The sequence below is a fragment of the Anolis sagrei genome, chromosome 11 (genome assembly GCF_037176765.1).
Source record: "Anolis sagrei isolate rAnoSag1 chromosome 11, rAnoSag1.mat, whole genome shotgun sequence".
Lineage (NCBI taxonomy): Eukaryota > Metazoa > Chordata > Lepidosauria > Squamata > Dactyloidae > Anolis > Anolis sagrei.
The window spans coordinates 33,771,659-34,060,016 of NC_090031.1; the positions used below are offsets into that span (position 1 = coordinate 33,771,659).

General features: G+C 45.4%; 8 protein-coding genes across 16 annotated transcripts in view; 3 read left to right on the forward strand and 5 right to left on the reverse strand.

The window, feature by feature from the left end:
- Nucleotides 1-4,222, reverse strand: part of BLMH (bleomycin hydrolase) — a 32,453-nt gene extending 28,231 nt beyond the window's left edge. The window contains exons 1-2 of the mRNA XM_060756700.2: nucleotides 4,085-4,222; nucleotides 1,333-1,530 (exon numbers count right to left, since the gene is read on the reverse strand). Of these exons, the coding sequence (XP_060612683.2) occupies nucleotides 1,333-1,530; nucleotides 4,085-4,100 (214 nt within the window). The 5' untranslated portion in view covers nucleotides 4,101-4,222. The remainder of the gene's footprint in view (nucleotides 1-1,332; nucleotides 1,531-4,084) is intronic.
- Nucleotides 4,223-16,661: 12,439 nt separating this feature from the next.
- EFCAB5 (EF-hand calcium binding domain 5) lies at nucleotides 16,662-53,052 on the reverse strand. Its single transcript, XM_067472180.1, has 20 exons — nucleotides 52,484-53,052; nucleotides 48,925-49,081; nucleotides 43,545-43,599; nucleotides 42,421-42,491; nucleotides 42,147-42,302; nucleotides 39,426-39,525; nucleotides 38,401-39,258; nucleotides 33,694-33,771; nucleotides 33,510-33,602; nucleotides 31,890-32,104; nucleotides 31,595-31,751; nucleotides 29,648-29,937; nucleotides 27,462-27,634; nucleotides 27,126-27,354; nucleotides 25,316-25,468; nucleotides 25,062-25,168; nucleotides 24,716-24,969; nucleotides 22,098-22,330; nucleotides 20,199-20,295; nucleotides 16,662-16,944 (listed from the first exon to the last, which is right to left on the reverse strand). Exons 1-20 carry the CDS (start codon nucleotides 53,047-53,049, stop codon nucleotides 16,727-16,729), a joined length of 4,260 nt encoding a protein of 1,419 aa, XP_067328281.1. The 5' UTR covers nucleotides 53,050-53,052; the 3' UTR covers nucleotides 16,662-16,726.
- A 6,288-nt stretch (nucleotides 53,053-59,340) lies between these two features.
- Nucleotides 59,341-162,754, forward strand: SSH2 (slingshot protein phosphatase 2). The gene is made up of 15 exons (XM_067472181.1): nucleotides 59,341-59,509; nucleotides 93,792-93,835; nucleotides 124,737-124,840; nucleotides 125,057-125,121; nucleotides 130,023-130,144; nucleotides 133,907-133,975; nucleotides 134,139-134,204; nucleotides 138,609-138,803; nucleotides 145,655-145,748; nucleotides 145,850-145,978; nucleotides 146,559-146,605; nucleotides 147,522-147,672; nucleotides 147,785-147,981; nucleotides 153,912-154,785; nucleotides 155,917-162,754. The coding sequence occupies exons 1-15, from the start codon at nucleotides 59,447-59,449 to the stop codon at nucleotides 157,747-157,749; spliced, it is 4,053 nt and encodes a 1,350-aa protein (XP_067328282.1). The 5' UTR covers nucleotides 59,341-59,446; the 3' UTR covers nucleotides 157,750-162,754.
- A 7,685-nt stretch (nucleotides 162,755-170,439) lies between these two features.
- CORO6 (coronin 6) lies at nucleotides 170,440-190,416 on the forward strand. Of its 3 annotated transcripts, none has more exons than XM_067472183.1 (11): nucleotides 170,440-170,509; nucleotides 172,080-172,309; nucleotides 177,040-177,162; nucleotides 179,607-179,736; nucleotides 181,183-181,364; nucleotides 181,628-181,747; nucleotides 185,362-185,466; nucleotides 187,069-187,214; nucleotides 187,323-187,380; nucleotides 188,972-189,202; nucleotides 189,457-190,416. In XM_067472183.1, the coding sequence occupies exons 2-11, from the start codon at nucleotides 172,112-172,114 to the stop codon at nucleotides 189,577-189,579; spliced, it is 1,416 nt and encodes a 471-aa protein (XP_067328284.1). In that variant the 5' UTR covers nucleotides 170,440-170,509; nucleotides 172,080-172,111; the 3' UTR covers nucleotides 189,580-190,416. The 3 variants fall into 3 exon arrangements, with proteins under 3 accessions (XP_067328284.1, XP_067328283.1, XP_067328285.1); XM_067472182.1 differs by lacking the exon at nucleotides 181,628-181,747 and adding an exon at nucleotides 184,682-184,801; XM_067472184.1 differs by lacking the exon at nucleotides 181,628-181,747.
- A 2,006-nt stretch (nucleotides 190,417-192,422) lies between these two features.
- ANKRD13B (ankyrin repeat domain 13B) lies at nucleotides 192,423-213,532 on the reverse strand. Its single transcript, XM_067472185.1, has 15 exons — nucleotides 213,135-213,532; nucleotides 208,119-208,254; nucleotides 205,977-206,101; nucleotides 205,834-205,879; nucleotides 205,602-205,745; nucleotides 204,533-204,722; nucleotides 204,272-204,338; nucleotides 203,921-204,002; nucleotides 201,729-201,793; nucleotides 201,489-201,619; nucleotides 201,234-201,391; nucleotides 200,461-200,628; nucleotides 199,349-199,509; nucleotides 197,808-197,884; nucleotides 192,423-195,899 (listed from the first exon to the last, which is right to left on the reverse strand). Exons 1-15 carry the CDS (start codon nucleotides 213,351-213,353, stop codon nucleotides 195,680-195,682), a joined length of 1,989 nt encoding a protein of 662 aa, XP_067328286.1. The 5' UTR covers nucleotides 213,354-213,532; the 3' UTR covers nucleotides 192,423-195,679.
- Nucleotides 213,533-219,234: 5,702 nt separating this feature from the next.
- GIT1 (GIT ArfGAP 1) lies at nucleotides 219,235-247,658 on the forward strand. 4 transcript variants are annotated; one of them, XM_067472186.1, is made up of 21 exons: nucleotides 219,235-219,533; nucleotides 229,058-229,191; nucleotides 229,547-229,659; nucleotides 229,757-229,862; nucleotides 231,301-231,387; nucleotides 231,487-231,617; nucleotides 232,522-232,616; nucleotides 233,885-233,927; nucleotides 234,249-234,275; nucleotides 236,084-236,132; nucleotides 236,235-236,307; nucleotides 236,392-236,489; nucleotides 236,593-236,704; nucleotides 238,532-238,680; nucleotides 239,986-240,396; nucleotides 242,609-242,662; nucleotides 242,785-242,871; nucleotides 242,965-243,041; nucleotides 244,223-244,405; nucleotides 245,753-245,819; nucleotides 245,940-247,658. In XM_067472186.1, the coding sequence occupies exons 1-21, from the start codon at nucleotides 219,482-219,484 to the stop codon at nucleotides 246,150-246,152; spliced, it is 2,361 nt and encodes a 786-aa protein (XP_067328287.1). In that variant the 5' UTR covers nucleotides 219,235-219,481; the 3' UTR covers nucleotides 246,153-247,658. The 4 variants fall into 4 exon arrangements, with proteins under 4 accessions (XP_067328287.1, XP_067328289.1, XP_067328288.1 ...); XM_067472187.1 differs by having other exon boundaries at nucleotides 219,236-219,533; nucleotides 245,756-245,819; XM_067472188.1 differs by lacking the exon at nucleotides 234,249-234,275.
- Nucleotides 247,659-247,907: 249 nt separating this feature from the next.
- On the reverse strand, nucleotides 247,908-249,526 carry TP53I13 (tumor protein p53 inducible protein 13). The gene is made up of 2 exons (XM_067472258.1): nucleotides 249,211-249,526; nucleotides 247,908-248,008 (listed from the first exon to the last, which is right to left on the reverse strand). Exons 1-2 carry the CDS (start codon nucleotides 249,524-249,526, stop codon nucleotides 247,908-247,910), a joined length of 417 nt encoding a protein of 138 aa, XP_067328359.1.
- Nucleotides 249,527-263,915: 14,389 nt separating this feature from the next.
- The window catches only part of TAOK1 (TAO kinase 1), a 51,652-nt gene continuing 27,209 nt past the window's right edge, over nucleotides 263,916-288,358 (reverse strand). The window contains exons 3-21 of one of the 4 annotated variants that reach the window (XM_067472190.1): nucleotides 286,777-287,015; nucleotides 284,589-284,660; nucleotides 280,630-280,731; nucleotides 279,246-279,291; nucleotides 277,365-277,461; nucleotides 277,126-277,239; nucleotides 275,970-276,061; nucleotides 274,100-274,193; nucleotides 273,846-273,927; nucleotides 273,476-273,643; nucleotides 271,871-272,074; nucleotides 271,639-271,773; nucleotides 271,310-271,546; nucleotides 269,802-269,930; nucleotides 269,431-269,634; nucleotides 267,808-268,047; nucleotides 265,947-266,159; nucleotides 265,650-265,832; nucleotides 263,916-264,636 (exon numbers count right to left, since the gene is read on the reverse strand). In XM_067472190.1, coding sequence (XP_067328291.1) covers nucleotides 264,139-264,636; nucleotides 265,650-265,832; nucleotides 265,947-266,159; nucleotides 267,808-268,047; nucleotides 269,431-269,634; nucleotides 269,802-269,930; nucleotides 271,310-271,546; nucleotides 271,639-271,773; nucleotides 271,871-272,074; nucleotides 273,476-273,643; nucleotides 273,846-273,927; nucleotides 274,100-274,193; nucleotides 275,970-276,061; nucleotides 277,126-277,239; nucleotides 277,365-277,461; nucleotides 279,246-279,291; nucleotides 280,630-280,731; nucleotides 284,589-284,660; nucleotides 286,777-286,908 — 3,042 coding nt within the window. In that variant the 5' untranslated portion in view covers nucleotides 286,909-287,015 and the 3' untranslated portion in view covers nucleotides 263,916-264,138. Of the gene's footprint in view, nucleotides 264,637-265,649; nucleotides 265,833-265,946; nucleotides 266,160-267,807; nucleotides 268,048-269,430; nucleotides 269,635-269,801; nucleotides 269,931-271,309; nucleotides 271,547-271,638; nucleotides 271,774-271,870; nucleotides 272,075-273,475; nucleotides 273,644-273,845; nucleotides 273,928-274,099; nucleotides 274,194-275,969; nucleotides 276,062-276,251; nucleotides 276,262-276,499; nucleotides 276,511-277,125; nucleotides 277,240-277,364; nucleotides 277,462-279,245; nucleotides 279,292-280,629; nucleotides 280,732-284,588; nucleotides 284,661-286,776; nucleotides 287,016-288,358 lie in introns of those variants that run through there. The other 3 variants (XM_060756684.2, XM_067472191.1, XM_067472192.1) reach the window with 3 other exon arrangements.

A 288,358-nucleotide genomic window follows, 5' to 3' on the forward strand; every position in this document is an offset into this window, starting at 1 on the left:
GTAAGCCGCCTCAAGTCGCCCTCGGGCTTGAGAAAGGCGGGATATAAATATCCCCCTGGGCAACATCCTTGCAGATGGCCAATTCTCTCACACCAGAAGTGACATCCGGGCAACGTCCCCTGGGCAACATCCTCGCAGACAGCCAATTCTCTCACACCAGAACCGACTTCCGGGCAACGTCCTTCCAGACGGCCAATTCTCTCACACAAGAAGTGACTTCTGGGCAACGTCCTTCCAGACAGCCAATTCTCGCACACCAGAAGCGACTTCCGGGCAACGTCCTTCCAGACAGCTAGTTCTCTCACACCGGAAGCGACTTCCGGGCAACATCCCCTGGGCAACGTCCTTGCAGACGGCCTATTCTCCCATACTGGAAGCGACTTCCGGGCAACATCCCCTGGGCAACGTCCTTGTAGACGGCCAATTCTCTCACACCAGAGCGACTTCTGGGCAACGTCCTTCCAGATTGCCAAATCTCTCACACCAGAAGCAACTTCCGGGTAACATCCCCAGGGCAACGTCCTTGCAGACGGCCAATTCTCTCACACCAGAAGCGACTTCTGGGCAACATCCCCTGGGCAATGTCCTTGCAGACGGCCAATTTTCTCACACCGGAAGCAACTTCCAGGTAACGCCCCCTGGGCAACGTCCTTCCAGACGGCCAATTCTCTCACACCAGAAGCGACTTCCGGGCAACATCCCCTGGGCAACGTCCTTGCAGACGGCCAATTTTCTCACACCGGAAGCAACTTCCGGGCAACATCCCCTGGGCAACGTCCTTGCAGACGGCCAATTCTCACACAGCAGAAGCGACTTCCGGGCAACATCCCCTGGGCAACGTCCTTGCAGACGGCCAATTCTCTCACACCAGAAGCGACTTCCGGGCAACATCCCCTGGGCAACGTCCTTGAAGACGGCCAATTCTCTCCCATCGGAAGCGACTTTGGGGAAACGTCCCCTGGGAAACGTCCTTGCAGATGGCCAGTTTCTCAAGTCGCTTCTGACACAAAATGAAAAAAGATATAAATTTAATAAATCTTCCAGAAGAGCTGGAATTAGCTTTCATCTATTGTTATTGTGACTTGTGTTGTTACTACTACTTCTAGTAGTAATAGTATACTGCTTTTCCTCCCAGGACTGGAACCCAAAGCCTTAATAACTATAGTCACAACCTCTGAGGATGCCTGCCACAGATGCAGGTGAAACGTTTGGAGAGAATGCTTCTGTAACATGGCCAGATAACCCAAAAAACTTACAACAACCTAATAACTACACAGTTTGAAAAGCTATGAAGAGCCAGCCAGGTATAAGGAGGTGCGTCCTCCTCCTTACCTGAGTTTTTCTGGTTGGTGACAGGTTTGCCCTCGGCAGGTATGGCGTGTTGGAACACCTGGAGGGTGTCTTGCACCACGCTCCGCTCCAGGCACAGCTCCAGCGGATCCCCACAGGTGGCCACATTTTGGGCCAAGTGGTACCGCGGCTCCGCTTTCAGGCTGAGGGTGAAAGCTTCGGCTTTCTTCAGGCTTAACCCTGTCCGGAAACAAAACACGGCAGACTGTAAGTTGAATTGGCAGCACTCGAAATAGCCGATTTGCCATCCACCTTCCAAATAAAACCAGGTTAGTAACAAACAGGTGTGAGGTTTCCTTGGAAGGAAGGAAGGAAGGTAGGGCCAGGAAATAGGCTCAAATGGGAAACTCCCTTGCAAGGTTGTTGTGAGAATTAAGTAGAGGAAGGAAAGGAGAGAATAAAGTAAAAGGAGAGAATAAGGTAGAAGAAGGGAAGGAGAGAAGGACAGGAAGGGAAGGAGAGAATAAAGTAGGAGAAAAGAAAATAAAGTAGAAGAAGGAATGGAGGGAATAAGAATAAAGTAGAAGAGAAGAAGAGAATAAAGTAGAAGGAGAAAAGAGAATAAAGAGGAAGGGAACAAGAGAATAAAGTGGGAGAGAATAAGACTAAAGTAAAAGAAGGGAAGGAAAGAAAAGAAGAGAATTAAGGAGAGGAAGGGGACGAGAGAATAAAGTAGGAGAGAAGAAGAGAATAAAGTAGAAGAGAATAAAGTAGAGAGAAGAGAATAGATTCAGTGGAGGATGAGATGAGAGAATAAAGTAAGAGAAAGAGAATGGAAGTAGAGAAGAAGGGAATAAAGTAAAGAAGAAGAGAATAAAGGAGAAGGGAAGGAGATAATAAGGCAGCAGGAGAGGAGAGAATAAAGAAGAGGAAGGGAACAAGAGAATAAAGTGGAAGGAGACAACAAGAGAATAAAGTAGGAGATAATAAGACTAAAGTAGAAGAAGGGAAGGGGAGAAAAGAAGAGAAGAAAGGAGAAGCGAAGGATAGAATAAAGTAGATGAAGGTAGTAAGAGAAGGGAAGGGGAGAAGAGAATAAAGGAGAAGGGAAGGAGAGAATAAGATATTAAGGTAGAAGGAGAGAAGAGAATGAAGTGGAAGACGAGAACGAGAGAATAAAGTAGGAGAGAATAAGACTGAAGTAGAAGATGGCAAGGAGAGAAAAGAAGAGAATAAAGGAGATGAATAGGATAAGAGAAGGGAAGGAGAGAAGAACAGAATAAAGTAGGAGAGAAGAGAATGAAGTGGAGGACGAGAACGAGAGAATGAAGTAGGAGAGAATAAGACTGAAGTAGAAGATGGGAAGGAGAGAAAAGAAGAAAATAAAGGAGATGAATAGGATAAGAGAAGGGAAGGAGAGAAGAAGAGAATAAAGGAGAGAATCATAGAATCAAAGAGTTGGAAGAGACCTCCTGGGCCATCCAGTCCAACCCCATTCTGCCAAGAAGCAGGAATATTGCATTCAAATCACCCCTGACAGATGGCCATCCAGCCTCTGCTTAAAAGCTTCCAAAGAAGGAGCCTCCACCACACTCCGGGGCAGAGAGTTCCACTGCTGAACGGCTCTCACAGTCAGGAAGAGAATGAAGTGGAGGATGAGAACGAGAGAATGAAGTAGGAGAGAATAAGACTAAAGAAGAAGAAGGGAAGGAGAGAAAAGAAGAGAAGAGAAGAAAGGAGAGGAACGAGAGAATAAAGTAGGAGAGAATAAGACTGAAGTAGAAGGAGGCAAGGAGAGAAAAGAAGAGAATAAAGGAGATGAATAGGATAAGAGAAGGGAAGGAGAGAAGAAGAGAATAAAGTAGGAGAGAAGAGAATGAAGTGGAGGACGAGAACGAGAGAATAAAGTAGGAGAGAATAAGACTGAAGTAGAAGGAGGCAAGGAGAGAAAAGAAGAGAAGAAAGGAGATGAATAGGATAAGAGAAGGGAAGGAGAGAAGAAGAGAATAAAGTAGGAGAGAAGAGAATGAAGTGGAGGACGAGGATGAGAGAATGAAGTAGGAGAGAATAAGACTAAAGAAGAAGGAGGGAAGGAGAGAAAAGAAGAGAAGAAAGGAGAGGAACGAGAGAATAAAGTAGAAGGGGAGAAAAGAAGAGAAGAAAGGAGATGAATAGGATAAGAGAAGGGAAGGAGAGAAGAAGAGAATAAAGTAGGAGAGAAGAGAATGAAGTGGAGGACGAGAACGAGAGAATAAAGTAGGAGAGAATAAGACTAAAGAAGAAGAAGGGAAGGAGAGAAAAGAAGAGAAGAAAGGAGAGGAACGAAAGAATAAAGTAGGAGGAGAGAAGAAGAGAATAAAGCAGAGAGAACAGATTCAGAATAGGCTAGTTATCTTAATTTTGAACCTTGCAGGGTCTTCTCAAGGGATAAGGTCACCCTGTTTTGGGGAAGAATGTGTTGCTCTTGCTTCCTGTGCCTGTCTCTTCCCAATGCAGAAGACACAAAGGCACTCTGCTCGTGCTCAGGAGCCCTTCAGGACCAAGGAGAGGGGAAGAGGGGGAAAGAAGGTGAGGGCCCCCCCCTCCCCTCCCTGGAGGCCCTCTGCACATGCTCAGGGGCCCCTCTCCTCCTCGGCCTACACGGCATCCCTCCCTCCTGCGGGTGGGGAAGGGGAAGGGGAAGGGGCGGCCCTCTGCACATGCCCAGAGTCCCTCCCTCCCTCCCTCCCTCCCTCCCTCCCTGCCTGCCTGCCTGCCTGCCTGGGGTCCCGCTGCCCCCTGTCCCCCGCTGCACCTGGGAAGCTGCTCATGGTGGAGGCGGAGAAGAGCCAAAGAAGAGCCGGGCAGCGGCACCGGAAGCCGCTTTTATATGGCCTCGGAAGCAGGAAGCCCGCCTGGCCCGCGACGGGGAGCCGGGAGGGACAAAAGGGGGACGCGCTCGCTCGCTCTCTCTCTCTCTCTCTCGGAGCAGAGAGTCTCTTAAAGGGGACGCCACGAATTTGATTCTCTACCATCCCTATCATCTATCTGTATCTATACATACCATATATATATATATATATACACACCCATACATACACATACATATACACCATATATATATATACACACACACATACACTCCATATATATATATACACATACACATACAATCCATATTTTTATATATATATATATATATACACACACATGCATACATACACACCATGTATATACACACACACCATATATATATATATACACACACACACACACACATACATACACACCATATATCACATACATACACACCATATATATATATAAATATATATATATATGCACACACACATATATACATATACACACACCATATATACACACACATACATACACACCACATATATATATGCACATACACATACAATCCATATTTTATATATATATATATATACACACACACATGCATACATACACACCATGTATATACACACACACCATATATATATATATACACACACACACACACATACATACATACACACTATATATCACATACATACACACCATATATATATATATATATATGCACACACACATATATACACACCATATATATACACACACATATATATACATATACACATACGCACCATATATATATATACACACACACACACCATATATACACACACACAACTATATACATACACACACATACATACACACACTATATATATACACACACACATATACATGCACACATACACACTATATATATATACACACACATACACATACATACATACACACATGAGCACCATATATATACACACACACATATATACATATACGCACACCATATATACACACACATACATACACACCATATATATATACACACACACATATATATATACACATACACACACACACACCATATATACACACACACACAAACATATACATACACACACACATATACATGCACACATACACACTATATATATATATACACACACACACACCATCTATATATATAATATATAATATTATATATATATATATATATATATATATATATATATATATATATAAATACTCTGTGCATAATGAGTACCTTAAAAACAAAAGAACCAATGAACGAAATCACACCAAATTTGGCAACAAAACGTCTCACAACACGAGGAGTGACCATCACTCAAAAAATTATGATTTTGCCATTTGTGAGTTGTAGTTGCTGGGATTTATAGTTCACCTACAATCAAAGAGCATTCTGAACACCACCAACGATAGAACTGGTACCACTCCAGCGGGAAGGGAACGACGCTCCATGCAGTCATGCTGGCCACATGACCTTGGAGGTGTCTAGGGACAACACTGGTTCTTCGGAGATGAGCACCAGAGTTGACACAACTGGACTTAATGTCAAGGGGAAACCTTTGCCTTGGTATGCATCTGACAGTGATAGATAGAAGAACTGCTTTCTTGCTGTAACTTCCACCGAATTTAATTACGGCCTTCCGTTGCAATGCCAGGACTTGCCCTCCACTCTCCTTTGCATTCAAGTAAACAAGATTAAATGTTCCTTATGCTAATGAATGCTAATTTCAGGCGAGACTCAAGACTGTATGAGCCACACCTTCCACCTGATAGAAACCCTCATTAGGGCAGGAGCCGTCCTCCGTTTCAATTAAAAACCTCGTTCCCAGATGGGCCAAACAGTCCCCGCATCGGAGTCGCCGATCTCCTGCTCCATATTCAGGCGGTTAATATGGATTTTTAATTACCTGGAAATTATAGGGAGATGCAACGAAGACGCTTTACCGGTTCCGTTTGTAAATAGTATGCTGATTCTGCACCTGGCTGCTCTCTTGCTCTAACTCTGTGTATAATTGTTTAGCAATAATCATTTCCATTTGGAAAAACATGAGATTTGCTCCATTAAAAAGAAATACGACCCCTTGGTGACGCAGCAGGTTAAACTGCTGAGCTGCTGAACTTGCTGACCAAAAAGTCGCAGGTTCAAGTCCGGGGAGCGGGGTGAGCTCCCAATGTTAGGCCCAGCTTCTGCCAACCTAGCAGTCTGAAAACATGCAAATGTGAATAGATCAATAGGTACCGCTTCGGTGGGAAGGTAACGGCACTCTCTTGCTCCATCTACACTGCTATATAAAATCCAGATTATCTGCTTTCAATTGGATTATTGGACAGACAGCAAGCTATTTACTCAGCAGACTGAAAGCCAAAATTAAGGTCACAACAACATCAGTTATAGAACTTCAATATGCTGATGATAACATAGTCAGTGCACATTCAGAAGAAGACCTGCAAGCCACTCAACACGCTTGCAGAAGCATACGAGAAGGATGGCCTCTCATTGAACCGCGAGAAAAACAAAGTGCCCTTCCAGAAAAAAGAACCAGCCAATCCCTCTGCAAGGCCAGAAACTGAAACACAACACCGCCTGAGCTCTGCGAGTGCAGCATTCTTCCGAATGAAGCAGAGAGTGTTCACAACAACATCATTTATAGAACTCCAATATGCTGATGATAATGTATTCGGTGCACATTCAGTAGAAGACCTACAAGCCACTCTCAACACGTTTGCAGAAGCATACAAGAAGGATGGCCTCTCATTGAACAGTGAGAAACCCAAAGTGCGCTTCCAGCAAAAGGCACCAGCCAATCCCTCTGCAAGGCCAGAAACCGAAACACAACACTGCCTGAGCTCTGCGAGTGCAGCATTCTTCCGAATGAAGCAGAGAGTGTTTGAGGACCGGGACATCCGTCGGGAGACCAAGGGCTTGTTTATAAAGCTATTGTCCTCCCAATCTTGTTCTACCCCTGTGAAACGTGGACTGTCTACAGATGTCACACTCAACTCTTAAAACAATTCCATCAAAGCCATGCGCTGCTTCTCCTCCATGCCATGGTCATCGACAGATAAGGACGAGAGGCATTCAGGGAAAACGAAACCAATTTCTCAGTGCTTGGAATGGCTTAATGTGAGGATATAAAGTTCCAACAATGGGAAATGTAGTCAGATGAAGCATCGTTTCAGAATCCTGCTAAGTTCTTGCTCTTGTCTCATAGTAGCCTTGCTTGGAAGATTAATGTTTAAGGATTTCTTGCTGTATGGTTTGACCGTTTCTCTCTTAACAGATTAGAGAGATGGGCCAAAACTAACAAAAGGAAGTTCAACGGGGACAAATGCAAGATACTCCACTTTGGCAGAAAAAAAACAAAATGCAAAGGTACAGAATGGGGGACGATGAGGCCTGGCTCGAGAGCAGGATGTGTGAAAAAGATCTTGGGGTCCTCGTGGACAACAAGTTAAACATGATCCAACAATGTGATGTGGCAGCAAAAAAAGCCAATGGGATTTTGTCCTGCATCAATAGGAGCATAGTGTCTAGATCTAGGGAATTGTGTCCAATTCTGGGCAGCACAATTCAAGAGAGATATTGACAACCTGGAATGTGTCCAGAGGAGGGCGACTAAAATTATCAAGGGTCTGGAGAACAAGCCCTACGAGGAGCGGCTTAAGGAGCTGGGCATGTTTAGCCTGAAGAAGAGAAGTCTGAGAGGAGATATGGTAGCCATGTATAAACTATGTGAGAGGAAGCCACAGGGAGGAGGAGGGAGCAAGCTTGTTTTCTGTTTCCCTGGAGACTAGGACGTGGAACAATGGCTTCAAACTACAAGAGAGGAGATTCCATCTGAACATTAGGAAGAACTTCCTGACTCTGAGAGCCGTTCAGCAGTGGAACTCTCTGCCCCGGAGTGTGGTGGAGGCTCCTTCTTTGGAAGCTTTTAAGCAGAGGCTGGATGGCCATCTGTCAGGGGTGATTTGAATGCAGTATTCCTGCTTCTTGGCAGAATGGGGTTGGACTGGATGGCCCATGAGGTCTCTTCCAACTCTTTGATTCTATGATTCTATGATTTTATCTGAACATGAGGAAGAACTTCCTGACTGTGAGAGCCGTTCAGCAGTGGAACTCTCTGCCTCGGAGTGTGGTGGAGGCTCCTTCTTGGGAAGCTTTGAAACAGAGGCTGGATGGCCATCTGTCAGGGGTGATTTGAATGCAATATTCCTGCTTCTTGGCAGAATGGGGTTGGACTGGATGGCCCATGAGGTCTTTCCAACTCTTTGATTCTATGATTGTGATTACATACTCATGTCTTGGATCAATGTTTCCCTGTTTCTTTGGATGTTACTAGACTGGACTTTGTTTTTGAACTTTGCTGAACCATACCTTGGACTAATTTGTTCCTGCTTATCTTCTTACCTAATTGGATTTACCTATTCCAGTGCTTTTTTACTTTGCTGCTTTTACTTATCTTCAATAAAAAAGGATAGTTTTCCTACTCAACGTGTGCCGCTTTGAAATCAGGGGGCTATTCTTGTTCTATGTATACACTACACTTGGAGGACCAACATACTCAGACGAGAAATCGCCTAAGTAAGTAAAGTACGTCAGCGAGCTCTGGATTGTCCGCTTTGATAATCTGGATGGCATTATAGATCCAGCCTCTCTTGACTGAAACCCAAAGGTGTGTAATTAGTGGCCATCAAGTCGGCCTGGGAACAAAGAGGGCAGCCACCCGATCGCTTCTGGAAAGTGTGCCACGGCAGGGCAAATAAGGATAGTAATAATAATAATATCTCCACCTGCCATAAAACCTTGCCACACGCCCAGTGAAAGATGTAATTTGACTTTGACAGTGAAATACTGCCTGCGTGTGCCTCCCGCTTGGCTTTCTGTTAAAAGCGGCCAAGTTTCTGAAATATGTTTTGATGGAACAATTACGGAAGGAAGAGAGAAGCTTGAGGAGTGTCGCCTTCCCATTGAGTTGCCAACAAGGGCAGAAAACAAAAGAAAAGGACCACATATTATTATGATTCTTACTACTACTACTACTACTACTACTGTGTTTATTATATTTAGATCCTGCTTTTCTATCTTAAGCAAGACCCAAAACGCTCACCACCTTATTTTGATGCACAACAAGTTTAGTACACCAGAAACAATTGCTACCAGAGATTTCCCATGATTTGGAGCTTGAGAACAGCTCGGCACCTGGCCCAGATGCAGAAGATCACAATGCTAGCTTTTGAATTGGATCGCACGTCGGACACTTCCCAAGTGTCTAGGACTGTGTGATGCATCGGCGAATAATGTGTGCAGATCCGACAATGGCGGCCTTTTGCAGCTGACTGGTGGTGATTTTGTTTTTAAGTCCAGGCCAAGGTCTTGAGGCACTGCACCCAGTGTGCCGATCACCACTGGGACCAGCTTGACTGGCTTGACCACCTGTGTGCCAATCACCACTGGGACCACCTTGACTGGCTTGACCACCTGACCGACTACACTGGCCTTTTGCAGCTGACTGGTGGTGATTTTGCTTTTAAGTCCAGGCCAAGGTCTTGAGGCACTGCACGCAGTGTGCCAATCACCACTGGGACCTCCTTGACCGGCTTGACCACCTGACCGACTACGCTGGCCTTTTGCAGCTGACTGGTGGTGATTTTGTTTTTAAATCCAGGCCAAGGTCTTGAGGCACTGCACCCAGTCTGCCGATCTCCACTGGGACCACCTTGACCGGCTTGACCACCTAACCAACTACGCTGGCCTTTTGCAGCTGACTGGTGGTGATTTTGCTTTTAAGTCCAGGCCAAGGTCTTGAGGCACTGCACCCAGTGTGCCGATCACCACTGGGACCACCTTGACTGGCTTGACCACCTGTGTGCCAATCACCACTGGGACCACCTTGACTGGCTTGACTACCTGACCGACTACGCTGGCCTTTTGCAGCTGACTGGTGGTGATTTTGTTTTTAAATCCAGGCCAAGGTCTTGAGGCACTGCACCCAGTGTGCCGATCACCACTGGGACCTCCTTGACTGGCTTGACCACCTGACTGGTGGTGATTTTGCTTTTAAGTCCAGGCCAAGGTCTTGAGGCACTGCACCCAGTGTGCCGATCATCACTGGGACCTCCTTGACTGGCTTGAACACCTGACCGACTACGCTGGCCTTTTGCAGCTGACTGGTGGTGATTTTGTTTTTAAATCCAGGCCAAGGTCTTGAGGCACTGCACCCAGTCTGCCGATCTCCACTGGGACCTCCTTGACTGGCTTGACCACCTGACTGGTGGTGATTTTGCTTTTAAGTCCAGGTCAAGGTCTTGAGGCACTGCACCCAGTGTGCCGATCACCACTGGGACCACCTTGACCACCTGAAAAACATCATTATTATTGCTGTTGCTACTGTTGTTGTTGTAGTAGTAGTTTCCTGCTTTTCTTTCCTGATCAAGATCAGTAGAGGCTCAGAACACTAAAAGCAATGCATATAAATATTTCCCATTATCCCCACCCGCAATTCCTTGTTGCACCAAGCTTCCTTTAATAATGATGATGATGACAAGTGAGCCAAAAATGCTGTAGCGTTAATGTAATTTGACCTCACGTTAATTGCCATAGGTATTCCAATGCGCACGGAAGGCATTAAAGGATCCCGGTGCCACAGTTTCCTGTCCAGTTAATTTCCTGCTAATGTACCTGCCTTTCTCGCTGTCGCAACACGGACTGAGTCAGCCTTATCTTTGAGTGACATTTGCCGCCGGGCTCCTTTTCCTAGAAGTCACACATCCATTTACACGCAAAGACAGGAATGTTATTCTTTGGGGTTCCAATCGAGATCACTTTAGATTACGCCGACTGTGATCTGCTTGTCGTTCTTTGGAATCTGCTGAGTTAGGACTCCTTTTGTTGTTGTGTACCTTTGAGTCGTTGTATGATTTAGCGTCTTGACTTGGCCTTACCTTAGTCTGAGGTTGAGAGAGTGTGACTTGCCCAAGTGGCTGAGCAGGGACTCGAATGCAGGTCTCTCAATGTCTTTGTCCAACGTTCAAGCCATGCTGCCTTTCTTTTTGAATAATCCTATACCTTATTATTCCTTTTGCACCAATAAAGCTATATAACACAATTTTTGCCTGTTCTTAAGGTGAGAGGCACACGTTTGCATTTTAGGTGGATTAGGAATCAGCTGTAATAGTCAGTAAGAGCACCTCAAGCTTTGGAGAGCTTCTGTTCAACAATTTCAAAGCTCCCTTCTTGAGCAGTGATGGCACGATCGTCAGCATAGATGAAACTCTCCATCCCTTCTGGCATTGGCTGATCAATGTTTCACCTGTAACAGGCAGTAAGAGCACCTAAAGCTTGGAGAGCGTCTCTTCAACCATTTCAAAGCTCACTGTATGAGTGGTGATGGCACGATCGTCAGCATAGATTAAATTTAGATGAATTAGAAATCAGCTGGTTTTCCCTGTAATAGGCAATAAGTGCACCCAAAGCTTTGGAGAGCTCTTCTTCAACCATTTCAAAGCTCCCTGCTTGAGCAGTGATGGCGTGATCGTCAGCATAGATCGTTTCCTCAGAGCTTGAGATGTTTGTCTGTTCTGAAGGTGAAAAGCACACTTCTGCATTTTAGATGGATGAGGAATCAGCTGGTTTTCCCAGTAATAGGCAGGAAGAGCACCTCAAGCTTTGGAGAGCTTCTGATTCAACCATTTCAAAGCTCCTTGCTTGGGCGGTGATGGCATGATCGTCAGCATAGATGAAACTTAGATGGATTAGAAACCAGCTGGTTTTCCCTGGAATAGGCAGTAAGAGCACCTCAAGCTTTGGAGAGCTTCTGTTCAGCCATTTCAAAGCTCCCTTCTTGGGCGGTGATGGCACGATCGTCGGCATAGATGAAACTTAGATGGATTAGAAACCAGCTGGTTTTCCCTGGAATAGGCAGTAAGAGCACCTCAAGCTTTGGAGAGCTTCTGTTCAGCCATTTCAAAGCTCCCTTCTTGGGCGGTGATGGCACGATCGTCGGCATAGATGAAACTTAGATGGATTAGAAACCAGCTGGTTTTCCCTGGAATAGGCAGTAAGAGCACCTAAAGCTTTGGAGAGCTTCTGTTCAACCATTTCAAAGCTCCCTTCTTGAGCGTTGATGGCATGATCGTCAGCGTAGATGAAAATTGGCAGTGGCCGTTCATTTGTGTAGATGTTAAACACTGATGAAGTGAGTAGTCCTTTGTGGTATTATAAATTCTTCTCAGGAGAAGCAACTTGCAGTATCCAGAGCCTAAAAGCAGTAAAGAGTCTACTGCATTCTTGCTGAGAGCTTTGGAGAGCTTCTGTTCAGCCATTTCAAAGCTCCTTGCTTGGGCGGTGATGGCATGATCGTCAGCATAGATGAAACTTAGATGGATTAGGAAACAGCTGGTTTTCCCTGTAATAGGCAGTAAGAGTACCTCAAGCTTTGGAGAGCTTCTGTTCAACCATTTCAAAGCCCCCTTCTTGAGCGGTGATGGCACAATCGTCAGCATAGATGAAACTTAGATGGATTAAAAACCAGCTGGTTTTCCCAGTAATAGTCAGTAAGAGCACCTCAAGCTTTGGAGAGCTTCTGTTCAGCCATTTCAAACCTCCCTTCTTGGGCGGTGATGGCACGATCGTCAGCATAGATGAAACTTAGATGGATTAGGAATCAGCTGGTTTTCCCAGTAATAAGCAGGAAGAGCACCTCAAGCTTTGGAGAGCTTCTGTTCAGCCATTTCAAAGCCTTCTTGAGCAGTGATGGCACAATTGTCAGCATAGATGAAACTTAGATGGATTAGGAATCAGCTGGTTTCCCCTGTGATAGGCAGTAAGAGCACCTCAAGCTTCGGAGAGCTTCTGTTCAGCCATTTCAAAGCTCCCTTCTTGAGCAGTGATGGCACGATCGTCAGCATAGATGAAACTTAGATGGATTAGGAATCAGCTGGTTTTCCCTGTGATAGGTAGTAAGAGCACCTCAAGCTTCGGAGAGCTTCTGTTCAGCTATTTCAAAGCTCCCTTCTTGAGCGGTGATGGCATGATCGTCAGCGTAGATGAAAATTGACAGTGGCCGTTCATTTGTGTAGATGTTAAACATTGATGGAGTGAGTAGTCCTTCGTGGTATTATAAATTATTCTCAGGAGAAGCAACTTGCAGTATCCAGGGCCTAAAAGCATTAAAGAGTCTACTGCATTCTTGCTGAGAGCTTTGGAGAGCTTCTGTTCAGCCATTTCAAAGCTCCCTGCTTGGGTGGTGATAGCATGATCGTCAGCATAGATGAAACTTTCTGACCCTTCTGGCAGTGGCTGGTCATTTGTGTAGATGTGGAACATGGATGGGGCAAGCACGCTCCCCTGAGGTAGGCCGTTCTTCTGTTTCCGCCATCTGCTTCTCTGGCCCTGGAACTCAACAAAAAAGCTCCTGTTTGGTAGCCGTTTTCCTATGAAATAGGTGAGGGGGTCATCCTTGGTGATATTATAAGTGGTTCTCGACCTTCCTAATGCTGTGACCCCTTAATACAGTTCCCCATGTTGTGGTGACCCCCAACCATACAATTATTTTCGTTGCTACTTCATAACTGTCATTTTGCTCCTGTTATGAATCATAATGTAAATATCCGATCTGCAGGATGTATTTTCATTCACTGGACTGATATGCCCAAATTTGAATACTAGTGGGGTTGAGGGGCGGGGTTGGTTTTGCCATTTGGGAGTTGTAGTTGCTGGGATTTATAGTTCACCTACAATCAAAGAGCATTCTGAACTCCACCAACGATTGAATTGGGCCAAACTTGGCACACAGAATTCCCACGACCAACAGAAAATACTGGAGGGGTTTGGTGGGCATTGATCTTGAGTTTTGGAGTTGTAGTTCGCCTACATCCAGAGAGCACTGTGGACTCAAACAAGGATGGATCTGGACTAAACTTGGCATGAATACTCAATATGCCCAAATGTGAACACTGGTGGAGTTTGGGGGAAATAGTCCTTGACATTTTGGGAGTTGTAGTTGCTGGGATTTATAGTTCACCTACAATCAAAGAGCATTCCGAACCCCACCAATGATAGAATTGGGCCAAACTTCCCACACAGAACCCCCATGACCAACAGGAAATACTGTGCTTTCTGATGGTCCTTAGTGACCCCTCTGACACTCCCTCGTGACCCCTCCGGGGGTCCCGACCCCCAGGTTGAGAACCACTGATGTATGGGGTAAATAAGGGCCGTAATAGGCAGTGCTTTTACTGCCCTCCAGTGAACGCACCAAGAATTGCATCCTAAAGGCCGGAGAGGTTCAGGCTCCCCTTAAAAGTCCTTTGCTGCCACCTTCTGGCCACAGGGATATTGCATGACTTAGTTATAATTTTCCCCAAAGGCACCCTTACCCTTCATTGAACCCCTTTAGGGATGGAGGGAAGGAAAACATGTATACATGTGTATATGTATTATATATATATATATATATATATATATATATATATATATATATATATGTGTGTGTGTGTGTGTGTGTGTGTATACATATATATAGGTGTAGATATAATGTGCATATACATACATATAGATTTAGATATAGATATCTATTATTCATATATGTGTGTATATGTGTATATATATGTGTGTGCGTGTATATGTGTGTATATAAATATATATATAGATAATTCACAAACATGTATACATGTCTATGTGTATATATATATCTGTGTGTATGATATATAAGTGTATATAGATATAATGTGTGTATACATATATATAGGTATAAATATAATGTGCATATACACACATATATATAGGTAGACAAAGATATCTATTATTCATAAATGTGTATCCATATATGTGTGTATATGTGTATATATATGTGTGTGTGTCTGCACACATTTATGAATAATAGATATATATATCTATATATATGTGTGTGTATATATATAGGTATAGATATAATGTGCACATATATACGGATAGATATAGATATCCATTATTCTTAAATGTGTATCCATATATGTGTGTATATGTGTATATATATATATATATATATATATAAGTGTGTGTGTGCATGTATATATATGTGTGTATGTGTGTGTGTGTATGGATAATTCACAAACATGTATACATATGTGTATGAGTATATATGTGTGTGTGTAACCTTTTATATGTATATTTAGATAGATATGTATCTGCATTGTGTGTATATATATATATATATGTGTGAATGTGAATATAGATGTGTATAGATGTGTGTAAATCTATATAGATAACTCACAAACATATATACATAATGTGTATGTATGTATGCATATGTGCGTATATGTATATTCATAGTTCAGCTTTATATAAATATGTTTGCATATATATATATATATATACACACACACATCTCTACATACGTGTGTGTTTGTGTATGTGTGTACATATATATATATACACACACACATACAGTCATCTCTACATACGTGTGTGTTTGTGTGTGTGTGTGCATATATATATATATATATACACATACAGTCATCTCTACATACGTGTGTGTTTGTGTGTGTGTGTGTGCATATATATATATATATATACACACACACATACAGACATCTCTACATACGTGTGTGTTTGTGTGTGTGTGTGCATATATATATATATACACACACACATACAGTCATCTCTACATACGTGTGTGTTTGTGTGTGTGTGTGCATATATATATATATACACAGTCATCTCTACATACGTGTGTGTTTGTGTGTGTGCGTGCATATATATACACACACACACATACAGACATCTCTACATACGTGTGTTTGTGTGTGTGTGTGCATATATATATATACACACACACATACATACATCTCTACATACGTGTGTGTTTGTGTGTGTGTGTACACACACACACACAAACAGACATCTATACCTATGTGTTTGTGTGTGCATAACATCAACTCTATTTCCTAGTTAGAGGTGCAGAAAAACAAAAGTAAAAGTTAGTTGTCCGAGTGCCAATTGACTCCCCAGCAAATTTGGAGCTGATTTTTTTGATATCAATACATTGCTTAATATATTGTTGTGCAAAGACGTGAGTGTGAAATGCGCCCAACGCCTCCCTTTCGCCTTGTTCCGGATGTTTGTATCCGGCCCTTGAAGATCATCCGAGGGGAGCGCTGGATTGTAATAAGGGCGCCATCCCTTTATCAGGGCATGCGAAGAGCACATTACCAAATCTGTGGCAGGGAGGGAGGGGGGCCATTGTTTTGTTTTGGCTTTTTTGTGCGGCAGGGAGTGTTTTAATTTCCCCAAATTTTATTAAAAAGAGATCCCGCCGAGAGATAAACAATTGCCGAGATGAAATCTTTCGGGAGTGTGTTGTCGTCGCCTCCAAAAGCGCGAGACGAGACGCAAAAGGAAATTCAGGCAGAAGCGCACTCCGAAAGCATGGCCGACCTTTGCTAATTGCACCTTTTTCGTTTGCATTAATCGATGGACAGTCCACCCGTTTTGCATCCTTCGAATTAGACCGGTTGGACACATTTGACGATGCCGTCTTGCATATATTTATTTTCTAATATAAATATGATACACCCGCCGGAATACAGAGGCGATTCAAGTCAAGGAAATGCTTCTGTAGGTCGAGATCTGCGAGGAGCGGAGCGAGCGCGACAAAGCGGGCGTCAGCAGCACCGAGGAAGATGGCAAGGCCGTGCTGGTCTGGCACTGCAGCTTCTTCGCCATCTCGATGAGCGCAAGGCAGGCCTGGATCCAATTGTAGAGGTATTCCAGCGGAGCCGAGCCAAACCGCCACACCGCGTACCGGTGTGTCCCTGAAATAATAATAATAATAATATATTCTCCCAGTGGCGCAGTGGGTTAAACCACTGAGCTGCTGAACTTGCTGACCAAAATGTTGGTGGTTCGAATCTGGGAAGCGGGGTGAGCTCCCGCTGTTAACCCCAGCTTCTGCCAACCTAGCAGTTCGAAAACATGCAAGTGTGACTAGATCAATAGGTAACTCTTCTGGAGGAAGGTAATAATGCAACTCAGAGCAGGCTTCACCTTGCTTCCAAACACCACCACACAAGAGCTGTAGTTTTACAATGTATTGAGAAAAAAATCCAAGTCAAAATAAAGAATAAGCATTGCAAAGTCCCAGAGATTAAGGTTAAATGCAGAAAACAGTTCCAAAGATCTTCAGGTAAAAACAGGAAACATAATCATAGAATCATAGAATCAAAGAGTTGGAAGAGACCTCATGGGCCATCCAGTCCAACCCCCTGCCAAGAAGCAGGAATATTGCATTCAAATCACCCCTGACAAATGGCCATCCAGCCTCTGCTTAAAAGCTTCCAAAGAAGGAGCCTCCACCACACTCCGGGGCAGAGAGTTCCACTGCTGAACGGCTCTCACAGTCAGGAAGTTCTTCCTCATGTTCAGATGGAATCTCTTTTCTTGTAGTTTGAAGCCATTGTTCTGCGTCCTAGTCTCCAAGGAAGCAGAAAACAAGCTTGCTCCCTCCTCCCTGTGGCTTCCTCTCACACTATTGGCAAAGTTCAAACCAGAGTCCCAGGTACAAGCAATGAAACATTTGCCCCAAGAATCACAATGCAAGAAATCCCAAGCGTACTGCTTTCCAGGCTAAGGTTATTCCATGAAGCTTTCAGGCTACTAAGCTACGTTGAACTGACGCTTTCACAAAGTTTCCAGGAGGCCTAAATACCTTTCTAACATGAAAACATTAGGCTCTCAGCATCATAAAAGCATTGCGATGACCTCGCACCGAGCTAGCCTCCCGTCTGCTTGCCAGACGCAGACTCCCCCTGACCCGGAGATCAAGGCAAGCTTCTCAGGTCAAATCCTTATCTGCACTTTCAGTATCATCGTGGGAAGGAACCTGCTCGTTATTCCCTTCGTTAAAATTCCTTTCTGGTAAAGATGCTGCACTGTCTGTGAGAGCCTTGGAAACAGGCTCGGAGATTTGAGGCACAGACAAAGAGCCAGGAAGCTGAAACCCAACAGGAATCTGAATCCCATCATCCTCATCGTCAGAAACTAGCTCAGCCACAACAGGTAATGACGCTCCATGCAGTCACATTACCTTGGAGGTGACTATGGACGACGCCGGCTCTTCGGCTTAGAAATGGAGATGAGCACCAGAGTCCCAGAGTCGGACACGACTGGACTTAACATCAGGGGGAAAACTTTACCTGATCTATTTACATTCCGCTTTATTTCCCCAAGAGGACTCAGGGCAAATTACAGAACACATATATGGCAAACATTCATTGCCGTTGTACAATTAACAAGGACAGACAATACATAAACAGAGGTGCAGTGTTCCCTCGCTTATTGCGGACTCGCTCTTTCGCGGGGAGCAGCAAGGGAACACTGTATAGCTGCTCCCTGTTACTTCCTCGCCACACTGGGCACCCAAAGGGCCTCCAAGATGGGGAGCAGTGTAGGCGGTGAGGAGGAGGCAGCCACTGCCGAGTGGGTGGAGCACCCCTACCCCACCTCGGAGGCTCCTTGGACACCCAGCCTGGTGAGGAAGGGGCCTTCGAGGCAGGGAGTAGGGGAGGTGGCGAGGAGGAGGCCACCACAAAGTAGGGACACTCCCTCAAGTGGGCAGAGTGTCCCTACTTAGTGGATTTTCATTTATTGTGTGTGGTCCTGGAACGGAACACCCACGATAAGTGAGGGAACACTGTATAGGCTTTCCCATCTTTTCCATCTCTGGCATCTGGAGGCTGTGCTCAGTTCCGGCCACAGGGTGGTGCTGTCGCTCCATCTTCCATCCAGTGGAGCTTCGTTTTCTATACTTGGCGGATTTACCCGCTGTGTTACAGCCCGGCCCAATAATAATAATAATAATAATAATAATAATTATTATTATTATTATTATTATTATTATTAAAAACACAATCCAGAGCAGAAGAGAAAACTGGCCAAAGAAGGTTCTCCATGGAGAGTTCCTGGGAAAAATTGAGAGCCAAATTGATAAAGAAAAAACATGGCTGTGGTTCACAAATAGAAAAAGGAGATGGAGGGCCTGATTCTGGTAGCCCAAGAACAAGCCATTAGAACCATTAAATGCCATTAAAGCCAGAATTGAAAAGTCGACAACAAATCCCAAATGTAGACTCTGCAAGGAAGCAGATGAAACAATAGATCAGATCCTCAGTTGCTGCAAGAAGATCATGGACAGACTACAAGCAGAGGCACAACACAGTTGCTCAGATGATTCATTGGAACTTGTGCCACAAATAACACCATCTGCCTGCGACAAAGAACTGGTGGGATCAAACTGGAAAGAGTTACAGAGAATGAACACGCCAAACTCCTCTGAGACTTCCGGATTCAGACAGACAGAGTTCTGGAGTACAATACACCTGACCTCACGATTGTGTTAAAAAACAATGTATGGATGGCCGATGTCGCAATCCCAGGTGACAGCAGGATTGCAGGGAAACAACTGGAAAAGCTGACACGAGAAGAGGATTTAAAGATCGAGCAAAGACTCTGGCACAAACCAGTCAAGGTGGTTTCAGTGGTGATCGGAACACTGGGTGCAGTGCCTAAAGACCTTGGCCTGCACTTAAACACAATCAGCGCTGACAAAATTACTATCTGCCAGCTGCAAAAGGCCACCTTACCGGGATCTGCACGCATTATTCGCACATGTGATCCAATTCAACAGCCAGCAGAGTGTCTGCTGTGGACTCATCTTGTGGTGTTTCAAGTAATAATAATAATACTCCAATCAGATATCATCATCACCATCGTCCATGTTTATGGGTTAAACCCTTGTGCCGGCAGGATTGCTGACTGAAAGGTCGGCAGTTCGAATCCAAGGAGTGTGGTGAGCTTCAGCCACCATGGCTCCCAATGCCATATATTAATAATAATAATAATAATAATAATAATAATAATAATAGGGCTCCATCCAGAGAGAACCTAAAAGAAGCACTGGCCCTCACTACTCTCATAATAATAATAACAACAACAACATAACAACAACAACAACAACAACAACAATAACAACAATAATCTATTATTGTGATCACAACATTTTTGGCGTTACCTTGAAGGCAGGTGTAGATGACCTCTGGCCTAGTCTCCACATAGGCAGCCGTCGGATCAAAGTAGCAGATGTTTTCTATAAGTTCCCCATCAAGTTTCTATAGGGAAACGGTTAAAGGGAAAAGAAAACAAACAAATAAACACAAGAGGCTGCGATGAATGGCTCAGGCAGAGGGTATATTTGGGAAGCCAGTTTAGGAGTTTGGAAAGCAAACGAGGGCAGGGTTACTTTGCATTTACGTCCAGAGATAAAAGCAGGATATAAACGATAGTGATAGGAGGAAGAAGGAGAAGAGGATGACAAAGAGGAGGAGGAGGAAGAAGGAAAGGGGAGAAGAAGAAGAGAATGGAGGAGGGAGAAGAACAAAGAGGGAGAAGAAGGAAGAAAAGAAGAGGAAGAAGGGAGAGGGAGAAGAAGGTGGAGGAGGAGAAGAAGAGAAAGAAGAAGAAGAAGACGAGGAAGAAGGAGAAGGAAGAGGGAGAAGAAGGAAAAGAAAGGAGAATAAGGAGTGTGGTGGAGGCTCCTTCTTTGGAAGCTTTGAAACAGAGGCTGGATGGCCATCTGTCAGGGGTGCTTTGAATGCAATATTCCTGCTTCTTGGCAGAATGGGGTTGGACTGGATGGCCCATGAGATCTCTTCCAACTCTTTGATTCTATGATTCTAAGAGAATGAGAAGGAAGAGGGAGAAGAAGAAGGAAGGGAAGGAAGAAGAAGGTGGAAGAGGAGGAAGAGAAGAAGTAGAAGAGAAAAGAAGGTGGAGGAGGAGAAATAAAAGAAGAAGAAAAGAGGGAGAAGAAGAAAGATGAGAAAAGATAAGAAGGTGGAGGAGGAGGAGGAAGAGAAGAAGGAGAAGAATAGAAAGAAGGAGAAGAGAAGGAAGAGAAAAAGGTGGAGAAGGAAGAGAAGAAGAGAAAGGAGAAGGAAGAGAAAAAAGGGTGGAGGAGGAAGAGAAGAAGGAGAAGACGAAGAGAAAGAAGGAGAAGAGAAGGAGAAGAAAGAGAAAAAGGTGGAGAAGGAAGAGAAGTGAAAAAAGGAAAAGGAAGAGAAAAGAAGGTGGAGGAGGAAGAGAAGAAGGAGAAGAAGAGAAAGAAGGAGAAGAGAAGGAGAAGAAAGAGAAAAAGGTGGAGAAGGAAGAGAAGTGAAAAAAGGAAAAGGAAGAGAAAAGAAGGTGGAGGAGGAAGAGAAGAAGGAGAAGAAGAGAAAGAAGGAGAAGAGAAGGAGAAGGAAGAGAAAAAGGTGGCGAAGGAAGAGATGAGAAAGAAGGAGAAGGAAGACAAAAGAAGGTGGAGGAGGAAGAGAAGAAGAGAATGAAGGAGAAGAGAAGAAGGAAGAGAAAAAGGTGGAGAAGGAAGAGAAGAAGAGAAAGAAGGAGAAGGAAGAGAATAAGGTGGAAGAGGAAGAGAAGAAGAGAAAGGAGAAGAAAGAGAAAAAGGTGGAGAAGGAAGAAAAGAAAAAGAAGGAGAAGGAAGAGGAAAAGGTGGAGAAGAAAGAAAAGAAGAGAAAGAAGGAGAAGGAAGATAAAAGAAGGTGGAGGAGGAAGAGAAAGAGGAGGAGGAGAAGAGAAAGGAGAAGAGAAGGAAGAGAAAAAGGTGGAGAAGGAAGACAAGAAGAGAAAGAAGGAAAAGAGAAGGAGAAGGAGGAGAAAGGAGAAGACTGAGGAGGAGAAGAAGAGGTAGAAGAGGAGGAGGAAGAAGACTAAATCTCAGCTTATTTGAAAATTGTTCGAGGACACTGTTTAGGATGTGTTGGATGGGATACAACTTAAACATACAAAAAGTGTGTGAACATGTTACATTTCTTGAGAGGAGAGCTTCCCCTGCAGGAAGCAAGAAAGACCTTCATCTTCTTCCGAAGAGACCTTGTGCAGGGATTACGTTCTTCTTCAGTGTGCTCCTCACCTGGATGCAGCATTCCCAGTTCTCCACGGCCTCCGTACTGGCCCACTGTGGGTACAGCACCAGCAGGACGCACTTCAGGATGGTGTGCACCAGAGGCGGCGGCTGCTCGAAGCACCGGATGTCGCCGAAGGAGTCCCAGGGGTCGAGGTTCCAGATGCAGTTCTGCAGGTCCTGGAGCATGAAGCGGTAGAAGAGGACCCCGCCACGCCGCCAGTCCCCGACGTACTCCGCCTCTGCAACGGGACAACGCAGGAGCTGTAGTTCTCCAAGGACGGGGAACAAAGCTTGTTTCCAGAGACACCAGGTCCATTTGGGCCACTCAAGAACTCCTGCCAGGACCTTTGTGCAACACCCTTGCGTTTTAGCCATCCCTTATGGACGCTCTTTCCCCCCACATGGGCAAACCTTATGAAATCTTGCCTTTTATGAACTTTAGATGTATGAAATGTGTTTTCTGATTTATTTGTGTGGCAGAAGCCTTTCCCCTTTTCTTCTGACCTTTGCTTCCCCTATATACATGAAGAAACTCCACCAAAGGGACTACAAAGCCCCAAACATTCCAGGAATTTTTTATCCACAGCTTCCTTTTGCATGGACAATAGCCTGGGCAGCTGGTGGCCCTCGGAGGAATTGCCCAGCCCTCAGCTTTCCCCTTTGGCAAAAATCTTAATCATATTTCCTCCTGAAGGACAAAAGGTCCTTGAAAAAACCTTTTGCCTTCGCTCTGATTATTCATTCCACTCAAAGCACAATAGATCAGGCTGGCTTGAGATTTCCCCATTGTCTCGCCGGCCACATGGCATGGCATTTTCTTTGTTTACTCCTTTCCCAGATTCCTTTGTGTTCCCTCATCCCGCCTCCATCTCTCCTGATTGGTTGTCGCCACCAGGTGGCAAAGGTCTCCCCATTGGTTCCTACGGACCACTGGAGCCCATCGCCCAATCATGGCAGGGAACAACAGGGAAGCCGGGGCGGGGAGTTTGAACTCTGTAACTTTGAATTTGCTATAAATATGACTGTATTGGTGTATTCCCCTCATGCTTAGCTTTGGCGAATTATTGCAGCTTTGCATCTGTTTCAGCTGAATCGCATTAAACCTCGATGGCTTTTCTTCAACTGGTGAGACTTTTCATTGGGAAATCAGGGAAAAATATGGGATGCTTCTCTGTCTCGCCAGGGAAAAAAGAACTCTTTGATGAGTCTAATTGGTCTCTGCCTCCTGGCAAAGACCCCTAAATTTTAGCTCTAGAGCAAGAGGACAATGGGGAAAGGGCTCTCCCTGCCAGCTAACATCTGCCTCTCTGTTTCCTTGATGAGGACTATAAACTTGGGCAAGATATGGTTGAGTTCCAACTGCTCTCTCTATGGAGGAACACATGGACACAGCCTATCTTGTATTGTCAAAGGCTTGTATTGTCACTGTGACCAGCATGGGTGACAGACCTGGACCAAACTTGGCACACATAACCCCCATAACCCCCTTTACATCCTGGTGAGGTTTGGGGGAGGACAGACAAAGGATGATGGGATTTGTACTACTTTCAAACCCATCGGTTCCCACAGACCACTGTGGCCCCCAACAAAGTCCGATAAAGACCAAGCTTGGCACACAGAGCCCCCATGACCCATGCTACATCCTACTGCAGTTTGCAGAAGGGCTGACCATGGATGATGGGACTTGAAGTACCTCCAGTCACTTCCCGAGACCGCTGCGACCCTCATCCAATGACCAATCGAGACCAAACTTGGCACACATAACCTCCCATGATTTTCTTTATGTCCTGGTGAGGGATGGGGGAGGACGGACAATGGATGATGGGATTTGTAGTACTTTCCCATCCCTTTTGTTCCCATAGACTATTGCAGTACCCAACAAAGACCGATAAAGACCAAACTTGGCACACAGAGCCCCCATGACCCACTCTACATCTTGGTGCAGTTTGGTGGAGGATAGACCACAGATGATGGGACTTGAAGTACCTTCACTCACTTCCCGAGACGGTTGCGAACCTCATCCAATAACTGATCAAGACCAAACTTGGCACACAGAGCCCCCATGACCCACTCTACATCCTGGTGCTGTTTGGAGGACGATGGACCATGGACTGTGGGACTTGCAGTATCTTCACTAACTTCCTGAGAGCACTGCGAGCCACATAAATAACTGATAAAGACCAACCTTGGCACACAATGCCTTTCTCAAATAACCCGGGAAGTGCCGGGTCCCCAAGGTAGTATATATATAGAGAGAGAGACAGACAGACAGACAGACAGACACATACACATAGATATATATTTGTGCAATGGCATGTCTTGGTCCCCGGCAGTTCAAAGACATGGCTTATCAGTTTAACAGCTGAGTTACCTGTGTGCCATTACACAAATTCTTGTGAACATCACTTGTTCAAAGGGTTGATTTCTAATAAGGGCATGTCTTTCCTTGACTCATGCTTTTCAAAAGGTGGTCTCCAGATGTTCATGGAGATTGCCCAAACAGATATGACGTCGTTTTTCCTTTTCAAAAAGGTTATGGAGGCCATTTTCCCAAAAGTTCGACACCCCTGATGGAAGTCTTTTGAATCGCCATGGCTCTCCAGAACTGATGATATTGGCATTACCTAAGATATAATACGGCTCCAGGTCTCCCGCGTCCTCCTTCAGTATCTCGTAGGTGGCGGCCTGCACCATCTTGAGCATCTTCTGCAGGTCCTTGTGTTCGCAAGACGGCAGCTTCGGCCAGCGTCCGAGGTTGACGTCGAACACGGCGATGGCCCGGCCCTCTGGGTCCCTCAAGGGATAGGCGACGTGGTGCTCTTCGCAGGTGGAAGCCATGACCACCATGGAGCAGTCGACGCACCTGAACAGGAAACCACTGGAACGGGAGACGGCCAGAGGGATCTCAGTGTCCGGATCCTCAGACATTGTTTGTTTACGTACCTTTAACGTCGTTTCTCCTGAACCGACCTAAAGAAGTCATCTTTCCTGTTGACCACCGGAGCTGGAGAGGGATGGAGCTCGGACTTCTCCCTCAGATCCGACGTCATCACTTTGCGTAGGGTGTAGTCTTGCATCTTGAGGAGAGAAGAGCGAGAGAAGGTTCAGGGTGCAAAGCGGTTCACGTGTACGACAGATGGGTTTATATTTGGGGAGTTGGAATCCGAACCACACTTGAGAGCCTCTTATTGGAACTCCTCGACATCCTCCCTTCGGCGCCTTACCCGGTTCTCGCCGGGCTCCATGAAGTAGGTCGTGATGCTCTGAAGCCTGGTCGTCTGGTTGGAAATCCACCCCACCGCCGAGATGATCACCTGCTTGAGACAGTCCTGGGTGCGGATGTGGTGGTAGGCCGTGCTGAAGGTGTTCGCGGCCCCCTGAGAAGGAAGAACGAACCCTTCTAGGTGTTTGGCAGGGACGGGTGCGTTATGAGCCCCACAAGAACCACGCAAATAGAGGCAGTCCCCAAGCTACAAACAAGATCGGTCCTGTAGGTTTGATCTCAAGTTCAATTTGTATGTAAGTCAGAAAAGAGATATATATATTTTAGTGTCACACCAGCCACATCTGTCTCTCAATTGCGCTGCTGTGTGCCATATGAGTTGATTAAGGGAGAGTGGGTGGGGTCATGCAGTTGAGAGAGAAAGGAACCCTGGGAGGTGTCTTTGGTGGAGGAAAAATGTGTAGTCCAAATGCTTCCAATGTCCTCTCAAAGCATTACAGCTCACCACACAAGGAATGCTTTCATTTGTGGAGATTTGACGTGTTTTCTCTACCACAGGCAGGCATCCCAGGGTTCCTTGTGTGGAATTTGCATGACCCCGCCCACTGTTTCTCCCTTAACCCTTTCCTATGGCACATCAAACACAGAGGAATTGTGGCAGAGCCTTCTGCCTCCACAAAGAAGTTATAGTTCCAAGTGCTGAGAAGCCTCCAAAGGCACTCCCTCCACTGACGTTGCAGGTTACAGCGAGTGCCATGAATATGATGCCCAAAGACTGCCCATTTCCTCCCCAAACATTATCGCCCACCACCCAAGGAATGCTTTCATTCGCGGAGAATTTCATCCTAGATTTGATGTGTTTCCTTCACCACAGGAAGGCATCCTAGGGTTCCTTCTGTGGGATTTGCATGACTCCACCCACTGCCTCTCCCTTAACCCTTTCCAATGCTTTCATTCATGGAGAATTTCATCCTAGATTTGATGTGTTTCCTCCACCACAGGCAGGCATCCTAGGGTTCCTTCTGTGGGATTTGCATGACCCCACCCACTGCCTCTCCCTTAATCCTTTCCAATGCTTTCATTCATGGAGAATTTCATCCTAGATTTGATGTGTTTCCTCCACCACAGGCAGGCATCCTAGGGTTCCTTCTGTGGGATTTGCATGACTCCACCCACTGCCTCTCCCTTAACCCTTTCCAATGCTTTCATTCACAGAGAATTTCATCTTAAATTTGATGTGTTTCCTCCACCACAGGCAGGCATCCCAGGGTTCCTTGTGTGGGATTTGGATGATCCCGCCCACTGCCTCTCCCTTAACACTTTCCAATATTTTCCTTCACAGATAATTTCATTCTAGATTTGATGTGTTTCCTTCACCACAGGCAGGCATCCCAGGGTTCCTTGTGTGGGATTTGCATGACCCCACCCACTGCCTCTCCCTTAACCCTTTCTAATGCTTTCATTCATGGAGAATTTCATCCTAGATTTGACATGTTTCCTCCACCACAGGCAGGCATCCCAGGGTTCCTTGTGTGGAACCCTGCCTTTCCCTTAACCCTTTCCTATGGCACACAGCAAACATAGAGGAATTGGTCAGCAACTGAACAGACTGGAGGGGGGTTTCAAGGACTGACTCAACAGGATGGAAGTTGTAGTTCACCCTGCATCAAGGCAGAGCACGGTGACCCCCCCCCCCACCCCTCACCCTGGGAGCACTGAACCGAACCGATGACAGATCTGGACCAAGTGTGGCACACCACGTTTGTAGGAACGAGTGCGTCTCCGACATCCCTTTCCCAGATTCCCCGCACCTGATAGAAACGGATTTCGTGGGGGACGAAGATGGTCTGGTCGCTCTTGTCCCGGAGAGTGTCCAGCCCCAGAACGCCGAAGACCCTCCTTCGGACGTCCTCCAGCGGCAGGACCAAGAAGGAGCCCATCCTCTCCTTCGGGAGACGGTCGTGGTTCCAGAACTGGATGTTTCCGTGCAGCTGGACGCGGGGGACGTGGATGGGCTTGTCCTGCAGGGCTGCGGCGAAGCTGGGAGGAGAGAGGACGGCAGCGAGGAGGAGGACGAAGAGAAGAGTTGGTGAGTCACCTACCCAAGGAGAACATGGCAGGAAGGCTTGGGAAGGGGTCCTCCTCACCTGATTCCCTTCATGTCCATGAAGAGGGCCTGGTTGAGGACGTAAGGGGCATCATCTTCAGTGCAAGCCACGTAACGGAGGAGGATGTCCCCCCGAGCTGGGTTGATGAGGTTGTATTCCAGGAGGGCCACGGAAGCACTGATCCTCTTGCTCTTCCCGTGGGCATCTGCATCCTGACAATACAGGGCAAGGTGCATGACTTGATGGTCTATACCAGTGGTTCTCCAGTGGTTCTCAGTTCACCTACAATCAAAGAGCACTCTGAACTCCACCAATGATGGAATTGAACCAAACTTGGCACTCTGAACTCCCCTGACCAACAGAAAATACTGGAAGGGTTTGGTGGGCATTTATGTTGACATTTGGGAGTTGTAGTTGTTGGGATTTATAGTTCACCTACAATCAAAGAGCACTCTGAACTCCACCAATGACAGAACTGAACCAAGCTTGGCACAAAGAACTCCCACAACCAACAGAAAATACTGGAAGGGTTTGGTGAGCATTGACCTTGAGTTTGGGAGTTATAGTTCACCTACATCCAGAGGGCACTGTGGATTCACACAATGATAGATCTGGACCAAACTTGGCACAAATAATCAATATGCCTACAATGATAGATCTGGACCAAACTTGGCACAAATAATCAATATGCCCAAATATGAACACATGGAGTTTGGGGGAAATAGACTCTGACTCTGGGATTTATAGAAGTTCACCTACAATCAAAGAGCACTCTGAACTCCACCAATGATGGAATTGAACCAAACTTGGTTCAAAGAACTCCCATGACCAAGAGGAAATCCTGGGTTTGGTGGGCATTGACCTTGAGTTTGGGAGTTATAGTTCACCTATATCCAGAGGGCATTGTGGATTCACACAATGATAGATCTGGACCAAACTTGGCACAAATACTCAATATGTCCAGACATGAACGCTGGTGGAGTTTGGGAAAAATAAACCTTGACATTTGGGAGCTGTAGTTTCTGGGATTTATAGTTCACTTGCAATCAAAGAGCATTCTGAACCCCACCAACAACAGAATTGGGCCAAACTTCCCATACAGAACCCTCATGCCTTGAAGGGACTTGCTGGCGCGATCCTCTCTCCAGCCTCACACGTTCTCCCTCACCCCGCACATGCGCCGAGCATGCCTGCTCGGAATTGGCCCAATTCTGTTGTTGGTGGGGTTCAGAATGCTCTTTGATTGCAAGTGAACTATAAATTCACCATCTGTTTCCAAAAAGGAAGAGAAGGACAGGTGGAGAGATCTTCAACCTTCTCTGCCAAAGACCATCAGAAATATATGTTTTCTGATGGTCTTTGACGACCCCTCTGAAACCTCCTCATGATGTACTCAGGGGTCTCGACCCTCAGGTTGAAGGAAGGAGCCTCCACCGGACACTGTTGAACAACTCTTCCAACAATCAGGAAGTTCTTCCAGATGTTCAGGTGGAATCTCCTTCCCTGTCATCTGAACCCATGGCTCCACTGAGTCCTAGTCAAGCCTGCTTAATATGGAGACATGGTTCTCATGGCTCTTCTCAACCTTCTAAGTGAGCCTCTGAAGCATCAATGCCTGGGACCAACCCAGGGGTCTCGACCCCCAGGTTGAAGGAAGGAGCCTCCACCAGACACTGTTGAACAACTCTTCCAATGATCAGGAAGTTCTACCAGATGTTCAGGTGGAATCTCCTTCCCTGTCATCTGAACCCATGGCTCCATTGAGTCCTAGTCAAGCCTGCTTAATATGGAGACATGGTTCTCATGGCTCTTCTCAACCTTCTAAGTGAGCGTCTTAAGCATCAATGCCTGGGACCAACCCAGGGGTCTCGACCCCCAGGTTGAAGGAAGGAGCCTCCACCGGACACTGTTGAACAACTCTTCCAAGGATCAGGAAGTTCTTCCAGATGTTCAGGTGGAATCTCCTTCCTCGTCATCTAAACCCATGGCTCCATTGAGGTCTTGACCCCCAGGTTGAAGGAAGGAGCCTCCACCGGACACTGTTGAACAACTCTTCCAACGATCAGGAAGTTCTTCCAGATGTTCAGGTGGAATCTCCTCCCCCGTCATCTGAACCCATGGCTCCATTGAGTCCTAGTCAAACCTGCTTAATATGGAGACATGGTTCTCATGGCTCTTCTCAACCTTCTAAGTGAGCCTCTGAAGCATCAACATCTGGGACCAACCCGAGAAAGGGTCTTGAAGAGGGCCTGGTAGACGGGCTCCATGCACCCCCCGCTGACTTTGGCCGTCTGCTCGATCCCCAGGAGCCACTTCCTCCGGGCGCTCCCTCGCAGCCGCTCCAGGTGAGTCCAGTCCACGGCCATCATGAGGAACTCCACCAGGTTGTCCAGGACCTCGTCCTCGTTGCCCGTCAGCTCCGAGACCACCAGCTCCATGTAGGTCTGGAAGTCCTTGCAGGGGAGCTTCACGATCCCACTGGGATGCCACTGCGGGATGGGCAGCTGGAGCTTGGCTGGAGGAGGAAAGGCTGGTGTTTGTAACTCAAGAGATTACCTGAAGTCCTTCAACACATTGGTGAGCTTTTGATGTCCTACTTCAGATACGCTTCCTTTCACACAAGGGGGCGCCCTTACACAGAGTTGTAAACTTTCCAGACTACAATCTAGAGGAGAGAGACATCCTATACCAGTGGTTCTCAACCTTCCTAATGCGGAGACCCCTTAATCCAGTTCCTCGTGTGGTGGTGACCCCCAACCCATAGCATTATTTTGGTTGCTACTTCATAACTGTAATTTTACTACTGTTATGAATCGTCATGTAAATATCTGATCTGCAGGATGTATTTTCATTCACTGGACACAATTTGGCACAAATACCCGATACGCCCACATCTGAATACTGGTGGGGTTGGAAGGAGATTGATTATGTCATTTGGGAGTTGTAGTTGCTGGGATTTGTAGTTCACCTACAAGCAAAGAGCATTCTGAACTGTCTGCCCCGGAGTGTGGAGCAGGCTCCTTCTTTGGAGGCTTTTAAACAGAGGCTGGGTGGCCATCTGTCAGGGGTGATTTGAATGCAATGTTCCTGCTTCTTGGCAGAATGGGGTTGGACTGGATGGCCCAGGAGGTCTCTTCCAACTCTTTGATTCTATGATGAGACCAGCTGTACCCGCCAGGCGTTGCTGTGGCCAACCTTCCGTCCCTCTTTCTCTCCTCCTTTCTTTCTCTCCTTCCTTCCCTCCCTCTTTCCTTTATTTCCTCTTTTTCTTTCCCTTCTTCTTTCTTCCTTCTCTACCTGTTTCTTTGCTCCCTTCCTTTGCTCTTTGGTTCCATCCTTCCTTGTCTCTTTCCTTCCTTCCTTCCCTCCCTCTTTCTCTTCTTCCTTCCCTCCCTCTTTTTCTTTCCCTTCTTCTTTTTTCCTTCTCTACCTGTTTCTTTGCTCCCTTCCTTTGCTCTTTAGTTCCATCCTTCCTTGTCTCTTTCCTTCCTTCCTTCCCTCCCTCTTTCTCCCTTTCCTTCCCCCTCTTTTTCCTTCCCTCCCTCTTTTTCTTTCCCTTCTCCTTTCTTCCTTCTCCCCTGTTTCTTTTCTTGCTTTCTTTGCTCTTTGGTTCCATCCTTCCTTCTCTCTTTCCTTCCTTCCCTCCCTCTTTCTCTCTTTCATTCCTTCTCTCCTTCCTTCCTTCCCTCTCTCTATCCTTCCTTCTTTCACTTTTTAATTTCCTTCTCTCCTTTCCTTTTCTACCTTTCTTTCCTTCCTTCCTTTCTTCTTTCCCTCTTTCTCTTCTTCTCTGCAAAAGGCATGGCCAAATCAAACACAAGCAATTAACCACGCAAAGAAAGGAAATTTGAGCTTCTGGTACAGCCATATCAGCACAAGGTACGGCCCTCCAGGAAGGACTGGAGCCACTGCAGAACAGTCCCTCCAAGACCCACCCTGGACGTCATCCCACAGATATAGAAACCTAATTTTCCTAGTTCCCAACAGATTTGCACAACCTCTGAGGATGCCTGCCATAGATGTGGGTGAAACGTCAGGAGAGAATGCTTCCAGAACATGGCCAGACAGCCCAGTAAACTTACACGACAACCCAGACTGTATAAGTGTTTGAGATCAATCATGTGCCCCATTGTGTTCGCTGCAAGGGACGGAGAGGGCCACCTGCCTCTTACCTTTATTGAGGGCCTCCTGCTCCATCCCTTCCTTGAAGGTGGAGAGAATGGCGTCCACCTCCTTCATGTCCAAAAACCCCGAGCATTCGTTGTCCCATTTCTCAAAGAGGGCCGCCAAGAGCAGCTGCTTCCAGGTCACGAAGGATCTTTGATGGATCTGAAAGGGAAAGAAGAGAAGCCAACGCACACCTCAAGGTGACTTCTCAACAAGAGAGACATCCCAAGTGGGAGAACATTCGTATTTGTTGACTGGGGGAACCAGGCCTAACAATACTACGCTATCTCCTCTGCTTACTTGCTCCAGCTGCTTGATCTTCTCGCTCTCCGTCTGGACGTATCCGCCCTTCACAAACTCCACCATCTTCTTCAGGTTCGGCAGGGATGTTTCCTCGCCCACGAAGGTCTCCAGGAGCTGGACAAACTGGGGCAGGTCGAGAGAGCCCCTCTCGAAAGCAGACATGGAGGACGGGGGTCCGCGGGCCTGGATCTCCACCATGTTCATGCGCAAGTCTGGAAGAGACCGCCAAGTGGCACAAGGCTCATGCGTCCATGCCGGGCTTGCTTAGGTACCATGTTTGATCCAGATCCATCACCAATGGGGTTCACAGTGCTCTCTAGGTCTGGGAGAACCACAACTCCCATCACCTCAGGTTAATTCTCCCCAAACCCCTCCAGTGTTTACAGTTGGTCATGTTGAGTATATATGCCATGTTTGGTATAGTGGGGTTCACAGTGCTCTCAGGGTCTGAGTGAACTGATACATAGATAGATAGATAGGTCAATAGATCGATAGATAATAGATTAATGATGATAGATAGATAGAAAGATATATGATACATAGATATCAATGATAGATAGATAGAAAGATATATGATACATAGATAAGATATCAATGATGATAGATCTATCGATCGATAGATCGATAATCGATAGATCGATAGATCGATAGATAATAGATTAATGATGATAGATAGATATATGATACATAGATATCAATGATAGATAGATTGAAAGATATATGATACATAGATAAGATATCAATGATGAAAGATAGATAGATAGATTGATCGATCGATCGATCGATAGGTCAATAGATCGATAGATCGATAGATAATAGATTAATGATGATAGATAGAAAGATATATGATACATAGATAAGATATCAATGATGATAGATAGATAGATAGATAGATAGATAGGTCAATAAGTCGATAGATAATAGATTAATGATGATAGATAGAAAGATATATGATACATAGATAAGATATCAATGATAGATAGATAGATAGGTCGATAGCTCGATAGATAATAGATTAATGATGATGATAGATAGAACGATATATGATAGATAAGATATCAATGATAGATAGATAAATAGGTCGATAGATAATAGATTAATAATGATAGATAGAAAGATATATGATACATAGATAAGATATCAATGATAGATAGATAGATCGATAGATCGATAGATCGATAGATAGATTAATAATGATAGAAAGATATATGATACATAGATAAGATATCAATGATAGATAGATAGATAGATAGGTCGATAGATAGGTCGATAGATAGATAGATAGATAGATAGATAGATAATAGATTAATGATGATAGATAGATAGAAAGATATATGATACATAGATAAGATATTAGTGATAGATAGATAGATAGATAGATAGATCAACAGATAGATAGATAATAGATTAATGATGATAGATAGAAAGATATATGATACATAGATAAGATATCAGTGATAGATAGATAGATAGATAGGTCGATAGATAGATAGATAGATAGATTAATGATGATAGATAGATAGAAAGGTATGTGATACATAGATAAGAGATCAATGAGATAGATAGATAGATAGATAGATAGATAGATAGATAGATAGATGCTTTTTAAAAAGTCACCTGGGAACCTGGAGTTTTCGTTGTTCCAGTCCTCCCGGATCTCCTTCCCGTAATCGGCGTACTTGAAGGACAGGTCGGCCGCCTGAAACTCACCTGCAGGGACCGAGAGAAACGTCAGGTCCTGCCACCGCTTCACGTGAAGGGCAGGATCCGGATGTCGAGGGGAGTGGAGGGACGCACTCACCGGACCAAGGCTCTCCGTAGATCAGCTGGACGTCCCTTTTGGCGGCCTGGCTGGACTGCGTGGTGGGCAAAGACAGACCTACAAGAAAGCAGTCGGGGGAATTGGGAACGGGAGAATTGGGTTTCTTTCCAAGAAAGAACTGGATGTCGCTCCAGATCTCTCCAAGCATTCTTTCATTGTCAGATACAGCCGTCCTGAGTCCCCACTCAGGGGAGATAGGGCGGGATGGAAACAAAGTTTTACTCACTTACACATCCTATTGCTGTTAGTATTATTGGTGGCAAATGATGCAGAAGGTGGTCCATGACAGAGAAGCATCCTAGACCTTTCACTAGACATCTTTTATAGAACTCCAGTACACCAATGATAACATAGCCTGTGCACATTCAGAAGAAGACTTACAACATCTATTACAGAACTCCAATATGCTGATGATAATGTAGTCTGTGCGCATTCAGAAGACCTAAAACATCTATTACAGAACTCCAATATGCTGATGATAATGTAGTCTGTGCGCATTCAGAAGACCTAAAACATCTGTTACAGAACTCCAATATGCTGATGATAACGTAGTCTGTGCACATTCAGAAGAAGACCTGCAGCATCTGTTACAGAACTCCAATATGCCAATGACAACATATTCTGGTCATATTCAGAAGACCTACATCTATTACAGAACTCCAGTATGCTGATGATAACGTAGTCTGGGCACATTCAGAAGAAGACCTGCACATCTGTTATACATCTCCAATATGCCGATCATAACATATTCTGGTCATATTCAGAAGACCTACAACATCTATTATAGAACTCCAAAACACCAATGATAACATAGTCTGTGCGCATTCAGAAGACCTACAACATCTGTTACAGAACTTCAGTATGCTGATGATAACGTAGTCTGTGCACATTCAGAAGAAGACCTGCAGCATCTGTTATACATCTCCAATATGCCGATCATAACATATTCTGGTCACATTCAGAAGACCTACAACATCTGTTACAGAACTCCAATATGCTGATGATAATGTAGTCTGTGCACATTCAGAAGAAGACCTACAAGCCACTCTCAACATCTTTGCAGAAGCATATGAGAAACTTGGCCTCTCATTGAACATCGAGAAAACCAAAGTGCTCTTCCAGCAGACACCAGCCAATCCCTCTCCAATGCCAGAGATACAGCTTAATGGTGTAACATTAGAAAATGTCAACCATTTCTACTCCCTTGGCAGCCCCCTCTCCACAAAAGTCAACACTGGCACTGAAATACAACTCTGCCTGAGCTCTGTGAGTGCAGCATTTTTCCAAATGAAGCAGAGAGTGATTGCAGATCGGGACATCTGTAGGGATACCAAGGGGTGTGTTTATAAAGCTATTGTCCTCCCCACCCTGCTATACGTGGACTGTCTACAGATGTCACACTTAACTCCTGGAACGATACCATCAGCGCTGCCACCGAAAAATCCTGCAAATCATAGAATCATAGAATCAAAGAGTTGGAAGAGACCTCATGGGCCATCCAGTCCAACCCCATTCTGCCAAGAAGCAGGAATATTGCATTCAAATCACCCCTGACAGATGGCCATCCAGCCTCTGCTTAAAAGCTTCCAAAGAAGGAGCCTCCACCACACTCCGGGGCAGAGAGTTCCACTGCTGAATGGCTCTCACAGTCAGGAAGTTCTTCCTAATGTTCAGATGGAATCTCCTCTCTTGTAGTTTGAAGCCATTGTTCCACGTCTTAGTCTCCAAGGAAGCAGAAAACGAGCTTGCTCCCTCCTCCCTGTGGCTTCCTCTCACATATTTATACATGGCCCTTATCATATCTCCTCTCAGCCTTCTCTTCTTCAGGCTAAACATGCCCAGTTCCCTAAGCCGCTCCTCATAGGGCTTGTTCTCCAGACCCTTGATCATTTGAGTCGCCCTCTTTCTCTGGACACATTCCAGCTTGTCAATATCTCTCTTCAATTGTGGTGCCCAGAATTGGACACAATATTCCAGGTGTGGTCTAACCAAAGCAGAATAGAGGGGTAGCATTACTTCCTTAGATCTAGACACTATGCTCCTATTGATGCAGGCCAAAATCCCATTGGCTTTTTTTGCCGCCACATCACATTGTTGGCTCATGTTCACCTTCCTCTCCACGAGGACTCCAAGATCTTTTTCACACGTCCTGCTCTCGAGCCAGGCATTGTCCCCCATTCTGTATCTTTGCATTTCATTTTTCCTGCCAAAGTGGAGTATCTTGCATTTGTCACTGTTGAACTTCATTTTGTTAGTTTTGGCCCATCTCTCTAATCTGTCAAGATTGTTTTGAATTCTGCTCCTGTCCTCTGGACTATTGGCTATCCCTCCCAATTTGGTGTCGTCTGCAAATCTCATAAATAAGGTAGTGCTTGCGTGGCAGGGCCAACTGTTGGCATTTTCATCCATTGCCCTGTCCACAGTTGGAATCAAATGTTTACCTTTCTTAGACCACAGCTCCCTGAATCTCACCAACAACCTTGTCCCACCGGTTAGTCTCCCGGACAGAGGCAGCTGTCCGTTTTGCGACTTCTCGTTCTTCCTGTCCCAACCTCAGAATTGGGGCCACCCATTTTTGAGAATGGGCCACCGCTCCCTTCCCACCCATCCCCTTTTGGAAAGCCCCGAGGTCATCTCTGCGGGAGGCCGCCCTCCCAAGCGGCAGGTAAATAATTGAACGGGGTGAGTCACGCCGCTCTCCGTGCTAGACATGGCAGAGGCAGCGATCAGACGAGAATCCCGCTATCAGATCATGCAATCTCGCCATTTCAGGTTGGAACCATGGCCCAGAGCTGATTTGTGTATTTATCATCTCCAATGTAGGGTCTCCATTTGGCTCTTTTCCTCCTTGCTTCACTTAAGTGGTGACTTCAAGATGATGGAAACCCACATCTCCAGACCAAGAAGCCCCAAGGGCCATCCAGTCCATCCTCTCATACCAGGAAACGCACCATCAAAGCACCCCTGAGAGATGACCACCCAACCTCTGGTTTAAAGCCTCCAAAGAAGGAGTCTTCACCAGATTCCAAGGCAGAGAGTTCCACAGCTAAACAGCTCTTGTGGTCAGGAAGTTCTTACTGATGTTCAGGTGGAATCGCCTCTCCTGTATTGCGGCGTTTTGCTCAACCTGGGGGTTGCGACCCCTGAGGGGGTCGCGAGTGGGTGTCAGAGGAGTAGCCAAAGACCATCAGAAAACACAGTATTTTTTGTTGGTCATGCGGGTTCTATGTGGGAAGTTTGGCCCAAATCTATCGTTGGTGAGGTTCAGACAGGGGCGGCTCAACCCATTATGCAAAGTAAGCATTCGCGGTAGAGTTGATTTTGCGCAGGGGCGCTCTTGAGGCGCTCTTGGGGGAAAATAGACCTTGACATATGCGAGTTGTAGTTACTGGGATGTATAGTTCACCTACAATCAAAGAGCATTCTGAACTCCACCAATGATGGAATTGGAGCAAATATGACACACAGAACTCCCACGACAAACGGAAAATATATATCAGTGATTGGTTGGGGGAGGGGGCGCCAAAATACTGTTTGCTTACCGTTGAAAATTACCTAGGGCCGTCTCTGGGTTCAGAATGCTCTGTGATTGTAGGTGAACTACAAATCCCAGCAACTACAACTCCTAAATGTCAAGGTCTATTTTCCCCAAACTCCACCAGTGTTCACATTTGGGCATAGTGAGTATTTGTGCCAAGCTTGGTCCAGATCCGTCATTGCTTGAGTCCACAGTGCTCTCTGGACGTAAGTGAACTACAACTCCCAAACTCAAGGTCAATGCCCACCAAACCCTCCCAGTATCTTCTGTTGGTCATGGGAGTTGTGTGTACCAAGTTTGGTTCAATTCAATCGTTAGTGGAGTTCAGAATGCTCTTTGATTGTAGGTGAACTACAAATCCCAGCAACTACAACTCCTAAATGTCAAGGTCTATTTTCCCCAAACTCCTGCAGTGTTCACATTTGAGCATAGTGAGTATGCGTGCCAAGTTTTGTCCAGATCCGTCATTGCTTGAGTCCACAGTGCTCTCTGGATGTAAGTGAACTACAACTCCCAAACTCAAGGTCAATGCCCACCGAACCCTCCCAGTATTTTCCAACCAAATGCCCACCAAACCCTCCCAGTTGGTCATGGGAGTTCTGTGTGCCAAGTTTGGTTCAATTTCATCGTTGTTGGAGTTCAGAATGCTCTTTGATTGTAGGTGAACTACAAATCCCAGCAATTACAACTCCTAAATGTCAAGGTCTATTTTCCCCAAACTCCACCAGTGTTCACATTTGGGCATAGTGAGTATTTGTGCCAAGTTTCATCCAGATCCGTCATTGTTTGAGTCCACAGTGCTCTCTGGACGTAAGTGAACTACAACTCCCAAACTCAAGGTCAATGCCCACCAAACCCTCCCAGTATTTTCCCACCAAATGCCCACCAAACCCTCCCAGTTGGTTATGGGAGTTCTGTGTGCCAAGTTTGGTTCAATTTCATCGTTGTTGGAGTTCAGAATGCTCTTTGATTGTCGGTGAACTGCAAATCCCAGCAACTACAACTCCCAATCCCCCCGCTAAACCTATTAGTATTCAGATTTGGTGGCAGAGGCACATGAGCAGAGATACCCAATCAGGTGGCTTTTAATCTGCTTCATTATAACCCTCAGCCCAATAACGTGAAAATTCAGGAGTTGGTGGTCCTACCTGTAGCCTGCTCTCCAGATGTCTGACCCGGCGGCTCCTCAGCACTCGCCAGGGATGGCCTCTCTGCATTGCCTGTGTCTGTCTTCTCTTTCTGCTCTTCCTCCTTTGTGGTGGCCTCTTCTTCCCCAGCACCTTGCACACCAGGAGCCTGATCCGTGGAAGTTCCCTCTAGGTCTGGGCCCAACTCTTGCTCCAATTGCTGGGCAGTGGTCTGGGAGAGGGATGGAGTGGGAGCAGGCATCTCCACTGGCTCGGAGGCAGACGGTGGACTCAATTTTTCTGGCTGTTCACCCTCATCGGCCTTCTTTTCTTCCAAGCTGATCTCTGGCTCAGCCTTGTCGGATTCCTTTTCTTCCACGCTGAGCTCTGGCTCACCCTTGCCGACCTCCTTTTCTTCCACGCTGAGCTCTGGCTCATCCTTCTTTTCTTCCACAATGATCTCTGGTGGCTTCTCAGGGATGGTTTCAGGTCCAACTCCTTCATCCGTAGTTCCGACGCCGGCTTCTTCGGCGATCGGCTCAGCCTTCTCCGGGGAACCTTCCTCTGGAACCGTGACTTCGCCGGGTGTATCTTCTGCTTGTTCTGTCACTTGAACAGCTTGGCTCTCGTCTTCTACAATGATGGTCACCTGTCCATCCTGCTCTGGGATCACGGCCAACTCCAGGGTGTCCAGCTCCGCTTCGTCCAGTTCCAGATCGGAGAGGATGCCCTTCAGGATGTTGTTGAGCACCAAAGCCTCCACAGATAACCCAGGAAGAGACTCCTCCGAAACTGCGGCAGTGGTGACGATGGGCTCGTCGTCCTCCATATTCCCCCAAAACTCGGTCAGTTCGATGTCATCTAGTTCGACCATGGGCCCTACAGAAGAGGAAAGGGTTGCTGTAAGTTTCTCGGGTTGTATGGCCATGTTCCAGAAGCATTCTCTCCTGATGTTTCACCTGCAGCTACAGCTGGCATCTTCAGAGGTTGTGAGCCTTGAATGAACTCCCCAGAGCTTCAGAAGGTCAGCCTGAGACTACACTTACATTTCCTTGGGTCACGGTACCCCTTCCTGGCATCCTGCAGGCAGTTGTCATAATAGTATTCCAGTAAGGAAAACACTCTTGCTCGATCCAGGAGTCCCACCTTGGAAAAAGGGACAGAGTCATCTCAGTGACCATTGCCACGTTTAATTTACTTCAGGGTTGGGCTAAGTGAGAGGTCTCTGTGGGAGAAGGGCCTCAGTGTGTTAGTAGGCCTAAGTATGAGAAGGCCTCAGTGTTAGTTCACCTCAGCGTGATAGAGGTGTCAGTTTGAAAAAGCCATCAGTGTGGGAAGGCCTCAGTCTGAGAGAGCCCTCAGTGTGAGAAGGCCTCAGTGTGTTAGTAGGCCTAAGTATGAAAAGGCCTCAGTGTTAGTTCACCTCAGCATGAGAGAGGTATCAGTCTGATAAAGCCCTCAGTCTGAGAAGGCCTCAGTCTGAGAAAGCTATCAGTGTGAGAAGGCCTCAGTCTGAGAGAACCCTCACTGTGAGAAGGCCTCAGTGTTAGTTCACCTCAGCATGAGAGAGGTATCAGTCTGATAAAGCCCTCAGTGTGAGAAGGCCTCAGTCTGATAAAGCCCTCAGTGTGAGAAGGCCTCAGTCTGAGAAAGCCATCAGTGTGAGAAGGCCTCAGTGTGAGGTAGGCCTCAGTGTGAGAAGGCCTGGTGTGAGAAGCTTCGGTGAGAAAAGCCCCAGGTTGAAGGCCATTGTGTGTGAAGGCTGCTGTGTGTAAAAACCTCTGTGTAACTTCAGTATGAGAAGAGGCTCTGTGAGAGCGAAGCTGTTTATCTGCATGAGAAAGAAGCCCAGCGTGGAAGCAAAGAAGGAAGTGTAAAGAACTTCATTTTTCTTATGGAAACCTTGTGGTTGTAAATAGTGCAACTATATTTGATGAAGGCAAGATGAAAATACATAATACGCATATTGGAAAATATATATTGGATGTAACTATATTAGAAGTAGGAATTAGAAAATTTAAAGGATGTATGTATGCATGAACTTCACTTCACTTGGCTTCTTAAAAGCTGCAAAATTAGATGCCTCAAGAGAGGCCGAGGTCTAGGAAAGGAATGGCAAATTTCAAGAGACTCTTTGCATTTTGGTATCAGCCAAAGCTAATCGTAAGATTCATGAGCTGGCCATCAAGAGGCTTCAGGTAGAACTTTTCTCAAGATGGATGGAAGCTCTTGCTATCAGTAGCCTAGTAGACACTCTGGCTCGATGGTCCTCATTAATAGCACCTCCTTAGATAAAGGTGCTTAAATTAAGATTGACAGGTGTTGAAGTTAAAATATGCCATTGAAGTCAATGTAAAAGTAGAATTTTGTGATGTCTGTATGATGCATGCATATTATTTTGAAAGGGTATATAAACCAAGGCGTTTCTTTCTTCAGTACCCTGATTTTTGGACTACCAGCAGGGTCCATATCCGGTTGGCGCCAACCGAGAATAAACAGTGCTTTTTCAGACCCCAGGAACTCTCTTTGTCTCTTTTCCTCAAACCTTCTCCCTGCCACTTCGTATTATTTTACTACGAAGCTAAGACTCCTATGGAAGAGATAACATTGGTCTGTGTGTTTTTGTTCTTATTTATTTATTTATTTATTTACTGCACTTGTAGACCGCCGTTCTCAGCCCTAGGGCGACTCACAGCGGTGTACAACATATAAAAACAAATTACAATATAGGCAATATCACAACAACAATAACAACATCACTATCAATAATACAATTACACTAAATCATTCGCAACGTCTCATCATAGAATCACAATCCAATCTCGTTATCCATGTTCTGTTCCAATCGTCATTGCCAATTGTTGTAGCACTTAGTCAAACGCCTTCTCAAACAACCACGTCTTTAGTCTCTTGCGGAATGTCATAAGGGAGGGCGCCTGTCTGATGTCCACAGCCGGGGGGCCACCACCGAGAAGGCCCTATCCCTCGTCCCCGCCAGGCGTGCCTGTGAGGCAGGCGGGATCGAGAGAAGGGCCTCCCCAGACGATCTCAAAGTCCTCGTGGGCTCATAGGCCGAGATGCGGTCAGACAGGTATTTTGGGCCAGAACCGTTTAGGGCTTTGTAGGCCAACACCAGCACCTTGAATTGGGCCCGGTAGCAGATCGGCAGCCAGTGGAGCTGGAACAACAAGGGCGTTGTATGCTCCCTGCGTCCTGCTCCCGTTAGTACATGGCTGCCGCGCGCTGGACTAGCTGGAGCTTCCGGGCCGTCTTCAAGGGCAGCCCTACGTAGAGAGCGGTGCAGTAGTCAAGGCGGTATGTGACCAGAGCGTGTACTACCGTGGCCAAGTCAGACTTCCCGAGGTACGGGCGCAGCTGGCGCACGCGCCTGAGCTGTGCAAATCCTCCCCTGGTCACCGCTGAAACCTGGGGATCCAGGCTCAGCGATGAATCCAGGATCACACCCAAGCTCATATCACTTTGGGCTTCTCACAGACTGAGGCCTACCTCACACAGTGAGGTCTTCTCTGACAGGCTAAAGCCTTCTTCACACTGTGAGGCCTTCTCACAGACTGAGAACTTTCTCCTACTGAGGCAAACTAACACAGAGGCCTACTGGTGCTGGGTCACACTGTGCTAATGTTACTCTGCTGTACATTTATGAGGAGGGTCTTTTGTTAACAAGCCCACTCGCCCGACAGAAACCTCCAGCTTCAATCCCAAAGGAAGTATCTGCCAGAGGATTCCCAAGAGATCTATGGATCTACCTGTCCGGGGTCGCAGTCAAAGAAGAGCTGGACAAACATATGCCTCCAGACGTCATGCCTGAGGGCATCTCGGGCATCATTGGCACATTGAAGGAGATGTCTCAGCAGCTGTTCAAACTGGTCACTGTTGAAATTCTTGACGTAGGAAAGGAGATACTGAGGGACGGAGACAGAGGGGGATGCAGAACCAAACAATCAATCATTGATAAGCCAGGAATAAAAATCATGCTAATATCCCGCTACAACTAGGATGTGGTTGAGTTCCAAGACGCACCTCTATGCACTCCTCTTGGTTCACCATCACCTCCAGCGCCCCGACCGCTTCCAGGGGCCGGGCATAGATCCCTATGGAGATGAAAAACATTGGACATGGAGGAAGATGAGGATTCCCAGAATCTTTGCACAGAACCGGCATTCCCTCCCCAAACCCCCAAATCCTACAACCTGAAGAGGTCAGGAACAATTTTGCTAATACCAGATACCAAAACACACTTGCCCTATAACTCTAATTTTGTTTTGAGGTGATATTCTTTGCTTTTGTAGGGACATCTTCAGCGGATAAAGTTTTCTGGGCTGCCTGGCTATGTTCCAGGAGCATTCTCTCCTGACGTTTCGCCTACATCTCTGGCAGGCATCCTCAGAGGTTGGGAGGTCTGTTGGAAACTGTCCAACCCTCTGCCATGCAGGAAAAGCACAATCTGAGCCCTCCCAACAGATGGCCATCCAGTCTCTGCTTCAGAGCCTCCAAAAGTGAGCCTCCACTAGACTCCGAAACAGAGAGTTCCACTGTTGAGCAGCTTTCGTTATAGTCAAGAAGTTCTTCCTAATCTCTGGGAGTGAGTGTTTGCTTCCTGTTAGGGTCTGAGCTCAAGTGGCAGTTGAGTTCCCACAGAAGTTGTGGAAGTAAGAAGCCATCTTTGCTCCCTTTGCTTCAGGTAAGCCTTGTCTTAGAGTACATTAGAAATCTGAGTGTGTGTTTGAGACTAGCTGCTCCGAGTGTTTGTTTTGTTTGGGAGGCGAGGCTAAATTCTTTAGCCAGCAGTGATTGACAGTTTCAGGGCAGCAATTAGTGACTGATTGTTCCTTATCTTTGAAGCTCTCTGGGAGTGAGTGTTTGTTTCCTGTTTAACCTATATAAGCCAGGGTTGCACGCGTCTATGATTCTAATGTTCAAGTGGAATCTCCTTTCCTGTCATTTGAACCCATGGCTCCATTGAGTCCTAGTCTCCAGGACAGCAGAAAAGGCAAGTGATTTGGATCAAGCTTTGGAGATGTTGCATGAACTTCTATGGCTCTAGTCCTCATGGTTCTAAACAGAAACAGATATCCCCTCGCCTTTGATTCTCTGGGGTCTTCGGTGTCCCACAAAGTGAGGGAAGAAGATGGGCATGACTTTACCTGTCTCAGGTGCCAGGCGGACGACCTCCAGGAATGACCTCAGGGCGCCTTGGATCTGCAAGCAAAAGGACCCATTTCAAGGACTCCAAGTCCCATCAGGTTCAGAACAACAGGCCTGTGCTCATTGGGAACATTTCCAATCCAAAATGTCAACAGATTTAAATCATTGGATGGAATAGGTAGGTGGTTAGGAATTGTGGGAGTTGTTGGAAATCGCAACCTCCCAAGAATTCTCTGTTCATTTGTTAATGTGTATGTTTGCTAACCTGTATTCTAGGTTTATGTTGATATGCCAGTTTGACTTATCTCTTTGGTGTGGGAGGCGTTATTGTTCTGGTACAGCTGTACCAGGAGCTCCAATTTTATTTGCTTTGTATTAAATGTGTGCTTGCAGTCCAAGGTTTCAGGGACTCTGCAGATAGGTGGCTTCCTTTGGTTGCAATCATAGGGCAAGTCACCTGTCCATCATCGTTAAGTTTTGGTTTCGCTCCTTGCTCAGGGCAATTGGGAAGGGAAGGGAGCCATTTTAGTTAGTCTCAGCAAGGAAAACTAATGTACAGGATGTGTGCAAGCTTCCCCTGTACAAAAGCTTCAACCCTTAAGACTTCCTGGGCGGGAACAGTCTTAAGAGTCTCCAAAGATTTCCAGGGAAACAGCCCTAAAGACAAAAGAACTCCAGCTGGAGGACATCTAAGCCTTTACTGGTAGGTCCACTCGGCGTTCGAGAAGCAGTTCGACCCGGTAGCGGAGCCCACATCAGTAAGAGTTAGATTACAGTCAGTCTGGGAGAAGTTAAAACGGGGACTTTCCTTTAAAGTAAAGAAGAAGTTATTGAAGACAGTTGCCTGTCCTTCGTGGGCACGTTTAGGAAGCTACCAGTTGCATAAAAGCCTGGAATCAAACTTTCTGAAGACAAGAAAAGTTTCTGTCTGATTGTTCATTAATAAAAGACTTTGTTATACTTCACAAGCCATCTAAAGACTATTTGTGGTGGAAAACCTCTGAGAACTTCTCTTTGGGCCCCCTGGCTTCCTGCTAGTCAAAGGTTGCACGTCCTGTTCTAAAGGAAATTCTTTACAGGCCCAGTGCACAACTGAACAGTTACAGACATGTGGTTATTCTGCGCATGTTCAGACTCAGGACTCCATTTTGTATTCAGTCTGTTGTAAACACCTCATTGGAGGTGGCTGTGTTTGCATCAGACCCCAGTGGAGGTGGATGCATCAACTACAAGTGCAACAACTATCCTCTGCTAACCCAATATATTTTTGCAGTGGCGTGTCTTTATCCTTGGCAGTCTAAAGACATGGTTCTTCAGTTTAACAACTGTGGAACCCGTGTGCCATTACGTGAACACTTGTGAATATCTCTTGCTCAGAGAGTTGACTTCTAACAAGGTCATGCTTTTCTTGACTAGTGTTCATGGAGATTCACATTTTCCAAACGGATGTGACATCATTTGTAATTTTTCAGTAAGGTTACGGTGCAGTTATTTCCAATAGGTGATGGGATTTCCAATAGGAGTTGGAGTCCAAAACACCTGGAGGGAGGGAGGGCTGAAGTTGGGTCAGGCCTGATTTAGAGGCATTGCTTGGACTCTAAGTGCGCCTCTTTGTGCATGTTCTGGCAGGTCTTGCCCAGCAACAAATGGCGAGTCATGGGCCGGAGATGCCGGATTTCACGGTTTTTACAGAGGGATCGTCGAGACAACTTTGGAGCAGCTGCAACATGATGCAACTTTCCAGCATATGCCTCGATACGGAGTTTTTGCCTCGCTGTTGGGCAACAGCTCATTAAAAGGAGTCAAGACAATATATAAATAGTCACAGTCCAGCGCATAAAAGTTGTGATACTGCCCCGAGTTTGGGAAAGAGACTCTTTTCACATATGCAGAAGCTTAGCTGGATTTGCTTCCTAGGCAAGGGTTCTCGAAGCAGGGCAGCAGAACCCAAATTGTGTGCATGTTGCAACCTGAATGACAGTAATATATATGGGACCAAAACAAAGGTGAGCATGACAGGGAGCAGGAGTTGGATTTCTAATTCGGGAGGACATTGCATCAACCACCTATTAAAAACCCTTGCCAACCAAAACCCATAAGGATAAGCGGATGCGGAGTACAGTGTTCCCTCGTTGCTTCGCGGTTCGCTTATTGCAGACTCGCCGTTTCGCGGTTTTCAAAAAATATTAATTGAAAATATATATTGCGGTATTTTCGCTCTTCTGCGGGTTTCTTTCCGCCGCCGCTCTTCAAGGTGCTTTCCCTCCTCAATCATCCCTCCCTCCTTCTTTTACTTCACTTTATTTTAAGTTTATAAAGACTTAAAATAGTGTATAACTACTAAAATCTATATAAATAAAAATGCAATGTTCGTTTGTGGGGTTAACAGAACTCAAAAACCACTGAATTGACACCAAATTTGGACACAAGACACCTAACAACCCAATCTATGTCCTTCACTCAAAAAAATTGATTTTGTCATTTGGGAGTTGTAGTTGCTGGGATGTATAGTTCCCAGCAACTACAATCAAAGAGCATTCTGAACCCCACCAAAGATAGAATTGGGCCAAGCCTCCCACACAGAACCCCCATGTGGACCACAGCAACGCATGGCAGGGGATGGCTAGTCTATATATATTAAGGTAATATTCATTTGTGGGATTAACAGAACTCCAAAACCACTGGACAAATTGACACCAAATTTGGACACAAGACACCTAACAGACCAACAAGTGACCATCACTCATAAAAAAAACCCAAAATAGCAGAAAGGACTTAAAACCCCAAAACAGATAAATGACGAAAAGCTAAATGACGATGCAGAAAAACGGAAAGGAAAAGGGAGGGAAGGAAGGGAAGAAAGAAAGAAAGAAAGAAAGAAGGATGGAAGCAAAGAGTAAAGGAAGGAAGGAAAGATGTAGAGAAGGAAGAAAGGAGAGAAAGAAAGAAAGAAAGAAAGAAAGAAAGAAAGGGAGAGAGGGAGGGAGGTAGGGAAAGGAAGAAGGAAAGAGAGAAGGAAGGATGGAAGCAAAGAGCAAAGGAAGGAAGGAAAGAGGTAGAGAAGGAAGGAAGGAGAGAAAGAGGGAGAGAAAGAAAGAGAGAAGGAAGGATGGAAGCAAAGAGCAAAGGAAGGAAGGAAAGAGGTAGAGAAGGAAGGAAGGAAAGAGGGAGAGAAAGAAAGAAGGAAAGAGAGAAGGAAGGATGGAAGCAAAGAGCAAAGGAAGGAAGGAAGGAGAGAAAGAAGTAGGAAAAGAAAAGGGGAAAGGAAGAAAAGAGATATAAGAGGAAGGAAGGAGAGAAAGAAAGAAAAAAGGGAAGGAAGGAAAGAAAGAGGGAGCGAAGGAAGGAGAGAAAGGGAGGAAGGAAAGAAGGAGAGAAAGAGGGAGGAAAAGAAAAAGGGGAGAAGGAAGGAAGGAGAGAAGGAAAGAAGAAACGGGAAGAAGGAACGAGGGAAAGAAAGGCGAGAAAGAGGGAGGGGAGGTTGGCCACAGCAACGTGTGGCGGGTACAGCTAGTCTATATAAAAAAAATTATAATGTTCGTTTGTGGGATTAACAGAACTCAAAAACCACTGAACGAATTGACACCAAATTTGGACACAAGACACCTAACAACCCAATCTATGTCCTTCACTCAAAAAAATTGATTTTGTCATTTGGGAGTTGTAGTTGCTGGGATGTATAGTTCCCAGCAACTACAATCAAAGAGCATTCTGAACCCCACCAAAGATAGAATTGGGCCAAGCCTCCCACACAGAACCCCCATGTGGACCACAGCAACGCATGGCAGGGGATGGCTAGTCTATATATATTAAGGTAATATTCATTTGTGGGATTAACATAACTCAAAAACCACTGGACAAATTGACACCAAATTTGGACACAAGACACCTAACAGACCAACAAGTGACCATCACTCATAAAAAAAACCCAAAATAGCAGAAAGGACTTAAAACCCCAAAACAGATAAATGACGAAAAGCTAAATGACGATGCAGAAAAACGGAAAGGAAAAGGGAGGGAAGGAAGGGAAGAAAGAAAGAAAGAAAGAAGGATGGAAGCAAAGAGTAAAGGAAGGAAGGAAAGATGTAGAGAAGGAAGAAAGGAGAGAAAGAAAGAAAGAAAGAAAGAAAGAAAGAAAGAGGGAGGGAGGGAGGGAAAGGAAGAAGGAAAGAGAGAAGGAAGGATGGAAGCAAAGAGCAAAGGAAGAAAGGAAAGAGGTAGAGAAGGAAGAAAGGAGAGAAAGAGGGAAAGAAGGACAGGAGAGAAAGAGGGACAGCAAGAAAGAAGGAAAGAGAGAAGAAAGAATGGAAGCAAAGAGCAAAGGAAGGAAGGAGAGAAAGAAGTAGAAAAAAGGGGGGAATGAAGAAAAGAGATATAAGAGAAAGGAAGGAGAGAAAGAAAGAAAAAAGGGAAGGAAGGAAAGAAAGAAAGAGGGAGCGAAGGAAGGAGAGAAAGGGAGGAAGGAAAAAAGGAGAGAAAGAGGTAGGAAAAGAAAAAGGGGGGAAGGAAGGAAAGAGGCAGAGAAGGAAGGAAGGAGAGAAGGAAAGAAGAAACGGGAAGAAGGAACGAGGGAGCAAAGGAAGGAGGGAAGGAAAGGCGAGAAAGAGGGAGGGAAGGTTGGCCACAGGTACAGGTAGTCTATATAAATAAAAATATAATGTTCGTTTGTGGGATTAACAGAACTCAAAAACCACTGGACGCATTGACACCAAATTTGGACACAAGACACCTAACAACCCAATGTATGTCCTTCACTCAAAAAAACTGATTTTGTCATTTGGAAGTTGTAGTTGCTGGGATTTATAGTTCACCTACAATCAAAGAGCATTCTGAACCCCACCAACGATGGAATTGAACCAAACTTTGGCACACAGTTCTTCCATGACCAACAGAAAATACTGGAAGGGTTTGGTGGGCAGTGTCCTTTGGTTTTGAAGTTGTAGTTCACCTACATCCAGAGAGCACCGTGGACTCAAACAAGGATGGATCTGGGCCAAACTCTACACGGATACTCAATATGCCCAAATGTCAACACTATTGGAGTTTGGGGAAATTAGAATCTTGACATTTGGGAGTTGTAGTTGCTGGGATTTATAGTTCACTTACAATCACGGAGCATTCTGAACCCCACCAACGATAGAATTGGGCCAAACCTCCCACACAGAACCCCCATGTGGGCCAGAGCAACGCGTGGCAGGGGACGGCTAGTGATGTAGAAATATTAAAATAAATATAGCATCCCAACTTCGCGGATTTTCACTTTTTGCGGTATGTCCTGGAACATAATCCTCGCAATAAGTGAGGGAACATCATCCTTCGTCTCAAGAGAGAGACTCCGGAACAAACCACTCTCCCCAGTCGTCGTGCCCCAGTTCGTACCAGTGCGAGGGGAATGCGCCCAGCGGTGTCCTGCGTCCACTCCCTGAACTGCATGCTCAGTGCCCGCTTGCGGATCTCCGTCACGTGATCCTTGATCTTGTCCACCTCTTCCCGCTCGTGCCGCCTCTCTTCCACCAAAGCCTTCATTTCGGCGAGCCTGATGGGACCCAGATAGAAAGCATCTCTCTTTCATAGACTCATGAGAGAGACCCCAAGGGGGCATCCAGTCCAACCCTCTTCATCCAGGCAGGAAAAGCACCATCCAAGCACCCCCGGAAGGTGACTATCCAGCCAACTCTAAGGAAGGAGCCTCTACCGGACTCTGAGACAGAGAGTTCCACTGCTGAACAGCTCTTCTCACGATCAGGAGGTTTTTCGTCCCAACCCTTTTGGGACTATAATCCCAAATCCTCAAACCCGTTACACTGTACTGTCTGAAACTTTGAGCTTTCAGCCCAAATGTTGACATTTTCTAGCTATTTTCTGAAAACCCCAAACTGTATTGTTTAAGGTTCTTCTTGAGGGAAACGAGGACATGTTGTCAGAAATATTTAAATTAACTAGGTATTTTTAATTACAAAAATGTGAGTCAAACACTAAAAGGGGTTAAATTGATGAAATGACTCTGCAAAAGCTGTAGTTCAACACAAGCAGGTGTGCCTGTAGTATAGCGGCCCTCAGTCTGTGAGAGGTCTCTGTGGGAGAAAGTCCTCAGTGTGTTAGTAGGCCTCAGTATGAGAAGACCTCAGTGTTAGTTCACTTCAGTGTGGGAGAGGTGTCAGTCTGAGAAAACCCTAAGTGTGAGAAGACCTCGGTGGGAGGAAGACTTCAGTGTGAGGTAGGCTTCAGTGTTAGTAGGCCTCAGTGTGAGAAGGCCTGGTGTGAGACGCTTCAGTGAGAGAAGCCCCAGGTTGAACACCATTGTGGGAGGGAGGAAGACCTCAGTGGGGGGAAGACCTCAGTGTGAGGTAGGCCTCAGTGTTAGTGGGTCTCAGTGTGAGAAGGCCTGGTGTGAGAAGCTTCAGTGAGAGAAGCCCCAGGTTGAAGGCCATTGTGGGAGGGAGGAAGACCTCAGTGGGAAGAAGACCTCAGTATGAGGTAGGCCTCAGTGTGAGAAGGCCTGGTGTGAGAAGCTTCAGTGAGAGAAGCCCCAGGTTGAAGGCCATTGTGGGAGGGAGGAAGACCTCAGTTGGAGGAAGACCTCAGTGGGAGGTAGGCCTCAGTCTTAGTAGGCCTCAGTGTGAGAAGGCTTGGTGTGAGAAGCTTCAGTGAGAGAAGCCCCAGGTTGAAGGCCATTGTGGGAGGGAGGAAGTCCTCAGTGGGAGGAAGACCTCAGTGTGAGCTAGGCCTCAGTGTTAGTAGACCTCAGTGTGAGAAGGCCTGGTGTGAGAAGTCTCAGTGTGAGAAGCCCCAGGTTGAAGGCCATTGTGTGTGAAGGCTTCTTTGTGTAAAAATCTACTGTGTGAAGCTCCTGTATAAGAGGCTGTGTTACTTTGCCTTGGTGGGAGAAATGTCTCAGTCTGTGAGAAGGCCTCACAGTGTGAGGTAGGCTTTAGTCTGTTAGAGAAGGCCTCACAGTATGAGTAGGCCCTAGTCTGTAAGAAGCTTCAGTGAGAGAACCCCAGATTGAAGGCCTCGTGTGTAAAGCTGTGTATAAAGCTACTGTGTGAATCTCCAGTGTGAAGGTTGTCTGTTCTTCTCCACAGTCGCACAAGGTGGAGGATTCTTCTAGGTCATGTCATTTTGCCAGGTTGTCTTATGATCTGCCCACTCCACTTCTGATTCTGTCCATGGACTTCTGAGTTGCCCATTCTTGGTTTGCTCGAGGCATACCCTTGTGGGGGGGGGGGGGGGACCCAATTGGGATTTCCTGGTTTTCCTGCCCAGAGGGACACCCTTGCTGTTGCTGGGGGAACGTTAAGGGAAGTGGTGGTTCTCCTGAAACTTTCCCTTGATTTGAGTCTACTGGGAAGAGGCAGATAGCTATGCAGTGAGTGGCGTTCCCAGTGTTCAACTTTATTTCTCTCGCAATTGGCAGCAACTTCCCGTCGCACATCAGGGGAGCAATGCAGCTAGCTTATAGAGCAGTGTTTCTCAACCTTCCTAATGTCACGACCCCTTAATACACTTCCTCGTGTTATGGCGACTCCTCCAACCATAACATTATTTTTGTTGCTACTTCACAACTGTCATTTTGCTGCTGTTGTGAATCTTAATGTAAATATCTGGTATGCAGGATGTACGTTCTTTCATTGGACCAAATTTGGCATAAATACCCAATACGTCCAAATTTGAATACTGGTGGGATTGGTGGGAGGGATTGATTTTATCCCGTGGGAGTTGTAGTTGCTGGGATTTATAGTTCACCTACAATCAAAGAGAATTCTGAACTCCACTAATGATGGAATTGAACCAAACTTGGCACACAGAACTCCCATGACCAACAAAAAATACTGGAACGGTTTGGTGGACATTGCCCTTGAGTTTTGAAGTTGTAGTTCACCTACATCCAGAGAGCACTGTGGACTCAAGCAATGATAGATCTGGACCAAACTTGGCACGAATTCTCAATTGAGAACACTGGTGGAGTTTGGGGCAAATAGACCTTGACATTTGGGAGTTGTAGTTGCTGGGATTTATAGTTCACCTACTATCAAAGGGCATTCTGAACTCCACTAATGATGGAATTGAACCAAACTTGGCACCCAGAACGCCCACGACCAACAAGAAATACTGGAAGTTTTTGGTGGGCATTGATCTTGAGTTTGGGAGCTGTAGTTCACCTACATCCAGAGAGCACTGTGGACTCAAGCAATGATAGATCTGGACCAAACTTGGCACGAATTCTCAATTGAGAACACTGGTGGAGTTTGGGGCAAACAGACCTTGACATTTGGGAGTTGTAGTTGCTGGGATTTATAGTTCACCTACAATTAGAAAGCATTCTGAAAGCTAGCAATGATAGAATTGGGCCAAACATGGACTCAAGCAATGATGGATCTGGACCAAACTTGGCACGAATTCTCAATTGAGAACACTGGTGGGGTTTGGGGCAAACAGACCTTGACATTTGGGAGTTGTAGTTGCTGGGATTTATAGTTCACCTACTATCAAAGGGCATTCTGAACCCTACCAATGATTGAATTGGGCCAAACTTCCCACACAGAACACCCACGACCAACAGAAGATGCTGTTTTCTGACGGTCTTTGGCGACCCCTCTGACACCCCCTTGCGACCCCCAGGTTGAGAAACACTGTTATAGAGTCTTATCAACAGGTGTAGGTTTAAGACATCCTGTGATTACTCTGCATGTTTCCTTCAATGCTGTGTTCACCTGTGTCCCGTGGCAGACATGTGCCGAATGGTGCCTGCCCTGTTTGGTTCAGCTTCCCTTTTTGCTTTGGCTCAGCACTAAGATGACCAACTGTATGATGCAAATCGAATGCACACCCCAATTTCGGCAACGTCATTCATCCCCAAATAGGTAAGCACTCAATTTGAGCCAATACGGGACTTTTCGGATGAATGGGGATCAGCGGACGGGTCGGGCGCACTCACTTGTTTTGCGTGGTCTTGGGCACCTTGGTCTTCAGCTCCTCCGTGACGGCCTTCATGCCCCGCTGGTAGGGATCCAAGGTGGCCGAGATCTGGAAGGCCGGGTTGTTCCTCATCAGGTACTCCCCCAGGAAGGTAATGGGGTCGAACTTGCGGGGCTCCAGCTTCTCCAGAGCCTCCTTCCTCTCCGCCACACGTAGTAGCTTCTCCACTCCAGGGACCAAGGTGGGAAGGAGCTTGTCCAGGAGGTAAGCCCGCGTCTCCAAAGCCGCCCGCTCGTCGTCGAACCACTCTCGGGCCAGAACGTCCGGCGGCTCCTTCCTCTCCGTCTTCTTCTCCAAGGCCTTCTCCCGGTCGAACTTGTCCACTCGCCGATCCTGGAGGCCCAAAGCCCTCGCCTGGACGCTCTTGTAGAAGACGGCCTTCCACCGGGCGTCCGTTTGCGGAGAGAGCGGCCGGAAGACGACCGGCGGTGGCGGTGGCGGCAGCAACGTTTCCATCTCTGACGGCAACTCTTTTATTGTGCTTATCTCCGACTCGTCGTCTGCCCTGTCTAGTTCGGAAGCCATGCTTCACTCTGAAAGAGAGCCCAAGGACCCATGTAATATAATATATTGTATATACATATAATATTTGCATTATTATAATGGAATACAATATGATACTAATAATAATATGATATTATAATTGTATTCAGGAAAGCCTAGAGAAGACAATTATGCTGGGGAAAGTGGAAGATAAAAGGAAGAGGGGCTGACCAAGGGCAAGATGGATGGATGGCATCCTTGAAGTGACTGGACTGACCTTGAGGGAGCTGGGGGTGGTGACGGCCGACAGGGAGCTCTGGCGTGGGCTGGTCCATGAGGTCACGAAGAGTCGGAGACGACTGAATGAGTGAACAACAACAATTATATTATTTATATTACATATAATATATATATAATCTATATAAATAAAAATGTAGACCTCAGTGTGAGAAGGCCTCAGTGTGAGAAGACCTCAGTGGGAGAAAGACCTCAGTGTGAGAAGACCTCAGTGCGAGAAAGACCTCAGTGTCAGAAAGCCTCAGCGTGAGACGACCTCAGTGGGAGAAAGACCTCAGTGTCAGAAGACCTCAGTGTGAGAAGACCTCAGTGGGAGAAAGACCTCAGTGGGAGAAAGACCTCAGTGGGAGAAAGACCTCAGTGGGAGAAAGACCTCAGTGGGAGAAAGACCTCAGTGTGAGAAGACCTCAGTGTCAGAAGACCTCAGTGTCAGAAGACCTCAGTGGGAGAAAGACCTCAGTGTCAGAAGACCTCAGTGTGAGAAGACCTCAGTGGGAGAAAGACCTCAGTGTCAGAAGACCTCAGTGTGAGAAGACCTCAGTGGGAGAAAGACCTCAGTGTCAGAAGACCTCAGTGTCAGAAGACCTCAGTGGGAGAAAGACCTCAGTGTCAGAAGACCTCAGTGTCAGAAGACCTCAGTGGGAGAAAGACCTCAGTGTCAGAAGACCTCAGTGTCAGAAGACCTCAGTGGGAGAAAGACCTCAGTGTCAGAAGACCTCAGTGTCAGAAGACCTCAGTGGGAGAAAGACCTCAGTGTCAGAAGACCTCAGTGTCAGAAGACCTCAGTGGGAGAAAGACCTCAGTGTCAGAAGACCTCAGTGTCAGAAGACCTCAGTGGGAGAAAGACCTCAGTGTCAGAAGACCTCAGTGTCAGAAGACCTCAGTGGGAGAAAGACCTCAGTGTCAGAAGACCTCAGTGTCAGAAGACCTCAGTGGGAGAAAGACCTCAGTGTCAGAACGATGGAATTGAACCAAACATGGCACACAGTTCTCCCATGACCAACAGAAAATACTGGAAGGGTTTGGTGGACAATGCCCTTTGGCTTTGGAGTTGTAGTTCACCTACATCCAGAGATCACTGTGGACTCAAACAATGATGGATCTGGACCAAACTCTACACGAATACTCAGTATGCCCAAATGTGAACACTGGTGGAGTTTGGGGAAAATAGAATCTTGACATTTGAGAGTTGTAGTTGCTGGGATTTATAGTTCACCTCAAACAATGATGGATCTGAACCAAACTCTACACGAATACTCAATATGCCCAAATGTGAACACTGGTGGAGTTTGGGGAAAACAGAATCTTGACATTTGGGAGTTGTAGTTGCTGGGATTTATAGTTCACCTCAAATAATGATGGATCTAGACCAAACTCTACACAAATACTCAATATGCCCAAATGTGAACACTGGTGGAGTTTGAGGAAAATAGAATTTTGACATTTGAGAGTTGTAGTTGCTGGGATTTATAGTTCACCTACAATCAAAGAGCATTCTGAACTCCACCAACAATAGAATTGGGTCAAACTTCATACACAGAATCCCCATGCGGGCCACAGCAACGCGTGGCAGGGGACGGCTAGTATTACTAATAATATTACAATATAATAGTATAGTATAATATAGTAATATATCATACTGATATTGTACTATGCTAATAATATATTATATGTATGTTTTGATATGGTCAAAATTGACTAATCAATAAAGAATTATTGTTATTGTTGTTATATTATATGTATATATATCTTATAAGCCGCTCTGAGTCCCCTTCGGAGTGAGAAGGGTGGCATATAAATGTCGTAAATAAATCTATATAAATAAAAATGTAATGTTCGTTTGTGGGATTAACATAACTCAAAAACCACTGGATGAATTGACACCAAATTTGGACACAAGACACCTCTCAGGTCAACGAGTGGCCATCACTCATTAGAGTGGAAGAGACTTAAAAAACCAAAAAATAAAATATACATTGCAATGCATGCGCAAAACCACATATATACACATAGAGATGTAGCGTTATTATTATGCATATATTTGTATATATTTCAATATATAAATGATAGGAATTGTGGGCATTGGGGTCCAAAACAGCTGGAGGGGTGGCCCAAGTTGGCCCATGCCTGGTGTCGATCTATATGAAAATAGGAAGAGCGATAGAGCGCTCGGCACAAAGCCACTTACTTGGGGAGCCCTGGCCTCTCTGGCGCTCGCTCGTGGATGCTGTGTGTGTTTGGCTTTGCTAAGCAACCAAGCCCTTCACAGGCGGCTCACCCCCCTTCCCCCTTCGAGGCGGGCCACGTCCCACCAGGGTGACATCACTCAGTGGCTGGATTGATTGCAAAAGGGGGGACGAGAGAGGGAAAGGCATGATGTGCAGTTTGGCAAAGGACAGGCACATCCTCCTCCCTCTTAATGGACTTCTAGCCTCCCACCTTACATATATTATCATTATACTAGCCGTCCCCTGCCATGCGTTGCTGTGGCCCAGTCTGTGTATATGTGATTATGTGTACATATGTGTTTGTGCATATAGATAGATAGATAGGTTTATATGTGTGTGTGTATGTGTATATATATTTGTGTATTTGTGTGTTTATGTGTATGTATATTGTGTATATGTATGTACTTGTCTGTATGCATATTTGTGTGTATATGTGCATGTATGTGTGCATATGTGTGTATGTATGTGTACATGTATATGTGTGCTTAGGTATATGTATATGTGTATGTATGTGTGCATGTGTATATATGTGTGTTTGCATGTGTATATATATAGGTGTATATATGTGTGTGTATGTGTATGTATATTGTGTATATGTGCTTGTCTATATGCATATTTGTGTGTGTATATATATATATGTGTATGTATGTGTATAGGTGTGTGCATGTGTATATGTATATGTGTATGTATGTGTGCATATGTGTGTATGTATGTGTACATGTATATGTGTGCTTAGGTATATGTATATGTGTATGTATGTGTGCATGTGTATATATGTGTGTTTGCGTGTGTATATATATAGGTGTATATATGTGTGTGTATGTGTATATATCTTTGTGTATTTGTGTGTTTGTGTGTATGTATATTGTGTATATGTGCTTGTCTATATGCATATTTGTGTATATATATATGTGTGTGTATGTATGTGTTTATGTGTGTGCATGTGTATATGTATATGTGTATGTATGTGTGCATATGTGTGTATATATGTGTACATGTATATATGTGTACATGCTTAGGTATATGTATATGTGTATGTATGTGTGCATGTGTATATATGTGTGTTTGAGTGTGTGTGTGTGTATGTTACATGTAATATAAATATATAATTATAATATGATATTATAATTATATATTTATATTACATGTAATATTACTAATAATATTACAGTATAATTGATTTAGTGAAATATAGCAATATTTAAAACTGATATTGTATTATGTTAATAATATATTGTATGTATATATACCTTGTAAGCCGCTCTGAGTCCCCTTTAGGGTGAGAAGGGCGGCATATAAATGTCGTAAAATAATTAAATAAATATGTGTATGTATATATATTTGTGTAATGTAATGCAATGCAATACTAATAATAATACAATATAATAATAATATATAATAATAGCAAATGATAAAACTAATATTGTGCTCTTCTAATAATATTATATTGTAAAACCTGACACACACACACACACACATATATATATATATATATATATATATATATATATAATGTAATATAATATATTGCTATTATTATTATAATTGTATTGTATTATTATTAGTATGATGTTGTATGTGCATATAATATTGATTAAAATGTAATGTAATGCAATGTCATACTAATAATAATACAATATAATATTGATTCTAATATAACCTAATACAATATCATGCTAATAAATATACAATATAATAATAATAATAATAATAATATATAATAATATTGTGATATAGTAATGCTAATATAGTCAATATTATACTACTGATAATATATAATGATAACATTATTTTATTATTGTATTGTTGTTTGTATACATTGTATATCTTCTGTATTTTAAGTTGTAAGGTTTTGGATGGTGAGATCAAGCGGGATATAAATCAATAGAGACATAATCAGGAGCCTGAATCTCTCAATATTAAACATAATGTAATGCAATGCCATACTAATAATAATACAATATAATAATAGTAAATGATAATACTAATATTGTGCTCTGCTAATAACATAATATATTATAATTATAATATATTATAATATAATACAATATCATACTAATAATAATAAAATATAATATTGATTATAATATAATGTAATACAATATCATGCTAATAAAAATACAATATATAAAAATAGTAATATTTTGATATAGTTATACTAATATAATCAATATTATACTACTGATAATATATCATCATCATCATCATTTAATAACTTATTATTACATATAATATAACTTATTATATTATATAACTTATTATATATAATAATACTATTTATTATAATATTATTATTATTTTTATTATTATTATAGTATTATTATGATACTATTTATTATATTATTATTATATAACATTATATTATATAATATTATATATAATGATAATACTATTTATTATTGTATATTAGTAACTTATTATTATATATAATATAACTTATTATATTATATAACTTATTATTATATATAATATTACTATTTATTATAATACTATTTAATACTATTTATTATTATTATTATAGTATTATTATAATACTATTTATTATTATATTATTATTATATAACATTACATTACATAACTTATTATTACATGTAATCATACTATTTATTATAATACTATTTATTATTGTTATTATAGTATTATTATAATACTATTTATATTATTATTATATAACTTATTATATTATATAACATTATTATATATAATACTATTATAATACTATTTATTATTATTATTATAGTATTATTATAATACTTTTTATTATTATATTATTATATAGCTTATTACATTATATATCTTATTATTACATATAATAATACTATTTATTATAATACTATTTATTATTATTATTACAGTTGTATTATAATATTATTTATTATATTATTATTATATAACTTATTATATTATATATCTTATGATTACATATAATAATACTATTTTTTATAATACTATTTATTATTATTATTATTATAGTATTATTATAAAACTATTTATTATATTATTATTATATAACTTATTACATTACATAACTTATTATTATATATAATAATACTATTTATTATAATACTATTTATTATTATTATTATAGTATTATTATAAAACTATTTATTATATTATTATTATATAACTTATTACATTACATATTATTACATATAATACTATTTATTATAATACTATTTATTATTATTATTATAGTATTATTATAATACTATTTATTATATTATTATATATAACTTATTACATTACATAACTTATTATTACATATAATAATACTATTTATTATAATACTATTTATTATTATTATTTAACTTAATATTATATAACTTATTATTATATATAATATAACTTATTATATCACATAACGTATTATTATTTAATCTATTATTATTTAACTTATTATTATATGTAATAATGCTATTTAATACTATCTATCATTATTATTATTATTATTATAGTATTATTACAATACTATTTATTATATTATTATTATATAACTTATTACATTATACAACTTATTATTATATATAATGATAATACTATTTTATTATTGTATTGTTGTTTGTATCCATTGTATATTTGCTGTAAGGTTGTAAGGTTTTGGATCTAAATCAATAGAGACCTGACTCTCTCACCCCAAAAGGCCAGCCTCCTCTGCTTTGGCAGCGCGAGGGTTAACCCTCTTCGGTGGGCGGGGCCAAGGGCCGGGTGGGCGGGGCGACGGGAGGGAGAGGGGCGCGCGAGGCGTTGGGGAGGGCGTGGCCTAGCCGCGGCGGCGGTTGACAGGTGGCGCATGCGCGCTGGCGCCTCATTGTACCCGGCCGCTCCTCAGTCGGCGGGAGAGCGTCGGAGGGGGAGGACGCGCGCGGGGTCTCTCCCCATGGAGTAGGGAAGGCCGAGCCCGGCCGGCCGCCCCGATGGCGCTGGTGACGGTGCAGCGCTCGCCCACCCCCAGCGCCACCTCCAGCCCCTGCGCTTCGGTGAGTGAGTCGCTCTCTCGCTCGCTCGGGGAGTCAGTCGCTGAGGAGAAAGAGGCAGGGGAGCCGCCAAGGCGCATGCGCAAAGGCGCCCGCCGGGCTGGCCCGCGCCCTTGCGCATGCGCCGCGGCTCGCCCTCTCCCTCAAACCCCCCCTCCCACCCCTGCTTCTCTTTTGGAGGTGTTTTGTCCCCCTCCCCTCGCCGTCCTCCCTTTCCCCCTTCTCCTTCTCTGCAACAGCTGCAAGGAGGAGAAACCATTCATTCATTCATTGAATCCACAAAACTCTGAATTAATTATGAATCTAAAGGGTTTTTTTAAAAAAAAAATCCCTTCTTATTATTTTTTAATTACCTAAATGATTAATTGGGGAAGAGATCAGAGAGATAATTTAGGCCAAACTGTTGCATCTCTGTTTGGATTTCAAATTTGCAGCTCTTCTCTTCCTCTGTCATTCATATAATATACTCTTGATTAGGTTTGGGTTCAAATATCTCTCAGATAATATATATTATATATATAATTTAAAATGATTATTTATAATTATTATTATTATTATTTATAATATTTATAATAAATATTATAAATATAATAATATTTATTATAATAATAAGACTACTTAATAACAATAACAACAATAATTCTTTATAATATTCATAATAAATATAATTTGTAATATAATAAATATCTCTCCGATAATATAAAATATATAATTTTAAAAGATAATAATAATAAGACTACTTAATAACAATAATAATATTTTATAATATTTATAATAGATATGATTTATAATATAATAAATATCTCTCAGATAACATAATATATATAATTTAAAAAGATAATAATAATAATACTACTTAATAACAATAACAATAATAATACTTTATAATATTTATAATAATATTAGAAATATAATATTATTTATAATAATAATAAGACTACTTAATAACAATAATAATACTTTATAATATTTATAATAAATATAATAATATTTATAGTAATAATAAGACTACTTAATAGCAATAACAATAATAATACTTTATAATATTTATAATACATATTCTAAATATAATAATATTTGTGATAATAAGACAACTTAATAACAATAATAATAAATATAATATTTATAATAATACTACTTAATAACAATAACAATAATACTTTATAATATTTATAATAAATATTATAAATATAATAATATTTATAATAATAAGACTACTTAATAACAATAACAATAATAATACTTTATAATATTTATAATAAATATTATAAATATAATATTTATAATAATAATAAGACTACTTAATAACAATAACAATATCTGATTGCCCCCTGATACGATAAATAAAATAAATAAATAACAATAAGAAAACTTTATAATAATAATACAATTTAATAATAATAATAACTATATTTATAATAGGATTAAAGCTTTATAATAATAATAATAAGACTACTTAATAACAATAACAATGTCTGGTTGCCCCTGACACGATAAATAAAATAAATAAATAACAATAAGAAAACTTTATAATAACGATACAACTTAATAATAATAATAACTATATTTATAATAGGATTAAAGGTATATTACTCGCCCTGAGTCCCCCTCCCCCGGGGAGGTTGAGAAAGGTGAGGTACAAATATCTTAAAATAAATAATGAAGAAATATATTTTATATTACATGTAATAATACTAATAATATTACAGTATAGTAGTATAGTACAATATCGTAATATACAATACTAACATTATATTGCAGTAACATATAATATTGATAATATTATAATGCAATATGATATAATGCTAATACTTATACAGTATAATTGTTTATTATATATTACACGTAACATTACTAATAATATTACAGTATAGTGGTATAGTACAATATCGTAATATATAATACTAATATTATATTGTATACACATAATATTGATGATAGTATTATAATGCAATACAATATAAGACTAATAATAATACAGTATAATAATTGTATATTATATATTACATATTATTACTAATAATGTTACAGTATAGTGGTATAGTACAATATCATAATATATAATACTAATATATTGTATACACATATAATATTGATAATACTATTATAATACGATATAATAATAATAGTACTGTATAATTGTTTATTATATATTACAAATAATATTACTAATAATGTTATAGTGCTGTAGTACAATATCGTAATATATAATACTAATATTACATTGTATACACATAATATTGATGATAGTATTACAATGTAATACAATATAAGACAAATAATTATACAGTATAATTGTATATTATATATTACATGTAATATTAATAATAATATTACAGTATAGTGGTATAGTACAATATAGTTATATATAATACTAATATTATATTGTATACACATATAATATTGATAATATTATTTTAATATAATACAATATAATAATATATACTATAATTGTATATTATATATTACATGTAATATTACTAATAATATTACAGTATAGTGGTATAGTACAATATAGTAATGTATAATACTAATATTATATTGTATGCACATGTAATATTGATAATAGTATTATAATGTAATACAATGTAAGACTAATAATCATACAATATAACAATTGTATGTTATATATTACATGTAATATTACTAATAATATTACAGTATATTTGTGTAGTACAATATAGTAATATATACTAATGTTGTGCTATGCTAATAATATTGTGCTATGCTAATAAAATATTGTATACACATATAATATTGGTTATATTATAAGGTAATGCATTATAATACTAATGTTAATACAATATAATTATTTTTATATTACATGTAATATAACTAATAATATTGCAGTATAGTGGTGTAGTACAATATAGTAATATATAATACTAGTGTTGTGCTGTGCTAATAATATATATTGTATACACATATAATATTGGTTATATTATAAGGTAATATAATATGATACTAATGTTACACGGTGAGGCCGCAGACCATATTTTTGGTCTTGCGGACCACTGGTAGACCATGGACGACAGGTTGGAAAGCACTGGTTTAGGCCAATATATTTCGGGCTCGGAAATATATTGGCAGCCAGTGTAGGTGCTGTAACTGGGGTGGTATGCTCCCTGGATCCAGCACCTGTCAATAACCTGGCTGCAGATGTCTGAAGTAGTTGGAGTTTCCAGGCACTTTTTAAGGGCAGCCCCACATAGAGCCCGTTACAGTAGTCTAAATGGGATGTAACTAAGGGATGTAACCAAAAAGTCACTCAGAGTGACTTACAACCATGAAATAAAATGTACTAGATAATAATAATAATAATAATAATAATAATAATAAACTTTGTTTATATCCCGCTCCCTCTCCAAAAGGAATCTGGGTGGCTTACAACAAAATTAAATCATAACAAATACCTAAGCCAAAGCAGAAAGGAAGGACATAATATATAACCAATAATCATATAATATAAATTATATATATTATTATATATATTATATATATTATTATATGATATGACCCTCTGCTTCTGCTGGCTTTTAATGGTTATTATTCAATATAATTGCTTATTTTAATTTAGTGTATATAATGTTCAGTATTGTTCTTTGTTTAGATTTGTTATGGTTTTCGTTTTATATAGGAATTGAATGTCTGCCTGTTGTGTTGGAAACCACCCTGAGGGATACAAATAAATAATAATAATAATAATAATAATAATAATAATAATAACTGGAATATATGGCAGTGTGGACTCAGATAACCCAATCCAAAGTTAATATTGTTGGATTTTCTGCCTTGATATTCTGCGTTATATGGCTGTGTGGAAGGGCCCTGGGATACTTTAGCCCAGAGTGTTGCATGTCTATTTTCTTTTAATACACAGGTATGCATTTAATTAATTGCCAATCGTGAAGATTCTGCCGAAGGAAGAGCTCTGAGGGATATTATTATTATATTCCACAATTAACTCTTGATTGAGACACAAAGGCCAACGTATGGTACCTCTGTTGGCTTTATTTTGCAATCTTTCAGCACTGTTCTCCTATTTATCAATGGAATTAATTGCAGAAATCTTAACAGAGGAAAGAACTGTGAGCTCAAATGGTTGCGTCTTTGATTTTATTTTCAGTTTCATTATGATTATTGATCATCTAAAGTGTGAGTGTGTCCTTTATGGGGAAAGATGGTGCATGTGGGATGTACTTACTTGCTTATACTTAGGCAATTATTTCTTTATTTATTGTATTGTCGAAGGCTTTCATGGCTGGAATCACTAGGTTCTTCTGGGTTTTTTCGGGCTATAGGGCCATGTTCTAGAGGCATTTCTCCTGACGTTTCGCCTGCATCTATGGCAAGCATCTTCAGAGGTAGTCTTTATTTATTTATTGACAACAGAGCGGCTTACAACTAAAAAGAAAATACAATATATTATATTATTATCATAGCACAATGTTAATATTATATATTACTATATTGTACTATGACATTATACTGTAATATTATTAGTAATATTACATTTAATATAAAATATATAACTATAATATCCCTCGTTGTCCCTGTATGATGACCTTCCAAGTGCAGTGTCTTAGGTGACTGTGGAGCCCTATTCTTGATCCACATGTTGTTCCACATTGAGCACATCGCTTTCTAAGCGGAAGGTGGTCCCAGTCAGGGTTAGTCTGATGTGCCTTTCTCTTGGCACGTTTCTCTGTTTGGCCCTCCATTCGTGCCTTTTCAAATTCCGCAGCACTGCTGGTCACAGCTGACCTCCAGCTAGAGCGCTCTTGATCTGCATGTTCTCCTACAGCGAAGAAATTGATTTCCATTTGGAAGGCACCTGAATTGTCCTTTGATCCCCGCACAACCTTGTCTTCTGCCGATTCTGGTGCTGACTCTGGTCTTGTGATTCTGCTACAGAGCAGCAGAGAGGATTTCCTCTTTAGGATATTGGGATGCCGCTCAGATTTCTGCTTACTGTTTGGTTTCATTTGAGCGGGCCCAGGTCACTGATGTAGGTGAGCCGTTTGCTAGAAATCACTTTGGGAATGAACTGAACTGAATTAAACGAGCGACTAAGGCTTTGGTTCGTTTTCCTCCAGCGGTCACTGCGGCCATAAGGACGGAATGGTCACTGCGGCCATAAGGACGGGCTCTCTTAAATACCTTTTTGATTTTCTCATGAGGCTTTCCCCAAGTGACAATGATGTTACCATTAGGAGGCTCTTTCCCTTCCACTTCACCTGCTTCGCTATTAATGCTAACGAGCTCCGTTTATTGCCTCCTAAAGTATGGTTTTATGCAAATGTTGCAGTGTCCGAGGAGCGTTCGCGGGAGGGTCAAGCGAGCTGGAATGTCCTTGGGCCGAGAAGAAGAGCTCTGGGCCTTTCTGGTTGCAAGAGTGACATTTAGTAAGAAATTCAGCAAATGTACTCACATAGTTGGAATTTTGTGCTTAGCTTTAGTTTAGTTAACGGCACTCCATGCAGTCATGCCAGCCACATGACGTTGGAGGTGTCTACGGACAACGCCGGCTCTTCGGCTTAGAAATGGAGATGAGCACCACACCCCAGAGTCGGACTGGACTTCATGTCAGGGGAAAACCTTTACTGGGTTGTTGTAGATTTTTTCGGGCTATATGGCCATGGTCTAGAGGCGTTCTCTCCTGACATTTCGCCTGCATCTATGGCAAGCATCCTCAAAGGTAATGAGGTCTGTTGGAACTAGGAAAAAGGGCTTATATATCTGTGGAATGACCAGGGTGGGACAAAGGACTCTTGTCTGCTGGAGCTAGGTGTGAATGTTTCAACTGACCACCTTGATTAGCATATAATGGCCTGACAGAGCCTGGAGCAAACTTTTGTTGAGAGGTGATTAGATGTCCTTGTTTGTTTCCTCTCTGTTGTTGTGCTGTTGCAATTTCAGTGTTTTTATGAATGATGGTTACTTGTTGGCCGGATAAGTTTATGGTGTCCAAATTTGGAGTCAATTCGTCCAGTTGTTTTTGAGTTATGTTAATCCCACAAACAAACATTATTTATATTTATTTATATAGACTAGCTGTCCCCTGCCATGCATTGCTGTGGCCCAGTCTGTGTATATGTGTTTTGTTTCTGTATATATGTGTGTATATATTTGTGCATATGTGTATATATGTGTGTTTGTGTATATATGTGTGGTTTTGTAGCGTCTTTTTGCTTTTTAGGCTTTTTAAGCCCCTTCCGCTGTGTTTTTCAGTCTTTTTATGATTGATGGTCACTTGTTGGCCTGAGAGGTGTATTGTGTCCAAATTTGGTGTCAATTCATCCAGTAGTTTTTGAGTTATTTTAATCCCAAAAACGAAAATTACATTTTTATTTATATAGACTAGCTGTCCCCTGCCATGTGTTGCTGTGGCCCAGTCTGTGTATAGTGTTTTGTTTGTGTATATATGTGTGTATATATTTGTGCATATGTGTATATATGTGTGCTTGCGTATATATGCGTGGTTTTGTAGCGTCTTTTTGCTTTTTAGGCTTTTTAAGTCCCTTCCGCTGTGTTTTTCGGTCTTTTTATGATTGATGGTCACTCGTTGGCCTGTTAGGGTTGTAGTGTCCAAATTTGGTGCCAATTCATCCAGTAGTCTTTGAGTTATGTTAATCCCACAAACGAACATTACATTTTTATGTATATAGATAACAGCAGCTCATCTATCCTTCTATTTTAGTCCCACCACAAAGAAAGAAACACACAGTTTTGCATAAAATACTAGTGTTTGCACAAGTCCAGGCCTGTTTTGGAAGAAGAAGGAAGCCTTCAATGCAGCCTGTATTTCGAAGATATTACCCTATGTGAAATGAAGAAAACAGAGAGGAGAAGCATGTGATCCTGCATGTGTGTGTTTGTGTGTGTGCAGCAATGGAAAGACAGGCAGCCTTCCTGCCAAGGAAGAGCAAGATGCCTGCTTTGCCTGCCTCTGTTAAGGCTCCCTTTCGGAGAATCGAAAGATGAACGAAACGCATGAATGAACCAATGGGCTTCAGTTGCCCAGGGAGACCTGCAAAAAAAAGGACTACAAGTCGGCAATAGCGTGCGCTGATATGAAGCTGACATGCTCAGACCACCCCAAAATGCTTAGCATATCGTAGGGAAAGGCAGGTAGCCTTTGGAAGGAGGCGCCTAGGTGGGGCTGAAGACTCTTATTTTGGAACCGGGTGGGAATTGGGGGACCAAATGAACAAGGCACCTTTTGAAAGATGACAAGTCTTTGCAAATCAGAGGGAAGGCATAAGCAGAAGGGCAAGTAATATTCATTGTGTTGTTGTGTGTTTTCCAGGCTGTCTGGCCATGTCCCAGAAGCATTCCCTCCTGACGTTTCTCCTGCATCTGTGGCAGGCATCCTCAGAGGTTGTAGAGTCTGTTGGGAACTAGGAAAATAGGGTTTATTTATCTGTAGAATGTCCAAGGTATGGGAAACAAACAAACAGTCAACTCTCAACAAAGGATTTCCCCAGGCAGTAAGAAGGCACACCTTGAAAACTGCTAGGCCATTAAATGCTAATCAAGGTGGCCAATGGCAACATTCTCACCTACATCCAACACCCAAGTGTTCTTTCTCCCATCCTGATCATTATTCCACGGATATATAAACCCCGGACAAGAAACAATCAGGGACAGCTGATCACCTCTCAACAAAGGATTCTCTCAGGCACTAAGAAGTGACACCTTGAAAACGTCTTGGCCATTCAATGCTAATCAAGGTGGCCAATGGCAACATTCACACTGACGTCCAATAGACAAGAGTTTGTTCTCCCACCCTGGTCGTTATTCCACAGATATATAAACCCCGGACAAGAAACAATCCGGGACAGCTAACCACCTCTCAACAAAGGATTCCCTCAGGCAGTAAGAAGTCACACCTTGAAAACTGCTGGGCCATTCAATGCTAATCAAGGTGGCCAACGGCAACATTCACACTGACGTCCAACAGACAAGAGTTTTTTCTCCCACCCTGGTCATTATTCCACAGATATATAAACCCTGGACAAGAAACAATCCGGGACAGCTGATCACCTCTCAACAAAGGATTCCCCCAGGCATTAAGAAGCCACACCTTGAAAACTGGTAGGCTCCTAAATACTAATCAAGGTGGCCAATTGAAACATTCATTCTGACCTCCAACAGACAAGAATTCTTTCTCCCACCCTGGACATTATTCCACAGATACATCAACCCCATTTTCCTAGGTCCTCCAGGTGATTTTATGGTACGTTTCGGCTGGATGTTGGCCGTAGAGTTGAGCTGGAGGACTGGTGGTGTCCTCTTGGAGCCTTCTTTGAGATGCTTCCACTGGACGTCCTTTGTTCAGTGGGCTTTGGTATTGCTCTAGAAGATTCTTGCAAAGATTGAGATGGGCGTGGGTGCAGATCCAGACGCAAGAGGCACGCAACCCCTCCAGGCTTACCAGTTATGAAAAATTGGGTTTGGCCCTTTGGTATTTACAGTTGAAATACTTGGTCTTTTTTCTTACTCTTTTTTTTTCCCCCAAGGCAAACAGGGTGCCCAATCCTCCGCTGCGCCTCCATGGCCCGTTTTCTCTTCTCCAATCTTCATTTTTTGCCCGAGGGCAAGGGAGGCGCTTGACCCAGAAGAGAGTGGAGACGCTTGTCTTACTTCTGGCAAAGGCCAATTTCCTCCTCGGCTGCTTTCCCCCCCTGCGCTCCCCCAAAACATAGGAAATATTGAAATGTCGCCCTTTCAAAGGCCACATTCTTCTCCGAAATTAGTCACGGGGAGGTCGGGACCATAGCTTTCAGTACTGAGTGAATGGCTGGGGATGAGCAGAGCCTGGCAGCTATCAAGAGGGTCTCAGATGAGACTATAGAAGGGAAGCATTGCCCTGTGTTCACATTGTTTGGCTGGACAAGGATCTCATATTGGGAAAAGGACGTCTTCAGGCCCGGTGATGCAATGGGTTAAACCCCTGTGCCGGCAGGACTGAAGACCGGCAGGTTGGAGGTTCAAATCTGGGAGAGCACGGATGTGCTCCCTCTGTCAGCTCCAGCTCCCCATGCGGGGACATGAGAGAAGCTTCCCACAAGGATGGTCAAACATCAAAACATCCAGGCAACGTCCCCTGGGCAATGTTCTTGCAACGTCCTTGCAAACGGCCAATTCTCTCACACCTGAAGGGACTTCCAGGCAACGTCCCCTGGGCAACGTCCTTGCAGACGGCCAATTCTCTCACACCAGAAGCGACTTCCAGGCAACATCCCCTGGGCAATGTCCTTGCAAACGGCCAATTCTCTCACACCAGAAGCGACTTCTGGGCAACATCCTTGCAGACGGCCAATTCCCTCACACCAGAAGCGACTTCCGTGCAACGTCCCCTGGGCAACGCCCTTGCAGATGGCCAATTCTCTCACACCTGAAGCGACTTCTGGGCAATGTCCTTGCAAACACACTCAAAATTATTATATTGGAGCCCCTGGCAGAGCAGTGGATTAAACCCTTGTGCCGGCAGGACTGCTGACTAACAGGTCAGCGGTTTGAATCCTGGAAGAGTGGGTTGAGCTCCCTCTGTCAGCTCCAGCTCCCCATGTGAGGACATGAGAGAAGCCTTCCACAGGGATGGCAAAACATAAGACTATCCAGGCAATGTCCTCTGGGCAACATCCTTGCAGACAGTCAATTCTCTCCTGACACAAAAAAGGGGCTGAAGGAGAAGATGCCTTGGGAGTAGGTGCCACCAGAGGCCCCAAAGGTGCCCTGAGCCAATCAAAATACCAGGGCCGGGTTCAGATTCCATCTCCTGGATGCCAGCCACACCAAGTTCCTGAGCCACATTGCAATGGCTGTTCTCCTTGGGAGCAACAAGGGTTTGCCTGGCTCGTGCCAAGAAAAATGCCCCACCGTGAGATTGCGTATTTGGGGCAACAAGGGTGGCAAAGAGTCAAGAGTGAAGCCTTCCGTCTGATTAAGACATAATGATCTGTCTCGCTTGGGTAGGCGGGGTGTGAATCACATCCTTCCCTCAGCCCTCGGTCTTACCACTGAGAGAGCAGAGGCACTCGTTATAGCATTTTGATATCTTTCCAGAAAGTATTATTTGTTTGTTTGGAGCCTGGTTGTTTTTCCCTGACCGCATTCTTTCGTCCTAAGGAATCGGTAGAGACATGCCTTGCCTTCGGGGGTTCCGTAAGGAAAAGGAAGGAAGAGAAAACACCAGTTTGAACAACCATGGAGGAGCCCTCAGTGGCCAGCAGGACTGCTGACCGAAAGGTCGGCGGTTCAAATCCGGGGAGTGGTGTGAGCTCCCATCTGTCAGCGCCAGCTCCTCATACGGGGAAATGAGAGAAGCCTCCCACAGGATGGGAAAGCATCTGGGCAACATCTCTTGGGCAACGTACTTGCAGACGGCCAATTCTCTCACACCAGAAGCAACTTGCGGTTTCTCAAGTTGCTCCTGGTACGAAAAAACAAAACAAAAACAAACCCAAAACAACCACGTTATCTTTGGCTAACCCAGTGAATGGGCTGGGAAGCAAAAACCCGCAAAACAGCAAGTCCGTGAAAAAAGAATCGCAAAGTAGTGAGGGAACACTGTACACATTTTTCGGTTTTATGACGATCATGTTTATATATGTACTAGCTGTCCCCGCCACGCGTTGCTGTGGCCAACCTTCCCTCCTTCTTTCTCTCCTTCTTTCTTTCTCTCCTTCCCTCCGTCTTTCCTTCCTTCCCTCTTTTTCTTTCCCTTCTTCTTTCTTCCTTCTCTACCAGTTTCTTTCCTTGCTTCTTTTGCTCTTTGGTTCCATCCTTCCTTGTCTCCTTCCTTCCCTTCTTCTTCCTCTCTTTGGTTCCTTCCTTCCTTCCCTCTCTCTTTCCTTCCTTCTTTCACTTTTTTATTTTCTTCTCTTTCTTCCTTCTCTATCTTTCTCTCTTTCCCTTCCTCATTCCCTCCTTCTTTCCCTCTTTCTCTCCTTCCTCCTCTCCTTCCTTCCCCCTTTCTGTGTATATGTGTTTTGTGTGTGCATATATGTGTGTATATATTTGTGTATATGTGTGTGTTCATTTATTTATGTGGTTTTGCGTATGAGTTGTAATGTATTTTTAAAGGTCTCTTCTGCTGTGCTTTTCAGTGTTTTTTATGAGTTATGGTCACTCCTTGGGTCAGTAGGTGTCTTGTGTCCAAATTTGGTGTCAATTCGTTCAGTGGTTTTTGAGTTCTGTTAATCCCACAAACGAACATTACATTTTTATTTATATAGACTAGCTGTCCCCTGCCATGCATTGTTGCGGCACAGTCTGGTGATCTGGAAAATAAAGTAATGGTTTCTTATATATGTAATTCCTTTCTGCTTGTGGGTAAACAGTTTTTCTTGTTGTTTTTATGTTGGTGTTGATGTGGAGATTGTCTGGTTTGGCTACTCTGAAACATGCAACATATAATTGTCTTTCTTGGGGTCCCTTTCAAATCTGTGATACTACATCTGTGTGTGTGTGTGCAAGAGAAAATCTTATATATCTATCTCTATCTATGGCTGGATGGCTCTTTGTCAGGAGGACTTTGATTACGTTTTCTTGCCCTGATGAAGGGAGTTGGACTTGGGTGGCCTTAAGTATTTTCTGTTGATCATGGGGGTTCAGTGTGGGAAGTTTGCCCCGATACTGTCATTCGTGGGGTTCAGAACACTCTTTGATTGTAGGTGAACTGTGAATCCCAGTGACTACAACTCCCAAATGTCAAGGTCTATTTTCCCCAAACTCAATCTGTGTTCATATTTGGGCGTATTGAGTACTTGTGCCAAGTTTGGTCCAGATCTATCATTGTTTGAGTCCACAGTGCTCTCTGGATGGAGGTAAACTGCAACTCCCAAACTCAAGGTCAATGCCCACCAAACCCTTCTAGTGTTTTATAAATAATAATAATAAAATGTATTTGTACCCCGCTACCATCTCCCCAAGGGACTCGGTGCAACTTACATGAGGCCAAGCCCCGCAATACATCAGTAAAACAATAACAACAGTAATACAAAACAATAAAATAAAACTCATAAACAAAAAAATAAGCATTAAACATTAAGAGTAACGCAACAACATTTAGAAACCTATGGCTGGGCCAAATGTTTTCTGTTGGGCATGGGAGTCCTGTGTGCCAAGATTGGTTTAATTCCATCATTGGTGGAGTTCAGAATGCTCTTGGATTGTAGGTGTGCTATAAATCCAAGCAACTACATCTCCCAAATGACAAAATCATTTTTTTCAGTGAAGGACATACATTGGGTTGTTTTGTGTCCAAAATTGGTGTCAATTGGTCCAGTGGTTTTTGAGTTCTGTTAATCCCACAAACGAACATTACATTTTTGTTTATATAGATAGATGGCTCTATCTCGCTGCCATGGATTCACACGATTCTATTTGCTGAAGAGTTGGCCCAAGAAGGGCCCGATCCACGCCAGCAACAGAATCTAATGGATGTCCGAGAGCCTGGCTGACGTCCAGCGAATGCTGGGATGCCCCTTGCACTTAAACCTGGCCTTCTAATTGCCTAATTCCATTAACGGATGGGCCAGTAATCTGGCTTTGTAACCGGGCACCGGGATATTGGGCTCAGACTGGCTGCCTATCCCTTGATATCTTCCAGGGTTCAATATTGCCACCACAAGACCTGTGAAGTCTATATTTTTTAAAAATCCATGTAATTCCCATAATCCCTGACCAATACTGGATGTAAACTGGAGCGAATGAGGCCTTTGGTGAGGCAGAAATACAGTCGGGCGTTGTTGTCTGGTGACCGTGTCTTTCTCTGGCCTCCTCTTTCCAAAATGTACGCTCTCCAGATTTCAGCAAAGGCGTCCTTTCTTTCTTTCTTTCCTCCTCCAAACGATGCCTGGAACGAATGCTTTCCATGCCTCGTGTTTTTGTTGGGTTTCGCTTTTGGATGCTTGTTCCTGCTTCGTGTTTGGCCTCCGTCTTTCGGAACCCGGCAGAGAAGGGATGTGGTCTGAGCTGCATTCGGATCGGAAACCAGGCGTTGCTCCCTCTCCGCGTTTGCTTCTCTCGGACTCTTTTCTCAGCCTCTGGCTGCTCTTCGTGACTTTGGCAACCAACCGTCAGAGAAGTCCCAAAGTTCAGCTCCGGTGACGCTGAATGGCCCTGCCAAAAAGGGTGTGTGTGTGTGTGTGTATATGTGTGTGTTCATGCTTCTCTTCCTTTTTTTCATATTTCCTGCAGGGTGGAGTCTGTTTTGACTTGAGTCAGTGACTAATGAGTTGCACATGGCCATTGAATCAGGGAGCGAGTTTTCTTCCGCCTGCCAATGAGTAGCTTGGGAAACAGGCACACACACACACACACACACAGAAGAATCATAGAGTTGGAAGGGACCCTCAGGGGCCATCTAGTCTAACCCCATTCTGCCAGGCAGGAGGACACCATTCTCCCTCTTGAATTGCTTTGGCCAATTTTAGCCCAGCCCTCCGTTCTCTTAAGGCAGCGTTTCTCAATCTGGAGGTCGAAACCCGCTGGAGGGGGGTCTCAAGGGGGTGTCAGAGTACACCCCCTTGTACACAGTATTTTCTGTTGGTCATAGGGATTCTGGGTGGGAAGTTTGGCCCAATTCTATCATTGGTTGGATTCATAATGTTCTTTGATTATAGGTGAACTATAAATCCCCTCAACTACAACTCCCAAATGCCAAGGTGTATTTCCCCCAAACTCCACCAGTGTTCACATTTGGGCACATTGGGTATCCATGCCAAGTTTGGTCCAGATCCATCATTCCTTGAGTCCACAGCACTCTCTGGATGTAGGTAAACTACAACTCCCAAACTCAACGTCGGTGCCCACCAAACCCTTCCAAGTATTTTCTGTTGGTCATGGGTGTTCTGTGTGCCAAGTTGCGTTCAATTCCATCATTGGTGGAGTTCAGAATGCCACTAGAACTCCCAAATGACAAAATCAGTCGTCGTCCCCAATCCCACCAGTATTTATTTATTTATTCACGATATTTATATGCGGCCCTTCTCACCCTGAAGGGGACAATAAAAAGTAAATACAATATATTATATTATTACCATAGCACAATATTAATATTACATATTACATTGTACCATAACATTATACTGTAATATTATTAGTAATATTACATTTAATATAAAATATATAATTATAATATATTGTTAGTAATATTATATAGTATTACATTATAATATCAATATTATATGTATATACTATACTATACTATATTATATTATATTATATTATATTATATTATATTATATTATATTATATGCACAGTGCAGGAGACAAGATGGAACTGTCTTCTTGTCCCCTCTCTTCGCTCTGATCTCAGAGCAGCGGTTGGTGCTGGAATGAAATTTGGTCCAGTGAATGAAAATGCAGCTCCCTTTCTGGGAGTTATAGTTCACCCACAATGAGCGAAACTATGACCTTCACTGATGATGGACCTGGACCACACTTGGCACACAGAACCTCCATGACTAACCACCTACTGGAGGTGTTTGAGGGGACTGACTCACCATAGTGGGAGTTGTAGTTTACCCTGCAGCCAGAGAACACACTGAACCCCTCCAATGACGCATTTACAGCAAACTTGCCCAACATAACAAACTTTTAAATACTGATGGAGTTTCAGGGGGTTAACCTGTCATGATGGGAGTTGTAGTTTACCCTCAACCAGAGAAACCATGACCTTCACCGACGATGGACCTGGACCACACTTGGCACACAGAACCCCCATGACTCACTCCACCTACTGGAGGGGTTTGAGGGGACTGACTCACCATAGTGGGAGTTGTAGTTTACCCTGCAGCCAGAGAGCACACTGAACCCCTCCAATGACGCATCTACTGCCGACTTGCCCAACATCACAAACTTAAATACTGATGGAGTTTCAGGGGGTGAACCTGGCATGATGGGAGTTGTAGTTCACCCACAACCTTATTTTCGACAATTGAAAAACTAACTTTTTCAAATAACCCATGCAACTTGGGGTACCCAAGCTAGTAGATATCTATAGAAAGAGAGATAGTTTACCAGTCCTTTCCGACCTTTCAAATCCTCACTTTCCCTTGGACACTTGCACATTACAGACATGTTCTATCAGTGTGATGCTCTTTCGTCAGCTCTTCTTGCCTGCGAGGCTTGCTTTGTTTTTCTTGTGTGCGCGGTCCCAGGAATTGCATTGTTTTTCGCCCCGAGACGTTTTGTGTCATCTCAGTTTTCTTTGTGGTTGTCTGCCTGTATTACATGTGTGCAATTTTCTTCCTTCCCTTTTCTTTTTCTGATCCTCAGCGGGGAAACAACGTGTTTTGACGGCGCGACAATCTCTACAAACAGGCTGACCGCCACAGCCTGCAATTTGGTCTCTTGGCAGCTTGGTCAGCGCGCCCGCAGACTGGTATCGCGGATGTGGCGCTTTGGCCCCTTTCTTCAAGTTGCCCATGTGGCTCCTCGTGCAGCTCCGTCCAACATGGCCTATGTTTTCCCCATATCCCTGCTGGGAAAACTGCCCTCGGAGCCAAGCCAAAGGCAACCCAACAAAGGAATGTTTCCACCAGATTGCCCGCTGGCTCCTTCCTCCTGTTTCCGTTTTCCCTGGCATCCAGTGCAGGGAACACGGGACATTGTGGGCGTGATTGGATCCCCCGACCTACTTGGCACGTGGTCAGTTGTGGTTCGTTCCTCGGCACTCGATTCCTGAAACCAGCGACAAGCTTAACATATGGTTCAACACTCTCTCGACCCTTATTTACTTACTTACTTAGGTGATCCCTCATAGCTCAAGGATGATGGTCCTCCAAGGTGATGGTCCTCTTGGCAGTGGGTCCGTAGGAGGCTGTGGAGGTCTATTGATCCGCATGTTCTCCTGCAGTGAGGACATCGGTGGTCCTGGTCAAGGTTAACTTGATGCATCTTCCTCTTGGCACGTTTCTTCCTCGATTCGTGCCTCTTCAAATTCTGCAGCACTGCCGGACACAGCTGATCTCCAGTTAGAGTGCTCAAGGGCAGGGCTTACTAGTTCTCTCTCAGTATCTATGTCACAGTGTAGTGGAGGCTTCTTTGGAGGCTTTGAAGCAGAGGCTGTGTGGCCATCTGTTGGGGTGCTTTAAATGCAATTTTCCTGCTTCTTGGCGGAGGGGAGTTGGACTGGATGGCCCACCAGGTCTCTTCCAACTCTATGATTCTATATGCTGACTAGCTGTACCCACCACGCGTTGCTGGGGCCAACCTTCCGTGCCTCTTTCCTTCCTTTCCTTTTTTCCTTTCCTTCCCTCCTTCCTTCATTCTCTACCTCTTTCCCTTCCCTTTTCTCTCCTTTCTTCCTTCTCTACTTTTTTCTCTTCCTTCCTTAGCTCTTTGCGTCCATTTTTCTTTCTCTCTTTCCTTCTTTCTTTCCCTCTCTCTTTCTTTCTCTCCTTTCTTCCCTCCCTCTTTCCTTCCTTCCATTTTTTTCTATCCTTCCCTCCTTCTCTACCTTTTGCCTGGGCGTCAGTGGGAAGGGATCATTGCAAGGAGTCATTTTCACGCATGTGCTGTAATGACTTTTTGGTTTTCTAAGTCTTTTCTACTGTGTTTTTTGTTTTTGTTTTTATGAGTGATGGTCACTCGTTAGCCTGATAGGTGTCTTGTGTCCAAGTTTGGTGCCAAGTCATCCTGTGGTTTTTGAGTTATGTTAATCCCACAAACTAACAGTACATTTTTATTTATATAGAAGATCACAAAATATACAGACTTTGCCTAAAAAGGATCCAAAACGGCAGCCTCCCTTTGGGGCTGAGAGAGTGTCACCCAAAGGGGATTCGAACCCCCCCCCCTTTTTTTTTTTAGATGTCATATATTTGTTTCCTACCTTCAAAAAAACCAAGAATGGCAACAAGAATGATTGACAACTGGGAAATAGAGGGAGAAAACGTGGAGGCCGTGACAGACTTTGTATTTCTAGGTGCAAAGATGACTGCAGATGCAGACTGTGGCCAGGAAATCAGGAGACGCTTACTTCTTGGGAGGAGAGCAATGTCCAGTCTCCATAAAATAGTAAAGAGTAGAGGCATCAGACTGGCAACCAAGATCCATTGCCTAGTCAAAGCCATGGTCTTCCCTGTAGTCACCTACGGAGGTGACTGAGCGAAGGGAGGGCTGAGCGAAGGAAGATCGATGCTTTTGAGCTGTGGTGTTGGAGGAAAGTGCTGAGAGTGCCTTGGACTGCAAGAAGATCCAACCAGTCCATCCTCCAGGAAATAAAGACTGCTCACTGGAGGGAAGGAGACTAGAGGGAAAGCGGAAGTCCTTTGGCCACATCATGAGGAGACAGGAAAGCCTCAAGAAGACAATTATGCTGGGGAAAGTGGAAGGCAAAAGGAAGAGGGGCCGACCAAGGGCAAGATGGAGGGATGGCATCCTTGAAGCGACTGGACTGACCTTGAAGGAGCTGGGGGTGGTGACGGCCGACAGGGAGCTCTGGCATGGGCTGGTCCATGAGGTCACAAAGAGTCGGAGACGACTGAATGAATGAACAACAACCTTCATATTTTCAGGGTGGGCATCATCATTGCCTCCGAACTAGTCAAGATTAACTATATTAGTAAAGGTAAAGGTTTTTCCCAGACACTAAGTCTAGTCAGGCTATCACCCTGTCTCTGTACGAGTTCCCATTCACAAATAATTCTGCTCCTTTATCTCACCCTGAGTTTTTAAATTATTTTATGTACGTGCGGCCCACTCATAGAATCATAGAATCAAAGAGTTGGAAGAGACCTCATGGGCCATCCAGTCCAACCCCATTCTGCCAAGAAGCAGGAATATTGCATTCAAATCACCCCTGACAGATGGCCATCCAGCCTCTGCTTAAAAGCTTCCAAAGAAGGAGCCTCCACCACACTCCGGGGCAGAGAGTTCCACTGCTGAACGGCTCTCACAGTCAGGAAGTTCTTCCTCATGTTCAGATGGAATCTCCTCTCTTGTAGTTTGAAGCCATTGTTCCGCGTCCTAGTCTCCAAGGAAGCAGAAAACAAGCTTGCTCCCTCCTCCCTGTGGCTTCCTCTCACATATTTATACATGGCTATCATATCTCCTCTCAGCCTTCTCTTCTTCAGGCTAAACATGCCCAGTTCCCTAAGCCGCTCCTCATAGGGCTTGTTCTCCAGACCCTTGATCATTTTAGTCGCCCTCCTCTGGACACATTCCAGCTTGTCAATATCTCTCTTGAATTGTGGTGCCCAGAATTGGACACAATATTCCAGATGCCATTATGTTTGGTTTACTGCTTTTTTTTCTTGTATTTTGTTTATTGTAATCATATGTTCTGTATTTTTCTGCGATGTTGTTTATTTTATTGCAACTTGTATCTTATTTTATTGTAATTTGTTGTATGGGCTTGGCCTCATGCAAGCAGCCCCGAGTTCCCGTTGGGGAGAAGGTGGCAAGGTATAAATAAAGATTATTATTATTATTATTATTATTATTATTATTAAGGCTGGTGCCCATCTCCACCCCCAAGCCGAAGAGTCGGTGCTGCCCATGGACTTCTCCAAGGCCATATGGCCGGCACGACTGCATGATGTGCCATCACCTTCTCACCGGAGCAGCACCCACCGATCCACCCACACCCGCAGGCCCTCAAGCTGCTAGGCTGGCAGAAGCTGGGTCTAACAGCAGGAGCTCACCCCGCTCCCTGGACCCGAACTGCTGACCCCCCCCCCCCCGGCTGCACCACCAGGAGCTCCTTAATTTTATTGGGGTGCCTCTATATTGTAGAATTGGGTCCCCTCATGTATGCCACAGGGACTGAAAGTAAGGTGACATCTTCTGAACAGGGGCACATGCAGCAAAGGAAACCCCACAGGGGTGTGAAACCTTCCCAATGCCATTCAAAGTGAATATATATTGGGGACGGCCTGTATATGTTTCCAAACACCTGCCTGGTTTGTTTGGAGGCCCGTAGCTCAGCCTCCAAGAAGAAGCCTTTGCTGGCCCAGAGGCAACCTTGGCTGCTCCCGTTTGGGGAAATCAGAGAGCGGCTTCCTGCTTTCTGTGGTCGTGGGCGGCTCAGCTCCGAAAATCGGTTTTGATTCCCTCACCTCTGCTTGAAAGCCAGAACCATTTGCGGAGGCGAAACCTTTGTACAGTTTGCAGAGAAGGAACTTTGGGAATGGTTGTTGCTAGGTGCCTTACGGAGACCCTTGCGGGGGTTTTCTTGATGGGGTTTGCCTTTCTCTGAGGCCGAGAGAGTGTGAGCTGTCAGGTTTGCCCCTAGACAAAGGGAGTGTTTGGAAGCCACGTGTTGTGGTGCATTTGGCCACCTTTTCTGCAAGAGAATCATCTTTGCATTTGGCCGGGATGCTGATTTTTCTGGGTCTCTTCCTCTCCTTTCCTTTGATATTTGGGTTGCTTTTGGTGAAGCTGTTGCCGGGCTTTTGTTACCCTGGGTCAGTGTCACACTCCCTTTATTTGCAGTGTAAATACATTATTAAAATGACAACAAATTTGTCCCCGGATCGCACAAGCAAGGGGATGGCATTGCCCTGCTTTGCATGCTGAAAATCCAAGTTTTTCTGCCAGCCATCTTCATTTTTCTTCCTTTAACGTCATAACCTTTGATTAAAAATTATGAAGAGAAACCTATGACAAAAATGACATTTATTTAAAGTTGATTTGAAGGCACAAAACCCCAGGCATAGCAGTCTGAGTGTTGGATTCCAGGGGTTCAAATCCCCTTTGGGATTTGAACCCCTGGAATCTCAGTCCCAAAGGGAGGCTGCCATTTTGGATCCTTTTTAAGGCAAAGTCTGTATACTTTGTGATCTTCTTCTATATACATAAAAATGTACTGTTAGTTTGTGGGATTAACATAATTCAAAAACCACAGAATGCCTTGACACCAAACTTGGACACAACACACCTAGCAGGCTAACAAGTGACCATCACTCATCAAAACAAACAAAACACACACAAAAAAACACACACACACAGAGTAGAAAGGACTTAAAAAAACCAAAAAGACATTACAGCGCATGTGCGAAAATGACTCCTTGCAATGCTCCCGCCAACACTCAGGCAAGAGGTAGAGAAGGAAGGAAGGAAGGAAAGAAAAAAATGGAAGGAAGGAAAGAGGGAGGGAAGAAAGGAGAGAAAGAAAGAGAGAAAGAAAAATGGACGCAAAGAGCGAAGGAAGGAAGAGAAAAAAGTAGAGAAGGAAGAAAGGAGAGAAAAAAGAAGGTAAATAAAATGGGCCGAAGGAAGGAAAGATGTAGAGAAGGAAGGAAGGAGAGAAGGAAAGAAAAAAAGGAAAGGAAGGAAAGAGGGAGGGAAGGTTGGCCACAGCAATGTGTGGCGGGTACAGCTAGTCAACATATAGAATCATAGAATCCTAGAATTGAAAGAGACCTGGTGGGCCATCCAGTCCAACCCCATTCTCCAAGAAGCAGGAAAATTGCATTTAAAGCACCCCCAACAGATGGCCACCCAGCCTCTGCTTCAAAGCCTCCAAAGAAGGAGCCTCCACCACACTCCAGGGCAGAGAGTTCCACTGCTGAACAGGTCTCGCTTACAGTCAGGAAGTTCTTTGTAAAATTCAAGTAGAATCTCCTTTCCTGTCATTTGAAGCCATTGTTCCATTATGTCCTAGTCTCCAGGACAGCAGAAAGGAAGTCTGTTCCTTCCTCCCTATGACATATTCCCCTCACCTCTTGATCCATGGCCCTCATCCTCACGTCTCCTCTCAGCCTTCTCTTCTGCAGGCTAAACATGCCCAGCTCTTGAAGCTGCTCCTCATAGGGCTTGTTCTCCAGACTCTTGATCTTTGGAGTTGCTCTCCTCTGGACACATCCCAGCTTAGAATCAACATGGCCATCTGTCGGGGGTGCTTGAATGCGATTTTCCTGCTTGGCAAGTTGCTTCTGGTGTGAGAGAATTGGCCATCTGCAAGGACGTTGCTCAGGATGTTTTGATGTTCTACCATCCTTGCGGGAGGCTTCTCTCATGTCCCCGCATAGGGAGCTGGTGCTGACAGGGGGGAGCTCATCTGTGCTCTCCTCGGATTCGAACGTGCAACCTTTCGGTCTTTAGTCCTGCTGGCACAAGGGTTTAATCCATTGTGCCACCCGGGGCTCCTGGGTTTGGGATTAAGACGGGAAAATAGAGATGCTGCAAGGCAACTTTTATGTTGTGTGGATACCATGCTTGCAGGTCCTTGAACACAAACATTCCTTCCTCCAAGAGTTAACAAACAGCTCATAATTGGGAGGAATTTCATCGTGTGCATAATTGGACCCCGATTTGCATATTTGTGCCTCGTTAGCATCGCTCCGTGGGCCAGGAATAACAGTTCCCAGTCCTGCAAGGTTGGTATGTCCACTTGGCACCCTCTTTCCCTGGGACTCGAGCCTTGAATTGATTCAGGTTTTTAATGGTACACTTATCACAGATGTTATGTTCCAGGACTATCCGCGAAAAGTGAAAATCCACAAAGTAGGGGCACTATATTAATTTTAATATTTATATTAAAAAATAATAAAAATAAATATGTATACATTATCTTAGTAGTTATAATAATAATAATAATAATAATATAATAAAACTTTATTTATACCCCGCCACCATCTCCCCAAAGGGACTCGGAGCGACTTACATGAGGCCAAGCCCAACAACACTATTTTAAGTCTTTATAAAACCCTCCCCACACACTTATACACTACATAACCCTTCTTGAGTGTGTTGTTCACATAATCCTTGGCTCCGGCTTTATCCGCAGAGGCAGCCTCTCCATACAGACAAACGCTCTTAAATTCATATTGAAAATCCGTGAAACAGCGAGTCCGCAAAAAGCGAACCGCGAAGTAGTGATGGACCACTGTAATTAGTGATTGTTTTTAGTGTGGTGAGCCATTTTGAGGAGGAAATAGGATGGGTCAGTGACTGATTGTGAGAATGAGACTACCTGGGGATGATGGGAATGGTGACCCATGCTATCCAGAGGGTATCAACTCATTGAAGGATGCAGCTAGCGATTTCAAATTGCCTCGTGCGATTTTTCTGTCTTGTTTTGAAAATTGGTGTCCCGCTTTTCTTCTAGGACAGAATTCAGATTGGCTTGCAATATATATTTTGAGTTCTTGTAACTCCGTCTCCGACTGAACCCGCTTCTTTACCCTTTTCCTAAGCGTGCATCCCCAGCCCTGCGCAGGATCTAACCAACCGGATGCCGGCGTAGGCGTTTTCTCCCCTTTGCGTGTACAGACGGTTTTAAGTGGATAAAGCCCTGCAGAGAGAAAGCGGAATCCTTTAAAAAGATTGAGGACACGGGTGACGCGGAGGCTGATTACAGCGCCGACCCAATCCCTCCTCGTCACCTGGATCCAAGGAGTGGCATTTGCGCATGCTTCCCCTCCGCACCAATGGGGCCATCGCCAGAAGGTTTGCTGCCCGAGGCAAAGATGGTAGCTCTCTGTGTAGAAATGCAAAATCTATATAAATTAAAATGTAATGTTTGTTTGTGGGTTTAACAGAACTCAAAACCCACTGGGCGAATTGACACCAAATTTGGACACATGACACCTAACAACCCAATGTATGTCCTTCACTCAAAAAATTGATTTTGTCATTTGGGAGTTGTAGTTGCTGGAATTTATAATTCACCTACAAAGAGCATTCTGAACCCCACCAACAATGGAATTGAACCAAATTTGGCAAATGTGAACACTGGTAGAGTTTGAGGGAAATAGATTCTTTACATTTGGGAGTTGTAGTTGCTGGGATTTATAGTTCACTTACAATCAAAGAGCCTTCTGAACCCCACCAACAATGGAATTGAACCAAATTTGGCACACAGTTCTCCCATGACCAATAGCAAATACTGGAAGGGTTTGGTGGGCAGTGTCCTTTGGTTTTGGAGCTGTAGTTCACCTACATCCAGAGAGCACTGTGGACTCAAACAATGATGGATCTGGACCAAACTCTACATGAATACTCAATAGGCCCAAATGTGAACACTAGTGGAGTTTGGGGAAAATAGAATCTTGACGTTTGGGAGTTGTAGTTTATTTATTTATTTATTTATTTACATTATTTCTATCCTGCCCATTTCAGCCCGAAGGCGACTCAGGTATACACAGTCGGCACAATTCGATGCCGAAACAAAATACATACATTGATAAAGCAAATACATCAAGTGCAATTATACATTAACGACAGTGCATAATAAACAATTTAAAAAGAAACTATGTCCTCTTGTTCAAATCCTCATCCGTTACATTGTCTTGACCGTTCCTGGGTCAATTTCCAACTCTAGTTTGCCTGTTTACTCCAGGGTGCTGAATGCTTGCTCGAAGAGCCAAATTTTTACTCTTTTTCGGAAAGTCAGGAGGGAGGGGACTGATCTAATATCCATAGGGAGGGAGTTCCACAGCCGGGGTCCACCACAGAGAAGGCCCTGTCTCTTGTCTCTGCCAGACGTGCCTGCAAAGCAGGCAGGATCGAGAACAGGGCCTCCCCAGATGATCTTAAGTTCCTGGGAGGTTCGTAGGAAGAGATGCAATCAGATAGATAGTTGCTGGGATTTTTAGTTCACCTACAATCACAGAGCATTCTGAACCCCACCAACGATAGAATTGGGTCAAACCTCCCACACAGAACCCCCATGACCACCAGAGTGGGCCACAGCAACGCGTGGCAGGGGACGGCTAGTCTATCTAAATAAAAATGTAATTTCGTTTGTGGGATTAATATAAGTCAAAAATGACTGGGTGAATTGACACCAAATTTGGACACAAGACACCTCTCAGGCCAACGAGTGACCATTGCTCATAAAAACACTGAAAACCAAAGCGAAAGGGACTTAAAAAGCCAAAAAAAGATGCAACAGCGCATGCGCAGAAACGACTCCCTTGGCAAACAAAACACGCAATAGCATATCCATACTCTCTTCCGGACTACAGCTCCCAGCATCCCCTAGACCAGGTGCTTTAGGAGAGGAGGAGGATCCAAATGCACTTCTTCCAAGCTGCAACCTTTCTTCTCCTTGGATTTCTTTGAGAGCATCCCAATTCCTGCATATTTCCCATTTCCTATTCCTGGACTGCAACTCCCATCAATCCTCCAGGTAGATAGGTAGGTAGATAGATAGATCAGTAGAACTGCTGGGAGTTGCGTGTCCATTGTCCAATGTCCAAAGGGACATTTTTGTTTATGCCTGACCCTCAAACATTGACCTGAAGAAGAGGCTGGGCTTCAGGAAAGACCTTAACTAGTACTTTTCTATCCTTCTTTAATGTTGTTCTGTGCCGACTCAGTTGTCCAGACGTATGTTGGAGAAGGGGAGCGTTTCAGAGCCATTGCTCAAAGCATGTTGGAGTCCTCCTGCCACATTTAGTCTCCTCTTGGTGACATAACAAGAACATCTGGTTTGAGTGGGCACCGTCTGCCCCTTCCTCCCCGGCCAATCCCCTCTGCCCTGCGTCCGACTGTCGTCAAAGGGCCCAAATCCCCCGCGCAGATTACGGGATTGGCCGGGCAGGGATCTGTTACCAAGGCCAAGCTGGAGAAGTTGACTTTTCGCGCCTGGCTTTCCCGAGTGGGCGTCCGGCTCCGGGGACTGGGAAGGGAGAGCAGATGGTGGTGCAAGCGCAGGTGGGATTACGCCTCCCCTGCCCCACTTCTCTGGGGACTTTGGACAGGAGCCACGCAACCCGCCTCTCTTTCACTTGTCTTTGTGGGTGCCGCCTTGATTCTTCATCGCCTTGTGACTTGATATTCCTGAATAATGTGTGAGCATTAGGGTGGTTTCTGAAGGGCACAGATTAAGCCTTTTCAGTTCCAGTCCCTTTCAAAATACAGGCGGTCTCTGAGTTACAAACATCTGACTTATAAACGATTCCTAGTTAAGAATGCTGCTCAGCCAACAGAAAGTGAGACAAATCTGCCTCTCGGAAAGGAAATTAACTCCTGGAAGAGGTATCATCATGAGGAAAAGGGGTCTGTGTTGGGTGAGTGGGGTTATTAACAAAAGACCCTCCTCATAAAGGTACAGCAGAGTAACTTATCAGCAGCAGTGTGACCCAGCACAAGTAGCACAAAGTGTTAAAAAGAACAAAAACACAGAGATCAATGTTATATCTTCCTTAGTAGGCTTTTCTTTATAGTAAAATATGTTTGCACTGTTTACAAGAACAAGGTTTCCATAACACAAATGAAGTTCTTTACGCTTCCTTCTTTGCTTACACGCTAGGCTGCTTTCTCATGCAGATAAACAGCTTCACTCTCACAGAACCTCTTCTCCCACTGAAGTTACACAGGAGTGCCACAGAGTAGATTTTTACACATAGCAGCTTTCACACATGATGGGCTTCAACCTGGGGGTTTTCTCACCAAAGCTTCTCACACCAGGCCTTCTCACACTGAGGCCTTCTCACACTGAGGGCTCTCTCAGAATGACACCTCTCTCACACTGAGGCCTACTTCACACTGAGGTCTTTCTCCCACTGAGGCCTTCTCACATTGGAGACTCTCTCAGACTGACACCTCTCTCACACTGAGGCCTACTAACACTGAGGCCTACCTCACACTGAGGTCTTTCTCCTACTGAGGTCTTTCTCCTACTGAGGGCTGTCTCAGACTGACACCTCTCTCACACTGAGGCCTACCTCACACTGAGGTCTTTCTCCCACTGAGGCCTTCTCACACTGAGGGCTGTCTCAGACTGACACCTCTCTCACGCTGAGGCCTACTAACGCTGAGTCCTACCTCACACTGAGGTCTTCTCACACTGAGGGCTCTCTCAGACTGACACCTCTCTCACACTGAGGCAAACTAACACAGAGGCTTCTCATACTGAGGCCTACTAACACACTGAAGCCCTTCTCCCAGAGAGACCTCTCACAGACTAAGGGCTACTAGGCAACAGACACACCTGCTTATATTGAACTACTGCTTTTGCAAAGTCATTAGATCCATTGAACCCTTTCAGTGCTTAACTCACATTTTTGTAATTACAAATACCTAGTTGTAATGAAAAATGCCTAGGCCCATCCGAATTCAGAGGAGATGGAATTCCGAATGTGCAAATGCAGTGCAAAGGTGGCGCAACATTGTGAGGATCTGTCTTGTATGGAAAGTGTAACGATGCCGCACTCGGGGTTCAGAGAAGACAAGGGAGCCCTATTTGTTTCCAGCGCTGCCTCGCTGACCCAAATATGCTAATTTTCTGATGCAGCCTTGTCACAGGCGCACAGGATGTGTGTGCGAATAAGCGCATGTGTGTGTCGCTCATGTCAGCAGTCGGCGAATGCCCCCAGCTGTCACTTTTTAGAATGAGGTGGGAGCCATTTGCCACGAGGCAAGCGCCCTTCGCCAACCGGTTGCCCTCCAGAAGGGCTGCTCCATAATTTCAGTTGTCGAGGCCAACAGCTGGCTGGCTCTTCTGCCGAAGGGAAAAGCTTTTGGGTGACGATAATACCAAACATTGAAAAAACTCTGTGTCTTCAGACAAAGCGATCCCACCGGCAGGTTTCCTGTCCAAACAGGAAGTGGCCATTGTGCTCTGAGGAACTTCACAGGGGAACCTCTAGCAGGAAGCCGCCCAATGAAAACCAAATGGCGAGGTCTGAGTCTGTTTGGATGAAGGCAAAGGGTTTCCAGGGGCGGATGAGGAGGTGCCAGCTTTGGGAAACAGCATGCAGCCACCCCTCCCTCTTTCTGCCCCTCTGTATTTGATATACATTTGGGATCCTTGCAAACTATGCTCCTTGAACTCCATCCTCATTGCAGTCCCTTGGCTGGCCTTTTCGTGTGGGTTCTGCTGCAGTGATGACTTGAGGTGGTGGTTTCGGGACCTGCCAAACCCAGAGGCCAGGACCTCCACAACTGCCAGTTTCTCAGAAACCTGAGCCCTGCGCAAAAGGCCAGCCGTGGGATCTCAAGAAAGGAAAACCAGGCCCGTGGAGTCCGAGGCCTCTGTTCTTCTCCTCTCTGACTCTTTCATAAATCATAGAATCCTAGCATCCTTGAGTTGGAAGAGATCTCGTGGGCCATCCAGTCCAATCTCTTTCTGCCAAGAAACAGCAAAAAGGTAAAGCAACAACAGCTGCAGTAATTTTGCAGCTCTGAAGCTCCTTAAGCACAGTAGTAGAGCCAACGAGCTTCAGCAAATTGCAGGAGCAGAGTCATAGAAACTTAGTTGGAAGAGACCTCGTGGACCATCCAGTCCAATCCCATTCTGCCAAGAAGCAGGAAAATGTAAAGCAGTAACAGCAGCAGTAGTTTTGCAGCTCAGAAGCTCTTTAAGCACAGTAGTAGAGCCAACAAGCTTCAACAAATTGCAGGAGCAGTCATAGAAACTTAGAGTTGGGAGAGACCTCGTGGACTATCCAGTCCAGCCCCATTCTGCCAAGAAGCAGGAAAAGGTAAAGCAGCAACAGCAGCAGTAGTTTTGCAGGTCGGAAGCTCCTTGAGCACAGTAGTAGAGTAGCTTCAGCCAGTTACAGGAGCAGAGTCATAGAATCCTAGAGTTGGAAGAGACCTCGTGGGCCATCCAGTCCAATCCCTTTCTGCAAGAAGCAGGAAAAGGGTAAAGCAGCAACAACAGCAATAGTTTTGCAGCTCAGAAGCTCCTTAAGCACAGTAGTAGAGCCAATGAGCTTCAGCATATTACAGGAGCAGAGTCATAGAATCCTAGAGTTGGAAGAGACCTCGTGGGCCATCCAGTCCTATCCCTTTCTGCCAAGAAGCAGGAAAATCACATTCAAAGCACTCCCGATAGATCACTATCCAGCCTCTGTTTCAAAGCTTCCAGAGAAGGAGCCTCCATCACACTCTGGGACAGAGAGTTCCACTGCTGAACAGCTCTCAAAGTGAGGAAGTTCTTTCTCATGGTCAGGTGGAATCTCCTTTCCTGTCATTTGAAGCCATTGTTCCATTGCGTCCTAGTCTCCAGGGCACCAGAAAGGAAGCTTGCTCCCTCTTCCCTATGACTTCCTCTCACATATTTATACATGCCCCTCCTCTTGTCTCCTCTCAGCATTCTCTTCTTCAGGCTAAACATGCCCAGCTTTTTCATCCACTCCTCTTAGGGCTTGTTCTCCAGACCCTTGAACCTTTGAATTGCCCTCTTCCTCTGGACACATTCCGTCTTAGAGTCAACATCTCCCATAAATTGTGGTACCCAGAATTGGACACAGTGGGATTCCAGGTCAAGTGGTCCGACCAAGGCAGAATAGAGGAGAAGCATGACTTTCCTGGATCTAGGCCCTCGGCTCCTCTTGATACAGGCCAGAATCCCATTGGCTTTTTGTGCTGCTGCGTGACATTATTGGCACATGTTCGTCTTCCTGTCCACAGGAACTCTTAAGATTTTTTCCACATGTCCTTCTGTTGAGTCAGACGTTGTCCTCCGTACTGTAGTTTTGCATTTCCTTTTTTCTGCCTAAGTGGATCATCTTGCATTTGTCACTGTTGAACTTCATTTTGCTAGTTTTGGTCCATCTCTCTAATCTTTTGAATTCTGCTCCTGTCTTCTGGAGTGTTGGCTCTCCCTCCACTTTTTCTCCCATCTGCAAACTTGATGATCCTGCCTTCTAAGTCACCTAAGTCATGAATAAAGACCCTGAGAGGACCTGGCCCAGGACAGAACCCTCTTGATGGCACTCACTCCTCACTTCTTTCTAGGGTGACGAGGAAGCCTTGGGGAGAATCACCCTCTGGGTTCGCTCACTTGACCAATTCCAGATCCAACAAACATGACACATGTGTATTCACAATAACAAGCCTAAGGCCTTACTTACTTACTTAGGCGATTCCTTGTTGGCCAAGTAGGATAGTCTTCCAGGATCAGTATTCTTGTGGATCTGTAGGTGATTCTGGAGCCCTATTCTTGATCTGCATCTTCTCCCGCAGTGAGGGTCGGGGTTGGCTTGACGCGCCTTCCTCTTGGCATGTTTCTCTCTTTTGCCTCCATTCATGCCTCTTCAAATTCTGCAGCACTGCTGGTCACAGCTGACCTCCAGCTGGAGTGTTCAAGGGCCAGGGCTTCCCAGTTCTCAGTGTCTATGCCAGAGTTTTTAAGGTTGGCTTTGAGCCCATCTTTCAATCTCTTTTCCTGTCCACCAACATTCCATTTTCTATTCTTGAGTTTGGAGTAGAGCAACTGCTTTGGGAGACGGTGGTCGGGCATCTGGACAACGTGGCCGGTCCAACAGAGCTGATGGTGGAGGACCATCGCTTCAATGCTGGTGGTCTTTGCTTCTTCCAGCACGCTGACGTTTGTCCGCTGTCTTCCCAAGAGATTTGCAGGATTTTCTGGAGGCATAGCTGATGGAATCGTTCCAGGAGTTGCATGTGACCTCTGTAGACAGTCCACGTTTTGCAGGCATATAGCAGAGTTGGGAGGACAATAGCTTTATAAACAAGCACCTTGGTCTCCCTACAGATGTCCCGGTCCTCAAACACTCTCTGCTTCATTCGGAAAAATGCTGCACTCGCAGAGCTCAGGTGGTGTTGTGTTTTGGTGTCGATGTTGACTTTGGTGGAGAGGTGGCTTCCAAGGGAGTGGAAATGGTCAACATTTTCTAATGTTACACCATTAATCATAGAATCATAGAATCAAAGAGTTGGAAGAGACCTCATGGGCCATCCAGTCCAACCCCATTCTGCCAAGAAGCAGGAATATTGCATTCAAATCACCCCTGACAGATGGCCATCCAGCCTCTGTTTAAAAGCTTCCAAAGAAGGAGCCTTCACCACACTCCGGGGCAGAGAGTTCCACTGCTGAACGGCTCTCACAGTCAGGAAGTTCTTCCTCGTGTTCAGATGGAATTACCTCTCTTGTAGTTTGAAGCCATTGTTCCGCATCCTAGTCTCCAAGGAAGCAGAAAACAAGCATGCTCCCTCCTCCCTGTGGCTTCCTCTCACATATTTATACATGGCTATCATATCTCCTCTCAGCCTTCTCTTCTTCAGGCTAAACATGCCCAGCTCCTTAAGCCGCTCCTCATAGGGCTTGTTCTCCAGACCCTTGATCATTTTAGTCGTCCTCCTCTGGACACATTCCAGCTTGTCAATATCTCTCTTGAATTGTGGTGCCCAGAATTGGACACAGTATTCCAGTTAATATTAAGCTGTATCTCTGGCATTGGAGAGGGATTGGCCGGTGAGCATTGGAAGAGCACTTTGGTTTTCTCGATTTTCAATGACAGGCTGAGCTTCTTGTATGTTTCTGCTTGTAGATCTACTTCTGAATGCGCACAGACAACATTGTCATCAGCATACTGGAGTTCTAAACAGATGTTGTTGTAACCTTGGTTTAGGCTCCACTGAACATGGCACATTTGTATGCCTTGAGGGCCTAATGACCCTCAAGGCACCAGATCCAGGCTAATCCTGGAATCTAATGTCAGTCCTGGTTTGTCTTGGGTGGAAAACCACTAGAGGTGCTGTTTGGGAAAGATTGTAGTCCCCAGAATTAAAATTCCCAGGCTTTGTACTTGTTTGCAGTGTGTTTGTTTGAGTTGGAGCCTCCAACTTGAACTTAGTTTCCCCTCCAATCCAACCATGTGTCAGGCAGAGAGGGGACCCTCGTCAGCAGGATTCCCATCTTCTCCTCCTTTGCCTCTGCTTCCCTCTTGTGGCATACTTTTAAACAGTCGTTTCATTGAATGTCTCCATGAAAACGTATATGAGAAATTATTTTTCTCCTTTCGTCCTAAAACCTCCCAGAAGTTGTTTTCCTCTAGACTTTGAACGCTCAGCTTCCCAGGACCAGACCCTCTTGGTTTGGAAATCTCCCCCTGAGCTCTTATCTGTCTGTGACCTTTCTGGCATCGAGGTGGCCTTTGAAGCTCAAGATAATGACAATCATGGGCTTAGTCTGTGGCTGAGACAACCTTTTGGGGCTCGGAGAGATCTGGTTTGGCATCTGTCCTTTGAACTATGTCCCCATTGCATATCCTACCCTGAAAAAGATCTTATCTGGGAAGAGGTTGAACTTTCCAGTCTGTTGCTGTGTGCCTTTCAGCCTTGAGGGCAGCTACCGCAGGGCTTCCTTGGTAAGATGGGTCCAGAAGACGTTGGCCATTGCCTTCCTCTGAGGCTGAGAGAGTGTCATTGGCCCAGAGTGGCCCGTGTTCATCATATATCTGTATTTAGATAGGGTCCAAGTTTAAGTTGTCTTTCCTCCGATTGTTTGGTTTGCGCAGTTCTCTGTTTTGGAGACGGATACTTTCCCAACATCTTCAGCCTAAAACCGTGATGGTGAACCTATGACACGTGTGTCAGCACTGACACGCATGGCTATTTTTGATGACACGTGGCGACATGTGGCTGCATACAGAGAAGTACACCTTATAAGAGCCAATCTAATTCCATCTTTAAATTTGTAAAAGGCTCTACAAATTTAACATCTGCACGTTTGAGCATTGTTCACTCCATAACTCAGCATGGAATATACATTTTTTCTTATTTAAACTATAAATATAGCAAAATCATGTGTTATTTTCTCAAAGTTGACAGCCCACCCAAGTTATACTCAGGTTTTTGGCAAATGTTGACACACCAAGCTCAAAAGGTTGCCCATCACTGGCCTAAAACGAGAGAGAAGGGGAAATTTACTAAAGTCCACTGAGTGCTACACTTAAAATGTGGGAAGCCACTGTGTTCATCACATTAGGTTGGGTTCAAGTGTCGGCTAGAGCATTCTTTGCGTATTTTAAGTGAGGGGCCCAGCGTTCTTCTCAAACGTTTCAGGCGGTGGTGGGGAAATGGGTTTTTGGTAATGATCCAGATGTTTGGCCCATTCTGTAATGTGATGGGATTCGTTGCTGTCAGGTTTAAAATGAAACTCTTCCCCAATTTGTGGGAGAGGAAATTGTGGGAGGAATCTCCACAAGATGATCTTGGGAACTGCAGTTTCCCAAGGTCCATGAACTTTCTCTGGGTGCGTCTACACTGTGGAATGAACGCAGCTAGATCTTACTTTAAATGCCATGTCTCCATTCGATGGTCTTGGAAACTGCAGTTTTCCAAGGTCCATACCCTTCTCTTGGTGCAGTTACAGTATGGAATGAATCCCCTTGCACCCCACTTTAAATGCCATGGCTCCATGCGATGGGGTGTTCCTGGGAGTTATAGTTTCCCAAGGTCTATACCCTTCTCCCGGTGCATATACACTGTGGAATGAATGCAGCTGGACCTTACTTTAAGTGCCATGTCTCCATGAGATGGACTTGGGAATGGCAGTCTTCCAAGGTCCATGCCCTTCTCTTGATGCAGTTACAGTATGGAATGAATGCCCTTGCACCCCACTTTAAATGTCATGGCTTCCTGGGAGTTATAGTTTCCCAATGTCCATACCCTTCTCTGGGTGCATCTACACTGTGGAATGAATGCAGCTGGACCTTACTTTCATAGTACGGAATCCAAGGGGCAGAAAAAGTAGAAGTCCAGAGTATAAACCGGTGGGTTCACGTGTCATGTTTGCCTCTCCTTTTTGGCTGGCAAACGGACGCATTCCAACACCTTGCTTGCCTTGGCAGACTGAAAAGGGAAAGATTCCTCGCTCCCCATCCTCTTCTTGTTCTGAATGCACCAATGTTGGACATCTGGGGCTTGTTTTGCTTCTTTTTCTTTGAAATTTCCATGCTTTTTGGTCTAAAACAACAACCGCACTCGGATGCGCCTTGGCTGCTCCTCGGTCTTTTGGGGGAGAGAAACAGAAGTTGGCTCTCCAAGCCGGCGTCCCAATGGAAAGCAGCTGCGCTTCGGCGCTGGGTTTGTGACCCCATTTGACTCTTCCATGGGTTTTATTTGCACGTAACCCAAAATCAGAATTACCGTGCTTTGGCGTTTGGGCTTTTGGAAGGCATCTCTTTGCTTATGTTTTTTGCTGGCTTCCTGCTTCCCGCCTGATCGTCTCCTCTTGTGTATTTTATGTATTTCGTGCCAGCCTCCAAGGTTTGGTATGATCAACGTTCCCTCCAAACGTTGCTTTAGGTCTCAATCAAAAAAATTAAATGTGGGAAAATACTTTATTTATCTATGGTGGCAGAAGCAAATTGAGGGTACAGTTGTAATTTACTTATCCACAGAGGTCCCGGCCTCCACTGGACGTAAATATTTAAGATTTTATGTTTTTTATTAATATTTTCAAAAACCGCAAAGCAGCGAGTCCGTTAAAAGCGAACCGCGAATGTCGGAACCCAGACGCCTTAAAGATCCAGACTCAGGATTATGTCCAAAAGAATAGTTTATTGCAGCAAAGTAAACAGGACTCAGAGACACTTGTTTCAGTGCCTTTGGTCAAAACTCAAAAGTTGTAGCAATTTCTAGCTTGAAAAACTTAGTGCTGACACGCGTGTCATAGGTTCACCATCACGGGTGTAGATGTTAAACATGGATGGAGCGAGCACGCTCCCTTGAGGCAGGCCATTCTTCTGTTTCCGCCATCTATGATACTTCTCTGGTCCTGGAACTCAACAAAAAAGCTCCTGTTTTGTAGCAGATTTCCCATGAAGCGGGTGAGGTGGTCGTCCTTTGTGATACTATATTTTTTTCTCAGGAGAAAGCAATGGTTTACAGTTTCATAATACTAATACCTGTTATTCCTGGCTCCTCACTTGCCGGTGGTTGGGAATGCTTGGCATGGCAATCCGACTGTATTTGGAGTCCGCGTGGCTCTTTCCGCATGCCTTTTCACAGGCAAACTGTCTTTTGGGTTCCCCCCCTTTCCCCCGCCCCACTCCGTCCTGTTTCAACACTCTTCTGAAGTGGAATGGGCTTTAATTTCATAACAGACGAAGAATGTGCGCTCCACGTCTCTCCGCCACATTCCAGGCCAAGAGATCTGTGCTGAAGATGCTTCTCTGGGCCATGTTTTGCCAAATTTCTTGCATTTTCCTTTTCCCATCAATCTATATCTGCATACTAGTGTTAAATTATTTCTCTGCTTGTATGTTCACACCTTTTGCATCCTCCCATTCCAGCTTCCTTTGACTCTTTCCAGACTTGCCAGAAGGGGGCATTCCAGGGTCTTGGTTCAGAGACTTGAGACCAGTTTTCGTCATTTGCTGTTTCTCCAGCAACCGTGTGGGCTTCAGGGGATGATAGCTGTTGTTCTCCAAGGCATTCCCCAGGTTGAGACGTGTCTTGTTTCGCTTCCGCCGCCCCCCCCCCCCCCCCCGGTGCATTTCGAAATAGGTGCTGGGTTGACCATCTGATCCATGATTTGGGGAGATTTTTGTGCGCCTTCTCCTCCCTCCACCAGCATTTTAACCTTCTCTCTTTCTCTCCTTTCCTCTTGTCTTTCCAGGAGGCGGACAGTGGCGAAGATGACCCCCGTTTCCAGCCCAGAAGGTGAGTGGACAGCATCCAGCTTCATATCTATGGTTGCTTGTGTTGTGGGGCCACGGTGGCACAGTGCATTAAACCGCTGAGCTGCATACCTTGCTGATCAGAAGTTCAAATCTGGGGAAGGGATGAGCTCCCATTGTTAGCCCCAGCTTCTGCCAACCTAGCAGTTCGTAAACATAACCTAACATAACTCTGGAATATCGGAAATCAGTTGAATATCGGAAATCAGTTGAATTTCCTGACCACTCAACCTCTGAGCAGCAGAACTTGCTGATCGGAAGGTCAGCAGTTCAAATCAGCGGACAGGGTGAGCTTCCATTGTTAGCCCCAGCTTCTGCCAACCTAGCAGTCCGTAAACATAACCTAACATAACTCGTGAATATCGGAAATCAGTTGAATTTCCTGACCACTCAACCTCTGAGCAGCAGAACTTGCTGATCGGAAGGTCAGCAGTTCAAATTCAGAGACGGGGTGAGATCCCGCTGTTAGCCCCAGCTTCTGACTACCTAGCAGTTTGAAAACATAATCTAACATTTATTTATTTATTTATGTATTTATTTAAAACTTTTATACCCCGGTCTTCTCCACCTCTACAGAGGGACTCAGGCCGGCTTACAACATGAATTGGTACACAATACAATTAAAACATCATCACATTCAAAGTTAAATACCATAGAATAATACACAAACCAAGTCGCCAATAACATAACTCAGGAATATCGGAAACCAGTTGAATTTCCTATTCACACAACTGCTGAGCTGCAGAACTTGCTGATCGGAAGGTCGGCAGTTCAGATTCGGAGACGGGGGAGCTCCCGCTGTTAGCCCCAGCTTCTGACTACCTATCAGTTCGAAAACATGACCTAACATAACTCAGGAATACCAGAAATCAGTTGAATTTCCTAACCACACAACTGTTGAGCTGCAGAACTTGCTGATCAGAAGGTGGGCAGTTCAAATCCGTGGACAAGGTGAGCTCCCATTGTTAGCCCCAGCATCTGCCAACCTAGCAGTTTGTTAAGATAACATATGAGAAAGCAGTTGAATTTCCTGCCCACACAACCGCTGAGTTGCAGAACTTATTGATCGGAAGGTTGGCAGTTCAAATCCACAGATGGGGTGAGTTCCCGTTGTTAACTCCAGCATCTGCCAACCTAACAGTTTGAAAACATAACCTAACATAACTCAAGAATACCAGAAACCAGTTGAATTTCCTAACCACACAACTGCTGAGCTGCAGAACTTGCTGATCGGAAGGTCGGCAGTTCAAATCCGTGGACAGGGTGAGCTCCCGTTGTTAGCCCCAGCTTCTGCCAACCTAGGAGTTTGAAAACATAGCCTAATAATAACTCAGGAATATCAGAAACCGGTTGAATTTCCTGACCACACAACTGCTGAGCTGTAGAACTTGCTGTTCGGAAGGTCGGCAGTTCAGATCCACTGATGGGGTGAGCTCCCATTGTTAGCCCCAGCTTCTTTTCTTTTTCTGATCTTTTCTATTAATTATTTTTAAAAGGATATTGTTGTGTGTCTACTCTGGTGTAAGGAAGAGAAACAGATAGAGGGAAGAGGCCTCCATCTATCTTTGTTTTTCTCTCTCTGCCTCTCCGTTGTGAAACCAGGAAAGGAAATGCAGGTCCCCCCTCCCCGGCCTTCTTTCCGGCGTGCCTTGTTTGCGTGTGCCTTTGTGCATCGGATGCCAGGGTTTCGGCATATTTAAAATGCTTTCTTGCCATGGGAAAGCCGGACGGAGTGACCTCCCGGCCTGCAACTTCCTCTCGCAGCGCTGGGATCAGGAAAGAAGGGAAGGGGCTCCCAAGGTTTGTTTTAGAAGGAGTCAGACTGCTGCTTTCTTCCACAACCCTGGACCTTGGCTTTGCGGGACGAGCGATTTCCCGTGTTTCCTTCTCGTCCCCTTGAAGCCAATTCTGTTTCATGGCAGCCTTATGGCAGGGTTGCATTTGGCACGATTTGGCCAGAGAGGGCTTGCCTTTGCTTCTCCCTGAGGCTGAGAGAGTGTGGCTTTGCAAAACTGAGCAGGAATTCGAACCCTGTTCCAGGGTGCCAACCACTTATATATAGCTATATTATGGCCATACATATAGGAGCCCCCCGTGGTGCAGACGGTTAAACCCCTGTGCCAGCAGGACTGAAGACCGACAGGTCGCAGGTTCGAATGTGGGGATAGCGTGGATGAGCTCCCTCTATCAGCTCCAGCTCCTCATGCAGGGACACGAGAGAAGCCTCCCACAAGGATAGTAAAAACATCAAAACATCCGGGCATCCCCTGGGCAACGTCCTTGCAGATGGGCAATTCTCTCACACCAGAAGCGAGTTGCAGTTTCTCAAGTCGCTCCTGACACAACAAAAAAAAATGGCCGTACGGTCTGGAAAACTCACAACAACCTGGAGAGCATACTGTTTGAGAGATTGGGGGCAGATTTGCACTCTGCACATGCACAGAGGCCACCTTTTTCTGATTGCTTTGGGCATATTTCATGCTTCTTCTAGTGTATCATAAAGAGGAATCGAGAGGAAGGAAAGACCAGGGATTGGGGACAGATTTGCACTCTGCACATGCTCAGAGGCTGCCTTTTTCAGATGGCTATGGGCATATTTTATGCTTCTATTAGTGTATCATAGAGAGGAAGGAAATGCTAGGGATTGGGGACAGATGTGCACTCTGCATATGCACAGAGGCCACCTTTTTCAGATGGCTATGGGCAGATTTCAGGTTTCTACTAGTGTGTTATTGAGAGGAAGGAAAGGCCAGGGATTGGGAACAGATGTGCACTCTGCACATGCTCAGAGGCTGCCTTTTTCCGATGGCTATGGGCAGATGTCAGGTTTCTATTAGTGTATCATAGAGGGGAAGGAAATGCTAGGGATTGGGGATAGATGTGCACTTTGCACATGCACAGAGGCCACCTTATTTATTTATTTATTTATTTGAGACATTTCAGTGCCGCCCTTCTCACCCTGAAGGGGACTCTGAGCAGCTTACAAGATATATATACATACAATATATTATATTATTAGCATAGTACAATATCAGTATTAAATATTACTATTTTGTATTATGCCATTATATTGTAATATTATTAGTAATATTACAAGTAATATAAATATGTAATTATAATATATTATTACTATTATATTGCATTACATTATAATATTATATATATTATATGTATATACAATATATTATATTACATTATATTTTTCTGATTGCTATGGGCAGATTTCAGGTTTCTATTAGTGTGTCATAGAGAGGAAGGAAATACTAGGGATTGGGGATAGATTTCCACTCTGCACATGCACAGAGGCTGCCTATTTATTTATTTACAACATTTATATGCTGCCCATCTCACCCCAAAGGGGACTCAGAGCGGCTTACAAGATAGATATACATACAATATATTATATTATTAGCATAGTACAATATCAGTATTAAATATTACTATTTTGTATTATACCATTATATTGTAATATTATTAGTACTATTACATATAATATAAATATGTAATTATAATATATTATTAGTTTTATATTGCATTACATTATAATATTATAAATATTATATGTATATACAATATATTATATTATATTACATTATATTATTAGCATAGTACAATATCAGTATTAAATATTACTATATTGTATTATACCATTGTATTGTAATATTATTAGTAATATTATATGTAATATAAATATGTAATTATAATATAATACTATTATTATTAGTATTATATTGCATTACATTACAATATTATAAATATTATATGTATATACAATATATTATATTTGGCCTTCCCATTGTTTTTAATGGTGTGTTGCCTTATTGATAATGTTGTGTATTTTATTGTTTATGTTTTTTTAATTGCTTGCATTGTTGTGTTTGGGCTCGGCCTCATGTAAGCCGCACGAAGTCCCTTGGGGAGATGGTAGCGGGGTACAAATAAAGTGTTATTATTATTATAATTATTATATTACATTATATTTTTCTGATTGCTATGGGCAGATGTCAGGTTCCTACTAGTGTATAATGGAGAGGAATTAAGAAGGACAGGCCAGGGATTGGGAATAGATTTGCACTCTGCACATGCTCAGAGACTGCCTTTTTCTGATTGCTGTGGGCAGATTTCAGGCTTCTAGTGTATTATTATTATTATTATTATTATTATTATTTTATTGCATTATATTATAATATTATACATATTATATGTATATTATATTATATTTTTCTGATTGCTGTGGGCAGAGGTCAGGTTTCTATTAGTGTGTCACTGAGAGGAAGGAAATGCTAGGCATTGGGGATAGATTTGCACTCTGCACATGCAGATTTCAGGCTTCTAGTGTACTTTGCAAGCCTTCCTGGAGCCTGGGAGGGAATGGCTTAGACTTAGGAGGCGGTGCTGGGTTTGGCCCCGCCCCCTTCCCGGCGAGGCAGTTGTGCAGGCGGCGTGGGTGGGGTCAGGCCCCGCCCCCTCCTCCCTCCTCCTCCTCGTGGCCCTCTCTGCGCTTGCGCACTGAAGCCGGGAGTTGGAAGGAGGCACAGGCAGAAGAGTGAGAGAGAAGCCCAAGGAGGAGAGAGACCCCGGCCATGCGCCTCTCTCCCTCCGAGGCCTCCCCCCCACAATGATCCCCTACTTCTCCAGCGACGCCATCATCTCCCAAAACGCCATCAACCAGATGTGAGTCACCCTTTTGGCGGGTCCAAATAAAGGGGGGGGGCAAATGAACCAAGCCTCTCCAGAAGGGAAGGAACTGCCCAGGAAAGAGAGGGGAAAGGGGTCTCACTTCCTCCCTTTCCTTTTCCTTCCTTCCCCTTCCCTCTCCTGCTGCTTCTCCTCCTTCTTTTCCTCCCTTTTTCTGTTTTTGCCAACTTTTCCCTGGAGTCATTTCGGGACACGAAAGGCAAAAGGGGGAGAGAGAGAGACTCCCTTGGCTGGCATGTGTGTTGGGTTGACTCCTGATTATATGATATAACATGATATGATATTACAGAGTCCCTTGGCTTGCATGTGTTTTGTTTATTTCTGATTTATTATATTATATTATTATTGAGTTCCTCGGCTTGTATATGTTTTCTTTATTTCTGATTTATTCTATTATTATTGAGTTCCTCAGCTTGTATGTGTTTTCTTTATGATTTATTATTATAGTATATTAATTTTATAATTATTATCATTTTATTGTTATTACTATTGAGTCCCTCGGCTTGCCTGTGTTTTCTTTATTTCTGATTTATTCTATTTTATTATTATTGAGTTCCTCGGCTTGTATGTGTTTTCTTTATGATTTATTATTATACTATATTAATTTTATTATTATTGTCATTTTATTATTACTATTGAGTCCCTCGGCTTGCATGTGTTTTCTATATTTCTGATTTATTATATTATTAATATTAGTATTATTGAGTTCCTCCACTTGCATGTATTTTCTTTATTTCTGTTTTATATTTATTATTATTATTATTATTACTATTCTTATTATTGAGTTCCTCGGCTTGTATATGTTTTCTTTATTTCTAATTTATTCTATTTTATTATTATTGAGTTCCTCAGCTTGTATGTGTTTTCTTTATGATTTATTATTATAGGATATTAATTATAATATCATTTTATTATTATTACTATTGAGTCCCTTAGCTTGTATGTGTTTTCTTTATTTCTGATTTATTCTATTATATTATTATTGAGTTCCTCAGCTTGTATGTGTTTTCTTTATTATTTATTATTATAGTATATTAATATTATTATTATTTTATTATTGCTATAGAGGCCCTTGGCTTTCATGTGTTTTCTTTATTTCTGATTTATTATATTATATTATTATTGAGTTCCTCAGCTTGTATGTGTTTTCTTTGGTTATTATTTATTATTATACTATATTGATTTTATTATTATTATCATTTTATTATTATTACTATTGAGTCCCTCGGCTTGCATGTGTTTCCTTTATTTCTCATTTATTCTATTATTGATATTATTTATTCCCTCCACTTGCATGTATTTTCTTTATTTCTGTTTGATATTTATTATTATTACTATTATTATTGAATTCCTCAGCTTGCATATGTTTTCTTTATTTCTGATTTATTATATCGCTATTATTACTATAGAGTCCCTCAGCTACCATGTGTTTTCTTTATTTCTGATATACTATTATTGTTGTTGTTGATGTTATTATTATTGAATCCCTCAGCTTGCATGTGTTGCTTGCATAATATAATTTATTATTATATTATATTATATATTAATTATTATTATTGAGTCCCTCAGCTACCATGTGTTTTCTTTATTTCTGATATACTATTATTGTTGTTGTTATTGAATTCCTCAGCTTACATGTGTTTTCTTTATTTCTGATTTATTATTGTATTATATTAATTATATATTATTATTGCTATTATTATTGGGGTCCCTTGGCTTACATATGTTTTCTTTAACTCTGATTTATTCTATTATTATTGTTGTTGTTGTTGTTGTTATTATTATTGGGTCCCTGAGCTTGCATTTGTTTTCTTTCTTTCTGATTTAATATTATTATTATATTATTTTTGTTATTATTATTAATATTATTGAGTCCCTCAGCTTGCATGTGTTTTTTATTTATTATTATTATTTTAGTGACATTGACAACAGAGATTTTGCAGACAGGATCTAGCGCAGGCTTGGGCAAACTTGGTGTTTTGGAGTTCAACTCCCACAATTCCTAACAGCCTCAGGCCCCTTCCTTTTCCTCCTCAACCTCTTAAGCTGAAGTCCAAAACACCTGGAGGGCCCAAGTTGTCCCATACCTGGTCTAGAGCAGTATTTCTCAGCCTGGGGGTCATGAGGGGGTTGCCAAAGACCATCGGAAAACACAGTATTTTATGTTGGTCATGGGGAAAAGTGGGCAGTTTGGCCCTTTTCTATTGTTGGTGGGGTTCAGAATGCTCCCAAATGGTAAAATCAATCCCTCCCTCCCCAAACAGGATGGGGAGAGCAGGCGTGTGCGGTGCATGACATGTGGAGTGCATATGCAGGTGAAGGAGAGCATGCGACGCTGGACGGAGGCTCATGCCAGCGAGTCCTTTCAAGGCATGGGGGTTCTGTGTGGGAAGTTTGGCCCAATTCTATCGTTGGCAGGGTTCAGAATGCTCTTTGCTTATAGGTGAACTATAAATCCCAGCAACTACAACTCCCAAATGCCAAGGTCTATTTTCCCCAAACTCCACCAGTGTTCACATTGGGGCATATTGAATATCTGTGCCAGGTTTGGTCCATATCCATAATTGTTTGAGTCCACAGTGCTCTCTGGATGGAGGTGAACTACAACTCCCAAACTCAAGGTCAATGCGCACCAAACCCTTCCAGTATTTTCTGTCAGTCATGGGAGTTCTGTGTGCCAAGTTTGGTTCAATTCCATCATTGGGGTTCAGAATGCTCTTTGATTGTAGGTGAACTATAAGTCCCAGCAACTACAACTCCCAAATGCTAAGGTCTATTTTCCCCAAACTCCACCAGTGTTCACATTTGGGCATATTGAGTATTCATGCCAAGTTTGGTCCACATCCATAGTGGTTTGAGTCCCCAGTGCTCTCTGGATGTAGGTGAACTACAACTCCAAAACCAAAGGACACTGCCCACCAAACCCTTCCAGTATTTTCTGTTGGTCATGGGAGAACTGTGTGCCAAGTTTGGTTCAATTCCATCGTTGGTGGGGTTCAGAATGTTCTTTGATCGTAGGTGTACCATAAATCCCAGCAACTACAACTCCCAAATGACAAAATCATTTTTTTTGAGTGAAGGACATACATTGGGTTGTTAGGTGTCTTGTGTCCAAATTTGGTGTCAATTCGTCCAGTGGTTTTTGAGTTCTGTTAATCCCACAAACGAACATTACATTTTTATTTGTCTAGATGGTCACTCGTTGGCCTGAGAGGTGTACAGTGTTCCCTCACTTATCGCAGGGGTTACGTTCCAGATATAGATCGTTTGAATCCCCAGTGCTCTCTGGGTGTAGGTGAACTACAACTCCCAAACTCAAGGTCAAAGCCCACAAATCCCTTCCAGTACTTTCTGTTGGTTGTGGGAGTTCTGTGTGCCAAGTCTGGTTCAATTCCATCATTGGTGGAGTTCAGAATGCTCTGATTGTAGGTGAACTATAAATCCCAGCAGCTACAACTCCGCAGGGTTGTTGTGAGGAAGGGGAAAGCCTTCTGGTTAGGACTCCATCCCCATCTTTTCACTTGGGGAGGGGGAAAAACCCAGTGTGAACTTGCCCTGTCCTTTGAGCGGGCGCGATCGGGTGTCTGAGCGAGACGCAGCTGTCCAGGAATAGCGCCACAGAGGGTCAGCAAAAGCCCCTTGGACGCCCGCCTGGCATTGCGTCCTCGGCCTTTGGAGGGGGATTTTGAATCCCAGAGTTACAAACATCCGACCTGCAAACAACTCCTGGGGGTCTCCACTGAAGATTTATCCCCAATCCTTGTTTCCACAGCAAGTCGCCTTTTGCCAAATCCAGTTCTCACAAAGACAGGAAGTGAGGTGGAATCTTCTCAACAGAGTCACAGGCAGCAAAGGAAACACGACAGAGATGTTCCTTACGCAATCCAAAGCTTATAGATAAGACCCATTTTGCCCATTTGGTGCCTTTTTCGAATTGTTTAGGGCATCCTTAGGGTGTTCCAGGGCCCGTTTTGTCCATTTGCTGCCTTTTACAAGTTGTTTGCAGCCTCTTTAGGGTACTCCACAACTTGTTTTGCCCATTTGGTGTATTTTACAAGTTGTTTGGGGCTTCTTTAGGGTGTTGCTGGGCTTGTTTTGCCCATTTGGTGTATTTTGCATGTTGTTGAGCGTCTCCTTAGGGCAGTGTTTCTCAACCTTCCTAACACCGTGACCCCTTAATACACTTTCTCATGTTGTGGTGACCCCCCAACCATAACATTATTTTCGTTGCTGCGTCATAACTGTAATTTTGCTACTGTTATGAACTGTAAGGTAAATATCCAATGTGCAGGATGTATTTTCATTCACTGGACCAAATTTGGCACAAATACCCAAAACACCCAAATTTGAATACTACTGGGATTGGGCGAGGGATTGATTTTGTCATTTGGGAGTTGTAGTTGCTTTCATTTATAGTTCACCTACAATCAAAGAGCATCCTGAACTTCACCAATGATGCAATTGAACCAAACTTGGCACACAGAACTCGCATGATCAACAGAAAATACTTGAAGGGTTTGATGGCCATTGGCCTTGAGTTTTGGAGTTGTAGTTCACCTACATCCAGAGAGCACTGGGAACTCGAACAGTGATGGAACTGGACCAAACTCAATATGCCCAAATGTGAACACTGTTGGAGTTTGGGGGAAATAAACATTGACAGTTGGGAGTTATAGTTACTGTGGTTTATAGTTCACCTACAATCAAAGAGCATTCTGAACCCCACCAATGATAGAATTGGGCCAAGCTTCCCACACAGAACCCCCATGACCAACAGAAAATACTTTGTTTTCTGATGGTCTTTGGTGACCCATCTGACACCCCCTTGCGACCCCCCTAGGGGTCCCGACCCCCAGGTTGAGAACCACTGCCTTAGGGTGTTCCAGGGCCCGTTTGGCCTATTTGATGCCTTTCTCAAGTTGTTTAGGGTCTATTTAGGGTGTTCCAGGGCCCATATTGCCCATTTGGTGTATTTTACAAGTTGTTTGGGGCCTCTTTAGGGTGTTGCAGGGCTTTGTAACTGAGGGACTGCCTACAGAGAGATTTCTCCAGATTGGATTTGCCAATGTGCTGAGATGGGCATCTGTGGGTCAGAAGTCTATTCCTGGCAGATGGGGTCCCTCCAAAACACATTGACTTGATCCTCTTGTTGTAAGCAGCATTCTCCCCATCCCCAAATGTTTTCTGGATGTTGCTCAATGGCATATTGGTATTTCTTTGTTTATTTATGGCATTGGTGCACACACTTGAGATTTAAAGATTCTTGAGATGCAAAAATTCTGGTGCAAGCCAGTGAAGGGGGCCCAGTGGTGATTGGCACACTGGGTGCAGTGCCTCAAAACATTGGCCTGCACTTAAAAAGAATTGGCGCTGACAAAATCAACATCAGTCAGCTGCAAAAGGCCACTCGGATCTGAACGCATTATTTGCCAATACATCACACAGTCCTAGACATTTGGGAAGGTTCCAACGTATGATCAAATCCAAATACCAGCATAGTGACCTTGTTTGCTGTGTATTCATCTTGTGTATCTAATAATAATAATAATAATAATAATAATAATAATAATAATAATAATACACAATGTCAGGATTTAAAGATTGAACTGCAAAGACTCTGTTACAAGCCAGTCAAAGTGGTCTCAGTGGTGATTGGCACATTGGATGCAGTGCCTCAAGACCTTGGCCTGCACTTAAAAACAATTGGCTCTGACAAAATGACCATCTGTCAGCGGCAAAAGGCCACCCTATTCAGATCTGCATGCGTTATTCCCTGATACATCACATTATTATTATTATTATTATTATTATTATTATTATTATTATTATACATCACACAGTCCTAGACACTTGGGAAGTATCCAAAAGCTAGCATAGTGATCATGTTTGTTATGTACTCATCTTGTTGTGTATCTAATAATAATAACAACAACAACCAGCTTCCAAGCTCAGGCATAATCCTGTGCCTTCAGGGCATTAGCTTACTCTCCAAAGCTATGTGTTTATTACAATAGGCAGCTTTAATATAAGGAAACTCTCAGGGTGAGTCACACACTCTCAGCCTCATAAAGCTTCGTGCTAGAGTTTCCTTTAAGTCAGAACGACTTCAAAGCACAGAGCAACACACGCTGCTCCGTTACCGAAGGGTTTTGGGTCCTTTTTGGGCTCAAGACCCACACCTGGGTTTGAGAACCCTCCTTCCCCAAAGGGCTCCTGCTCTTCCTAACTCACTTAGGTCCAAATAGCATGAAGGTAAAAGCTTCCTCTTGTATCTCTGCAAATGGGGAAGGCCCACCCTTTCCTTTCCTGGAGCCGGGAGATAAAACTCTCCGGTGTCACCCGCCGCTTGTAAACAAGAGATTAGCCGCATCCGAGTCACAAGGCTGGCGTGAGTTTGGCTCCTTTTGCGGTGGACTTTGTGGCCAAGCCGGAGGCGGAAGTGAGGAGGGGGCCTTCTTGTTTATTCCAGAATCAGATCATGGTCCTTTTTCACCAAAGGTCTTGGGGTGCCACTCTTCTGGGAGTGGCAGTCTGAAAAGGTGAACATTCCCCAAGCCAAGGTTTGGTTTCAGTGGAGGCTCCTCCTTTGGAGGTTGGATGGCCATCTGTCGGGGGTGCTTTGAATGCCATTTTCCTGCTTCTTGGCAGAATGGGGCTGGACTGGATGGCCCACCCGGTCTCTTCCAACTCTGATTCTAAAACTTGCCTAAGGAAAGTATGACGATTCATTGGATCTCCATCAACTGAAGGCACATCTTCACACACACTGGATCAAATAAATAATTTTGGCGGAGCGGGGATTCAAATTCCGATCGTTTCTGCGCTCGCTCTCCAAAGTCGTATTCAGCACCTTCGCTTTTACATTGGGTTTTAAAGTGGGAGGAAGAAACCTTGGCAAACCTTTGCAACCAAGCATGGCTTCTTCTCCAAATAGCTTGCTTTGTCCTTTGACCCGCGCGTCTGGGTGTCCTTTGTTGGGCTTGGGAATCACGTGCTTTTGCGGCGGTGCGAGATGGTGTGTGCGCAAAAAGCGTTGGCCTCAGCTCTTCCTGCCCTTGGCGGCAAAGCGGGGAATTTCGGTGGGTCACTCTTCCCGCAGGAAACGGATCATTATAGCCTGATGTTACTAGTAGGATGAGTGCAGGGCTGCTTCTGCGGCCATCGCTTCCTCCAAAACTTTTTTTTTCCTTCTCCCCAAAAGGATGCATTTCTCTCTGGGTGTTATCTGTATAAATTAAAATGTAAGGTTTGTTTGTGGGATGAACATAACTCAAAAACCACTGGGCGAATTGATGCAAGATTTGGATACAAGACACCCATCAGGCCAACAAGTGACGATCACCCATAAAAACACTGAAAAACACAGCAGAGAAGACTTTAAAAGCCATATGTATATATATTACAGTGCATGCACAAAACCACATATATATACATTATACACAAATATATAATTTTATTTATTTATGTAGTGTTTTTGTATACTGCCTTTCTCAGCCATTTGGTGCCTCAAGGCGGTTTCCAACAAATCAGTACACATAAAACCTAATACAAAGTTAAGACATTAAACAGTATAAAACACCACAAGAGCAATAAAAATACACACACACACATATACACACACACATATACACACACACATATACACACACACACACAAGCACATATACACAGACTGGGCCACAGCAACGCATGGCAGGAGACAGCTTGTCTATATAAATAAAAATGTAATGTTTGTTTGTGGGACTAACATAACTCAAAAACCACTGGGCGAATTGACACCAGATTTGGACACAATACACCTATCAGGCCAACGAGTGACCATCACAACACTGGAAAAACACAGCAGAAGGGTCTTAAAAAGCAAAAAAATTTAAAAAATACATTGCAACGCATGCACAAAACCACATATATATGCAAGCACACATATATACACAAATATACACACATACATAGATTCACACACACAACACATATACACAGACTGGGCCACAGCAACACGTGGCAGGGGACAGCTAGTAGTCCATAATGGAAGAAACTTAAGCCAAAAAATAAATAATACATTACAACGCATGCACACAACCACAAATATATGCAAACACACAAATACACACACACATATATACAAACACAAAACACATATACACAGACTGGGCCACAGCAACGCGTGGCAGGAGACGGCCAGTGGTCCATCAAAAGGGATTCATGGCCGGAATCACTGGGTTCTTGTGGGTTTCTCTGGGCGATATGGCCATGTTCTAGAGGCATTTTCTCCTGACGTTTTGCCTGCATCTATGGCAAGCATCCTCAGAGGTAGTGAGGTCCTCACTACCTCTGAGGATGCTTGCCATAGATGCAGACGAAACGTTAGGAGAAAATGCCTCTAGAACATGGCCATATCGCCCAGAGAAACCCACAACAACCCATCAAAAGGGACTTTGTTTTATGAATGGGAACGGTGAGCAAAGTGTCTTGTGTTTAACTGCCTTTACGCTCCCTCTGACATCATTGTTTACCCTCCCTGGACAGGTAAATACATTTGCCAACTTCCAGGTGAGGCTGCGTCAGGATGAAGTTGGCCATAGTTCGTAGACACCAATCATAGAATGACTCCCTTTGCTGCTGAAGGGTTTCAGGGACGCTTTTCCTGGGGTCCCTGTAACCCAGCCCCGGGCTATTCTCGGCCTCCACCTGGCCCTGGTCTGAGCTCCGGCCGGCTGGCCTTGGCTCTGAACCTGCTTCCTCGGCCTTTTGTTGCTGGCCGCCCGTTGCCACAACAGGCACACACACACACCCCTTCGCAGCGCCTGTTTGCACAGCTCTGCGATTTTGCATTCTGTGTCCGGGCAGTTTGGGAGGAGCCGGGTGTTTGTGTATCTGTGTGTTTATTTGGGGAGAGAAGATCCCAGGCGGTGTGCTTGGGAACCTCCATTCTCCTTGACCTTCTCAACCAGGGAAGGAATTGCTCTTCCATGCAAAGTGGAGGAGGGTGCTTAAAATCGATGCACCTGTGGGTCCCCAGGTGTTTTGGACTACAACTCCCAGAAATCCCAGCCGGTTTACCAGCTGTTGGAATTCCTGGGAGTTGAAGGCCAAAACATCTGTGTATGATGCTATACACATAATAAAAGTGAGAATATGCATGTGTGTTTGTGTATCTGGGGTGTCCACTTCCACAGACAAGCTCCCACCCCTCAGAAGACACCAAAGGCCCTCCCTCCAATGACATTGTAGGTTGTAGCGCACGTCGTGAGCATGTCCAACATCCCTCAGCCAACCTGCAAACCAGAAAAGGAGTATTTTGAAACTTTGGCAACAACAGTCTGCAGCCTTTGCAGTTCTGTTTGTGTGTGTGTGTATTTTCCTGCTTTTAACCAGAGGAGATGCCAGGATCTCAACCCTCCTGCATGCAACGCAACTCTGCTTCAGTGGGGCAATTTTTGGTCCTCATTTTGGGCATCTTGGCTCAACGTTCGGCCGGAGGATAATTTTCCGATACTTCATATTTCCAAGAGGACATTCCTGACTCCTCCGAGTACCTTGAATGCACTGTACAGATACAAAGGCCCTTGTGTTGTGCTTCCCGTCAACGTCTGACCATGTATTTTTGCCCGTTTCTCCACTGGCTCGACGCCTTTGTGGAAACCGCCAGGGAACAGAAGAGTTTACCAGGTGAGGTCACTATCTTCTGGTGACATTCCAGGGTTCTTTTGCAGAATGCTGTTTCTCAATGGCAAGGTGGAACAAAGATAAGCGTAGCAACAAGACCCTGCGATAAGACCATGAGGTATGTCCTGACGTACGAAAGATGCGTTCTGGTGCGTAGGAAGGTGTGTGTCCAAGCGTGTGATCCTACCCGGCCCTTTCGTAGACTCTTAGGAGATAGAAAAACCCTGGAAGTCCTCCACGATGCTCCGTCGCAACACGTTCCCTCTTTGAGATTGTGGCGCTGCCTTGACTCAGCGGTCTTCTTTCCAATTACATTGTGCCAAAAAAGCAAATTCATCCAAAAATGACGGGGCATTATTGTCCTTTGTCTGAAATGTCGTTTTGGTGCTCGGCAAATACGTTGATTTTTGGAAGGCTTTCATCTCTCCGGAGATATCTTGGAGATGTGACGCAAGTCCAAGCATGCCATTCATTTATCGTTCGTATACACCTAGGCTGAAGGTAATATTTGTACACATCATGAGGAGACAGCAAAGCCTAGAGAAGACAATGATGCTGGGGAAAGTGGAAGGCAAAAGGAAGAGGGGCCGACCAAGGGCAAGATGGATGGATGGCATCCTTGAAGGGACTGGACTGACCTTGAAGGAACTGGGGGTGGTGACGGCCGACAGGGAGCTCTGGCGTGAGCTGGTCCATGAGGTCACGAAGAGTCGGAGACAACTGAACGAATGAACAACAACAACCGTATATACTTGAGTATAAGCTGACCCAAATACATTTGTATGTACTATATATACTCAAGTATAAGCCAACCCGAATATATTTGTATGTGCCGTATATACTTGAGTATAAGCCGACAGAATATAAGCCAAAGCACCAAATTCTGCCACAAAAAACTAGGAAAACATATTGATTCGAGTCTAAGCCAAGGGTGGAAAATGCAGCCAATACGGGTCAATTTCAAAATAAAAATTGATACCTATAAAATTACATTAATAGAGGCATCCCTAGGTTAAGTGTTCTCGTCGACTAGAGAGGATGCCACGAATAGCCAAACCCTTGGTTGACTCTTCCACATTTTTCTGGCTCTCCTTTAAGCATCGAGCCACCTTTCTCCTGCCTTGAGATGGGAGTGGCGATAGGGCCAAACCCTTTTGTCCGAATCAGCCCCACGTTGAATGATTGATGGAAAGTTTATTCCAGGAATAAAAGCGTTCTTGGTAAACAGATCCCGCACGGAGAGCGGTCGGCGCTGGCAATGGAGAGAGGTGGAACAATCCTTTTGAATCCTAGCATCAGATATCTTGCAATGATGGGAGATATGCTTCAACTTCACGGTGTTGCCAGAAGTGTGAGCTTAGACACAATTTTAAAAATTGTGAAAGTGGAAAAGACAATATGAACAGGAATCCCATTGTCGTTCCCTGCATCTACAGCATCTAAAGCAACCTCAGCATTAGAAACATCATTGTCATTCCCAACATCCGGAGTACCCTGATCATTAGACACAATCACAGGCTGAACTCCAAAACTGCCGTCTAGCGGGAAGCCAGCAGAAGTGAATGAGTGTGACAGTCGTCAGTAGCTCATCAACTGGTGTTGTGGTGAAAGTTAGAGATGATCGTCCTCATTCCGTTTCCCTCCAAGTGCAAAGTTTGCGCTGTAAGAGGGATACCCAGGAAGTAAGGTTACAAGGCACGTAGTTCTCATGGGGAATTTTTGTGGGAGAAGTTGGTCTCACTGCTGTGAAGCTAGCAGAAGCAAATGAGCAGTGTCAGTCATCAGTAGCTCATCAACTGGCGTTGTGGTGAAGGTTAGAGATGAGCATCCTCATTCCGTTTCCCTCCAAGTGCAAAGTTTGCATTGTATGAGGGATACCCAGAAAGTAAGGTTACAAGGCACGTAGCTCTTGTGGGGAATTTTTGTGGGAGAAGTTGGTCTCACTGCTGTGTACTGGGAAGCTAGTAGAAGCAAATGGGCAGTGTCAGTCGTCAGTAGCTCATCAACTGGCGTTGTGGTGAAGGTTAGAGATGAGCGTCCTCATTCCGTTTCCCTCTAAGTGCAAAGTTTGTGCTGTATGAGAGATACCCAGAAAGTAAGGTTACAAGGCACATAGCTCTTGTGGGGAATTTTTGTGGGAGAAGTTGGTCCCACTGTTCTGTAGCGGGAAGCTAGCAGAAGCAAATGAGCAGTGTCAGTCGTCAGTAGCTCATCAACTGGCATTGTGGTGAAGGTCAGAGATGAGTGTCTTCATTCTGTTTCCTTCCAAGTGCAAAGTTTCACTGTATGAGGGATACCCAGAAAGTAAGGTTACAAGGCACGTAGCTCTCATGGGGAATTTTTGTGGGAGAAGTTGGTCTCACTGCTGTGTAGCGGGAAGCTAGCAGAAGCAAATGAGCAGTGTCAGTCGTCAGTAGCACATCAACTGGCGTTGTGGTGAAGGTTAGAGATGAGCGTCCTCATTCTGTTTTCCTCCAAGTGCAAAGTTTGCGCTGTACGAGAGATATCCGGAAAGTAAGGATACAAGGCACGTAACGGGAGAAGTTTCCGAGCTGTGTGGCCATGTTCCAGACCTGAAGGCATCTCTTGTACATGGCCATACAGCCTGGAAAACTCACAGCAACCCAACTTTATTGGGTTTTCTTAAGCCAGGGGTCCTCAGAGTTGCATTTGCCAGGCCCTTGCTTTGAAATTGACCCTGGGGTTTGGTTTCCCATCCAAGTACACAAACATGATTTGGTCTCCGTCAATCCTCATTGGAGACTACGTGAAGGGATCTCATCTCTCCCTAGTAGTAACACACCTTCTTTCACTCACTGCAATATGCAGGCTTCTCAACAAGCACGGGCAAAAGCATAGATCATAAAAACATGCAACATTATAATTAAGCTATTAATTAAAAAGGGATTAAATTTTGTATAATTATCACTCTGTACCACCTTGTTACCAATCTCTAGGCCTCAAACCCTTGTTTCTTCCTTTCTGATCTGATTTCAGCCTTGTTTTCACTCGTCTGTGTTTGGCTTTTGTTGCCCTTCAGCGTTCTGGTGCCAGCCTTAGAAATGTGGGCGCTTTCTGATTTAAGCTTGTGGAACTTCCCCTCCTCTGCCCCACATTTCCGCTCCCATCTCAGCGTTTAGACAAGGCTGGTGTTTCCAAGGCTGCCTTTTTCTCTCTGGCCTGTCTTTCCTAAATATAGCCAGCCCTGGGCTTCTTTGCTAATATGGAGGGAGACGTCGGCCCGACTCTGCTGACTTTCCAATCCTATTTGCGGCGAGCATCACTTTCAGAATCTGCTTAGCGCCACTCCACCCAAGTCGAGCTCAGGCATAATCCGACATGTCACGGCTCCTTTTAGCTCCTCTCTTCAGTATTTCTGGTCCCTTTTCCAAATGGGGCATCACTGGCCGGAGGGATCCGTTTTGAGATTGGCCAAAGAGCGAAGCCTCACTTCACCTTTGGAAAATACGTCATCCCAAACACCCAGTGTCCAGAAGCGCAGCTCACTTGGAGCACATCTATCCCCAGTTTGGGTGCTTGTTTCCTTTTTGTGCCACAGGAAAAGGGGATTTGGAAACTGCCTTCAATTACAGTGTTCCCACGCTACTTTGCGGTTCGCTTTTCGCGGATTCACTGTTTCGCGGGTTTTTGCTTCCCAGTTTATGAATGGTTGCCCAGAGCGGTGTTCTAAAAAAAGTGTGCGGTGCCTTTAAATCTCTCCTTGCTTCTGCCTCACCCTTGGAACTCGATAAACATATATAGCAGTGTTTCTCAACCTGTGGGTCGGGACCCCTGAGGGGGTCGTGAGGGGGTGTCAAAGGGGTCGCCAAAGACCATCAGAAAACACAGTTTTTTCTGTGGGCATTGGGATTCTGCGTGGGAAGTTTGACCCAATTCTATTGTTGGTCGAGTTCAGAAAGCTCTTTGATTGTAGGTGAACTATAAATCCCAACAACTACAACTCCCAAATGTCAAGGTCTGTTTTCCCCAGACTCCACCAGTGCACACATTTGGGCATATTGAGTATTCGTGCCAAGCTAGGTCCAGGTCCATCATTGCATGAAACCACAGCAGTCTTCTGGGTATAGGTGAACGACAACTCCCAAACTCAAGGTCAATACACACCAAACCCTTCCAGTGTTTTCTAATAGTCATGGGAGTTCTGTGTGCCAAGTTCGATTTAAATCCATCGCTGGTTGAGTTTAGAATGCTCTTTGAGTATAGGTGAACTATAAATCCCAGCAACTGCAACTCCCAAATTCCAAAATCAATCCTCCCCCCAACCCCACTAGCATTCACATTTGGGCATAGTGGGTATTTGTGCTCATTTTAGTCCAGTGAATGAAAGTCCATCCTGCATATCGGATATTTACATTACGATTTATAACAGTAGTAAAAGGACAGGTATCAAGCAGCAACGAAAACAATATTATGCTTGGGGGTCACCACAAGATATGGAACTGCATTAAGGAGTCACGGCATTAGCAAGGTTGAGAACCACTGAACTACAGTGTTTATTTATTTATTTACAGCTTTATTTATTTACAGCTTTTATATTCCGCCTTTCTCACCCCACAAGGGACTCAGGGCGGATTACAGTGTACACATATATGGCAAACATTCAATGCCAGTTTTGACATACAAACATATACAGACATACACAGAGGCTATTTAACTTTTTCTGGCCGCCAGGGGTGCTGTCGCTTTTCATCGTCCATCTGCGACGCTGGTGAAGCACTTCCGCATTCCCCGCATGCTTCCCCACTGGAATGCTTTGCTGGAGTCTTCTTGATGGCCTCATAAATCAGTTAATTTAGCCTCCCCACACTTTTAAGGTGGTACCTAATTTTCCTACTTGACAGATGCAACTGTCTTTTGGGTTGCAAAGGTTGACAACAGGCTACACACAATTGGTTGGAAACCCACTCCAACCTGGGCCGGCTTCGAACTCATGACCTTTTGGTCAGAGTGATCTTAATGCAGCTGACACTCAGCCAGCTGCGCCACAATCCCGGTGCACTACTTTGCGGTTTGCTTTTCGCAGACTCGCTGTTTCGCGGGTTTTTGCCTCCCAGTTTATGAATGGTTGCCGTTGCCGAGAGCAGTGTTCTAAAAAAAGTGTACGGTGCCTTTAAATCTCTCCTCGCTTCTGCTTCACCCTCGGAACTCAATGAACATATATAGCATCCCTACTTTGTGTATTTTCACTTTTCGCAGGTGGTCATGCAACGTAACACCCTGTAGTTCTGTTGGGTCAAAATATGATCCCTCTGCATCTACTTCTTCCTTCCCAAAGCTTTCTTGATGGCAAGAGGGATTATTTTGTGGCTACTGGAGTGGAGCAGGCATTCCTCAACCTGTCCTCTTTCACTCTCATGAGCGTCACACGAAATGATTTCTCTCAAACCAGACGTTTGTGGCACAAGACAAAACTCGAAGCAGCGGAGCAGAGCGTGCTTCTAGTCCTCACCGCCTCTGTTTCCAGCCGGAGTCAGCAAACTGGTTTCTGCCGAAGCTGGGAGGAAGGAGGGTGATGTCAGCCCACCCCTTTCTTTTTCTCGCTGAATACGCACACCTTTCCCATTGTTGACTCTGGAGGGCACCTGGGTGCGCCCGCGGGGGTTGGCACTCCAAAGCCGCTTCCCTCCCACCTGCTCCTTTCTTTCTTCTCTCGGGTTTTTTTGTTCTGTAAACAAAGCGGCAGCTGGGCACCCGCCTCTATTTTTAGTGCGTTTGTGTGTTGCTGTTGTGTGTCTGCGAGTCGCTTCCGATTTACGGCAACCTTATTATCGGGTTCTCTGGGGCTGAGAGACTGTGACTCACCCAGAGTCACCTGGTGGGTTTTCACAGCCAAGCAGGGTATCGAAGCCCAATCTAAACCAGTGTTACTCAACCTGGGGGTCGGGACCCATGTGGGGGGTCATGAGGGGGTGTCAGAGGGGTCACCAAAGACCATTAGCATCCTCAGAGGTAGTGAGGTCTGTTGGAACTAGGAAAAAGGGTTCATATATCTGTGGAATGACCAGGGTGGGAAAAAGGACTCTTGTCTGCTGGACCTAGGTGTGACTGTTTCAACTGACCACCTTGATTAGCATATAATTGCCTGACAGTGCCTGGAGTGAACTTTTGTTGAGAGGTGATTAGATGTCCTTGTTTGTTTCCTCTCTGTTGGAACTTTTTCCTAGTTCCAACAGACCTCACTACCTCTGAGGATGCTTGCCATAGATGCAGGCAAAACGTCAGGAGAGAATGCCTCTAGACCATGGCCATATAGCCCGAAAAAACATACAACAACCCAATTCTGAAATGGTTCTGGCCCAGCTTACCTGTCCGAACGAATCTCCCCTTATGAACCTTCGAGACCTAACTACCTCTGAGGATGCTTGCCATAGATGCAGGCGAAACGTCAGGAGAGAATGCCTCTAGACCATATAGGGCCATATAGCCCAAAAAAACCTACAACAACCCAATTCTGAAATGGTTTTGGCCCAGCTTACCTGTCCGAATGAATCTCCCCTTATGAACCTTCGAGGACTTTAAGGTCGTCTGGAGAGGCCCTGCTCTCGGTCCCGCCATCAACGCAACCATGGTTGACCGGGACGAGAGACAGGGCCTTCTCAGTGGTGGCCCCTCGGCTAGGGAATGCCCTTCCTAGGGAGATCAGACTGGCTTCTTCGCTCCTAGCATTTCAGAAGAATCTTAAGACATGGCTATTTGAGCAGGCATTTGCGAATATTGAGTTACGGACATAAGAACGGGACAACTACATGACCAGACTGGACATTGTTTTAATGAGTATTTATTGAATTATGTTTTATTACAGTGTTATGATTTTATTGATGGATCAGCATTTTAACAGCTGAACAGAGAAAAGGAATTAAAATGCTGCAATTAAAAAAAATCATGAGTGGATGGGTAAAGCATGTAGAACTGAAATTCAATGGTGGCATTGAATTTTGCCTCGTAAACCGCCTCGAGTCGCCGGAAGGCTGAGTACACAAATATACTAAACAAACAAACAAATAAATAAATATCATTGGTGAGGTAAAGAATGTTCTTTGATTGTAGGTGAACTATAACTCCCAGCAACTACAACTCCCAAATGTTAGTGTCCATTTGCCCCAAACTCCACCAATGTTCACATTTGGGCATATTGAGTGCTTGTGCCAAGTTTGAGCCATATCCATCATTGTTTGAGTCTGCAGTGCTTTCTGGATGTAGGTGAACTACAACTCCCAAACTCAAGGTCAATGCCCACCAAACCCTTCCAGTATTTTCTGTTGGCCGTGGGAGTTCTGTGTGCCAAGTTTGGTTCCATTCCATTGTTGATGGGGTTCAGAATGCTCTTTGATTGCAAGTGAACTATAAATCCCAGCAACTACAACTCGCAAGTGACAAAACCAACCTACAATCAAAGAGCATTTTGAACTCCACCAATGATGGAATTGAACCAATCTTGGCACACAGAACTCCCATGACCAAGAGAAAATACCACAAGGGTTTGGTGGGCATTGAACCTTGAGTTTTGGGAGTTGTAGTTCACCTACATCCAGAGAGCACTGTGGACTCAAACAATGATGGATATGGACCAAACTTGGCACGAATTCTCAATATGCCCAAATGTAAACACTAGTGGGGTTTGGGGAAAATAGACCTTGACATTTGGGAGTTGTAGTTGCTGGGATTTATAGTTCACCTGCAATCAAAGAGCATTCTGAACCTTGCCAACGATTGAATTGGGCCAAACTTCCCACACAGAACCTCCATGGCCAACAGAAAATACTGTGTTTTCTTGTGGTCTTTGGTGACCCCTCTGACACCCCCTCGCGACCCCTCCAGGGGTCCTGACTTCCAGGTTGAGAAACACTGGTGTATATATTTGTGCATATGTGTAGATATGTGGTATTGTGCATGTGTTGTAATGTATTTTCTTTATTTTTTGGCTTTTGAAGTCCCTTCCATTGTGTTTTTCAGTGTTTTTATGAGTGATGGTCACTCGTTGGCGTGATAGGTGTCTTGTGTCCAAATTTGGTGTCAATTCGCCCAGTGGTTTTTGAGTTCTGCTAATCCCACAAATGGACATTACATAGATTTCCTGCAAGCCATTAATTGGGGTCTGCGCCAGTTTGAGCTGCCAGTTTGCAAACTATGGTTTCCATCCTGGCAGGGACAAGTGGGAGTTGTAGTTTTTGATGTCAGGTTTTTGCCGCAGGGTTGTTTTGGACACAAATTCCCATCTTTTCCACCTGACGGAACTTGTCCAAAAGGGCTGAAGTTTTCTTGACCCACCAGAAAATATTTCCACAATTGCCACTTAGTGCTATGGGGACTTGTTGGCTTTTGCTGGCATTTTCCCTTCCCTCTGGCTATCATGATTCAAACTCAGCCACAAGTTTGCAGTGTTTCCAAAATCTGGTGCCGTTCCTCTGCTTTTCCTTCCTGGAGGGAATCTCCATTCATATCTGGATCGGAGAGGGTTTTGTATCCAACAGTTCCCATTATATCAGCCAAGGACAAATGGGAGTTGCAGTCCCAATCCTTTGCCTCCCCTCGAGCCCGTGGAGAAGGAAACCCTATACGCCTTGTCTGAGGACCTTTGTGGGTTCCCTTCCCCAGCATCTGCGGTCAGGCAGATGTTTTGCACGGCGAGACTTTCCCACACTCGGCAGGGTGAGACTTCCTTTCTCGGAAGGGACCGCTTCCCTCTTCTCGTCCATCCCTTGACGTCGTGACGCAGGCGCTCTTTCTCCGTTAACATTATGTGCTTTGCCATTTCTTGCCTCATCCTCCTTTCTGCGCTTTTTGATGTCCCAATCTATGCTTACTTTGGATTATTTCAGTTGAAACCCTGCCAATATTTTTAGTCGGAACATGAAGGGTCCGTGTGCCGTGTCTGGTCCAGATCCGTCCGTCCGTGTGGGAGCCTTTGTGGAACAAACCAATTAATATACATAAAAGCCGTCCCCAAGTTAGAAACACGATATGTTCTGTAGGTTTGGGTTGCAGCCATGTTCCGGAAGCATTCTCTCCTGACGTTTCGCCCACATCTATGGCAGGCATCCTCAGAGGTTGTGAGGTTGGAAACTAGGAAAATTGGGTTTATATACTATGTGGAATGATGTCCAGGGTGGGAGAAAGAACTCATGTCTGTTGGAGGCAAGTGTGAATGTTGCCATTGGCCACCTTGATTAGCGTGTAATGGCCTTGCAGCTTCAAAGCCTGGCTGGAGGTTTGTTCTTAAGTTGAATTTGTATGTATCTCAGAACAGGGACATTGCTCAAGTGTAAATCCAGCCAAAGATTGTGAAAGCGTAAATCTAGGAATTTTGGATATCAGAATTTGCACCCCTGTTATTTTGTTGCACAATGGTGTTTGTCCACAGTCCCGTAATGCTGTTCACCCATGATGTCGTTTGCCCGCAATCCCGTAATGTCGTCCATCCACAATCCCGTAATGTCGTCCATCCACAATCCCGTAATGTCGTCCATCCACAATCCCGTAATGTCGTTCATCCACAATCCCGTAATGTCGTCCATCTACAATCCCGTAATGTCGTCCATCCACAATCCCATAATGTCGTCCATCCACAATCCCGTAATGTCGTCCATCCACAATCCCGTAATGTCGTCCATCCACAATCCCGTAATGTCGTCCATCCACAATCCCGTAATGTCGTCCATCCACAATCCCGTAATGTCGTCCATCCACAATCCCGTAATGTCGTCCATCCACAATCCCGTAATGTCGTCCATCCACAATCCCGTAATGTCGTCCATCCACAATCCCGTAATGTCGTCCATCCACAATCCCGTAATGTCGTCCATCCACAATCCCGTAATGTCGTCCATCCACAATCCCGTAATGTCGTCCATCCACAATCCCGTAATGTCGTCCATCTACAATCCCGTAATGTCGTCCATCCACAATCCCATAATGTCGTCCATCCACAATCCCGTAATGTCGTCCATCCACAATCCCGTAATGTCGTCCATCCACAATCCCGTAATGTCGTTCATCCACAATCCCGTAATGTCGTCCATCCACAATCCCGTAATGTCGTCCATCCACAATCCCGTAATGTCGTTCATCCACAATCCCGTAATGTCGTCCATCTACAATCCCGTAATGTCGTCCATCCACAATCCCGTAATGTCGTCCATCCACAATCCCGTAATGTCGTCCATCCACAATCCCGTAATGTCGTCCATCCACAATCCCGTAATGTCGTCCATCCACAATCCCGTAATGTCGTCCATCCACAATCCCGTAATGTCGTCCATCCACAATCCCGTAATGTCGTCCATCCACAATCCCGTAATGTCGTCCATCTACAATCCCGTAATGTCGTCCATCCACAATCCCATAATGTCGTCCATCCACAATCCCGTAATGTCGTCCATCCACAATCCCGTAATGTCGTCCATCCACAATCCCGTAATGTCGTCCATCCACAATCCCGTAATGTCGTCCATCCACAATCCCGTAATGTCGTCCATCCACAATCCCGTAATGTCGTCCATCCACAATCCCGTAATGTCGTCCATCCACAATCCCGTAATGTCGTCCATCCACAATCCCGTAATGTCGTCCATCCACAATCCCATAATGTTGTTCGTCCGCAATCCCATGAAACAGTCCCAAGTTGAGAAGCAATCCGTGGTGATTCGAATCCAGGGAGTGGGGTGAGCTCCCGCCTGTCAGCTTCGGCTTCTCATGCAGAGACATAAGAGAAGCTTCCCACAGGATGGTAACACATCCGGGCAACGTCCCCTGGGCAACGTACTAGCAGGCGACCAATTCTCTCACATCAGAAGCAACTTGCAGTTTCTCAAGTCGTTCCTGACATTGAAATTAAAAAACAAACAAACTAGGAGTTGTTTGTAAGTCAGATGTTTATAACTCAGGGACTGGCTGTACATACTTTGCATGTTATGTACATTGCTGCTTAGGACTTTTAATATTATCGTCTTGGTCTTATCTCTTGGCTGAAGAGAGGGCAGCCCTTGGATCCCCATCTCTGGAGCCAACGTGTCTGTGAGCAAACGGAAAGGATTGGCCTATCTGTGTCTTGCCCCAGCCTTTGACCTTTCCCTGCCGTGTTCCTGCTCCCTTAGGGCTCCGTTGAACCGTGTTTCGAGATCTGTGGCTGCTCTTCAGGCTGGTTGGGGTTGGTTTTCCAGCCCCGCAGCTCCCAACTTCCTTTTCCATTGTACGCAAATCATCCTGTGGCGAGATCTGCCCTTTGCCTTTCCATTCCACTCCGCTTTCGGCTGGTATCCTCACACTTGCAAAGCCAAAACCAGCGCAGGTCCAAACACATCCAGATTGGGCAGAGAGAGGTTTAGAGAACAGATCCATATCTTGGGCAAATCTGCGAGGAATGACCCCCCAGAAAACTATATATAAATAAAAATGTAATGTTCGTTTGTGGGATTAACTGAACTCAAAAACCACTGGACAAATTGACACCAAATTTGGACAAAATACATCTATCCGGCCAACAAGTGACCATCACTCATGAAAACGCTGAAAAACACAGTATAAGGGACTTAAAAACCCAAAAACCCCAAAAATACACTACAACGCATGTGCAAAACCATATATACACAAATATATACACAAAACACATATACACAGACTGGGCCACAGCAATGCGTGGCAGGGGATGACTAGTCAGTCATAAACACACTGAAAAACACAGCGGAAAAGACTTAAAAAGCCAAAAAATTTAAAAGAAACATTACAACGCATGCGCAAAATTACATATATACACATATATGCACACACAAAACATATATTCATAGATTGGGCCACAGCAACGGGTGGCAGGGGACGGCTAGTTAATTATAATTTCGATGCTGATCCCAAAAGGACTGGAAGGCGTCTTGGTTCCTTCTTCCCTATCTCAGCTTGTGGAATGACTTTGCTTGGGCTTCCAAAGTGCCTGTATCTCTCCCCCCACTTGCAATGGACGGCTTGCCTTGGCGATAAACAGTATATCTGTTCCCGGCTAAATGGGGCCTTTATGCCACTCGGCAGCCGCATCCAAAAGGCCTCGGGGTCACCCGGCCCACGTCCCTTTTTGCACGATGGGATGGCAATCGAGTCCAAGGAATGAATGCCGTTCTGTTCGGCTTGGTCCACCCACCTCCCAAACGCCGAACGAGATCCCAAAGCTTTCTCTGAGGTCTTCTTTCTACCTGGAAGGAGGAGGTAAAACCCACTCCGTTCTCATTCCTGGGCAGGATGCGGAAAGCTAAAAGGCTGCGCTGTTGGGTAAAGTGGGTTCAACGTCCATTGTGATGGTCACACTAAGGCAGTGTTTCTCCACCTTCCTAATGCTGCAACCCCTTAATGCAGTTCCTCATGTTGTGTTGCTCCCCAACCATAACATTAGGAGAAAATGCTTCTGGAACATGGCCATACAGCCTGAAAAACTTGCATCAACTCATAACATTATTTTTGTTGCGTTGTTGTAGTTTTTTTCAGGCTATATGGCCATGGTCTAGAGACATTTTCTCCTGACGTTTCACCTGCATCTATGGCAAGCATCCTCAGAGGTAGTGAAGTGAGGATGCTTGCCATAGATGCAGGCGAAACGTCAGGAGAGAATGCCTCTAGACCATGGCTATATAGCGCGAAAAAACCTACAACAACCCAGTGATTCCGGCCATGAAAGCCTTCGACAATACATTATTTTCATTGCTACTTCATAACAGTCACTTTGATACTGTTACGAATCGTCATGTGAATATCTGATATTCAGGATGTATTTTCATTCATTGGACCATATTTGGCACAATTACCCGATACACCCAAATTTGAATACTGGTGGGGTTAATTTTGTCATTTGGGAGTTGTAGTTGCTGGGATTTATAGCTCACCTATAATCAAAGAGCATTCTGAACCCCACCAGCGATGGAATTTGTACCAAACTTGGCACGCTGAACTCTCATGACCAATAGAAAATACTGGAAGGCTTTGATGGGCACTGACCTTGAGTTTGGGAGTTGTAGTTCTACATCCAGAGAGCACTGTGGACTCAAACAATGATAGATCTGGAGCAATCTTGGCACCAATACTCAATATGCCCAAATGTGAACACTGGTGGAGATTGGGGGAAATAGACCTCGACACTCAGGAGTTGTAGTTGCTGGGATTTATAGTTCATCTACAACCAAAGAACATTCTGTACCCCCCCCCCCCCAACGATGGGATTGAACCAAACTTGGCACACAGTTCTCCCATATCCAGTCCAATCCCCTGCCAAGAAGCAGGAATATTTCATTCAAAGCACCCCTGACAGATGGCCATCTAGCCTCTGTTTAAAAACCTCCAAAGAAGGGAGCCTCCACCACACTCTGGAGCAGAGAGTTCCACTGCTGAACAGCTCTCACAGTCAGGAAGTTCTTCCTCATGTTCAGATGGAATCTCCTCTCTTGTAGTTTGAAGCCATTGTTCCATTGCGTCCTAGTCTCCAAGGAAGCAGAAAACAAGCTTGCTCCCTCCTCATCAGGTCTCTTCTCAGCCTTCTCTTCCTCAGGCTAAACATGCCCAGCTCTTTAAGCCACTCTTCATAGGGCTTGTTCTCCAGGCCCTTGATCATTTTAGTTGCCCTCCTCTGTTTCCAAAAAGGAAGAGAAGGACAGGCGGAGAAATCTTCAGCCTTCTCTGCCAAAGGGGTTCCTCAGACCATCCAAAATATATGTTTTCTGATGGTCTTTGGTGACCCTTCTGAAACCCCCTTGTGATGCCTCCACGTTGAGAAAAGTGATTTATTTCTGGGGATTCCTTGCCTAAGAAAACCCTATGAAATTCATGGTCATCGTAAATCGAGATGTGACTCAAAAGCCCTGAGAAGTGACTCAGAGGCCTACAAGACACACAGGAGAAAGGTTCCCAACGTTGCTAATAGACCGTGACTTCTTGGATCTCCAGCCAGGAAGAGTTTGATCGTTGTCGAGCTCTAAATTTGAAAACGAAATGGCTAATAATAAGCTTGGCAATAAATGTTAGAGGGTTCTCCAGGGAAGGGCTGGACGTCTTAATGAACACTTCCTTTCCTTCCCATCACCCTGGGAGAATGAGGAAGAGAAGAGAAAGTCCTGCGTCACCTCAATCTGCCCAGTTCATTTCACAGGAGAGAGGAAGTTTGGAGACGTTGTGGGTCCCCTGGGTGCGTTTAAAGGCTGGCGAGCCCTGCTCGTAGAATGGAAACGCACGCGGAGGGTGTTGGGTTTTGGCAGCGCTTGGGCGTGCGCCTCGATTACTCTGCGGCTGCGGTTTCTGGTTTACGCCGATCTCAGAGATCACAACATTTCAGGGGGAAATCATAATAAGAGAGTGTGGGTCAAAGATTTTGGGGAAGGATGTGCAGCTGGAGCCTCTTAACCGCAAGAGGACAGCTGCGACGGATTCTGGTAACAAGCTGCAGATGGTTCTCTTCTCAAAAATATATATTTGCATGTCGAGAAACCCAGATGCGTTGAGAGGTGATCTGGTGCTGGATTGCGGGTTGGTTTTACTCTCATAGTCAGTATTCAGAAGGAATTTTGCACATCACAATTTGCATCCTTGTTATCTTCCTGCACGGTGCTGTTTGTCTGCAATCCCGTCATCCCGTAATGCTGTTCGTCCGCAATCCCGTAATATTGTTCATCTGTCATCCTGTAATGTTGTTCATCCGCAATGCCGTTCGTCCGCAATCTCGTAATGTTGTTCGTCTGACATTCTGTAATGTTGTTAGTCCATAATGCCATTCGTCCGCAATCCCGTAATGCTGTTCACCCATCATCCTGTAATGTTCATCCATAATGCCGATCGTCCGCAATCCCGTAATGTTGTTCATCCGTATTGCTGTTCTTCCGCAATCCCGTAATGTTGTTCGTCCATAATGCCATTAATCTGGAATCTCATAATATTGTTCATCCGTAATCCCATAATGTTGTTCGTCCATAATGCCATTCGTCCACAATCCCATAATATTGTTCGTCCATAATGCCGTTTGTCCGCAATCCCATGAAACAGTCCCAAGTTGAGAAACAACCCTTAGGTTTTGGGCTGTGACTCAAAGTCTAGCTGGCAGAGGATTCTGGTAGTCTCCGGTACCTTCCACACAGAAATGCTTACTTAGGCAATCTCTAGTAGCCCAAGGATGATGGCCATCCAAGCATAGTGTGTTGGTGGTGGATACATAAGTGGCTGTGGAGACCTAATCCTGATCCACATGTTCTTTTGCAGTAAGGACATCGGTTTCCAGGGGGAATTTCCTGGTCAATATTGGCTTGACGCACCTTCCTCTTGGCACGTTTCTCCCTTTCACCCTCTATTTGTACCTCTTCAAATTCCGCAGCACTGCTGGTCACAACTGACCTCCAGTTAGAGCACTCAAGGTCCAGTTCTTCCCAGTTCATGGTGTCTACGCCACAATTTTTAAGATTGGCTTTAAGCCCCTTCCAGACAAGCCCAGTATCCCAGGATCTGAGCCCACTTTTTCTCCTTATCCCAGATTATCTGGCAGTGCGGACTCATATAATCCAGTTTAAAGCAGAAAACCTGGGATCAGGTACTGTGATATAGGGCCTGTTTGGAAGCACGACCCAGAGTGACTCCCAGGTATTTGGCTGTGCTGCAATGCTCCAGTGGGATTCCTTCCCAGGTCATCCCCAAGGCTCAAGATGTTTGTCTGTTCTGAAGGTGAAAAGCACACACCTGTGTTTTAGATGGATTGGGAATCAGCTGGTTTTCCCTGTCATAGGCAGTAAGAGCACCTCAAGCTTCGGAGAGCTTCTGTTCAACCATTTCAAAGCTCCCTGCTTGAGTGGTGATGGCACGATCGTCAGCGTAGATGAAACTTTCTATCCTGTAACCAACCAAACAAACCTTGTGGATGAAATGGTTTTTAATTAGTTTTTAATTAGATTTTTTAAATCCATTACATGTAGCCCACCCATTGTTACTGTGATTGTGCTTATTGTAATTTTATATTGTTATTTATTCACATGTTTTATGTAATTATGATGTTGTTTATTGTTTGTGTTTTCAGTTTTACTCTGTTGTAATTTGTTGTTTGGGCTTGGCCTCATGTAAGCTGCCCCGAGTCCCCATTGGGGAGATGGTGGCGGGGTATAAATAAAGATGATGATGATCTCCAGTTTCCTACCTGTCCTGGGACAGATTTGGGTCACCTGGTTGGATGACCTGTTGGTTCCTGTTGGACACTTCAACAGCTTTTGAGGCCTCCTTGGTCACCTCTCTAGGATTAAGACCATGATTTTACCCTGTTTCTGGCTATTTTTGGTGGGATAAGCCCAGATGGTGGTTTTGGTGGAACCCATGAGCTCCATTGTGTCATTCCGTAGAGAAGTAGAGTTTGGAAGGGTCCAGCACTGCTTTCCTTGGCATACGGAAGGAAGGCGTCAGGTCCGCTTTGAGAGATGAGAGCTGTGTTTTTTCCTCCTTTGGACTCATTTGTTCTCTCTCTCTCTCTGTTTTTCCCTTCCTCCTTTCCTGTCCTGCAGCATCAGCGAAAGCTTTCTCACCGTCAAAGGGGCCGCCCTCTTCCTGCCGCGCGGAAATGGCTCCTCGACCCCCAGGATCAGCCACCGGAGGAATAAACACGCAGGTAAGGCCTTCCTCGATCCAACAGCGCAAGCCAGACTGGTATTTCCCAAAGTCCTCCATCACGGATGGATAAAGAAAGACGATAGGCGAGCTTTGAGCCTTAGCCAGATAGCGGAGATGCTCCCCTGCGTACCTCAAAGGTGGATTGGGAAGAGATGGACCTGTTCAATCCAGGAAGGATTGTCCATACCTTGACCCCCTGCTTTCTCTCTTCCAGGAGACCTCCAGCAACACTTGCAAGCCATGTTCATGTTGCTCCGCCCGGAGGACAACATCCGGCTGGTAAGCCCTCCTCTTGCTCGCCCCTTGGGAACAAACCTTCTCTTCTCCTTGGTCCATCTCTTGGTTGCCTGCAGAACCCATCACTCTCTTCACAGGAGAGCCATTGAGGGGGGGGGGGGGTGAGAGGAACCCCAGGCCAGTTGCCCTGCGGTTTAATCATATCTATATACATGACAATGTAATGTTCATTTGTGGGATGAACAGAACTCAACTCAAAAACCACTGGGCGAATTGACACCAAATTTGGACACAAGACACCCCTCAGGCCAACAAGTGACCGTCACTCATCAAAACACCGGAAAACACAGCAGAAGGGACTTAAAAAGCCAACAAACGAACAAAAAACATTGCAACGCATGCGCAAAACCATGTGCATGCGTGTTTCTATATATACATATGGCATGTGTGTTTGTATATATACACAAACACACAAACAGAAAGGAGGAAGGAGAGAAGGAGGAAGTGAAGGAAGGAAAGAAAGAAGAGGTAGAGAAGGAAGGTGGGAGAGAAGGAGAGAAGGAAGGAAAAAAAGAAGAATAGAGAAGGAAGGAGAGAAGGAGGGAGAGAAAGAGAGCGAGAAGAAGGGAAAAAAGGAGGGAAGAAGAAAAGGAGAGAAAGAGGGAAGGAGAAGGAAAGAAAGAAGTGTAGAGAAGGAAGGAGGGAGAGAAAGGGGGAGAAAGAAGGAGAGAAAGAGGTGGAAAAGAAGGAAGGAAGGAGAGAAGGAGCAAGAGAATGAAATAAAAAAGTGAAAGAGGGAAGGAAGGAGTGAAGGAATGAAAGAGAGAAAGAGGGAGGGAAGGAAGGAGAGACAAGGAAGAATGGAATCAAAGAGCAAGGGAATCATAGAATCCTAGAGTTGGAAGGGACCTCATGGGCCATCCAGTCCAACCCCCTGCCAAGAAGCAGGAATATTGCATTCAAAGCACCCCTGACAGATGGCCATCCAGCCTCTGTTTAAAAGCCTCCAAAGAAGGAGCCTCCACCACACTCGGGGGCAGAGAGTTCCACTGCTGAACAGCTCTCACAGTCAGGAAGTTCTGTATTTAAATGGGCAGTGTGTGCCTGATTTGGCCAATGAGATAGTATTGTTGTTGTTGTTGTGTGCTTTCAAGTCGTTTCAGACTTATGTTGAGCCCGAGTGAGGGCTGGGTAAATGACCTTGGAGGGCCGGATTTGGCCCCCGGGCCTTAGTTTGAGGACCCCTGGCTTAGAGCATCTAACTACAAGAGAGGAGATTCCATCTGAACATGAGGAAGAACTTCCTGACTATGAGAACCGTTCAGCAGTGGAACTCTCTGCCCCGGAGTGTGGTGGAGGCTCCTTCTTTGGAAGCTTTGAAGCAGAGGCTGGATGGCCATCTGTCAGGGGTGATTTGAATGCAATATTCCTGCTTCTTGGCAGAATGGGGTTGGACTGGATGGCCCATGAGGTCTCTTCCAACTCTGATTCTATGATTCTATGATCTCTTTGCCTTTTCCTACCAAAGCGGTACCTATTTATCACATTTGCATGTTTTCGAATTGTGAACAGGAGCTGTAGCTTACAGATGGGAGCTCACCCCGTCTTGCGGATTTGAACTGCCAACCTTCAGGTCAGCAGTTCAGCCGACCTTCAGGTCAGCAGTTCAGCCAACTCCAGGTCAGCAGTTCAGCGGCACAACCGGGGCAATGGGAAAGATGGTGGTAGTTTGGTCTTTGGAGCAGAGACGACTATTTGAGAGATCTTTCCCAAAGCAGGCCAAGATTGCCACCTGGGGAGCAGCTCTGTTTACACTTTCCGTGGCTTGCTGGCTGTGAAGGCGGTTGCTCAACGCCGAACCTGTCCGGCGTGCTTTCTCGGAAAGGATAAACAAACACCGAGCAGCGTAATCCTTGAGGGCACAAGTTGTTGTTCCAAAGTTTGTGTTGGGCTTGTCGGAGGAAACCCCGAGGCTTGGAAAATGGTGGACGACGGAAACCCTGCCAAGTAATGGGAGCAACCGTTTCCCATGGAGAACAGCCCACAGTTGCGCTCGTTTCAAAGCTCTCAGGGCAGAGGCCAGTCCTGCCAGCCCTTTTGGCTCCTCGCTTGCTTCGGCAGCAGTCTTGTGCCCAAACCGCCTGGCTAATTATTGCTGCCCAGATTGGTTTAGCAAAGCAAATTAGATTACCGCTAATCCGCTTGCTGCCAGACAGGTCTCTGGAGAAGGAGCAGCGAGGCAGGGATGGTGCGTAGGGACTACCTTTCCCAGGTTTGCTCTGGTTTCGGAACAAAGCATAGATGTGGGAGAAACGTCAGGAGAGAATGCTTCTGGAACTTGGCTAGGCAGTCCAGAAAACTCACAGCAACCCAGTGATTCCGGCCATGAAAGCCTTCGACAACACATTATATTTTTCGATAAATATTGTGTCATCAAAAGCTTTCTGTGAGTTTTCCAGAAGCATTCTCTCTTGACATTTCTCCCACATCTGTGGCAGGCTTCCTCAGAGGTTGTGGGGACTGTTGGAAACTAGGAAAATGGGGGTTATATATCTGTGGAAAGTCCAGGGTGGGAGAAAGAACTCTTGTATGCTTAAGGCAGGTGTGAATGCTGCCACCTTGATTAGCATTGAATGGCCTTGTAGCTTCAAAGCCTCGCTGCTTTCTGCCCTGGGGAATCCTTTGTTGGGAGGTGTTAGTTGGCCTTGGTTGTTTTTTGTCTGGAATTCCCTTGTTTTCAGAATGTTTCTCTTATTTACTGTCCTGATTTTATTTTTATTTTTATTTTATTTTTATTTATTTACCTTACTTATATACTGCTGTTCTCAGCCCGAAGGCGACTCACAGCGGTTCACAACAAATACGAAACAGCGAAATTTTAGAGTTTTTTAAAATTCTGGTACCCAGATTTTGTTCATTTTCATGGTTTCCTCCTTTTTGTTGAAATTGTCCACCTGCTTCTTGTGGATTTCTATGGCTTCTCGGTGTAGTCAAACATGGTGGTGGTGAGTGTTGTGCAGCATTTCTGTGTTCTGCAATAATATGCTGTGTCCAGGTTGGTTCATGGCTGGTTGAGTTAGTCTTCTGTGCCTTTCAAAGAGCAACACTCAAAAATCAGGGGAATCCCAGACAGGAAACAATCAGGGCCAGCTAACACCTCCCAACAAAGGATTCCCCAGGGAAGGAAGCAGCCAGGCTTTGAAGCTACAAGGCCATTCAATGCTAATCAAGGTGGCCATTTGCAACAGTCACACTTGCCTCCAACAGACAAGAGTTCTTTCTCCCACCCTGGGCATTAATCCATAGATAGATAGATATATCCCATTTTCCTAGATTCCAAAAGACCTCACAATGTATGGGCAAGTGTGTATGTTTTTGTATGTTTTGCATGTCTTGATATGGTCAAAATTGACTAATCAATAAAGAATTGTTGTTGTTGTAGTTTCCAAAAGACCTCACAATGTATTGTTGAAGGCTTTCATGGCCGGAATCACTGGGTTGCTGTAGGTTTTTCGGGCTGTCTGGCCATGTTCTAGAAGCATTCTCTCCTGATGTTTCACCTCCATCTATGGCCTCACAGCCTCTGAGGATGCCTGCCATAGATCAGATGAAACATCAGGAGAGAATGCTTCTGGAACATGGACATACACCCTGGAAAACTTACAACAACCTAAATACATGTTCATTCCCGTAGGCATTTCTTCAATTTTTATCCAGAATAGAACACATCACTTGTCCCAAAGCCGTGGTTTGATGATTTGTGGATTTAAAATGTTTCCTCTAGGAATCTCTTAATGCTAATGATTAGTGCTAAAAATATAATATAATATTGATAATATTATAATGTAATACAATATAATACTAATATTATTACAGTATAATGGAGTAGTACAATATAGCAATATATAATACTAATATTGTGCTATGATAATAAAATAATATATTGTATTTACATATTACTTGTAAGCCGCTCTGGGTCTCCTTCGGGGTTAGAAAGGGCGGCATATAAATGTTGTAAATAAATAAATAATTTAATTAATAAATAAATCTATCTAAATAAAGATGTAATGTTCGTTTGTGGGATGAACATAACTCAAAATCCACTGGACGAATTGACACCAAATTTGGGCACAATACACCTATGAGGCCAATGAGTGACCATCACTCAGAAAAACAACCATCACTCATAGACACATTGAAAAACACATTGGAAGAGACTTCAACAGCCAAAAAATAAAAAATACATAACAGCGCATGTGCAAAACAATATATATACAAACACACATGCAAATACACAAACATATACACACACACACATATACACAAACTGGGCCACAGCAATGCGTGGCAGGGGACAGCTAGTATTATATTAAGTAAATAAATAAATAATGATTTCGCCTTTGGAGATCTCGCAGTGTTGGTGGGCAGTGCTATAACCCAAAGCTCCTTTCCACGGAAGATTCAGGTCTCACTTTCCTACGAGACACATGCTTACCGAGGCGCAAACATTTCTGGGAACCAACGTAACCAGATTGCCTAAAAATCCAGTCCACAAAGGACCCACACGTTGTCCCCATCTGCTTCCTCCCTGGGGGCATCTCCAGGCCACACAGGGCCACTTCCTCCCGTCTTGCGCTGCGTGACGCCCGCTTCCTGTCGTGCGGTGGCAATGACACATCTTGCCAACTTGGCATCGAAAGACGCAAGGAAGGCAGGCATTTGACTGGCATCGAGTGCTGAGCTGTCCCTCCGTCTACACAATGAAGGACTTCACCACCTTCCTAGTCTTCCCCCCGCTAGCCATGGGAGTTGGCTCTGGGCGTTGCAGTCCAAACTCCAGAATGTGTCCAAGCCCCAGAAAAGATCAGCTTAGGGGAGACACTGCAACAAGCCTTGTGCCATTTGGGTTCGGATTCCTCCATTCCCTTTCCTTTTCCCCCCAGGCTGTCCGGCTGGAGAGCACCTACCAGAACCGCACCCGCTACATGGTGGTGGTCTCCACCAATGGTCGGCAGGACACGGAGGAGAGCATTGTCCTGGGCATGGACTTCTCTTCCAACGACAGGTACGTCGTCTCCAGAGGGATGCATGGTTTTGGGAGTTGTGGGATAGGGCCTATTGCTGGCACTGCCCAAACTGTATGGTTATCTCCTTTGGCAGACTTGGCTGTTTTCCTCTTCTCAGCAGATTTGGCTGTGTCGAAAGATCTTAGTGGGTACCAATGTTCATTAGGGTTTTTAATGATGTTATGTTTAAGTGTTTGATGGTTTAATAAGGTAGCATAGCTTATTAGTATAAGATAGTACTAATTTTAATGTTGGCATTTATTGTTATTATAATTATTATATATTGTTATTATTATTATATATTATTATTATTATTCTCTTGGGTAACCTTGGGCATTGCCCAAGCTAATAATAATAATAATAATAATAATAATTCCAAATGCCTAAGGTTGTGAGTGAACTACAACTCCCATCATGTCAGGTTACCTCCCTGAAACTCCATCAATACTTCAAGTTTGTGATGTTGGGCAATTTGCTCTAGAACAGTGGTTCTCAACCTGGGGTCCCCAGATGTTTTTGGCCTACAACTCCCAGAAATCCCAACCAGTTTACCAGCTGTTAGAATTTCTGGGAGTTGAAGGCCAAAACATCTGCGGACCCCCAGGTTGAGAACCACTGCTCTAGATGCATCCTCAGTGGGGTTGAGTGTGCTCTCTGGCTGCAGGGTGAACTACAACTCCCACTACGGTGAGCCAGTCTCCTCAAACCCCTCCAGTAGGTGGAGTGAGTCATGGGGGTTCTGTGTGTCAAGTTTGGTCCAGGTCCATCATCAATGGAAGTCATAGTTTCTCTGGTTGTAGGTGAACTACAACTCCCAGAAAGGAAGTTCAGTTCCTGCCCCCTCCCCCCAAAATCCCTCCAGTAATCAAATTCTGGCATATCGAGTATGTGTGACAAGTTTGGTCCAGATCCATCGGGGTTTGGGTTCACAGTGCTCTCTGGAGATAGGTGAACTACAACTCCCCCAAATCAAGATAAATTCCCCGTGAAGACCTCCAGTATTTTTTTGCTGGTCATGGAGGCTCTGTGTGCCAAGTTTGGTCCAATTCCATCTTTGGTGGAGTTCAGAGTACTCCTTGATTGCAGGTGAACTATACATCCCAGTACATACAACTCCACAGTGTCCCGGCCAATTTCCCTCAACAACCAATTAGTATTCCAATTTGGGCATATCAGGTATGCATGCCCAGTTTGGTCCAGATCCACCGTTGTTTGGGTTCATAGTGCGTCCTGGATGTAGGTGTGCTACAACTCCTCTAAATCCCTTCAAAGACCTCCAGTATTTTTGGTTGGTCATGGGCGTTCTCTGGTAGGCTATTAGGAATTGTGGGAGTTGAAGTCCACAAGTTTGCCTGTGCCTGCTTGAAATCCATAGATGGGCAAAATGAGCTCTTCCGACGAGACGGCCAGTCCCACCAGTCCTAGCCCCAGGATGAGAGGTGCCAAGTGGGATTTCTAGTTTACCCACCATTGGTTTTTGCTCAGGTCCTTTTCCTGCTTTGCTCATAAGACACTGAATCTCTCTGAGTCTTTGCACGTCTCAATTTAGCCTTGTTGCCGAGGGCTTTCAAGAGGAGTGTCCCTAAAAATATCCCCCAGTCCCTGGGGAGCTATTTTTGTCGATTCAGAGGTGCCCTCTTGGTCTCTCCCCTCGTCTTTCCATGAGCTCATGGCACTCGGGCATCTCGGCCTGGGTCTCCTTGGCCCCTTAGAAGACAGGGACCGGGTCCATCTTCAGACTGCCACAGCTTAGGCACCCACATACAGTCCACCTCCCATATCCACAGATCCTGTATCTATGGATTCGGCTATCCGTGGCTTGAAAATAGTCCCCAAAAAGTCCAAAAAGTAAACCTTGATTGTTGAGTTTGAGCCTTGGAATGTAACTCAGGAGAGCAGAGTTTGGCCTGGGAAACCTTGGGCAAGTCAACACTCTCTCAACCACAAAGGACACAACTTGCCAAGACGACACTGCGATAGGGTTGCCTTTTTGTTGGAAACACAACAAAGCAAGAACAAAGTTGGGAAAGCAGGGTTACCGTTGACCACAAACAAAAGAAAGGCTGGCAAATAATAATAATAATTATGACAATAATAATTATTATCATTTGTTGGAAACACAACAAAGTCAAGGAAGAAGTTGGGAAATCAGGGTTACCATTGGCCACAAACAAAAGAGAGGCCTGCAAATAATAATAATGATAATAATGACAATAATAATAATAATAATAATAATAATTTGTTGGAAACACAACATAAGCAAGGAAGAAATTGGAAAGGCAGGCTTACAAACAAAAGAAAGGCCTAATAATGGTGATGGTGGTGATGATGATGATGATGATAATGATAATAATGATAATAATTACAATAAAATAATAATTTGTTGGAAACACAACAAAAGCAAGGAAGAAGTTGGGAAGGCAGGTTTACCATTAACCACAAACAAAAGAAAGGCCTAATAATAATGATGATGATAATGTCAACAATAATGATAATAATAAATGATAATAATAATGATAATAATGACAATAAAATAATAATTTGTTGGAAACACAACAAAAGCAAGGAAAAGCAGGCTTAGCATTGACCACAAACAAAAGAAAGGCCTAACAATAATAATAATGAAAATGAGTGTGATAATAATTTTTTGGAAATACAACAAAAGCAAGGAAGAAGTTGGAAAAGCAGGCTTACCGTTGACCGCAAAAGGAAGGCCAGCAAATTATAATAATAATGATAGTAATGACAATAATAATAATAATTATTATTTGTTGGAAACACAATAAAAGCAAGGAAGAAGTTGGGAAAGCAGAGCTACTGCTGACCACAAACAAAATAAAGGCCTGCAAATAATAATGATGATGATGATGATAATGATAATGATAATAATGACAATAAAATAATAATAATTTGTTGGAAACACAACAAAAGCAAGGAAGAAGTAGGGGGAAAGAAGGGTTACCGTTGACTATAAACAAAAGAAAGGCCTGCAAATAATAATAATAATAATAATAATAATAATAATAATAATAATAACAATTATTATTATTATTAATATTTATACACATAATAGAAGTGAAAAATATGTTTGTATATCTTTGGCTGGGGTGTCCACTTACACAGACTCCCACTTCCACAAAAACCTACAACTCCCACTACTCAGGAAACACCAATGTCCCTCCCTCCAATGACATTGCAGGTGAGAGCCATGAACATCTCTAAGAGCCCTGCCAATGTCCTCCACCAACACCACACTGCCCACCACTCAAGGGAAGGTTTTCGTTTGAGGACAATTCCATCCTAGATTGTATGTGTTTCCTCCGCCACAGACATCCCAGTGTTCCCAACTCTCCATTGATGTGGAATTTGCATGAGCCCACCCACTGCCTCTCCCATAATCCTTTCCTATCCTTTTCTATGGCACACAGCAAACAGAGAAATTGATCCACAACTGAACATATGAGACAGATTTGGGAGAGCAATCCTGTCCAACCTCACAAACTTTAGGAACTGATGGAGTTTCTTGGCATGATGGGAGTTGTAGTTCACCCACAACCTTATGCATTGTGTACAGTAAAAATGACTTTTTCAAATAACCCAAGGTTACTCGTGATAATAATAATAATAATATATTTTCTTTGTTCCCGCCTCTCGAATGGCTTGTGTTGGGGGTACCCCTTCCTTCCCATTATAATTACATCATGTGGATACCCTGCGTCAGATTTCATCCCCCTCCTCTTTCTCTTCTCTTGTCTTGGCAGCAGCGTGTGCACCATGGGGTTGGTCCTGCCGCTCTGGAGCGATGCCCTCATTCACTTGGATGGCGACGGGTAAGAACGGGGTTCACTCCCATCGGGAAAGGAATATCGAAGTGACTTTGGTGCTCGGCACTGCGGGAGCAACACTCATATCGTTCCCGCACACATGGTGCCTTTGGGGCTTCACTCCTAAGCTTGGCTCTGCTGAACGTGGCCTTGTGTTTACTCTTTCCAGGGGCTTCAGCGTCTCCACCGATAACCGGATCCACATCTTCAAGCCGGTGTCCGTGCAAGCCATGTGGTAAGAGGACCCCCCTTCCCTCCTTTGGTTTGAGATCTGGAGTAGAACAACTCTGAAAGAACACTTTCAGACCAGGAACAGAAAATACCCCCCCCCCCCCCAATCCTTCCCAGATTCCATGTCCAAAATTCCTGGTATTTAGAGCTACACTATCCCTAAACATGGAGGTTCCATTTGCCTAATGCTCCTCAAAGGACCATTCTGCTTTTCATCCATTTCAAGGGTTTTCACTGCTCATTTTTTAAATACAACCAAATATTTAATTCTGGGTTGTTGTAGGTATTTTTGGGCTATATGGCCATGTTCTAGAAGCATTTCTCCTGACGTTTCGCCTGCAACTATGGTAAGCATCCTCACTACCTCTGAAGATGCTTGCCATAGATGCAGGTGATACATCAGGAGAGAATGCTTCTAGAAAATGGCCATATAGCCCCAAAAAACATACAACAACCCAGTGATTCCGGCCATGAAAGCCTTCGACAAGACATATTTAATTCTGTTTGAATGTTTGTATATTTTAGGTTGTAAATTCTATTATATTGGTTTTACTGTAAGCGCTTTGAGAGAAAAAGCAAGATAATAATAATAATAATAATAATAATAATAACTATTATGATGGTTGTTGTTGTTGTTGCAAAGATTCTGGCACAAGCCAGTCAAGGTGGTCCCAGTGGTGATTGGCACACTGTGCCTCATGACCTTGGCCTGCACTTAAAAACAATCAGCACTGACAAAATTACCATTATTATTATTATTATTAATATTAATATTAATATTATGGATCGTCGATGTTGCAATCCCAGGTGACAGCAGGATTGCAGAGAAACAACTGGAAAAGCTGACACGATATGAGGATTTTAAAATCGAACTGCAAAGACTGGCACAAACCAGTCAAGGTGGTCCCAGTGGTGATCAGCACACTGGGTGCAGTGCCTCAAGACCTTGGCCTGCACTTAAACACAATCAGCACTGACAAAATTACCATCTGTCAGCTGCAAAAGGCCACCTTACTGGGATCTGCACGCATTATTCACTGATACATCACACAGTCCTAGACACTTGGGAACTGTCCGACGTGTGATCCAATTCAACAGCCAGCAGAGTGTCTGTCATGGACTCATCTTGTTGTGTTTCTAATAATAATAATAATAATAATAATAATAATAATAATAGCAACTGGAAAAGCTGACACAATATAAGGATTTAAAGATTGAACTTAAAAGACTGTGGCATAGGCCAGTCAAGGTGGTCCCAGTGGTGATCGGCACACTGGGTGCAGTACCTCAAGACCTTGGCCTGCACTTAAACACAATTGGTGCTGACAAAATTAGCACCTGTCAGCAGCAAAATGCCACCCTACTGGGATCTGCATACATTATTCGCTGATCCATCACACAGTCCTAGGCACTTGGGAAGTGTCCGACGTGTGATCCAATACAAAAGCCAGCACAGTCATCTTGTTTGCTGTGGACTCATCTTGTTGTGTATCAAATAATAATAGTAGCAATAGTGTTCCCTCCAAGTAAATCTATAGTCCGGCCCAAATAACTCTATGGCCCACTTCCAGCTATATTTGTAAATATTGTTAATATTTAATTCTAATGGCTTGCTGTGAGTTTTCCAGGCTGTCTGGCCATGTTCCAGAAGCATTCTCTCCTGACGTTTCACCCACATCTATGGCAGGCATCCTCAGAGGTTGTGAGGCCATAGATGGAGGTGAAATGTCAGGAGACAGTGCTTCTAGAGCATGGCCAGATAGCCAGAAAAACCTACAACAACCCAGCCATGAAAGCCTTCGACAATACATTGTGAGGGCTGTTGGAAACTAGGAAAATGGGGTTTATATACCTCTGAAATAATGTCTTTTTGAGGCACATGTGAATGTTGTGATTGGCCACCTTGATTAGCATTGAATGGCCTTGCAGCTTCAAAGCCTGGTTGGTTGCTGCCTGGGGGGGTCCTTCGTTGGGAGATGTTAGCTTGCCCTGATGGATACTTGACTGGAATTCCATATATGTTGGAAACCGACGTGAGTCCCCTCGGGGAGATAGGGTGGTCTACAAAATAATGATGATGATGATGATGATGATGATGATGATGATGATGATTATTAGTTTAAGATTGTGTGGCAGATTCCTTAGCCATCTGAGCGGTTTGGTGTCCAAACAAAAAAACAGTAATGATCTGCATAGAATCATCAAATCCTAGAGTTGGATGGGGGCCCTCAAAGGCCATCTAGACCAACTCTTTGCTCAACTCCAATGAAAGCAACCCCGGCTCCTTTTTAGAAGGGATTCCTTTTCCTCAAGAGACCGGAGTGACTCAGGGATGCTTTCTCCGCTCTGGAAAAGTATCTCCTGGTTAGGCTTGACGTCTCTTGTTTCTTTGGCGCCGGGATCCTTGGGGTCACGTCCCGAGTTAGACCTCCGGCTCAAAACGGAAAGAGCAGCCCCGTTTTCCTCCCTCTCCGTGTTCTTCGAAGGCATCTCTGGACCGATTTCCAAGGAGACGCCCGGCTTCGTGGGACCAAAGCCTGTCTTGGGCGTGGATTTCTGAACTCTCCGTTTCCCAGGAAGGGTGGGGCTCGCCACACATTTGCCCTTTGCCCGTTCACGCTTGTGATTTCAGCGCTATCACGCTGGGTTTCTGGGGCGGCGTTCCTCAGAAGCTGAGGAGGAAATCCTCAGAGCAAATCGTAAACTCTTGCTCATGCTGCTATTTAAAAGTTGGGTCTGTGATGTGATCACAATCCATAGTCCGTTCCGTTCGGACAAAAGTAAAGAATGATACAATACCGATTCCTTTGGCCTGGGAATGGAACAACATCTGGGTTGGTATAGCATGAACCACTTCTACATTTTGAACTCAGTTGGCAGAAGGTGAAGCAATAATAATAATAATAATAATAATAATAATAATAATAATAGTACTTCCTTTGTCTCCCGCCCTATCTCCCCATCAGGACTCAGGTCGACTTCCAACATAGTAACAGGCAAACATGTCTATATAAACAATGCAAAGCTAGAAATAGACCTATAATTATATATTATAATATTAATATATTAATTTCACATACGCATTTCCCCCTGAAACATTTGTAAACCCTCTCTCTCTGTGCATTTCCCTCCTGCAATATTTGCAAGCCCTATATATCTATGCTTATATCTATTTAGACATCTCTCTCTCTATATGTGTGTGTGTGTGTGCGCGCATTTCCCCTGAAGTATTTGCAAGCCCTATATATCTATCTTTATATCTACCTAGTCTCTCTGCCCTGCAATATTTGCAAGTCCTATGTATCTATCTTTATATCTGTCTAGACCTCTCTCTATGTGTGTGTGTGTGTATTTCCCCTGAAGTATTTGCAAGCCCTATATATCTATCTATATATCTTTCAAGAGTCTCTCACTCACCTGCAATATTTGCAAGCTCTATATATCTATGTTTATATCTAGACATCTCTCTCTATGTGTGTGCATTTCCCCTGAAGTATTTGCAAGCCCTATATATCTATCTTTATATCTTTCAAGAGTCTCTCTCTCTCTCTCTCTCTCTCTCTCTCTCGTGCAATATTTGCAAGCCCTATATATCTATCTATATATCTTTCAAGAGTCTCTCACTCACCTGCAATATTTGCAAGCTCTATATATCTATGTTTATATCTAGACATCTCTCTCTATGTGTGTGCATTTCCCCTGAAGTATTTGCAAGCCCTATATATCTATCTTTATATCTTTCAAGAGTCTCTCTCTCTCTCTCTCTCTCTCTCTCTCTCTCTCTCTCGTGCAATATTTGCAAGCCCTATATATCTATGTTTATATCTATCTAGATCTCTCTCTCTATAAATGTGTGTGTGTGTGCATTTCCCCTGGAATATTTGCAATCACTATATATCTATGTTTATATCTACCTAGAGTCTCTCTCTCCTGCAGTATTTGCAAGCCCTATATATCTATGTTTATATCTAGACATCTCTCTCTATGTGTGTGTGTATGTGCATTTCCCCTGAAGTATTTGCAAGCCCTATATATCTATCTTTATATCTTTCGAGAGTCTCTCTCTCTCCTGCAATATTTGCAAGCCCTATATATGTATGTTTATGTCTATCTAGACATCTCTATAAATGTGTATGTGTGTGCATTTCCCCTGATGTATTTGCAAGCACTATATAATCTATGTTTATAGCTACCTAAAGTCTCTCTCTCCTTCAATATTTGCAAGCCCTATATATCTATATTCACCTATCTCTAGATAAGTCTATATATATTTGTGTGTGCATTTCCCCCCTGTAATATTTGCAAGCCTTATATATTTATCTAGACATCTTTCCATATATAGACTTGTGTGGCGGTTCTGCGAATCGTAGAGCCCACCGGCATGCCTCTCCTTTCTCTCTCTGCCCAGGTCTGCCCTTCAGAGCCTGCACAAGGCCTGCGAAGTGGCCCGGATCCACAACTACTACCCAGGCAGCCTCTTCCTCACCTGGGTCAGCTACTACGAGAGCCACATCAACTCGGACCAGTCCTCCGTCAACGAATGGAACGCCATGCAGGATGTCCAGTCCCACCGGCCTGACTCGCCCGCCCTCTTCACCGACGTGTGAGTCCACCTTGCGGGTTCAGCGGGCTTTCGCTGGCCAATAGATTTCCTCTTTGAGAGTGATTTTATTGGAATCCTAGCATATAAACCTGGCATTGTTTTGGCCCTTATCAATAAGTCATGTTTTGTCATCATAGTTTCTCATGGCTTGCTTGTTAAGCCGGATGCCATTCTAACACGACGCAAGCCTTTAGCAAAGCCACGTTTGTGTGTGAATGTGGCTTTTCCACCCATTCAGCCAGGGTTTGACGATTCTGACTGGTATTGGCTTTCCAGGGGTCATAGAATCATAGAGTTGGAAGAGACCTCATGGGCCATCCAGTCCAACCCCCTGCCAAGAAGCAGGAATATTGCATTCAAATCACCCCTGACAAATGGCCATCCAGCCTCTGCTTAAAAGCTTCCAAAGAAGGAGCCTCCACCACACTCCGGGGCAGAGAGTTCCACTGCTGAACGGCTCTCACAGTCAGGCAGTTCTTCCTCATGTTCAGATGGAATCTCCTCTCTTGTAGTTTGAAGCCATTGTTCCGTGTCCTAGTCTCCAAGGAAGCAGAAAACAAGCTTGCTCCCTCCTCCCTGTGGCTTCCTCTCACATATTTATACATGGCTATCATATCTCCTCTCAGCCTTCTCTTCTTCAGGCTAAACATGCCCAGTTCCCTAAGCCGCTCCTCATAGTGCTTGTTCTCCAGACCCTTGATCATTTTAGTCGCCCTCCTCTGGACACTTTCCAGCTTGTCAACATCTCTCTTGAATTGTGGTGCCCAGAATTGGACACAATATTCCAGATGTGGTCTAACCAAAGCAGAATAGAGGGGTAGCATTACTTCCTTAGATCTAGACACTATGCTTCTATTGATGCAGGCCAAAATCCCATTGGCTTTTTTTGCCGCCACATCACATTGTTGGCTCATGTTTAACTTGTTGTCCACGAGGACTCCAAGATCTTTTTCACACGTCCTGCTCTCGAGCCAGGCATCATCGTCCCCCATTCTGTATCTTTGCATTTCATTTTTTCTGCCAAAGTGGAGTATCTTGCATTTGTCACTGTTGAACTTCATTTTGTTAGTTTTGGCCCATCTCTCTAGTCTGTCAAGATCGTTTTGAATTCTGCTCCTGTCCTCTGGACTATTGGCTATCCCTCCCAATTTGGTGTCGTCTGCAAACTTGATGATCATGCCTTCTAGCCCTTCATCTAAGTCATTAATAAAGATGTTGAACAGGACCGGGCCCAGGACGGAGCCCTGCGGCACTCCGCTCGTCACTTCTTTCCAAGATGAAGAGGAAGCATTAGTGAGCACTCTCTGTGTTCGTCCACTTAACCAATTACAGATCCACCTCACCGTAGTTTTGCCTAGCCCACATTGGACTAGTTTCCTTGCCAGAAGGTCATGGGGGACCTTGTCGAAGGCCTTACTGAAATCCAGGTACGCTACATCCACGGCATTCCCCGCATCTACCCAGCTTGTAGCTCTATCGAAGAAAGAGATCAGATTAGTCTGGCATGACTTGTTTTTGATAAATCCATGTTGACTATTAGCGATGACTGCATTTGTTTCTAAGTGTTTGCAGACCACTTCCTTAACAATCTTTTCCAGAATCTTGCCCGGTATCGACGTGAGGCTGACCGGACGGTAGTTGTTTGGGTCGTCCTTTTTTCCCTTCTTGAAGATTGGGACCACATTGGCCCTCCTCCAATCTGCTGGAACTTCTCCCGTTCTCCAAGAACTCTCAAAGATGGTTGCCAATGGTTCCGAAATGACTTCCGCTAGTTCCTTCAATACTCTGGGGTGTAGTTGATCTGGCCCTGGGGACTTGAACTCATTAAGAGCGGCCAGGTATTCCTGGACGACTTCTTTCCCAATTTGGGGTTGGATGTCCTCCAATCCCTCATCCACTCCATCTTGCTGAGGTTGAAGACTCTCTTTTTGTGAGAAGACCGAGGCAAAGAAGGCATTAAGTAGTTCTGCCTTTTCCCTATCCCCTGTCAGCATTGCCCCATCTTCTCCTCGAAGAGGTCCTATCGCCTCCTTGTTTTTCCTTTTTCTACTGACATAAGAATAGAAGCCCTTTTTATTGTTTTTAATGTCCCTGGCAAGTCTGAGCTCGTTTTTTGCTTTAGCCTTGCGGACCTTTTCCCTACAGGTGTTGGCTATTTGTTTGAATTCTTCTTTGGTGATTTCTCCCTTTTTCCACTTCTTGTGCATGTCTCTTTTGTGTCTTAGCACAGTTAGAAGTTCTTTGGACATCCATTCTGGCTTCTTTGCACTTGTCCTATTTTTTCTCTTTGTTGGCACGGTTTGCAATTGCGCCTTGAGTATTTCACTCTTGAGAAATTCCCATCCATCCGTAGCTCCCTTGTCTTTTAGTATCTGTGTCCACTGAATGCTGCTCAGCGTTTCCTTCATTTTTTGGAAATCAGCTCTCCTAAAGTCCAAAATGCGGGTTTGACTTGTCTTAGTTTTGGCCTTCCTTTGTACCTCAAATTGCAGGAGCACATGGTCACTTGCCCCTAAGGATCCTACCACTTCGACCGCATCGATCAGGTCCTCCGCATTTGTTAGGATGAGATCAAGAGTAGCCAATCCCCTTGTTGCCTCTTCTACCTTCTGGACCATGAAATTGTCTGCAAGGCAAGCGAGGAATTTGTTGGACCTTGTACTCTTGGCCGAGTTTGTTTTCCAGCAAATATCGGGATAGTTGAAATCGCCCATGACTACTACATCTCTTTTCTGTGCCTGCTTGGTCAACTGTTGGCAGAAGACTTCATCAAGATCTTCCTCCTGGCTTGGGGGTCTGTAGTAGACGCCTACAACGACATCTTTTTGAGTCCCAGTTCCCTTGATTCTTATCCAGATGATTTCAAGCTGGTTTCCCAGATTGCTGTCTTGAATTTCTTGTGCAGCATAAGAGTTTTTGACATATAAGGCTACTCCGCCTCCTCTCCCCTTTGTTCGGTTTCTGTGCAAGAGATTTCCCCCTCATTTTGGGGTCGAGCCCATGACTCCCATGTGTACAAAGCGAAAGTGTCCTCCCGAAGCGGTGCTCCCTCTCTCCCTTGAATCGCCCCGCTGTCAGGCGGCATTCCTGGGCTGCGTGCCTCCTTCGTTGAACGTGGCCGAGGGACTCGCTAGGCAGGTGATGCGCCTGAAGCGCAACGGCTGCTTGGATTTGGGCAGGAATGTGGCTTGTGCCTGAGTCATGCCTGTAACGGGTCAGTGGCTGGCAGCCTGCATTTGGGCACGTTTCCGCCGCTTGACAGGTTTTGCAACGCCTTCAGATTTGGGTCTCTTCCGGGCTCCCGAGCTTTCCTTCCCTTTACGTATCCTGCACAAACTGCCCTATGATCCTATCTCGCACAAAAGGCCCTGATACTTGTGCTCGCCCTTACTTTGCCTTCGAGTAGGACCTTTTAGTAACGATTTTTCAGATTCCAGCAGGAAAAAGAGTTGGATGCTCTCAGCATAACCCATCTTGAGGGGGATGCGAGGAATTGGAGTCCAGGAGCATCCAGGCACTAGTATTTACTCTCTTTAACAAACATCCTTCTTTACTTCCTTTCCCTGATAATCATCTTTCTTCTTTCCATCCTTCCTTCTTTTCCTTTCTTTTCTTTTTTTTCCTTTCCTTCGTCCTCCCTTCCCAATATGCTTTTCTCTCCAAGCATCCCCCTTCCCTTCCTTTCCCTTCCCCTCCCTTCCCTTCCCTTCTTTCCCAATATGCTTTTCTCTCCAAGCATCCCTCCTTTTCCTTTTTCCTTCCTTCCTTCCTTCCTTCCTTCCTTCCTTCCTTCCTTCCTTCCCAATATGCTATTCTCTCCCAAGAATCCCTCCTTTTCCTTCCTTCCTTCCTTCCTTCCTTCCTTCCTTCCCAATATGCTATTCTCTCCCAAGAATCCCTCCTTTTCCTTCCTTCCTTCCTTCCTTCCTTCCTTCCTTCCTTCCTTCCTTCCTTCCTTCCCAGTATGCTTTTCCCTCCAAGCATCCCACCTTTTTCCTTTCCCTTCCTTCCGTCCTTCCTTCCTTCCCTCCCAATATGCTTTTCTCTCCAAACTCCCTCCTTTCCCCCCTTCCTTCCTTCCTTCCTTCCTTCCTTCCTTCCTTCCTTCCTTCCTTCCTTCCCATTATGCTTTTCTCTCCAAGCATCCCTCCTTTTCCGTTCTTCCTTCCCAATATGCTTTTCTCTCCAAGCGTCTCTACTTTTCCCTTTTCCTTCCCAATATGCTTTTCTCTCCAAGCATTCCTCCTTTTCCTTTTTTCCTTCCTTCCCTCCTTCCTTCCTTCCTTCCTTCCTTCCTTCCTTCCTTCCTTCCTTCCCAATATGCTTTTCTCTCCAAACATGCCTCCTTTCCCTTCCTTCCTTCCTTCTTTCCTTCCTTCCCATTATGCTTTTCTCTCCAAGCATCCCTCCCTTTCCCTTCCTTCCTTCCTTCCTTCCCTCCCAATATGCTTTTCTCTCCAAGCGTCCCTCCTTTTCCTTCCTTCCTTCCTTCCTTCCTTCCTTCCTTCCTTCCTTCCCAATATGCTATTCTCTCCCAAGAATCCCTCCTTTTCCTTCCTTCCTTCCCAAAATGCCTTTCTTCCCTCTCTTTCTTTCCTTCATCCTTCCCAATATGTCTTTCTCTCCAAGCCTACTTTCCCCCCCACCCCTTTTCTTCCATTTTTTTCTTTCCTTTCTCCCTTTGTTTCTCCTCCAAATATTCATTGAGCTTCTGGAGGCCAAGTGACCACTCTTGCCAGACATTTGAACCCGCTGTTTTGGAAATGGTCCCATCCCAAGTGCCGGGCAGCTCTCCTCAGCCGTTGAATGGACACTTGGGTCCGTGTGCCTGATGCTGGGGGCAGGTCAAGGCAGGCAGTGCTGTGGATTCTGTGGGAACGGGAGAGTGGAATGTGATGCGTGGAGAGGGAACCGTCACGGTCTGGCTGACCCTGAGCCCTGCAGCAGCTCCGCATGCCGCCACTGCCGCCATCCCTGCCGATTAGCCCTGGCTATTTTTACAGCCGCTGATAAAGCTGGAGAGGGTGTCTGGAATGCACCCACGGGTGCCGCCTCCATATAAGGAGCCCCCGAGGCCTCTTACCTTTCCCAAGAAAGGTAGGAGGCTGTGGTTGGCCAGCCCCACGGCTACGTCTGCCCTCCAAAAATTGCAGGCCAAGTCGGGGCTGGGAAGGGGAGGGATTCTGTCAAAGAGCGGCCATCACATGGTCAGTGGTTCCAGTTCCCAAAGAGAGCTCACTGGGTGATCTTTGCCGAGGATTATCTGTTGATGCCAAGTTCTGAGGCCTAAATACCGTATATACTCAAGTATAAGCCGACCCAAATATAAGCCAAGGCCAAATTTTACCACCAAAAACTGGGAAAACATATTGACTCTTGAGTCTAAGCCAAGGGTGGGAAATGCAGCAGCTATGGGTCAGTTTCAAAATAAAAATAGATATCAAGAAAATACATGAATTGAGGCATCCATAGGTTCAGTGTTTTTAAATATTTATCGTATTTCAAAGAAAAACAGTAAAACTAGGGTCAACAAAAACAATATGGTATCAACAATAGCTTTATAATAATGATAACTAGTAATAATAATAATAATAATAATAATAGTACTTCCTTTGTCTCCCAGCCTATCTCCCCATGGGGACCCAGGCCGGCTTCCAACATGGTAATAGGCAAACATTCAATGCCTATATAAACAATGCAGAGCTAGATATAGATCTATAATTATATATACTAACTTCACATATGCATTTCCCCCTGAAACGTTTGCAAATCCTCTCTCTATATATGTGCACTTTCCTCCTGCAATATTTGCAAACCCAATATATCTATGTTTATATCTCCCTCTCTCTATGTATATATGTGCGTGTGTGCATTTGCCCTGCAATATTTGCAAGCCCTATATATCTATATTCATATCTGTCTAGACATGTCTATATATATGTGTGTGTGTGTGTGTGCGTGCGCGTGTGTGTGCGCGCGCGCGTGTGTGTGTGTGTGTGCATTTCCCCCCGTTATACTTGCAAACCCTATATATATCCATATTTATAGATATGTATTTAGGTTTTGTAGATACTTGCAAACATTTGAGGGGAAAAATTCATATATAATAATAATGTATACATACAGATACAGATAGATAGATATAGATACAAATACAGATATACAGGTACATGGAAATCTCTAGATATCTATGTTTATAGGTTTTGCAAAGACCTGCAAACATACGAGGGGAAAATCATATATTAAATTAGATAAATAGAGATAATATATAAGTTCATAGGGATTGCAAAGGCTTGCAGGGGGAAATGCCTATATATCTGTAGGAGAAATTAACAAATATTTCAGGGGGAAATGCTATTATAAGACTAATGGATATATATGGTTTGCAAAGATTTCAGGAGAAACATGCATATTATATAGAAACATATTTATAAACCTATAGCGTACACTTCCAAGGGAACAAAAATGCAATACATTTAGATACACCAAAAAAACCAGGAAATTGGTTGGGTTTGAAAGAGCCATACAAACAAGGAGGATATGAAATATATCCCCTTTCCCTCCTTCCCTCCCTTTTGACTGGAAGAGAAAACACACTGTTTGGGGAGGGCAAGAGGAGAGAGAAATAGATCATATATTGCAAGCAAAAAGGCTGGAAAACCCGGCTTATCTTTGAGTATATACGGTAGTTTGGAGTTTGCTCGCTCTGCAAGAAACGTGAACTTTAAAGCAGTGCCTCTTTTGCATCCCTTTGGAACACATGAAAAGCAAATACCTGTGTCCTCTGGAGGCCTGAGGGATGGCCCTCCAACTTGGCTTATTTCTCTCTCTCTGTCTCTTTCCCTCCGCAGCCCCACAGAACGCGAACGAACAGAGCGCTTAATCAAGACAAAGCTGCGGGAGATTATGATGCAGAAGGACCTGGAGAACATCACGTCGAAGGAGGTGAGAAGGAGAGGAGGAGGAGGAGAGGCCTGCTTCACCAACAGAGGAGTAAGTCAGTCATAGGCTAAAGACCCTCTTCGCCTCTCTTTATCGTCTTCTAGATCCGAACAGAGCTGGAGATGCAGATGGCCTGCAACCTGAGAGAGTTCAAGGAGTTCATCGACAATGAGATGATCGTCATCCTGGGACAGATGGATAGCCCCACCCAGATCTTCGACCATGTCTTTCTGGTAAGGCCTTGGATGGTGGAAACATCAGTCAGCATCCTGTCGGTGACACATATTTATCCAGGGATGCATGGCATAGACATCCTGTGATAATGCACCATCTCTCATTAAGAACTTATCTGTTCTTAAGGTGAAAAGCACACATCTGCATTTTAGATGGATTAGGAATCAGCTGGTTTCCCCTGTAATAGGCAGTAAGAGCACCTAAAGCTTTGGAGAGCTTCTGTTCAGCCATTTCAAAGCTCCCTGCTTGTGTGGTGATGGCACGATCGTCAGCATAGATGAAATTCTCTGTCCCTTCTGGAAGTGGCTGATCATTTGCGTAAATGTTAAACATTGATGGAGAGAGCACACTCCCCTGAGGCAGGCCGTTCTTCTGCTTCTTTGATCCTGGAACTCAACAAAAAAGCTCCTGTGGGAACATACATGGCTCTATTTTTCCATAATTTCATAGTGCAAAATAAGTCTCTCCAGAACTTCGTAAAGATAGCACATCTGCGTTGATTTCCTTTCATTTCTTGACCTCTTTCTGATTTTTTTGTCGTGTTGCATGATTATTATTCTTTCTCTTGTCTCACTCCAGGGCTCAGAGTGGAACGCCTCCAACTTGGAAGACCTGCAGAACCGAGGGTACGTTTGGGGGGAAAAACTTTCCAGTGATGACCAGGAAGCTGGTTTGCAGGGTCTGTGGGTGGATTAGCTTTCTCATTGTCTGGGGCACCTTCCTTCCATTCCTCCCACCCTCCTTCCCTCTGCTCCCTTCCTTCCTTCCTTCTTCCCCTCCCTCTGCTCACTTCCTTCTCTCCTTTCTTTCTTCCTTCCTTCCTTCCTTCCTTCCTTCCTTCCTTCCTTCCTTCTCTCCTTCCCTCCCTCCCTCCCTTTGTTCGCTCCTTCCCTCCCTTCCTCCCCTCCCTCCACTCCCTTCCTTCTCTCCTTTCTTCTTCCTCTCCTTCCTTCCTCCTGTTCCTCCCTCTGCTCACTTTATTCTCTCTTCCTTTCTTCCCTCCTTCTGCTCCTTCCCTCCCTCCCTCCCTTTGTTTGCTCCTTCCTTCCCTCCTTCCTTACTTCCTCCACTCCCTTTCTTCCCTCCTTTCTTCCTCCTTCCTCCCTCCCTCTGCTCACTTCCTTCTCTTCTTCCTTTCTTCCCTCCTTCTCCCCTCCCTCCCTTCATTTGCTCCTTCCCTTCTTCCTTCCCTCCCCTCCCTCCATTCCTTTCCTCCCTCTTTCTTCCTCTCCTTCCTTCCTCCCCTTCCTCCCTCTGCTCACTTCTCTCATTCCTTTCTTCCCTCCCTCCCTCCTCCCCTCCCTCCCTTTGTTTGTTCCTTCCTTCCCTCCTTCCTTACTTCCTCCCCTCCCTCTGCTCTGTCCCTCCATTCTTTCACTCCTTCCCTCTCTCCTTCCTTACTTCCTACCCTCCCTCTGCTCCCTTCCTTTCTTTCCTTCCCTCTCTCCTTCCTTTCATCTTCCTCTCCTCCCCTCCCACCCTCTGATCCCTCCCTCCCTCCTTCCTTCCTTCCCTCTCTCACCTCTTCCATTTCTTACACAGGGTACGCTACATACTGAACGTCACTCGCGAGATCGATAACTTCTTCCCCGGGGTTTTCGAATACCACAACATCCGCGTTTATGACGAGGAGGCAACGGACCTGTTGGCGTACTGGAACGACACCTACAAGTTCATCTCCAAAGCAAAGCAAGTCTCTCCTTTCTTTCTTTTTCCCTCCCTCCCCCAGGCGTTGGTTGTATTCAGGGAGAGGTCAGCATTGCCTTCCTCGTATAAACATCCTTTCGTTCCCTCTCTGCAGAAAGAACGGATCCAAGTGCCTGGTTCACTGCAAGATGGGAGTCAGCCGCTCGGCCTCCACGGTGATCGCGTACGCCATGAAGGAATACGGCTGGAACCTCGACCGGGCCTACGATTACGTGAAGGAGCGCCGGACCGTCACCAAGCCCAACCCCAGCTTCATGAGGCAGCTGGAGGAATACCAAGGCATCCTCTTGGCCAGGTAAGAGCCAAACAGGCCTGGGCTAGGCCTCACAGGGCAGAGTGCTAGAAATGGTTACCAAAAGCTCAAGATAGATGGACAGAGAATGTATCGGAACTCATGAGAGTGCTGTTGCTGTCCAGTCCCTTTTCCTTGCTGCGATTGATAGTTCTGGACACACTCCCAGGGTTGACCCCACATACAGCACAATGCAGTAGTCTTAACTATCGTGCCATGATTGATGTTAAAGGTAGAAAATTGTATTCTTCTTGTTATGAATGGTAAGTAATCTCTCCTTCAAGTTAATGGTGTACAGTGTTCCCTCGCTACTTTGCATTTCGCTTTTCGTGGACTTGCTGTTTCGTGGGTTTTTGCCTCTCAGTTTTGGACAATAGTTGCTGTTGCCCAGAGCAACTTACAAGATATATATATACATACAATATATTATATTATTAGTATAGTAAAATATCAGTATTAAATATTACTATATTGCATTATAACATTATATTGTAATATTATTAGTAATATTACATGTAAGCTATATAAATAAAAATGTAATGTCCGTTTGTGGGATTAACAGAACTCAAAAACTACTGGACGAATGGACACCAAATTTGGACACAAGACACCTCTCAGGCCAATGAGTGACCATCACTCATAAAAGCACTGAAAAACACAGTGGAAGGGACTTAAAAAGCCAAAAAAACAAAAAATACATTACAACGCATGTGCAAAACCACATATGTACACAAACACATATATACAGAAATATATACACACATATATGCACACACAAAACACATACACAGAAAGGGGGATGGAGAGAAGGAGAGAAGGATGGAGAGAAAGAGGGAAAGAAGGAGAGAAGGAAAGAAAGAAAGGTAAAGAAGGAAGGAAGGAGAGAAGGAATGAAAGAGGGAGGGAAGGAAGGAAGGAAGGAAAGAGACACGGAAGGATATTATTATTATTATAACTTTATTTGTACCCCGCTAGCATCTCCCAAAGGACTCGATGCGGCTTACAAAGGCCAAGGCCTCAAAACACAACACAACAATACAATATCTAAAGCAAATTAAAAACAGTTAAGCAGAATAAACAACAGCAATAACAATACATCGAGACATCAAGACACTATAAGACTGGGCCAGGCCAGAGAAATGGGTACAAGATTAAAAGTGCTGATGTGGCAGGAGGAATGTAGGATTATAAAGTAAGTGCAGTGTGCAGTGATCTTGGTTCTACTAAAGTGCTTCTAGGACTTGGTATTGGGATAGAACTAAAGAGCAAAGGAAGCGAGAAAAGAAACGGGTAGAGAAAGGGAAAAAAGGGAAGGAAGGAGAGAAATAAAGGAGGGAAAGAGAGAGAAAAGTCTGGCCACAGCAACACGTGGCAGGCACAGCTAGTATAAAATATATAATTATAATCCATTATTATTATTATTATTATTATTATTATTTTTATATTGCATTCAATTATAATATTATAAGTATTATATGTATTTACAATATATTACATACATATATACAAAAACACACACACACACACATATATATATATATATGCGCGAGATACAGATGCACACACACGCACAGATATAGATATAGATATCTATGATATACATATATAACATCCCTACTTTTCGTGAGTGGTCCTAGAATGTAATACCTACGAGAAGTGAGGGAACACTGTACATGTGTGAAAAAAGTCACCAGTTTTGCTTTCTGGCTCACGATATAGTCCGGAAAGTCATTGCCAGCTTGGAGCAGTTGGACGCCCTCCCCCTGTTTTCCTTCTCTCTATCCAACCGGTTTGTTTTCGAAACCCGAGATCCCCATCATCTGATTTGGGGAAAGACACGTGTTGATATGGCAATCTCTGGTCCGTGTGTGTTTGTGTTTTCCTTTCCTTTCCACGCAAGTTTGTTTTGCCCACAATATTGTCCCCGTGTGATCTTCTGAGAGAGACGATGACAGTTCAGAGGGAAAGGGAAATCAAAGAGATGTTGTGTTCCGCCAAAGGAATCCTGTTCAGTGTCAGACCCTTTGAAGGTGGCAAGAGAGAGCCAAAAGGAGCCTTCAGACTCCAGGAACTGGCTGCACCCAAAAGTGGTGCCAGACTGCATTAATTCTATGGTGTTGACTCGCCCTTTGAGACTCAAATGGGGGACCATGCCTGCCAGAGATGCGGGTGAAATGCCCAGAGAGAACGCTTCTGGAACATGGCCATACACCCCGAAAAACTTACAACAATCCAGTGATTCCAGCCATGAAAACCATCGGAGAAATGAGCACTAATGCGAGGTAAACAGCAGAAAAGCAAGAGTGAGGTTGTGTTTCCGATCCCCTTTTATCCTTTGCTATCCTCCAATGTCGTCTTGTTTACCAACTCCACCTGCCTGCGGGGCAGATCAAGCGCTGATTCACGTTCACATGGTCGAGACTTGGGTTTCAGGCCCGGCTGATCGGCACAAGGAAAGTGCTGCAAATCTCCAATTACACATTAAGCGGGAACCGGCAGCAAGGGGCAAACTGCATTCCTCCCATCCTGTTGTCGTCTTTGTGCCACCACTCAAAAGAATCCCCTGTCTGAGGGTCACAGTCTGATAAACGACAACTCTGTGCGTTCCTTTCCCTAATTTATAAAATATTTCTCTACTGTTCATTTGGGCAGCAAACGTGCTGCCCAAAGCAATTGCCGCGAAGCAACTCATCCAGAAGGCAGTACAATCAAAACAACGGACGCTTGACAACAGGACTGGCTCAGGCCGAGCTGAAAGATAAACTCGGGTTGCGTAACGGTCAAGACAAGCAGAGAGTTAATAACACTAATAATACATAATAATAATACATAATAATAATAATAATAATAATAATAAACTTTATTTATACCCCACCACCTTTATTTATTTATTTATTTATTTATTATTAAACTTTATTTGTACCCCGCTAGCATCTCCCGAAGGACTCAATGCGGCTTACAAAGGCCAAGGCCTCAACACACAACACAACAATACAAAACCTAAGGCAAATTAAAAACAATTAAAGCAATATAAACAACAGGCAATAAACAATACACTAAGACACAATAAAACTGGGCCGGGCCAAAGTAATGGGTACAGGATTTATTTATGTAAAACATTTATATTCCGCCCTTCTCACCCCGAAGGGGACTCAGGGCGAAGCACAGCATATATACGGCAAACATTCAATTCCGGGACACAAATTCACATACAATACATAAACATAAACATTATTGCCCTGTCCTGAAATCTTGGTCCCACAGCCAAGTTTTGAGCATCCTTCTAAAGGACAGGAGGGAGGGGGCCGACCTGATCTCACCAGGAAGGGAGTTCCATAGCCGGGGAGCCATCACCGAGAAGGCCCTGTCTCTCGTCTCCACAATGGCGAGACGGAAAGCAGGGTCTCCCCGGAGGATCTTAATCTCCGCGATGGTTCATACGGGGAGATGCACTCGGACAGGTAATTTGGGCAGGGTCCATTTAGGGCTTGATAGGCCAAAGCCAGCCCTTTGAATGGTGCCCGGTAGCAAACTGGCAGCCAGTGGAGCTGGCAAAACATTATTATTATTATTATTATTATTATTATTATTATTAAACGTTATTTGTACCCCGCTAGCATCTCCCGAAGGACTTGATGAGGCTTACGCAGGCCAAGGCCTCAACACAACAGCAGCATAACAACAACAATACAATTCAAAGCCAATCAAAAAACATAAAGCAATAACAACAACATTACACCATGACACAGTAAAAACCAGGGCCGGGCCAAGTGATGGGTACAGATTAAAAAGTGTTGGGTGTGACAGGGGGCATCATGTTGGATTTCTGGGCAAGTGCAATATGCAGAAAATCTTAAACCCTAATAAATAAATAATGTCAAGGGAAAACCTTTGCCTTTACCTTAAATGTCAGGTTGGGTTTCATTGCTCATCTTTCCCTCTTGATGCCCTTCAAATGCCACTGTTTTCCTAGCCCCAGAGGACTTTTCTCCTTTGCTTGAAAGAGGCCTAGGTATCAGGACCTGGGGGGGGGGGGGGGTCTCAACCAGGAGCCCATTTTCAAGCATAGAAGGATTTTGAATGGAGCGTGTGCTCCCTCTGGCGGCTGTGGTGTCGAAGTACAATTCAGAGGAGAGAGAACCAAAGGATCCCAAGCTTTTCCTGAAGGAAGTACAGTGTTCCCTCACTGACTGCGGTGTTGTGTTCCAGGACTACCCGCGAAAAGTGAAAATCCGCAAAGTAGGGACGCTATACATGGGTGAGGCAGAAGCGAGGGGAGATTTAAAGGCACCGTGCACTTCTTTTTTGTTGTTGTTAGCTATCTCTGCTTTTGGAACGTCACGCTGGGCAATGGCAACCATTCATAAACTGGGAGGCAAAAACCCGCGAAACACCGAGTCCGCGAAAAGCGAACCGCGAAGTAGCGAGGGAACACTAGGAGCTTGCAACCATTGCTAGAGAATAAGGAAGGACCCAGGAGTGAATGCCATTCCCTTATTGTGATAGACGTATGTCTGTACCGAGAGAAATTCGACTTTTTATGGATTGATTTTTTGGGGAATGGAAATGACCTTCTGTAATGTGCCGTATTTTTGACCCTCCGCATTTTGTGAGTTCAACTTCTGCGGATTTGATTATTTGTGGATAATAATAATAATAATAATAACAACAACAACAACAATAATGGACTGCCCTTGGATATTGAATTAAATTGGTGACCGCTGACTACTTGTTGTTCGTTTTTATATTGTTTTTTATTATTTAAAGCTTTTATAGCCCGGTCTTCTCGACCTTCGAAGAGGGACTCAGGCCGGTTCACAACAGGAGATTCATAGACAATTAGGATAAAACATAACGCATCATAATGCATCAATACATAAAATACATTAAAATACAGATCATACAATTACATAAGGCCAGGGTGTCAGAGTAGAATCACAAATTCATCACCATCCGTCAGTGTGGTCAGCAATTATTGACTCAGTCATCATTCTGCAAATGCTATATTCCAAAGCCACGATTTTGCCAGCTTCCTAAAAGTCAGGAGGGAAGGGGCAGGTCTAATCTCCAGTGGGAGAGAGTTCCAGAGCCAAGGGGCTACCACCAAGAAGGCTCTGTCCCTCATCCCCACCAAACGCGATTGTGAGGGTGGTGGGACCGAGAACAGGACCCCTCCAGAAGATCTTAACAACCTTGATGGTTCATAGGGGAGAATCTGTTCAAACAGGTAAACTGGGCTGGAGTCGTTTAGGGATTTATAGGTCAACACCAGCACATTGAATTGTGCTCGGAAGCTAATTGGCAGTCAGTGGAGCTGGCGCAACAGAGGAGTCATATGTTCCCTGTAGCCCGCTCCTGTTAGTAGTCTGGCTGTCGCTCGTTGGACTAGTTGAAGCTTCCGGGCAGTCTTCAGAGGCAACCCCACGTAGAGAGCGTTGCAGTAGTCTATACGGGATGTAACCAGAGCGTGGTTGTCTATATTGTTTATATGGTTTTATATTGTTATTATTACATTGTTGTTAATTGTATATTTATGTTTTGATGTGGGCGCCATGGGGTGCCGCTTTGTTAGCCGTCCTGAGTCCCTCTGAGGAGGTTCAGAAAGGACAAGATACAAAAACCCTAAATAAATAAACAAACAATAGTAATAATAAACTTTATTTGTATCCCACCACCATCTCCCCAAAGGGGACTCGATGGTTGAGAATAGATTTGATTCATTCTCTAGAAATCTCGAGATCCTCCGGCGTGTTCCTGTGTTTGCAGAAGTTTTACCAATTTCAGAATTCTGTGCGGAATGTGATCGAGGAAGGGAGCATTTGTATCTTTCTCGGCCTAATCCTGTCCGAGATGCAGTGGTGTTTTCTCTTCTCTGATTGTATCTAAGCCAGACTTGAAGCCCATCTTAATCCCAGTTCTTTTCTCTCCACCAGCAAGCAGAGGCACAACAAGTTGTGGCGCTCGCACTCGGACAGCGATCTCTCCGACCACCACGAGCCCATGGGCAAATCTGGGATGGAGGTCAGCAAGAAGGAGATCACGACCTCGGCCGACCAGATCTCGGAGAACAAGATCTCCAATTGCCTCCAACACGCGCCAACGTTGCCGGGCCTCCCCGCCGGCCCTCCCCTTGAACCCCTGTGCCATTCCGGCCCCAATCTCTTAGGAAACCTGTGCAACAAGGAGCGGGTGATCCAGCTGGAGATATCGTCGCGAGACTACAACACTGAGCAGTTGGAGGACAAGTTGAACTTGAACAACCTCAACGGCTGTCCCTCCGGGTGTTGCTTGGACGACGCTCCGTTCCCTTTGGACAATTGCGATGCGTCGGATGCCTTACTGCAGCAAGGAGGGGCCTTGGAGGTGGGGGCCGGATTCCCGGACTTGGCGGTAGAGGATTTGGAAAGCGACGCCCTCAAGCAAGGAGACGGGAACGTTCACTTGATGCCCATGGAAGAGCTGGAGTCTTGCTTGCGAGACGTTTCCGGACAGAACTCTCCCAGCCCGCCAACGCTGGCCGTTGTGCCGACGCAACCCGAGGGGCAGGAGGCTGACTTTGGTGCCGACCGGATCGACTTCTTCAGTGCCTTGGAGAAGTTTGTGGAGCTCTCTCAGGAGAGCCGGCCCCGAGCGTGCTCCCATTCCAGGACGGAGGAGCAAGTCGGCAACCGGAACGGCCTCTCCAGGATCTCGGCCTTGGAGCTGTCGCCTTCGGAAGCCACGGAAGAGGCTCGGCCAAGAAACAACTCCGCAGGCAACTCCCCACAGGCATCGGAGGAATCTTCTCTGGAGGACGACCAGCTAAAGGTACAAAACGTGGGAAAGGACATGCTATTATTTTTTCAATAGGCAATTTATCTCCCTAGGCCTGTGATGGTGAACCTATGACATGCGTGTCAGCACTGACACGCATGGCTATTTTTGATGACACATTTCTAGGACATATTGCTGGGAGTTTCCTTATTCTGGGAAGGCACACTAGAGCAACCACGTTTTCAGGCTCCTTCTAAAGACTGCCAACGTTGGGGCATGCCTGATGTCCTTGGGGAGTGAGTTCCAGAGTTGAGGGGCCACCACCGAGAAGGCCCTCTCCCTCGTCCCCACCAATCGCGCCTGCGATGGACACATACACACAAATATATACACACTCAAAACACATCTACACAGACTGGGCCACAGCAATGCGTGCCAGGGGACAGCTAGTTATAAATATAGGAAAGTGGTGCAGCCGAAGCGCGCTGGGCCCATAACCCTTGTTGGTGATTCTGAGCTGTTAGGTTCAAAATAAGCGTCATTTGGGGTGATACCACCATAAATATAGCAGAGTACCAGAAGTAAACTTCATAACCAGCAGAAACTTACCTGTGGTGAAACTGGGGTGTGCTTCTATTCTTGGGAAGGCACAAGATTGCAGAGTCAGAACTTTAGCTTCCGAAATATATATTGAAGTAAATTTATTTATTTATTATTTATTTACAGCTTTTATATTCTGCCCTTCTTCTCACCCCACAGGGGACTCAGGGCGGATTACAGTATACACATATAAGGCAAACATTCAATGCCAATTTTTAACATACCAACATACACAGAGGCAATTTAACTTTTTCTGGCCGCCAGGGGAGCTGTCGCTTTCATCGTCCATCTGCGACGCTGATGAAGCACTTCCGCACTCCCCGCATGCTTCCCCACTGGAATGCTTTGCTGGAGTCTTCTTTATGGCCTCCTAAATCAGTTAATTTAGCCTCCCCACACTTTAAGGTGGTACCTTATTTTCCTACTTGACAGATGCAACTGTCTTTCGGGTTGTAAAAGAAACACATTCTCGATAGAAAAGGTCTTGGGGCGGTTAATGTCGGGGAAACCTTTGCCTTTCCTTTATGGTGAGACTTCATGCTTCTTTTCTTTGTCTTTTTGCTTTCTCTTCCCATCCCCCTCAAGGTTTGTGGCCTGACGCGATCCCATTCGGAAAACGCCATCTCGGTGAAAGAAATAGTCACGGAAATTGAGTCGATCCACCAGGGAGCAGGCCAAGCGAAGACGGATGCTTTGAACAACCCGGTTCCAGCGCCAAAGAGAAACACCGTCCACGAGTTACCGGCAGAATCGGTCTGGGCCTGGGAAGGCAAGCCTGGGAAAGCTGAACCGGGCGAGGGAGGCGGCTCCGTCCCCAAAGAAGTGACGAGAGACTTGCCTTTGAAACTGGACCAAGAGCCGGTTATTGTCCCAGACCCAGAAGAAAGCGGTGACTTGGCAGAAGGCCGAGCGGAAGGTCACGTCAACCCTGGACCGAAATGGTGTCCGGGTTCAGTACGGCGGGCCACCCTTGAGTTTGAAGAGCGCTTGAGGCAGGAGCAAGAGCTGCAGAACGCTTGCCCCGCCGTCGCCTTACCCACCCGGAAGAACTCGAAGAACGAATCTGGGGCAACCGACCTCTCTGCGAAGGGCAAGAATGAAGAACCCTCTCCGGAGCAGACCCAGCTCTCCAAGGAGACCTCGAGAGCTGCCAATGCTGGGAACGGAAGTCGTTCCGAACAGTCCACCGAAAGGCCTTCCTCTCCTTCCCTATCCGCTGAGCTGACGTGGTTGGCCAAAGAGCAGAGGACGATGGCTTCTGTGGAAAGCCAGGAGAAGAGCTCGGCTCCTTGCCGCCTACTCCTCCCCAAAAGGATCGAGATCATCGAGTACACCCATGCGGTCAGGACCCTGGACGTAACCACGGCGGACAGGAGTGGCATGCAAGAGGCATTGGAGAAAAACAAGGCGGGGGCAACCTCTCCGGTGGTGGATGAAAACTGCAATGCGGCCTCGTGCTCCCAGGATCTCATCGAAGCATCGCTTCCGCTCAGACCTTCCGAGCTCAACAGTGGGAATCCGAGGAAAGCCGTCTTCTCATTGAGTAGTCCTGAGGAGCAAGCGGAGGAGGAGAAAACTCTGGGTACGGCTTCTTCGTGCACAAAGCAGGCAAGATGTCCGCCCGTGCTGTGTTGGGATTGCCCGCCCCTCTTCCGCTTGGAGGGCGTCACTCAGGACAGCTCGAGCTCGGATCCCGACCCAACGCCCCGGAAGGGTTACGCCGGGAACGGACAGTTTGCCTTCAAGGAGAGAGGAGGTGCGCTACGCCGGGGGAGCGAGGGCACCTTGACGCACTGGAGCCAAGAGGACTTCGTTTCGCCTCGCACGTTGGGAGCCATGGCGGCGGGGCGGCCCCCGGAAGTATCCGCATCCGCCACCTCCCCGCTTTGCCTCCTCCTGCCCCGCAGATTTAGCGGTGGCGATCTCAAAGGCCCCAAGCGCCACGCCAAGGAGTTGGGCACCCGGGTCCGGCAAGCAGGCCTCACCGCCCCGTCCCACATGAAGCGCTCCGCCTCCTTGGCCAAGCTGGACCGCCTGAACTTGTCGAAAGACGACTTGCCCGGGAGAGACGCTCTCCCGGCGTTGGGGCGTGGGGGTCCCAGCTCTTCCGCCCCGGCGCCCGCTCCCTTGTCGCCCCAACCCACAGTGCATTTAGTGGAACCGCTCAAACTGACGGAGCGCATTGCTCTGAGCAGCCCGGTGGAGAGGCCTTTGGTCCAATACACCAAAGAGTTCGATCCTGCCCAGGCGCTCCCAGACGCCAAATTGACTAGCACCCAAACGGCTGCAACGCCCTCGGTATCCGCGGCTGTCCCGGCCCTCCCTCGCTATCCACACAGTCGAACTCGACCTCCCAGAAGACCGCGGAAAGCGAGCGACCGCAAGCGTACCACCAACCCACTGTACAATACCATGTGAACTTGGGTCCTCTTTCTCCTTCACCCCAAATTTTGGCAACCTCCTTGTTATGTTCTTCAAATGGGGCAGATGTAATATATATTGAGACATGCACTTTATTAGTTAGGATAATTTTTTTTATATTCCCCCCCCCCCCCAATATATATATGTTTGTTCATTTTTACCGTTCTTGTTGCATGTAGGTTTCGAGGTGGCCAGTTTCATCGTGGTGTCCCCTCTTCTTCCCCATGCAAGCGACTGCAATATCATCACAGGGTTTCATTTTTTTTGGTTTTTGATATTTTCATATTAAAAAACATATATTTTTTGTTTTTTGGAAATTGATAAACTTCAGCAGTGGGTTTTGGTTTTGAGGGCTTTGTCTTAAGAGAACATCCTCCTCAAGAAGGGGGGAAACCAGGTCTTTCCCGTCCTTTGCTCTGCATTTTTCTTCCTCATATGGAGTTAACGTGGTGCTATTTGAGGTTCATCTGTTTCAAAATTCTGTCTAGTCAGTGGTTAGACAGTGGAAAGATCCTGAGCATCTCCGTGTTTGCTTTGAACTCTTTTTCTTGTTTCATTGTACAATCCTATTGGGTATGCAGAGGGCAAAAATATTGATATTTGTGCCAAATTATCCTTATTCCTATGAACGATCTGCCAGTTCTTTCAGCTTCTGGGTTTCCTTCTAAAGCAGGCATGGGCAAACTAAGGCCCGTGGACCAGATGCGGCTCCCTGGGTACTAACTTCAGGTCCTCCTCATTTTCCCTGTCCTCTTGGCATAAGGACTTGGTGGCACGCCGGATCCTTATGCCAAAAATATGTGGGAGGAAGGCATGTAGTAGCTGTGAACCCTCTGGAGCACTCCTGGCCACTGTGTTTCTCACCCTCCTCCCGGCATAAGGATGGTGCAAGTGACTCCATCCTTATGCCAGGAGGACGACTCGAGCAAGGCACGTGGTGGCTGAGAGCCCTCCAAAGCACTCTCAGCCACTGTGTTTCTCACCTTCCTCCCGGCATAAGAATGGTGCAAGTGACTCCATCCTTATGCCAGGAGGATGGCTCAAGGAAGGCACGCGGTGGCTGAGAGCCCTCCAGAGCACTCTCGGCCACTGTGTTTCTCACCCTCCTCCCGGCATAAGGATGGTGCAAGTGTCTCCATCCTTATGCCAGGAGGACAGCTCAAGCAAGGCACGCGGTGGCTGAGAGCTCTCCAGAGCACTCTCGGCCACTGTTTCTCATCCTCCTCCCAGCATAAGGTGTGAATGACCCCATCCTTATACCGGAAGGATGACTCGAGCAAGGCACACGGTGGCTGAGAGCCCTTGAGAGCACTCTCAGCCACTGTTTTTCTCACCCCCATCCTTATGCCAGGAGGACGGCTTGAGGAAGGCATGCAGCAGCTGAGAGCCCTCCAAAGCACTCTCAGCCACTGTGTTTCTCACCCTCCTCCTAGCATAAGGTGTGAGCGACCCATCCTTATGCCAGGAGGACAGCTTTAGGAAAGCACGCAGCAGCTAAGAGCCCTCCGGAGCACTCTCAGCCAATGTTTTTCTCGCCCTCCTCCTGGCAAAAGGACGATGCAAGTGACCCCATCCTTATGCCAGGAGGAAGGCACGTGGCGGATGAGAGCCCAAAGCGCTCTCACCTACTGTGTTTCTCACCCTCCTCCTGGCAGAAGGATGGTGTGAGTGACCCCATACTCATGCCAGGAGGATGGCTCGAGGAAAGCATGCTGCTGCTGAGACACCCCCCCCCCCCCCGGAGCACACTCAGCCGCTGCATGTCCTGCCCTCCTTCCAGCGAAGAGGAGAGCCTAAGGATCAGGAGGAGGATGGGAAGGAGAATCGGGGCAGTCGCTGGGAGGACAAGCGGAGGATGACCGGGACCTGCCCCGTCCTTTGCCGGGCACTCCCCACCCAGTGTTCCCTCCTGGCCCCAAGGCAAAAAAAAGTCTTGGACTGGCCAAATTCACTTGGGAATCACATCTGGGAAGGCCACACGCTTCCCGTCCCGGATTCGAGAATTAGGAAAATCCATTCACAAATGGAGAAGGCAGGTGACGGGCTTGCGAGCGAGTCTTTCCCAATTCAAATTTAGAGATACAGAAAAATTTTTGGAAGGTGCGTGTTCTCTTAAAACAAACCTCTTTTTTATTTATTTTACTTTTTTAAAAAGCCCTTTCATTACTTGAATAAAACTGGGGGCCTTTTTGAGTTTGCTTTTTTTAAAAAAAAATAATTCTCGATTCTGCGACAACGTCGTTTTCCCTTTGGGTTCTCCCCGAGTTACAAATCGTCGTCAAGACGCCCTCTTTTCTGTTTGAGAGAAACTGACTTTATAGATATAAATAGATATATAGATATATAAATATATATATATTTCCCTCCTCTCTGGTCCCTATAACCTTTTGCCTAAAGAGTGCCCATCATTTCAACCCTTCAAGTCCAAAGAGGAAGGGGCAAAACAATTTCGTACACTGTACATAGCAGAACCAATGTAGATAACTCTTATTTTGGAAGGGGGGTCTCGTCTCTTCTTTTGCGGAAGGAGCTTCCCTCCTGGATCTCGGTCGTAAACTGGAATATCCGAATTCCTCTGAAATATCCGAATCATGGCCATGTCTCCGTCTCCTCCTCCCGCCGTGTTTGTCTTGCTTTGTTTTTATTTTGTCGGGATGTTTTGTGCCAAAACGTCTGCACTCTCTTATTGATCCCTCTCCTCAAAATAATTTTAGGGATGTCTTGTTTGTTTCTGCTGAATTTTCTATTTACATACAACCCCCCCCCAAAAAAATAAGGTTTTAAATATATATATATATGTATGTGTGTATGATGCCCTCTTGGAAACATTGGGCTATTTTCGGCTTGTTTTGAGGGGCATCTGGGCCGTTTTAGTCCCTCTTTACGAACAGGAATTTATTCTCTCAGCCTAAAAACATGGCCGAAATAGCCTCTCACACTCCTAAAAGGCATTTTGGGGCAAATGGTTTCTTTTGGGGGGGGGGATAATGGAGGGGTGAAGTCCTCCAAGGTCTGTTGCGGCCCCTTTGCCTTCCCGTTGTCCACCTTGGTCATCTCTTGTGCCTCATCCGTTTTTCTATTGTTTGGGCATTTGCTTCTTTTGGGGACTTTCCCCTCTCCATCCTTCCCTTTCTTTGAGAGTGTTTTCTGGCCATCTATTTCTTAGGCATCCCCTATGGAATTCGTGGTTCACCCTGCCTTTATTTTCACGTTTTTGTCTCTCGTTTTTTGCCAAGGTTTTTTTTCCTGAATGGATTTCATATCGGAGTGGGACGGGAAGAACCTCTCCGCACCTCACCAAGGCCTCCGGAAGCCAAATCTGTGCCTTTCCGTTCTTCAGTTCCTTTTCTCGGGCACGAGGGAGACTTTAGGGGTGTCCTTTTATGTCCCTTCCAGGAAACAGAACCCCAAGCTCTCTTTCTGTCAAGGAAAAGGAGGTTTTTTCTGCATCCATCTGGATCCCAAAATCAAAACTGGAACGCCAAGTCTCCATCTGAATACCCCAAGTTAGATCCTTTTGCCGAGGGGGAGGGAAACGAGTTACAATTTTTGTGCTGCTGTTCTTTTTCCAAAGGGCATTCTTCAAGACTGGTATGGATCCTTCCTTCTAACCCATGAAAACCTTTGCTCACAGATTACTTCCGCTTCATCCTCTTTAACCCTCCATTTCCCCCATTTTGTTCGCGGATGACTTCCTCTTTGTCATCTTCGACCCCCCATTTTCCCCTTTTGTTTGCGGATGACTTCCTCTTTGTCATCTTCAACCCTCCAGTTTCCAATTTTGTTCGTGGATGACTTCCACTTTGTCATCTTTGACCCTCCATTTTCCCATTTTGTTCGCGGATGACTTCCTCTTTGTCATCTTCGACCCTCCATTTTCCCATTTTGTTCGCAGGTGACTTCCTCTTTGTCATCTTCGACCCTCCATTTTCCTCTTTTGTTCGCGGATGACTCCCACTTTGTCATCTTCAACCCTCCAGTTTCCAATTTTGTTCGCGGATGACTTCCGCTTTGTCATCTTTGACCCTCCATTTCCCCCTTTTGTTTGTAGATGACTTCCGCTTCCTCTACAACCCTCCATTTCCCACCTTTGTTTGCAGATGACTTTCCGCTTCTCCCTCCATTTCCCCCCTTTTTCTCAGTTTTTCCCTTGTACTGTAAAATCCTCGAAACGGGCCTTGCACAAAGAGCCATGTGTGTGTTTATGTGGGTGAACGACTGTGTGTGTGCGTGTGTGCACAAAGTATTACATTGTGTGTGTGTGTGTGTATAAATATACAGATAATATTTTCTATATCATCCATTTCTCCTTGACTTGTGCATCGAAAGCTCCCGTCTTGATCAGATGGTGCGTTCTCCCTGGATTTTTGTTGGTTTTCAAAACCTGGGGAATGGGATTTTTCTATACCTTTGCTATTAACCCCCCTTGTTACGTTCTCCTCTTCCTTTCCTTCCCTTTGGATGGGCAGCCACGCCATAAAGCCCCACTCCAGTGCCACGATATCTTGAGCCAAGATGGGAAATTGCCCCCAAACTTCCTTTTGAAACCCCTCTGGAACTCGGCACCAAGGGCTTGAACCCGCCTTGAACTCCCCTTTTCAAGCCCACGTTTCTCTTTTCCGCTCCCCGGAAGGCCTTCATCGCAGGTTGGAATCAATGGGTTCGGCACCCTCCAACTGGAATATCGTCATTTTGGACAACAGTGTCTCATTATTACAGGGCTTTGGTGCCTTCTTCCAGCCAAGCTGGGGTCCTGGCACTTCATTTTGGGGAGGGGGGGCAAATTCTTGATAGGACGGGGCAGAACCCCCTTTTTCTTTCATATCCCCCCCCCCCATAACCTTGCTCTTTCCCCTTCCTGACAGTGGCTTGTTGTACCATAGACTTTGACCGACACGATTTGGAGCTGTTTTTCAATGTGAGTTCTCTTTCTCTCTCTCTCTCGCCCGACGGGTGCTGATTCAATGTTCTTGTTACGGAATAAATCTTTATTTTGAGAAAACCCGGCGCCTCTTGGTCTGGATTGGGGGGAAGAGTGGGCATCCGTGGGGCACACAAAGGTGGGGATTGCTTCATCCGATCATCAGTATTCTGTCAACGTGGTTCGTGACACACTTCAAAAATCTCAGGGCTTCTGTGGCTTGTAATCTCTGCTCGGCCATGGAAAACCCCTTGGGTAAGTCAGCCCCAGCTTCTGCCAACCTAGCAGTTCGAAAACATGCGAATGTGAGTAGATCAATAGGTAGGTAACGGCGCTCCTTGCAGTCATGCTGGCCACATGACCTTGGAGGTGTCTACGGGCAACGCCGGCTCTTCGGCTTAGAAATGGAGATGAGCACCAGAGTCGGACAAGACTGGAATTTATATCAGGGGAAAACATTTACCTTTAAGTCACACTCTCTCAGCCTGTGTACATTTGCCTTCCTCTGAGAGAAGGCAAATGTACACAGGCACATCTTGCCAAGAAAACCGTAGGGCAGCGTTTCTCAATGTCCAAGAGGACCCTTGAGCATGTGCAGAGAGTATCCCCTCCAAAGGCTCCCAATGTGGGCCAAAACACAGCATAGGAAGTCTCCGACCCAACTCTGTGACATGCCATAGAATCACCTTGAGGACCTAGAACAGCGTTTCTCGGCCTTCCTAATGCCGCGACCCCTTAATCCACTTCCCCCTGTTGTGGTGACCCCCAACCATAACATTGTTTTCGTTGCTACTGTAATTTTGCTCCTATTATGAATCACCATGTAAATACCTGATAGCCAGGGTGCATTTTGATTCACAGGACCAAATTTGGCACAAAAACCCAATTTGTATACTGGTAGGGTCGGGAGAGATTGATTTTGTCATTTGAGAGTTGTGGTTGCTGGGATTTGTAGTCCACCTACGATCAAACTGCATTCTCAACTCCGCCAATGATGAAACTGAACTAAACTTGGCACACAGAACTCCCATGACCAGCTGGAAGGGTTTGGTGGGCATTGACCTTGAGTTTGGGAGTTGTAGTTCACCTACCTCCAGAGAGCACTGTGGACTCCGACAATGATGGATCTGGACCAAACTTGGCACAAATACTTATAATGCCCAAATATGAACACTGGTAGAGTTTGGGGGAAATAAACCATGACATTTGGGAGTTGTCGTTGCTGGGATGTATAGTTCACCTACAAAGAGCATTCTGAACCCCACCAGTGATGGAATTGGGCCTAACTTCCCACATCGAATCGCCATGACCAACAGAAAATACTGTGTTTCCGGATGGTCTTTAGCGACCCCTCTGACACCCCCCTCATGACCAGCCCCAGGGGTCCTGATCCCCAGGTTGAGAAACACTGCTTTAGGTTCTCCTGAGATTTATAGTTCACCTACAACCAAAGAGCATTCTGAACTCCACCAATGATTGAATTGAACCAAACTTGGCACACACATAACTCCCACGACCAACAAAAAATACTGGAAGGGTTTGGTGAGCATTGTCCTTGAGTTTGGGAGTTGTAGTTCACCTACCTCCAGAGAGCACTGTGGACTCCAACAATGATGGATCTGGACCAAACTTGGCACAAATACTCAATGTGCCAAAATGTGAACACTGGTGGAGTTTGGGGAAAATAGACCTTGACATTTGGGAGCTGTAGTTGCTGGGATTTATAGTTCACCTACAACCAAAGACCATTCTGAACCCTACCAATGATAGAATTGGGCCAAACTTCCCACACAGAACCTCCATGACCCACAGAAAACAAGGGATTTGGGATGAATTGACTGATTTAAGGGAGATGTAGTTCACCTCCATCCAGAGAGCCCTGTGAATCCAAATGACTATGCCAAAGGGATTCCTAAGACCAGAAGAAAAATGTAAATGGAAAGAACTGAGGGAGAGGGAAGGAAAGTGGGGAAGAGGTAAAGAGGGAGGGAAGGAAAAGGGAGGAAAGGGATAGAGAAGGAGGAAAGAGAAGGAAAGCAGGAGAAAGGATGAGAAGAAGAAGGGATAACTGAAGGAAAGAAATGATGGAAGAAAGGAAAGAGAGGAAGTGAGAGGGGATAGAGAAGAAGGAAAGAAATGGAGAGGGAAGGAAAGGATGATAGAAGGAAAGAGAAAGGAAGTGAGGGAGAGGAAGGGAAGAAAGGTATAGAGAAGAAGGAAAAAAATGAGAGGGAAGGGAAGGAGGATAGAAGGAAAGAGGGAAGTGAGGGAAAGAAGGGATGAAAGGGATATAGAAGAAGGAAAGAAATGAGGGAGAGAAAGAAAGGATAGAAGGAAAGAGGAAGTAAGAGAAGAAGGAAGGAAAGGGATAGAGAAGGAGAAAAAATGAGGGAAGGGAAGGAGGAACGAAGGAGAAAGGAAGTGAGGGAGAGTAAAGGGAGGAAAGAAATGAGGGAAGGGAAGGAGGAAAGAAAGGAAATGAGGGGGAAAAGGAGAAGGGTGGAAAAGAATAGAGAAGGAGGAAAGAAATGAGGGGAGGGAAGGAGGATAGAATGAAAGAAAGGAAGTGAGGGAGAGGAGAAGAAAGGAAGAAAGGGATAGAAAAGAAGGGAAAAAATGAGGGGGAGGAGAAAGGAAGAAAGGGATGGAGAAAGAAGGAAAGATGAGGGAAGGAGGAAAAAAGAAAGGAATTGAGGGAGAGAAGAAGGGATGAAAGAGGGATAGAGAACGAAAGAAATGAGGGAAGGGAAGGAGGATAGAAGGAAAGAGGAAGTGAGGGAGAGAAGAAGGGAGGAAAGGGATGGAGAAAGAAGGAAAGATGAGGGAAGGGAAGGAGGAAAGAAAGAAGGAGAAAGGAAGTGAAGGAGAGGAAGAAGGGAAGAAAGGGATAAAGGAGGAAAAGTGAGGGAAAGGAAGTGAGTGAAGGAAGAAGGGAGGAAAGGGATAGAGAAAGGGAAATGAGGGAAAGGAAGGAGGAAAGAAGAGGGAGGAAAGAGGGATGGAGAAAGAAGGAAAGATGAGGGAAGGAGGGAAAAAGAATTGAGGGAGAGAAGAAGGGATGAAAGGGGGATAGAGAAGGAAAGAAATGAGGGAAGGGAAGGAGGATAGAAGGAAAGAGGAAGTGAGGGAGAGAAGAAAAGGGAGGAAAGGGATGGAGAAAGAAGGAAAGATGAGGGAAGGGAAGGAGGAAAGAAAGAAGGAGAAAGGAAGTGAAGGAGAGAAGAAGGGAAGAAAGGGATAGAGAAGGAGGGAAAGGAAGTGAGTGAAGGAAGAAGGGAGGAAAGGGATAGAGAAGGAAAGAAATGAGGGAAGGGAAGTAGGATAGAAGGAAAGAGGAAGTGAGGGAGAGAAGAAGGGAGGAAAGGGATGGAGAAAGAAGGAAAGATGAGGGAAGGGAAGGAGGAAAGAAAGAAGGAGAAAGGAAGTGAAGGAGAGAAGAAGAAGGGAAGAAAGAGGGATAGAGAAGGAGGAAAGAAGTGAGGGAAAGGAAGTGAGTGAAGAAGGGAGGAAAGAGGGATAGAGAAGGAGGGAAATGAGGGAAGGGAAGGAGGATAGAAGAGAAGAGGAAGTGAGGGAGAGAAGAAGAAGGGGGAAAGGGATGGAGAAAGAAGGAAATATGAGGGAAGGGAAGGAGGAAAGAAAGAAGGAGAGGAAGAAGGGAAGAAAGGGATAAAGGAGGAAAGAAGTGAGGGAAAGGAAGTGAAAGAAGAAGGGAGGAAAGAGATAGAGAAGGAGGGAAATGAGGGAAAGGAAGGAGGAAAGAGGAGGAAGGAAAGAGGGATAGAGAAGGAGGAGAGGAATGGTGGAGAAGAAGGAAAGAGGAAGGAAGGAAGGAAGGAAGGAAGGACAGGAGGAGAAAGGCGGGGGCGCCGGCCCTCTCCCCCCAAAAGCGGTGGGTGGCCTTTGTCGGGGCGGCGAGGGGGTGGGGGTCCGGGTGGCCCCTCCTTCCCGTCAGCTGTCGCCCCAACTGGGGGGCCTCGGGCGGGACTGGCAGGAGGGGTGGCAGCTGCGGCATTCAGCCGGCCTCTCTCTCTCTCTCTCTCTGTGTCTCTCTCGTGGAGCCGCCAAGCGAGGCGGGCGCAGCACCCGAGAAATCCGCCTCTCGCGGGCTCCTTTGCGGCGGCAGAAAGGGGCAAGGACCGGGGGGAGAGTAGTCCAGAGCCCCCCCAATCCACCCCGGAGCCCCCTTCCACCTGGGCAAGGCGGTAAGTCCCCGAGGAGAGTCTCCAAGGCGGCCCCCTTGGCCTCCCCAGCTCGGTGCGCCTTCGCCGTGCGCCCTGGCGCGGTGCGTCAAATGGAGAGCCCTGGGGGGACCCTCTTCCCGAGCCCCTGGCCCCCCTTCAGCGCGGGGTTCTGGGGGGTTTGGGGGCATGGCCAGGTCGGGGAGGGTCCTGAGTCTCGCGTGGGGCCCTTTCCCCCCACCCAGGCTTGGAAATCCGCTGGCCAGCCCACCCCCAAAGCCCGCCGCAGGACCAAAGCAGGAGGCAAAAAGGCTATATTAGGAAAGTGACCTCCGGGTTGCGCGCCGCAGCGCCTTGCCTTCTATAGACGCCAGTGGGGAGAGGGAGGGGGGAGGGGGAGGAGGAGGGGGGTAAAAGGGGGGGAGGGGGCCCTTCCAGCCTATACCCCCCCCCCAATTGAGAATTTGGGTGCCTATCCCCAGAAGAGAAGGAGAAGGAGAATGGAAACCCAAGCAGTGCCCAAAAGAGAAGCTGGATTCCAGCACAGACTCAGGTGCTTTTGGATTTTCCTTGTCCTGCCCTTTGGACCCTTAACTCTTCCTCAGGTATTATGATGACACTTGGATGAGTCGGAAAGTGTGCGTCTACACTGTTCGCACACTCCGATAATCCGGGATCATAGGGCTTGTGGTGTGTGGCTAGGCCTAGAGCCTCCCCAGCCAAGACATTCCATCGCTTTGGCAGTTCAAGTGGGGACAACGCTGCGCCCGTCCCACGGCATCATCGAGTTCAGAGTGCGCTTAGATTGCAGGTGAACTAGACATCCCAGGACCAAAGTGGGGTGACACCTCTTCATTCTACAACGTATATTAGTGGGTGGTTGTGAGTTTTCCAATCTGTCTGGCTGTGTTCCAGAAGCATTCTCTCCTGATGTTTCACTCACATCTGTGGCAGGCATTCTCAGAGGTTGTGAGGCCTGTTGGAAACTAGGAAAATTGGGTGGTTGTGAGTTTCCCAATCTGTCTGGCCGTGTTCCAGAAGCATTCTCTCCTGATGTTTCGCTCACATCTGTGGCAGGCATTCTCAGAGGTTGTGAGGCCTGTTGGAAACTAGGAAATCTGTGGAAGGATGTCTAGAGTGGGAGAAAGAATAACGGGAACTCCAGACAAAAAATTATCAGGGACAGCTAAGCACCTCTCAAGAAAGGATTCCCCCAGGCAGTAAGAAGGCACATGGGGTTTATATATCTGTGGAATGATGGCCAGGGTGGGAGAAAGAGCAGCAGGGGAACTCCAGACAAAACATTATCAGGGACAGCTAAGCACCTCTCAAGAAAGGATTCCCCCAGGCAGTAAGAAGGCACGTGGGGTTTATGTATCTGTGGAATGATGTCCAGGGTGGGAGAAAGAGCAGCAGGGGAACTCCAGACAAGAAACCATCGGGGACAGCTAATCACCTCTCAAGAAAGGATTCCCCCAGGCAGTAAGAAGGCACGTGGGGTTAATATGTCTGTGGAATGATGTCCATGGTGGGAGAAAGAACAACAGGGGAACTCCAGACAAGAAACCATCAGGGACAGCTAAGCACCTCTCAAGAAAGGATTCCCCCAGGCAGTAAGAAGGCACATGGGGTTTATGTATCTGTGGAATGATGTCCAGGGTGGGAGAAAGAACAACAGGGGAACTCCAGACAAAAAACCATCAGGGATAGCTAATCACCTCGCAAGAAAGGATTCCCCCAGGCAGTAAGAAGACACATTGGGTTTATATATCTGTGGGATGATGTCCAGGGTGGGAGAAAGAGCAGAAGAGGAACTCCAGACAAGACACCATCAGGGACTGCTAATCACCTCTCCAGAAAGGATTCCCCCAGGCAGTAGGAAGGCACATGGGGTTTATATATCTGTGGAATAATGTCCAGGGTGGGAGAAAGAGCAGCAAAGGAACTCCAGACAAGACACCATCAGGGACAGATAATCACTTCTCCAGAAAGGATTCCCCCAGGCAGTAAGAAGGCACATGGGGTTTATATATCTGTGGAATGATGTCCAGGGTGGGAGAAAGAGCAGCAAAGGAACTTGTCTCTTGGATGTAGGTGTGAAAGTTGCCATTGGCCACCTTGATTAGCATTGAATGGCCTTGCAGCTTCAAAGCCTGGCATCTTACTGCAGACCTATAATACACAATAATAATAATAATAATAATAATAATAATAATAATAATGTATATGATGGTGATTATTATTGTTGTTATTGTGTTTATGTATACCCTGCTTTTTGGGGTGTAAATTTTCCAGCCTGTCTAGCCATGTTCCAGGGCATTCTCTCCTGACGTTTCGCCCCCATCTATGACAGGTATCTTCGGAGGTTGTGAGGTCTCCTGGAAACTAGGCAAGTGGGGTTTATATACCTGTCGAATAATGTCCAAGGTGGGAGAAAGAACTCTTGTCTGCTGGATGCAAGTGTGAATGTTGCAATTGGCCACCTTGATTAACATTAAATGGCCTTGCAGCTTCAAAGATTGGCTTCTTACTGCAGACCTATAATAATAATAATAATAATAATAATAATAATAATAATAATAATGTATATTATTATTATTGTGTTTATTTATATCCTGCTTTTTCTCTCCGTAAAGAGACTTAGAGGGGCTTCTGATGCACCCAAAGAGAGGGAAAATGTTTTCATGATTGACTTTGAGCTTCTAAGATGTAATAACTACCTTGTTACTACTACTACTACTACTACTACTACCACTACTAGCTTAGGTGTTGCCCAGCTTATTTGAAAAAGTCATTTTTTAATTGTACAAATTGCCTAAGGTTGTGGGTGAACTACAACTCACATCATGACAGGTTAACCCCTGGGGCAGGTTAGCTCTAAATGCATCATGGGTGAGGTTCAGTGTGCTCTCTGGCTGCAGGGTAAACTACAACTCCCACTATGGGGAGTCAGCCCCCTCAAACCCCTCCAGTAGGTTGTGTTAGTCATGGGGGTTCTGGGTGCCAAGCATCGTCCAGGTCCATCATTGGTGGAGGTCACAGTTTCTCTGGTTGTGGGTGAACTACAACTCCCAGAAAGGAAGGTCCGTTTCCCCAAAACCCCTCCAGTCATCAAATTTCAGCATATCAGGTCTGTGTGCCAAGTTTGGTCCAGACCCATCTGTGTTTGGGTTCACAGGGCTCTCTGGATGTAGGTGAACTACAACTCCTCTAAATCCACCCAAAGACCTCCAGTATGTTTTGTTGGTCATGAGGGTTCTGTGTGCCAAGTGAGTTCCAGGTCCATCATTGGTGGAGTTCAGAGTGCAGGTGAACTATACATCCCAGGACCTACAACTCCTCTCCCCAAGCCTCTCTAGTATATTCATTTGCTGATCACTTCATCTGTTTGCTAGAAAAGAATAGTAAAGGGTGAACAGAGAGGCAGTGGGCGGGATGCTGTAAATTCCACAGCAATGGAGAGAGTGAGAAGCACTGGGATGCCTGTGGTGGAGGAAACACAAACAAATTCCTTCCAGTGGTAACCATTCCAGCCTGGCTTCTGCTGAGGCACCAACTGACCAGTGTTTTCCCTTCCCTTCCCAGTGTCCTTCCTTCCCTGGCATCGAGGCGGCTCTCCTCTTCCCAACCTTTATGCTCACAACGACCCTGTAAGGTAGGTCAAGCAGAGAGAAAGGACACCCAAGCTTGGAAACTCACTTGTGGAATGGTGTCCAGGGTGGGAGAAAGGACTCTTGTCTGTTGGAGGCAAGTGTGACAGCATTGCTCTTGGTGTGCTTTGAAACACAAATCTCCATCCCAGGAAATAAATACAGTCTAGATCAGGCCTGGGCAAACTTCAGCCCTCCCTCCAAGTGTTTTGGACTCCGACTCCCACAATTCCTAACAACCTCAGGCCCCTTCCTTTCCCCCCACATCTGATTATTATTATGTGATGTTGAAGACTTCAATGTCCGGAATCACTGGCTTGCTGTGAGTTTTCCGGGCTGTCTGGCCATGTTCCAGAAGCATTCTCTCCTGACGTTTCACCCACGTCTATGGCAGGCATCCTCAGAGGTTGTGAGGTCTGTTGGAAACTAGGCAAGTGGGGTTGATAAATCTGTGGAATGGTGTCTAGGGTGTGAGAAAGGACACTTGTCTGTTGGAGGCAAGGGTGAATGCTGCCACTGGCCACCTTGATTAGCATTGAATGGCTTTGCAGCTTCAAAACTTGTCTGCTTCCTTCTTGGGAGAATCTTTTGGGAACTGCAATTCCCAAAAATTTGGTGGGAGATGGGAGAAAGGACTCTTGTCTGTTGGAGCCAAGTGTGAATGCTGCCACTGGCCACCTTGATTAGCATTAAATGACCTTGCAGCTTCAAAGCCTGGCTGCTTCCTGCCTGGGGGAATACTTTTCTGGGAGGTGGGAGAAAGACCTCTTGTCTGTTGGAGGCAGCTAGATTAGCATTGAATGGCCTTGTAGCTTCAAAGCCTGGTTGCTTCTTCCTTGGGGGAATCCTTTGTTGGGAGGTGGAAGAAAGACCTCTTGTCTGTTGGAGGCAAGTGTGACAGCTAGATTAGCATTGAATGGCCTTGCAGCTTCAAAGCCTGGCTGCTTCCTCCTTGGGGGAATCCTTTGCTGGGAGGTGGGAGAAAGACCTCTTGTCTATTGGAGGCAAGTGTGACAGCTAGATTAGCATTGAATGGCCTTGCAACTTCAAAGCCTGGTTGCTTCCTGCTTGGAGGAATCCTTTGTTGGGAGGTGGGAGGAAGTCCTCTTGTCTGTTGGAGGCAAGTGTGACAGCTAGATTAGCATTGCATGACCTTGCAGCTTCGAAGCCTGGCTGCTTCCTCCTTGGGGGAATCCTTTGTTGGGAGGTGGGAGGAAGACCTCTTATCTGTTGGAGGCAAGTGTGACAGCTAGATTAGCATTGAATGGCCTTGCAGCTGCAAAGCCTGGCTGCTTCCTGCCTGGGGGAATCCTTTGTAATAATAATAAGCGGCTGAGGAGGAAAAGGAAGGGGCCTGAGGCTGTTAGGACTTCCAAAACATGCAAATGTGAGTAGATCAATAGGGAAGGTAATGGCGCTCCATGCAGTCATGCTGACCACATGACCTTGGAGGTGTCTATGGACAACGCCGGCCCTTTGGCTTAGAAATGGAGAAATCAGCAGCTGGGCAAGGAAAAGGAGTTGGCTTTTTGGAAGGTTGTCCTTGCCCGTGGTCCCCTTTGTCTTCTTCTCTAGATTTTCCTCCGAGAAGGCCCTCCTCTGCCGCCATGAGTCGCCGGGTGGTGCGCCAGAGCAAGTTCCGGCACGTCTTTGGGCAGCCGGTCAAGGCGGACCAGATGTACGAGGACATCCGGGTCTCCAAGGTCACCTGGGACAGCGGCTTCTGCGCCGTCAACCCCAAGTTCGTGGCCATCATCGTGGAGTCCGGCGGAGGCGGCGCCTTCATGGTCCTCCCGCTCCACAAGGTGAGCCCAGGAGGCCCCAGCTCCACATCCTCTTCCTTCCTTCCTTCCTTCCTTCCTTCCTTCCTTCCTTCCTTCTCCTTCCCTTCTTTCCCCTTCTCCTCTTATTTCCATTCCTTCATTCCCTCCTTTATTTCCCTCTTCCTCTTCCCTTTGGTTTCCCTTATTCCTTCCTTGTCCCTTTCCTTCCTCTCTTCTTCTTCCTAACTCTGTGTTTTTCTTTTCTCTTCCTTTCTCTTTCCTCTATTTTCCTTCCCTTTCTTCATCTCCTTCCTTTCTCTTCCCTTTCCTTTTTCAGCACTTCCTTCCTGGCTTGTTTGGTTCTTTCTCTCTGATATTCTTTTCTCTTCCTTCCTTCCTCTCTTCTCTTTCTTTTTTCTGTTCATCCCTCCCTTCATCTCATTTGGTTCTCTTCCCTTTTTCTATCCTTCCTTCCTCTCTTCTTTCTTATCTTCATTAATTTTTATTCCTTTCTCCTTCCTTTTCTATTCCTTCCTTCATCTCCTTCCTGTTTCTTCCCTTTTCTTTTTCCTTCTGTCCTTCCTTCCTTCCTTCCTTCCTTCCTTCCTTCCTCTCTTCTTCTCCCTCTCTCTTTCCTTTGTTTTTCTTTTTTCTTCCTTCCTCTCTTCTCCTTCCTTTTCTATTCCTTCCTTCTTTCATCTCCTTCCTTTCTCTATCCTTCCCTTTTCTTTTTCCTTCCTTCCTTCCTTCTTCTTCCCCTCTCTTTCCTTTGTTATTTTCTCTTCCTTTCTCTCTTCTCCTTCCTTCATCTCCTTCCTTCCTTTCTCTTCCCTTTTCTTTTTCCTTCCTTCCTTCCTTCCTTCCTTCCTTCCTTTCTCTCTTCTTCTTCTTCTTCTTCTTCTTCCTCTCTCTTCCCTTTATTCTTTTCTCTTCCTTTCTCTCTTCTACTTCCTTTTCTATTCCTTCCGTCCTTCTTTCGTCTTCTTCCTTTTTCTTCTCTTTTCTTTTTCCTTCCTTCCTTCTTCTTCCTCTCTTTCTTTCGTTATTTTTTTCTCTTCCTTTCTTCTACTTGCTTTTCTATCCCTTCCGTCCTTCCTTCATCATCTTCCTTTCTATTCCCTTTTATTTTTCCTTCCTTCCTTCCTTCCTTCCTTCCTTCCTTCTTCCTCTCTCTTTCCTTTGTTATTTTCTCTTCCTTCCTCTCTTCTCCTTCCTTTTCTATTCCTTCCTTCCTTCATCTCCTTCCTTTCTCTTCCCTTTTCTTTTTCCTTCCTTCCTTCCTCTCTCCCTTCTTCTTCCTCTCTCTTTCCTTTGTTATTTTCTCTTCCTTCCTTTCTTCTCCTTCCTTTTCTATTACTTCCTTTCTTCCTCTCCTTCCTTTCTCTTCCCTTTTCTTTCTCCTTCTTTCTCTGATTTGAGAGGCAACTCTAATCCTTGAGTCCTTGAAGCACCCTAGCGAGGATTCGGCAAAGCGGATACTCCTTCCTTTTTGGAATTGGGATCTCCCATCATTCTCAAACATTGGCCCTGCCACCTAGAGGGCTGCTGGGCTTTGTAGTGTGGAAACCACTTGGATTTCCTTTGTTGTTTGTCTCTTCCTTTCTCTCTCTTGGCCCTCTCCCCATCCCAGAGAGAGAGACGGACGGATGGGAGCAGTTGCTCCCTCTGCTCACAATACCCCATGACTCACTCACACAAGGAACAATTAAAATGACGACGGGAAGTTGGAGCGAAAGACGGGTCAGTTTTTCCACGGCTCGGGTTTCCAGCAAAGCTTGTTTACCCGAACGCTTGCGCTCAAGGTCACACTGTCTCTGCCCTCGCCTTGGCGCAAGTCATCGAATTGGGGCCTTGGACATTCGGGGGCCAAAATTCCCAAAAATTCAAACTTGGCTACGTTGGTTCCGTGTGCCAAGTTTGGTCCAGATTCCGTTCACAGTGCAGTCTGGATGTAGGTGAACTACAACTCCTATAAATCCCCGCAAAGGCCTGCAGTATGTTTTGTTGGTCATGGGGGATCTGTGTGCCAAGTTAGTTCCAGGTCCATCGCTGGTGGGGTTCAGAGTGCTTCTAGATTGCAGTGAACTATACATCCCAGTACCAGTGCTCCCTGGCTGTAGGATAAACTACAACTCCCACTATGGTGCGTCAGTCCCCTCAAACTCCTGCAGTAGGTTGAGTGAGTCATGGGGATTCTGTGTGATGAGTTTGGTCCAGTTCCGTCATCGGTGGAGGTCACAGTTTCTCTTGTTTTGGGTGAACTACAAATCTCAGAAGTATGCCAAGTTTGGTTGAGGTGCATCATCACTGGAGGTCACAGTTTCTCTTGTTGTGGGTGAACTACAAATCCCAGAAGTGTGCCAAGTTTGGTCCAGGTCCATCATCAGAGAAGGTCACAGTTTCTGTTGTTGTGGGTGAACTACAAATTCAAGAAGTGTGCCAAGTTTGGTCAAGATACATCATCAGTGGAGGTCACAGTTTCTGTTGTTGTGGGTGAACTACATATCCCAGAAGTGTGCCAAGTTTGGTCAAGGTGCATCATCATTGGAGGTCACAGTTTCTCTTATTGTGGGTGAACTACAAATCCCAGAAGTGAGCCAAGTTTGGTCGAGGTGCATCATCAGTGGAGGTCACAGTTTCTCTTGTTGTGGGTGAACTACAAATCCCAGAAGTGAGCCAAGTTTGGTCAAGGTCCATCATCAGTGGAGGTCACAGTTTCTCTTGTTGTGGGTGAACTACAAATCCCAGAAGTGAGCCAAGTTTGGTCAAGGTCCATCATCAGTGGAGGTCACAGTTTCTCTTGTTGTGGGTGAACTACAAATCCCAGAAGTGTGCCAAGTTTGGTCAAGGTGCATCATCGGTGGAGGTCACAGTTTCTCTTGTTGTGGGTGAACTACAAATCCCAGAAGTGTGCCAAGTTTGGTCCAGGTCCATCATCGGGTGGTGGGCAGTATGGTGCTTGTGGAGGAAAATTCCACACCAATGGAGAGAGTCAGGAACACTGGGGTGCGTGTGGTGGAGGAAACACGTACAATCTAGGATAGAATTGTCCCTGTATGAAAGCCTTCATTTGGGTGGTGGGCAGTATGGTGTTGGTTGAGGAAAATTCCACACCAATGGAGAGAGTTGGGAACACTATGGGGCTTGCGGTGGAGGAAACACAAACAAACTAGGATAGAATTGTCCCTGTATGAAAGCCTTTACTTGGGTGGTGGGCAGTATGGTGCCTGTGGAGGAAAATTCCACACCAATGAGAGAGTCAGGAACACTGGGATGTCTGTGGTGGAGGAAACACATACAATCGGGGATGAAATGGTCCCCATATGAAAGCCTTTACTTCGGTGGTGGGCAGTATGGTGCTTGTGGAGGAAACTTCCACATCAATTGAGAGAGTCAAGAACACTGGGATGTCTGTGGTGGAGGAAACACATAATCTAGGATGAAATGGTCCCCGTATGAAAGCCTTCTCTTAGGTGGTGGGCAATATGGTGCTTGTGGAGGAAAATTCCACATCAATGGAGAGAGTCAGGAACACTGGGATGTCTGCGATGGAGGAAACACATACAATCGGGGATGAAATGGTCCCCATATGAAAGCCTTCCCTTGGGTGGTGGGCAGTGTGGTGCTTGTGGAGGAAAATTCCACACCAATGGAGAGAGTAAGGAACACTGGGATGTCTGTGGTGGAGGAAACATGTACAATCTAGGATAGAATTGACCCAGTATGAAAGCCTTTACTTAGGTGGTGGGCAGTGTGGTGCTTGTGGAGGAAAATTCCACACCAATGGAGAGAGTAAGGAACACTGGGATGTCTGTGGTGGAGGAAACATGTACAATCTAGGATAGAATTGACCCAGTATGAAAGCCTTTACTTAGGTGGTGGGCAGTGTGGTGCTTGTGGAGGAAAATTCCACACCAATGAGAGAGTCAGGAACACTGGGGTGCCTGTGGTGGAGGAAACACATACAATCTAGGATGAAATGGCCTTCCCTTGGGTGGTGGGCAGTATGGTGCTTGTGGAGGAAAATTCCATACCAATGGAGAGAGTCAGGAACACTGGGGTGCCTGTGGTGGAGGAAACACATACAATCTAGCATGAAATGGTCCCCGTATGAAAGCCTTTACTTGGGTGATGGGCAGTATGGTGCTTGTGGAGGAAAATTCCACACCATTGAGAGAGTCAGGAACACTGGGATGTCTGTGGTGGAGGAAACACATACAATCTAGGATGAAATGGCCTTCCCTTGGGTGGTGGGCAGTATGGTGCTTGTGGAGGAAAATTCCATACCAATGGAGAGAGTCAGGAACACTGGGGTGCCTGTGGTGGAGGAAACACATACAATCTAGCATGAAATGGTCCCCGTATGAAAGCCTTTACTTGGGTGATGGGCAGTATGGTGCTTGTGGAGGAAAATTCCACACCATTGAGAGAGTCAGGAACACTGGGATGTCTGTGGTGGAGGAAACACATACAATCTAGGATGAAATGGCCTTCCCTTGGGTGGTGGGCAGTATGGTGCTTGTGGAGGAAAATTCCACACCATTGAGAGAGTCAGGAACACTGGGATGTCTGTGGTGGAGGAAACACATACAATCTAGGATGAAATGGCCTTCCCTTGGGTGGTGGGCAGCGTGGTGTTTGTGGAGGATGTTGACAGGGCTTTTGGACATGTTCGTGGTGCTTACTATAACCCTGCAATGTCATTGGAGGGAGGGCCTTTGGTGGAACATATATGGCCACGTTTAAGGCATGTTCTTTGCTCTTTTCTGCAGACCGGCCGCGTGGACAAGAACATCCCTTTGGTGACGGGCCACACGGCTCCGGTGCTGGACATCGACTGGTGCCCCCACAACGACAACGTCATTGCCAGCGCCTCCGAGGACACCACCGTCATGGTGAGCGCTCCTGGGAGTTGTAGTTTGCCAAGGGACAAGCCAAAGATCTTGGGAAACCACAACTCCAGCCCTCCTCCCTTTGGATACAGCCAAAACATGTCAACAAACAGAATGTGGACAATGGAAACGCTCTCCATGTAGTTCCAAGTCTCTCCGTCCACGGGAGAAGGAAAGTTCCCACCCCACAAAGGCATGAGGCAGCGTTTTCTTTTTCCGTGGCTAAAAATACCCACTCACCACCACTCAGCACCTAAGAATAGCCACCGCGGGAGGTTTCCTTCCTTTCCAAATGCTGCCAAAAGGTCCATTAGAAGACCTTTTCCCATCTCAGGCAGGAAAAGGTGAGGGTTTGGGGACTACAAATCCCAGAATCCCGCCACAGAGCTCCTCCATCCCTGTCCTTCCCACTTTGCTCACCTTACATCATAATAACAATAATAATAATAGATGAGAAGCAACTGGAAAAGCTGACACAATATGATTGCACTACAAAATCAGTCAAGGTGGTGTCACGTAATCAGCACACTGGGTGCAGTGCCTCAAGACCATGGCCTGCACTTAAAAACAATCAGCACTGACAAAATTACCATAATAGATGAGAAGCAACTGTGAAAGTTGACATGACACAATTGCACTGCAAAATCAGTCAAGGTGGTGCCAGTGGTGATCGGCACACTGGGTGCAGTGCCTCAAGACCTTGGCCTGCACTTAAAAACAATCGGTGCTGACAAAATTACCATCTACCAGCTGCAAAAGGCCACCCTGATGCATTATTCGCCGATACATCACACAGTCCTAGACACTTGGGAAGTGTCCGACGTGTGATCCAATACAAAAGCACAAGTGCAGATGCCTTCACTGTGTCTGGTCGTGAAGCCCAGGTTGTGCCAGTCAGCTTTCGTATGATATTCTTTCTCGCACCCACTTTTTGCTTGGTAGTCAAGCAGTGCTTCTTGTAAGTCAGAGCACGGTCCAGAGTAACTCCCAGGTGTTTGGGTGTGCTGCGATGCTCCAGTGGGATTCTTTCCCAGGTGTAATGCTCAGACCTTGAGATACAAGTCTGGGTTTTAGATGGATTAGGAATGAGCTGGCTTTCCCTGTAATAGGCAATAAGAGCACCTAAAGCTTTGGAGAGCTTCTCTTCAACCACTTCAAAGCTCCCTGCTTGAGCAGTGATGGCGTGACCGTCAGCATAGATCGTTTCCTCAGAGCTCAAGATGTTTGTCTGTTCTGAAGGTGTAAAGCATATTTCTGCATTTTAGATGGATTAGGAATGAGCTGGTTTTCCCTGTAATAGTCAATAAGAGCACCTCAAGCTTCAGAGAGCTTCTGTTCAACCATTTCAAAGCTCCCTGCTTGAGTGGTGATGGCATGATCGTCAGCATAGATGAAACTTAGATGTATTAGAAACCAGCTGGTTTTCCCAGTAATAGTCAATAAGAGCACCTCAAGCTTTGGAGAGCTTCTGTTCCACCATTTCAAAGCTCCCTCCTTGGGTGGTGATGGCATGATCGTCAGCATAGATGAAACTTAGATGGATTAGGAATGAACTGGTTTTCCCTGTAATAGGCAGGAAGAGCACCTCAAGCTTTGGAGAGCTTCTGTTCAACCGTTTCAAAGCTCCCTTTTTGAGAGGTAATGGCATGATCGTCAGCATAGATGAAACTTAGATGGATTGGGAATCAGCTGGTTTTCCCTGTGATAGGCAGTAAGAGCGCCTAAAACTTCAGAGAGCTTCTGTTCCACCATTTCAAAGGTCCCTGCTTGGGTGGTGGTGGCACGATCATCAGCATAGATGAAACTTAGATGGATTAGAAACCAGCTGTAATAGGCAGTAAGAGCACCTAAAGCTTTGGAGAGCTTCTGTTCCACCATTTCAAAGGTCCCTGCTTGGGTGGTGGTGGCACGATCATCAGCATAGATGAAACTTAGATGGATTAGAAACCAGCTGGTTTTCCCAGTAATAGGCAGTAAGGGCACCTAAAGCTTCAGAGAGCATCTGTTCCACCATTTCAAAGCTCCCTGCTTGGGTGGTGATGGCACGATCATCAGCATAGATGAAATTTAGATGGATTAGAAACCAGCTGGTTTTCCCAGTAATAGGCAGTAAGAGCACCTAAAGCTTTGGAGAGCTTCTGTTCCACCATTTTAAAGCTCCCTTCTTGGGTGGTGATGGCATGATCGTCAGCATAGATGAAACTTAGATGATTAGGAATGAACTGGTTTTCCCTGGAATAGGCAGGAAGAGCACCTCAAGCTTTGGAGAGCTTCTGTTCCACCATTTCAAAGCTCCCTGCTTGGGTGTTGATGGCACGATCATCAGCATAGATGAATCTCTCTGACCCTTCTGGCCGTGGCTGGTCATTTGTGTCAATGTTTTTGAGCCATATGCGCACACTTCTCTTCCTGGCTGTCTTGAAACGGGCGCTGCGTTGTCCCCGCAGGTCTGGCAAATCCCGGATTACATCCCGACCCGCAACATGACGGAGCCGGTGGTCACCCTGGAAGGACATTCCAAGCGGGTCGGGATTCTCACCTGGCACCCCACGGCACGCAACATCCTCCTCAGCGCAGGTCAGAACTTCCCCTTACTATTTCTGTTATCACCATAAGATTAGAAATCCCTCCAAAGGCCTCCAGTATGATTTGTTGGCCATGGGTCTTCTGTGTGCATCGTTGGTGGAGTTCTTTGATTGCAGGGGAACTATACATCCCAGGATTTCCAACTCTTACAAATCACGGTGAATTCTCCCCAAACCTCTCTAGTATGTTCAGTTACTAATCAATTTCTGTTTGCTGTGTGCCATAGAAAAGACTAGGAAAGGGTGAAGGGAGAGGCAGGGGGTGGCGTCATGCAAATTCCACACCAATGAAGTGTCAGAAACACTGGGATGTCTGTGGTGGAGGAATCACATAAAATCTAGGATGGAATTGTCCCCAAATGAGTGGTGGCCGTTTGGTGTTAGTGGAGGACATGGGCGGGTCTTTTGGACATGTCCATGGCGCTCACTATAACTTGCAATGTCAGGGGAGGGAGGGATATGGAAGTCTCCTGCTCACTGGGGTGTCTGTGGTGGAGGAAACACATATAATCTAGGATGGAATTGCCTGTGTATGAAAGCCTTTCCTTGGGTGGGCAGTGTGGTGTTGATGGAGGACATGTTCATGGTGCTCACTATAACCTCCAATGTCAGTGGAGGGAGGAACATAGGTGTCTCCTGCTCACTGGGGTGTCTGTGGTGGAGGAAACACCTATAATGTAGGATGGAATTGTCCCCATATTAAAGCCTTCCCTTGGGTGGGCAGTGTGGTGTTGATGGAAGACATGTTCATAGCGCTCACTATAACCTGCAATGTCAGTGGAGGGAGGAACATGGGTGTCTCCTGCTCAGTGGGGTGTCTGTGGTGGAGGAAACACATACAATCTAGGGTGGAATTGTCCCCATATCAAAGCCTTTCCTTGGGTGGGCAGTGTGGCGTTGATGGAGTCGCTCACTATAACTTGCAATGTCAGTGGAGGGAGGAACATGGGTGTCTCCTGCTCACTGGGGTGTCTGTGGTGGAGGAAACACATACAACCTAGGATGGAATTGTGCCCGAATGAAAGCTTGGGTGGTGGTCAGACCAAATCTACTGGGTGGTAGGTCGTGTGGTGTTGGTGGAGGACATAGGCAGGGCTTTTGGAGATGTTCATGGTGCTCACTATAACCTGCAATGTCAGTGGAGGGAGGGACATGGGTGTCTGTGGTGGAGGAAACACATATAATCTAGGGTGGAATTGTCCCCATATTAATGCCTTCCCTTGGGTGGGCAGTGTGGTGTTGGTGGAGGACATGTTCATGGCGCTCACCATAACCTGCAATGTCAGTGGAGGGAGGAACATGGGTGTCTCCTCACTGGGGTGTCTGTGGTGGAGGAAACACATACAACCTAGGATGGAATTGTCCCCAAATGAAAGCCTTCACTTGGGTGGTGGTCAGACTAAATCTACCGAAGACCTGTCCCCTTCCTCTCTTCCAGGGGGTGACAACGTGCTCATCCTGTGGAACGTGGGCACGGGCGAAGCCCTCTTGACCCTGGACGACCTCCACTCCGACCTCATCTACAACGTCTGCTGGAACTCTAACGGGAGCCTCTTGGTCACCACTTGCAAGGACAAACGCCTGAGGATCATTGACCCCCGGAAGCGCCTCGTGGTCGCGGTGAGTGGTCACCCCGATTGTACAACCCCCTAGACCACGTGTAGGCAAACTTTGGCCCTCCGGGTGTTTTGGACTTCAACTCCCACCATTCCTAACAGCCTACCGGCTGTTAGGAATGGTGGGAGTTGAAGTCCAAAACACCCGGAGGGCCGAAGTTTGCCCATGCACGCCTTCTCCCTTGCCGTCATGTCACTGACCGCCTACTAACCGTGTCCTCGCCTGTGTCCGTCTGTGCCCGTCTCTGTCCTAACCCGCTAACCCAGGAGAAATCCCGTCCGCACGAAGGGTCCCGCCCGGTCCGCGCCATCTTCCTGGCCGACGGCAAAGTCTTCACCACCGGGTTCAGCAAGATGAGCGAGCGGCAACTGGCCCTTTGGGACTTGGTACGCCTCCTGGGTGCCCGGTTCACACGGTGCGTCTGTGTCGCGTGTCTGTGTCGGTCTCGTCCTTGCGTCCAAATCCCAGTCTGTGTCCCAGGAGGTAGGGCCAGGGGTCACTTGGGGGGCCTTGCCACTCTTATTGGTCAGCTGATTCCACCTCGACTGACAGGTCACCAGGAAGGAATAACAGGGCAAGTTCCCCACATTGCATTCTTTTCCTTCTGTTTTCTGTTTGCAGTTCTTTCCATTTGCCTTCCTTCCATTCCCTCTCCTCTTCCCTCCTTCTCCCCTCCCTCTCTTACTTTCTATCTATCCCTTTCTCTTTCCTCCTTCTCCTTCCCTTCCTTCTTCTTTTCTTTCTTTCCTCTTTCTCCTTCCCTCCTTTTTCCCACCCTCCTTCTTTTGCTTTCTTTTTTTCCTTCTATCTCTCCCTCTGTCCCTCCCTTATAGTTTCTTCCTTCTCTCTTTCCAACCTTACCTTCCTTTTCCTCTTCCCTCCCTTTCCGTTTCCTTTCATTTCCCTTTCCTTTCCTTTCCTTTCCTTCCTTCTTTTCTTTTCTTCCCTTCCATTCTATTCCATTCCTCTTTCTTTTTCCTTTACTTCCGCTCCCCTTTTCATTTCTTTACTTTCCTTCCTCTCCTTCCATCAATCCTTCCTTTCCTTTCCTCCCTTCAACATCCTTCCCTCCCTGCCTTCCTTGCTTCCCTCCCTTCTTCCTTCCTTCCCTCCCTTCTTCCGTCCTTCCATTCCCGCCTCCCTTTCCCCATCCTTCATTCTTTCCTTCTTTTCCTTCCTTCTCCTTCCTTCCTTCCTTCCTTCCTTCCCTCCTTCCCTCTCTCCCTCCTTTCCTTCCCCCTCCCTCCTTCCCTTTCCTTTCTTCCTTTTTTCCTTCCTTCCCTCCTTCCCTCCCTCCCGCTCTAACTACTCCCTCCCTTCCCCCTTATTCTTCCCTCCTTCCTTCCTTTCCTCCCTCCCTCCTTCTCCCCGCCCTCTCTTCCTCCCTCCCTTGCTTTCTTTCCCTTCCTCTTTCCCCCTCCACCCCTTCTCCTTCCTTCCTTCCTTCCTTCCTTCCTTCCTTCCTTCCTTCCTTCCTTCCCTCTCTCCCTCCTTTCCTTCCCCCTCCCTCCTTCCCTTTCCTTTCTTCCTTTTTTCCTTCCTTCCCTCCTTCCCTCCCTCCCGCTCTAACTACTCCCTCCCTTCCCCCTTATTCTTCCCTCCTTCCTTCCTTTCCTCCCTCCCTCCTTCTCCCCGCCCTCTCTTCCTCCCTCCCTTGCTTTCTTTCCCTTCCTCTTTCCCCCTCCACCCATTCTCCTTCCTTCCTTCCTTCCTTCCTTCCTTCCTTCCTTCCCTCTCTCCCTCCTTTCCTTCCCCCTCCCTCCTTCCCTTTCCTTTCTTCCTTTTTTCCTTCCTTCCCTCCTTCCCTCCCTCCCGCTCTAACTACTCCCTCCCTTCCCCCTTATTCTTCCCTCCTTCCTTCCTTTCCTCCCTCCCTCCTTCTCCCCGCCCTCTCTTCCTCCCTCCCTTGCTTTCTTTCCCTTCCTCTTTCCCCCTCCACCCCTTCTCCTTCCTTCCTTCCTTCCTTCCTTCCTTCCTTCCTTCCTTCCTTCCTTCCCTCCTTCCCTCTCTCCCTCCTTTCCTTCCCCCTCCCTCCTTCCCTTTCCTTTCTTCCTTTTTTCCTTCCTTCCCTCCTTCCCTCCCTCCCGCTCTAACTACTCCCTCCCTTCCCCCTTATTCTTCCCTCCTTCCTTCCTTTCCTCCCTCCCTCCTTCTCCCCGCCCTCTCTTCCTCCCTCCCTTGCTTTCTTTCCCTTCCTCTTTCCCCCTCCACCCATTCTCCTTCCTTCCTTCCTTCCTTCCTTCCTTCCTTCCTTCCTTCCTTCCCTCTCTCCCTCCTTTCCTTCCCCCTCCCTCCTTCCCTTTCCTTTCTTCCTTTTTTCCTTCCTTCCCTCCTTCCCTCCCTCCCGCTCTAACTACTCCCTCCCTTCCCCCTTATTCTTCCCTCCTTCCTTCCTTTCCTCCCTCTCTCCTTCTCCCCGCCCTCTCTTCCTCCCTCCCTTGCTTTCTTTCCCTTCCTCTTTCCCCCTCCACCCCTTCTCCTTCCTTCCTTCCTTCCTTCCTTCCTGTCCTTTCTCCTTCTCTCCTTCTTCTCCCCGCCCTCTCTCTTTGCTTCTTTTTTTCCGTCTGCCTCTCCCTCCATCCCTCCCTTGTAGTTCTTTCCTTCTCACTTCCCTCCTTACCTTTCTTTTTCTCTTCTCCTCCCTCCCTTCTTTCCTTCCTCTTTCTCCATCTCTCCTTCCTTCCTTCCTTCCTTCCTTCCTTCCTTCCTTCCTTCCTTCCCTTCCCTTCCTCTCCCCTTTTAGTTTCCTTACTTTCCTTCCTCTCCTTCCATTCATCCTTCCTTTCCTTCCCTCCCTTCCTTGCTTCCCTCCCTCCCTTTCCTCCCTTCTCCTTCCTTCCCTTCCTTTCCTCCCTCCTTTCCTTCTCCGTTCCCTCTCGTCTCCATCCTTCCTTCCTGTTTTCCTTCCCCCCCTCTCTCCCTCCTTTCCTTCTCACTCCCTCTCTCCTTCCTTCCCTCCCTGCCTTTCCTTCTTTCCCTCCCTCCCTCCCTTCCCTTCCCATCCCTCCCTTCCCTCCCTTCTCCTCCTTCCTTCCCTTCCTTCTTCCTTCCTTTCCTCCCTTCTTCCATTTCTCCCTCCCTCCCTTTTCCCATCCTTCATTCCTTCCTTCCTTCTCCTTCCTTCCTTCCATCCATCCATCCTTCATTCCTCCCTTCTCCTTCCTTCCTTCCTTCCTTTCCTCCCTTCCTCCCTCTCTTCCTTCCTTATTCTTCCCTCCTTCCCTCCCTTCCTTCTCTCTCTCCCTCTCTCCCTCCTTTCCTTCCTTTCCTCCCTCCTTCTTTCTCCGCACACTTAAACTCTTTCTCTCCCCCTCGACCAGGAGAAGCTTGCCCCCCATGAAGGGATGAGGCCCATGCGGGCCGTCTTCACCCACGACGGACTCATCTTCACCACGGGCTTCACCCGCATGAGCCAGCGTGAACTGGGCCTCTGGGATCCGGTAGCGGAGACGCATGGTGTGCCGTGACCCCATCCCCCTTGGGAGACGTGGCACAGCAAGGCCACTGCCAGTCCACGCCCCGTGGGACACAAATAGATGGGGTTATTTACCCAATTGGAGTTGCATCCATATCCTTTCCCCTTCTATTACGAGGAATACAGTAATGTCGTAGTGCCCAGTGTTCACTGGGCAACGTAGTCCTTCGGACTTGAATTAGAACTACATCTCCCATTGGGTCCGGATTACTGTATTCTCTGTAATAGTTCTAAACCCCTTTCTTGTGTATCCAAACACACAATGCTATATTCCCAGGTGTCCCAGAGTGCTGTGGATTTTCACGAACGAGTGTGCAAATGTGTGCGTGTGCAAGGGAAGGGATAGCAATGCATGCTGGGAATATTGCGTGCCCTTCGAACTGGTTTATGAATTGGGAAGAACTCAGAAGCACGTCATTTCTTTCTTTTTGGGAGTGAAATACAGTGCGAGGGGCCAATGCAACTAAGGCCCCGCGTTCCAAGGTGGCAGGGATTGCCTTGAACCCTTTCCTTTCTCATTGGCAGAAAAACTTCGAGGAGCCCATCGCCCTCCAGGAAATGGACACCAGCAATGGGGTCCTGCTCCCGTTCTATGACCCCGATTCCAGCATCGTCTACCTGTGCGGCAAGGTAAGAGATCTGCCGCAAGAGGATCCTTCCAAAGCCAGTTTTTGTTGTTAATGTTTATTTATCGTGTCAGAAACAAATTGAGAATACAGTTATAATAAACTTGGCATTGCACCAAATGTCCTTTGACCAGAAGTTGGCCACTTGGAGTCCCTCTGGTGTTGCTATAAGAAGGTCCTGAGATCTACAGGAACATATCAGCAAGCAAGAGTCCAAAAGTGGCAGGCTAAAACTAAGGACATGCACAATGGTGCATGTCCTTAGTTTTAGCCTGCCACTTTTGGACTCTTGCTTGCTGAGGTGTTCTTGTAAATCTCAGGAAGCTATATCTTGATTTAAAGCATTGGCGTGCCAAACAGAGGATGGGCCGGATATGTCTCTGCCTTGGTCCTTTCATTATTGGCTGCTACTTCTGACGGATGTCAGGTGGTGCAGTACTGGCTAAACAATATAATTTCTCCAGTGGTGTTGGGCATAGACATCCTGTGATAATGTCTCATTAAGAGCGTGGTGGGATGTGTTCCACACTGGGCATGCATACTCAGCAGCAGAGTAGCCAAGCAGAAGGGCAGGTGCCTTCACTGTGTCTGGTTGTGATCCTCAGGTTGTGCCAGTCAGCTTTCATATGATATTATTCCTAGCACCAACTTTTTGCTTGATGTTCAAGCAGTGCTTCTTGTAGGTCAGAGCACGGTCCAGAGTGACTCCCAGGGATTTGGGTGTGCTGCAAGGCTCCAGTGGGATTCCTTCCCAGGTCATCCTCAGAGCTCGAAATTCTTGTCTGTTCTTAAGATGGAAAGCACACGTTCACATTTTAGATGGATTAGGAATCAGCTTGTTTTCCCTGTAATGGGCAGTAAGAGCACCTAAAGCTTCATGAAGTTTGGTTCAACCATTTCAAAGCTCTTTGCTTGGGTGGTGATGGTGCAATCGTCAGCATAGATGAAACTTAGATGGATTAGGAACCAGCTGGTTTTCCCTGGAATAGGCAGTAAGAGCACCTAAAGCTTTGGAGAGCTTCATTTCAATCATTTCAAAGCTCCCTGCTTGAGTGGTGATGGTGCAATCGTCGGCATAGATGAAACTTAGATGGATTAAAAATCAGCTGGTTTTCCCTGTAGTGGGCAGTAAGAACACCTAAAGCTTTGGACAGCTTCTGTTCAATTATTACAAAGCTCCCTGCTTGAGTGGTGATGGTGCAATCGTCGGCATAGATGAAACTTAGATGGATTAAAAATCAGCTGGTTTTCCCTGTAATAGGCAGTAAGATCACCTAAAGCTTCGGGGAACTTCGATTCAATCATTTCAAATCTCCCTGCTTGAGCGGTGATGGCACAATCATCAGCATAGATGAAACTTAGATGTATTAGCAATCAACTGGTTTTCCCTGTCATAGGCAGTAAGAGCACCTCAAGCTTTGGAGAGCTTCAGTTCAATTACAAAGCTCCCTGCTTGGGTGGTGATGGCACGATCATCAGCATAGATGAAACTCTGTCCCTTCTGACAGTGGATGGTCATTTGTGTCAATGTTAAACATTGATAGAAACGTAGATCGTGATCGAGAGCCATTGCCAATAATTCCATTCCTTTTCGATTTCTGCGCAGGGAGACAGCAGCATCCGTTACTTTGAAATCACGGACGAAGCCCCTTATGTCCACTATTTGAGCACTTATAGCAGCAAGGAACCCCAACGCGGCATGGGATATATGCCCAAGAGAGGCCTGGACGTCAGCAAATGCGAAATCGCCAGGTGAGCCTCAAACGTCTTGAGTTCGAATCAAGAAATCTGGAAGGAAGAAGCCAGGAAAGTGGCTGAATACGTCCTCCTATTTTCCTTCTCTCTTTCCCCAAAATTTAGGTTCTACAAGTTGCACGAACGCAAATGCGAGCCCATCACGATGACGGTGCCACGAAAGGTGGGTTCTTCCAGACGTGGCTTCCATGCCTTTCTTATTCGGGACTACTGGTTCTGTGATGGGATTTGTAGCCCAACAACGCCATGAAATAAGAATCTAAGAATAGCCATTCTGATACAGTTCTACCTGACCTTAGAGTCATAGAAGAGTTGGAAGAGACCCAAGGGTCTTCCAGTCCACCTATCTTCTGACATGCAGGAAGATACCATCAAAACCTTCCCAACAGATGCTCCAGGGTTTCCTCTTCCACGGACCCCATTTTATATTTAACATAATGGGGTTGTGGTCTGAAAACACTCTAGGTAGTCATTCCACTTTTACCATTTTCATTGTCAACTCCTGTGTTGACAATGACATATATATATAGTCAGTCCTTCATGAGGTACCATACCTATGTGAAAAGTGAAAATATTTTTTACTCTTTCACTTTTCTGATTCTATGTTTCTAAGTGAGGTCTGACCAAAGTGGAACATTATGGGGCTATGACTTCCCTTGATCGATCTATCTATCTATTTATTTACGACATATATATGCCGCCCTTCTCACCCCGAAGGGGACTCAGAACAGCTTCCAAGATATACTATATATATACATACAATATATTATATTATATTATATTATATTATATATTGTATTGTATTATATTATATTATATTATATTATTACATTAAATTATATTATTAGCATAGTACAATATCAGTATTAAACATTACTATATTGTACTATACCACTATATCGTAATACTATTAGTAATATAAATATATAATTATACTATATTATTATTATTATTATTATTAGTAGTAGTAGTAGTATTGTTATTGCATTTCATTATAATATTGTAAATATTATATGTATATACAATATATTACATTATATTATATTATTAAAATAGCACAGGAGACAAGGTGACAATTTATTTTATTTTTATTTATCTAGACTCCGAATGATACAACCTAGAGTCGCGTTGGCTCCTTTAGCGGTCGCATTACACTCTTAATTCACGTTCATCTCTGGGTCTACTAAGACTCCTAGATCCCTTTCATTTGCACTGTTTTTAAGCCATTCTATATCTATGCATTTCATTTTTTCTTAAGTCTCACAAAGCACATTTTTCTCTGTTGGGAGTTCATTTTGTTAGTTTTCGCCCAGCTCTTCAGTCTACAGTGTCCCCCCACTTACTGCGAGGGTTCCGTTCCAGGGCCACCCGCGATAAGTGAAAATCCACGAAGTAGGGACACCGTATTAATTTTAATATTTATACATTATTTTATATATTTTATATATTATTTTCTTACCCGTGCTTCATTCCCCACTTCCCAGCCCATCCCAAAGGCATCTGCCTGCCTCCCTGGCCTCTGCAGAGCCTCCGGAGCCACACAGGCAGCAACAGGCCAAGGAGGCAGGCCTTCCCCGCCGTGTCTCAGGCCACCACACTTCCGGGGTCCCTAGCCTCCACTGGACGTAAATATTTAATATTTTTAATTAATATTTTCAAAAACCCACGAAACAGCGAGTCTGCTAAAAGCGAACTGCGAAGTAGCAAGGGAACACTGTATTAAGGTCCTATTGGTTTCTGGTTCTTTCCGGCAGTCCGACCTCTTCCAGGATGACCTTTATCCTGACACGCCGGGTCCGGAGCCGGCTTTGGAGGCAGACGAGTGGCTCTCCGGGAAAGACGCCGAGCCCGTCCTGATCTCGCTGCGGGACGGGTACGTCCCCGTCAAGAACCGGGAGCTGAAGGTCACCAAGAAGAACATCCTGGACAGCAGACCCCCCATTGGACCCCGGCGGAGCCAGTCCACCTGCGACACCAACTTCTCGGTGAGTCAGTTTTTGTTTCCTTGGCAGCGAAAACTATAGTTACTCCAAGTTATATGTTGGTAGTTTCCTCGTTGATCCTTTTAAATGGCTAAAAACATGTTGAGGAGGTTATTGCACAACGCTGTTAAAGTGATTCATTTTCCTCAAATCTGTGAATTACGCATGAACTATGGGGATTTTTCGGGCTCTGTCTCCTCTTCTAACCCCCTCTCTCTTGCTCTCCCCGCTTCCGCTTGCCTTTCCTCGCCCCGCAGCACTCCGCATTCGAGGAGCTCCTGGAGGAGATCAAGTCCCTGCGACAGACTGTCCAAGCCCACGAAAAACGCATTTCCGACCTGGAAAACAAACTCTGCCAGTTCACCAATGGGACGGATTAACCCGTCCTTTCCCCGCGTCCCTCCCATGGCCGCCGCGGATGCGCTCCTCCCCTCTGGAGCCCCAGATTCGGATCTTACCAGCACCTCTTTTCCTTCTTCCATTTCTGCTTGTTAACGTCTCCATGGTTCGGCGGATTTGGGGAGAAGCCATGCTTTGGGAGTCTACTTCTTTCCTTCCCCAAATCCAAGGGAAAGCAGTGGATTAGCCTATTGTTTTTGTGTGTGGATTGTTTGGCATGTTTGCAGGCGGCAAAGTCATGTCATCTTTGGAGAAAGCAATATGTTCTCTTTCGGGTGGGAGGAACTCCAACTCCTACAATGGGGATTTGGTGTGTTTTGGGAGTCATTTCTGGAAAGAGCGGGGATTGTTGTTAACGTGGCATTGTTTGACCCTGCAGGCGGGGGAAACACGGGTTGGTGGAGAGTATTATGGGACGGATCTAGCAGCATTCTCCCCTTTGGTTGGGATGCGAGTGGCGAAAAGACATGGGGTATTATGGGATGGCTCTCACCAAACACTCCTCTCCGATTATCTATGTGTCCAAACTATGTATTATTCTATGCAAGAGGTATTGGTCGAAGGAGAAGGCATTGGAAGAGGAAATATGGCCGCTCTCTATGGGGAAAGAGCTCATCATAATAATAATAGTCTGGTTCCCTCAACCACGGTAAGTTCCCCCATTTGGGCCAAGGTTCGGAGCGTTAAGGGGTTCAGCGGAGTGCATTGTCCTCACATGACCCTTTGAAGCTTGTCACCTCTATGGAGCTTTTGGGGGGGGGGGGGGTTACAGAATGCTCATTTGCATAGGCTGATTAAAATATTCATGCATTTAAAAATGGCTCCTCCCGTCCCTCTGCGTCAAATCTGGGTGGTTATGCATCCGAATCCATACAAAGACATCGAAATAATAGTTGGAATTCATGATCGCAGTTATGGATGCAAAACCTATAATTATATGTATACTGTATACGTGTGGTTACACAGAGGGGCCCCTGGTGGTGCAGCAGGTTAAACCGCTGAGCTGCTGAACTTGCTGACTGGAAGGTTGACAATTCGAATCCGGGGAGTGGGGTGAGCTCCCACTGTTAGGCCCTGCTCCTGCCAACCTAGCAGTTTGAAAACATGCAAATGTGAGTAGATCAATAGGCACCACTTCTGTGGTGCTCCAATCAGTCATGCTGGCCACATGACCTTGGAGGTGTCTACGGACAACGCCAGCTCTTCGGCTTAGAAATGGAGATGAGCACCAGAGTCGGACACAAATAGACTTAATGTCAAGGGGAAACCTTTACCTTTACTTTATAGTTACACGTCCATAACTGATTCATATTCACAATCCATTTGTAATCTAGATAGTGGCATGACTATGATTGTGAAAATCTGGATTCAAACCTATATGAAGCCATGAGAACAGTGGCTGGAATCATGCGTACAGTTACAGGTGCACGACCTGTGGTTTTATAGGTAGGTAGGTTGATTGATCGATTGATACGCACCTGTAACTTATTCGTATACATAGCCATCCATATTCATCATGATGGCATTGTTCAAATTGTAAACAATTCCCTAAATCCTTCTTCATTGGGTAGCAGCTGCTGCAGGTGAGCGAGCTCTGTTCTCCCTTCAGTCGGGATGCAGCAGAATGAAATTCATATATTAATAATAATAACAACAATAATAATTCCATGTGTTGTCGAAGGCTTTCATGGCTGGAATCACCGAGTTGCTGTGAATTTTCTGGGTTGTATGGCCACATTCTAGAAGTATTCTCTCCTGACGTTTCGCCCACATCTCTGGCAGGCATCCTCGGAGGTTGTGAGGTCTGTTGGAAACATGTATATCTGTGGAATGATGTCCAGGGTGGGAGAAAGAACTCCCGTCTGTTGAAGGCAAGTGTGGATGTTGCAATTAATCACCTTGATTAGCATTGCAAAGCCTTGCAGCTTCAAGTCCTGGCCGATTCCTGCCTGGGGAAATCCATTGTTCAGAATGTAAACAATTCCCTAAATCCTTTTTCATTGGACAGCAGCTGCTGCAGGCGAGCGAGCTCTGTTCTCCCTTCAGTCGGGATGCAGCAGAATGATATTCATATATTATTATTATTATTAATAATAATAATAATAATAACAACAACAACAATAATAATAATAATTCCATGTGTTGTCGAAGGCTTTCATGGCTGGAATCACTGGGTTGCTGTGAATTTTCTGGGTTGTATGGCCATATTCTAGAAGTATTCTCTCCTGACTTAGAGTCCCTTGGGGAGATGTTGGCGGGGTATAAATAAATAAATAAAAATTATTATTATTATTATTATTTATGGCAGGCATCCTCAGAGGTTGTGAGGTCAGTTGGAAACTAGGAAAATGGGATTTATATATCTGTGGAATGATGTCCAGGGTGGGAGAAAGAACTCCTGTTTGTTGGAGGCAAGTGTGAATGTTGTAATTAATCACCTTGATTAGCATTGCAAAGCCTTGCAGCTTCAAGTCCTGGCTGATTCCTGCCTGGGGGAATCCATTGTTCAGAATGTAAACAGTTCCCTAAATCCTTCTTCAATGGCTGATTCCTGCCTGCGGGAATCCATTGTTCAAAATGTAAACAATTCTCATTGGGCAGCAGCTGCTGCAGGCGAGCGAGCTCTGTTCTCCCCACAATCAGGATGCAGTAGAATGATATTCGTATTCATATTATTATTATTATTATTATTATTTCATTTCCATTCTGCAAAAGTGGAGGGATTTCAAGAGATATTTGGAGATCTAGAGAGGGAGGGAAATGATCCCAAAAGCCGCAGGTAAGTACGTACGCAAACCACACACAAATGAGACAGGAGGCTGCAAAGGTTCATGAGGTTTTCATTGGTGTCTCTGTGCAGGTAACACACCTGAGCCAACTGGTTGTGGTGGCCTCCCTCACCCCCCCCCCTTTGCAAAACCACACCCTTTCCCAATCCAATAAATACATATTGTAGGTTGTTTTGGGGAGGCAGAAGACGTCCCAAGCCACCCTCCAGCTCCCTCCCGGCCCTTGGATCCCCCTCTAAAAATGGTGAAAGATACACTTCTTTTTGATGCAAAGGAGTGGGGGAGTCGTGGGGGACTCGCCTCGCCCCCCCGTTTGTGCCTCTGTGCAGCTTGGCAAAATATTCGGAAGGGGGGAGGGCTTTTGTGGAGGTTAGCACCATTGAACGGCAGGGTGGCAATGATTTCGGGGGGTGCAAGGAGGCAGAGCAAGTCGTGGGCGAAGTAGATGGCAGCGTTGGCACCAAGGAGGGCTATCATTCAGGGAAACGGGTGCCAAGGTGGGCACGGGTTGGAAGGGAGAAGCCTTTCTTCTCCCCTCCGTCTCGCCCAAATCTGTTTGGAGCAACTCTTTTGAGGGGTCCCTGCGCCGGCACTTGGATGCATCCAACCTTGGGTCCTCCAGGTGTTTTGGACTTCGGCTCCCACAATTCCTAACAGATAGTAAGATGGCTGGGAGTTTTGGGAGTTGAAGTCTAAAACAACTGGGGGACCAAACCAACAATGGCACCTGGGTACAGTTCTCAAGAATGGTCCCAATGATGGCACCTGCATTCAGCTCCCAATGAGGCAACGGTGGCAACTGGGTACAGTTTCCATAAGCCAACGATGGCACCTTCATTCAGCTCCCTACGAGTCAATGGTGGCCACTAGGTACAATTTCCCATAAGCCAACGATGGCGCCTTCAAGGAGCTCCCAATCAGCCCATGGTGGCATCTGAGTGCAGTTCCCTATAAGCCAATGATGGCACCTTTAGTCAGTTCCCAATGAGCCAATGGTGGCCACTAGGTACAGTTTCCCATAAGCCATTTGTTCAGCTCCCAATGAGCCAATGGTAGCAACCGTTTACAGTTCTCAATAAGCCAACGATGGCACCTTTATTCAGCCCCCAATGAGCCAATGGTGGCAACTGGGTACCGTTTCCCATAAGCCAATGATGGCACCTTCATTCAGCTTCCATTGAGCCAATGGTGGCAACTGGGAACAATTTCCCATAAGCCAACAATGGCATCTTCATCATTCAGCTTCCAAGAGCCAATGGTGACAGCTAGGTACAGTTTCCCAGAAGCTAACGATGGCACCTTCATTCAGCCCCCAATGAGCCAATGGTGGCAACTAGGTACAGTTTCCCATAAAGCAATGATGGCACCTTCATTGAGCTCCCAATGAGCCAACGGTGGCAACTGGGTGCAGTTTCCCATAAGCCAACAATGGCACCTTTGTTCAGCTTCCAATGAGCCAACAGTGGCAACTGGGAACATTTTCCCATAAGCCAGTGATGGCACCTTCATTCAGCCCCCAATGAGCCAATGGTGACAACTGGGTACAGTTTTCCATAAGCCAATAATGGCACCTTCAATCAGCTCCCAATGAACCAATGGTGACAATTGGGAACATTTTCCCATAAGCCAATGATGGCACCTTTGTTCAGTTCCCAATGAGCCTACGGTGGCAACTAGGTAGTTTCCACAAGCCATTCAGTCAGCTCCCAATGAGCTAATGGTGACAACTGGGTACAGTTCCCAATAAGCCAACAATGGTACCTTCATTCAACTCTCAATTAGCCAAAGGTGGCAACTGGGAATAATTTCCCATAAGCCAACAATGGCACCTTCATTCAGCTTCCAATGAACCAATGGTGACAACTGGGAACATTTTCCTATAAGCCAACGATGTCACCTTAGTGCACCTCCCAATAAGCCAACGATGGCGTTTTGGCCCAGCACCCAGTAAGCCAACAGTGACACTTCGGTACAGCTTCCAATAAGCCAACGATGGCATCTTGGTCCAGCTCCCAAGAAGCCAACCATGGTTTCAGAGTGCTGTATCCCGTAAGCCAACCACGGCACCTGGGCCCAGCTCCTATTCAACCAAAGATGGCACTTGAGTGCAGCTTCTAATAAGCCAACAATGGCATCTGGTTCCTGCGCCAAGAAGTCAATGGTGGCTTCTTGCTTGAGCTTCCTATAAGCCAACGAGGGCATCTGGGTGCAGCTCCCGGTGGCCCGTCCATGGCTCGTGGGCGTGGTGTCCTTTGTGCCCTCCTTGGGCAGGAGTGACCAACGTTCCCCACTTTCTTGGGACTCGGGGGAAGCTACGTCTCACTTGCAGGCAACCGGTCAACAAGGCCAAGCGAAAGAGCATGAAGAACTACGGCTTTCTTGGGGTGGAAGGGGTGTTAAGTGCACTTAGTGCCCCATAAGAAGAGGGTACCGACTGGCCAAGGGACCCCAGAGTGAATGCCCAGCTCTGTGCGCAAAACCTAGTGCTTTTGGAAGTTGTCGCCCAAAGGAAAGCCTTTTGATCCAGAATGAGACCCTGCCTCCCAAGATTGGGATTCAACCCATTTGTACCGGTTGGACGGATCTGAATTAAGATCCTCTTGGATGAAGGATTGTGCCCGGCTTCCGCCCGGAGTTGTGTTTTGTCTATTGTGCCTTACAGATCTGTGCTTGGTTAAACCGGAGCGAAGGGCCGCCGCCTGGATTCAGATCGTCTCAATCCAAGGTGCATCTACACTGTCAAATTAACACAGTTTGGTGCCGCTTTGAGGGCAACGGAAATGCTGGGAGTTGTGGTCTCTCACAATGGTTCCAAACGACAACTCTCATTGAAAGTGGGTTAATTGTAGCAGCCTAGAAGCACCCAGAACTCCAAACCCTGGCGTTCCATTGAGCCACAACAAAGTGGTGTTAAACTGCATTCGCTCTCTGGTGTAGATGCACTGGAGCGCCAATCCAGATTCAGATAATTTTCAGAAGTGTAAAAGGAAGATTGGATTTGAACCCTTGCCTAGTCCTTGGCCCCAGGAGTGTGCAGGAAGAAGGAAGGAAGCCCACCCTACATTTGGCTTCTCCGTCGAAGACTTACCTCTTGGGGGAACGGAGGGTTCGAATGGCTCAGCTTTGGGGACGGAGTCTCCCCGAATTGTGCCCTAAAGTCCCCCCAAAATCGTCCGCCAACGAAGTCCCGGATTAGTGCGGTTTCGGGAAGGCGCTTCCGTCCGATCCGCTTCTGGACCGGGGTCTTGTGCAGGAGTGCCCCCCTCCCCAATACCGTCCCCCGAAACACGGCTTATTGTTCGGTGAGCGAGAGGCGCAGGATGCGGGCGAACTCCTCCTCCTCCTGCCGCGAGCGCCGCTCCGCTTCCTCCTGCTCCTTCGCTGACAGCGCCATGGCCAGGCGGAGCTGTTCGGCGTAACTGGGCAGCGGGCGGCCGGAGGGCTTGACCGCCGAGGGGGAGGACCGCTGCGGGGTTGACGGGCGCGGCGTCGGCGGCGTGTGCTGTGGCGTCCTAGGAAACCCAAGGAGAGGTGCCGGAGTGAGCCACCTCTGCATCATTTCCCACCAAAAAATCCCACCAAAAAATCCTTAAATGGGGACGGTGGGACCCTGAGTCCTCCCATGCCTCTAGAACAGTGTTTCTCAATCTGGGGGTCAGACCCCTGGGGAGGGGGGTCACGAGGGTTCGCCAAAGACCGAAAGAAAACACAAGTCATGTGAGTTCTGTGTGGGAAGTTTGGCCCAATTCCATCTTTGGTGGGGTTCAGAATGCTCTTGGATTGAAGGTGAACTATAAATCCCAGCAACTACAACTTAGGAATCCCTTTGGCATAGTCTGTTGGGTTCACAGGGCTCTCCAGGTGGAGGTGAACTACATCTCCCCTCAATCACTGTCAATTCATCCCAAATCCCTCCAGTCTTTTCTGTTGGCCATGGCGGTCTCCGTGTGGGAAGTTTGGCCCAATTCCATGTTTGGTGGGGTTCAGAATCCTCTTGGATTGTAGGTGGACTATAAATCCCAGCAACTACAACTTAGGAATCCCTTTGGCATAGTCATTTGGGTTCACAGGACTCTCCAGGTGGAGGTGAACTACATCTCCCCTCTATTACTGTCAATTCATCCCAAATCCCTCCAGTCTTTTCTGTTGGTCATGGGGGTCTCTGTGTGGGAGGTTTGGACCAATACTATCATTGGTAGCATTCAGAATGCTCTTGGATTGTGGGTGAACTGTAAATCCCAGCAACTACAACTTAGGAATCCCTTTGGCATAGTCATTTGGGTTCACAGGGCTCTCCGGATGGAGGTGGACTACATCTCCCCTCAACCACTGTCAAATCATCCCAAATCCCTCCAGTCTTTTCTGTTGGTCATGGGGGTCTCCGTGAGGGAAGTTTGGACCAATACTATCATTGGTGGGGTTCAGAATGCTCTTGGATTGTAGGTGAAATATAAATCCCAGCAACTACAACTCCCAAATGGAAAGTACTGTTATCCCCAAACTCCAGTCTTTTCTGTTGGTCATGGGGGTCTCCGTGTGGGAGATTTGGAACAATACTATCATTGGTAGGGTTCAGAATGCTCTTGGATTGTAGGTGTACTATAAATCCCAGCAACTACAATTCCCAAATGTTGAGGTCTATTTTCCCCAAACTCCAGTCTTTTCTTTTGGTCATGGGGGTCTCCGTGTGGGAGGTTTGGACCAATACTATCATTGGTAGGGTTCAGAATGCTCTTGAATTGTAGGTGAACTATAAATCCCAGCAACTACAACTCCCAAATGTCGAGGTCTATTTTCCCCAAACTCCACCAGTGTTCACATATTGAGTATCCATGCCAGGTTTGGTCCAGATCCATCATTGTTTGAGCCCACAGTGTTGTCTGGATATAGGCGAACTACAACTCCCAAACTCAAGGTCAATGCCCACTAAACCCTTCCATTATTTTCTGTTGGTCATGGGAGTTCTGTGTGCCAAGTCTGGTTCGATTCCATCGTTGACGGAGCTTATAATGCTCTTTGATTTTAGGTGGACTATAAATCCCAGCAAAATGACAAAATCAATTCCCCCAACCCCACCAGTATTCAAATTTGGGCATATGGGGTATTTGTGCCAAATGTGGTCCAGTGAGTGAAAATACATCCTGTATGTCGGATATTGACATGACGATTCATAACAGGAGCAAAATGATAGTTATGAGGTAGCAACGAAAATAATGTTATAGTTGGGGGTCACCACAACATGAGGAACTGTATTAAGGGGTCGTGGCATCAGGAGGGTTGAGAAACATTGCTGTAGAAGCAGAAAAACGTCAACACAGCAGGGACTAATTTGGATGAAACCTTTCCAAAACAACCCATCTTGGATGGTCAGTGGCACCACTAGCCTGGGCCTCGTGGTCCCACTTGTCCATTCGACTCACCTGTTGACTCGGCGCCGCTCTTGCGACACGGGAATCGTCCCCGGTTTGCTGTTGGTCAAGGCTTCCCATATAGTTACCTGCAAGGAGAAGGAAATGTCATTGCGAGAACTCCCAGAATCCTCCTCGTTTTGGGACAACCGAATATTATTATTATTATTATTATTATTATTATTATTATTATTAACTTTATTTGTACCCCACTAACATCTCCCGAAGGACTCGATGCGGCTTACACAGGCCAAGGCCTCAGTAAAACAACAGCATAACAAATACATAATAAAACTCATAAAGCAACCAAAAACATCAAAGCAGTCACAATAAAATCAATAAAACAATACACCGTGACACATTAAAAAGCTAGGGGCGGGCCAAATGTAATGGGTACAGTTAAAAGTGCTGGATATGACAGGTGAAATGTAAGGATTCTAGGGTATGTCTAGGGTAGCATGGATGTTAAAATCTCCCAGCACAACCAGGTGCTGGGAGACCAAGGCCGAATTAGAGACCACATCTGCTAGCTCAGGCAGGGAAACTGCTGAGTCGCGGGGTGGGCGGTACACCAGCAGAAACCCCAAGCGGTCACGGTTCCCCACCCTCAGGTGGACACACCTGAACCCAGATGATTGCAGAACAGAGCATCTGACCACTGCGATGGATTGCCAAAAGACTACTGCGGCCCCTCCTCCCCGCCCCCCAAGTCTGGCCTGCTGGTGCACCCCAAAGCCCAGTGGACACAGCTGGGTGTGATTTACCCCACCCAACTCGTCCAACCAGGTCTCAGTAATGCAAGCCAGATCCGCCCCCTCATCCAGGATCAAGTCCTGGATGGCAGCGGCCTTTCCATTGACAGATCTGGCATTTATCAGCAGAACCTTAAGGCCAGGGGGTCTGTCATGGAGTCTACCACTTCCTACCTTCTCCAGGGTCGCAATACAGACAGTCTCCAAGTTATGAACAAGCACCTCATTTTGGGACCACCGAATACAGACAGTCCCCAAGTTACGAACAAGCTCCTCATTTTGGGACCACTGACTACAGACAGTCCCCAAGTTACGATCAAACTCCTCATTTTGGTACCACTGACTACAGACAGTCCCCAAGTTACGAACAAACTCCTCATTTTGGGACAACCAAATACAGACAGTCCCCAAGTTACGAACAAACTCCTCATTTGGGACAACCGAATACAGACAGTCCCCAAGTTACGATCAAACTCCTCATTTTGGGACCACGGACTACAGACAGTCCCCAAGTTACGATCAAACTCCTCATTTTGGTATCACCGACTACAGACAGTCCCCAAGTTACGAACAAACTCCTCATTTGGGACAACCAAATACAGACAGTCCCCAAGTTACGAACAAACTCCTCATTTTGGGACAACTGAATACTGACAGTCCCCAAGTTATGAACAAACCCCTCATTTTGGGACCACCAAATACAGACAGTCCCCAAGTTATGAGGTACCCGCGATTGCGCCAACAATTGTCTGGCCGCCGATGTCTTTGCCGACCCCCGAAGTGCAAGGATTTGCATCCCACCTGGTCGTACTCGGTCCCGGCTTCAAGCAAACTCTGTTGGATGGCGAACTGCAAGAGGTCATCGTCATCTTCCCTGAGGGGCTCCGGGTGGCTGCCGACAACGCTGTAACCCCGGGGGGCTTCAAAGAGCAAGGGGTCCATCTCGTAACACCGGCAGGAACCTGGGAGAGATTCGAGGGAGCAAGAATGAACACCTATCAGTCCCCGAGCTACAAACATCCGACTTACAAACGACTCCAAGTCAAGAACGGGGTGAGACAACAGGAAGTGAGTGTTGTGGCTGATATGTTCTTGATGATGAGGATGATGGGATTCAGATTCCTGGCTCTTTATCTGTGCCTCCTGGGTCTTTGTCTGTGCCTCAGATCTCTGGGCCTGCTTCTGAGGCTCCCACAGACAGTGCAGAGTCAACACAGCGGTTCTCAGCAGAAAAGAATTTCAACGAAGGAGATAGTGAACAGGTGCCTTCCCATGCTGATACTGAAAGTGCAGAAAGCCTTGATAGTGACTTGACTCGGCAAGCTCGTCTTGATTTGCGGGTCAGGCGGAGTTCTCGCCTGGCTGGCAGACGAGAAGCCAGCTCGGTGAAAGGTCATCGCAATGCTTTTATGCTGGTGAGAGCATGTTTTCATGTTAGAAATGTATTTAGGCTTCTTGCAAACCAAGAGAAAGCATGAGTTCAACGTAGCTTAGCCTGAAAGCTTCATGGAAAAACCTTAGCCTGGAAAGCAGTACGCTTGGGATTTCTTACATTGTGATTCTTGGGGCAATTGTTTTATTGCTTGTACCTTGGACTCTGTTGTGAACCTTGTCTCTAGGATTGTGCCTCTTGTTTTTACCTGAAGATCTTTGGAACTATATTCTGCATTTAACCTAAAACTTTGGAACTTTGCAATGCTTGTTCTTTATTTTTGACTTGGATTTTTTCCTCAATAAACCATAAACCTACAGCTCTTGTGTGGTGGTGTTTGGAAGCAAGGTGAAGCTTACTCTGAGTTGCAACAGTGAGAGAAATCTTCCCCTCGGAAGGAAGGGAAATCCACTCCTGGAAGAGTCATTATTCTGGGGGAAAGGGGTCTCCACTGAAGCTTTACCCCCAATCCTTGACGTACCGACGGAGCTGGCGCTGCTGATGCTAGAGCGATCGCTTCCGGGTGAAGGGACATCGCTACTGGGACTCCCCGAACTCCCCGAACCCCGGATGGAGGCGACTGCCTCGTCGCAGCCATTGAGGTTTCCGAAGGTGATGCGGGCGTTCAAAATATGGAAGATGGGGATTTCTAGGAAAAGAGGGAAAGCAGAAGTGTAGCACAGCTAAGGTTAATCGCCAGCAGCAATAGATCACTACCAACCGGAAGGTGGCAAGTTCGAAGCACGAGTCGGATTTGGCGCCCGACTCATTGTCCACCTAAGCAGTTTGAGGAGAGAAATTAGGTACCGCTGTGAGTAGAGAAATTAGGTACCGCTTAGTGGGGAGGTATTTTACGACAGCATAAAAATGCCGGCAATCAAAGAACAAAGGATGGAAATTTGGACAATCACAAGGGCTCGTCATCATAGCAGATGGAGCGACAGCACCCCCCTGTGGACTGTATCGAGCATAACCTCCAGGCGCCGAAGTTGGAAAATGCCAAAATACCTCTATCTATCTGTCTTGTATGTCCAAAAATGCATTGCATGTTTGCCATGTATGTGTGCATTGTGATCCGCCCTAAGTCTCCTTCGGGGTGAGAAGGGCGGAATATAAATACTGTAAATAAGTAAATAAATAGAACCTTGCATCAACATCGCGACTGTTTTACTTCTAGTCCGCCTTGTAAGACTGGCGTGGAAGAGACAGGGATAGGATTCCCCGGGAGGAAAGGTAATCAGTGGATATTATTACCGATCTTAACGGGGAAGCCTGGCGGCAAGCGGAGGGTGATGAAGTCCCGTAACTTGGCAAAAAGGGCGTTGCTGACGGCCATCAGGTCGATGATCGGCCCGACTTGTTCGGACAGAGAGAGCGGGTGGTCTTCACAGAGCCAGAGCTTGGCTTTGAACCTGACGGAAATAAAGACGGGGTGGGGGGATTGGAATCAGATCGCCATATATGAGATAATGCTCTCCTCATCTGCCCCATAATGGCCCCGGTCCTCACTTCTGGGTCTTGGTGGTCAGCTCGATGGGTCGGCCCATGTCCCGGCTGCCCAGCTCGAAGCTGGGGTCGAAGTACTCCTCCGGCGTGATGGCGGTGGGGTTGGCGCGGCTGAGCGTCTGCGTGACCAGGGCCTGTGGGGAGACCAGAGCCAATCCTGGCAGCCCCGCCAAGGCAACAGAGGCACCTCTCCCTTTGGGGCACATAGGCCAGCCCATTATCCCACTCCCCTTGATTACTCACCCCATTGTTGGGACCCACGTGTTGTTCGGCAATGCCCAAGAAGGACTGGAGGGGGGTCTTGCCACCTGCAAGAGGGGAAAAGGGTCCAGGTATTTCCAATTCAGAAACAGGCAGGCAGCGGACGCAGGCTCCTTTGGCTTATGTAATACCTATCTGTCTGCTTACCTTATCTATCTATCTATCTATCCTGTCTGTCCATCCACCTATCTATCTGTCTGTTTGTCTGTCCACCCATCCACCCATCCCCTATACCTCTCATCCATCCATCTATCCATCCATCCATCCATCCATCCACCCATCCTTCTATCTGTCTGTCCGTCCGTCCGTCCGTCCACCCATCCCCTATACCTCTCATCCATCCATCCATCCATCCATCCATCCATCCACCCATCCTTCTATCTGTCTGTCTGTCTGTCCATCCATCCACCCATCCCCTATACCTCTCATCCATCCATCCATCTATCCATCCATCCATCCATCCACCCATCCTTCTATCTGTCTGTCTGTCTGTCCGTCCATCCACCCATCCCCTATACCTCTCATCCATCCATCCATCCATCCACCCATCCTTCTGTCTGTCTGTCTGTCCGTCCGTCCGTCCACCCATCCCCTATACCTCTCATCCATCCATCCACCCATCCTTCTATCTGTCTGTCTGTCTGTCCATCCATCCACCCATCCCCTATACCTCTCATCCATCCATCTATCCATCCATCCATCCACCCATCCTTCTATCTGTCTGTCTGTCCGTCCGTCCATCCACCCATCCCCTATACCTCTCATCCATCCATCCATCCATCCATCCACCCATCCTTCTGTCTGTCTGTCTGTCCGTCCGTCCGTCCACCCATCCCCTATACCTCTCATCCATCCATCCATCCATCCATCCATCCATCCATCCATCCATCCTTCTGTCTGTCTGTCTATTTATTTATTTACTGCGCTTATAGACCGCAATTCTCAGCCCAAGGGAGACTCATTGCGGTGTACAACATGGAAAACAAGTGCAAATTACAAGACATAGTGTAAAATAATCCACAATTCATCATTATCAGAAAAACATCTTATCAAAACATCAACATTACTACAAAATCCATTCCGAGTCGTCTCATCGTCAAACCCACAATCCGATATCATTTCCGTTGTTCCATTCCTATGGTCAAATTACCAGTCATTGCACTTCTTGATCAAATGCCTTCTTAAACAGCCAGGTCTTTAACTTCCTGCAGAATATCAACAGGGAGGGAGCTAGCCTGATGTCCACGGGAAGGGTGTTCCACAGCCGAGGAGCCACCACCGAGAAGGCCCTATCTCTCGTCCCCGCCAGCCGTGCCTGTGACGCAGGCGGGATCGAGAGCAGGGCCTGTCTGTCTATCCATCCACCCATCCCCTATACCTCTCTTCCATCCATCCATCCATTCATCTATTCATCCATCCACCCACCCACCCATCCTTCTATCTGTCTGTCTATCTATCCATCCATCCATCTATCCACTCACCCACCCACCCATCCTTCTATCTATCTGTCTGTCTGTCCATCTGTCCATCCATCCATCCATCCATCCATCCATCCCCTAATACCTCTCATCCATCCATCCATCCATCCATCCATCCATCCATTCATCTATTCATCCATCCATCCACCCACCCATCCTTCTATCTGTCTGTCTGTCTATCCATCCATCCATCTATCCACCCACCCACCTATCCTTCTATCTGTCTGTCTGTCTGTCCATCCGTCCATCCATCCGTCCATCCATCCCCTATACCTCTCTTCCATCCATCCATCCACCCCCTATACCTCACTTTCATCTATCTATCTGTCTGTCTGCCTGTCTGTCTGTCTATCCACCTACCTACCTACCTACCTACCTACCTACCTATCCATCCATCCATCCATCTATCCCCTATACCTGTATTTCATCCATCCATCCATCCATCCATCCATCTATCCATCTAGCCTACCTGTCTATCTACATAGGCTATCTATCTCTCTACCTACCAACCTATCTACCTACTTATCTGTCTAACCTGTCTGTCTACCTATATATCTATATACATACATACATACCTATCCATCTATCTACCCATCTACCTGCCAAACTTATCTACCTACCTATCATTTACACACCTGTCTATCTACCTACCAATCCACTGGCCTACTGAACTATAAGCCGCAAATGACCGCTTACCTTTGGTCTTGCTTTTGTGCTGTTCAGAAAGGTGCTCCGTCCGCGTCCGGGTGATGAGTTCGACATTGGAAGCCCCATAGACCTATACAAGGAAGGGAGAAACCTGAAATGCCCTGTTTAGCAGGAACAGACCCCACGAGTGCATTCCCACTGGTCCCGCTCCTTTTCAAGTGTCCTGGTTTCCCTTCCTCCTCCTTCCACCTTCATCCTCAGCTTGCTGCAAACAGAAGGCGAAGTAATTCGAGCTTGTTTAAGTCAGCAACGGGGAGAGGAGTGGGTGCATATAGTGCCCTTTCCTGACCACCCAAAGCACCCCTTTCCTTACTCTGAAGCCCCCCGAAGACCCCTCACCTTGGCCTCATACCCGTTCACCGTCTCCGTCTTCTCACTCTTCCAGCCCAAAATGCCTGACTTGTTCCTGGAAACGAGCAGCAAAGGTGGAAATGAACAGACAAATGATGGAATAGCATGGAAAAGTGTATTTCCATAAGGATATATCTTCCCCCGGTATAGAACCTCAATTCCTATGGACTGAAGGTATCTCCGGGTTGAGTCATATTGGCTTTTTTCGTCGCAGCACGTTGCGAGTGCAGGAAACCCGCCAACACATACCTCTCAAAGGCAATGTTCCTGGTGTCCAGCTGCGTGGTGACCACCGGGGCCATGAGGCGTCCCATGACCTGCTCTTCTGTGGGCTGAACCGCTGCCAGGATACCCTCCTGGTCCTGGGACGCCAAGGCCAGCGTTTCGGAGTAAACCACCCTCCGGTCGTGGTCGATCTCCATCACCACCGCGGTCGTATCTGAGGAAGAAGGGAGGCGTGAGGAGCGGGGAACGATATACAGTGTTCCTTCATTACTTCGCGGTTCGCTTTTTGCAGACTCACTGTTTCGTGGTTTTCCGAGACCCGGCCTGATGAGTGAGCAAGCAAGGGAGGGCGGGTGAGTGAGTGAGTGAGTGAGCACGGCAAGGGCAGCAGTGGTAGCAGAAGCAGGAGCTGCTTTCACCTTTGTGGGCCTCACTCACTCACCCACCTGTCCTCCCTTGCTTGCCTGCTACTCACCAGGCCAGGTCCCGGTGGCAGAACCAGGATTCGGCCTGGTGAGTCACGAATGAGTGAGGGAGGATGGGTGAGTGAGCAAGGGAGGGAGAGCCGCAAAGGTGAAAGCAGCAGCAGAAGCTGGAGTCTGGAAGAGGTGGCCAGGATCCTGCTCCTGATGCCACCACTGTTTTTGCCGCGCTCACTTGCTCACTCACGGAGACGGTGAACGGGTACGAGGCCAAAGTGAGTAGTCTACGGGGGTGGGGTGTGTTCAGTGTAAGGTAATGGTTGCTTTGAGTGGTCAGGAAAGGCATGATCTGGATCCCCTCCTCTCCCAGCTAGTGAGTTAAACAAGTTCGAATAACTTCGCCCTCCGTTTGCAGCAAGCTGAGGACGAAAGTGGAAGGAAAACTGGGACACTTGAAAAGCAGTGCAAGCAGTGGGAATGCACTCGTGGAGTCCCTTCCTGCTAAAATCTACTTTGCGGATTTTCACTTATCGCGGGTGGTCCTCTAACATAACACCCGCAATAAGTGAGAGAACACTATACTCCTGGAAGAGTTCTTATCATGCAGAAAAGGGGGGTCTCCAACAAAGCCTTAACCACCCCGCCTGCTCAAAAAAAGGTCTCCCGCCGACCTTGTCCGCGGAAGATGAAGCTGCGGTTCCCGCGCTGCCAGGTCATGTGGTCGAAACCCAGGAGGGTGGTGTCCACGCGGAGGTTTTGCCCGCATTTCCAGACCTTGTAGGTGTCGCTGGGGCAGATCTTGGAGACCAAGGGCACTGGAGAGAGAGCAGGAATGACGTAGGTTGAGACCCAACACCGTTACCGTCATCTCACCCCCCAAACCGCTGACGTGCCGAAACGTACCCCAACTGGTAAACTCCCACTTCATCTCCACGTAGAAATCTTGTGCCTGCAGGAAAAGAGGGGAGACAATGAGGGTCAAAGGAGGTAATCATTCTCTCCCCAGCGTGTAAAATACTCCAAGTTGACATTTTCGAAGCCGTTACCTTGTGCAGTTTCTCCAGCAAAGTGGGGATGCCGGCCAGGCGCTTGAGGGCCCGCTGGTAGTCGCGGTAGCGCAGCACCAGTTGCACCAGCTCCAGGTCCCGCGTGCTGACCGCCTCCTGCAGCACTGGGGGAACACGCGTGTGTCATGCAGTGGCCAACATGGCCAACACAGTTCTGAACCAAACAGCAATAGAAGGGTCCCGATTTGAGGGACGGAGTGACACCGCTAGATTCTGCTTTGGCCGGACCTGACCTGGGACAACACTGTGCCTATTATATTATATTATATTATATTATATTATATTATGTATTGTATAATGTAATGTAATGTAATGTAATGTAATATTTGGTGGATATTATGTTATATATTCTGGATATTATATTGTATTATATTATATTATATTACTAGCTTGCGAATAATTGGAAAAATGCATTGTTTGTTTTTGAAGAAAGCCCCTGGTGGCACAGCGGATTAAACTGCTGAGATGCTGAACTTGCTGACCAATAGGTCAGCGGTTTGAATCTGGGAAACAGGGGTGAGCTCCTGCTGTTAGGTCCAGCTTCTGCCAACCTAGCAGTTCGAAAACATGCAAATGTATAATATCATTAATAATAGGGCCCCCTAGTGGCACAGTTGGTTATACCGCTGAGGTGCTGAACTTGCTGACCAATAGGTTGGCGGTTCGAATCCAGGGAGCGGGGTGAGCTCCCGCTGTTAGCCCCAGCTTCTGCCAACCTAACAGTTCGAAAACACGCAAATGTATAATATCATTAATAATAGGGCCCCCTAGTGGCACAGTTGGTTATACCGCTGAGGTGCTGAACTTGCTGACCAATAGGTTGGCGGTTCGAATCCAGGGAGCGGGGTGAGCTCCCGCTGTTAGCCCCAGCTTCTGCCAACCTAGCAGTTCGAAAACGTGCAAATGTATAATATCATTAATAATAGGGGCCCCTGGTGGCACAGAGGGTTAAACCGTTGAGCTGCTGAACATGTTGGCCAAAAGGTTGGTGGTTTGAATCTGAGGAGCGGGATGAGCTCCCGCTGTTAACCCCAGCTTCTGCCAACCTAGCAGTTTGAAAATATGCTAATGTATAATATCATTAATAATAGGGCCCCCGGTGGAACAGCGGGTTAAACCACTGAGCTGCTGAACTTGCTGACCAAAAGGTCACTGGTTCAAATCCAGGGAACAGGGTGAGCTCCTGCTGTTAGGCCCAGCTTCTGCCAACCTAGCATTTTAAAACATGCAAATGTATATCATTACTAATAGGATCCCCTGGTAGTGCAGTGGGTTAAACCGCTGAGCTGCTGAACTTGCTGACCAAAAGGTCACTGGTTTGAATCCATGGAACAGGGTGAGCTCCTGCTGTTAGCCCCAGTGGGCTAAACTGCTGAGATGCTGAACTTGCTGACCTATAGGTCGGCGGTTTGAATCCAGGAAGCGTGGTGAGCTTTCGCTGTTAGCACCAGCTTCTGCCAACCTAGCAGTTCGAAAACATGCAAATGTGAATAGATCAATAGGTACCGCTCCAGCAGGAAGGCAGTGGCACTCCATGCAGTCATGCTGGCCACATGACCTTGGAGGTGTCTATGGACAACACCAGCACTTCGGCTTAGAAATGGAGATGTGCACCGGAGTTGGACACGACTGGACTTAATGTCAGGGGAAAACCTTTACCTTTACTAGGTTGGCAGAAGCTGGGGCTAACAGCAAGAGCTCACCCCACTCCTCGGATTCGAACCACCAACCTTTTGGTCAGCAAGTTCAGTAGTTCAGCAGTTTAATCTGCTGCACCACTAGGGGCTCCAATATATTAATAATATTGCATTATATTATATTCTTATTATGATATTGTATTATATTATATGGAGGATTCCCCAGAATAAGGGGAAGGCGTCTCAGAGCGACCAGAGTGCCTTGAGGGTTGTGTTCCTTCGTATTTTGTATCTGAACAGCAGCGCATGTGATGCTGCGACAAACAAGGCCAATACGATTCCGCATCCAAACAGCAATGCAAGTCTCCCAATTGAGGGACGCATCAATACTGCTGCATTCTGCTTTGGCCAGACCTCACCTAGGACAGCACACCGTGTCCACTTCTGGGCAGATTCGGAGGCCTAACGGTCAGTACATACGTACCTGTCCATCCGCTCTGGTTCTCTTTGGCCACGTCAGCGCCGTGGCGCAGCAAAACACGGGCGCATTCCAGGTGGCCCAAGGTGGTGGCCAAATGCAGCGGGGTGCGTCCCCTCGGGTCCAGTTGTTCGATGTCCACCTATTTGGAGTAAAGAATGGATCAATTTGGGGGATTGCGGGTGTTGCAGTCCTCCCAAGGATTTGCCTCCATTTACACTGACAGATTAATGCAGTTTGACACCACTTTTGCCCCTCCAACAGGCTCGATAGGGACTGCAACTCCCATCATTCCTCAGCACAAATAGCCGGGAGTGATGGGGATTTGAGTCTGACCATATGGGGGAAATCATGTAAATACCATCTAGACCCCTGTACCGTTACTGCTAGCTTCTATTGAACTACAACTCCCATCATTCCTTACCTTGGCTGAGTAGGGATGATGGAATTTGTAGTACAACCATATTGGGGAAATTATGTAAATACCATCTAGACCCCTGTACCGTTACTGCTAGTTTCTATTGAACTACAACTCCCATCATTCCTTACCTGGCAGAGTAGGGATGATGGGATTTGTAGTACAACCATATTGGGGAAATCATGTAAATACCATCTAGACACTTGCACCGTTACTACTAGTTTCTATTGAACTACAACTCCCATTATTCCTTACCTGGCTGCGTAGGGATGATGGGATTTGTAGTACAACCACATTGGGGAAATTGTATAATTACCATCCAGTTTCATATATATATTTATCTACTTGGCCAAGGTAGTTGGAGGTAGGAAAGGAGGCAAAATTGCTGAATGTTTCGTGGTAACATAACAACAACAACAACAAGATATATCATCATAATATCTGTAAACAACTATAATAAAGTATCATTATTATTATTATTATTATTATTAATAATAATAATAATAATATAATAATAATTAAGACCGCAACGAAGGGCCCACTGTCTGTGCCAAATAATATATTTTCGTCCCAACTGCCCTTCCATCCTTGGTTGCAATGCCTTCCTTTGTGAACCCCTCAAAATATAATGAAATATCGCCGTTTGGGGCCGGATCTTCCTTGTTTACACACCACTTTCTTGCCAAATGGCTCCACAAAAGAAAGGCAGGCGTGGCAGAAAAACAGAATTTGAAAAGAAGAGTCAACACCGTAGACCAAAGTCATATATTCCCTCCCGGAATCAGGAAATGGGCCATTTTCTAGACCCTTCATTCTTCTGCCTTCAGTTGGATCACAATGTCCATGAGCAGGGCATTAAAGTGGGGGATGATAGGGTTTGCAGTCCTTTCATCAGACCTCCAGATAAGCATCCCGAGCTGTGAAGATCACCTGAAAAGGAAGGAATCCCACGGGAGCATTGCAGCGCACCCAAATACCTGGGGGTCACTCTGGACCGTGCTCTGACCTACAAGAAGCACTGCCTGAACATCAAGCAAAAAATGGGCACTAGAAACAATACCATACGAAAGCTGACTGGCACAACCTGGGCATCACAACCAGACACAGTGAAGGCATCTGCCCTTGCGCTATGCTACTCTGCTGCTGAGTACGCATGCCCAGTGTGGAACACATCTCACCACACTAAAACAGTGGATGTGGCTCTTAATGAGACATGACGCATTATCACGGAGTGTCTGCACCCTACACCACTGGAGAAATTACACTGTTTAGCAACACCTGACATCCACTGGGAAGTGGCAGCCAATAGTGAAAGGACCAAGGCAGAGACATCTTCAGCTCATCCCCTGTTTGGGTATCAGCCAGCACGCCAACGACTTAAATCTAGACATAGTTTTCTTAGATCTACAGAGACACTCGCTGGAACACCTCAGCAAGCGAGAGTCCAAAAGTGGCAGGCTCAAACCCAGAACTTGATAATAAATGAGAGACTCCCCCCTGGGCACACAGAAGACTGGGCGACTTGGAAGGCACTTTGGCACCACGAGATGCAGAGCTAACCTCAAGAAATGGGGCTACAAAGTGGAATCCACAACATGCGAGTGTGGAGAAGAGCAAACCACTGACCACCTACTGCAATGCAGCCTGAGCCCTGCCACATGCACAATGGAGGACCTCCTTGAGGCAACACCAGAGGCACTCCAAGTGGCCAGAGACTGGTCAAAGGACATCTAATCCACTACCAAACTTGCAAATTTTGTGTTTTGTCTATTTGTTTGCTTTGTTCTGTTAGAAATGTAATACAATTGACTGGTTGTCCTGACACGACAAATAAATAAAATGGAAATAATGTTATGGTTGGGGTTCACCGCAACAGGAGGAGCGGCATTGGGAAGGTTGAGAAACATTGATCTAAGTCCTCGAGGCGATTCTATGGCATGCCACAGAGTTGGGTCGGAGACTTCCTAACCTGCGATTCGGCCCAAATTGGGAGCTTTTGGGGGGGGGGGATACTTTCTGCACATGCTCAAGGGTCCTCTTGAAGATAATAATACTAATAAGGAGAATAAAAATAGACCTGACCAAAAGCAACCCAACTCTCCTTCTCTTCTGCCAGAGGAAGCCTTGGCTTTTGTGCCAAAACCAGACACCAAACCGCCGAGGCCGGTGCCAAACCAAAGGGAGATCCCCATGTGGTGCCAAGCGGATTCTCTCATCCCCCCAAAAATCCCCTCCCTTTCCACCCCACACCTCCATGCCAGGTCTTTATTCTAGTCCCCAAAATACCAAGGTCCAATGGGACCTTCATTCTCCATGTCCTCCCAGCTGCATTTCACCTTTTTGGGGTGCCATGCTGAGGCACTGCACCCCAAAATCCTCTGGATTTGGAGGACAATACTAAAAATTGACCTGAGTAAATAAATACCCTTTTGATTGTGATCACACCTTTGGATTTGGGGGACATTGAGACCTAGCACCCCCCAAAAACCCTGCATTTTTGAGGGGAATACTGAGAATAGATCTGAGTAAACATTCTGATTTCGGGGGACAATACTGAGGCCCATCACTCCCCAAAGAACCATGATTTGCGGGGAATAGATGTGAGTAAACACCCTTTGATTTTGGGGAGCAACTTGAAATCTATCATCCTAATTAACCCCTGATTTCAGGCACAATAGAGACCTAACACCCCCAAGTTTTGGGGGTGGGGGGGATGTTAGGTCTCGGTATTGTGCCTGAAATCAGGGGTTAATTGGGGTGATAGGTTTTCAAGTTGCCCCCCAAAATCAAAGATGTTTGGTGAGGAAATACTGAGAAGAGATCTGAGTAAACACTCTGATTCAGGGAAAATACTGGGACCTAACACCCCCCAAAACCCCGCATTTGGAGGGAAAATACTGAGTATAGCTCTGAGTAAACACTCTTTGATTCAGAGAAAATACTGGGACCTAACACCCCCAAAAAACCTTGGATTTGGGGAGAAATACTGGGAATATATCTGAGTAAACACTCATTGATTCTGGAGACAATACTGAGACCTAAGGCACCCAAAAACCCTACATTTGTGGGGAGAACATTGAAAATTGAGTAAACACTCATTGCTTCGGGGGACAATACTGAGACCTGAGACCCCCCAAAATAACCTTACATTTGGAGGGAGAACACTGAGAATAGATCTGAGTAAACACTCTTTGATTTCGGGGACAATACTGAGGCCCATCACTCCGCAAAGAGCCATGATTTGTGGGGACACTGTTGGGAATAGATCTGAGTCAACACCCTTTGATTTGGTGGCAATATTAAAACCTATCACCCCAATTAACTCCTGATTTCAGGGACAATACTGAGACCTAATGCGCCCCAAAAACCCTGCATTTGGGTGGAAAATACTGAGAATAGAGCTGAGTAAACACTCTTTGGTTTGGGGGACAATACTGAGGCCCACCACTCCCCAAAGAAACATGATTTGCGGTGACACTATTGGGAATAGGTCTGAGTAAACACTCTTTGATTTTGGGGGGCAACTTAAACACCTATCACCCCAATTAACCCCTGATTTTGGGGACAATACTGAGACCTAACACCCTCCAAAAAAACCCTGCATTTTGGGGGAAAATACTGAGAATACAGCTGAATAAACACTCTTTGATTTGGGGAACAATACTGAGACCCAACATCCCCCCAAAAAACTTGGATTTGAGGGGGATATACTGAGAATAGATCTGAGTAAACACTCTTTGATTCGGGGGACAATACTGTGGTCCATCGCTCCCCAAAAACCATGATTTGCGGGGACGCTATTGGAGATGGATCTCCCCCTTTGATTTGGGGGGCAACATTAAAACCTATCACCCCAATTAACCCCTGATTTCAGAGACCTTCGCACTCATGAAACACCTTTGAAGACTTTATCACTCAGGATTTGGGGGGAATCGATGCTGAACCCCATCATGATTTTGGAAGGTGGGGAATACTAGCAGCACCCCAAAACAAAACATGAGAATAGATCTGACTCTAAGCTTTTGGGTTTGGTTTGAAAGGCTGAACCCCATCTCCCCAAATTGCCTTGATTTCAGGGTGACTATGGAAACCATTATCTCCGAAACCCTTTGATTTGGGGGTCCAAACTGAGCCCTGCCAGCCCAACTCCCCCATGATGGCAATCCTGAGACCTATCCCCTTTAAACCCTTTTGATTTGGGGAGCAACACTGAGAGTTGTCACCCCCAAAAGAGATGGATGAGAGACTGGCAGGGTTCCTTTTCTTGGAGAGCAGAGAGATAGGCAGCATCCACCTACCTCTCCATCTTTCCATCCCACCAAAGCCATCTTTGAACCCCATTGGCATTCTCTCTTGTTTTCCTCATTCCTCCTCAGGGTCTCCCCCCAACCTGGGTCTTTTCTTTGCCCCCCAAGACCCCACCCAGAGAGAGATGCAGAGCACACAAAAGGGGTCCCCCCGACCTCTCCAAAGGCGGTGCGTAAAAGGCGCACGGGTATAGGGCGCATTGAGAAGGGGCTTCTCCCTCCCGCTTTGTTTCCCCCACCCAGGTGAGCCCCCCCCCCCTCTTGTAAAGGGGACCCCCCTCTAGGCATGCCCCCCACCTGCTGGGCGCTGAGCATCTCCTCCAGCTCCTGGGGCCGGTCGTGCCAAACCAAGGCATGGATGGGGAAGCGGCTCTCGGCGGAGGGGGAGATGAGGATGGGGAGGCTCGGGGGGGAAGAAGGAGAAGGAGAAGAAGAAGGGGAGCCTCCTTCCTCGGCGGCCAGCATCGCGGCTTCCCCGGCGGCGGGGCGAGGCCGAGGAGGGGGCTGCACACGCATGGACGCCCCCGGGAGGAAGAGGAGGAAAGGAGGAAGGAAGAGAGGAGGAGGCGAAGCTCACAATGCGCCCTGGGAGAGAAGCCCAAGGCGCAAAGAGGGGAACCCCCCCTCTCTCTTTCTTTCTCTCTCTCTCTCTCTTTGGCACAAACACGCACACAATGCAGGCTCCAAAGGGGGGGGGAGGGCCAGCCCCAGCAGCAGAGGAGCATCATGGGAGTTGTAGTCCCTCCCAAGCAGAAGGAAGGAAGGAAGGAGGGACAGAAAGAGAGAGGAAGGCTATCTATCCATCTCTAAAGCATCCCTGACTCCTCTCTCCTCCATCTCTCTGCAGCAAGGCTTGGAGTGAAGGGGGGCATTTAGTCCCAAGCCCACCCCCCTTGGAAAGGAAACACCATGAGAAGGAATACCAAAGGACATCTAGTCTGCCCTTTGGATCCCATCCAAGCTTTGGTGGAGATATAAGGAAGGAAAGAAAGGAAGAGCATCCCTGTAGCATCTGGGTTTCCATCCAGACTTTGGTGGAGATGGATGGATGGATGGATGGAAGGAAGGAAAGAGGAAGGCTCTCCATCTCTGGTCTCTCCTCCATCTCTCTGCAACAAGGCTTGGAGTGAAGGGGGGCATTTAGTCCCAAGCCCACTCCCTTGGAAAGGAAACACTGTGAGAGGGAACCCCAAAGGGCATCTAGTCTGGAATGCTTATTCATATCCAAGCTTTGGTGGAGATGGAAGGAAGGAAGGAAGGAAGGAAGGAAGGAAGGAAGGAAGGAAGGAAGGGTCTCCATCTCTGGAGTATCCCTGACTCCTCTCTATCTCTCTCTGCAAAAAGGCTTGGAGTGAAGAGGGACATTTAATCCCAAGCCCACCCCCCTTGGAAAGGAAACACCATGAGAGGGAACCCCAAAGGGCATCTAGTCTGGACTGCCTATTCATATCCAAGCTTTGGTGGAGATGGATGGATGGAAGGAAGGAAGGAAGGAAGGAAGGAAGGAAGGGTGGGTGTCCATCTCTGGAATATCCCTGACTCCTCTCTATCTCTCTCTGCAACAAGGCTTGGAGTGAAGGGGGGCATTTAGTCCCAAGCCCACCCCATTGGAAAGGAAACATCATGAGAGGGAACCCCAAAGGGCATCTAGTCTGGAATGCTTATTCATATCCAAGCTTTGGTGGAGATGGAAGGAAGGAAAGGTCTCCATCTCTGGAGCACCCCTGACTCCTCTCTATGCAAAAAGGCTTGGAGTGAAGAGGGGCGTTTAGTCTCAAGCCCACCCCCTTGGAAAGGAAACACCGTGAGAGGGAACCCCAAAGGGCATCTAGTCTGGAATGCTTATTCATATCCAAGTATTGGTGGAGATGGAAGGAAAGAAGGTTCTCCATCTCTAAAGCATCCCTGACTCCTCTCTATATCTCTCTGCAACAAGGCTTGGAGTGAAAAGGGGCATTTAGTCTCAAGCCCACCCCCTTGGAAAGGAAACACCATGAGAAGGGACCCCAAAGGGCATCTAGTTCGGTCCTGCTTCCTCTGAAAGGTTTCCATCCAGCCTTTGGTGGAGATGGATGGATGGATGGATGGGACGAAAGAAAGAAAGAAAGAAAGAAAGAAAGAAAGAAAGAAAGAAAGGCTCTCCATCTCTGGTCTCTCCTTCATCTCTCTGCAACAAGGCTTGGAGTGAAGGGGGGCATTTAGTCCCAAGCCCACCCCCTTGGAAAGGAAACACCATGGCAGGGAACCCAAAGGGCATCTAGTCTGGCCTGTTTCCTCTGAATGGTTTCCATCCAGACTTTGGTGGAGATGGATGGATGGATGGAAAGAAGGAAGGAAGGAAGGAAGGGAAGGGAAGGAAGGAAGGAAGGAAGGAAGGAAGGAAGGAAGGAAGGAAGGGGAAGGCTCTCCATCTCTGGTCTCTCCTCCATCTCTCTGCAACAAGGCTTGGACTGAAGAGGGACATTTAGTCCCAAGCCCACTCCCTTGGAAAGGAAACACCGTGAGAGGGAACTCCAAAGGGCATCTAGTCTGGAATGCTTATTCATATCCAAACTGGTGGAGATGGAAGGAAGGAAGGGAGGAAAGAAAGAAAGACAGAGGAAGGCAATCTATCCATCTCTAAAGCATCCTTGACTCCTCCATCTCTCTTCAACAAGGCTTGGAGTGAAGGGGGTCATTTAGTCTTAAGCCCACCCCCTTGGAAAGGAAACACCGTGACAGGGAACCCTGAAGGGCATCTAGTCTGCCCTTTGGATCCCATCCAAGCTTTGGTGGAGATATAAGGAAGGAAAGAATGAGCATCCCTGGAGCATTCTTGACTCCTCTCTCCTCTATCTTGGAGTGAAGAGGGACATTGAGTCCCAAGCCCACCCCTTTGGAAATGAAACACCATGAGAAGGAACACCAAAGGACATCTAGTCTGGCTTGCTATTCTCACCCAAGCTTTGGTGGAGATGAAAGAAAGGCTATCTATCCATCTCCGGAGCATCCATGAGTCCTCTCGCCTCCATCTCTTTGCAAGCAGGCTTGAAGAGGGACATTTAGTCCCAAGCCCACCCCCTTGGAAAGGAAACACCATGAGAAGGGAACCCTGAAGGGTATCTAGCCTGGCCTGCTTCATTCACATCCAATCTTTGGTGGAGATGCATGGAAGGAAAGAGAGAGGAATGCCCTCCATCTCTGGAGCATCCCTGACACCCCTCTCCTCCATCTCTCTGCAGCAAGGCTTGGACTGAAGAGGGACATTTAGTCCCAAGCCCACCCCCTTGGAAAGAAAACTCCATGAGAGGGAACCCTGAAGGGCATCTAGTTTGGCCTGCTTTATTCACATCCAAGATTTGGTGGAGATGGAAGGAAGGAAGGCTCTCCATCTCTGGAGCATCCAAGACTCCTCTCTATACCTCTCTGCAAAAAAGGCTTGGAGTGACAAGGGTCACCTAGGCCTAAGCTCCCCCCAATGGAAAGGAAACACCATGAGAGGGAACCACAAAGGACATGTAGTTGTTCCTGCTTCCTCTGAAAGGTTCCCATCCAGAACTCAAAGGGCATCTGGTCTGGCCTGCTTCATTCACATCCAAGCTTTGGTAGAGAAGGAAAGAAGGAAGGGAGGAAGGAAGGAGAAGGCTCTCCTTCCCTTACTTCTCTCCTCCATCTCCCTGCAACAAGGCTTGGAGTGAAGAGGGACATTTAGTCCCAAGCCCACCCCCTTGGAAGGGAAACACCATGAGAGGGAACCACAAAGGGCATCTAGTCTGGCCTGCTTCCTCTTAAAGGTTCCCACCCAGATTTTGGTGGAGATGTAAGGAAAGAAAGAAAGAAAGAAAGAAAGAAAGAAAGAAAGAAAGGCTCTCCATCTCTGGTCTCTCCTCCATCTCTCTGCAGCAAGGCTTGGGCTGACGGGCATTTAGCCCCAAGCCCACTATCTGGGAAAGGAAACACCATGGGAGGGGACCCTAAAGGGCATCTAATCTGGCCTGCTTTAACTGAAAGGAGGGGAAGGGTCTCCATCCCTGGAGCATCCCTGACTTCTCTCTCCTCCAATCTCTCTGCAAAAAAAGGGCTTGGGGTGAAGAGGGGCATCTAGGCCCAAGCTAGGTGAAAGGAAAGGGTCCTGAGAGGGAACCACAAAGGGCATCTAGACTGACATGCTGCCTCTGAAAGGTTCCCATTGAGACTTTGGTGGAGATGCATGGAAGGAAAGAAAGAGGAAGGCTCTCCATCTCTAAAGCATCCCTGACTCCTCTCTCCTCCATCTCTCTGCAAAAGGGGTTGGAGTGAAGAGGGTCACCTAGGCCTAAGCTCACCCCATTGGAAAAGAAAGGATCCTGAGAGGGAACCCTGAAGGGCATCTAGTCTGGCCTGCTTTATTCACATCCATGCTCTGGTGGAGATGAAAGGAAGGAAAGAAAGCAAGAGGAAGGCTCTCCATCTCTGGAATATCTCTGACTCCTCTCTCCTCGTCTCTCTGCAAAAACGCTTGGAGTGACAAGGGCCACCTAGGCCTAAGCTCACCCCCTTGGAAAGGAAACACCATGAGAGGGAACCGTAAAGGGCATTTAGACTGACATGCTTCCTTTGAAAGGTTCCCATCCAGACTTTGATGATGCAAGGAAGGAAAGAAAGAAAGAGGGAGGCTCTCCATCTCCAGAGTATCTCTGCTGCCTCTCCCTCATCTCTCACGACAAGGCTTGGAGTGAAAAGGGGCATCTAGGCCCAAGCTAGAGGAAAGGAAAGGGTCCTGATAGGGACTCCTCAAGGGCACCTAGTCTGCCCTGCTTCCTCTAAAAGGATCCTGTCCAAGCTTTAGTGGAGATGTAGGGAAGGAAAGGAAGAAAGAGGAAGGCTCTCCATCTCTGGAGCATCCCTGACTCCTCTCTCTGTCTCCCTGCAACAAGGCTTGGGGTGACAAGGCTCACCTAGGCCTAAGCTCACCCCATTGGAAAGAAAAGGGTCCTGAGAGGGAACCCTGAAGGGCATCTAGTCTGGCCTGGGAGGGCTGCATCTGAGTCTCCAAAGGGGAAGGAAGGAAGGCATGGAAGGGGAGACTCCAAGGGGAAGGAAGGAAGGGATGGAAAGAAGGAAGGGAGGGAGGGAGGGATGGAAGGGGAGACTCCAAGGGGAAGGAAGGAAGGATGGAAGGAAGGAAGGAAGGACGGAAGGAATGGAACGAAGGACGGGAGGGAGGGATGGAAGGGGAGACTCCAAGGGGAAGGAAGGAAGGAAGGAAGGATGGAAGGAAGGAAGGAAGGACGGAAGGAATGGAACGAAGGACGGGAGGGAGGGATGGAAGGGGAGACTCCAAGGGGAAGGAAGGAAGGAAGGAAGGAAGGAAGGAAGGAAGGAAGGAAGGAAGGATGGAAGGAAGGAATGGAACGAAGGACGGGAGGGAGGGATGGAAGGGGAGACTCCAAGGGGAAGGAAGGAAGGAAGGAAGGACGGAAGGACGGAAGGAATGGAACGAAGGACGGGAGGGAGGGATGGAAGGGGAGACTCCAAGGGGAAGGAAGGAAGGAAGGGATGGAAGGAAGGAAGGACGGAAGGAATGGAACGGACGGGAGGGAGGGATGGAAGGGGAGACTCCAAGGGGAAGGAAGGAAGGGATGGAAGGAAGGAAGGAAGGACGGAAGGAAGGAAGGAATGGAACGAAGGGAGGGAGGGAGAGATGGAAGGGGAGACTCCAAGGGGAAGGAAGGAAGGGATTGATGGAAGGAAGGAAGGAAGGAAGGAATGGAAGGGGAGAGTCCAAGGGGAAGGAAGGACGGAAGGAAGGAAGGGAAGGAGGGAAAGAGGGAGGGATGGAAAGGGAGACTCCAAGGGGAAGGGAGGAAAGGAGGGAGGGAGGGAAGAAAGGAAAGGAGGGATGGAAGGGGAGACTCCAAGGGGAATGGAGGAAGAGAAAGGAGGGAGGGAGGGAAGGAAGGGATGGATGGAAGGGGAGATTCCAAGGGGGGAGCAGGTGTACTTGTGTGGGGCGAGGGAGAGCGTGCCAAGCTGGAGGGAGGCGAGTCCCTTCAAGTTAGGGGCCTTCTGTGTGAGAAGTCTGGCCCAATTCTATCATCGGTGGGGTTCAGAATGCGCGTTGACTGCAGGTGAACTATACATCCCACCCCCACCCCCCAAATCCCACCAGTCTTCCAATGTGTGCCAAAGGAATGAGAATGCACCCTGCAAACCGGATCTGGGCATGGCGATGGGTAACAGTAGCCAGAGGAGAGCTAGGAAGTAGCAAGGTTGGAGGAGACAGGGATCTCAGGAAGGAAGGAAGGAAGGAAAGAGAAGGGTGAGAGAGAGAGAGAGAGAGAGAGATGGAGCCTGGAAGGAAGGAAAGAAGGAAGGAGGGAGGGGAGGAGGGGGAAGGGGCGGCCAGATCCTGCCCTGCAGCAGAGGCCGCCCCTCTTTTGGCTCCGCCCGACGCCGGGGTCGCGCTCTCCTCCCTCTCCTCCTCCTTTTCCTCCTCCTCCTCCTCCTTTCCCTTCCCTCCTCCGCTCCTCCTCCTCCTCTTCTTCTCCGAGGGCCGGCCCAGGGCTTCCCCTCTCTGCATCCTTCCCTTCTTCCCTTCCCTTGCTTTTCAGGGGGAGGAGGGAGGTGGGCCTCCTCCTCTTCCTCTTCTCCTTCCTCTCTTCCCTTCCTGGCTGCGGCACAGGATGTCGCGGAAGGTGCCCCGGGCCGAGGTCTGCGCCGACTGCAGCGCCCCAGGTGAGCCTCTCTCCTCCTTCCCTCCCTTCCTTCCTTCTTTCCCTTCCCAGGCAGGTACTGAGGCCTCGGCAGGGAAGGGAGAATGGGGCGGGGACCCCTCCCTCTGGGCCCCTCCCCTCCTTTGGGCAGGAAGTGGGCCAGGAAGGGACACCCGGGGCCAACACAACACACCTCCCTCCTTCCTTCCCTGCCCTTCCTTCCATCCCATCTCACTCCCTTCCCTTCCTTCCGTCCCTACCTTCCTTCCATTCCTTCCTTCCCTCCCATCTCTCTTCCCCCCCTCTCTCCCTTCTTTCCTTTCCTTCCTTCCTTCCTTCCTTCCCTCCCATTTCTCTCTCCCCTCTTTCCTTTCCTTTCCTTTCCCTTCCTTCCTTCCTTCCTTCCTTCCCTCCCTCCCTCCCTCCCTCCCTCCCTCCCTTCTTTCCTTCCCATCTCTCTCTCTCTTCACTCTTTCCTTTCCTTCCTTCCCTCCCTTCCCTCCCTTCCTTCCCATCTCTCTCTCTCTCCCTTCCTTCCTTCCTTCCTTCCTTCCCATCTCTTTCTCCTTCCCTTCCTTCCATCCCATCTCTCTCCTTTTCCCTCCCTATCTTCTGTCCCTTGTTTCCTTCCCTTTTTTCCTCCCTCCCTCCCTCCCTCCCTTCCCATCTTTCTCTCTCTCTTCACTCTTTCCCTTCCTTCCTTCCCTCCCTTCTTTCCCATCTCTCTCTCTCTCCCCCCTTCCTTCATTCCCATCTCTTTCCTCCCTCCCTACCTTCCGTCCTTTCCCTCCATCCCCTTTTTCCTTCCTTCCTCTCTTCCCTCCCATCTTTCCCTCTCTCTCTCCCCCTTCCCTCCTTCCCTTCCCCTCCCTTCCTCCCTATCTCCTTCCTTTCTTCTTCCCTCTTTTCCCTTTCCTTCCATCCCTCCATTCATTTCCTTCCTTCCTTTTCTTCTATCCCTTCTGTCCCATCCTTCCATTCTTCCTTCCTTCCATTTCTTTTCTTCCTTCTTCCCTTCCATCCCTCCATTCATTTTCCTGCCTTCCTTCCAATACTTCCCTCCTTCTCCTTCCTTCCTTCCCTCCCTTCCTTTCCTTCCTCTTCCTTCCCTCCCCTTCCTCCATTCCTATCCTTCCACCCCTTCCTTCCTTCCCATCTGCACCTCTCTCCCCTCCCTTATGCATTATTAATGTATAATAATCTGTAATTACCATCATTATTATTTATTACACATCCATATGCAGGACTCTCCTTCCTCCTTTCCTTCCCAGATGAGTGGGTGGAGACACCCTTCCTCCCATGGAGGGACCATTGGCTTTTGGGCCTCTGTCCTGGAGGAGGGCCTCTGCTTTTTGGTTTTAAATGGGATTACAATTCATATCTAGGCATTATTTTCATTATTCTATAGAAGCAGAATCATATCCATGTAAAAGTATACGCCCATACTAATATACTATTACCATTATTATATGGGAACTTGATAATATTCAGGTATAACAATAATATACATTATTATATGTCCATACTAATGTATTATTACTATTATTATATGGGAACTTCATAATATTCAGGTATAACAATAATATACATTGTTATACATCCATATTAATATATTAATACTATTGTTATATGCGAACATAATGTTAAGGTATAATAATAATAATAATATACATTATTATATGTCCATACTAATGTATTATTACTATTATTATATGGGAACTTCGTAATATTCAGGTATAACAATAATATACATTGTTATACATCCATATTAATATATTAATACTATTGTTATATGCAAACTTCATAATGTTAAGGTATAATAATAATAATAATATACATTATTATACGTCTATACTAATGTATTATTGCTATTATTATATGGGAACTTCATAATGTTAAGGTATAATAATAATATACATTATTATACGTCCATACTAATGTATTATTACTGTTATTGCATGTAAACATCATAATGTTAAGGTATAATATACATTATTATACATCCATATTAGTGTATTATTACTATTATTATATGGGAATTTCATAATGTTAAGGTATTTATATATATATATATATATATATATATATAATACATGCACACTAAAGTATTATTACTATTATTATATGGGAACTTGATAATATTCAGGTATAACAATAATATACATTATTCTACATCCATACTAATGTACTATTACTATTATTATATGGGAACTTCATATAACAATAATATACATTATTATATGTCTATACGCATGTACTATTACTATTATAATATAGGAGCTTCATATAACAATAATATACATTATTCTACATCCATACTAATGTATTATTGTATGGGAGCTTCATAATGTTAAGGTATAACAATAATATACATTATTATATGTCCATATTAATGTACTAGTACTATTATTATATGGGAATGCCATAATTTTAAGGTATAATAATAATAATATACATTATTATACATCCATAGTAATGTATTATTATATGAGAATGCCATAATGTTAAGGTATAATAATAATAATAATATACTTCATTATACGTCCATACTAATGTATTATTGCTATTATTATATGGGAACTTCATATAACAATAATATACATTATTATGCATCCGTACTAATGTATTATTACTATTATTATATGGGAACTTCATAATGTTAAGGTATAATAATAATAATATACATTATTATACGTCCATATTAATGTATTATTACTATTACTATATGGGAATGACATAATGTTAAGGTATAATAATAATAATATACATTATTATACGTCCATACTAAGGTATTAGTACTATTATTATATGGGAATGCCATAATGTTAAGGTATAATAATAATAATAATAATAATAATAATATACATTATTATACCTCCATACTAATGTATTATTACTATTATTATATGGAAATGCCATAATGTTTATAATAATAATACGCATTATTATACCTCATTATCAATGCATTGTTATTATTATTATTATTACTATGATTATCTGGGAACTTATAATACATGACAACAATACATGTAATTATTACGAATAATATAATAATAAATCATACTGTAATTAACAATAATAATATAATGCCAATATAAATGATGATGATGATGATGATTATGTTGTTGTTGTTGTTGTTGTTGTTGTTGTTGTTTTCCGATGCCTCCAGGATTGTTTAGGTTCGCAATAGCGGTGTTGTTGCGTTGTTGTGATGCTTCTTGCTCAGCGGGTATATATATATATACATATATACAGACATACACACACACACACACACACACACACACACATATAAAAAGCTTGGGGACCCGACGATTGTTTGTTTTGGGAAGTTTGGTAATACCAGTTTGGCAATGTGTAATGCTATTGATTAGACAAAAGTCAGTCTTTGTTGTTGGTTTTTTAATGAATGCTCCTATTAGAAAATACATAAGGATGTGGGGGAACTACAATTTCCAGAAATTGTGGGCCATCACCCCCAAATCCTGTCAGTATTTAAAGTTGGCCATGTTGGGCCTGTGTGCCAAGATTTGTTGTCGCCGGGTTCAGTGTTCTCTGGATGCAGGGTGAACTATAAATCTGGATGTAGGGTGAACTATAAATCCTGGGGTCAAAGGTCAGTCCTCCTCAAACCCCCCCCCCCCCCCCAAGTATATTCTGTTGGTCACCAGGGTTCTGTGTGCCAGTTTAGGTTCAGGTCCATCAGAGGTGTGGTTCAGAGTGCTCTTTGATTGCAGGTGAACTATAAATCCCAGGACCTATAACTCCAAAATATCCAGGCCAATTCCCCTCCAAACCCACCAATATTCAAGTTTGGGCACATTGGGTGTGCATGTGCCAAGTTTGGTCCAGATCCCTCATTGTTTGGGTTCATAGTGCGCTCTGGATGTAGGTGAACTACAACTCCCCCAAATCAAGGTGAATTTTCCCCAAAGATCTCCAATATTTTTTGCTGTTCATGGGGGCTCAGTGTGCCAAGTTTGGTCCCATTCCATCCTTGGTGGAGTTCAGAGTGCTCCTTGATTGCAGGTGAACTATACATCCCAGGACCTACATTCCCAGGACCTACAATCCCAGGACCTACACCTGAGTACTGTGTGCCAATTTAGGTTCAGGTCCATCAGAGGTGGGGTTCAGAGTGCTCTTTGATTGCAGGTGAACTATAAATCCCAGGACCTACAACTCCAAAATATCCAGGCCAATTCCCCTCCAAACCCACCAATATTCAAGTTTGGGCACATTGGGTATGTGTGCCAAGTTTGGTCCAGATCCCTCATTGTTTGGGTTCATGGTGCGCTCTGGATGTAGGTGAACTACAACTCCTATAAATCCTTCCAAAGACTTCCAGTGTGTTTTGTTGGTCATGAAGGTTCTGTGTGCCAAGTGAGTTCCAGGGCCATCATTGGTGGAGTTCAGAGTACTCTTAGATTGGAGGTGAACTACACATCCCAGTACTACAACTCCTATAAATCATGGGGAATTCTCCCCAAAGCTCTCTAGTATGTTCAGTTGCTGATCAGTTCCTCTGTTTGCTGTATGCCATAGAAAAGAATAGGAAAGGGTTAAGGGAGAGGCAGTGGGCGGGGTTATGCAAATTCCGCACCAATTGAGAGAGTCAGAAACACTGGGGTGCCTGTGGTGGAGGAAACACATACAATCTAGGATGAAATGGTCCCTGTATGGGTGGTGGACAGTGTGGTGGTGTTGGTGGAGGACATGGACAGGGATTGTACATCTTCACGGTGCTCACAATAACCTGCAATGTCATTGGAGGGAGGGCCTCTGGTGGCTCCTCATGGGGGGGATCATAGCTGCTGGTGCAAGTGGGAGCCTGTCTGTGAAAGATGGCACGCCAGCCACACACACACACATATGTTCACTTTTATTATGGATATAGATATGTTTGTATATCTACATGTGTGTGTGTATGTATACATATACACACACATACACGTACATATACACATACATATAGATATGCGTGTATATGTATGTGTATATATATACACCCATTTATATGTATATGTGTGTATGTATGTGCATATTTATATATATATGTATGTGTATATATGTATATATATAGGAATACATATGTATGTGTGTATATGTACATATATATACACACATACACATGTGTAGATGTGTCTATATACACACATACATACATATACATATATATGTGTGTGTATATGTATGTATGTGTATATATATACACCCATATATATGTACTTGTATATGTATGCGTATTTGTGTTGTGTGTGTGTGTGTGTGTGTGTGTGTGTGTATATATATATATATATATATATATATATATATATATATATACATATTTTTATATATACATATATAGGTATGTATATGTATGTGTATATACGTATATATACGAATACATATAGAAATGTGTGTATATGTGTGTATATATACACACATACATACACGTACATATACATATAGAAATGTGTGTATATGTATATGTTTATATATATACACCCATATATATATTTGTATATGTATGCATATGTGTGTGTGTATATATACATATTTATAGAAATACATATATATGTATGTATATGTATGCGTATGTGTGTATATATCCGAATACATATGCATGTGTGTATATGTACGTATATATATATACACACACATACATATGTGTGTGTATATGTATATGTGTATATATATACACCCATATATATATATATATTTGTGTGTGTGTGTGTGTGTGTGTGTGTGTGTGTATATATATATATACACATATATATTTGTGTGTATGCGTATGTGTGCATATATATTGTTGGAGATATATGTGTATGTGTATTTTGGGGGGGATTTGTGTACCCTAGAGAACAACTGCCAGAATGGTAAAATCATCCTCTCGTTCACACGCATCCACATGGGTTATGGACCCAGCACTCTTGGGCGCATATATATATACACACACACACACACATATATTTATGTATACCTATATATTTGTGTGTATACGAATGGGTATATACATATATATACGTATACATATGTATGTATATGTTTATGTTTGTGTATATATAGAGTCCAGATCCCTTCTTTCCCTTTGGCCAGAGCCCATTCTGTTTGCGCCGAAATGCAGAGGAAGCCTGAGCGGGGTTTTTCCATCCGTCCGTCCATCCGCATCCTGTCAAAACTCATTGTTTGCACAGAGAGGAATGCCACTCAATTTCCCCCTCCCTCCAATGCATTGAGATCACACTTTTGATGCTAGTCCTCTTTGTTGGGGAGCAAAAGCAAGGAAACAACAACACCAACAGCAATAATATCCTTGCTTTGGGCCAGGCCGCCCCTCCGTTGAGGCCCCGATGGATGCCCTTTGGAGGCCCCCAGTGCCCTTTTGGGTTGGCATCAGCCCCACGCTGCCCTTTGCCCGGGCTCAAGGGGCCCTTTGTTTGAGGCTCCGGAAGGGACAAAGGGCCCCAGTGTGGCTTCGGAGGCGGGCCAAGGAAGCATTCTTGGAAGGGTTGCGTGGCGGATTCTTCTTCTTTTTCCATCCACAATCATTCCTATGTACAATCCACTCTTATGATTGGGGCTTTTCCCACTCTTCGCATGCTCAGAGGCCCTCTTGCCCTGGAAAATGCGCTCTCCTATCTTCGCATGCTCAGAGACCCTCTTGGGAAAACGCACCAGTGCCATAGGCATTGGAGATATATTTTTGGGGGGAAGTGGGGTTCTCAATGTCCCCCAATGGGTCTTGTTTAGGAAAATTGGGGAGTTGATTATTTTAAATGAATATAATTGACCTGAATATTTAAATCTATTTTAATAATATTTGTACGTTGCATTGAAACAAACATTGGGAGCTGCTTTACATCTCCTGCAAGAGGGAGAAGCTGGAGCTGACAGAGGGAGCTCACCCACGCTCTCTCCCCGGATTCAAACCTCCGACCTGTCAGATGTTTGAACATCCTTGTGAGAGGCTTCTCTCGTGTCCTTGTGGGAGGTTTCTATCGTGTCCCCGCAATGGGGAGCTGGAGCTGACAGAGGGAGCTCACCCATGCTTTCCCTGGATTCGAACCTCTGACCTGTCAGATGTTTGAACATCCTTGTGGGAGGCTTCTCTCGTGTCCCCTTTGCATGGGGACACGCCCATGCTCTCTCCCTGGATTCAAACCTCCGATCTGTCGGATGTTTTGATGTTTGACCATCTTTGTGGGAGGCTTCTCTCATGTCCCTGCAATGGGGAGCTGGAGCTGACAAAGGGAGCTCACCCGCTCTCTCCCCGGATTCAAACCTCCGATCTGTCAGATGTTTGAACATCCTTGTGGGAGGCTTCTCTCGTGTCTCCTTTGCATGGGGAGCTGGAGCTGACAGAGGGAGCTCGCCCATGCTCTCTCCCTGGATTCAAACCTCTGATCTGTCGGATGTTTTGATGTTTGACCATCTTTGTGGGAGGCTTCTCTCATGTCCCTGCAATGGGGAGCTGGAGTTGACAAAGGGAGCTCACCCACACTCTCCCTGGATTCGAACCCCTGACCTGTTGGATGTTTTTATGTTTGACCATCCTTGTGGGAGGCTTCTCTCATGTCCCCTTTGCATGGGGAGCTGGAGCTGACAGAGGGAGCTCACCCGCTCTCTCCCCAGATTCGAACCTCCGACCTGTTGGATGTTTTTATGTTTGACCATCCTTGTGGGAGGCTTCTCTCATGTCCCCTTTGCATGGGGAGGTGGAGCTGATAGAGGGAGCTCACCCACGCTCTCCCCGGACCTGTCGGTCTTCAATCCTGCTGGAATATATTATCAGTAGTAATTATATTTAACACATTGGTATTACTATGTTATTATATTGTATTACATTACATTACAACATTATCATATATGTCTATATCATATATCATGAGCGTAGCACAGTCTTAGTATTATACATTCCTATATTGTCCTATACCACTATACTGCAGTATTAGTAGTAATATTATATTTATTTATTTATTTATTACTGCACTTGTAGACTGCCGTTCTCAGCCCTAGGGCGACTCACGGCGGTGTACAACATATAAAAAACAATTTACAAAAAGGCAATATCACAACAACAACAACATCACTATTAATAATACAATTACACTAAATCCTTCGCGACGTCTCATCATAGAATCACAATCCAATCTCGTTATCCATATTCCGTTCCAGTCATCGTTGCCAATTGTTATAGCACTTAGTCAAACGCCTTCTCAAACAACCACGTCTTTAGTCTCTTGCGGAATGTCATAAGGGAGGGCGCCTGTCTGATGTCTACAGGGAGGGTGCTCCACAGCCGGGGGGCCACCACCGAGAAGGCCCTCTCCCTCGTCCCCGCCAGGCGTGCCTGTGAGGCAGGCGGGATCGAGAGAAGGGCCTCCCCGGACGATCTCAAAGTCCTCGTGGGCTCATAGGCCGAGATGCGGTCAGACAGGTATTTTGGGCCAGAACCGTTTAGGGCTTTGTAGGCCAACACCAGCACCTTGAATTGGGCCCGGTAGCAGATCGGCAGCCAGTGGAGCTGGAACAACAAGGGCGTTGTATGCTCCCTGCGTCCCGCTCCTGTTAGTAACATGGCTGCCGCGCGCTGGACTAGCTGGAGCTTCCGGGCCGTCTTCAAGGGCAGCCCCACGTAGAGAGCGTTGCAGTAGTCAAGGCGGGATGTGACATGTAAAATAGGATATACAATTATTATATATTATTATATCAAAATACACATACATATATATGTATATATAGATAAGTGTTTGTGTGTGTATATATATATATATGCACACACATACATATACAAATACATATATATGGGTATATATATATATATATGCGTATATACATACATATACATACATATACACACATCCATATGTATATGTATATATACATATATACACATACATATATATGTGTGTATATGTACGTATATATACACACATACATATATAAATACATATATATGGGTGTATATATATTCACATATACATACATATATTTGTATGTGTGTGTATATATATACGAACATATACACACATCCATATGTATACGTATATATACACATACAAATATATGTGTGTGTCTGTGTGTATATATATACACACACATATACAAATACATATATATGGGTGTGTATATATATGCACATATACATACATATATTTGTACGTGACTGTATATATATATATATATGTATATGTATATGTACATATACACACTTGTATATGTATATATACATATATACACATACGTGTGTGTGTGTGTGTGTATACACATAACTAGAGAGAAAGCGAGAAATGTCCAATGATAGAATTCTTGATTCGTTTGCTAATCGCAGTGTGCAATTATTTTTAGAATTCTTATTTAATGTTTTCCCGCGCTGTGATTGGCCGAGCGTCAATGACGTCACCAGGAAATGCAGGGGAGATGTTGTGATGTGCAGCCTGCAATGGCAAGGCCGAACACTAGATGGCGGAGGAGAGCAAGGAGAAGGGAGGGTGGGTTGGATGGATGGACTCAAGGGTGCCCGCTCACTCCCTCTCTCTGTGTGTGTGTCTCCCTCTCCAGACCCCGGCTGGGCCTCCATCAACCGCGGGGTGCTGGTCTGCGACGAATGCTGCAGCGTCCACCGCAGCCTCGGGCGCCACATCTCCATCGTGAAGCACCTGCGCCACAGCCCTTGGTCCGCCACGCTCTTGCAGGTAAGGAAGGGCCCTTTAAGGAAGGGATCGGGTGCCAAAGTTAATGTTGTCATTGTTATTTTACTACTAGTAGTATTTTACTACAACTTCTGCTACTATTATTTCACTACCTATCATGATTACTTTTCTTCTACTGTTCTATTACTAATACTACTATTTCACTATTAATACTACTATTTTACTACTAGTAGTATGTTACTATAACTACTGCTACTATTATTGTTTTATTGCCTATCATTATTACTTTACTTCTACTATTATATTACTAATACTAGTATTTAACTGCTATTTTATTACTAATACTACTATTTTGCTACTAGTGTGCCATCCTTTGCTCTCCCTTTTCGGTCTCCAGATGGTCCACACGCTAGCCAGCAATGGGGCCAACTCCATCTGGGAGCATTCGCTGCTGGACCCGGCGCAGGTCCAGAGTGGAAGGCGCAAGGCCAACCCTCAGGACAAAGTCCAGTGAGTAGTATCCCTTGGGCACACATCACGGGCTTGGCTTCGAGGTCTCCTCCCCCCTTTATACAGCGGTTTCTGACCCGGTTTGGTGTCTCCACAGCCCCACCAAGTCCGAATTCATCCGCGCCAAGTACCAGATGCTGGCCTTTGTGCACAAACTCCCATGCCGTGACGACGACGGAGTGACCGCCAAGGACCTCAGCAAGGTAAGGAGCTTGGGGTCAAACTGTTGTTGTTGTTATAGAATTGGGGAACCCAGGTCCAAATCAGTGCTAAAGCTTGCTTTTACCTAACCTGACTGGGAAGGGACGAAATCTAACCCCCTTCCCATTGTCGTTAATGTTGTCATTGTTATTTTACTACTAGTAGTATATTACTACAACTTCTACTATTATTTCACTACCTATCATTATTACTTTTCTTCTACTACTATTCTATTACTAATACTACTATTTTATTACTAATACTACTATTTTACTACTAGTAGTATTTTACTATAACTATTGCTACTATTATTTTATTGCCTATCATTATTACTTTACTTCTACGATTATATTACTAATACCAGTATTTAACTACTACTATTATATTACTAATACTAGTATTTTACTACTAGTAGTAGTATTTTACAATAACTACTGCTACTATTATTATTTTATTGCCTATCATTATTATTTTACTTCTACTATATTACTAATACTAGTATTTAACTGCTACTATTTTATTACAAATAGTACTATTTTACTACTACTACTAGTATTTTACAACTTCCGCTACTATTATTTCACTACCTATCATTATTACTTTTCTTCTACTACTATTCTATTACTAATACTACTATTTTACTACTACTATTTTATTACTAATACTATTTTACTACTAGTAGTATTTTACTATAACTACTGCTACTATTATTTTATTGCCTATCATTATTACTTCACTTCTACTATTACATTACTAATAATACTAGTATTTTACTGCTACAATTTTATTACCAATACTATTTTACTAGTAGTATTTTACTACAATCACTGCTATTATTATTTGACTGCCTATCATTATTACTTTACTTCTACTATTACATTACCAATACTATTTTACTCTAGTCATATTTTACTACTATTTTACTGCTACTATTAATTGGCTTATTATTCATAGAATCATAGAATTTTTAAAAGGACATCCACCCCAACCCCATTTTGCCAGGCAGGACGACACAATCCAAACCCTCCTGACAGATGACCCTCCAGCCTCTGTTTAACAACAATAATAATAATTGTTGCTGTTGTTATTATTTTACTACTATTACTATTATTTAACTATTATTACTATTATTTTACTATTATCATTACTTTACTACTACTATTTTATTACTAACACTGCTATTATTTTACTACTAGTAGTATTTTACCTTGGGTAGTATTACTCAGTTTATTATTCATAGAATCTTAAGAGTTGGAAAGGACCCCAAAAGGCCATCAACTCCAGCCCCATTTTGCCAAGCAGGACGACACAATCAGAACCCTCCTGACAGATGATGATGATGATAATAATAATAATAATAATAATAATAATAATAATAATAATAAATAATAAATAATAGTAGAATCCTAGAGTCTCATACTTTCTGATTTCTCTCTTTAGCAACTGCATTCCAGCGTCCGGACCGGAAACCTGGAGACCTGTTTGCGCCTTCTCTCTCTCGGGGCCCAGGCCAACTTCTTCCACCCGGTAGGAAACCCCAATTTTCTGGGTTGCACGGTGGCCTCGGGCAGCAGGGTTTGTGTGGGTCAGCATCACATAGGAACCCATTTCCTTTCACGTGTACAGGAGAAAGGGACCACTCCGTTGCACGTCGCGGCCAAAGCGGGTCAGATCCTCCAAGCTGAGCTGCTAGTGGTCTATGGGGCCGACCCTGGGGCCCCTGATGTCAATGGACGGACCCCCATCGACTATGCCAGGTGAGGGCCCGCATCCTGCGCTGTCGTGTGATGCAGGGGTTAGGTCAGAGTTGTGTGATGCAAGGGTTAGTTAGGTTTGAGTTGGGGAACCCGAGTTCGAATCCTGTCCAACTTGCTTCTGCAGTTTGTTTTGGCCTGAGCCAAGTGGGAAGGGCCAAAAACTGACCCCCTTCTTTGCATTATTATTACTATTACTATTATTATTGCTGCTATAACTAGTACTATTGTACCACTACTTTACTACTGCTGTTACTATTTACTACTGTTTTACTACTATTATTTGATTCTTTTCATTGCTATTATTATTATTATTATTATTATTATTATTATTATTATTATTTTACCACACATATTATTTTATGATTACTATTATTTTACTACTATTACTATTTTACTACTAGGCCTGAGCCAAGTGGGAAGGGCCAAAACCTAACCCCCTTCTTTCCATTATTATTATTATTATTATCATCATCATCATCATCATCATCATTGCTGCTGTATTTTACTACTACTTTACTACTGCTGTTACTATTTACTACTGTTTTACTACTTTTATTTTACTATTTTCATTGCTATTATTATTATCTTTTTACCACTACTATTATTTTACCATTACTATTATTTTACTAGTACTATTACTATTTTATTAGTACTGCTTTTATTATTTTACTGCTATCTTATTACTATTATTGTACTACTAGTAGTATTTATTATTATACTAATATTATTTTCCAACTATTATTACTAGTGTTATTATTTTATTACTATTACTTATTATTATCTTACTACTATTATTTTACTACAGCTTATATTTACTATTGCTACTACTACTATTATTATTATTGCACAACGACTGTTATTGTTATTATTATTAATAATATTATCAACCTCCTTCTCCAAACAGGCAAGCCAACCAACACGAACTGGCCGAGCGGCTAGTAGAGTGCCAATACGAACTGACCGATAGGTTGGCCTTCTACCTGTGTGGACGGAAGCCAGGTCAGCAGAGGATTGGATTATTATTATTATTATTACTATTACTACTATTATTTTATCACACTGTGAGCCATAGAAAAGAATAGGAAAGGGTTAAGGGAGAGGCAGTGGGCGGGGTCATTCAAGTTCCATACCGATGGAGAGAGTCAGAAACACTGGGATGTCTGTGGTGGAGGAAACACATGCAATCTAGGATGAAATTGTCCCCGTATTAAAGCTTGTAGAAAAGAATAGGAAAGGGTTGAGGGAGAGGCAGTGGGTCATTCAAGTTCCACACCAATGGAGAAAGTCAGGAACACTGGGATGTCTGTGGTGGAGGAAACACATGCAATCTAGGATGAAATTATCCCTGTATTAAAGCCTGTAGAAAAGAATAGGAAAGGGTGAAGGGAGAGGCAGTGGGTCATTCAAGCTCCACACCAATGGAGAGAGTCAGGAACACTGGGATGTCTGTGGTGGAGGAAACACATGCAATCTAGGATGAAATTGTCCCTGTATTAAAGCCTGTAGAAAAGAATAGGAAAGGGTGAAGGGAGAGGCAGTGGGTCATTCAAGTTCCACACCAATGGAGAGAGTCAGGAACACTGGGATGTCTGTGGTGGAGGAAACACATAACATCTAGGATGAAATTGTCCCCATATTAAAGCCTGTAGAAAAGAATAGGAAAGGGTGAAGGGAGAGGCAGTGGGTCATTCAAGTTCCACACCAATGGAGAGAGTCAGGAACACTGGGATGTCTGTGGTGGAGGAAACACATGCAATCTAGGACGGAATTGTCCCTGTATTAAAGCATGTAGAAAAGAATAGGAAAGGGTGGAGAGGCAGTGGGTGGGGTCATTCAAGTTCCACACCAAGGGAGAGAGTCAGAAACACTGGGATGTCTGTGGTGGAGGAAACACATAACATCTAGGATGAAATTGTCCCCATATTAAAGCCTGTAGAAAAGAATAGGAAAGGGTGAAGGGAGAGGCAGTGGGTCATTCAATTTCCACACCAATGGAGAGAGTCAGGAACACTGGGATGTCTGTGGTGGAGGAAACACATTCAATCTAGGCCAAAATTGTCCCTGTATTAAAGCCTGTAGAAAAGAATAGGAAAGGGTGAAGGGAGAGGTAGTGAGTCATTCAAGTTCCACACCAATGGAGAGAGTCAGGAACACTGGGATGTCTGCGGTGGAGGAAACACATGCAATCTAGGATGAAATTGTCCCCATATGACCTATGTGTGTGTATATATATATATATATTTTCTCCTGTCTTTTCTTTGGCGCAGACCACAAGAACGGGCATTACATCATCCCGCAGATGGCCGACAGGTGAGGAGACCCCAAAATAGCTATTGAATATGCATTGGGCAGGAAGTCAGTGCTGCCACCCAGTGGCCAATATAAGACTTGCATGGCAGAGCTCAGGTGGGAGAAAACCAAAATAAATGTAAATAACGAATATTTCCACCTCTTACCATAGTCCGAGTTCTTTAGAAGGTCGAAAACACATGGAAATATAAGATACAATATAGGATGGGAGCAATGAGTCGCTGGGGGTCCCTTGAGGCCATCCAAACTGACCTTTTCAGGCTTTTAAACCTCCTCCTTTGTCCTTTTTCTCTCCTTTGCTGCATTTTTTCCGGAGCTCAGAGTGCGCCCAAAGTGCGTGTCGCAAAGGTATTATGATAATTCAGGTCGGGTTTGCATGCTGCCGTTTCAGCAGGATTTTGTCATAATACGTATAATTTATATTTTTGAGAGGAAGACCTGGTTGGGCCCAAATAAAGTGGATAATTATTGTATTTTATTTACTTATATTTTCTTATAATAATAATAATAATTATTATTATTATTATTTATCTAGCTTTTAAATATGTATTATTATTTATGCACTTATTTTTTAAATATTAATTATTATTAAATATTTACCAGTTTTTAACATTTATTATTTTAAATTATTATTTTTATTATTTTATTATTAAATATTTGCTTACTTATTTTCAAATGTTTATTATTATTTTATTATTATTAAAAGATTTAATTACCTATTTTAAAATATTTACTTAGTTATATTTAAATATTATTTTATTATTAAATATTTACTTATTTATCTTTAAGTATTTACTTCCTTATTTTCAAACATTTATTATTACTATTATTTTATTAAATATTGACTTACCTATTTTTCAAGTATTTACTCACTTATATTTAAATATTATTTTATTATTAAATATTTACTTATTTATCTTTAAGTATTTACTTCCTTATTTTCAAACATTTATTATTACTATTATTTTATTAAATATTGACTTACCTATTTTTCAAGTATTTACTCACTTATATTTAAATATTATTTTATTATTAAATATTTACTTATTTATCTTTAAGTATTTACTTCCTTATTTTCAAACATTTATTATTATTATTTTATTATTAAATATTGACTTACCTATTTTTAAATATTTACTCACTTATATTTAAATATTATTATTTTATCAAATATTTACTTATTTTAAAATATTTATTTATTTTCAAACATTTATTATTATTAAATATTAATTTACCTATTTTTAAAATATTTACTCATATTTAAATATTATTTTATTATTTTATTAAATATTGACTTATTTTAAAATATTTATTTACTTATTTTCAAACATTTATTATTATTAAATATTGACTTACCTATTTTTAAATAGTCACTCACTTATATTTAAATATTATTTTTATTATTCTATTATTAAATATTGATTAACTTACTTTTAAATATTTACTTACTTATTTTCAAACGTTTATTATTATTAAATATTGACTTACCTATTTTTAAATATTTATTCACATATTTAAATATTATTTTTATTATTTTATTATTAAATATCTACTTATTTATTTTAAGTATTTACTTCCTTATTTTCAAATATTTATTATTATTATTATTAGTATTATTATTACATTCAGACTTACCTATTTTTAAATATTGACTTCCTTATTTTTAAATATTTATTATTATTATTTTATTAATACTATTATTACATACTGACTTACCTATTTTTAAATATTTTTTTTGAAATATTTACTTACTTATTTTCAAACATTTATTATTATTAAATATTGACACCTATTTTTAAATATTTATTATTATTTTATCATTATTGTTGCATATTGACTTTCCCCTTTTATTATTATTATTATTATTATTATTATTATTATTATTATTGATTCTGAAGGGCCGCAGCCATAGTATTCTGGATTCCTATGATCCATTTCAAGGGTGGTTGCAATATCTTTTCATGATATATCTCATGCAAAGACCAATCCTTGTTGACGTAGGATCTTTGGTGCAATGGGACCATTATTCCCAATGGAATGAACACCAAGGGGACGATACTCTCTTCCTTCCTTCGTTTTCTCTCCTTCGTTTTCGTTTTCCCCGTTCGTCCATTTGCAGATCCGCTTAACCGGTCACCTTCCCTTTCCTTTTGCAGCTTGGACCTCTCCGAATTGGCCAAAGCGGCCAAGAAGAAGCTACAGGCGGTGAGTCGCTTTAGATTCAAACTCGGGACAACTTTAAGTCTTTGGGTCCGAATTCGAGACGGAAAGGATTTCACGGCTGTTTCTCGCTCGTTTCTCTTCCAGCTCAGCAACCGCCTCTTCGAGGAACTCGCCATGGACGTCTACGACGAAGTGGACCGCCGGGAGAACGATGCCGGTGAGGAAATAACAACAACAACAATCTAGTCCAATATTGTAATGCAATCATAATAATAATACTTGGACACGTTCTCTCCCAAAGTCTGGCTCACGACGCAGAACCACAGCACTTTGGTGACCGAACGCAGCGCCGTCCCCTTCCTCCCCGTCAATCCAGAATATTCTGCAACACGCAACCAGGTGAGGGATCATGGGAGTGGTAGTCCAGATTTGGCTGGAACCCCGCCCTGAACTCTGCACGGGCTCAGAGGCTTCTGTTGCCTTGGCTGTCCCCCTCTTGCAGGGCCGCCAGAAACTGGCCCGCTTCAATGCCCGGGAGTTTGCCACCCTCATCATCGACATCCTGAGCGAGGCCAAGCGCCGGCAGCAAGGGAAGGGCCTCACCAGCCCCACAGGTCAGCGGGGGACTCCTTTCTTCCTTCCTTCCCTCCCTCCCTCCCTCCCTCCCTCCCTCCCTCCCTCCCTCCCTCCCTCCTTCCTTCCTTCCTTCCTTCCTTCCTTCCTTCCTTCCTTCCTTCCTTCCTTCCTTCTTTGACCCACAGAGAGACGCAGGTAATATTACTATTATCATTATCATATTATTAATATTAATATTATTTCCTTCCTACCTTCCCTCTTTCCTTCCCTCCTTCCCACACTCTCTCCTTCCTTCTTTCCTGCCTTCCTTCTGTCCATCCCTATTTCTCTCCATCCTTCCTTGTTCACTCCTTCCCTCCTCCCTTCCTTCCCTCCCTCCCTCATTCCTTCCTTCTCTATTTCCCATCCTTCCTTCCCTCCCCTCTTTCTCAACTTCCCTCCCTCCCTCCCTCCCTCCTTCCTTCCTTCCTTCCTTCCTTCCTTCCTTCCTTCCTTCCTTCCTTCCTTCCTTCCTTCTATCCATCCTTCTTTACATCCTTCCTTCCTTCACTCCTTTTCTCCTCCCTTTTTTCTTTATTTCTTTCTTTCCTTCCTTCCTTCCTTCCTTCCTTCCTTCCTTCCTTCCCTCCCTCCCTCCCTCCCTCCCTCCCTCCCTCCCTCCCTCCCTCTCTCCTTCCCTCATTCCTTCCTTCTCTGTTTCCTATCCTTCCCTCCCTTCTTTCTCTCCTTCCACTCTTCCTTCCTTCCTTCCTTCCTTCCTTCCTTCCTTCCTTCCTTCCTTCTATCCATCCTTCTTTCTCTCCAACCTTCCTTCACACTTTTCCTCCTCCCTTTTTTCTTTCCTTCCCTCCCTCCCTCCCTCATTCCTTCCTTCTCTATTTCCCATCCTTCCTTCCCTCCCCTCTTTCTCAACTTCCTTCCTTCCTTCCTTCCTTCCTTCCTTCCTTCTATCCATCCTTCTTTACATCCTTCCTTCCTTCACTCCTTTTCTCCTCCCTTTTCTCCTCCCTTTACATCCTTCCTTCCTTCCTTCCTTCCTTCCTTCCCTCCCTCCCTCCCTCTCTCCTTCCCTCATTCCTTCCTTCTCTGTTTCCTATCCTTCCCTCCCCTCTTTCTCTCCTTCCACCCTTCCTTCCTTTCTTCTATCCATCCTTCTTTCACTCCAACCTTCCTTCACACCTTTCCTCCTCCCTTTTTTCTTTCCTTCCTTCCTTCCTTCCCTCCCTCATTCCTTCCTTCTCTATTTTCCATCCTTCCTTCCCTCCCCTCTTTCTCTACCTTCTTCCTTCTCTTTCCTTCCTTCTTTCTGTCCCTCCCTCCCGCCCTCCCTACCTTCCTTCCTTATTTTTCTCCATCCTTCCTTCACTCCTTTCATCCATCCATTTCTCTTTCCTTCTCTGCTCCCTCCTCTCCTTCCTTCCCTCCCTCCTTCCTTTTCGCCTTTCCTCCCTCCCTCCCTTCCTTATTTTTCTCCATCCTTTCTTCACTCTTTTCATCCTTTCCTTCTCTACTTCCTTTCCTCCCTCTCTTCTCCCCTCCCTCCCTCCCTTCCCTCCTTCCCTCCTCTCTTCTCTCCTTTCCTTCCTTCCTTCCTCCCTCCCTTCTTTCCTTCCTTCCTTCCTTCCTTCCTTCCTTCCTTCCTTCCTTCCTTATTTTTCTCCACCCTTCCTTCTCAACTTCCTTCCTTCCCACCTTTCTTTCCTTCTTTCCTTCCTTCCTTCTCTACTTCCCTTCTTGTTTCCTTCCCTTCTTCCCTCCCTCCCTCCCTCCCTCCCTCCCTCCTTCCTTCCTTCCTTCCCTTCTTTCTCTCTCTCCCTCCTTCCCTCCCTCCATCCCTCCTTCCTTCCTTCCTTCTTCCCCTTCAGAGCCCTTGGACTCTTCCTCCTCCCTCCACGGGGGCCCCAGTGACCTGGACGACCAGCACGACTACGACAGCGTGGCTTCCGACGAAGACGCCGACCAGGAGCCCCTGCGCAACGCCAGCAACGCCGCCGGGCGCAACAACCGCGCACGAGTGAGAAGGGGGGGGGGCGGGCCCTGAGTTTTGGGGGGGGGGAAGCAGTGGAGTCCCCCATGGTTTGGGTTCAAAAGACACTTCCCCTCCATTACCTCCTCCCTTCCACCTTTCCTTCCTCTCTTTCATTTCTTCTCTCCTTCATTTCTTTTTCTCCTCCTTTTCCTTCCTTTACCTTTTCCTCCTCCATCTTCTATTTCCCATTCTTTTCTTCTTTTCTCTTTCTTTGTGCTCACCTCCTTCTTCCTCTTCCTTTTCGTATTCCTCCTTCCTCCATCTTCCCCTTCTTCATCTTCCCCTCCTTTCTCTTCTGTTTCTCATCTTTCTTTTCTCTTTCTTCCTCCATGTTCTTCTCCTTCATCCCTTTCTCTTATTCTTCCTTTCTCAATTCATCTTCCTCCTTCCACTTTTCATCCCCTCTTTCTTTCTCTCCTTTTCTCCTTTACTTCCTTCTCCATCTCTCCTTTCTTATTCTTCTTTCTTTTCTCATCCTTCCACTTTGTTTTCACCTTCCTCTTCCTCCTCGTTCCCCTTCTTCTTCATCATCCTCTCCTTTCCCTTCTGTTTCTCATCCTTCTGTTCTCCTTCTTCATTTTTCTTATTCCTCCATTCTCTCCTTCCACTTCCTTCGCCTCCTTCCTCCATCTCCTTCCCCTTCTTATTCCTCTCCTCTCTCTTCTCCTTCCTCTTCAGTTTCTCATCCTTCTCCTTCTTCTCTTTCCCTTCAATCTCTCCTTCCATTTCCTTCGCCTCCTTCCTCCATCTCCTTCTTCATCTTCCTCTTCTTTCCCTTCTGTTTCTCATCCTTTCGTTCTCCTTCTTCCCTTTCTCGTCTTCCACTTCTTTCACCTCCTTCCTCCATCTCCTTCCCATTCTTCATCTTCCTTTCCTTTCTCTTCTCCTTCCTCATCTGTTTCTCATCCTTCTCTTCTTCTTCCCTTTCTCTTCTTCTTCCTTGGTTCTCTCCTTCCACTTCCTTTTCGTCTTCCCCTTCACTTCCTTCCTCCATCTCCTTCCCCTTCTTCATCTTCCTCTCCTTTCCCTTCTGTTTCTCATCCTTCTCTTCCTCTTCCTTTCTTCTCTTCACCTTCTTCTTCCTCTCCTTTCTTTCCTCTTCTTCCTCTCCTTCTGGGGCGATTCTCAGAACCATGGGAATTGTAGTTTAGCACCAACCTTCTTTGGCAGAGAAGGCCAAAGACCACGCATCTCCCAGGTGGTTAAAGTGGGTTAACACGGTGGTTGAAGTGGGTTAATTCAGCAGTGCGGACGCGCCTTTTGTGTGTCCCCCCCCCCCCCTCAACCCAGAGCATGGACTCCTCGGACCTGTCGGAGGGCCCCATCTCACTGCAGGAGTTCCTGGAGGTCAAGAAGGCCCTCTCCGCCTCCGAGGCCAAAGTCCAGCAGCTCATGAAGGTCAACAACAGCCTCAGCGACGAGCTCCGGCGGCTCCAGAGGGAGATCCACAAGCTGCAGTCGGAGAACCTGCAGATCCGGCAGCAGGCGGGGAACGTCCACCCGGCCTCGGCCTCGGTGGCCCCCGTGGCGGCGGAGCGGCCGGAACACGGGCACGGCGTGGCCCCTCCCCTTGGGGCCCCCCACCGCCGAGACCGACACGCCTTCTCCATGTACGAGCCGGGCACCGGCGGGGCCCTCAAGCCCTTCGGGCAGCAGCCCATGGAGGAGCTGGTGGGGCGCCTGCAGCCCTTCCACCCCGGGGTGAGTGGCCGAGTGGGGGGTCAATGGGGAGGACGGCCGCACTACAACTCCCATCGTCCACAAGCGCAGGGGAGGGTCCGCCTGGCATGGAATGTCGCTTTAGAGAACGACAAGTTATCATCCTCATCATGAATTGATTACCTGCCTCTCGCTACAGCTCCATAGTAACAATAATAATAATAATAATAATAATAATAATAATAATAGTAATGATTGCCCACCCCTTTCTGCACCTCAACTACAATAGTAGTAATAACAATAATGGATTTATTTCCTGCCTCTCCCTGCAGCTCAACAACAACAATAATAGTAATGAATTGCCCATCTCTCCCTGTCATATAATAATAATAATAATAATAATAATAATAATAATAGTAATAGTAACGATTGCCCACCTCTCTCTGCGCCTCAACTACAATACTAGTAATAACAATAATGGATATATTACCTGCCTGTCCCTATGACTCAATAGTAGCAATAATAATAATAATAATAATAATAATAATAATAATAATAGCCCAACTCTCCCTTTGACATAGTAGTAGTAGTAGTAGTAGTAGTAGTAGTAGTAGTAGTAGTAATAGATTTATTTCCTGCCTCTCGCTGAAGCTCAACAACAATAATAATAGTAATGAATTGCCCATCTCTCCCTGTGACACAATAATAATAATAATGATAATGATAATAGTAATGATTGCCCGCCTCTTTCTGCGCCTCAACTACAATAGTAGTAGTAATAACAATAATGGATTTATTACCTGTCTCTCTCTATGACTCAATAGTAATAATAATAATAATAATAATAATAATAATAATAATAGATTTATTACCTGTCTCTCCCTGCAGCTCAGCAATAACAACAATAATAGTAATGGATTGCCCATCTCTCCCTGTCACATAATAATAATAACAACAACAACAACAACAACAACAACAATGGATTTAATTCCTGCCTCTCTCTGCGGCTCAACAATAACAATAATAGTAATGAATTGCCCCTCTCTCACTGTCACATAATAATAATAATAATAATAATAATAATAATAGTAATAGTAATAGTAATGATTGCCCACCTCTCTCTGTGCCTCAACTACAATAGTAGTAATAACAATAATGGATTTATTACCTGCTTGTCCCTATGACTCAATAGTAGTAGTAATAATAATAATAATAATAATAATAATAATGGATTTTTTCATGCCTTTCCCTGTGGCTCAACAACAAAAACAATAATAGTAATGAATTGCCCATCTCTCCCTGTGACATAATAATAATAATGATAATGATGATAATGATAATAATAGTAATGATTGCCCACCTCTCTCTGCACCTCAACTACAATAGTAGTAATAACAATAATTGATTTATTTCCTGCCTCTCCCTCCAGCTCAACAACAATAATAGTATTGAATTGCCCATCTCTCCCTGTGACACAACAACAACAACAATAATAATACATTGATTGCCCGTCTCTCTTTGTGCCTCAACTACAATAGTAGTAATAAAAATAATGGATTTATTACCTGCCTGTCCTTATGAATCAATAGTAATAATAATAATAATAATAATAATAATAATAATAATGGATTTATTTCCTGTTTCTCCCTGCAGCTCAACAACAATAATAATAGTAATGAATTGCCCATCTCTCCCTGTGACATAATAATAATGAAAATGATAATAATAGTAATGATTGCCCACCTCTCTCTGCGCCTCAACTACAATAGTAGTAATAACAATAATGGATTTATTTCCTGCCTCTCCCTGCAGCTCAACAACAACAACAATAATAATAGTAATGAATTGCCCATCTCTCCCTGTGACATAATAATAATAATGATAATGATGATAATGATAATAATAGTAATGATTGCCCGCCTCTCTCTGCGCCTCAACTACAATAGTAGTAATAACAATAATGGATTTATTACTTGCCTGTCCCTATGACTCAATAATAATAATAATAATAATAATAATAATAATAATTATTACTATTATTAATAATAAAAATAATAAAATATTAATAATATTATTAATAATAATAATGAATTTATTACCCGCCTCTCCCTGCAGCTCAACAACAATAGTAGTAGTAATAATAATATTAATTAATTTATTACTTGTCTCTCCCTCCAGCTTAATAATAATAATAGTAATAATAATATTATTACTAATGTATTACCTGCTTATTCTTCATTTCTGTGCCGTTTAGGAGATGGACGACGATGCCCTGTACTCGGTTCACACGCAGGCCTCCATTTACCGGGTGAGTCGTTATCGTCATCTCCACCATGTTTTTAAGGGGAGGGCAAATCCTCGTAGCGCCCCCCCGACCCCCGACCCCAGGTCTCTTGTGGGTCTGACTCCCGCTCTTCTCTCCCCGCTCAGATCCGGAAGGGCGGCTCCATCTCCTCAATGCCCTTCCCGCCGTCTTCCCCGCTGGTCTCCTGCCCCACAGACGGAGGGCGGCACATGGTGAGTTTTTTTTCGGGGGGGTGGTATTCTGGGGGCAGGGTAAACGTTTGCCCCGTGACTCCTCCCCCTTTCTCCTCCTCTTCTTCTTTCCAGACTGGAAAACTGGATCGGCACGGGAGCGGAACGGACAGCGACTACGACAACACGCAAGGAGGGGACTTGCCCTTGAGGTATCCCTGCGGAGGTTGACTATGGCCCCACCCCTTTTGACTGTGACCCCACCTCTTTGATGGTAGCCACACCCCCTTTTGGGCTGTGCTCCCACCCCTTTTACTGGGGCTCCACCTTTTTTACGATGGCCCTGCCCTCTTTTAAGTATGGCCCCGCCCCTATTGACTATAGCCCTCTTTACTCTTATAATGATTCAGTTTCTTCTTTTATCTTGGCTGGGACTTTCTGTGTTCTGTTTAACCTTTGTACAGACACTGAGACACACTTCTGTATAACAAAGTAACACAGTTTATTTATAACTTCTGGCTCCAACGCTTGTGGTTACATTTGTGTTTTGTTGCAATCTTGAGGCTTTCAGTCAGTATAATATACTTGGTTTACTTTTCTGAAATAGACTTTCAATGTTTCACATTCACAAACATGTTACTTGCTGTACACACTCTTGACTGAAATTATATTCTGACTAAAGCACCACTGGCTTTCTTTATGTTTCTAAAACTTGAGCTCTATTTAAGTAACTGCTTCTATATATCAGAAGTCTTTAACACATCTTCATAACTGCTTATTTCTAACAGGAGTTCCTAACTCTTTTCTCTCACAGAAGTTCCTGTCTCTCACAAACAGGAATCCCTAACTCACTTCACAAACAGCAATTCCTAACTAACTCTTTTGTCTCTCTAACTGCCTGTTTTTAAACTTTGGCTCCGCCCCCTTGAAATGTTCAGCTCTCTCTCTCTCTCTCCAACTGTCATTTTGGCCTAGCAGCCTTTTCAAATCCTGGGCCTACGCTAATCTGCATATGACCAATCGGCTTCCATATGCAAATGAATCCTATCTCTGCTGTTGCTACCCTATCTGTGCCTATTCTTCCCTATCTGCCATATGTAAACATAGAGCTATACACCAAAAATTTAACATAGAGTAGCAATTTCACTACACCGCCCCTTTTGACTATGGCCCCACCCCTTTGACTGTGTGCCTGCCCCCTGTACGGTGGCTCCACCCCTTTTGAGTCTACCCACCCCTTTTGACTGTGATCCCGCCCTTTTGTCGATGGCCCTGCCCCACATGACTGTGGCCCCACCCCTTTCGACTGTGACTCCATCCCTTTGACGGTGGCCCCGCCCCTTTTAGTATGGCCCCACCCCTTTTGACTGTTTTCCTTCCTCCCGGCTCCCAGCATGGACGGGAAGCGCTTCCTGGACCTGGCCAAAGACGAGGATTTGCACCCGGAGCCGGACGCCCTGGAAGGGGACCTGGACCCGGGCCTGCCCAGCACGGAGGACGTCATCCTCAAGACGGAGCAAGTGACCAAGAACATCCAGGAACTCCTCCGCGCTGCCCAGGAGTTCAAGCACGACAGGTCAGGAAGCCCTTTGGCCGAGTCGGGGGGGCACGGGGAGAGAGGGGGGGCCGCAGGAGCACCCCCAGGACACCACACACACACACACACCCCTTTGTGGCAATTATTGATAAATAAGAATAGGAATAAAAATAATAACTATTTTATTTATTACCGGCAATGGCTCATAGTGTGTGTGTGTGTATAGGTATATATATATAGAGAGAGAGAGTGAGTAAATTTTTAGTGGATTGCACATTAATGGCTACACACACACACACTAATATAACAATAACAAAAAAATATAACAACAATAATATAAAATTTATTTATTACCTGCCTCTACGTGGCATGTATGTGTGTGTGTATGTATATATATGTGTGTGTGTGTGTGTGTGTGCGCGTGTATCTTCTATATAAATAAAAATGTAATGTTTGTTTGTGTGATTAACATAACTCAAAAACCACTGGACGAATGGACATCAAATTTGGACACAAGACACCTCTCAGGCCAACGAGTGACCATCACCCATAAAAACACAGCAGAAGGGACTTAAAAAGCCAAAAAACAAACAAAAACACATTACAACATATGCGCGAAGCTATACACACACACACACACACGCAAACACACATATATACACATATACACACACAAAACACATATAGACAGACTGGGCCACAGCAACGCATGGCAGGGGACAGCTAGTGTGTGTGTGTATATATATATATGTGTGTGTGTGCGTATATATATATGTGTGAGTGTGTATGTATGTGTGTATATATATGTGTGTGTATGTATGTGTGTGTGTATGTATGTATGTGTGTGTGTGTATATATATATATATATACACACATACACACACACACACATATGTAAACACACATATATATACAAAACACATATAGACAGACTGGGTCACAGCAACGCATGGCAGGGGACAGCTAGTGTGTGTGTGTGTATATATATGTGTGTGTATATATATGTGTGTGTTTACATATGTGTGTGTATATATATACATATACATACATACACACATATATACACATACACACATATGTAAACACACACATATATATACACACACAAAACACATATAGACCGACTGGGCCACAGCAACGCATGGCTGGGGATAGCTTATATACATATAAATATACATACATATACATATATACACACACACATACAGATATACATATTTATTACCTGCCTCACCTCACAGTTCAAGGTGGAGCACAACAGTTAGAATAGATAAAACAATAATAATAATATTTGTTAAGCAACAATCATAATAATAATATCTATAAGTCAATTATGGATCGACGTGGGTGTCTTTTCTGGCCCTTACTCTGTCCCTCTCCCCCCAGCAGCTTCGTTCCCTGTTCGGAGAAGATCCACGCCGCCGTCACGGAAATGGCCTCCCTTTTCCCCAAGGTAGGAAAGAAACATGGGATATGTAATCCATAATATGAATCCATATAATATATATACTCCCCTCCGTATCCCAAATGTTGGCTCTCCGTTGAGCTGCTCCTCAACTTCCGTCCTTTGCAGAAACCAGCGCTGGAGACGGTCCGCAGCTCCCTGCGGCTGCTCAACGCCAGCGCCTTCCGCCTGCAGAGCGAGTGCCGCAAAACGGTGCCGCCCGAGCCGGGGGCGGCCGTGGACTACCAGCTCCTCACCCAGCAGGTCATCCAGTGCGCCTACGACATCGCCAAGGCCGCCAAGCAGCTGGTCACCATCACCACCCGCGAGAAGAAGCAGTGAAAGCGCCCGGTCGGGGGGGAGCGGACACTTGTTCTGTACCCCAGGCCCCTCTTGACCCTGCGACCTATCCTCTGCGAGTCTGGATCACCTTGTGAGTATGGAGGACACCCGTCCCCAACGTGTCCCGTGGTTTGGCCATGTAAATACCCCATAACCCGAAGGCAGGGGTGCCCTCCTGTACCCCGGCTTGAATGTGGCGACCACGAAGGGACCCCTGTTGTGAATGTGGCGACCACGAAGGGACTCACGAAGGGACCGTCCTTGGCTCACTCAAAGGGCTGGATTGCTTCCCCGCCCCCTCACCAACACTTGGTGGGTTGACCGTGTAAATATCCCCTAACCCAAAGGGGGCTCCAATTCTGTACCCCAATATATCCATGGGCAACACCACTGGGATGGACGGCTCATCCGAGGACCGTTCCGCCACAATACTTGATGGGTCTGCAATGTAAATAAATACCCCGTAACCCCAAGGAAAGGGGGCTCTCTTCCTCTACCCCACATCTCAATGGAAGTGTCCTTTGCCCAGGGTTGGGTTAGTAGGAGTATGGGGGGAGCTTTCCAAATGTACCCCTTACGCCATAGTTTGGCCACATAAACACCCCATAACTCAGGAGGGGGATTTCCTTCTATCTCATCCATGACCCAAAGGGATCGTCCACCCACGTTCCCAAGGGGGGAACTCTCTATCTGTAACCCACATCTCTTTCTATGGGGCACTGTGACCCCATCGGAAGTGTCCTTCACCCCTTCTTCTCTGTGGGAGCCTCAATGGAAGTGTCCTTGCAATTAGGGCTGGATTACCCTTAATGAGTCATTTGGGGGGCAGCCCTCCCCATATGCTGTGGTTTGGGGTGCCCCATGCTATGTAAATACCCCACTAACCCATTCCCCGGACCCCCTTCTAACCGATCCATTGGACTCCGCGACCCCAATGGAAGTGTCCTTACCCTTCAGACAGCTCATTGGGGGGCAGGGGGACACTATCCCCCCTTCTCCGTGGGGCCGAAGCGATGTAATACATAATGTAAATACCCCATAACGCAATGCGCGGTGTGAGGCTCCGTCTTCGGACCTGACCCCAATTAGGGCAGTTTCGGGACTCGCAATGGGGAGCCCCCTCCCAAATCGTTCGCTCCCCCATATATAGTGCGTGGAACTGTATGTATGTGTACCTCCCTCCTCCTGTGCATTATATATATATATATGTATGTATAGATCTATACATATATATTACCAAGCCACTGTATTTATCTCTCGTCTCTCAATAGTGTTAACACTGGAAAAAAAATAAAATTCAGGGTGCTGCCAAGACTTAACTCCCCCCAAAACCTTCCAATTTCCCCCCGCCACCCGCCCGGCCATCTTTCCCCCCTCTTTCCTGTTATGTTTACCCTGAGGGAAAACTGGGGTCAATGACCACTGACCGATGGACTTGGGGTCCGAGCGTTGCGCCGGAATCCTTTTTGGTCTTGTAAATAAAACGGAGATGTGAGCATCGGAAAAGTTCGGATCGTGATGTGTTGATTTTGCTTCACAAAGGATGGTCTCAGGCACAAGGTACGTGCCCGCAGATATCACGCTCAGGGGTTGTTTACCTAGGAAAATATACTTTATTGAGTAGCAAAACAAGGGGGAAAAATAGTAGGAAAAGCGGATTACGGCGTGGAGGAGCCGGCTCCTCCGAAGGCAACGTGTTTCCCTTCTTAGGTAGGCCGAACCGGGTTCAAAGACCCTCAAAGCGGGGTCCGGGTTTTAGTCCGAACTGTCGCTGGACGTAGAGACCGGGATTTCCTGCTGCTTCGGCCGCTTCTTGCGCCGAATCTGCGAGGACAGCAGCCGCCGCTTGATGACCGCTGCAGAGGAAGGAGATGGAAAACATGGCCTGGGATTGCAACTCCCATCGTTCTGCATAGTGTACTTTTCGAATCGTTATTGCTATTACAGTAGTCTCGCTTATCCAACCTTCGCTTATCCGACATGTCGGATAAGCGAGACTACTGTATTTATAACGTGATCCGCTTTGAGACTCATTTCAGCATATTACTGTTATTATTATTAATATATAATAATATGCATTATTATTTATAATAATACATTACTGACCATGATAATTACACTACGTAACACTATATTTGTTCCTTTTTTGGCCGTGAATTTGAACCAAAACCCGGTATATGGGTCCTTCTCCGTATATCGACGTATTTAATAATCATATAAATAATAATTATGTATGTCATGATATATATAATCAGGACAGTAAATAAAGAGGAATGCTCAAACAACAAGGGGAATTCCAGACTGGAAACAATCAGGACCAGTTAACAGCTCCCAACAAAGGATTCCCCCAGGCAGGAAGCAACCTTGCTTTGAAGTTTTCAAGATCATTCAACGCACATCAAGTTGGCCAATGGCAATGTTCACACTTGCCTCCAACAGACAAGAGTTCTTTCTCCCATCCTGGACATTATTCTAAAGATAATGGCAGTAAGCAGCCAGACCTTGAAGCTGCAAAACTATTAAAATGCTAACAACAACAACAATACTTTATACCCCGCTACCATCTCCCCAAGGGACTCAGTGCGGCTTACATGAGGCCGAACCCACAACACAATAATACAAGCAATAACAACAACAATACATGCAATTAAAATAAATCACGTAGAAAATAACATGAGCATTGACAATAGTACAACACACTTTTTAAATGGCAACATTCACACCTACCTCCAACAGACATGAGTTCTTCCTCCCACCCTGGATATTTTTCCAAAGATAATGTCAGTAAGCAGCCAGACCTTGAAGCTGCAAAGCTATTAAAGGCTAATTAAGGTGACCAACGGCAACATTCACACCTACCTCCAACAGACATGAGTTCTTTCTCCTACCCTGGACATTATTCCACAAATATATAAACCCTTATTAATAACTCTTTATTACTATTTATTATCAATAATAATAATAATAATAAATTGTTGTTATGGCTGGTTGGCCATCTGTTGGGGGTGCTTTGATTGTGCTTTCCTTGCATGGAAGAAGGCGTTTGAACTGGACTCACCAGCCACAGTCTCGCGGTCCTCCTCTCCGCTGACCGTCCAGTAGAGGCTTCGCCCGCGGCGGCATTTGCGGTGGAGGCGGGTGTAGAGGACGGCCAGGGTCAGCGCCACCAGCAGGAAGGTCAAGGCGCTGGCGGCCCAGGCGGCCTCCTCCGTCCGAGGCGTCGGGACGCGGACCCCCTTCCGAATGACCTCCCCTGCCTTCCCCTGCTGCGCTTTGGACTCCTCTGGGCACCGGCATCCCGGCCTGGCCTCTGGGGTCGAGACAGGGGTCGAGACGGGGGTCTCAGGCTTCGATACGGGCGGAATCGTCGTCATCATCTCCGGTTGACCGGTCAAACGTCCGAATCCACCCAAAAGCTGCTTTGGCCAATTCGAGGCCCCCTGACGGTGCCGCCTTGTTCGAAATAGGTTCTGCGAGACCTGTTTACAAAGAAGAAATACCCTCAGTCCCATCCCTTTGATGGGAGAACTCATAACAGGGGAACTCCAGACAAGAAACCATCAGGGACAGCTAACTACCTCTCAACAAAGGATTGCCCCAGGCAGTAAGGAGTCACATGCGAAACGCCAGGAGAGAATACTACCAGTATTTAAAAAGGCTGAAATCATAACAGGGGAACTCCAGACAAGAAACCATCAGGGACAGCTCATCACCTCTCAACAAAGGATTCCCCCAGGCAGTAAGAAGTCACATGCGAAATGCCAGGAGGGAATACTACCAGTATTTAAAAACTCTGAAATCATAACAGGAGAACTCCAGACAAGAAACCATCAGGGACAGCTAATCACCTCTCAACAAAGGATTCCCCCAGGCAGTAAGAAGTCACATGCGAAACGCCAGGAGGGAATACTACCAGTATTTAAAAACTCTGAAATCATATCAGGAGAACTCCAGACAAGAAACCATCAGGGACAGCTAATCACCTCTCAACAAAGGATTCCCCCAGGCAGTAAGGAGTCACATGCGAAACGCCAGGAGAGAAAACTACCAGTATTTAAAAACAATAAATAAGACAGTGACAAGAAAGCTGTTCTAGTCTCCACTAAGTCTTCAGGCAGTCCCCAACTTGTTGTTGTTGTTGTGGTTCTTCATGTCAATTGGAATATTTACTATTCTTAGGGAGGGAATAATGGACTATTTGCCTTTTTTTGGCCTCCATCTTACCTTAAGACGGCGGAAACCGAAGTCCTCATAAGCTGACACGCTATAAAAGAGGAAAAATATTATTATTACTATTACTATTACTATTACTATTATTATTATTATTAAAACCATTAATTATATCCTGTCTTTCTCCCCATAAGGACTCAGTGCTTATTGTATTGTCGAAGGCTTTCAAGGCCAGAATCACTGGGTTGCTGTGAGTTTTCCAGGCTGACTGGCCATGTTCCAGCAGCATTCTCTCCTGACGTTTCACCCACATCTATGGCAGGCATCCTCAGAGGTTGTGAGGTCTGTTGGAAACTAGGAAAATTGGGTTTTTATATATCTGTGGAATGTCCAGGTTGGGAGAAAGAACAACATTCAAAAACAGGGGAACTCCAGACAAGAAACCATCAGGGACAGCTAATGACCTCCCAACAAAGGATTTCCCCAGGCAGTAAGAAGTCACACGCGAAACGCCAGGAGAGAATACTACCAGTATTTAAAAACAATAAATAAGACAGTAACAAGAAAGCTGTTCTAGGCTCCACTAAGTCTTCAGGCAGTCCCCAAGTTGTTGTTGTTGTTGTGGTTCCCAGGAGAGAATACTACCTGTATTTAAAAACTCTAAAATCATAACAGGAGAACTCCAGACAAGAAAGCATCAGGGACAGCTAATCACCTCCCAACAAAGGATTCCCCCAGGCAGTAAGAAGACACACGTGAAACATCAGGAGAGAATACTACCAGTATTTAAAAACTCTAAAATCTTAACAGTAAATAAAGAGAGGGGAACTCCAGACAAGAACCCATCAGGGACAGCTAATCACCTCTAAACAAAGGATTCCCCCAGGCAGTAAGAAGTCACACGCGAAACGTCAGGAGAGAATACTACCAGTATTTAAAAACTAAAATCCTAACAAGAGAACTCCAGACAAGAAACCATCAGGGACAGCTCATCACCTCCCAACAAAGGATTCCTCCGGGCAGTAAGACATCAAACCTTGAAAACTGCTAGGCCATTAAATGCTCATCAAGGTGGCCAATTCCATTATCTGTGGAATAATGTCCAGGGTGGGAGAAAGAACAACATTCAAAAACAGGGGAACTCCAGACAAGAAGCCATCAAGGACAGCTAATTACCTCTCAACAAAGGATTCCCCCAGGCAGTACAAAGTCACACGTGAAACATCAGGAGAAAATGCTTCTTGAACATGGCCATAGAGCCCAAAAAACTTACAGCAACTCAATGCTTATTCTTTTCTTTCTGAGTTAGAGGATACAACTTACCAATATGCAAACCTTCCCTTGTCCCCCCATATCCACAGGTTCCCATCATCCACAGCTGAGTAAATACAAGCAAATATTACCTTTCTTTTTACCTTTTATAGGTGACTCCTATCATCCACTCACAAGGGATATGAATTGTTGTCATTCAGATATATATGTGTGTGTGTGTATATATAAATATATACACACACATATATATGTATGTATATATGTGTGTGTGTATATGTGTGTATGTATGTATGTGTGTGTGTATATATATATATACAAACACACATATATCTGAATGACTACAATTCACACACACCACATATATGTGTATATATGTGTATATATGTGTGTATATATATGTATATATATGTGTGTGTGTATATATGTGTGTGTGTGAATGTGTGTGTGTATATATATATATATATATACACACACACATATATATTTGAATTGCTACAATTCACACACACACCACATATATATGTGTATATATGTATATATGTGTATACACACACATATGTGTGTGTGTGTGTGTGTGAATTGTAGTCATTCAGATATATATGTGTGTGTGTGTATATATATATACACATACATACATACATACACACACATATGTGTATATATGTATATATGTGTATATACACACATATATAAGTATATATACATGTGTGTGTGTGTGTATGTACATGTGTGTGTGTGTATTTATGTATATGCACATGTATCGTATATAAATCCTCCAAAATCATGTTTTATTTTTTACCTTTTGGGGGAAATGTTCCAGTGATTGACTTTTTCCGATTCTGGGGAAATCGCTTTGCTTTCCTGAAATCAGGAAGGAGGAGAAACACAATCAAATATTGCAATCATCACAATGGTCATTCCATGCAAACTAAAACTCCCGATGGGAGTTGTAGTTTGCATTGGTGCCGAGTGATGGGAGATAAAGTTTCATCATACGCAGTGGGGGGAAAAAATACAAATTTTCTGCCACTTAAGAGAAAACAAATGAGACAAATGCCCTTTTTTAAGGCTTGAAGAGGCGGTCCCTTTAAGGCTGCCAGCTAGGCAGCTTCTCATTGGCTGCCACAAAGGAGGGTGGAGCTACGTCACTAGTAAGGAGCCAATAGGGGAGAAGCCTTTGCCCCACTCCTCTGATCCATGGGCGTCTTTTAAAGGGACAGGGTTTATTTATTTTTGTCCTAAGAGATTGTGAAGGAAACTAGGCAAGTGGTGTTTATATGTCTGTTGGAGACAAGTGTGAGTGTTGCAATTGGCCAGCTTGGTTAGCATTGAATGGCCTTGGAGCTTCAAGGCCTGGCTGCTTCCTGCCTGGGGGAATTTTTTTTGTAGGGGGCTGTTAGCTGGCCCTGATGGTTTCCTGCCTGGAATGATGTCCAGGGTGGGAGAAAGAACTCTTGTCTGTTGGAGAGAAGTGTAAATGTTGCAGTTGGCTGAATGGCCTTGCAGCTTCAAGGCCTGGCTGCTTCCTGCCTGGGGGAATCCCTTTTTTGGGAGATGAAGCCTATTATTGGAGAAGGCAGAACAGCTACCATGTCAGGCTACACAGAGAAGCCATTGAAATCCACAAGAAGCACGCGGATAATGTCAAGAGAAAGGAGGAAACCATGAAAAGGAACAACATCTGGCTCCCAGTAGTTTAAAAAAACTTCAAAATCAGGACAGTAAATATAGAGAAACACTCAGGAAACAAGGGAATTCCAGACAAGAATAAATCAGGGCCAGCTAACACTCCCAAAAACAGGATTGCCCCTAGGCAGGAAGCAGCCAGACCTTGAAGCTGCAAGACCATTCAATGCTGTGTCCAGGTTGGTTTATCAGAATCAATCAGGGCCAGCTAACACCTCCCAACAAAAGATTTCCCCTGGGCAGGAAGCAGCCAGGCAGCAGCCAGGCTTTGAAGCTGCAAGACCATTCAGTTCTAAGCAAGGTCCAGCATTTCTGTGTTCTCAAATCATATTGGTTCATCAGGGCCAGCTAACACTTCCCAACAAAGGATCGTCCCCTGGGCAGGAAGCAGCCAGGCTTTGAAGCTGCAAGACCATTCAATGCTAAGCAAGGTCCAGCATTTCTGTATTCTCAAATCAGATTGGTTCATCAGGGCCAGCTAACACTTCCCAACAAAGGATCGTCCCCTGGGCAGGAAGCAGCCAGGCTTTGAAGCTGCAAGACCATTCAATGCTAAGCAAGGTCCAGCATTTCTGTATTCTCAAATCAGATTGGTTCATCAGGGCCAGCTAACACTTCCCAACAAAGGATTCCCCCAGGCAGGAAGCAGCCAGTCTTTGAAGCAGCAAGACCATTCAATGCTAAGCAAGGTCCTGCATTTCTGTGTTCTCAAATCACATTGGTTCATCAGACTCAATCAGGGCCAGCTAACATCTCCCAACAAAGGATCGTCTCCTGGGCAGGAAGCAGCCAGGCTTTGAAGCTGCCAGGCCACTCACTCAATGCTAATCAAGGTGGCCAATGGCAACATTCACACTTACCTCAAGCAGACAAGAGTTCTTCCTCCCACCTCCCAACAAAGGATTCCCCCGGGCAGGAAGCAGCCAGGCTTTGAAGCTGCCAGGCCACTCACTCCATGCTAATCAAGGTGGCCAATGGCAACACTCCCATTTGTCCTCCAGGGAGACTCCCGGGCACCCTTTGGGATTCTGGAGTTGTCTTTCCCTCCTCCCAAACGCTGCCCATCTCTTCCAGAGAGCCCTGGGCTGGGGGATGATGGGCTTTGCAGTCCAAATCTCAGCTTTGTTCTATTTTGCAGGCTGTTCTCCAGAGAGTTTACCTTCTCTGCCTCTCCGGAGACTAGGCTGCAGAGCAAGAGGAAGAGGAATAGGAAGAACCGGGAGAAGGGCGTCCCGGGAAGCAGGAAGGAGGCCCAGCCGGGAGGGGACCAGGGCGCCTCCAGTCCCCCCATCCGGGCCCTCCGAAGGCGGCGGCGACGCTCTTGCCAGGGCTCAAAGGCGTCCCCGCGCGCCACCTGCTGGCGCCTCCCCAAAGTGCAACCTCTTCCCTCTTGCTTTAATTTTGGACAGCAATCCCCATCACTCCCATTCATTTGGGGGACTACAACTCCCAACACAAGCCAGGCCTCTAAAGGACACCGGAGGAGGCCTGGCAAAACCAGTCTGAAAGCCATTATTATTATTATTATTATTGTTATTATTATTATATTAATGAGAGCTGCCTTTAGGCACTTCCAATGGGCAGCCTTCTCTTTGCCCAAGGAAACCCTACACACCTCCATAAATAATAATAGATATTATTTATGGAGGTGTGCCAACTCTCATTAATAATAATTTAAATAATATACTAATATTAATATATTAGTATATTGGGTTGTTGTAGGTTTTTCCGGGCTATATGGCCATGTTCTGGAGGCAATTTTTCTCCTGACGTTTCGCCTCCATCTATGGCAAGCATCCTCAGAGGGAGTGAGGTCTGTTGGAACTTGGAAAAATGGGTTTATATATCTGTGGAATGACCAGGGTAATGTTTCAGCTGATCACCTTGATTTGCATTCAATGGCCTGGAAGCGCCTGGGGGGAATCTTTTGTTGAGAGTGATTTTATGTGCCTGTTTGTTTCCCCTCTGTTGTTTTGCTGTTGTAATTTTTGAGTTAATACTGGTAGCCAGATTTTGTTCATCTTCATGGTTTCCTCCTTTCTGTTGAAATTGTCCACATGCTTGTAGATTTAGTATATTATTTAATATTATTTAATATTAGTATATTATTTAAATTGTTGAAGGCTTTCATGGCCGGAATCACTGGGTTGTTGTAGGTTTTTTTCAGGCTATATGGCCATGGTCTAGAGGCATTCTCTCCTGTCGTTTTGCCTGCATCTATGGCAAGCATCCTCAGTACCTCTGACCTCACAACCTCTGAGGATGCTTGCCACAGATGCAGGCAAAACGACAGGAGAGAATGCCTCTAGACCATGGCCATATAGCCTGAAAAAACCTACAACAACCCACTATTATTTAAATTATCATCATATTATTATTATATTAATGAGAGCTGGCATTTGGTGCCTTTCTTGAGGCGTTTCCAACAGGCAGCCTCCACTTTGCCCAAGGAAACCCTGCACACCTCCATAAATAATAATAGATATTATTATTATTATTATTATTATTATTATTATTATTATTATTATTATATAGTAGTATATTATTTAAATTACCATTATTATTATTATTATTATTATTATTATATTAGTGAGAGCTGGAATTTGGAGTCTTTCTTGAGGCGCTTCCAACGGGCAGCCTTCTCTTTGCCCAAGGAAACCCTACAAACTTCCATAAATAATAATAGATATTATTATTTTTAATATATTAGAATATTATTTAAATTATCATTATTATATTGAGAGCTGCCTTTAGGCATTTCCAACAGGCAGCCTCCACTTTGCCCAAGGAAACCCTGCACACCTCCATAAATAACAGATATTATTATTATTATTATTATATAGTAGTATATTATTTAAATTACCATTATTATTATTATTATTATTATTATTATTATTATATTAATGAGGGCTGGAATTTGGAGTCTTTTTTGCGGCGCTTCCAACAGGCAGCCTTCTCTTTTCCCAAGGAAACCCTACACACCTCCTTAAATATTATTATATTAATATATTATCTGGTTTGCTGTATGTTTTCCAATCTGTCTGGCCATGTTCCAGAAGCATTCTCTCCTGACGTTTTGCCCACCTCTATGGCAGGCATCCTCAGAGGTTGTGAGGTCGATTGGAAACTAGGAAAATGGGGTTTTTATATCTGTGGAATAATGTCCAGGGTGGGAGAAGGAACTCTTGTCTGTTGGAGGCAAGTGGGAATGTTGCAATTGGCCAGCTTGATTGGCATTGAGTAACCTTGAGGCTGCAAAGTCAATGAGTGAGGGCATCTGCATAGAGCTCTGTTGGAAATTGGGCAAGTGGACTGTGTATGTATCTGTGTAATGATGTCCAGGGTGGGAGAAAGGACTCTTGTCTGTTGGAGGTAGGTGTGAATGTTTCAATTGGCCACCTTGATGAGCATTGATGGCCTAGTAGTTTTCAAGGTGTGACTTCTTACCGCCTGGGGGAATCCTTTGTTGGGGTGATCAGCTGTTCCGGATTGTTTCTTGTCTGGCATTCCCATTTTTGAATATTGCTCTTTATTTACTGTTATGATTTTAGAGTTTAGCTGGATTTGGTTCATTTTCTGTTGAAATTGTCCACGTGCTTTGTGTGGATTTCAATGGCTTCTCTGTGTAGTCTGACCTGGTGGTTGTGAGAGTGGTCCAGCATTTCTGTGTTCCCAAATAATATGCCGTGTCCAGGTTGGTTCATCAAGTGTTTGCTATGGCTGATTTCTCTGGTTGAATTACTCTCCATGTTCCCTGATCCTTTGAATCCCAACAAAGGATTCTTCCAGGCAGTAAGCAGCCAGATCTTGAAGCTGAATGGCTACTCAATGCGAAGACAAAGGGCCGAGAAAGCCCCGACCAAGCTCCTTTAAGAAACCCCATGTTCCTTGATCCCTTGAATCCCAACAAAGGATTCCTCCAGGTAGTAAGCAGCCAGATCTTGAAGCTGAATGGCTACTCAATGCGAAGACAAAGGGCCGAGAAAGCCCCAACGGAGCTCCTTTAAGAAACCCCATGTTCCTTGATCCGTTGAATCCCAACAAAGGATTCCTCCAGGCAGTAAGCAGCCAGATCTTGAAGCTGAATGGCTACTCAATGCGAAGACAAAGGGCCGAGAAAGCCCCGACTGAAGTCCTTTAAGAAACCCAGGGCGACCCACGATCTTACTAAACTTACTTTATTACAGCTCATTTATTTTAAACGTTTTCCTTTGCGAGGATACAAAGGATACTTACAAACAAAATATTACATAGGATTCTCTTTTCTCTGGCTTTTCATCGTCTTCTTTTTTCCAAATCTCCTGAACCAAAGCCGCCCTCCTCCTCCTCCCGTCCTCCCGACAACAGCTTCTTTTATTAAATGCACAATCTATACAATTCATACAGGTTATATATATATATTTATATATATATATTTATATATATATATACGAGAGCTATGTTGTAAGGTCTTGCACCGGAAAGAAAGAAAGAACCGGAATACTGACAATCTGTTATCGTACAAGAGACGCCGACGACGCCGGTCCGTGTTCGGAGGAAAAAAAGAACGTTTTTCGGGTTTTCTGGATTGCGATCTCCAAAGCCAACCTTCAAAACGCTCCGGAGGATGATAGCAATTTTGGGGTAAGGAGCTCACCGGACGCACCTTTGGAGACCGCTCTTCGGTAAGATCCAACGAAACGCGACTCGGAAAGGATGGGTTTGCTTGGGAAAGGTTATTCGGATGCCGAAATGCCAGCGTTTTCTTTTGGCAATATGGCTCACCAAAAAAGCGAGAAGCGGAGAGAACGAACGCATGAATCCAGAAAGGGATTTTTGGATACTAAAACTCGAATCTTTCCCCCTTCCTTCCACTCTCCTCTCAAAAAAGGAAGGAACTCGCCTGGAAAGGGTTATTCGGATGCCGAAAGGCCCGCGTTTTCGTCCGATCTTTTGGCAATATGGCTCAACCAAAAAAGTGAGGAATGGGGAGAACGAATGCGCGAATCCGGAAAGGGATTTTTTGATACTAAAACTCATCTTTCCCTCTTCCTTCCACTCTTTTGAAGAGACGGTTCCCTTCCAAAAAGGAAGGAACTTGCCTGGAAAGGATTATTTCGGATGCTGGAGTTTTCCTTCCCCACTTCCACATTTTTTCCTAAACAACTCGCCAAAACAAATGAGGAGTGAAAAGTATAAACTTGTCTGGAAAGGCCTGTTTTGGAGACTCAAACTCCATCTTTTCTCCCATCTCTCTTGATAACATGGCTCACCCCAAAAAAGAGAAGCGGAGAGAAGGAAGGATTCTTTCGGAGGCTCAAAGGCCATTTTTTTCTCCTTCGTTTTTGGCAAAACTTTCCCGGAAAGCCTTTCTCCCCTTTCCTTCTTTCCAAAATGGCTCATCTTTTCTCCTTCCTTCTTGGCAAGCAAGAAATGGGAACTCACTTGGAAAGGGGTTTCTAAAGGTACGAAAACATCTTTTCTCTTTCTTGGTATCACACAAAGGCATTCATCCTTCTTGATCGCTTTTTGGTACGGCAGCCATGGACTCAAACGAACTGGAGGACTTATTCTGCCACCAACTAACCTTCCCTTTGTGTTCTTATCCTCTCCAAAAAGGAACCCACCCGATACGCCAGATTCCCCCTTTCCTGGGCACTCACTCCACACAGCTGTCCTTTGCCAAAACCAAAAGATGCCATTTGTTTCACAGCGAATGCGACACACAAGTTGGGGGTGTTTCGTTGCAGAAGGGCTTCGTCCTCACTCCCGATTCACACAATTACACATACAACACATTGGCAAAAGGGGTACACCCTGCTTTTTAGGACTGTGAACAGTAATGTAAAAATAATTCACGATCCCAGAGAAGGAAGAAGCCGTAAACAAGGAAGGGATGGAACCGATCGGAGATCGGCAACAGGATATCTAACGGCATTCTGCATTTGCCAATTAATATCCCAGCGAGGAAGGGATGGAACCGATCAGAGATCGGCAAGAGGAAATTCAACGGCATTCTGCATTTGCCAATTAAGATCCCAGCGAAGGAAGAAGCCGTGAACGAGGAAGGAATGAAACTGATCGGCAAGAGAAAATCCAACGGCATTCTGTGTTGCCAATTAAGATCCCAGCGAAGGAAGAAGCCGTGAACAAGGAAAGGATGAAACCGATCGGAGATCAGCAAGAGAAAATCCAACGGCATTCTGTGTTGCCAATTAAAATCCCAGCAAAGGAAGAAACCGAGAACAAGGGAAGGATGAAACCGATCAGAGATCGGCAAGAGGAAATCCAACGGCATTCTGCATTTGCCAATCAGGATCCCAGCAAAGAAAGAAGCTGTGAACAAGGAAGGGATGGAACCGATCAGAGATCGGCAACAGGATAGCTAACGGCATTCTGCATTTGCCAATTACGATCCCAGCAAAGGAAGAAGCTGTGAACGAGGGAAGGATGAAACTGATCAGAGATCGGCAAGAGGAAATCCAACGGCACCCTGTGTTGCCAATCAAGGTCCCAGCGAAGGAAGAAGCCATGAATGAGGGAAGGATGGAACCGATCGGAGATCGGCAAGAGAAAATCCAACAGCGTTGTGCGTCGGTGAAGTTTTCGTTCAAAGATAATGTCAGATGGTGACTATAAAAAGATGGGGAAATATAATGATATGAGGGGTAGTAATAAATAGGACAGCTAGGGAATAAAAAGAGGATACATTCAAGATGCTTTTGGGTGTCTGAATAGCACATCAGACGTCAAGCCTTGGTTGTTGTGTTTTGGAAAGGATCTCCAAGCGAGCGGTTGCTTCAATGCTAAAATGTACGCCATTCACATCTCACACCAGGCCAGAATGATGGATCGCAGAGGCTATTTATATATAAACAAAATAAAATCTGGGTTTGCTAGGATTCTTGGCTTTGAATCAAAAGTATTAAAAGGCAAGAGACCCAGGAGAACAGGTGCTAGAAGACATGTCTACGGCTAGACTTAGACACCTTTGGGTCAGACATTTTTCTCCCTGTTTTGGAGCATCATTCATTGGGAAATGGTTCCTTGGATGACTTGAGGACTATGAGGAATACCCCATTTTTCCCGTAAAAACAGGATGTTGGGAATCGAGGGTGGGGGGAATAGGAAACAAAGAGTGTGGAGAGGTAGCGATTGCACAACAAGACTTGAGAGAATAGCATTCTGATCCTCAAGAAGAAAGGTGGGTTCAAAATGGTTCTTATTTTTGGCTGGGCGACGGAAATGAATTTGGGACAGTCTACAGGTGAAGAGATGTGCCGTTGTTCCTGAGACCTTCGTTTTGTGTTCAAACGAGGCCTCGTTTGCGGACGCAACCCTTTCCCGTTTACCCATGGCTTGCACAGATAGAGTTCTCAAAAAACATATATGCAAAGGAGGCCAGACATTGCATTAAAGCCGTCTGCATTGATTCTGCATTGTTTAAACCAGGGGAATAAAACAACACTTTTTCGATCTTGAGATGCAAATCCATTCATTTCAAAGAAACTCATCTTCGCGGCAGGAAACTGGAAGATTTCTGGATGGAACACAGACCGCATTTCACAAAAATTACACAAAATAGGCACAGCTGTATAATTCTCTAAGCCGTTGGGAATCTTTTCTTACGAAACGGATGCATTTGCTACTCAACTTTTAGGGAAAGTTGGAAGGAAAAGAAGTGGTCATTATCTCCGACTTGTTCTGATATGGCTCTTGATACAGGAAGAAGAAGAAAAGCAAATATTATCCTAGACCCAAATGGCACTTGGAGGTCAGGCTTTCCAACAGCTACTGAATGGGAAAGAGGTGCCAAATGAATCCGCTTGGCCACAATTCCTCGACTTCGTATCTTAAACTCTTCCAAATCACATTTGGAAGTGATCATTCCACCTCGAAGGAGCCGGGAAAAGAGAGGGACACTTCCTATTTCCAGGAGGAAGGGAATGGGAGGACGAGACCGAAGCAAAATCCACCGGGAAGGCGAGAACAATGAACAAAGATAACAAGTTGGTTGGGAAAAGCCTCAAACTCGGAGCAGGAAAGTAGAAAAAGAACGCCTTGAATCTGTACGGAAAAGCACAGGACTCTCGGAAAACACATTACCCGCAGACAAGGCTAAAATGAAACCTACTGCGACCAGAATATTTAGTTTGCTCTTGACCAATCTCCGGCTTTCTCCACATATTTAGTTTTTGCAAACTTTTCAAATTAATGCACTGAACAGGCATGGGTCTGGTCCGCATTATTATTGTATAGAGATGGGAACGGTTGCCCCACAATTCTCCTCAAAATGACAGATATTGGATTGATTTGGGTCTGTGCGTCAGCAAAGCGGGGACGGGGAAATAAAACCTCTCCACGCTGCCCTGCATAAATACATTCTCTGATAGCACCGTGGTATATAAATATGGGGCGGCCCAAAAGCAAGACCTTCAAGAGCAGCAAAAAGTGGCACGCGGCGGGGAAGACCTTTCCAAACACAGACCACGAAGGTATCGTTGCCACGTTTCTTTAAAAAGGCTTTTCCTAGGCCTAAAAACGGGGCAAAAATACCTCCAAGACCCCATGAAAATGACATTTTCTGTGAATGAATGTGGCCTCCCTATTCTATATATTCAAAATTGGATATTACTGAGTTGACTTGTAGTGTTTATCATTATCCTTCATCCCACACACACACACACGCATATATATATGTGTGTGTGTGTGTGGTGTGTGTGTGTGTGAGAATGAGAGAATACACCTGACTTCAAGGATGGGAAGCGCCTTTCTGATGGCTCATAACATATTGGAATTCGTCACATAGGAAATTCCAGCACAATACGGACACAGCAGAAAGCCACATACAATTTGCAGTGTTTATCATTATCCTTCACTCTCTCTCTCTCTATATGTGTGTGTGTGTGTGTGTGTGACTACACCTGACTAACTTCAAGGATGGCGAAACACCTTTCTGATGGCTCGTAACATGTTGGAATTCGTCACATGTTGGAAATTCCAACACAATATGGACACAGCAGAAGGCCACACACAACTTGCAGTGTTTATCATTATCCATATAGATATAGATATATATATATATATATATATATATATATATATATACACACACACACACACATATATATATATATATATATATATACGCCTGACTGACTTCGAGGATGGGAAGCGCCTTTCTTATGGCTAGAACGGAGATTCGTCACATGTTGAAAATCCCAGCACATCACGGACACAGCAGAAGGCTACACACAACTTGCAATGTTTATCATTATCCTTCACCATATATATATATATATATGTGTGTGTGTGTGTGTGTGTGTGTGTATGTATGTATGTATGAGAGAGAGAATACACCTGACTGACTTCAAGGATGGGAAACGCCTTTCTGATGGCTCGTAACATGTTGGAATTTGTTGCAAGTTGGAAATTCCAGCACAATACGGACACAGCGGAAAGCCACATACAATTTCGGCTCGTAACATGTTGGAATTCGTCACATGTTGGAAATTCCAGCACAATACGGACACAGCGGAAAGCCACATACAATTTCGGCTCGTAACATGTTGGAATTCGTCACATGTTGGAAATTCCAGCACAATACGGACACAGCGGAAAGCCACATACAATTTGCAGTGTTTATCATTATCCTTCACTATATATATATATATATATATATATATATATATATATGAGAGAAGGACTACACCTGGCTGACTTCAAGGATGGGAAGCGCCTTTCTGATGGCTGGAAAGGAGATTCGTCACATGTTGGAAATCCCAGCACAACACGGACACAGCGGAAGGCCACACGAAACGAGCAGCAGCGTGACCCGCATCGAGAGCGTTTTGCGCACGTAAACCCGTCGCAAGAGGGGAAACGGAGAAGAAAAGCCCTAGAGATATGTTAGAAGGCAAAAAAGGCTAGAGAGAGTCGCTAGTGTTTTGCTTTTCGTTGCGCGACAGACGAACGAACGAACGCTTGTAGTGAACGGAACCTTGCACAAGTTTCCCCGAATGGATTTCCCAACGCAACCCATGGCTTCTCTTGCGCTGAGGTTGGAAAGATCCCAGTTTTTTGGATCCCTATGGGTGCCCTTAGAAGCTAAGGCTCTGGTTAAATAGTGGGAAGAGGTTCTCCCCTTCGCAACCGTGTGCAAAATGCGGGTTTGATCGTTCCGCGGCGGGAAGGAACGTTGGCAAGCCCAAAAGGCGGGCTTCGAAAGGAGAACACAACAAAAAACCCGACCTTGTGGCAAAAATGTAGTGTCAGAGAGAGGAGGAGCTCCTCGCCGACCGATGGCATGTTTGTATCTTTTGTTTTCGTTTATGGCATCTGTCACAAATACCTCCGGAAAGGGTTTGGAAGAGGGGAGGCGGAACGAGGAGGAGATCTCACAGTATGACGCGCTGAGGAAGAAGGCCGCTCGGAGCCTCGATCCCATTCCCCAAACCACTTCTGTACTGACTGACTTACACACACTCATACTCACACACACGTGCGCAACTGCGGGCAGGTGCGTTTGACTAGTGCAGTGCCGCCACAGAGCGCTCCAGCGGCTCCGCGCTTAGTGCAATCGGGGGACACGGCACCTGCGCTATCCCTCTCTCGAAACTTGGCTTCACTCCCCTCGCCGGACCCGCATTCCTCGCAACGGAATGGGAAGAGAGAGGAGGGGGTCGGGGTGACATCGGAGGACGGGGCGGCCCCCCATTTTGGCTAATCCCTGATTGGGAGAGAAGGGGACACCCGCTACGCAGAGAGATTGAGAGAGGACACCACTTTGAGGCCGAACGCTATGACATCCCAATTAGTTAAACTCCCCCCTCCCCATAAACGTTGGCGCGCAGTTGCCATGTATGGCTCCGTGTTGTCATTATGTGTACGACATGTGCGACCCGTTGGAGATCTGCGAGGTGACGCTGGCGCTGCGGCTCATGCCCGGCTCCGTCCGCCCCCCCGACGCCGTCCGCCGCAGGGCCTGGGGGCTGTTGCGCACCCCCAGGGAGCTCCCCCGCGGCACCCCCGCCATGGCGCCCGAAGGGTGGCCCCACGGCTGGGGAACGCCGCCCCCGCCAACGCCGCCTTGCATCATGGGGTGGCCCCACGCTTGGGGCGGCACGCCCTGCGCCATCATGGGGTGTCCCCAGTGCGGTCCCGGGTGCGGCGGCGCTGAAGGTTGGTGGGACCACCCCGAGGCCCCCGGGTAGCTGTGGCTGAAGGCCTCCGGGGAGAGGTTGGACAGGACCATGTTGCTGAAGCCCAGGCGCATGCTCTCCGAGTCGAAGGCCTCGATCTCCCGCGCCTGGCGCTCCAGCAGGCTCCGGATCCGCTCCGTCCGCTCGTTCTGCAGGGCCAGCATCTCCTCCTCGATCTGGGCACAACAGAAGAGAGGGAAGCCGGGGCTTTAGCACAGCCCAGCAATGATAAGGTCTACCAACAGAAAAAGGCTGCCAGTTCAAAGCCCTGGGTCAGTGTGAGCTCCCGACTCCCTGCCCAGCTTACTGTTGACCTAAGCAGTTTGAAAACAGCTTTTAGTAAATCCCCAGCAATAAGATCTACCAACAGAATGGCTGCCAGTTCGAAGCCCCGGGTAGGCATGAGCTGCCAACTGTCAGCCCAGCTTACTGTTGACCTAAGCAGTTTGCAATGATAAGATCTACCAACAGAAAGGCTGCCAGTTCAAAGCAGCCTTTCTGTTGGTAGATCTTATCATTGCAAACTGCATGAGCATGAGCTGCTGATTGTCAGCCCAGGTTAGGCATGAGCTTCTGATTGTCGGCCCAGCTTACTGTTGACCCACATAGAGTGAAAACAGCTTTTAGTATATCCCCAGCAATGATAAGATCTACCAATAGAAAGGCTGCCAGTTCAAAGCCCTGGGTAGGCATGAGCTGCCGACTGTCAGCCCAGCTTACTGTTGAACTACCTAGTTTGAAAACAGCTTTTAGTAAATCCCCAGCAATTATAAGATCTACCAACAGAAAGGCTGCCAGTTCAAAGCCCTGGGTCAGTGTGAGCTCCTGACTCTCAGCCCAGCTTACTGTTGACCTAAGTAGTTTGAAAACAGCTTTTAATAAATCCCCAACAATGATAAGATCTACCAACAGAAAGGCTGCCAGTTCAAAGCCCTGGGTCAGTGTGAGCTCCTGACTCTCAGCCCAGCTTACTGTTGACCTAAGTAGTTTGAAAACAGCTTTTAGTAAATCCCCAGCAATGATAAGATCTACCAACAGAAAGGCTGCCAGTTCAAAGCCCTGGGTCAGTGTGAGTTCCTGACTCTCAGCCCAGCTTACTGTTGACCTAAGCAGTTCGAAAACAGCTTGACCTGTAAGTAGAGAAATTAGGGACCGCCGAAACAAGCCGGGGAGGGGTATTTTAGGCTACCTTTTGCTCCAGGAGGGCCCTGCGCAAGGAGACCCGCTGCTCCAGCTCCCGCAGCTCCCGGTCATGCTGTGCCTCGGCCTGCATCTTGATCTTGCTCTGGTAGGCGTTCAGCAGCTCCAGTTCCTGCTGCAGCTGCATCTTCAAGACCTGGCACTCCGCCTCCTGCGCCTCGTCCAGCCGGAGCTGCAAGACAGGAAGGGCAACGGGTGGGCGAGAGGCCGCAAGAAGGCAACCGAGCGCCGCTTAAGCTCGTCTGATTGTCCCAACACCCCGAAAAGGAAGGAAGAAGGGACTCACGGCCTGCGTGGAGAGCATTTCGTTGATGCTGTGGTCGTACTGCTCGGCCAGGATGGCCAGCTTGCGGGTCTGCTCCTCCTTGAGCCGCTTGAGGACGGCCTTGTGCTCGCTCTTGGGGGTGGTCTCCAGCAGGTGGTTGCGCAGGGCCTTGTACTGCCGCGTCTGGATCTTGCAGGTGTCCTGGAACTGCTTCTTGATCTGGAGCTCCTTTGACTGAGGACAAAGAGCGGGGAAAAGAGTCAGCCCAAGGCTCACAAAAGGTCAGGAGCACCAAGCGCTTGCCCACCACCCTGCTCCCAAACCAAGCCTTGGATTGGCCTGTGTCTCTAGACTAAACCAGGGGCAGAGTCTTATTTCTGTCATTTATAATGTTTTTATTATTTGTGGAAGTGTGATAATAACCTTTGGTTGTCTGCCCTTCCTTATTCACTCTGAATTTTAAGATTCTTGGTATTTTACAGCTCTTTGCCTTTGGACTGGGGCAATAACTTTTTGAGCTGATAGAAAAGGCTGGGAACAAATAAAAAATAATATTTGTTGTTGTTGTTACTATTATTACTATTATATTGATTGACAAGGAATACCAAGTACTGTAGGCTATTATTATTATTATTATTATTATTATTATTATTAATGTTGTTATATTGATTGAATGATTGACAAGGAATGCCAGGCACTGTAGGCTCTTTATTATTACTATTATTAGTAGTATTAATATTATAATGACTGATTGTCAAAAAATCCAAGGCACTTTAGGCTTTCTTCTATTATTGTTGTTGTTGTTACATTATTATTATTATTATTATTATTATTATTATTATTCGTAGATTTAGATGCTTGACTGATTGCCAAGGAATACCAGGCACTGTAGGCTCTTTATTATTATTATTATTATTATTATTATTATTATTACTTTATTATTATTATTATTAGTACTAGTAGTAGTAATAGTAGTATTAATATTATAATAATTGATTGCCAAGAAATACCAGGCACTGTAGGCTTTCTTCTATTGTTGTTGTTGTTACATTATTAGTATTATTATTAGTCGTAGATTAAGATGCTTGATTGATTGCCAAGGAGTACCAGGCACTGTAGGCTCTTTATTATTATTATTATTATTATTAGTAGTAGTAGTAGTAGTAGTATAATGATTGATTGCCAAGAAATACCAGGCACTGTAGGTTTTCTTCTTCTATTATTATTGTAGTATTAGTAGTAGTAGTAGTACATTAATTGACTGATTGATTGCCAAGGAATACCAAGCTGTAGGATTTCTAGTATTATTATTACCATCATCAGTAGTAGTAGTATGCCCTTCCTACCGACATTAGACTAGCACCATCTCTAGTAGTATTCCACAAAAAAGTGAAGACCTGGCTATTCGAGCAGGCGTTCGAATAATGAGTGCAATGTTTGGTTAGTGAACACTGGAATGGATCATTGGATGACGAATCCAGATCATGTTTTTGATGATGAGACGATGGTGAATGGCTATGGTAGTAATTGTTAATTGTTTATTATTTATTAATTGTGCAATTGTATTAAGTTGATAACTGTTTTTATACTTTAATATTGAATTCTGCTGTCTCTTGTTCTGTGAACCACTGTGAGTCGCCTTCGGGCTGAGAACAGCGGTATATAAGTAAGGTAAATAAATAAAATAAATTGACTGTCAATGATTGACTGTCAAGAATACCAGGCCCTGTAGGCTCTCTTTGAGAGGCAAAACCATCTCAGGTTTCTCCTAGAAAACCTACAAAATCTATAGGGTCCCCTTGAGTCAACATTCCAAGACACAGGTTCGGATGCATTAAAAGAGCATGGGGCCGAGCCAGACCTAGAGAGCCAAGAGGCGCACCTTGAGGCTCTTGGGCTGCTGCCGGACCTCCATGACGTGCTTGCGGCGCAGCTCCCGCTCCCGCCGCTTGTTGTACTCCAGCTGGTTGGTGAGCTCCGTCTGGTGCTGGAGGCGGATGAGCTCGCAGCGCATCTTCTGGATGGTGCCCAGGTGCCGGAACTCCAGCTCCTGCATGGACTCGTGTTGCCGAAGCAGCATGGCGTGCTCCAGGTCCTTCTGCGTCTGCCGCTTGTTCAGCTCCTGACAAAGACACACGTCCATTCTCACAAATCATCCATCAAAACCGTCACCTAGAAAATGCCTAAAGCGAAGCGTACTTAAAGCATGAGGATACCCTCCCAACCTCGGATATAAGCCGAGGCACCTAATTTTACCACAAAAAAACTGGGAAAACTTATTGACTCGAGTATAAACCGAAGGTGGGAAATAAAGGAGTTACTGATAAATTTCAAAATAAAAATACGATATAAATAAAATTACATTAATTGAGGCATCCGTAGGTTAAATGTTTTTGAATATTTACATAAAACTGTAATTTAAGATAAGAATGTCCAGCTCTGATTAAATCATTATTCTAATCTTTTGTGTCTATATATCCTTCCAATAATAATAAAGATAGTAAAATAATAACAATAATAATAATAATGAAATCCAGCATATATACCTCGTTTGCTGTGTCATATTGTGTTTTCATGTCAGGATAATAATAATAATAATAATAATAATAATAATAATAATAATAATTTATTATTATTATTATTATTAGAGTAATATTAGAGTAAAATAATGGAAATGTAATAACAGTGATAACAGAGTAAAATTATAAATGCAGTAACAATAAAAGTAAAATAATAAATGTAATAATAATAAAGAGTAAATAATATAATAATACTAATAATAAATAGAGTAAAATAATAAATGTAATAAAATAATAATAGAGTAAAGTAATGTAAATATAATAATAATAATTCATATATTAAAATAATTCATGTAATGAAATGATACTAATAACAGAGTAAAATAATAAATAACTTTGACTCGAGTATAAGCCGAGGGGAACTTTTTCAGCCTAAAAAAGGGACTGAAAACTAGGCTTATACTCCAGTATATACAGTATTTGTCTTATTTTGGTGGTAGATGCTGCTGGTTTCCCCCCAGGTTTGTGGATTTTCGGTGTCCTGACCTGTCCCTTGAACCTTTGGAGTCCTGGAACCTTGAATCTTTGGACTAGCTTTTGACTAGTCCAAACTAGTCAAAAGCTTTTTGACTTTTGACTACGTTATAGACTCTTGATCCCTGGACTTTGTTTATTGAACTCTCGGCGTTTGACCACTGGACTAGACCTTTTGACTACGATGTTATCTTGAGCCTGCAACAGTGTTTGCTGTTTTCGTTTTATATTCTGTGGCTGAGTGCAATCTTGATGTTTTATTGAATTGTTTAACACAAACTGGGAGTTTGGTTCACCTCTGCCGGAATAACGGCAGAGCCCTGGCAACGTGACATTTAGCAGGTGCTGAACGGGCCTTTTCGAAGAGTGACATTTTCCTGAATTCCGATTCTCTGATTCTAAGACTTGGGGCAGCAAAGCAACGCCTCCCCCCCCCCCTCCCCGTGACCCACCTCCCGGACGAGGTCCTGCTCCAGGTTGTGCCGGGCCAGGAGCATCCTCCTCTTGAAGCGGCGGCACTCCAGCTCCAGGTACTGCCTCTGGCGCCGCAAGAGGTTGGCCTCCTCCTCGGCCTGGAAGTGCTGGATGTTCTCCTTCTGCTTGGAGAGCCACTCCTGCTTCTCCTTCTTGGGCGTGCTCTGGTTCTCGCTCAGCTCCTGCAGAAAAGAGGCAGAGGAAGAAGAGCGTGGGCTTGTCATTGTGCTCAGGTGGTGCCTTCCTGCAGTAAAAAAAATACTGCACGTGTTCAAAAGAGTTGAGTATCTTCATCCCAACAAGCTCTGGGGTTCTCAATCCACCCTCCACAGCCTTCGCCCACATTTACCTCTTTGAGCTGCTCTTTGCGAAGCTTGTACTCTCTTTTCTGCGACTCTAGGAAGCTGTTGAGCTCCTTCTTCTGCTGGCCTTGGATGTGCTGCTGGAACTTCTTCTCCTCATTGGCCATGACTTTGGCCTGCAAATAGAAATGTATTGATGCCACATAAAGTGTACTATCACACCTCTCAGTACTTCCTTTCTCTTGGCTTAGTTGGCACTGATTCTGTAGGCTCTATTCTATATTCTGTTACAGTTCTTCTTCTGGATTACCTAATATTTCCACTATCGTCTATGTGACAATTTGTTTTAAATCTTTTCTCGGTTCCATAGATATTTCTAAATCTTAACTGGTATTCTTTCTCTTTTTGTTCTAACCATTCTAGCTGATCTTCTAATTTTTTATTCATTTTATTTTAGTTTTCCTAATTTTGTTTCAAAATTATCTTGGATTTTTACCCCCATTTTCTGCTCATCTTGTTCAATTTCTTTTATGTCTCACTTCTTGCTGTCTCACCCAGATGTTTGTAACTCGGGGGAAGCCTATACTTGTGATTTGAGCCATTACCAGCAGAGGCTGAGCAAAAATATTGCAGGTGGAGAGGTGCCCACAGCTCCCTCTGCTTCTTCCAAAGAATCTTTAAACAGAATTTGGATCGCGATCTGTTGGGAGGGATCAGATTGTGTCCTCCTGAATGGCAGAAGGGGGTTGGACTGGATGGACTCTGGGGGTCTCTTCCAACTCTATGATCCCATATGTTTAGCAGATACTGGATGGCCTTTGGGGATCTCTTCCAACTTTAGGGTTTTATGGAAGACTGTGAGAACAGGGGCTGGCCATCTATTGGGAGGGATCAGATAGTACCTTCCTGCCTGGGAGAACGGGGGTTGGCCTGGATGGCCTTTGAGAGTCTCTTCCATCTCTAGGATTTTAGAGAAGTCTTTAAACAGTGGCTGGCCATCCGTTGGGAGGGATCAGATGGTACCTTCCTGCCTGGGAGAACAGGGTTGGACTAGATGGCCTTTGAGGGTCTCTTCCAACTCTATTATCCTATAATATGTTTCACAGAGACTGGATTGCCATCTGTTGGGAAGGATCAGATTGTACCTTCCTGCCTGGGAGAACAGGGTTGGACTGGATGGCCTTTGGGGGTCTCTTCCAACTCTAGAATTCCATGGAAGGCTTTAAACAGGGGCTGGCCATCTGTTGGGAGGGATCAGATGGTGCCTTCCTGCCTGGGAGAACAGGGTTGGGCTGGATGACCTTTGGGGGTCTCTTCCAACTCTAGGATTCTATGGAAATCTTTAAACAGGGGCTGGCCATCTGTTGGGAGGGATTGGATGGTATCTTCCTGCCTAGGAGGGGGTGGCCTGGATGGCCTTTGAGGGTCTCTTCCAACTCTAGGATTCTATGGAAGTGTGGAAGAGGAGGCCAGTACACCGAGAATGAGCTCCCGTCCAACCCAGAGAAAGGACTGCAGGTGAAGCGCCCGCTTCCCGGCCCCATTGGCAGCCTACCTCCTTCTCCATGGCGGCCTGGTGCTTCTTGAGGAGCTTCTCCATCTCTGCGGCGAAGTTGTTGCGCTGGGTCTCGAGGTCCTTGTCCAGGCGGAGGCGGTGCTCGTCCATCTCGGTCTTGAGCTTGTTCTCCAGGGCCATGAGCTGCTTCTGGTGCTGCCGCCGCATGCGCTTGTAGCCGGACATCTGCTCCCGCAGCTCCGAGTCCTGCTCGTGCTCCTGCATCTGCCGCGTCACCTGCGAGGGACACAAAGGGACCACAACCGGTCAAGGGCAGCGGGGAGGCGGCCTTCGGAGGAGAGGGATGGGAGCAGAGGCCGACTACCCACCAGGGATGCTGTGCGTATGGTGGCAAAGTGCTCGCGGTTGCGGTAGTGGGAGCGGTGCCGGGAGGCCTGTGGCGGGGACTGGGGCTCCGAGCCTCTCGCCCTCGACTCCGAATCCTCCCTGTAGCTTTCTTCCTCCTGGAGAGAAGAACAAGAAGCATGTTCAAAAATGGAGCATGTCTTAGAATTGCAGGTGCATCATCTATATTTCATTCGTTGCCCTGCTCCCAATTACCGGCTTCAGGTGGATGACGGAGCTGTTGGACATCACGGTGTGGTCGCCCTCCATCATGTCCAGCTCACTCTTGTCGTCAGAGGCGTCCGGGAGGCTGTTGACGCTGCTGCTTTGGCTGCTGGCGCTGATGGACATGCTGGGGATGGACTGGTTGCTGCCCACACTGTTCACCGTCCCCGTCCGGCCCACGCCGTGCTCCTGGTCCTGGAAGGAGCGGCAAAACAAACCGTAATAAGGAAGGGAAACACACGTTTAAATAGACTGGACGGTGGTCTTGCCCTACTCTACGATTCTACGATTTTAGGAGACTGGATACCCATCTCTTGAGAAAGATTAGACGGTGTCTTCCTGCCTGGCAGAAGAGAGTTGGACTGAATGGCCTTTGGGGGTGTCTTCCAACTCTAGGATTCTATGGAAGTCTTTAAACAGGGGATGGCCATCTGTTGGGAGGGATCATATTGTGCCATCCTGCCTGGAAGAAGCAAATTGGACTGGATGGCCTTTGAGGATCTCTTCCAACTCTAGGATCCCATGATACGTTTGGCTGACCACCTTTAGGGGTCTATTTCAACTCTAGGATTCCATGGGAGTCCTTAAACAGAATCTAGATGGCCATCTGTTGGGAGGGATCAGATTGTGCCTTCCTGCCTGGCAGAAGGGGGTTGGCCTAGATGGCCTTTGAGGGTCCCTTCCAACTCTATGATCCCATGATATGTTTAGCGGAGAGTGGATGGCCTTTGGAGGTCTCTTCCAACTCTAGGATTTTACAGAAGTCTTTAAACAGATACTGGCCATCTGTTGGGAGGGATCAGATGGTGCCTTCCTGCCTGGCAGAAGGAAATTCGACTGGATAACCTTTGAGGGTCTCTTCCAACTCGTATAATACGTTTCGCAGATGGATGGCCATCTGCTGGGAGGGATCAGATGGTACCTTCCTGCCTGGGAGAACGGGGTTGGACTAGATGGCCTTTGAGAGTCTCTTCCAACTCTATTATCCTATAATATATTTCGCAGACACTGGATGGCCATCTGTTGGGAGGGATTGGATTGTACCTTCCTGTCTGGCAGAAGGGGGCTGGCCTGGAGAGCTTTTGAGGGTCTCTTCCAACTCTGTGATATGTTAAGCAGAGACTAGATGGCCTTTGGGGGTCTCTTCCAACTCTAGGATTCTATAGAAGTCTTTAAACAGGGAATGGCCATCTGTTAGGAGAGACTGGATGGTATCTGGCAGAAGGAAGTTGGACTGGATAGTCTTTGGGGGTCTCTTCCAACTCTAGGATTCTATAGAAGTCTTTAAACAGGGGCTGGCCATCTGTTGGGAGGGATCAGATGGTGCCTTCCTGTCTGGAAGAAGGGGGGTTGGCCTAGATGGCTTTTGGGGGTCTCTTCCAACTCTAGGATTCTATGGAAGCATGGAAGAGGAGTCCAGTACGCCAGGAATGAGCTCCCATCCAACCCACAAGAACCCAGCAACGCCTGGGCCATCACAGCTTGGATCATGATTGCTTTTCGAAGACGTTGCGCTCCAACAAAGGAGCTTCTCAGAGCGTTGTGCATAGGGGGAGATACTCCATTCTCCCCACATTGGTTCCCCAACGGCGTTACCTCCTCCTCTTCTTGGGCTTCGACCGTGGGTCCGTTGTGCGCCTCCTGGAAGAGCAGCTTCTTCATCTTGCGGTACTGAAGGTTGTCCAGCTCTCTGACGGCATCCTTGGTCCTCTGGATCAGCTCTATCAAGACGGTTTCGGGGCGCTCCCGCTGGACGAACACGTGCTGAAAGGGGAAAGGGGGCCGGAAGGTCATTTTAGACCTCACAACCTATGAGGATGCCTGCCATAGATGTGGGCGAAACATCAGAAGAGAATGCTTCTGGAACATGGCCATAGAGCTCGGAAAACTCACAGCAACCCAGTAAAGAGATGCAATTCAATCACAATGCTAATGTGAGTTTCCGGTGTGTCCATGTCAAACTGACCTTGAGGAGTTCCTCCGACGTAGGCCTGTCTTGGGGGATTTTCTGGAGGCAAGAATCTACAAAGTTTCGGAAATAGTCAGACCTAAGGAGAGGGGGAGAAGAGGACAGACGCAACGGAAAGGATTGAAATGGGCCTGGTTTCAGAGGAAGGAGCTGGCAAAAAACCATCTTGATACATCGCAAGAACAAAACCTCCCCCTCTTTGTGGACAAATCTCTTTTTGAGTAAACAAACATGGCCGCCCCCGTTCTTACCATTCGTTGGACTGGAGTGTTGGGGACTCATTCTGCGCTATGTGGTATAAGGCACTCATTGCGTTCATGTTGAACAGAGGCGGCTTCCTTTCGGCTGCAGAGAATAAAAGAGAGGAAGGAAGGCTTAAAGGGGGTTCACACACCCAGAAGGAACCCCAAGGGCCATCTAATCCAACCCTATACCTATAGGAACAGGCAAATATTATTATTATTATTATTATTAGCCATCCCTTGCCACGCATTACTGGGATGTTTTGTGGTCCCTGGTCAAAGTGGTCACTGGTTAAAGTGGTCTCTGGTCTAAGTGATCTCTGGTCAAAGTGATTCCTGGTCAAACTGGTCCCTGGTCAAAGTGGTCACTGGTTAAAGTGGTCTCTGGTCAAAGTGGTCACTGGTCAAAGTGGTCTCTGGTCTAAGTGATCTCTGGTCAAAGTGGTCACTGGTTAAAGTGGTCTCTGGTCTAAGTGATCTCTGGTCAAAGTGGTCACTGGTCAAAGTGGTCTCTGGTCTAAGTGATCTCTGGTCAAAGTGGTCACTGGTCAAAGTGGTCTCTGGTCTAAGTGATTCCTGGTCAAACTGGTCCCTGGTCAAAGTGGTCACTGGTTAAAGTGGTCTCTGGTCAAAGTGGTCACTGGTCAAAGTGGTCTCTGGTCTAAGTGATCTCTGGTCAAAGTGGTCACTGGTTAAAGTGGTCTCTGGTCTAAGTGATCTCTGGTCAAAGTGGTCACTGGTCAAAGTGATCTCTGGTCAAAGTGATTCCTGGTCAAACTGGTCCCTGGTCAAAGTGGTCACTGGTTAAAGTGGTCTCTGGTCAAAGTGGTCACTGGTCAAAGTGGTCTCTGGTCTAAGTGATCTCTGGTCAAAGTGGTCACTGGTTAAAGTGGTCTCTGGTCTAAGTGATCTCTGGTCAAAGTGGTCACTGGTCAAAGTGGTCTCTGGTCTAAGTGATCTCTGGTCAAAGTGGTCACTGGTCAAAGTGGTCTCTGGTCTAAGTGATTCCTGGTCAAACTGGTCCCTGGTCAAAGTGGTCACTGGTCAAAGTGGTCTCTGGTCTAAGTGATCTCTGGTCATAGTGGTCACTGGTCAAAGTGGTCTCTGGTCTAAGTGATCTCTGGTCACTGGTCAAAGTGGTCTCTGGTCTAAGTGATCTCTGGTCACTGGTCAAAGTGGTCTCTGGTCTAAGTGATCTCTGGTTAAAGTGATTCCTGGTCAAAGTGGTCCCTGGTCAAAGTGGTCTCTGGTCTAAGTGATCTCTGGTCAAAGTGGTCACTGGTTAAAGTGGTCTCTGGTCTAAGTGATCTCTGGTCAAAGTGGTCACTGGTCAAAGTGGTCTCTGGTCTAAGTGATCTCTGGTCAAAGTGGTCACTGGTCAAAGTGGTCTCTGGTCTAAGTGATTCCTGGTCAAACTGGTCCCTGGTCAAAGTGGTCACTGGTCAAAGTGGTCTCTGGTCTAAGTGATCTCTGGTCATAGTGGTCACTGGTCAAAGTGGTCTCTGGTCTAAGTGATCTCTGGTCACTGGTCAAAGTGGTCTCTGGTCTAAGTGATCTCTGGTCACTGGTCAAAGTGGTCTCTGGTCTAAGTGATCTCTGGTTAAAGTGATTCCTGGTCAAAGTGGTCCCTGGTCAAAGTGGTCTGTGTTCAAAGTGATTCCTGGTCAAAGTGGTCCCTGGTCAAAGTGGTCACTGGTTAAAGTGGTCTCTGGTCAAAGTGGTCCCTTGTCAAAAACGATTGGGAACCACTGATCTAAACAGAGGACACCCCTAGAGGCCAAAATAAGGCAGAGCCATGATGTAGGAAAAAATATCCTGAGTATAGAGGGCATATTCCCCATGTTCTTGGGGCATTTGCAGAGGGGCAGAGGTGGCTCACCTAATTCGATACACGTGATGCCAAGAGACCAGACGTCCACTTTCCCGTCGTACTGTCCTTCGTCCATGGCTAAAATTACTTCCGGGGCCATCCTAGAAAGCAGAATCAACACGCTCAGCAGGTATTAAACCTTTCTCTCCCTAAACCATCCCACTGCTGAGACGCGCATACCATATACATAGACAGGCAGTCCCCAAGTTACACTCTGAACAACACTCTGATCTCGCATGACCCTCTTACCAATATGGCGCTCCCCACTCTGAACTCGAATGACCCTCTTACCAATATGGCGTCCTCACTCTGACCTCGTATGACCCTCTTACTAAAATGGCATCCCCACTCTGCCCTTGCATGACCGTCTTACCAATATGGCGCCCCCCACTCTGACTTCGTATGACCCTCTTACCAATATGGCGCCCTCACTCTGACCTCGCATGACCGTCTTACTAAAATAGCATCCCCACTCTGCCCTTGCATGACTGTCTTACCAATAGGGCGGCCCCCACTCTGACTTCGTATGACCCTCTTACCAATATGGCGTCCCCACTCTGACCTCGTATGATCCTCTTACCAAAATGGCGCCCTCACTCTGACCTCGCATGACCCTCTTACCAAAATGGCGCTCTCACTCTGACCTCGAATGTCCCTCTTACCAATATGGCACCCCCACTCTGGACTTGCATGACCCCTTTACCAATATGGCACCCCCACTCTGACCTCGAATGACCCTCTTACCAATATGGCGCCCCCCCCCACTCTGACCTCGAATGACCCTCTTGCCAATATGACGCCCTCACTCTGACCTTGCATGACCCTCTTACCAAAATGGCACCCCCACTCTGACCTCGCATGACCCTCTTACCAATATAGCGCCCCCACTCTGACCTCCCATGACCCTTTTACCAATATGGCGCCCCCCACTCTGACCTCAAATGACCCTCTTACCAATATGGCGCCCCCACTCTGACCCCGCATGACCCTCTTACCAATATGGCGCCCCCCCCACTCTGACCTCGAATGACCCTCTTGCCAATATGACGCCCCCCACTCTGACCTCGAATGACCCTCTTGCCAATATGACGCCCCCCACTTTGACCTCGAATGACCCTCTTGCCATTATGACGCCCCCCACTCTGACCTCAAATGACCCTCTTACCAATATGGCGTCCCCACAAATGAATTGGCTGGAGAGGCGATGGAGGCGGACCCAAAGTCGGCCAGCTTCACCTGGCCCGGTTCCGTCAACAGGATGTTCCCCGCCTTGATATCTCTACGAAGGAGAGGAAGGGTTAAGTCAGCAACGCTGCAAAGCCAACGAGGCGCTGGTTGGTTCCCAAGAAAGCACAAATAGCCCTCGCCATAGAAGGCTGGCCGCCAATATCCCAAAGGACTGACCTATGGATCATGTTGTGAGAATGCAAGTAGGCCAGGCCCTGGAGCGCACCGTGGGTGATGGCGGCAATTTCCACCTCTTGCAATGGCTTTTTATGGACTGGAAACGGGGAGAAAAGAAAATGAATATTTCCAAACAAACAAGCATGAGGAGAGAAGGATCAGTAGTGAGAGACGAGAAGACTTGGCCACAGTACAATGCAAAGCCTATTAGTTGGAAAGTTCTTTATGCCTGCTTTAATATCCTCTGAAAACTACCTCTCTCTTTCTGAATGGGCGGGACAGCTCAACTCAAATATCAAATGCAATATTTTCAAACACACCCATAGGTAAACACCTATTGAACCTGGCAATGCATGCAGACCCGATGTGCCCAAATTTAAATACTGGTGGGTTTTGAGGTAGACTCCTGCAGAGGTGAGGGGATCCCTCTTGTCCTTTGCTGAACGTAGCATTGGTTGGATTTTCTTGGTGGGTCTGGGGATAGTTTGTATGTTGTGTTTCCTCATCAGCTTCCCTCTGCGGTCAGTGGTTCCCTTAATGTATGGCAAGGGCACTTTTCCTCTGGGTGGATCTTCGTCTTGACTCTCGTGGCTTCTTCTCGGTGGTCTTGCAGCTCTTCTGATGTCTGAGGTGGAGTCTCCCTTGGCCTGGAGAGCCCAGTTGAGGGGGTTCAGTTCATCTTGGAGGAGGCGGGGTTCACAGATTCTTTTTGCACGGTCTGCCAAGGCTTTAATGGTGCTTCTTTTTTGACTTGGGTGATGGTTGGAGTTTTGATGTAGATCTCTATCTGTGTGTGTGGGTTTTCTGTAGACGGTGTGACCCAATTGTTGATCTGGTTTGCAGATGACTAGGACATCTAGAAAAGGCAGTTTTCCTTCCTTTTCTTTTTCCATGGTGAACTGGACCGCATAGGGAAGCTGATGAGGAAACACAACATACAAACTATCTCCAGACCCACCAAGAAAATCCAACAAATGCTACGTCCAGCAAAGGACAAGAGGGATCCTCTCACCTCTGCAGGAGTCTACCATTGTATCCTATGCAGCTGTGGACAAGTCTACATAGGGACCACCAAATGCCGCATTGCCCAGACAAACATCAAGGAACATGAAAGGCACTGCAGATGACTTCAACCAGAGAAATCAGCCATAGCAGAGCACCTGAGGAACCAACCTGGACACAGCAGATTATTTGAGAACACAGAAATGCTGGACCACTCTCACAACCACCACGTCAGACTACAGAGAGAAGCCATTGAAATACACAAACATGTGGACAATTTCAACAGAAAGGAGGAAACCTTCATGAAAATGAACAAAATCTGGCTACCAGTATTAAAAAACTCTAAAATTGCAACAGCACAACAACAGAGAGGAAACAGGCAGGGATATCTAATTACCTCTCAACAAAAGTTTACCCCAGGCGCAGTCAGGCCATTGTATGCTAATCAAGGTGGTCAGTTGAAATGTTCACACCTAGCTCTAACAGAGAAGAGTCCTTTGTCCCACCCTGGTCATTCCACAGATATATAAACCCTTTTGCCTAGCTCCAACAGGCCTCACTAGCTCTGAGGATGCTTGCCAAAGTGCAGGCGAAATGTCAGGAGAGAATGCCTCTAGACCATGGCCATACAGCCCGAAAAAACCTACAACAACCCAATAATAATAATAATAATAATAATAATAATAATAATACAATCTTCCTGCCTGGCAGAAGGGGGCTGGACTGGATGGCCCCTTGGGGTCCCTTCCAACAACAACAAAAACAATAATGATGTAATAATAATAATGATAATAATCTTCCTGCCTGGCAGAAGCGGGCTGGACTGAATGGCCCCTTGGGGTCCCTTCCAACAACAACAACAACAAGCAAGGGACGTACCTTCTAGCAGATCTGATGCCGACCCTAAACAGTATTCCATTACAAGCTGGAGAAAGGAAAAAAAGGAAAATAAAGCATCAATGTTTACATATAGGAACTATAATTCTATGTACACCTAAAACAGGGGATCCCATCAACCTGTTGCTCGGGCGCCTAGGTTTTATCAGGACCCCCAAATCCCTCCCCTGGCTTCTGGCTGCATAGCCTCCAAATTCATTTATTTACAGTATTTATATACCGCTTTTCTCCCCCCTCGGGGGACTCAAAGCAGTTGTCCAGAGGAGGGCAATTAAAATGATCAAGGGTCTGGAGAACAAGCCCTATGAGGAACGGCTTAAAGAGCTGGGTATGTTTAGTCGGAATAAGAGAAGGCTGAGAGGAGACATGATAGCTATGTATAAATATGTGAGAGGTAGTTATAGGGAGGAGGGTGGAGGCTTGTTTTCTGCCACCCGGGAGACTAGGACGCAATGGTGCAATGGGTCCAAACTACAAGAAAGGAGATTCCACCTGAACATGAGGGAGATCTACAGAGACACTCACTGGAACACCTCAGCAAGTGAGAGTCCAAAAGTGGCAGGCTCAAACCCAGAACCTCAATCAATGGCTTTTTTTTTTTTTGTCGTGTCAGGAGCATCCTGTTGTGAGAGAATTGGCCGTCTGCAAGGACGTTGCCCAGGGGACGCCCAGATGATTTTTAATGTTTTATCATCCTTGTGGGAGGCTTCTCTCATGTCCCCGCACGAGGAGCTGGAGCTGATAGAGGGAGCTCAACCACCTCTCCCCGGATTTGAACCTGTGACCTGTCGGTCTTCAGTCCTGCCAGCACAGGGCTTTAACCCACTGTGCCACCGGGGGCTCCAATGGCTGATACCAAATGAGAGGGAGCTGTTCAGCAGTGGAACTCTCTGCCCTGGAGTGTGGTGGAGACTCCTTCTTTGGAGGCTTTTAAGCAGAGGCTAGATGGCCATCTGTCAGGGGTGCTTTGAATGCAATTTTCCTGCTTCTTAGCAGAATGGGGTTGGACTGGATGATGGCCCACCAGGTCTCATTCTATGAAATGATTTGGACTCCAGAGCCTATCAGCCCCAGTCAACCGAAGTTAATAGGAACTGCCTTGTGAAATATTCTAGAGTCGAGTAACGTAACGAAGATAGCGTGACGTTGCAAAAGTTCAGTAGGAAGCGAGCAGGGCCGGGAGGAGGCCTTTCCCTATTTGTTTGGGGTTTAACATTCCAAAGGCCTCCGTAAATCTCCGAGCATTAGGAGGAGGAGGAGGAGGTCAGCCAAGGAGGGCTGAGATCCAAGTCCGTCGGAGGCTTAAGGGGGCGAGGAAGGGGCCAAAGGAGTCTGGAAGGGAGGGCAGCGCTTGTGGTCCGCTCACCCAGGCCGTGTGTTCCCGCAGGTAGCAGCCTTTGTACTCGATGCTGTTGGGGTGCTGGATCCTCTGGAGGAACTTCACCTCTTTCACGATGTCCTGCCATTTCTGGGGAAGAGGGAAAGGGAAGGTTTGACCAAAGAGAACAATACAGAACCCCATCCATGCCTTTGGGTCCAAGGCCCTCTGCAATAACCTCCAATGGAGGACAACCACTGCCCAGCGGAGGCACAGCCCTCACTGTTTTGTTGTTCTTGGGTTAGTATAGTTTGCATACGTATGTCAATGTAATCATAATAATAATAATAATAATAATAATAATATTTTGTCGTGTCAGGAGCAACTTGAGAAACTGCAAGTCGCTTCTGGTGTGAGAGAATTGGCCGTCTGCAAGGACGTTGCCCAGGGGACACCCAGTTGATTTGATGTTTTTATCATCCTTGTGGGAGGCTTCTCTCATGTCCCCGCGTGAGGAGCTGGAGTTGATAGAGGGAGCTCATCCGCCTCTCCCCGGATTTGAACCTGTGACCTGTCGGTCTTCAGTCCTGCCAGCACAGGGGTTTAACCCATTTAGGGTTTTATAATAATAATAATAATAATAATAATTATTATTATTATTATTATTATTATTATAAAACTTTATTTATACCCCGCTACCATCTCCCCAAGGGACTCAGAGCGGCTTACATGAGGCCAAGCCCGACAACACATCAATAAACGAAAAAGCAATAAGCAAAAAACAATACAATTAATATAAGTCACATATAAACAATAACACACAAAGATTTTAAAACCTATGGCCGGGACGAATGTAATAGTTTAAAATTAAAAGATAAACTCTGGGCATGAACAAAGGTAAACTATATAGTAATCTATATTCTAACTATCGAAGCCACCCTGACTTGCCTGCAGGCTTGAGAAAGACAGGAAAGAATGGCCTTACAGCTTCAAAACCTAGCTGATTGCTGCCTGGGGGAATCCTTTGTTCAAAGGTGTTAGCTGGCCCTGTTGTTGTTATTGTTATTACTATTGTTTGTTTGTTAAAAAAATGCAATACAACTGTTCGGTTTGCTCCTGATACAATAAATAAATAAATAAACTATATAGTAATCTATATTCTAACTATTGAAGCCGCTTTGACTTGCCTGCAGGCTTGAGAAAGACAGGAAAGAATGGCCTTACAGCTTCAAAACCTGGCTGCCTGCTGCCTGGGGAATCCTTTGTTTGAAGGTGTTCGCTGGCCCTGTTGTTGTTGCTATTACTATGTTTGTTAAAAAATGCAATACAACTGTTTGGTTTGCTCCTGGAAAGAATTGCCTTGCAGCTTCAAAGCCTGGCTGATTGCTGCCTGGGGGAATCCTTTGTTTGAAGGTGTTAGCTGGCCCTGTTGTTGTTGCTATTGCTATTGTTTGTTTGTTAAAAATGCAATACAACTGTTTGGTTTGCTCCTGGAAAGTATGGCCTTGTAGCTTCAAAGCCTGGCTGATTGCTGCCTGGGGGAATCCTTTGTTTGAAGGTATTAGCTGGCCCTGTTGTTGTTGCTATTGCTATTGTTTGTTTGTTAAAAAATTCAATACAACTGTTTGGTTTGCTCCTGGAAAGAATGGCCTTGCAGCTTCAAAGCCTGGCTGATTGCTGCCTGGGGGAATCCTTTGTTTGAAGGTGTTAGCTGGCCCTGTTGTTGTTGCTATTACTACGGGAGTAATAATAGGAGCAAGAGGTGCCTGTATTCAAACAAGCTGGGATTTTGGAAATGCCACAGAAACAGGGAAGGTCTCTATTTCCGACCGGGCCCAGAATCCCGAGCCTCTGGCCAAGTGGCTGAGTTGGAGCCAATGCGTGACATTCCTCCTTTCCCCGGCCAGCTCTGGCTGCTCAAAGCCGCCCCTAATCTGCCAGGACCGGCATTTTCCCACGCTCATGCCGCCGCTGTTATCTTTGTGGAGTTCCTCAGGACGAAATTGGTTCGGAGCGAAGGGGAGCCAGGATGCCGTTTCTGCCTGACCAGCCTTGTGATTCCGTTTGGCAGGCAAGCCCAGCGCGGTCGTATCTGCGCCTATCATTCCTAGCAAGTTTCCTTTTGTAGGCCGCAGGGAGGGAGGGATTCGGCAAAAGGCGACAAAGGAAAACCCGAACACCAATATGGTATGGGTTGCTGTGAGTTTTCCAGGCTGGCTGGCCATATTCCAGAAGCATTCTCTCCTGACGTTTCGCCTACATCTATGGCAGGCACCCTCAGAGGTTGAGGTCTGTTGGAAACTAGGAAAATTGGGTTTATATATCTGTGGGAGAAAGAACTCTTGTCTGCTTGAGGCAAGTGTGAATGTTGCACAAGTCTGAATTTGGTGTTGTGGCAATGTGGGGAGTCTCTTCACGCTTCAACACCCATTTTAGCACGGAGGGACCTTACTGGGTTGTATGACATTCCTATTATGGAGTTCAATGGGGTTCCATTTTTACTACACATACTTTAGACAAGCGTTTCTCAACCTGGGGGTTTGCTTATTTATAGTTATTTATTTCATGCATTTCTACTCCACCCTCGGGGAGGCCTCACACAAGCATGATATGATGCTATCAGCATATAAACAATCAAAAATTACATTTAAAACATTAAAATAATTAAAAACACATTATACAATTCATTAAACAATAATGCAATTAAAACCAAACCCAAATCAAGATAAATCTAATGTCGCAGATATCCTAAGTTTCTTGAGAAATGATTAGCATCAAATGGCCTTGCAGCTTCAAAGCCTGGCTGATTGCTGCCTGGGAGGGGATGTTGCAGGTATCCTAAGTTTCTTGAGAAATGATTAGCATTGAATGGCCTTGCAGCTTCAAAGCCTGGCTGATTGCTGCCTGGGAGGGGATGTCGCAGATATCCTAAGTTTCTTGAGAAATGATTAGCATTGAATGGCCTTGCAGCTTCAAAGCCTGGCTGATTGCTGCCTGGGAGGGGATGTTGCAGGTATCCTAAGTTTCTTGAGAAATGATTACCATCGAATGACCTTGCAGCTTCAAAGCCTGGCTGATTGCTGCCTGGGGGAGATCCTTTGTTTGGAGGTGTGAGATGGCCCTGATTGATTCTGACAAACCAACCTGGGCACAGCCTACTATTTGAGAACACACTCTCACCACCACCATGTCAAACAACACAGAGAAGGCCACTGAAATAATAATAATAATAATAATAATAATAAACTTTATTTATACACCGCCACCATCTCCCTGATGGGGACTCAGAGCGGCTAGCTCCGAAACCCACAAGCATGTGGACAGTTTCAACAGAAAAGAGGAAACTATGAAAATGGACAAAATCTGGCTACCAGTTTTTTAAAAACTCTAAAATCAGGATAGTAAATAAAGAGTAACACTAAAAAAAAAAAAAAACAGGAGAATTCCAGACAGGAAACAATCAGGACCAGCTAACACCCCTCCACAAAGGATTCCTCTAAGCAAGAATCAGCCAGGCCTTGAAGCTGGAAGGCCATTCAATGCTAATCAAGGTGATTAATTGTAACTGGTGCCTACAGACAAGAGTTTTTTCTCTCACCCTGGACCTTCCACGGATATATAAATCTCGCTTGCTTAGTTTCCAACAGACTTCACAACCTCTGAGGATGCCTGCCATTGATGTAGGTGAAACGTCAGGAGAGCATGCTTCCGGAACATGGCCAGACAGCCCAGAAAACTCACAGCAACCCAATGAGTCTGGCCATGGAAGCATTCGACAACATACAAATATGGTATGCTTCCATTCCCCCTTAAAGCTCATTTTGCACAAAGCAGTTGTCCCTTTCTTCTCCAAGGCAAACTGACACAGACAGAGGTCCTGCAAAGTCTCTCTTGGAGAGCGCTTCTTTTTGGCCTCCAAGACCATTTTTGGACCAATGTGAAGCGTTTCACCCAAGCACAGATACAGCGAGGCCTCTGAACCTCAATTGTACGGCCAATTCACGCACCTCGTTGGACTGTTTCCCGCTATAAGACATCTTCTTGATGGCCACCACTTCATTGGTTCGGACATCGCGTGCCTGCAAGGCCAAAGACACAACAAGGCATGAATACTCCAGGCTAGCAGAAATTCCCATCAAAACTTGGAAAAGCATCCTTATTCCCATCTATCTAGACATGTTGATATATATATTTGTGTGTGCATTTCCCTCCTGCAATATTTGCAAGCCCAATATATCTATATTCATATCTATCTATCTAGATATCTGTCTATATATAGATAATTATATCTATATAGGATTTGCAAAGACTTGCAAACATGTGAGGGGAAAATTCATACATATAATAATGTGTGTGTGTGTGTGTATACACACACACACACACACACACACACATATATGTACACAAACAGATATATAGGTACCTCTATATATTTATTGACATCTATATCTATACAGGATTTGCAGACTTGCAAACATGTGAGGGGAAAATTCATACATAAAATAATATGTGTGTGTGTGTGTGTGTGTGTGTATATACACACACACATATGTACACAAACAGATATATAGGTACCTCTATATATTTATTGATATCTCTATCTATACAGGATTTGCAGAGACTTGCAAACATGTGAGGAGAAAATTCATACATAAAATTACACACACAAACATACATACACAAACATATACAGGTACCTCTATATATTTATTGATATCTATATCTATACAGGATTTGCAGAGACCTGCAAACACTTGAGGAGAAAATTCATACATAAAATTATATATATATAGAGAGAGAGAGAGATACACACACACAGATATATACATACATAAACAGATATATAGGTACCTCTATATATTTAGCAATATCTATACCTATACAGGATTTGCAGAGACTTGCAAACATGTGAGGAGTGTGAGGAGAAAATTCATACATAAAATTACATAGACACACACAAACACATATATAGGTACCTTTATATATTTATCAATATCTATATCTATACAAGATTTGCAGAGACTTGCAAACACTTGAGGGGAAAATTCATACATAAAATTATATATATATATACACACACACATACACACATATACATACGCACACAGATATACAGATATATAGGTACCTCTGTATATTTATCAATATACAGGATTTGCAGAGACTTGGAAACTTGTAAGGGGAAATTAATATAAAATAATGGATACATATAGATACAGATACATGGAAATCTCGAGATATCTATATGTATATAGGATTTGCAAAGACCTGCAAACATATGAGGGAGAAACTTCCAGGGAACAAAAATGAACATATAAAGTTAATATATTTAGAAACATATACAAAAAAGCCAGGAAATTGGGTGGGTTTGAAAGAGAGCCATTCAAACAAGGAGGACATGAAATATATCCTCCTCCCCTCCTTTTTGACTGGAAAAGAAAACACACTGTTAAGGGAGGGGAAGAGGAGAGAGAAATAGATCACACAATATTGCAAGCAATGGCCTTCAGGCTCCTGAAAAACGTATATCTTTGAGTATATATGGTATATGTTTTCCTTGCCCTGCTACCTGGTGCGAGGCACCCTCTGCAGAGACTGGAGCCCCCAGCTGTGTCCCGCACCCTCGGCTGACAATAGCAACCAGTATATGGCTCCGCAAGGCATCTCTGTTCCCACACAACAACGTGCTTTTGTTCAGCCTGCTATTGTTCCCGGGAGGCACTTGAAGAGGACACTGGAGCCAAGTACTAAGGCCCTTTGGGACAAGCCCCCCATTCAGGGCAGCCCAACAGAAGGGGGGGGGGCAATTATAAAAGGCAAAGGTGGCTTGCAAGTTGTAAAAGAACCCCACAAAAGTGCCCAAAACACAAACCCTACAAAGAAAACAGAACCATAACAATAATAAACAGAAAACCCAGCTTTTTGTTTTGGTTGAGCATGCCTTGGAAAGGACAGAGTCAACCATCAAAGCCCTACTGAAAGAGACAGGGAGGGAGTCTAGAAATTAGGGGCAGTCACTGAGAAGGCCCTGTCTTGTTGAGTCCCATCAATGTACCCTTGAAGAAGGTGGGACCAAGAGACAACCTCCTCAAAAGAAGAGAGAATAGGGCCCTTCAAATGTATGTTTGCGATGTGACTCTTTGGGCCCGCCAAGCTGGAGTCGATCCATTCCCAAAGTCCCCCAAGCCCTCTTACAAAATAAACGGCGCCGAAGCTGCCATGGCCGATCTCTCGGAGGTCTGAGAAGAGCTTCTCCGGGTCCTCCTTGAAGAAGAGCTCCGCGACCTCCGGGTCCTTCAGGCTGCCCGCTCGGTTGGTGGATGGCATCCTGACGGACCTCAAGACCAACTATCTGGGTTTGGAGTGCCACTGCTGCCGCCGCCACCGAGGCCCCGGGCTCATCTGCACGAATGGCACGTCGTCAGCATGGATCACTGCGAACAGAGAAGAGGAGGGAATGGACACGTTAGGAGGAAGAGTACACGTCATCACGATGCCCACAGGCGTACGTTGAGTTTCCTCCATGCTTGGTCCTTGGGCATCGTGGAAGGACCCAACGTTTAACTAGTATGATCTATATAAATAAAAATGTAAAGTCCGTTTGTGGGATTAACATAACTCAGAAACCACTGGAGGAACTAATGAATTGACACATAATTTGGACACTATATCCCTAACAGAACGAGTGACCATCACTCATAAGCCCCCCAAAAATACAGCGGAAAGGACTTAAAAACCCCCAAAAGCTAAATGACAATATAGAAAGAAAAGAGAAGGAAGAGGAAGGGAAGGAAGGGGAGAAAGGAGAGGGAAGGAAAGAGAAGGAAGGATGGAAGCAAAAAGCGAAGGAAGGAAGGAAAAGGAAGAAAGGAGAGAAAGCGGAAGAGAAAAAGGGGGGAAGGAAGGAAAGATAGAGAAGGAAGAAAAGAGAGAAAGGGGAAAGAAAGAAAGAGAGGAGGAAGGATGGAAGCAAAAAGCGAAGGAAGGAAAGAGGTAGAGAAGGAAGAAAGGAGAGAAAGCAGAAGGAAAAGGAAAAGGAGGAAGGAAGGAAAGGGGTAGAGAAGGTAGAAAGGAGAGAAAGCAGGAAAGAAAAAGGGGGAAGGAAGGAAAGAGATAGAGAAGAAAGGAGAGAAAGGGGAGGGAAGGAAAGAAGGAAAGAGAGAAGGAAGGATGGAAGCAAAAAGCGAAGGAAGGAAGGAAAGAGGTAGAGAAGGAAGAAAAAGAAAAAGGGGGAAGGAAGGAAAGAGGTAGAGAAGAAAGAAAGGAGAGAAAGCGGAAGAGAAAAAGGAGGGAAGGAAGGAAAGAGGTAGAGAAGGAAGAAAGGAGAGACAGCAGAAGGAAAAGTAAAAGGGGGAAGGAAGGAAAAGGATAGAGAAGGAAGAAAGGAGAAAAAGGGGAGGGAAGGAGAGAAGGAAGGATGGAAGCAAAAGGCGAAGGAAGGAAGGAAAAAGGTGGAGAAGGTAGAAAAAGTGGAAGAGAAAAAGGGGAGGAGGAAAGAGGTGGAGAAGGAAGAAAGGAGAGAAAGCAGAAGAGAAAAAGGTGAGAAGGAAGGAAAGAGGTAGAGAAGGAATGAAGGAGAGAAGGAAAGAAGAAAAGGGAAGGAAGGAAGGAAGGAAAGAGGGAGCAAAGGAAGGAGGGAAAGAAGAAGAGAAAGAGGGAGGGAAGGTTGGCCACAGCAATGCATGGCAGGTACCACTAGTCTCCAATATAAAGGATGTCCAAAACAGGTACGCCCGATTATTATACAATTATTGGGGGGGGGGGGGGGGTTATGCAA

What these genes read in the sequence shown, in the direction of transcription:
- GIT1 (XM_067472186.1), top strand. Translation starts at nt 219,482, where the DNA reads ATGTCGCGGAAGGTGCCCCGGGCCGAGGTCTGCGCCGACTGCAGCGCC. An exon ending in GGTCCGCCACGCTCTTGCAG is followed by an intron (nt 229,192 to 229,546) that starts GTAAGGAAGGGC and finishes TTCGGTCTCCAG; the next exon opens with ATGGTCCACACGCTAGCCAG. An exon ending in GGGCCTCACCAGCCCCACAG is followed by an intron (nt 236,705 to 238,531) that starts GTCAGCGGGGGA and finishes CTTCCCCTTCAG; the next exon opens with AGCCCTTGGACTCTTCCTCC.
- ANKRD13B (XM_067472185.1), bottom strand. Translation starts at nt 213,353, where the DNA reads ATGCGTGTGCAGCCCCCTCCTCGGCCTCGCCCCGCCGCCGGGGAAGCC. An exon ending in TGCTGGAGAAACTGCACAAG is followed by an intron (nt 205,880 to 205,976) that starts GTAACGGCTTCG and finishes CTTTTCCTGCAG; the next exon opens with GCACAAGATTTCTACGTGGA. An exon ending in CAGCAGCGCCAGCTCCGTCG is followed by an intron (nt 199,510 to 200,460) that starts GTACGTCAAGGA and finishes AATCTCTCCCAG; the next exon opens with GTTCCTGCCGGTGTTACGAG.
- SSH2 (XM_067472181.1), top strand. Translation starts at nt 59,447, where the DNA reads ATGGCGCTGGTGACGGTGCAGCGCTCGCCCACCCCCAGCGCCACCTCC. An exon ending in CCTCCAGCCCCTGCGCTTCG is followed by an intron (nt 59,510 to 93,791) that starts GTGAGTGAGTCG and finishes TTGTCTTTCCAG; the next exon opens with GAGGCGGACAGTGGCGAAGA. An exon ending in AGAACATCACGTCGAAGGAG is followed by an intron (nt 145,749 to 145,849) that starts GTGAGAAGGAGA and finishes ATCGTCTTCTAG; the next exon opens with ATCCGAACAGAGCTGGAGAT.
- CORO6 (XM_067472183.1), top strand. Translation starts at nt 172,112, where the DNA reads ATGAGTCGCCGGGTGGTGCGCCAGAGCAAGTTCCGGCACGTCTTTGGG. An exon ending in GGAAGCGCCTCGTGGTCGCG is followed by an intron (nt 181,365 to 181,627) that starts GTGAGTGGTCAC and finishes CCGCTAACCCAG; the next exon opens with GAGAAATCCCGTCCGCACGA. An exon ending in AGCAAATGCGAAATCGCCAG is followed by an intron (nt 187,215 to 187,322) that starts GTGAGCCTCAAA and finishes CCCAAAATTTAG; the next exon opens with GTTCTACAAGTTGCACGAAC.
- EFCAB5 (XM_067472180.1), bottom strand. Translation starts at nt 53,049, where the DNA reads ATGGCTTCCGAACTAGACAGGGCAGACGACGAGTCGGAGATAAGCACA. An exon ending in CCGCCTGGCACCTGAGACAG is followed by an intron (nt 42,492 to 43,544) that starts GTAAAGTCATGC and finishes TCATCTCCATAG; the next exon opens with GGATCTATGCCCGGCCCCTG. An exon ending in GTACCGTGACCCAAGGAAAT is followed by an intron (nt 39,259 to 39,425) that starts GTAAGTGTAGTC and finishes CCTCTTCTGTAG; the next exon opens with GGCCCATGGTCGAACTAGAT.
- TP53I13 (XM_067472258.1), bottom strand. Translation starts at nt 249,526, where the DNA reads ATGACGACGATTCCGCCCGTATCGAAGCCTGAGACCCCCGTCTCGACC. An exon ending in GGACCGCGAGACTGTGGCTG is followed by an intron (nt 248,009 to 249,210) that starts GTGAGTCCAGTT and finishes CTTCCTCTGCAG; the next exon opens with CGGTCATCAAGCGGCGGCTG.